The sequence below is a fragment of the Podarcis pityusensis genome (assembly GCF_964106645.2).
Source record: "Podarcis pityusensis genome assembly, chromosome: 17".
NCBI classification, from domain to species: Eukaryota; Metazoa; Chordata; class Lepidosauria; order Squamata; family Lacertidae; genus Podarcis; species Podarcis pityusensis.
The window spans coordinates 17,136,143-17,403,912 of record NC_138042.1 but is presented as its reverse complement, the minus strand read 5'-3'; the positions used below and the strand labels follow the sequence as shown (position 1 = coordinate 17,403,912).

The 267,770-nt window shown below is 44.6% G+C and overlaps 1 protein-coding gene across 14 annotated transcripts; it reads left to right on the top strand.

Moving 5' to 3' along the window:
- The first annotated feature begins 36,436 nt into the window (after positions 1 to 36,436).
- ELAVL2 (ELAV like RNA binding protein 2) lies at positions 36,437 to 204,895 on the top strand. 14 transcript variants are annotated; one of them, XM_080987895.1, is made up of 8 exons: positions 36,437 to 36,553; positions 143,787 to 143,877; positions 146,389 to 146,632; positions 173,950 to 174,053; positions 183,253 to 183,406; positions 187,840 to 188,065; positions 198,872 to 198,910; positions 202,033 to 204,895. In XM_080987895.1, the coding sequence occupies exons 1-8, from the start codon at positions 36,540 to 36,542 to the stop codon at positions 202,361 to 202,363; spliced, it is 1,203 nt and encodes a 400-aa protein (XP_080844021.1). In that variant the 5' UTR covers positions 36,437 to 36,539; the 3' UTR covers positions 202,364 to 204,895. The 14 variants fall into 14 exon arrangements, with proteins under 14 accessions (XP_080844021.1, XP_080844019.1, XP_080844016.1 ...); XM_080987893.1 differs by lacking the exon at positions 36,437 to 36,553 and adding an exon at positions 63,767 to 63,885; XM_080987901.1 differs by lacking the exon at positions 36,437 to 36,553 and adding an exon at positions 69,309 to 69,481 and having other exon boundaries at positions 146,392 to 146,632.
- Positions 204,896 to 267,770: the final 62,875 nt, after the last annotated feature.

The window sequence follows — 267,770 nt, the reverse complement described above, 5'->3', positions numbered from 1 at the left end:
CTTGAGCGCTCTCCTTGGTTTTATTTTATTTTAATTATAATATTGAAATATACTCAGAGTCGCAAAGTGATTTCATGCTCTTTATTCAGCTCATAGTGGTGAGGAGGAATGAATAATTGTCCCCTCACAGTATCTGCTTTATATACATTATTTACACAATGGGCTGCACATGATTGGCTAATTCTGGAATTCTACTGTAAGCCAATCAGGTTGTGGATTCACTTCTATCTGGAGCAGGATTGGGTGGTTCCTGCCAACCAATCATACTGCTGCATTGTTCTAGGACCAATCAGACTGCTGCATTCTGAATCCTATTGTTCTAGGACCAATCAGACTGCTGCCTTTTGGATCCTATTGTTCTAGGACCAATCAGACTGCTACAGTTTGGATCCTATTCAACTCAGTACATAACACCCCTCCCCTCTAAGTTCCAGTCCTGCCCGGGAGGTCGCATTCATAGTCCTCAAGGTATGCCGGCGGCCTACGTGTGCGTTGTGGCCTGGGGTGTTCCCTGGTCCGGGCTCCGGGTTCTGGCTCGTGTTCCAAGGATGCTGGCTGTGATGCGGCTGTTTGGTCTGGTGCAACCGGCTCGCTCAGTCGTGGTTCTGGTTCCGGTGTCCTTTCGGCCTCACGGGTCCTCTCTGTATTTACTGATTCTGCCTCTCCTGCTGGCCCCTCCTGCTCTATGGGCCTCACTGCCCCGCTGTTCCCTTGGGACTCCTCTGACCTGTCCTCCTCCTGGTTTTCTCCCGGGAATCGTCGCCGTATCTGGTCGCAGTGGCGGCGCCAGCATTGCCCCCCATCCGTTAGCACCTCGTACGACACGGGGCCAGTGACCCTGGTGATTGTGGCGGGTACCCATGCTGGGCCTGCCCCAAAATTCTTTGCGTACACTGGGTCCTGGGCCTCGAAGGTCCGGGGGTTCCTGCCTTCCCCCACCACTACCTCATCCTGAGCTCTATCGGGGTGAAGGCGGTCCAATCTGATTGCAAGGCGCCGACCCATTAGTAGTTCAGCGGGGCTCCGGCCAGTCGTTGAGCTGGGGGTGCTGTGCTGTGCTAGAAGGAATGTGGCAAGGCGGTACTCCCAGTCCCCTTGCGTCATGCGGCGAAGGGTGTCCTTGGTGGTCCGCACCATGCGTTCTGCTTGGCCATTGGTGGCAGGGTGGAACGGCGCCGAACGGATGTGGCGGATGGCGTTCTGCGCTGTGAAGGTTTGGAATTCTCCTGACGTAAATGCAGTCCCGTTGTCTGAGACGAGAGTGTCAGGGAGCCCGTGGGTTGCAAACAGCCTGCGTAGTACCCGGATGGCTGCGGACGTGGAAGTGGACGGTACCAGTGCGACTTCCAGCCATTTGGTGTAGGAGTCCACCACTATGAAGAATGTTTTCCCCTGAAAGGGGCCAGCGAAATCCACATGCAGGCGTGACCATGGTGCTCGGGCGGACTCCCAGGACTGGACTGGGGCCCTTGGGGGGTCTGGGCGGGATTCTTGGCAGGCCTGGCAGTGTTTGACCCAGGCCTCTATCTCTCCATCGATCCCCGGCCACCACACATAACTCCTGGCAAGGGCCTTCATTCTTACTACCCCTGGATGTGTCTCGTGTAGGGCTGTGAGGACCCTTTTGCAGAGGGGCTGGGGAACAACGACTCTGCTTCCCCATAACAGGCACCCCTTGTGGGCCGACAGTTCATGTTTGCGGGTTGTGTAGCCGGCGAATTCTGGCCCGGGGCTGCTGCTGGGCCATCCCCTCCACACCCAGTCCAGGACCCGGGAGATGACCCTATCTTTCTTGGAATGGTGTGCAACTTCTTGTGCCTGAATGGGGCGGTCGGGAAGCAGCTCCAGGCTCATAACCTCTTGTGCAGGTGCTGGGTCAGGACCTGTTTCCGGTAGTGGTAGCCTGCTGAGGGCGTCCGCATGGCCCATCGCCTTCCCAGGTCGGTGAATCAGTGCATACTGGTAGCTGGCAAGGAAAATTGACCACCTGAGGACGCGAGGAGACAGCACTTGGGGGGTCTGCTTTTCGGGGGCAAACAAGCCAAGCAACGGCTTGTGGTCAGTCACCACGGTGAAGGGCCGCCCGTACAAGAAATCATGGAATTTTTTTACTCCCTTTACGATTGCCAGACCCTCCTTGTCGATTTGCGAGTAGTTCCGCTCGGTTGTGTTGAGTGTCTGGGAAAAGTACGCCACCGGTACCTCTCTTCCATCCGGGAGTTGGTGCCCCAGGACAGCTCCAATGCCATAGGGTGAGGCGTCGCATGCTAGCACCACCGGCAGCCTCTCGTCGAAGTGTGCCAAGACCGAGTTTGAGACAAGCAAGTCCTTGACTGCCTGGAATGCGGCCTCCTGGCGCTGGCCCCACACCCAAGGGGCCCGCTTGTCCAGGAGTCTGTGTAGGGGCTCCGCTACCGCCGCCTTGTGGGGAAGGAAGGAATGGTAAAAGTTCAATAGTCCCAAGAAGGCCTGAAGTTCAGTCTTGCTCTTGGGCGCTGGGGCATCACAAATGGCCCGTACCTTGTCCCCAGTCGGGTGGACCCCTTCTGCGTCCACCATAAATCCCAGAAAGTCCACCTGAGGCACTCCTAGTAGACATTTTTCCCGCTTCACCTTGAGACCCGCCGTCTGGAAACGGTGCAGAACGGTGCGGAGGCGGTCCTCAAACTCCTCTGGTGTGGGGCCGGCAATCAACACATCATCGAAGAAGGGGGTGACACCAGGAATCCCTTTAAGGAGAGAGTCCATTATGTTCTGGAATATGCCTGGTGCCACGCTGACACCGAATTGCAGCCGCTTTACCCTGAACGCTCCTCTGTGCGTCACAATCGTCTGTGCGCTGCTTGAGTGCGCTGCTGTACTCGGTGCACCTCCTCCCTGTCAGATCCTGAGTCGTCGGTGAGGTCTTCATGGTGGACCCTCGGTTGGGATGGCAGGCTCGGCCGTGCCTCTTGGGTCGACCTCTCGGCAGCTTCTGTTGCCAGGGCCTCCTCCAGAGCGACCTGGAACGTTAGGTCCTTCTTAGCGTAGAGGCGTCGTTGCAGCTTCTCATCCTTCAGGCCACCGACGAGGCGGTCACGAAGCATGTTCTCCAGCTCTGAGAAGTTGCAGAACCGGGCGGCTTGGCGGAGAGAGGTCACAAACCCAGTTATGGTTTCCCCAGGGGCTTGCCGCTTTGCGTAGAAGGCATTTCGACGAGCCACCACTGAGGGCTGCGGCGAAAAGTGCCCCTTCAGCTGTTCCATTATTGTTTTGTATGGAACAGTAGCGACGTCTTCAGGCGCAAGGAGAGCCCGGGCGATTTCAAACGTCTCCTCTCCGCAGACGCTGAAGAATATCGCCCTCTTCTTGGCGTCTTCTTCGTCGGTGACCCCTTTGGCTTCTAGGAGGAAGGTGAAACGGGAGGCGTACGCTTCCCAGTCTCCAGATGCTGGGTTGAATGGCGAGAAGCTGCTGTTGGCTGCCATTCTGAGTTCCTTGTGCCCCGGAGCTGAAGCCTGGATACACGGTGCGAGGCAGCGGTGCGGCAGTTGGCGGTGCTGCGGTGCTGTGTGTGGCAGTCAGCTCAGCGGGATCCCACCTTCGTCGCCAGTGAAATATACTCAGAGTCGCAAAGTGATTTCATGCTCTTTATTCAGCTCATAGTGGTGAGGAGGAATGAATAATTGTCCCCTCACAGTATCTGCTTTATATACATTATTTACACAATGGGCTGCACATGATTGGCTAATTCTGGAATTCTACTGTAAGCCAATCAGGTTGTGGATTCACTTCTATCTGGAGCAGGATTGGGTGGTTCCTGCCAACCAATCATACTGCTGCATTGTTCTAGGACCAATCAGACTGCTGCATTCTGAATCCTATTGTTCTAGGACCAATCAGACTGCTGCCTTTTGGATCCTATTGTTCTAGGACCAATCAGACTGCTACAGTTTGGATCCTATTCAACTCAGTACATAACAAATATTAATATTTTTTATTATTTATACAGTTGTAACAGCATTCATTTATTACGCTGTTATCTTGCGCTTTTGCTAAAGAGTCAAACGCAGTTGACAAAAGCATGGCTACCATTGCCTTTCTAAGAGAACAAGGGAGGTGTTCATGATGCGTAACAGTGCCTTTTTTTCTAGAAAAATAGCACTGGGTCCCCGTGTCAGTTTCAGGAAGAGGGAGGTTTAGGTGTGGGTTGGTAGAGTTGTATTGTGAGAGAGTGAGAGGAATTGTTAGGTGGAGTCAGATAGATAGTTGGAATAATCAGTTTGGAGTTGTTAGGAACTAAGAATAAGAAACTGACAAGAGAAAAATTAACTGTAACCATAAGCTTGTTCCTGCATTTAAAAATAAACTTGATTATTTGTTTATGTTAACAACTGACTGGACTCCGTGTGTCCCCGTGAGATACGGTGTGGTGGCAGCGGAAAAAGCAATCGCAGTGGCAGCCCCTAGATCAATGGACCGTCAAATGTCTGGGGGCCCTGTGTGTGATCGCCAGAAAATTGGTGATTTATTGGTTAATTTTTCTAGTAGGGCTGTTTCCCATACTATTTGGTACCATTGGTCCATGCTTACTCCTGACAGGTCTGTCCCGTGTCTGCTTATGATGTTTCTGTTTGCTGAGAGTAGGTGGGTTATGAGTTCTTTGTGATGTGAGTGGGCATTATTGTCTTGGATGTCTGCTAACCTTAATCTAAAGCCATTTGCACATAACAAAGTATGTATTTTATCAAAGTAATTGTTGAACTGAAATACAATTAAGAGGAAGTATATTAATAGTGAAATACAATTAAGAGGAAGTATATTAATAGTGAAATAATTATTAAGCTCTAACTGTATGTAGATTTTATTTTATTTGTTTTCTATCTTATATTTTGGAAATGTACATCCAGGTGTGTTTTTTCCTTTAAATTTTTTTGGGGGCCCCCAGAGAGTGGGGCCCTAAGCTATAGCTTGTTTAGCTTACACGTAAATCTGGCACTGTTCCAAGCACTCTGAATGCTAGAAATTCACAATGTGAAAACTTAACCTTGCTTCTTGATCCTTGGACCCCTGACTTTGTGACTCCTTGCTTCTTGATCCTCAGACCCCTGACTTCTTCACGATTGCTTCTTGATCCTCGGACCCCTGACTTTGTGACTCCTTGCTTCTTGATCCTTGGACTCTTGACTTCATGACTCCTTGCTTTCTGATCCTCGGACTCTTGGCTTCCTGACTCCTGGCTTCTGGACCCCTGTTCCTGCTCTCACCCCACAATCTTGCCCCCGGTCCTAACGTCCCCTGCCAGGACTTCGATCGCCCGTGAACCAGACCATGACACCCAGAAAGCTGTCTGTGGACAAATGCCAGCTCCCTCGGCCTGAAAGTAAGATGAGTGCCGCAACCCCATAGTCACTTTTGACTGGACTTAACTGTCCAGGGGTCTTTTACCTTTACCTTTTACCTTTAGCACTCGCAAGCTGAACAGCAGAGGTGGAAGGAGCCATTAGCAGGTGGAATGCAGACTTCCAGTTAACACAGAATCCTTCTTAATCATTTGCGCCCTTCTTACTGTGGGCACCAGGTACCCTAAAGCATGCCATATGAAAAGAACAAGACTGTGCCCATGGTGCCCACTTCCTTCTGGATTCATGCACTGTCTTTGAATTAGGCATTTAAAGCAACTTAATTAAATGTTTGCTGCAATATAATGATCTATCATTTCGGTAGCCCTGCCATCTGCTTCTATCAGGGAGGGATGAATACCTTTCCCACTGCCAAATCATCTAGTAAAACCTGACAGCAGTGCCTTGATAAGGTTACCTTTTATTTTTATTTTTATTATTGACTTGGCTCCGTAGTATAAAAATACCTGGTGCAATAAAACACTGAAGTACTACCGGGGGGGGGGGGCAGAGAGGACTCTGGGTAATGCCCAGTCACCTTTCCTGGCATGATGTATGTGGTATTTATGTGAGATGCAGAACAAGCAAGACTTGGGAGGAAAAGATGTCACATGTCAAAACATGCCATATCTGGGAAAAGGGAACAAAACCAACCTATTTTCTGGTATGGCGAGTATTAAGATGCAGTACACTTTCAAGTTAAGGGGCAGGAGAGTAGCTAACCACAATTCTTTAAATTTTATTCATTTAAACACTTTCTATACCCCTTAACTACAAAAGTCTCTAAGGGGTTTGCAAAGATGCAATAGAAAGTATGTTAAAAACACATGCATGTCTTACTTGTTTGCTATAATTGTGACTTTAAAAAAAGCATACTTAATTCTTGCTTAATTGCTGTTGGTGTCTTTTCCCTTCCTTTTTCTTGTCTCCTTCCCATCCTACTTTATTTATTTGATGCTTTCAAACAAATATATTCCCCTGTGAAAATCCAGATGGCCCCGTTCAATGCAAGGACCATATCTCCTCAGCCTATAAAAACTTCTAGATGAGCTCTTAAGATACAGTCTTAGCAGCTGATCCAAGCAGAAACCTCAAGTAATACATCTGCAGCAGGATTGTACAATTGCAGGTGGAGAACTGAATCTTCAAATCCTTCTCTCACACTCCCAGTGCGTACAAAATAGTCTAGAAAAGCTTGTATTATGTTTAGAGAAAGTTACCATGAGAATTTCCGTACGCTGCTCTGGTTCGCCAGAAGCGGCTTAGTCATGCTGGCCACATGACCTGGAAGCTGTACGGTGGGTTTTGGTTTTCTGAATGCAGGGATTTTTTTCTTAAAAATACCTGCTACTGAAAGAGGCTTGGTGGAGTCCCAGGACCAACTCAGGAAGATATTGGCATTGTCCTTAGAAATGTAAGGCTTGGAGATGCCCCCTGCATATCATCCCAATTCACCTCCTTACTCAGCCACCAGACAGAACCAAGGCACACCCCTCACAGATGAGTAGATCATTGCCCTTTGCCTCAGCAACAACAACTTGAAATAAAAATAAAATAAAAGGCATAGAATAAGGGGGGGAGGGGAGAGTAGAGTTGTCTTCAGAGCACCAAGTCTGGATAGGAGTTCACATGTTTTACCCAGATGCCTTTGACCACTGCATGACTCCTGAGGAAGCCGATATAATTCTTAAAGGTTAAGCACCACAAACAAATTTACCTCATGATGAGAAAAATGTCAGGGAAAAGAATGAATTAAATCTGAAAAGATGTCCGTGTGTAGCCAAAGACTTACCTTGCAGTTAAATCAAGATCTTACAGTCTCTAAAATGTCAAATTCATTTTTTAAAGCTGAGGAAGAAAGAAATGCAAGAGAAGAAATGGAAGCGCAGAACGTTCTGTGTGCAAGGCTGATAATAACAAAAACTTGAATGCTCACTATTTGAGCATTTCTGCCCCTCCCCCGCCCCCCAAAAATAAACATTTGGCATCGAAAGCAAGGTTCAGGGATGCAATGCATCTTTGCAAACCATAAATGTTTGATATGAGATATAAAAACTGCTGGGTGCAAAAGGCATTCCCGTTTCTGATTCATGTGGTTCAGAAATATTTTGTTGCAATTAAGACAGATGTACAAAACAAAAAAACGTGGGTGGCACTGTGGTCTAAACCACTGAGCCTAGGGCTTGCCAATCCGAAGGTCGGCGGTTCAAATCCCCACGACGGGGTGAGCTCCTGTTGCTCAGTCCCTGCTCCTGCCAGCCTAGCAGTTCGAAAGCACACCAGTGCAAGTAGATAAATAGGTACTGCTCTGGCTGGAAGGTAAACGGCGATTCCATGCACTGCTCTGGTTTGCCAGAAGCGATTTAGTCATGCTGGCCACATGACTCGGAAGCTGTCTGCGGGCAAACACCGGCTCCCTCGGCCTTTAAAGCGAGCTGAGCGCCGCAACCCCAGAGTCGTCTGCGACTGGACTTAACTGTCAGGGGTCCTTTACCTTAGATGCATGCATTTAACCTGCCAATCCACACATCAGAAAGGGCGCAGAAAAATGTATATATTAGTGTAAATACCATGCTAAAATATAGAAATTTAGTAAATGAATAAATAAATAAAAATCCAATCTACATGTATTACTAAGGACATATTGCTTTGCTTCCAAATTTAATGCCATGACTCTTACACACACACACACACACACAAACACACACAGCCAAAAAAAAGAATTCTAAGAGGTTTGAAGAGACCGTAGCAGTTTCTCAGATGTCTCTTGATTCCCGGGATTCTCTGGGAAGATGGAATGAATATTAAACCAGCCTAAGTCTATGGTGTAGATGTGCTCAAAGATATACTTTAGCAGCTTCTAACATCTCACTGTGTGAAAGGTGAACATGAAATAGGAAAAAGAAGAAGAGAGGGGTTTTTTTCTGGTTTGTTTTAGAAAAAAAATCAGTGTGACTCTTTAAATTTGCAGGTGTGGAAACTTTAGAGCAAGCTGTTCACAAACACACATTTTATATTGCAGTGCACCCACAACTTTATGCTCACTTTACATAAGTCGTCCCAACCTTACGTGGGGTAGTAGGTAGATGATAGATAGATAGATTATAGGAAGCGGGGAGAACCCATTGTTCCTCATTCTCCATTTATCCTGCATCCTGCATGGATCACGTTCACAACCCGAGTGTCCACTGTATTTAACTTAAAAGCATTTATAAATACTACTTACTCTTTCAACGGCCTTTTCCAAAAGGATTTCGGAAATAATATAGACGTTATGAATACAGTGGTACCTCGGGGTTAAGTACTTAATTCGTTCCGGAGGTCCGTTCTTAACCTGAAACTGTTCTTAACCTGAAGCACCACTTTAGCTAATGGGGCCTCCTGCTGCCGCCGCACCGCCGGAGCATAATTTCTGTTGTCATCCTGAAGCAAAGTTCTTAACCTGAAGCACTATTTCTGGGTTAGCGGAGTCTGTAACCTGAAGCGTATGTAACCTGAAGCGTATGTAACCCGAGGTACCACTGTAGTGTATGTAAGCTTTCTTGAGACCTGTTTGGCAAGAGAGAGAGAGAGAGATACTGGGTCGTCTTTAGCATATGCGCTGCCAGGGTGCAAAGATCAGCCCAGTACCCCCACATTTAGTTTAGCCACCCTTGCGGGGTCGAACTCTTTTGGTGGGGAGGAATTGGTCACCTGTAACAACGATGCAGTGGGGGAAATTTCTTTTGTTTCCTGACTCATCAGGAATATTTGACAAAACGGAGTAACAGAGCGATGGAGGAGGAGGGAGGGGACTTTTGCTGCATTGCTTTTCACTGCTGTTGATCGAGAGGGACCGGTATACAGTAGGTATACATTTGGTGCACCCCAGAATTCAGCACTCAGGTGTACTGCACCCCTTGCACCCCTGGTAAAGACGGCCCTGGATAGATAGATGATAGATAGATAGATAGATAGATAGATAGATAGATAGATAGATATGATAGATAGATAGATAAACAGACAGTGCCAAGGCTTTTTTTCAGCAGGAACTCAGGGGAACTCAGTTCCAACACCTCTCAGGTGGGCGCCATTGTCATTCTAAGAGAACAAGGGAGGTGTTTGTGGTGAGTTCCGACACCTCTTTTTCTACAAAAACAACACTGTGTATTTTCTGTCCCATATATACATTCCCATCTATAGTCCCACAAATATATACTCTGTCCCAATTTTCTGTGTCTTTTTTGTCTATTTTAAATCCCATATACAGTGGTACCTCGGTTTACGAACTTGATCCATTCCGGAAGTCCATTCTTAAACCAAAGCCGTTCTTAAACCGAGGCGCGTGTTCCCTCATGAGTCCTCCCGCCGCCGGTGCCCTTCCACTGTTCGGTTTCTGTTCTTAGACCGAGGTAAAGTTTGCTAACACTACTTCCGGTTTTGCGGAGTTCGTATACCGAATAGTTCGTAAACAGGGCTGTTCTTAAACCGAGGTACCACTGTATATGGTGGGACATAAATGTCCAGATCAATATAAATAGAGAACATTGGCCGCACACGCAAAAAAAAAAACTTGCTCAATCATGAGGTCTCTTAAGCACTTAAATATAGCCCTTAAATATTTCATAAGCCATGTCCCCTGTGTGTATACAAATATGACTCATTCTTTCTCTAATTGCCAATATGTCACTGCTAAATATACATATGCAGTTGACAGACTGCCCCACCATTTGCTGGTCGTGAGAGAGAGGAAGGTTGGCTTTTGGGGGGGGTGGCGGTGGGGGAGGGATGGGCAGCTGTCACAATGGTATTGGTGCTCAGGCAGGCACAAATTCCATTATCTCAGTCTTATCCCCTAATCCCACCATTCTATGGAGAAGGGTTGTTACAGGCCCCAGCTGCTGTGCCCTGCTAGTTACCATCAGCTGCTCACCACAGTGGACCCTCGAGGGAACGCCAAGTCTGCAGCTTTTGTCGACAGGCTACAGATGTTAAATCAGTCCTGCTCTTTCCTTGTCCTGCAGAGATACACACACGCACACAAAACCCACGAAACTTCAGCAAGACGTTCAACTATTGCATGTATTCTTTGCCACGAGGGAGTCATCCGTGGGCACATGCAAACATTCAAAGTGTTGGTGCTGACCCTGAAAGCCCTAAATGGCCGCAGCCCTGTATAGCTGAAGGAGTGTCTCCACCCCCATCATCCAGCCAAGACACTGAGGTCCAGCGCTGAGGGCCCTCTGGTGGTTCCCTCCCTGCGAGAAGTGAGGTTACGGGGAAGCAGGCAGAGGGCCTTCTCGGTGGTGGTGCCCACCCTGTGGAATGCCCTCCCATCAGATGTCAAGGCAATAAACAACTATGACTTTTAGAAGACATCTGAAGGGGGCCCTGTTTAGGGAAGTTTTTTAAGTTTGGTGTTTTGTTGTGTTTTTACTGTTTAGTTGGGAGCAGCCCAGAGTGGCTGGGAAAACCCAGCCAGATGAGTGGGGTATAAATAAAGTATTATTATTATTATTATTATTATTATTATTATTATTATTATTTTCTTAATTCGTTTTTTATTCTCAGCCACAGTGGACACATACCCTCCAACATTTCTCCAATGAAAATAGGGACATCCTAAGGAAAAAGAGGGGCCTTCTGGGATCAAATCAGAAACTGGGACAGCTTCTGTAAATCCAGGACTGTTCCTGGGAAACAGGGGCGCTTGGAGGGTCTGTGAGCAGTTCAATATGCTCTCTTCTTTGGCTTTGACTAGGAGATTGAAGGGTTACAAAGCATCGCAGCTGCAGGATGGCTCACTCATTTCCTGTTTTCTTTCAGTTGTTCTTTTTTAAAAAAAGAATCCCTTTAAGCTCTTAAGATCCCACCATTGAAAAGTGCAATTTCTCCCTAATTGCCACTATCACTGGTAAATATACATCCGTGTCCCCAGGTGCTGAAGGTGAAGGAAATCTGGAGGGTCCCCCCCTTCAATCTGTGCTCATCAGAGATCTGCATAGATTACCCTGTCACCACCAGCCTAAGAGCAGTGATTGCATTTGCCTTCCCTGTTACTTGAATTAAGGTCGGCCCACGTTCTTTGGGGCCATTCATACATGGGACAGGCCAAAGGGCATTTGAGGCACACAGCTGCAGTGGTTACTTGATACTATAGATCTGATCATTTGTTTCAGGACCACAATTTGTTATGAAACTTCTTTGTCAGAATAACAGAAATAAATAAAGCAACTTATCAGAGGTTGGATAGTGGGGAAAACGAAAACACAGATCTATAGGTGTATCAGAAGAAGCATTCTGAACTAGCTGAATGGTGCTTGACATTCTGCTGGGGCATAGCTAGATCCTTAAAAGACTCTCTAGGTTTGGGGTTGTGGACCAAATTTGCATACAATCTGCATATGCTAATTGGTATGTGCATATAACACACATTTAGCTCAACTTTCTCATGAGGAAAACCAAATTCGGGCCTTTGGCAAATTAAGATGGCAGTTGACCCAAACTTCCTGCAAAAAGGTTTTCAAACATATGATTTTAAAAAAAGAAGGATGGAAGTAAGAAAAAAAATGATGTAAGTAGCAAAACATCTGGGGCTCAGCAGAAAAATTCCAGGGTTTGCACTGCCGGGGAGTCTGTAGGACATTGCAGACATGGATGGCCCTGTGGTCTAAACCATCGAGCCTCTTGGGCTTGTCGATCGTAAGGTTGGCAGTTCGAATCCACACGACAGGGTGTGATCCCGTTGCTCTGTCCCAGCTCCTGCCAACCTAACAGTTTGAAAGTACGCTAGTGCAAGTAGATAAATAGGTACCACTGTGGCAGGAAGGTAAATAGTGTTTCCATGTGCTCTGGCTTCCATCACGGTGTCCCCTTGCGCCAGAAGCAGTGTAGTCCTGCTGGCCACATGACTTGGAAAGCTGTCTGTGGACAAACACCAGCTCCCTTGGCCTGAAAGTAAGATGAGCGCCGCAACCCCATAGTCGCCTTCGACTGGACTTAACCATCCAGGGGTCCTTTACCTTTACGTTTAAAAAAAGGACATTGCAGAACAGGAATGTGTCCCTGACACTTCAAGACTGCTTAGGAAAGTAAGCATGGAGCCAAGGAATCTTGCTTCAGAGTAGACAGGAGGTTAAAACATTCCACCTTTATTCCCCTGAGAGCCTCTTGAATTTGGATTACCGTACATTTCCATACTGATCTGGGGTTTTTAAAGAAGAACAATGTGATGAAATTAGCTATTTCTAAGCAACAACAAAAGGTTTCAGAGGGACTTTTATATGATACACGAGATATCTTACATATCAGCTGCTACAATTTACATTTGCATCTGTGTGTGAAAGCAAGAGGCAGGCTGCTAACAGTTTCAATGCCTTTCTTTACAAAGTCACAGAACGTGTGTGTGTGTGTGTGTGTGTGTGTGTGTGTGGATTTAAATAGTCTCAAAGTTATTGTACATGAAAAAATAAATGCTAAGGGTTTTTTAAGCAGCTCACTTGAAAATATGAACTATTTGCAATTTAGCCATTTTTCAGCTTTTGTTTCCTCCACATAACACTTAAACCTCATCCAAACAATGCCTGGGTTACTTGCACCCACTAATAATCTCCATAATAATATTCTCAGTGACAGCTAACATATGTCTGCCCACCCAGAAGGAAAGGGCTTTCTCAGGACAGAGATCAAGGCCTTTGTGATGTCAGCAACCAGCCGACCAATCTTTTCCCGGTGCCTTTTCCCTCATTTGCATGCTTGAAAACCCCAAGCTCAGCAGACTGCAAACATCATTACCATTTGCTGGTACCTCACTAGTAACAGTAAGCCCCAGCCACTCTGGGCGGCTTCCAACAAAATATTAAAAAATACAATAAAACATCAAACATTAAAAACTTCCCTAAACAGGGCTGCCGTCAGATGTCTTCTAAAAGTGAGATAGTTGTTTATTTCCTTGACATCTGATGGGAGGGTGGGCACACTACTGTCAGGAGTGCGTGCAGGAGCCAGGCCCTGTGTCCAGTAGGACTTTGCAGGACTGGGGCTTTCCTAAGTTTGTTCTGAGGAGGCAAAGCACGGTTGCACAGGTGAGGCCAATTGGTAACTCGCAGCACCTGGTGGCAAGAGCTGGGAAGGGATATAAGGTCAGCATTTCCTTTCGGCTCTTTGCCACAGCAACATGTTCCCTGCCTTGCTGTGTTTGGTTCCTTGACTCCTTGCTTCTTGATCCTTGGACCTCTGACTTCATGACTCATTGCTTCTTGATCCTCAGACCCCTGACTTTGTGACTCCTTGCTTCTTGATCCTCAGACCCTTGACTTCCTGACTCCTGGCTTCTGGACTCCCGTTCCTGCAAGATGTTACCAAAACAGCTGCATTTTGAGGGAACATTGGCTGTGAACAGGCACAGATGTGACCCCCCAAATAGTGGAAGATTTGAACATGTATGCAGAATCTCTCCCTGCCCCCGCTCTCCGTGTGAATCTTCCAAAAATTCAGCATAGCATTATCTGGGAAATCTGTCCAAGCTAGGAATCACAACAAACAGCATTAATTTGCTCAGAAGCTGTTCTTTTAATAGCCTGTCCTAAATTAATACCATTCCCCACAAAGCAAGAAAAATTGCAGCTACTCTGAAATTTATCACTGAACTAATAGATGCAATGAAATTAACCGGAAATGTGACAGTTACTGTGAAACTACCTATCTAGGATATACACTGTGAAATTGCCTTTAATCACACAATGCTAAACTGTTACTGGGACAGGAAAAGGCCAGCAGAAATTATTCATGTCATGGGATTTCACGTGTAGAATAGCCCTTACAACTATATGTTTGTAAAGACAAGGATACAGTGTATGAAAATTTGGAAGTTTAAAATAAATGTTGCCTTGCACTGGAACATAACTGAACAGGAAGACCAATTGCTGATAGATTATGCATAGTTATCTTTGCTACCTACCTATCAAACACAGTTCAAAACTCTCCAAATTATTATTATTATTATTAGACACCCATTTTACCGGATTGCCCCCACTACTGTGGGCGGCTTGCAACAAATTAAAACATTAGGCAAACCTTTGGGGGTCAAGTTCACTGCATGTACTTTGCTAAAGGAAAATACAATGAAAATGATGTATAGATGGTATTTGACTCCTGTAAAATTAGCAAAGATATATCATAATTGTGACAATATATGTTGGAAATGTAAAGAAAAGGAAGGAACTTTTTATCATATGTGGTGGACCTGTCCCAAGGTGAAAGACTTCTGGGGAAAAATTTATAATAAATTGAAAAAAAAATGCTGAAATATACATTTATAAAGAAACCAGAGGCCTTTCTTCTTGGAATAACAGGTTTGGAATTGCTCAAGAAAGATGTTAAATTATTTTTGTATGCCACAACTGCTGCTCATATTTTGTTAGCTAAAAAGTGGAAAACCAAGAATTACCAACAGTAGAAGAATGGCAGATGAAGATGTTGGATTTTTCGGAGCTAGCCGACCTAACCGGAAGAGTCCGCGACCAGAAGGAAGAGGAATATCAGGAAGAATGGAATAAATTTAATGATTATTTAGTTAAATTTGTTAAGCTAAATTAACCGGAAACAGCTTGCAGATACTTAATAGGCTTAGGATTTTGTTTATGTTAAGTGATGAATTAATATGTTTAATTATATAAGGTGAAGATTTAAGTATGTTAATCTTTAAGTTAAATTTCATAAAAATTGGGATTTGGAAAACCGTTAAAAGGGCATGCAATGAAATTCAACTAAGGGGAAGCGAGGAAGTCACTTAACAAAGTTAATAATGGTAATTTTCAATAAGGCTATGATTTATGTTTGTTATGTTTGTTTGTCTTGTGTGTTTGTTTGTTTCTTTGTTTGTTTATAATATTGTGAAAACCAATAAAATGTTTGGGGGGGGGACATTAGGCAAACCTTTGCTTTGCACTTTGCAATTTTTAGTTGCATTTCCTGAACTTTAAAAGCAGATTTCAGGGTGTTTTGGCTGCACACATCGGGATTTCATGTACTCCACAGAATAGTTGCATTGCATTGTGACATTTTCTGCCTTGAGGCTGCATAAGCAGCCATTTTCCAACATACAGCTTCACTTGATGCTCTTCAGAAACTCCATGAAGCCATTGAGTTGAGTCATCTGGACTTTCGGAGTATGTAGTCAGCAATATGCTGACGACACACAGCTCCACTTCTCCTTTAAACTGGCAGATGTGGCAGTGGATGTGTTGGACCAGTGTCTTGCCTTGGCAATGGACTGGACATGGGCCAAGAAACTGAAGTTCAATGCGGACAAGACTGAGGCACTGTGGGGGGGGTGGCGCTGTGGTCTAAACCACTGAGCCTCCTGGGCTTGCTGATCAGAAGGTTGGCAGTTCAAATCCCGACGATGGAGTTAGCTCCTGCTGCTCTGTCCCAGCTCCTGCCAACCAAGCGGTTTGAAAGCACACCAGTACAAGTAGATAAATAGGTATCGCTGCAGTGGGAAGGTAAACGGCGTTTCCATGTGCTCTGGTTTCCATCCTGGTGTTCCCTTGCGCCAGAAGCGGTTGTCATGCTGGCCACATGACCCAGAAAGCTGTCTGTGGACAAATGCCAGCTCCCTGGGCCTAAAAGCAGAGATGAGCGCTGCACTCCATAATCAAATTCAACTGGACTTAACCGTCCAGGGGTCCTTTACCTTTACTGTTAGTGGATGCAGTGCCAGATTTACGTTTAAGCTGAACAAGCTATAGATTAGGGCCCCACGCTCTTGGGGGGCCCCCAAAAAATTTAAAGACCAAACCTGGATGTACCTTTCCAAAATACAAGATAAAAAACAAATAAAACAAAACCTACATACAGCAACAGTGTTTTGTGTTGTGTAGGCTCCCATTTGTTATGTGCAAATGGCTTTAGATACCTATTAGGTCCATAAATTACCATGTAGCATATATTCAACACAAAAAAGCAACAGTTTGTTGTTGACAAAGGACAGCTGGACATATAAAGGGCCTCATTACCTTCAGTAGCTTAGGGCCTCATCAAACCAAAATCCGGCCCTGAGTAGATGCTTTCCTAGAATGGATGAGTGAGATGTGCTCTGCTCCAGATAGGTGACACTCCCTCTTAAACAGCATATGAGCATGTGCTTGGGGGCAGTTCTGCATCCATTACTGTTGCTTGAGGTTCAAGTGGATGTCACATAGAGGAGGGAGAAAGGTTGTTTTCTGCTGCTCCAGAGAAGCGGACACGGAGCAATGGATCCAAACTGCAAGAAAGAAGATTCCACCTAAACATTAGGAAGAACTTCCTGACAGTAAGAGCTGTTCGACAGTGGAATTTGCTGCCAAGGAGTGTGGTGGAGTCTCCTTCTTTGGAGGTCTTTAAGCAGAGGCTTGACAACCATATGTCAGGAGTGCTCTGATGGTGTTTCCTGCTTGGCAGGGGGTTGGACTCGATGGCCCTTGTGGTCTCTTCCAACTCTATGATTCTATGATTCTATGATTCTATGATTCAGTGATGTGCAGTGCCATCAGCTTGGGCTGGTGACAGCCTAACATCTGTTTTCTACACTCTAGTAACCTAGGGTTACCAGACGTCCCCGGTTCCAGGGAACAGTCCCCAGATTTGCAAATCTGTTCCCCAGAAACGTGGCAGCGGCAGCAGCCCGGAGCCAGCCTGGTAGCGCAGTTGGCTCTGGCTGGCTTCAGGAGCTGCTCGCTGCCGTGGCGCCCACCTTTTCTCCTCTCCGGAAGTCCCCATATGATGTGTCTTGTGCACAACTCATCATATGGGGACTTCCAGAGAGGAAAAATGGTGAGCGCCATGGCAGCGAGCAGCTCCTAAAGCCAGCCAGTGCCAACTGCGCTACCAGGCTGGCTCTGGGCTGCTGGCTGCCACTGCCACTGCTGAAGGGGAACTGGGGACGTCTGGCGGTACAGATCTGCCCCCTTCCCCCTTTGTTTTGACTGATCGGGGGAAGCTCGGGAGTCGCAGGTGGCTGGCCATTGCCGAGTTTTTCAAAAACTCTGTGCATTTAGGTTTCACAGGGTGCAAAAGAAGGGCTTTGCACCTTTATACAATATGCATGTGTTCCTGAGACCAGGGTCTTTTGCCTCACCATCCCCACTACTGACTCCCTGTTGCTACTCAGCTTCCCCCCCAAAAAGTGTCCCTGGATTCATTGAAAAAAAGCTGGTAACCATATAGTAACCTCCAGTGGTGGAGCATGCTTTTATGGTGTCTGGGGTGCACACACGCCGGGGGGGCGGGACATGAAGGGCAAACCGAGCCCACTGTGATCCAGCCAATCCCTTGCTGCCAACACTGCCAGAGTGACACCAGCCCTGAGCCGCTTTCTGAGGCTCGAATGATTGGCAGTGGCCAAATTATGTTATTTATGCAATTACATAAATTACGTTGTCTAATTCCACCTCATTCATTTCAAGGCAGAAGAAACACAATGCAAAATGGCAGGACGTATAATTTGTGGGCTCAAAGCAACAGCAGCAGACACTAATACCAATAGTATTCACTTTATTGATTTCTTTTCTGGACATGGGATGAATAAAAAAACATTGGCAGTTTCCACTCCCATTTCCATTTTCATCAAAATTCTCCAGCATCTCCAACAGTGTGGTGTAGTGGTTAAGAGCGATAGACTCGTAATCTGGTGAATCGGGTTCGCGTCTCCGCTCCTCCACATGCAGCTGCTGGGTGGCCTTGGGCTAGTCACACTTCTCTGAAGTCTTTCAGCCTCACTCACCTCACAGAATGTTTGTTGTGGGGGAGGAAGGGAAGGAGATCATTAGCCGCTTTGAGACTCCTTCAGGTAGTGATAAAGTGGGATATCAAATCCAAACTTCTCCTCTTCTTCTTCTTCTTCTTTTTCTTCTTCTTCTTCTGTTTTTCCATAGGTAGTGTTTATTTGCCCTTAAATGCTTTGGAAACTGATTGAGACCAATGAAGCTCAAAGGGGCTTGCTTCTGAGTAGACATGATTGGATTGCTCTGCTGATTGCTTACTTGCTATGGAAAAAATAGCATAATTGCTATAGAAAAACTGGATCACAGAAAAGAGGTATAAACACAGAAAAAAACAAGAAATGATCACTGTCTATTCAGTACAGTGGTACCTATGGATACGAACGCATCTAGAAGCAAATGTAACTAGCGACGGCATGTCTGCACACACGCGTGTCGCTTTTCACCGCTTCTGCACATGCGTGTAACGTCATTTTGAACATCTGCGCATGTGCAAGCGGCGAAACCCGGAAATAACGTGCTCCGTTACTTCTGGCTTGCCGTGGAGCGCAACTCAAACGCGCTCAACCCAAAGCGCATTCAACCCGAGGTATGACTGTATATAGAAGAGGAAAGGCGCTCAGACGATATAAGGGGTACCAACTTGGATAAAATATTGTGGGAGCCCAGGTAAGCCCTGCCCAACATAATCGATCACATGATGCAGTGCACACACATCATTTGAATGAGAATGCCCTTCACCTTGTGGGGGCCCGGCCCCCTCAAATATTTTATTGTGGGGGCTAAAGCCCCCACGGCCCCTAGGAATTGGCTCCTATGGACAATATCATCCAACAAGTCTCCTGTAATACTGAACATTTCAAATGACTTTTCATAGAAGTGGAAGAAATTAGCACCCCATAAGGCATGATGGCTAATATCACTAAAAGTAATTAACCTTAAAATGAGCCAGACTGGGAAAAAATGGTCATATTCATGGGTTGATAGACTACCTTGACAAGGGCTTTTGCGCCCTTCATTGAGCAGCCAGTAGATAATTGAGATAACTGAATGTGCAGCGATGGTGGGTTCTTCGTTTTTTCACTCAGGGAGGAAGGTCAAGTGGCCTACCCTAGTTATCAATTCTGCAGCCCCATTTCAGACCACTCAGAGTTTGCAAAAGTCTTCAAAGGCAGCCCCACGTGGAATGCACTGCAGTACTTAACAATTTGCATGTCACTAAGGGGACGGGGGTGGCGCTGTGGTCTAAACCACTGATCCCCTTGGGCTTGCCGATCAGAAGGTTGGCGGTTTGAATCCCCGCGACAGGGTGAGCTCCCGTTGCTCGGTCCCTGCTCCTGCCCACCTAGCAGTTCGAAAGCACATCAAAGTGCAAGTAGATAAATAGGTACTGCTCCGGCTGGAAGGTAAATGGCGTTTCCGTGCGCTGCTCTGGTTCACCATAAGCAGCTTAGTCATGCTGGCCACATGACCCAGAAGCTGTACGCCGGCTCCCTCAGCCAGTAAAGCAAAATGAGCACCACAACCCAAGAGTCATCCACGACTGGACCTTATGGTCAGGGGTCCCTTTACCTTTAAGGTATGGCCCACCGAAGGTGACATGTCTGCTCCTGAATCTTAATAGCTGTGCAGAAGAGGAAATTTCAGAAGGTACAACTTGTGGCAACATCACAGTGACATCAGAGCAAGCTATCCAATGGCTACCAGAGGCTCCACCCACAAAAAAAATCTCACAGTGCACTAAATTGCATTGACAATACTGATTGTGTATCGCATTCATTTTGCCCCGCTTTTCTTCAAAGCTTCTCGAGGTTGCATGTTTCCATCACAGCTTTGAGACATTAGACTGAGAGACAGTGACTGCCGCAGGGAATCTGAAGCTGCCCCCCCCCCCCCCCCGTCCTAGTCTATTACAGTGGTACCTTGGTTCTCAAACGCCTTACTACTCAAACACCGAAAACCCAGAAATGTTTCGGTTTTCAAACATTTTTTGGAAGCCGAACGTCCGATGCGGCTGTTGGCTATTGTTTCCGGGGCGCCTGCACTAATCAGAAGCTGCACCTTGGTTTTTGAACATTTCGGAAGTTTAGTGCTTTTGTTTAGTGCTCTCTCTTTTTTTGCTATTAATTTTGCATTTTTGTTTTTGAAGCTTTTTCGGTTAATTTGTTTTTGTGACTGTGTGGAACCCAGTTCAGCTACTGATTGATTGATTGATTGATTGTGTGATTGCAGAAATGGATAAAAGCCCACCCACCATCCAGACAATGACTATAATCAGTGCAGGTAAGAAAAAAAAAATAATTTTTATCATCTATAATATTGTCTTATTTATTTTATGGTACAGTACATTGCTTTCATTTTATGGATCAGTGGTCTCGTTAGATAGTAAAATTCATGTTAAATTGCTGTTTTAGGGGTTGTTTTTAAAAGCCTGGAACCGTTTAATCTGTTTTGCCTTACTTTCTATGGGAAAGCGCGCCTTGGTTTTGGAACACTTTGGTTTTGGAACGGACTTCCGGAATGGATTAAGTTTGAGAACCACTGTACATTGTTATTGCTTGTCTCAGACATGCAAACAATGATACTGACTTTATTCAAAAGAAGAGGGGAGGAAGACCATGGTGCACACAACCATGACATTTTTCAAGTCTTTGTAACGATTATGACTTCCAGGTCTGTCATCACTAGTGTCCAAAAATATAGATAACAGGAAGCACAGAACTATTTGCCCCTTTTCTCAATACATTAAAGCAGTGGTGACTGGGATAGCTCAGTCAGTAGAGCATGAGACACTTAATCTCAGGTTCTGGGTTCAAACCCCACGTTGGGCAAAAAATGCTTACATTGCAATGGGTTGGCTAGGTGACCCTGGTGGTTTGGATTTGATTTGGATTTGATATCCCGCCTTTCACTCCCCTTCAGGAGTCTCAAAGCAGCTAACAGTCTCCTTTCCCTTCCTCCCCCACAGCAAACACTCTGTGAGGTGAGTGGGGCTGAGAGACTTCAAAGAAGTGTGACTGGCCCAAGGTCACCCAGCAGCTGCATGTGGAGGAGTGGAGACGCGAACCCAGTTCCCCAGATTACGAGTCCACTGCTCTTAACCACTACACTACACTGGCTCTCTTTCAATTCTACAATTCTGTGATTTATCTCAACAAGAGAAGCAGGTTTTATTTGTTTTTTAAACAATAATAGTAATAATAAAAAGACTTCGCCACATAACTGATCTTAACTTTTTATTATTTATTACACCAGTCATTACTAACCACTATAAAAAAAAAAGGAGGAAAGTCATTTTCTTTTTTCCCTTTTGGGCAAGATTGGCCTTTGCTGCTGTGGCAACTGCAGATTCCTGTATCGGAGAAATTCAAAAGCAAGGAACATTTTGACATTTAAGTGTTATTGCACGAGGTCGGCTGAAAGGATGGACAGACGGCTTTTCGACATACACAGGCATTTGCCTTTTGAAGTTCCCATTGATTATATTAAATATTTATAAGATTTAAAACAAACACTCTAATATGTGGAGCAGAGATTAGACGTGGAGATTCTGCTCCCATTTCCTAGCATCCAGCCTTTATTTATTTAAAACAAACGAAAAAGGCTTTCGGCATGGTAAAAAAAGGGGGGGGGGAGAAAGAACACTCATTTTCTCCCTCATTAAGATAAAAAAAGGGATAAATTCCTTAGGGATTTGCTTATTTCCTCTCAAAGATCAGATGTCACTGCTGGTGGATGGCCTGAAATCACTGTTTTAACTCTGGGCCATGCTTGCTTGCAGCTGGGGGGAAAATGTATGTAACTAACTTCTATAAATCTGCAACAGTTCAGTGGTTCCATTTTTAGTTTACATATCTCGGCTATTAGTCATAACACAGAAGAACATAAAATAAGGTGGGGAACAACACCAAATTTGTTGCCATTTTTTAATAACTGATTATATGAGTGGATGGGGGGGGGGACTGATTCCATTTCTGCGGTTGCACGGTAAAATATTCACTCCTCAACCCAAAGAAGTGTTACGGAAATTACGGGGGGGGGGCACATCTTTAAAGTTAAATATTACAAATATTATGCCTGAATGTATCCTTTCAGCTTGACAGCTCAGGGAATTTACCTAGCTTTAAAAACAATATAAAATCATCTCCTTTGCCAGTTTCCTCCATTCCAAAGCTATTTTCCCCTTGAAAAAGGACTCCAGGAAGTTCCCAGAGGTGACAATTGCTGGGCTCATTGTTAGCCAAGGGAAGCCAAATCTCATCACCTGACTTGCCTCAGGCTCCAGACATGCAAAGGAAGTTCTATTGTACTTTTGGGTGGTGGGTACTTAAGACATATTTGTCTATGCTAATCTTATACCTGAGTCTTGCCCTGCCATGTCTGCTTATGCTAATCTTGTACCAAGGACTTGTCTGGACATGTTTGCCAAGGTTAACCCCTCCCCTTTTGTGACATGTCAGTGATGTACCAATGATGTAGCAATGATGCTGTACGAACTGTATTCTGGGATATGGTGGGAAAGTTTTAAAAGTCTTTGTCACCCCATCCTCAGGGTTCAAATTTGCTCTTTGAACCTGTTGCACAATAAACTTTGGTCTACAGCTATTTGCTCCGGTTGGCTGGAATCCTTCCTTTATTCCGCAGGGACCCGTGGGCTCTGCCCAACGAGCTGGGTGACTGAGCAGCCTCACACCTAGATTTTTCCGTAACAGAAGCAACCATGAGTTGTTTAGGACATCTTTTTGCCCAGGATTTCCCTGACCCATAAGATTTAATCTCTCTTCCCCCTACTCCACCCTTTTATTACTTGGTCAAATCTTCTCCATTTTGTTCACTTGCGTAGCTTTTGTGTGTTTATATATTGCTGTTTTCTTGATTTGTTGATCGTCCTGTTTTAATGATATCTAGATTTCTGAAATAGTAAGTGGCATATAAGTCATAGAATTGCAGAACTGGAAGGGAACACAAGGCTGATCTAGTCCAGCCCCTTGCAATGCAGGAAACTTTTTTGCCCAGTGTGGGGCTCAAACCCATGAACCCTGAGAGATGAAGAGTCTCATGCTCTACTAAAGCTAAGAAAGAAAGCTGAAGGCAAGGCAGGATGCCCATGTGTCCTACTTTACAAACGGCAATCCTCTATGAAAGACATGCCCAATCTAAGTTAGCGTTGATGATAAAAACAACCATAAGAAGGCAGAATATGAGGTTTTGAATTTGCCCATCAGCAATGAACATCTGGGCAGCAGATTGAGCAGGCACACAGGTCACCTGGCCACCAACATCCCAACTATGACATGATGTATTGCATTTCTACAGTGCCCTACCTTTGTTTTCGTGATTCATTTTTCCCATTTCTGGAGATCGTTTGCCCTTTTTTGGGGGGGGTTAATATATTTTATCAGGCATCCACAAATTTCCCTTAGACATATCTAGACATAATATTTTTTCCCTTTTGTTTTATTGTATTTTGTTCCTTTTGTTTTATTTTCTGTGGGGTTTTTTAATTATTATTCCTCCCCTTAGCTCCCCCCTACCTTCCTTCCTTCATATCATAACCATAATACAATAATCTCTCATTCTTTCAAATCCGGCTCACAAATTTATCATGCTATAATATTGCTTTAAAATAATATATTGCAGCATTATGAGGGGGGGACGCATACCCCTAAATGTTTTGTGAATCTTTGTACTTTTCTCCATTTACTGTATTCCTTTTTCCCAATTTGAACTGTAAATTGGTGATTTTCTTGAGTCAAAATGAGAGTACCCCTAAACCCCTTTTTTAGGGGGGGAAAGCACTGATTATGAATATCCGAAAAAGGCTTCCATTCTTCCAGAAAACAGTCATTGCTAAGTGTTATGTACTGAGCTTTGATCCTAGAACAATAGGCAGCTAGGATCCTAGAAGGCAGCAACCTGATTGGTCCGCAGGAGCTGCCCAATCAGGCTCCAGGAGGAAGTGACTCAGCAACCTGACTGGCCTGTAAGAACAGTCCAATCAGGCTCCAGGAGGGGAGTTGAATCAGCCAATCACATGGGACCCATTGTGTAAATAATGTATCTATAGCCAGAGGTTTGGGGGGGAAAGGACTCACTCACTGTTTACCATGAACTGAAATAAAGAGCACAAAATCAACACTCAGCTCTCGGTGTATTTCACTAAGTGCTCTTATTTTAGCTGTTAGCTTTGCTGATTCAAAGTAGTCCATCACTCATCCATTCCTCTTTTGTGGGAAGGAAAGCATTTACCCTTCTAAGGGGGCCGGGTCATCTGCGTTCGAGGGCCAAGTCTCAGCTCATCTAAGTGATGGTGAGACCAGGTCATGTAAATGATGGAGGCACTTGGCCATTTGGCTTGCCACCTAAAGCATCCCACCCACATTCCTCTGCAGAATGCCAACCTTTTGTGGTGAATGTACAGGTATTCCACCATAGACAAATCAAGCTCAAAAGTGTTTCCCAAAAGCAGACCGAAACATAAAATAAATTGGACACTCTGGGTCAGCGTTAAGAGTCAAAGCTCACTGTTCTTGTCGCGGCTAAGTGGAAGAGTAATGAAATCCCCTCTATACAAGACTGGATCCAAAAGCTGACAGAATATGCCAAATTAGACAGTCTATCAGAAAAAATAAAGAATAAATCAAACCAGGAATTTGTTTCAAAATGGGAGGTTCTCAAAGAATATTTGAAATGTAAATATAGTAGTCTAAACTCTGTTGCAGCATTCGAGGAACTTCAGTAATAGATGTAAGACAGATATAAGAAATAAGATATATTAAGAAAAAGTTTAATTACGATAAAAGTGTGTAATGGCAAAAAGTAATATGAAATCGAAATATGGAATAGACGGGAGGTCGGGTCTTTAGTGTTAAGACCAATTTATGTTTTATTGTTTGTTAAGAAAATTCTGTGTCTATGGTTATTTCTGTGTGTAATTTGGTATTTGGTTTTCTCTTTTTCTTTTCTTGCTGTATCAATAATAATAAAAAAGAGTCAAAGCTCACTGAAGTTCCGCGGACCTCTTCCCATCTGTTGAGGGAAATTTTGATTGTGTCAGACCTATCTGTGAGCTGATTGATAGCATCAGGCTTCTGTAACCGGCAACGGTAGAAAATTTGCCGTGAAGAAACCTATTTCCTACCCGTTTTAATAGACCCAGATAAGCTTCCTGCTGCTAGGAAAGGGACTCTCTCCTCTCCTTCCTGAAGTATATAGGGCAATGGCAGTAGGAGTTGGCCCTGAAACTAACTGCAAGGATGGAGAACTTCACAATCAGGAAAGCCGCAGCAGAAATCGGCTGACTGTGACTCCCTCGCCTTGCCGTTTGGATGGAGCTTTGATAAGCAGCAACGAGATTCTGATTGGCAGCTAAGATATTAGGAAAGGAGACCAGTGCATTTCCTGTCTAGCGTTCTTCGGCATGGAAGAAGGAGCTCCTCCTGAGTGTATATTTGTGATTAATTGTTAACACAAGCAGAGGAGGACTGTAGTGGTAAATTCTGACATAAAGGCATTTTTCATGACAACCCCTATAGTCTAAGGCTGGGTGGTGGTGCTGGGAGATTTTGGTTTGCTCCATAATTTGGAGCAAACCTTTCTGGTCTACACCCAGTAGATCATGGCTGGATCAGAACATAGGCATACTGGACAACAACCATACGAGAAATATGTAAAATAACTAAGCAAGTATTAGAAATCACCCCAGAATTGGCCCTACTATACATCTTCCAAGACAATAATGCCCATTTACACCACAAAGAACTCATAACCCACCTACTTTCAGCAGCCAGAAACACCATAACAAGATACTGGAGAGATCTGTCAGGAGTAAGCATGGACCAATGTACCAAATAGTATAGGAAACAGCCTTACTAGAAAAATTAACCAATAAACTCAAACTGACATGGGGACAAATGGAAGAAGATATCTTCACCCCAGTATGTCTCCCCTTTATCACATACACAGCCCAACAAGACAACAACAAAAATCCACCAACAGCAGACAAATCAATATGGCTAACCTGATCCAAAACATCCACCCACCCCACTCACACATGAATGCAAAGACCACCACAGCCAACCACAAATGAACAACCACACCCTAGGCCAACCCCAACCTCTCTCACCACCAAAGGAACACAAGTGAATAGCACAAAACCTGCACAAGCGACGCTGACACAAAACCCCACATATATTAAGTAAAATAGAAACATTGCCACCCAACCCCACCCCCCCATCTCCCCACCCCTTTCCCCTTCTTCCGAATGTCTCAACAAATGAAACTGTTCTGTAAAAAATGTTACTTGGAGAAAGAGAGAGAGAGAGAGAGAGAGATTGCACACACTTTTGTAAACTAAGAAAATCTTTAATAAAAATACATTTTTTAAAAAAGAACATAGACATACAGATTAGATCATAGAATTGTAGAGTTGGAAGGGACCCCAAAGGTCATCGAGTCCAACCCCTTGCAATGCCGGAATCTCAGCTACAGCATCCATGGCAGACAACCATCCACCCTATGCTTAAAAACCTCCAAGGAAGGAGAGTCCACCACCTCCTGAGGGAGACCACTCCACTGTCAAACAGATCTTACTGTCGGAAAGTCTTTTCCAATGTTTAGTCATAATCTCCTTTCTTGTAACTTGAAGCCATTGGTTCAGATCCTACCCTCCAGAGCAGGAGAAAACAAGCTTGTTCCATCTTCCATGTAATAGCCCTTCGGACATTTGAAAATGGCTATCCTATCTCATGTCTACGGACCTTTCTGAGCACGACTGACTTGACTTAGGCTCTTTTCTGATGAGGTGAGCGGTCCTCTGCCCTAGCTGGGTTTGTGAGATTATCTGCGTAAATAAGCTTAACACATTAGTAGTGCTTAGTTTTGGAAGATTGTTAAGATCTTGTGCCCAAATCTGCAGGAAGATCAGCCAAATATAAATTCAATTTGTGCCGTATCTATAGTTTCAAACAATATCAAAGTACAGAAGATCATTTTTAACATCTCACCCTGCAAAATCCTGGACAGCAGATTTGCTAATGTTCCCTTTGCGAATTGGTGCTGTCCTTGCAAGCATTTAGAGCTGGAAACAGTCTCTCGTGTGTTTTTCTATTGTAGGTTTTATCAAAGATTTAGAGAACGCATAATATATACCCTTATGAGGCAGTTTCCAAGTTGATCCTTTGAGACCATTTTCAGTATCTTCCTTGAGGGTCTAATAATTCCATTACTGAGCAGGTGGCATTATATCTGAATGTTGTATTATCTCTTAGAACTCCTAGGACTTTTGTTCCTAACTTGTCACCTTTGTGCTTCTGAGGCTGTGATTTGTATTTGCTGCTTGTAGTTTCTTTGATAGCCAGTTGACCATAGTAAACATTTGATTGATTGATCTTATGAAGAAGTCCAGTGTCTTCCTCACTCTTTTTTTCATCTTAATATGGTGCTTGCTACGTTTCAGTAAGTGTTTTGTAAAAAGCTCCAAGAAGCGACATTATGATGTGGAACTACTCCCTTGGTTCAGAAGAAAAAAGATGGTGTCCCCCCCCCCCCGGAAGGAAGCCATTTTGTTTCCTCAAATTTGTCCCTACTTCTTTGCTAGACACTGTATGGGGAAGGAGAGGCAGGGGGAGATGGTATTCCTCATCAAGGTTTTAACCTTTAAAGCCCTATACAGCCTAAGACCCTCGTACCTACGGAACCGCCCCTCCTGGTATGTCCCACAGAGGAACTTACGGTCTTCAAACAAAAACATCTTGAAGATCCCAGGCCACAGAGAGGTTAGGCTGGCCTCAACCAGAGCCAGGGCTTTTTCGGCTGTGGCTCCGATCTGGTGGAACACTCTGTCACAAGAGACTAGGGCCCTGCAGGATTTGACATCTTTCCGCAGGGCCTGCAAGACAGAGCTGTTCCACCAGGCCTTTGGCCAGGGCACAGCCTGACTCCCTCCTTTGGCAATCTTCACAGAACTCTAGCCCAATGGTTGCCATCAATTTGATTTGAATTAATTTTAGAATGAAATGATTTTAGAATGTTGTATTATTTTGTTGTTAGCCGCCCTGAGCCCGGCTTCGGCTGGGGAGGGCGGGATATAAATTTTAAAAAATATATTATTATTATTATTATTATTATCAAGATGTACTGCAGAAGTGTTCCGAAGCAAAAACAAAAACCAGCAATAAAAAGGCCACAATATTGTTAGGAGTTTGGGGTGTTCAGCTCTGTGACCAAACCCTTCTAATCCCTGTATCCAGTAAGTGCTAAAAACTAAGCAAGCCAAGCTAGCTTCCCAGTGAGGGGATGGGGAAATAAGGGGCTCATTGTGAGATGGTAAATGGCCCCCTCAGCAGAAAAAGTTAGAGTTGAGAGCAGAGTTTAGCAGTGAAGAAACCTAAAGACCTAAAGCAAGCTGGAGAGAAATCAGAGCAAAATCTGAGAGCAAGGTTTAATATCTGTTTGAATCGAAGGCTGTGGCTATGGGGTGATAATGCTGTGAACCCGCTCCATCGTAGGCTCAGGTGGTACACATCTGTAATTATTATTATTATTATTATTATTATTATTATTATTATTTCTACCCCGTCCATCTGGCTGAGTTTCCCCAGCCATTCCAAGCGGCTCCCAACAGAATATCAATAATAATAATAATAATAATAATAATAATAATAATAATAATGCAATAAAACATCAAACAGTAAAAACTTCCCTAAACAAGGCTGCCTTCAGATGTCTTCTAAAAGTCAGACAGTTGTTTATTTCCTTGACATCTGATGGGAGGGCATTCCACAGCGCAGGTGCCACCACCAAGAAGGCCCTCTGCCTGGTTCCCTGTAACTTGGCTTCTTGCAGTGAGGGAACCACTAGAAGGTCCTTGGAGCTGGACCTCAGTGTCCGGGCTGAACGATGGGGTGGAGACGCTTCTTCAAGTCTACTGGGCCGAGGCTGTTTAGGGCTTTAAAGATCAGCACCAACACTTTGCATTGTGCTCAGAAACGCACTGGGAGCCAATGTAGGTCTTTCAGGACCAGTGTTATATGGTCCCGGCAGCCACTCCCTGTCACCAGTCTAGCTGCTGCATTCTGGATTAGTTGTAGTTTCCGGGTCACCTTCAAAGGTAGCCCCAAGTAGAGCGCATTGCAGTGTAAATAAACCATATATCATAAATACACCATAGTCTCTGCTGTGCCTCATTCCAAAAGGAAACACGAACCCTGGGTAATCGCCAAAACCCCTGGAACTCTTTTGGGGTGGCATGCTAGAATATTTATGTGGTTGCCATATTGATGGCTGTGTATCTCTGAAGATGATTCTTCATTGAATACTGAGGGCAAAAACTGATCTCTACAATCCTGCTGAAGTTAGCTTTCTTATCACAATTCTTAGTTAGGATCTGGACTAACAGAATTCATGATTAAATTAAGATTGGCATGTGAAACCAAGAGATAAGATGGGTATTGATGGATCTGCAGGGGAGAAGGAGCTCAGTCAAATGGCATCTCAACATTTCCGCTGGCTAAATTCAGAAATGCAGATTTCAGTGATTCAACAGCACTTTTTGGTGACTCTAAATAGTATTTTCTCTCCGCTCTTTTTTCTCCCCCTTCGAAACAGGCACACACAAAATTAAGTGACAGTTTGTGTGGCACACAAGTGAGCACAATTAAGAAAATTCATATTGTCGCCTCCTGAATAGACTTGTCACATTAGTATTCAGAGTTTTTGTCTGGTGACAGTGAAGTATCAAAAAAGATCCCGAATTCTAAAAAAGAGGAAGAAGCAAAAAATCTATTGTGCCACAAGATCTAATCTTTGTCTGCATGTAATTGCCTTATTAAAAGATTTGCAAGCGAACTCCTTCTGTGATTCTAAAGGAGACAGAGAAGAAAAAGGCACGCCGCTTAAACTGAAAGAAAAGAAAATACACACCGCTAACGCTCCCCAAACTCTTCTTATTATATGACAACAATGTGTAATCCAAACTAAAAGTTAGATCTGCAGCCTCCTAGCATTTTAGCAGCGGCAAAGACACAACCGTGGCAATCTAGCATCCATGTGTGGTTTCATATTTAAGCCCAAAAGAGATGAATTTGACTCTGCATAGCCTTCAGCTATGCTTGGCAATATGAATTATGCTGGGTATTATCCATCTAGTTGCTGCATTTATATCCCATCCTTCCTCCAAGGAGCTCAAGGTGGCATACCTCCCCCTTCCTCATTTTATCCTCGCAACAACCCTGTGAGGTAGGCTAGACTAAGAGACAGTGAATTTGCACCCCCATGTGAGCTTCAAGGCTGAATAGTGACTTGAACCCCAGTCTCCCAACACTTTTAATCAGTATACCATACTGGCTCTCTAGTTAATTTTATCTCTTTCCCTCCTCTCTCCCCTCCCTCCCCATTGCCCAATTGATTTAGCAAGCGAAGCCGGTGGGGTGGGGGCTACAATTTATGTTGCTAATAGGAGCAAGGCCAGATTCCTTGTCTGTCTCAGCCACCAACAGTTTCCGCACTCTGAGGCTTCCCATCAACAGAACTGCTCCGCAATTCGGCGGAAGAAAAAGGAGCAATTGCCCAATATTGTCACCAATGCCAATTAAATTTCATCTGTGTGAGTAGAAGGCAACTAATCCAGAATGCGGCAGCTAGACTGGTGACTGGGAGCGGCCGCCGGGACCACATAACACCGGTCCTGAGAGATCTGCATTGGCTCCCAGTACGTTTCCGAGCACAATTCAAAGTGTTGGTGCTGACCTTTAAAGCCCTAAACGGCCTCGGTCCTGTATGCCTGAAGGAACGTCTCCACCCCCATCGATCAGTCCAGACACTGAGATCCAGTGCCGAGGGCCTTCTGGTGGTTCCCTCGTTGCAAGAAGTGAGGTTACAGGGAACCAGACAGAGGGCCTTCTTGGTAGTGGCGCCCGCCCTGTGGAACACCCTCCCTTCAGATGTGAATGAAATAAGCAGTTATCTTCTCTTTAAAAGACATCTGAAGGGAGCCCTGTTTAGGGAAGTTTTTAATATTTAATGCTGTATTGTTTTTAACACTTGATTGGAAGCCACCCAGAGTGGCTGGGGAAACTCAGCCAGATGGGTGGGGTATAAATAAATTATTATTATTATTATTATTATTATTATTATTATTATTATTATTAGGTGACACATTCTTTTACCCCTTTGGCCTATTCTCCCCATTCCTACACACACACATAGATATACAGATATATAATCGCTTACTTTGGACTGTAGAGAAGGCATGGGACTGCCCCCTTGCCAACTGAAATTGTTGCCTTATAAAAACCACCCCACAGATAAAGTAACGAAGCATCATAACACAGGCTTCTGTTATGGGCAATTGTGTTAATTCACCTCATTCCCGCCTTGCACATAACATTCTCTGTACAAGAGAAAAGAAAGAGCCAAGACGCATTTTATTTCTTTGGGACACTGGTGGCGCTTTGGTCTAAACCACTGAGCCTCTTGGGCTTGCCGATCAGAAGGTCAGCAGTTTGAATCCATGTGACAGGGTGAGCTCCCATTGCTCTATCCCAGCTCCTGCCAACCTACCAGTTCGAAAGCATGCCAAAAAGTGCAAGTAGATAAATAGGCACCACTGTGGCGGGGAGGTAAACAGCATTTCTGTGCACTCTGGCACTCGTCATGGTTTCCCGTTGCGCCAGAGGCGGTTTAGTCATGCAGGCCACATGACCTGGAAGGCTGTCTACGGACAAACGTCTGCTCCCTCGGCCTGAAAGTGAGATGAGTGCCACATCCCATAGTCGCCTTTGACTAGACCTAACTGTCCAGGGGTCCTTTACCTTTTTACCTTTAGTTAAACTATGGAACTCACCCCCACAGGAGGATACTACCATAATGGGTCTAATTACAGGTGGAGATGAATCAGCGTACAGGGAGGAGGTTCAAAAAGTATCTACATGGTGCCTAGAGAATAATTTGCACCTAAATATTAGCAAGACAAATGAGATGGTGTTGGACTTTCAGAGGAAGAGAGGGGAACTAGCCCCATTGTATATTGGGGGGCTGTGTGGAAAGAGTGTCTTCCTTTAAATTTCTGGGAGTTTACCTTAGTGAAGACCTCACTTGGAGAAACAATATAACCCAGGTCGTTAGGAAGGCCCAACAGAGACTCCATTTCCTCAGGGTCTTCCGAAAGAACAATGTCCTCTCATATTGTATCACAGTGTGGTATGCTGGCCTGACAGCCACGGACAGAAAGTCTCTACAGAGGGTGGTGAATACAGCTGTCCCTTGAGTCTGCTAGATGACATCGCAAGGGATCGTTGCCTTAGGAGAGCGAGAAAAACTCTCAGGGATGACTCACACCCTGGCCAGCACCTCTTTAATCTTCTACCCTTGGGCAGGAGATATAGAAGTATAATCAGTTGTAAGGTAAAGGTAACGGGACCCCTGACTATTAGGTCCAGTCGTGTCCGACTCTGGGGTTGCGGCGCTCATCTTGCTTTATTGGCCAAGGGAGCCGGTGTACAGCTTCTGGGTCATATGGTCAGCATGACTAAGCTGCTTCTGGCGAACCAGAGCAGCACACGGAAACACCATTTATCTTCCCGCCGGAGCGGTATCTATTTATCTACTTGCACTGGTGTGCTTTCGAACTGCTAGGTTGGCAGGAGCAGGGACCGAGCAACGGGAGCTCACCCCGTCGCGGGGATTCGAACCGCCGACCTTCTGATCAGCAAGTCCTAGGCTCTGTGGTTTAACCCACAGCGACACCCGCGTCCCTATAATCAGTCGTACCAACAGGCTGAAAAACAGTTTCTATCCGTGGGCTGTTAGGCTGCTGAACGGAAAATAATATAGTGCAACTGACTTTCGGGGTTGGTGTGTTGTGCGACAAGCACACAGAGTGCAATGAGATTGAGTGTTTGTGGGGGGGGGGAGGCTCAGTTAATTTCATTGTACACAGGTTGTACATTGACAATAAAGGTATTATTATTATTATTATTATTATTATTATTATTATCAAGGTGAACAGGGTGCTGTTGGGCTCAGGTCCTGATTGCATGCTTCCCACTGACATCTAGTTGGCCACTGTGAGAACAGGCTGCTGGTCTGGGTGGGCCACTGGCCTGATTCAGCAGACTTTCCCTATGTTCCCTAAATACTTTGACCCTGTGTTTGCTTATTTCCTCTGTCCTCCTAAACCATTCTCCTTTTGCATCACGCCTTTTTAGCTTGCAAAGCTGAGGGCAGGGGCTTTGCTTCCCCCCACTTATTCCCCTTTTTATAGTGATTTCATAGTGGAATAAAAAATACGTGCGGAAATAAGAGCTCCAATAGCAAGGCTCAGATTGCAATCTTATGCACACTTGCATGTTTGCCTGTTGTGTTTCCATTCCCCCCACCCCAAGAAGGTGCTGATGTTTCATATAGTCAGTGCACTCCACATTCAGCCAGCTAAGTTTGCTAAATGCCTGGAAGCAATCTTTTAGGTCTTCCCAGTTGAATGAATTATCCTTGCCTTTCTTAATGAGTGTCTTAAAGAAGGTTATGCCAAAGCCGTGGAGCCACCCCTAAGAAGGCCCTGTTTGAAGCATCCAGAGAGCTTCCTTCACAAGTACATAGTGCTCAGAAAGTGCTCAGGAGCAGAAATTCTGCAGCTCATTTTAGAAAATGGGGGGAGGGGAGAGATATACAAATTATCCTTCAGGTATACTCAGCCTAGATAATTTATGACTTTATAGAAGATGACTGGTACCTTGGGGAGGGGGTGTGTGACTAAAGGCAAATGAGCAAGACTATATCAGATATGTTCCCTACAACCAAGCCTCCCCAAGAAAGCTCTAATATTTAGAAATGTACAGATTGATAAATGCGGCGGGGGGGGGGGTGATTTGGGGACCAAATGTTGATACAGCCCTGTGAAGGAAAATACTATTTTCATTCTCCTCTTTGTCCTTCGGTTGACTGCAATCCATTTAATAGCTGCAATTTTCATTGATGGGGGTTCATAAAATGGTTTGGGACTAATCATTGATTGTTATAAACATTTCATTCTTTAATCAGTAATTCCTATTGAGCTTCGCTGTAGTTAAAACGATTAATCACGGAGCACTGGCATTTAGCCCTTACATAACGTTGGAAAGGCTCTCCGATCTAGAATTAAGTCCGCTGTGCTTCCTAGAAGGCCTTATTTCAGCCTGTTGTCAGATTTAATTTCATTTTGCTCCGCTTCGTCTGTGTGATGGTTATTTTCAACAAGATACACTTGTGACCTGGTCTGCATCAAAGATGGAGAAGCTTCTTCAGCAGTCTGAGGGCAGCAGTGTCTCATGGGGAGCCCCTAGGTGGTGGTGGGCGGAGCCAGAGGCAAATGTGGGTGGAGCAATGGATGTGACACAGACCATTCTACATTCCAGCCTACAGTCAGACTTTGTAGACCAAGGGTAGGCAACCCAAAGCCCAGGGGCCGGATGCGGCCCAATCGCCTTCTCAATCCGGCCCTCGGACGGTCCAGGAATCAGCGTGTTTTTACATGAGTAGAATGTGTGCTTTTATTTAAAATGCATCTCTGGATTATTTGTGGGGCATAGGAATTCATTAATTATTATTATTATTATTTTCAAAATATATGTCTGAGGGACAGTGGACCGGCCCACGGCTGGAAAAGGTTGCTGAACCCTGTTGTAGACCAACCCTCTCAAGCACCTCCCTCATTCCAGGCAAACAAGAGAGCCAAAGGACTCAAGAGAGCCAAAGGACTCAAGGAAAGCCTAGAGTGTCTGAAGTTTGGCCCCTGGACCTGGGGTTCTCCACCCCAGTCTACATAATAGAATATTTTTGCTGTGTACCTTCAGCTTGAATCATTGAGGGAAGGAGGGGTTGCCAATGGAGAAGTAGCTGAACAGATACCAGAGTAAAGGTAAAGGGACCCCTAACCATTAGGTCCAGTCGTGACCGACTCTGGGGTTGCGGTGCTCATCTCGCTTTATTGGCCAAGGGAGCCGGCGTACAGCTTCCGGGTCATGTGGCCAGCGTGACTTAAGCCACTTCTGGCGAACCAGAGCAGCGCATGGAAATGCCGTTTACCTTTCCGCCGGAACAGGACCTATTTATCTACTTGCACTTTGACGTTCTTTTGAACTGCTAGGTTGGCAGGAGCTGGGACCGAGCAATGGGAGCTCAACCCGTCTCGGGGATTCGAACCGCCGACCTTCTGATCGGCAAGCCTTAGGCTCTGTGGTTTAACCCACAGCGCCAGATACCAGAAGACAAGGGCAAATGAAACAGTACAACCTACAAAAGCCGTCCTGTTGAGCCAAGGAATTTGGGCGTGGATATGACGTCACAAGTGTTGGGATGAAGCTCAGAGTGCATTGAAAGTGGGTGGGTTAAGCATGGAGAGAAAGTGATGAGTTCTCAGCTGTGTGTGTGTGTGTGTGTGTGTGTACATTGTTTGACTTCTCAGCCCTTGAATACACTGAAGAATGCACATTGCCACTTGATGCAGGGTCAAAGGGATCTTTTGCATGTGAGAACGGGTCGTCACAGATCTATAATGCGACAAACAGACCTTTCACATCACCTCAGTGGAATCAGTTCACACATGCAGCTGTCCATCAAATGTGCGAACCATTGCATGGCCACTGACAGATGAATATCTGAACAGAGCCTGCCAAGAAACCATGCACTTGAAGTGGTATATTGGAGAAGCTGCAACCATCAAGTGATAACTACTCCTGGTTAACCAGGCTCAAACCTGCATGATTAATGTGTTTCCAACACATGTACATATCTCATTTACACATTACATTTTTAGGGATACACTTTTAAAAAAACGTATACGTCAAAAAAATGTGAGAGTGGTATTTCAAAACACCACAGTTAAGTGGAGTGTATGCTTTTTACGCACAGAGAGAAAACGGTGGACGTCCTCTTGTCTGCCTGCCTTCAGAAAGGGTTTCATTGAAGGAAAACCATCCATCACCGGAAAGCTACAGCAGAGATAGTGAACCGAAATGGGCTTTCAGTTTCTGAAGACTATTCCTCCCACCCCTCTACCTCCCCCCACCGCTCTTCTGCCTTTGGATACAAGTGACTGGGCTCTCTCTCTCTCTCTCTCTCTCTCTCTCTCTCTCTCTCTCTCATTATCATTCTTCAAAACCTGGCGCTCTCCCGATGATAATCGCTTGGATCTGTCTCCCCAATGCTTTCTGGCTGGTCTTTTTTGGGGGGGGGGGGTGGGGGTGGGGAGGAGAAAGAAGAGGGGTGGTCTGCTGCTTCCTTTCTGATTGGTCACCCATCTCTCCTTTTGTTTTGGAGATGATTATAGAATTGACTTTCAAGTGCTGGTCTCTCCTCCCTACTTACCCTTATGGTACACCCAGCATCGGGCGCTTAGAAAATTCTTAAGACTTCTTTTATGTAAAGGTTGTGACAAAGCATTATGAGCTTGCAATGGTAAGTGCCCTTTTATTATTACACTTTCTCTTTCTCTCTTTCCTTTTGCATTAGACAACCACGGGTCGTGTTTTCTTGGGAGAGCGGGGAGGGGGAATAAGAGAGGCTTTGGGGGGTGGGACTGCTTCAGAATAACCACCCAAGCTCTTTCAAAGTGCACAGAAAGCGATACTGGGGAAAACTTCAGCTGTTTCTTGCGAAGCAAGGCAAAGGCTGTAGAATCAGTCTGCCTGCCTGCCAAAGGATTTTGCATATATATTTGCAAAATATATGTGCAAATATATATATATATATCTGCATATACGATATATGTATTGCATATCTCTATGTATGTCTCTGTTCAGTCCAGAATCAGACCCACAACCTGAGGATTGTGCTCTGAATTCTGCCCCAGAAGAGAAGAGAGTCCAGTCATAATCTAGCACCGCCCAAGAACAATAGAACTCCGTCTCCCATTCAAAAACTAGACCCGTCTTCTTCTCGCTTGCACGTCTGGTCTGTCTGTCTGTCTCTGTGTGTGTGTGTTTAACCCTCCCATCCATCAACTGGCATTAGCTCAGCGCTAGAGAGAAATTGACACGCACACCAAAGGCATTACCTAAATACCACGCAGCTTCTCGCTCGAGCTGCAACCCGACGCATCCCATTGGACTCAATGGGCCTTACTTCCGAGTAGACCTGCTGCCTAGTAGGCTTCCACGACCGCTGAAAGGCGGAGGGAAGGAAAAGTCCCTAAGCATGAGACAGGGAAGTAACATATAAACTTGCATCCTCGCCTTGCAGCCCGGTGGATAAAATGTGATCTTGTTAAATGGGGAGGGGAGGCGTCGGAATGGATCCCAGGGCTGCTCTGCCTTAATAGTTGCCTCGGGGGCGGGGTCTTTCAAGAGGAGCAGTTTGTCTGCATCAGGGGTAGCCAATCTGGTGCCCTCCAGATGTTGCTGACCTTTGGCCACGCTGGCGGGGGCTGATGGGAGTTGGAGTCCAGCCACATCTGGAGAGCACCAGATTGGCTGATGCTGGCTGTTATGTTTGAGGTGCAGCCAATCATCTCCTTTCTCCCGGCTCACTGTTTTTATTAGCTCCTGCGCCTTTAATAGCAGCTGAAAGTGCATATTTTAGGAAAGATAAGACTGATGCCCATGCTTCAAAAAAGCAGATCTGGCTGCTGTAAAAAGAACTCAAGAGAAGGCTAAGCTAGCTATCTTTCTGGATGATTGGCAGCTTCTCCAGCTACACTTTTATTACTGAAATGGGGGTCAACAATAGGACCATGTTTACCATCTTTCAGTGTGTGTGTGTATCAAGATAATGAGAAAAAGCATAGGAGAAGGGCTTGGTTTTGAAATATTGGCCACCCGAAATACAGAACCTGTTAAGAAAGAGGGACATATTCAAAGCAGCTGAGAAACACCATCTTAAGAAGAAGTTAGTTCAGTGCCTTGTTCCTTTTGTTGCATCTTTATGCATCTAGGTGATTGATACTTTAAAGCCAAAATTCACCATTTCAAGTACTGATTCTCTGAGAAATTTGGCTGCAATTACCCACCTCCCTCTGACCCCAATGGAGGCAGGTTGCAAGAAGCTGGGAGCTGGCCTCTGGTTTCATATTGCATCCTATTGCTGCTATTATTATTTTTTCAGCAGCTGTAATTGATGCATTCATTGCAGGCCAGATCTGCTGCCCCTGTAGATCCTGCTGGCTGAGGCAGTCTCCTCACTTTGCCTCATGGCTGGGCTGGCTCTGTTTGGGAAGTCGTATCACCCTATATTCTAAGTGAAATCAACTCGAAAACAGACCGCTGTGCTCCTTACTGGAAAAAAGAAATCAAATAGTGTTATGCTGAAAAATTCTTAATACCTTTGATTCCATTTTACAGAAGGCACATGTGAGTGGTCTTCAGTTTTACTCAAAAGTAGGCCCTAGATAGAGGGACGTGGGTGATGCTGTGGGTTAAACCACTGAGCCTAGGACTTGCCGATCAGAAGGTCAGCGGTTCGAATCCCCGTGACAGGGTGAGCTCCCATTGCTCGGTCCCTGATCCTGCTAACCTAGCAGTTCGATAGCACGTCAAAGTGCAAGTAGATAAATAGGTACCACTCTGGCGGGAAGGTAAATGGTGTTTCCGTGCCCTGCTCTGGTTCGCCAGAAGCAGCTTAGTCATGCTGGCCACATGTCCTGGAAGCTGTACGCCGGCTCCCTCAGCCAGTAAAACAAGATGAGTGCCGCAATCCCAGAGTCGGCCACGACTGGACCTAATGGTCAGGGGTCCCTTTACCCTTTACCTTTAGGCCCTAAATAATGTTAGGCTTATAAATTTCAAGAGGTCGGCTCGGAATACCACCCTATGTAAGCCAGAGTTGCCTCCAAAAATTGGTTATCATTGTTTTCCTTTAAAAGGGATGGGTGGGTCCAAAGTAGGCCCAGAAAGTGCTGGAAAGGGATGAGGTTTGCATGAAAGGTCTGCCATCTGGCCTTGACATTGATCACATCTCCTTATCCATCAGAAAACCTCTTAATTGGTCCAAGATGAACTTTGTCCCCAACTGAACACTCTGCATTGCTTGATGTTTTATCATGTTTTTAATATTCTGTTGCAAGAATGTCCAGAGTTAGAAACAATAAAGTTGTTGTTGTTGTTGTTTGTTGTTATGGTCCCTGGAGTAGTTTTTCTGGAGCAGAAAACCTAGTATACAGTGGCACCTTGGTTTACAACCATAATCCGTTCCGGAAGTCCATTTTTAAACCAAAACAGGTTGTAACCCAAGGCGCGCTTTCACCAATGAGGCCTCCCCCCAAAAATTGTTTGTAATCCAAAAAAAAAAAAAAAAAAGTGTTGTAATCCACAACAAGGTTGCAAACCGGGACACGCACTTCCAGGTTTGATGTGTTTGTAATCCAAAACGTATGCAAACCAAGATGTATGCAAACCAAGGTACCACTGTACATGTTTAGTATACACATATACTCCTAAGGCAATATACTCCTTGTGATTATTGCAAGACAGGAAGCACATGTGAGGAGCACATCAGACTGCATTGTATATTTCTCCACTTCTTGTTAGCATCTACAGTAACCAGAGGTACCACAAAGAAAGAGGGCGTTGTTTGGTTTTGGAACAACAAATAGTGTTTACAAGTGATGGCAATATGAACTGCAGACGAGGATTTCGTCAGTAACTACTAACGACGCCTCAAGGAGGTCCTTCCTCTTGGACCAAGCTCTCTTGAGCCAGTATTGGGATGTTAGTTGAGATGTTGATGCTAGTTGGTTAGTAAGTAGGAAGCTACTCTCCTGTTCGTGCAAGTTTTGCAAGATTTGGGGAAGGCGTCTTGCTATCTCAAAATACAAAAGCTTCAATATACTGTTAAGGGGAGGTCAGATGGGGAAGGGTTTTCCTTGGTGTTACACGGCAATCATGGTGTGGAAAGCTATCCCTGAGATGGGATGGGATACAACGGTGTGGGAAAGGAGCCAAAACCTACCCTTATTCTGCATGTGCCAAAACAAAACAAAATGGTGCACTCATTGTGGATGGGAAAAAATTATTTCTTGAGGAGGAAGTGACAAGCAAACTGTGAAATCCTTTTTAATGATTTTTGTAAAAGGAGTGTGAGATTTGTGTGATTTATCATGTCCAAAAATGGGAGGTTTGCAGAATTGTGCAAGTGTTGCAATTACACCTGTGCAGCAGTTGTACAAAAAGGCGTTTCAGTACCCAGGAGAGCAACTCACCAACCAGAAAGAAAAACCAGCCCTATGCTCCTAACAGATGCTTGGGCAGCCAAAATGAGCAGCAGAAACCCAAAAAAAGGGTATGGTTGCATCTTTCTAAAATTTCTTTTTCAAAACCCTCCCCTCCCACCTAAAAAGCACGAGTGCAGAAGAGAAGCTTAAGGAGATTGTGTTATTTCAGTTTTTTCATTGACTTAGGGAACGTAGAAATGTTGCCATGTCTTGATGATCTAGATTAGTCTTATGAATAAAGTGGAAAATACATACCAAAAATAAAAACAACTAACACATTTGATTGTTATTTAAGCTTTTGTGGACTAGAGCCCACTTCTTCAGATGTATGGAGTGTGATCTTCAGTTGTTGGGGGTGTTGCACACACATACACACACATATGTGAATGTAAATGTGGTGGTGTTGGGGAATGTAAATGTTGTGTGTAAATGGCAATGGAACGCAAATATTAAGTCTGCAACTGTTGGCAATGATGGCTGGGGCTGGCTGGACATCCAGCATCATGCAGAGGGAAACAAGGTTCTCAGCCCTGCATGACAGGATGCCATGCTCAAAGTATGTAATTCTTTCGAGAAATTTGTTTTTTTTAAAAAAATGATATTTATTAAAAGTTTAAAAATTACAGAAAAAAGAAAAAAGACAATAAAAAAGAAAAAAAACATAGAAAAGCAATACAACAATACAGCAAAAAGAAACAAAGGGGGGAAAAACTAAAACACACATCCAATATTCCATGTCTTTACCTTTCCTTTACTTGTTTCATCGACCTCCTGACACCTCCCTTTTTTTGTATTCTAGTTCAATTCACTATTTCAGCAAATTCTTCCCATCTTTCTCAATTTTTTTTTCTATAATTTATCTTAACAATCTAACCTTAATTTTTTTCATTTTAACCCGTTATCAATCAGCTTTTACTTAATTCTTTGTTGCATTTCTACTAAAACCATATAACTTCATTCCAGCATCCTTCTAACACTCATTAATTTTACAGTGTTTCTGTAAGTATACTTTGAATTTTTTCCAATCTTCTTCCACCGACTCTTCTCCCTGGTCTCGGATTCTGCCAGTCATTTCCGCCAGTTCCATGTAGTCTCTTTCGAGAAATTTGTTCCTGTTCCATTTACAGGAAATGTATAAACACAGCTCTTTGGTTTCCTGTTTGCAAAGGCGTACAGAACTCAGAGGAGGCATTCTACCATGTAGGAGAGATCAGTGATATGATCATCTGACTTTTTTAAAAAAACAGCAGCAACTTTAAATAAGTTGTGTGGGACTCTGGTTTTGAGTGGGGAAGTAGTGTTCACAGGAGATATGGCAGGTATTTGTAGAATTTGTACTGTTAAAACGGAAACGGGTCAAACCATCGCAAGAGGTTGGATAGTTACAATGGAATGGTCTCAGGGGTAGGCTGCACATTTTTATTTTTTTATTTTTATTATTACTTTGTCAATAAAATAAACCACAAAATCGGAAGGGGGAGGGGAAAGTAGTGTTCAGAGGTGGGGCTTCTGTGACTCATGCCTATTTTCCATCCCTTGGAGTTCCTGGTAAGTGGGGTGGGGGTTAAGACAAAGGTTTCGATATTGTGCCTGTCTTTTCTTATTGCATGGCTAATAGCATCTTGAAGTGTGTATAGCATTCCTCCTCTGATACATTCAAGAATAAATAATCTTTCATGCTTCATAATAACTACAAATTATTAGCAAAGTTTATCAGCAAAGGGCAGATAACGCACTCCCCTCTTTTTAAGACAAGGGATTTTCTTACTTTGAATGGCATAGTAATAATTATACTACTACTACTACTACTAATGTTATTATTTGTATCCCGTCCATCTGGTTGGGTTGTCCCAGCCACTCTGAGTGGCTTGCTGCTTATATAAAATCAGACATTAAATGCTTTCTGATACAGAGCTGCATTCAGATATCTTCTAAAAGTTGTATAGTTATTTATCTCCTTGACATCTGAAGGGAGGGTGTTCCACAGGGCGGGGACCACCACCGAGAAGGCCCTCTGCCTGGTTCTCTGCAACCTCGCTTCTCACAGTGAGGGAACTGCCAGAAGGCCCTCGAAGGAGGACCTCAGTATCCAGGCAGAACGATGGGGGTGGAGATGCTCCTTCAGGTCTACTGGGCCGAGGCCGTTGAGGGCTTTAAAGGTCAGCACCGGCACTTTGAATTGTGCTCAGAAACATTCTCGAAAACCAAGCAGAAACACGAGTCAGCAGTTCACTATGGCGAGCTGCATTGCATTTCTGTTTAAATTATAGCAATAATTTCCAAATTGGCATCAATACATATAAATTAGAACTTGCAAATATCAAGCAAATATGTGCTATATCCTTTGACCTCTTTTATGGTTGCTGTGTTTCCTCTCTTCTGGCAAATTGTAAATGACCTTAAGAACATAAGAGACCTGCTGGCCCAGACCACCAGCTCATCTAGTCCAGCATCTTGTTCTCATAGTAGCCAACCACATCACAGAATCATAGAATTATAGAGTTGGAAGGGACCCCTAGGGCCACGAGTCCAACCCCCTACAACAGGAAACGTGATAAAAGATACTTACACCTTCCAGTGATCCATGCACATATCCTGGAAGGGACAGCTGTGTCGATGTCAGAACTGCTCGTTATAATATTTGAAAACTGATGTTAGCTTGGCAGCCTATGAAAAAGCAAATATATTTGTGAGAAGCCCACAAGCAAAATCCAAGTGCAACGCTTCTCTCCCCAGCCGCTCAGGGTGTAGAGCAGGGGTCATCAAACTTTTTCAGCAGGGGGCTGGTCCACTGTCCCTCAGAACTTGTGGGGGGCCGGACTATATTTGGGAGGGGGGAATGAATGAATTCCTATGCCCCACAAATAACCCAGAGATGCGTTTTCAATAAAAGCACATACTCTACTCAAGTAAAAACACCAGGCAGGTCCCACAAATAACCCAGAGATGCATTTTAAATAAAAGGACACATTCTACTTGCGTAAAAACACCAGGCAGGTCCCACAAATAACCCAGAGATTCATTTTAAATAAAAGGACACATTCTACTTGTGTAAAAACACCAGGCAGGTCCCACAAATAACCCAGAGATTCATTTTAAATAAAAGGACACATTCTACTTGTGTAAAAACACCAGGCAGGTCCCACAAATAACCCAGAGATGCATTTTAAATAAAAGGACACATTCTACTTGTGTAAAAACACCAGGCAGGTCCCACAAATAACCCAGAGATGCATTTTAAATAAAAGGACACATTCTACTTGTGTAAAAACACCAGGCAGGTCCCACAAATAACCCAGAGATGCATTTTAAATAAAAGGACACATTCTACTTGTGTAAAAACACCAGGCAGGTCCCACAAATAACCCAGAGATGCATTTTAAATAAAAGGACACATTCTACTTGTGTAAAAAAGCACTGATTCCAGGACTGTCCACAGGCCGGATTTAGAAGGTGATTGGGCCAGATCCGGTCCCCGGGCCTTAGTTCGCCTACTCATGGTGTCGAGCCTATGAGTTGATACATCTAATGGCCAGCATGGAAGGAAAAGAAATATGTGAGATGCTTAGGCCAGGCTTAGCCATGTCTACCTGAAAAGAAGTGAGATGGCTGACAACTTGGCATCCCACTTTGTTCATTATTAAATTGATATCCCACCCTCCTCTGATACATCCCTACCCTCTCTCCCAAAAGGAGCTCAGGCTGGCAAATGCAGACGACTCCATCACATGTGGGTTCACAACAGGATTGTTTTCCCTCACCCCCCTAAATGCCTCCGATTCTGGAACCAGAAACAAAATTAACTTAGACTGCAGACCTATACACACTGCAGGGGTAAATTCCATTGAACTTTCTGGTAGCAAGGGAGGTGTGTGTTGTGCGAAGAAATGATTCCAGCAAGCGCAGCTTTCCCTACCCCACAATAAGCTGCTTAAATGCTCTCTTATGCCCAACTCTTGCAGATACAGGAGCTGTCTTGCCCCATAGTCATGTATTTTAATTTTTTTAGCAACCCTAAAAAAGAGGCCAATCAGCAAAACGGGGTCCTTGTACTTCTGGAGGAGTGGCTGGCTGAGAATGTCGTGCTTCTTTAGGGGAAGGGGCGAATCTATTTTTGACTGCCATTTGTTAGCAAGTCAAGCATTTTCTTCTAAAAATATGCCCAGCTCTGACGTCCTGGCGGGTGCATTCTAAGAATGCAGTGATGTCTTTAATGTAGGAAAGCACAAGCCCGGTCATCTATGCTAACCATGCTGTTTTGGACACATGTTGTGGAGAGGGATATCCAGCTTTCTCAATTTCCCTGCCCACCAGCATATGATGTCCTTGCACTTAATTCCTCCCCACACTTTTTGTTGATTTGTTTCTAAGCAAGCAGGCAATTAGATTTCACATTAAACTGAGCAAGCATTGATGGGGTTTTGTATGCTACAGTGCATCGTATTGTTCTGTGCATGTGAAATATGAAACAGATGGCCAAGGGAGCCCAGGAAAAAAGTGTGTATGTGGGGGGGGGGGGAGAGAGGGAACTTGCTGTGCCCTTTTTAATAAGACCTTAATGTTAAGCGAAGTGGCAGTTAAGTGCTTTCTCAAACACAACTTTTATGATTACTGTTTTCTTTATAAAAAGACAAAATGTGTGTGTGTGTGCTGTGTTTGCATAGTTTTCACTGCAAACTAATGCCATTCAGTTACTGAATTATCACGGCATGTTTCCCATGCAGTTGTTTGCTCGGAGCAGAACAGTGCAATGAGACAGAGGATCCCCTAAATGCATCAGGATCTCAACCTATACATTTGTTCACTTACTGCAATAGTCACATCAGTTACCCTGCCCACTTCTGTCCCTAAGTACCCCTGTCATGTATCCATCAGAAGTTTGCCCATGAGCAAATGTAGTTGGGAAAAAAAGGATGCTCACCACCCTGGTCTCTAGGCAACCTTCGGCCCTCCAGATGTTTTGGCCTACAACTCCCATGATCCCTAGCTAACAGGACCAGTGGTCAGGGATGATGGGAATTGTAGTCCAAAACATCTGGAGGGCCAAAGGTTGCCTATGCCTGCTCTAGACCATCTTGATTGGCTTCTCAGTTACTATGCATGGGCCTCAATTTGCCAAGTACTGCAGACCCCCCCTCCCATTTTTCAAAAGCCAAGCCATGGACCCCCTACTTTTGAAATGTTGATTTTATGTGAATGGTGCCACAGAACCCCCTGGGTGGGTTATGCAGACCCAGGAAGGGGGTGCAGTGGGGGGCGGGTTGCCCCGGGTGTCACCACTTAGGAGGTGACAAAATGGCGGGCGGCACTCACCGTGCGGCCTGCAGTGCGCCCGAGCCACACGTCTCTCCTGGGAGTGACATGGTGGCTTGGGCGCGCGCTGGCTCCATGCTGCCTAAAAGGTCCACCTGCGGCCTCTCCCCCCCCCCCCCAGCTGTAGGGCGGCCGAGTGAGAGGAGGCAGGCAGACTCCTCAGAGGCCCCACGGAGCATCCTGCCCCAGCTCGCCCCACCCCACGGGTAGCTGGCTGCGCCCCTGGGCACAGGACACACGTGCCGCCCCAGGCGCCCAATCGGCTTGCTCCACCGCTGTGCAGACCGCCCCCACGGCATACGTGGACCACCAGTTGGGAACCACCGCCTTAGAAGATGTTAGAAACTTAGGCTGCCCACTGATAGACACTTCACTGGAGTAAGCTCCACTGGTCATAGTATCCTTTACTTCTGAGTAAATCAGGGTTGCTATACGTCCATAATTATGTCCAGAATTTTTATTCTGCACATCCGCCCAGGGATGTTTGTACTTAGGAGATAGGATGTTGCCTTGTATGGAGTCAGACCATCACCTTGTCGAGTCATGTCTTTACCTTTACCTTTTTCAGACCCAAGACTCACCTTTAGGTCAGCCCAAACATGCATTTGGGGTCTCGTTTCTTAATTTAAAAAATGGATTTGTATGATGGTAGTACAGATTAGGTCATCTAGCAGCTGGGTCCCTGCTTTACCTGAAATCGCTTGAGATTGAACCTGCGACTCTTTTGCAACAGAGTATGTGCTTTGCCACTGAGGTACATCCTGTCACTTTGATATAGCCTTGCTGCCTTGGGGTATCTTTTCTAAGCTCAGCTGCTTTGCATGTCCTGTTATTTAGGAAAATCATTCAAAATGTTGTCTCCTTTTTTTTTATTAAAGGGAGAAAGATGCATGTGAAATCCTCTCGAACTCATTTTGCTTGTGATACTGAATAGCATTCAAATGAGAATGATCTTCCCAAATTTTTTTTTTAATTTTTTTTTGCAAGCTTGCCCAATCCAGCTGTATATTTTATATGCTAATCTAAATTCTATTTTTGTTCCCCTTGGGGGTTTTAAGTGATTATAATTGTTGCTCTTCAAAAGCCAAACAGATGATGATTGCTGCTTCAGGAATATACCAAAAAGAAACTGGCTTTCATTAAACCTGCTCATCCCTCTTTGTAATTATCCCTATTTTATCTCACTAAGAAGCGGGAGGGAAATGGCAAGTATAGTTCAATGAAGGCACTTTGGTTATTTAAACACTGCTTTTATTGAGCTAACAGGGGGCGTTAAAGGGGAATTTCCAGGAGGAGGAACTGTAGCCTATAGCCCAGTTACCTTTCCACTGGAGACTAGAGAACCCTGAGTCAGCTTAGAATGTAGGCCAGCCAAGAATACTGCAGGACAGATGCCCCTTTTCAGCATCTCTGGAAAGAAAGAAAGGGAAGGAGGGGAGAAGAGAGAATTTGTTAAGTCCAACCTCATAGATATGGCTATGATAGCAGACTGACAGATGTTTTGCAACACATCTTCCTGCCTGCCTGCTCTGCTGGAAGTTGCCTTATAGTAAGCAGCGCATCATTATGGGAGTCAGAGGAGAGAAAAGAGATGCAAGGCTTGGCAGACGGGATACTTTGAGTATTTCTGTACAACCCATCCTGATTTGCTTCCAGTGAGATGAGATAGTGTTGGCTATTTCCAAGCCTCCGTTCTGATTTGTTTGTATCAAAGGAAACATGATCTAACTCGCCAATTTCTTTCCCTATCTGATTTTTGGGGGATTCGCAGTGTGTGTGTGTGTGTGTGTGTGTTCAAGGCCTCCCAATCAGCTATAATTGTACAACCTGAATTTCCAAGTGTGTGACTGAAAATAGTCACAGTGCCCTGCAAGTGAAGAATAGTTTAGAGCACAACAGGCTTCCTCCATTTTGTCAAATCTTGCTTGGGAGACTGAACAACATGCAGATTTTTTTTTAAAGGAATTAAGTACAGCTAGTGTTTGATTTCTCAAAAAAGAGAGGACCATCTCGAAACATGACCCTCTGATCTGCTCCTTGTTCCTCTCCAAGTGGGGACTCATTGCAGTTTCTCAGTCGTGAGAGAAATGTACTTTGGATCTGTTCAGGGACACTGTCATTTCTTCTCCCTTTGCAACTTAGAGGGCCTGTTTATTGAGCATTCATCCTGATTGCCTTCTGCAAAACTTCGCCTGAGGCGAGGCAATGTCCGCTCTTTTTTTTTTGTCAGGCTTTCCTAACTGCAAAAACCACTTTCCTAATTGCAAAAATGTAAGTGGTTAAAAAAAAAAAGTGGGTTTGTTGCAACTTTAAACCACTTTAAATAAACCTACGGTGCATTTCTAGGTATGCAATTGGATCCTTCCGGGGGGAGAGTTAAAGTCTGGTGGTGAACTAGGATTTGGCAGTGGCACTGAAAACGGGCGGCTCACACCGGGTGTCCACACAGAGGGGGGTGACAAAATGGTGGGCGGCAGTCACCGCAGGGCCTGCAGCAGGCCCGAGCCACGCATCTCTCCTGGAAGTGACACAGTGGCTTGGGTGCCCGCAGGCTCCACATTGCCCCAAGCGGTCTGCCCGCTGCCTCCCCCTCAGCTGTAGGGCGGCTGAGTGGGAGGAGGCAGGCAGACTGCTCAGAGGCCCCACAGATCGTCTCGCCCCAGCTGGCCCTGCCCCCGTGGGTGGCTGGCCCCGCCCCTGGGCACAGGGCTTGCATGCCGCCCCAGGCGCCCAGTTGGCTTGCTCCACCGCTGGCTGGTGGACCCCATACTGAGGGCTTCCACAGGGGCAGCAGTGGGATGCTGTGAGCTGCCGTTTAAAATTTCCCACAATGCCCTGGAAGTACCCAACAAAGCATAACAAAGGATGCTATGGGGGATTTCAAAAGATGGCTTGTAAACTTGGCCTTTTGGCACAGGGGACGCAGGATAGGTGGCAGAAGCAGTGGGCACTTCTGGGGCACTAGCAGCTACCTGACGGTCCTTGACCTTGGTGTAGCTCATATCTCAGAGGTTAAAAGCCACGTGAGGTAGGAATTACTACATCATCTTAATTTAATAGAACTAACGTAGAGAAATGGGACGCAGGTGGTGCTGTGGATTAAACCACAGAGCCTAGGGCTTGCCAATCAGAAGGTTGGCAGTTCGAATCCCCACAATGGGGTGAGCTCCCGTTGTTCGGTCCCAGCTCCTGCCAACCTAGCAGTTTGAAAGCATGTCAAAGTGCAAGTAGATAAATAGGTACTGCTCTGGCGGGAAGGTAAATGGCATTTCCGTGCGGTGCTCTGGTTCGCCAGAAGCAGCTTAGTCCTGCTGGCCACATGACCCAGAAGCTGTACACCGGCTCCCTCAGCCAATAAAGAGAGATGAGCGCCGCAACCCCAGAATTGTCCGCGACTGGACTTAACTGTCAGGGGTGCTTTTACCTTTACCTTTTAAGGAAGATCCAGATATCTCCTGGAATGTAATGCCTTTCCAAATATTTGCGGCACTTGTTTTAAAAAAATCTAATCAAAATAACTTCCGTCTGCACTTTATATACAACATGCAAGCCTCACATGAGTCTTTATGCTGCCATCCCACTTCTCAGATGCCTACTGTACTCTACGCGAGTTACACCACTGGGCTGTGCCATTTATCTTACACCTTTCTGCTTCGGGCTTGCTAATGCTGCATTACCTTTTCATAAGCCCAAGATTGCCTGTCAAGGAGATCTGTAAAAGAAGGGCTGTCAGCGGATTTCCTCCACCACCCCGTCTCTCCCCACACACCCCTTTACCAGGAGACAAGCTGTATTAGTTGTGTGACAAGACCGCTCTTCTATTTTGGAAAGGAAGGATTTATTCCAGGGCTGTGCTCTCGTGCATGGCAACAGCCACATCACAACCGGCGTGCTGAGTTTGGCAGAGAATGGGGAAAGCATGCATTTTGCAAGACAACACAGTAGGTTGGCAATTCGGAATACAGGTGCCTGGAGGAGCTCCTTCCCTCACCCAGTGTTACAAATCACATTGGTCCTCAAGAGCATCTCAAGCTCACTAAATAACTACCGGCCCTTTCCACAACATGCACACCCAGCAGTGAGGGACACACGTCTGTAAGGGACCATATAACACTGGTCCTGAAAGACCTTCGTTGGCTCCCAGTACATTTCCGAGCACAATTCAAAGTGTTGGCACTGACCTTTAAAGCCCTAAATGGCCTTGGCCCAATATACCTGAAGGAGCATCTCCACCCCCATCATTCTGCCTGGACACTGAGGTCCCCCGCTGAGGGCCTTCTGGCAGCTCCCTCACTGCGAGAAGTGAGGTTACAGGGAACCAGGCATTGGGCCTTCTTGGTGGTGGTGGCTGCCCTGTGGAATGCCCTCCCATCAGATGGCAAGGAAATAAACAACCAGCTGACTTTTAGAAGACATCTAAAGGCAGCCCTGTTTAGGGAAGTTTTTAGTGTTTGATGTTTTATTGTGTTTTTAATATTCTATTGGGAGCCGCCCAGAGTGGCTGGGGGAAAACAGCCAGGTGGGCGGGGTATAAATAATAATAATAATAATAATAATAATAATAATAATAATAATAATTAGTCTGCCTCTCACAGGAAAACCCTCTCAGCATTCAAAGACCCTCAAGCAAAAATAAAGCAAAACATAGTTGTTTGTATCCTAACTAGGCTCCCCTGATCAGAAGGGCTGTGTGAGGAACCCATTACTCTGCATGACTGCTATTAAGTATATTTTAACCACCACCGGTTATCTTTTGGATTTTGTGTGAGGGAAATCTTAGATACTTGGAGACTCAGGACAAATAAGAAATATTTATTTTACAGAACAAAGTGGATAAAACAAAGGCTGTATCAGGTGGTAATGTTATTTCAGGAAACAGTGAACTTATTAACAATTGTATTAAATCTAATGCAGGCTTCCTCAACCTCAGCACTCCAGATGTTTTTGGCCTACAACTCCCATGATCCCTAGCTAGCAGGACCAGTGGTCTGGGATGATGGGAACTGTAGTCTCAAAACATTTGGAGGGCCAAGGTTGAGGAAGCCTGATCGAATGGATGTTATAGGCTTCCAAACAAGGAAGTAAATGCATAGTTTTTTTCAACCTTCAGTTGCTTAAGTTCAGTTATTACACTTCAGGTAGTTGTTAAAGGTTTCCAGACTAGGAAGAGAAGGAGGGAGGTGTTCATGGTGAGTTTCAGCACCTCTTTTTCTAGAAAAATAGCACTGAGTGGAACATTTTCACCTGGCGCCGAAAAATATATAATGAAGGCGCCAGACGAACTTTCCTGAGGAGAACATTCCACAAACAGGGTGCCAATACAGAGAAGGCCCCGTTCTTGTGTTGCCACCCTCCAGACCTCTCGAGGAGGAGTCACACGGAGAAGGGCCTCAGATGATGAATGCAGAGTCAGTGCTTGTTGAAAAATTGTGTTCAGAAACAGAATTAATCTGGAGCTGCCCATTCTGATCTTGAGATGATTCTTCAAATGAGCTAAGGGGACACAATAAATAGTCTTGAATAAAAATGTTTTTGGACAAAGGCATCACATTCACTTTCAACAGATTATTGACTACCCACACTCAGTTTGTGGAGGTGGGTGTGAACGTCGTGTAACAGAGACTGGTTTACAACTGCAAAAGGGAAATATATTTTTTCTGTAGGATCCCTAGAATTTGAGTAACCGAAACCCAGAAATCAATATGGACAAGGCACAAAGCAAACAAACATGCAAGGTGACTGCAGAAAGCCATTTTTAAAAAAAACATAATCAGTGGAAGTTTTGTTGCACTCTCTGGGTATGAACCTGAACTGATTTGCTGCAAAATCCAAAAGGTAAACTAAATGCATTTATTTAGCATTGCGTGAGTGCACTAATTTCAGGCGCAGGCGTAAGGGAGTTTAATTATAACCATAGTTCCTTGGGAGTAGGATGCATTCAACTTAGTGAGACTTCTCGGTAAACATGCATAGGAATATAGCTAAATAAAACTGTTTCACTGAAGTGAGTTTAAGCAGACTTTACAGCCTTGACGCCAGAAAGCATCTTATGGAAAAGCTATCATTACTGTGAGGGTGAAACAACCCAACTGCCATATTTGGTACATCCTTGAAAATGCTGTGAGAGAGACATCCTTGCCAAACATAAAGAAACCTGCTCCCAAGTAAATATTCAAATTTACTCAAAATACACTGGGAAGAAAGCTGAAGGGTTTTGTTTGTTTGTTTGTTTTTTGCTAATGAAAAAGTATGAGGGTTGTTTATTTCACTTTCTTTCTTTTTTATTTTTATTTTTTTATTTATTGAGTTTATATGAGTTTATTTTCAACATACACACCCACACTTGTAAAACTGCATAATCAACTGTAAAACTGCATAATCAAAAGAAAAACAAACAAACAGAAAACAACAGACAAAACAACAAGAAACAAATGAAAAACAAAGGAATATAAATAATCCATAATAACGTACGAAAACATATATAGAACAGATAATGAACAATATATATATATATATATATATATATATACACACCATATTTCAGTTCTTTTCTTCCAGTTGACTTCCTTCATCCTCTGCACAGTTCTCTTTTCATTTTTGGTAAACTGCCTCCTTCTTAATTCATTATTACCCCTTTTTTTTACAATTGTTAACTGAAGTACCATAAATTATCTTGCAGAAGTTAATCGATATTTCGCTTTCTTTCGCCCTCCTACCAAAAGGAAAGTCCCTCTGATGAATTTTCTCCAGATCTTTGCCTGGCACCATTCCCTCTACCCACAAGGCTAGGTCCAGAGGACAATAAATGAGGCAAAATGGCGGCCAGCTTGCCAGCTCAGCAGTTGTTGTTAACTACCACTCGCAAAAGGGGCTTCAAAATAAACCTTGGAGGGAAAGTGGATAGGAAGCTGCATGTGACACGGCTCTTGGTGAGCTCCTGCCTTGAGAAACTGTCAGAGAATTTCGCCTACTCCCTGGAGAAATTTAGTCCTCCCCTGAACAATTTCTCCACCCAAGAAGGGGTGTCCACAGCTCTGGTTCTATAGAGCTGGGGATTTCTTTGTATTTTCCTAAACACTTCTTAAATTTATATATGTTGTTAACAATTATCATACATTTTTGTTGTTGTTGTTTAGTCGTTTAGTCATGTCCGACTCTTCGTGACCCCATGGACCAGAGCACACCAGGCACTCCTGTCTTCCACTGCCTCCCGCAATTTGGTCAAACTCATGTTGGTAGTTTCGATAACATTGTCCAACCATCTCGTCCTCTGTCATCCCCTTCTCCTTGTGCTCTCCATCTTTCCCAACATCAGGGTCTTTTCCAGGGAGTCTTCTCTTCTCATGAGGTGGCCAAAGTATTGGAGCCTCAGCTTCACAATCTGTCCTTCCAGTGAGCACTCAGGGCTGATTTCCTTAAGAATGGATAGGTTTGATCTTCTTGCAGTCCATGAGACTCTCAAGAGTCTCCTCCAGCACCATAATTCAAAAGCATCAATTCTTCAGCGATCAGCCTTCTTTATGGTCCAGCTCTCACTTCCATACATCACTGCTGGGAAAACCATAGCTTTAACTATATGGACCTTTGTCGGCAAGGTGATGTCTCTGCTTTTTAAGATGCTTAATTAATTAACACTGTGATTCTGTGCTTCTGTGGAATGCATATAGCACTTAATGACAAAACAGGCTTACTCTTCTACTCCACTATATTTCCAAAGAGCAGCTTATATATGATTTCCAGGGAGTTGTTCCTCCAGGACCATCCTTTCCTTGCTTCAGGGTGGGAACTGAGCAGTGGGTTATCAAACCATGGTCCAGCTTATCTTCTGCTCATTCATCTGCATGATTCCCCTTGTTGCCTAGTTTACAGGCCTACTTTACAGGCCCGTAGCCAGATAATATGTGCAAAGCACTTTGGACACTTCAAAGGAACTCTATAAATGCCAAGTATTCCTCATCTTTTGTATATTTACAAAAATGATATTTGCTTCCAAAAGGTCATACAGTTGTTCCACAAATACCACCACTGCTCTAATCTGACTGAGCCTACGGTTCTCAGATACACTAACAGATAATAAAAACAGTATGAATGTCATATGTTGTCACCATAAGTGATGATCGGATGCAGTCATGTATATATGTAATTGGGAGGAAAGGTTATTTGGACTTTTGGCCGAATAAGCAGGCAAACCATCCCATTGTGCTCTCTCAGATCAGGCTGTAAAACCATAACTTTTGTCCCTAACATTATTTTGAGTGTACTTTAAATATGCCCCAGCCCACAGTATCAATCTGTCTCTTATGCATGTGATCTTATTACCTTAAGATATAATTATACAGTGCTCCAAATAAAAGGAACGTGGCAGCTTTTTTCATATTTTTTTTAAAGGTAGTAACTATCAATAGGCAATAGCCATTATTTTACAGCTCTGTATCATTAGCAGAACAATTACTGCAGAGGAGAGATGTTTTAGCACAATGCACACTCTTTTCTCCTTTAGATAATTGCATGAAAACATAAAACTCATGCTCATGATAATAAAGTGCTTGTGTGGCTGGTTTTAACTTTTCATATCATAGGTGCATGCTAATCCTTCCAATAGTTATCATTCCTCCTCGCTCCTCCCTAATCCTTCTTGGAGGAGCTTTGCCCAATTGGTACATATAATTCAGAGTCATAGAGTTTACTTGCTAGAATGCTCAGAATGTTTCAGTATGAGTATGTTTAGGGAAGCTTTTAATGTTTGATGCATTACTGTATTTTAATATTTTGTTGGGAAGCCGCCCAGAGTGGCTGGGGAAGCCCAGCCAGATGGGCGGAGTATAAATAATAATAATAATAATAATTAATAAATTATTATTGAGTTCTCATACTGATCTGCAGTGTTAATGAACAGCAACAAGCAATGCTAACCATATAATTGACAATGGTTGTGCAGCACATATATATATATATATATATATATATATATATATATATATTTACTATCATCATTATTATTACAAATCTGTTGTAGCTTGGGTTTACTGTCACATCTTAGGGTAATTACCGTATTCTTCGCTCTATAAGATGCACCAGACTACAAGACGCACCTAGTTTTTGGAGGAGGAAAACAAGACAAAAATATTCTGAATCCCAGAAGTCAGAACAGCAAGAGGGATCACTGCGCAGTGAAAGCAGCAATCCCTCTTGCTGTTCTGGCTTCTGGGATAGCTGTGCAGCCTGCATTCACTCCATAAGACGCACACACATTTCCCCTTACTTTTTAGGAGGGAAAAAGTGAGTCTTATAGAGCAAAAAATACGGTATTTGTTGTTTTCTGAAACCGTCTTATATTGAGTTAAACCATGGGTTTATCTAGCTCAGTATTGTCTACATCCGGACTCACAGTAGCTCTCCAAGGTACCAGGCTGAAATCTTTTCCACTCCTACCCGAAGCAGGCATAGGCAAACTTGGCCCTCCCATCATTCCTGACGACTGGTCCTGTTAGCTAGGGCTGGTGGAGTTGTAGTCCCAAAATATCTGGAGGGCCAAGTTTGCCTATGCCTGTGCTAAAGATTGAACCTGGAAACTTTTGCATGCTGAGCAGGCAACTACCTTGCTACAGCAAAAACTGAGCTACAGCTGCTCTGGAGGCCACAGCCAATTGTAACAAATGAGCATTCCACCCTTGGTATACAAGTCAGCGCCAAAGAGCATGCATCAAACAGCATAAAAAGCAAGCAAATTAGACTTACATATCATGCTGTTTGAAGTTACTGTCGCTCTGTAAATAAATATTGGTATCTACTCATTTGTGGACTGGTGATTATCTTTTCCTTTATTTCCTCTGCAAATAGTTCTGGGAGCTTATTGATGCTGCGGAAAGTGAGATAGATACCTCAGCTACAGCCACCTGTTCCCTGTCTTGGGTGCACATTATTTGACACAGGCTAATGGCAAACATGGGACGTGGGTGGCACTGTGGGTTAAACCACAGAGCCTAGGACTTGCCGATCAGAAAGTCGGCGGTTCGAATCCCCACGACGGGGTGAGCTCCTGTTACTCGGTCCCTGCTCCTACCAACCTAGCAGTTCAAAAGCATGTCAAAGTGCAACTAGATAAATAGGTACTGCTCCGGCAGGAAGGTAAACAGTGTTTCCGTGCGCTGCTCTGGTTCGCCAGAAGCGGCTTAGTCATGCTGGCCATATGACCCGGAAGCTGTACACCGGCTCCCTCGGCCAATAAAGCAAGATGAGCGCCGCAACCCCAGAGTCAGTCACAACTGGACCTAATGGTCAGGGTTCCCCTTTACCCCCTTTACTAATGGCAAACATGGAGCATGTCCCGTCCCCGTCCCCCCCACTGGTGGAATATTAGGAAAACAAAATGGTAACTGCGAATGTCCTTATTGATTCTGATCCACACTGACAGAAGTCACCTATTGTTTGTTATGCCCTTACAGTGAGTAGTGCTATCCAAAGTGGGCCTGAAAATGCAGGTCTATGCTGTTCTGTGCAAATGATGTCGTACAAATTACATGGCTGCTTGCTTAGACACCTGGGTCAATGGCTCTCCAGCATTTGCTATGAAACCCACTGTTGGGATTTCATCTTCTGGTATCAACTCTGCCTGCGCCCAGTAAACCACAGGCACCAAATGCTTTCTTTCAGCTCATCAGTATATCCCAGCATCTGCAGAAGTATGCCTAGCTGAAACCACAAAGAGGACCTTTTCACTGGCCGTACACAGCCTCTGGAGGCTAGTCTGGCCTCCATTTAAATGGATTTCCACTGGATGGGAACATCCTTCCGGTACAGTAGTACCTCGGATTAAGTACTTAATTCATTCCAGAGGTCCGTTCTTAACCTGAAACTGTTCTTAACCTGAAGCACCACTTAAAGTTCTTAACCCAAGGTACTATTTCTGGGTTAGCAGAGTCTGTAACCTGAAGCATATGTAACCCGAGGTACCACTGTATAGGAGGACTTTGGAGCCACAAATGGTTTTAAAGCAGCTGAACTGAATGGTTTTACTGGCTGAAGATACCTGGTTGTTTGAAAATCTGCTTTGTACTTTGTGTAGGCGTGTTCTGCTGTTGGGTATTTTTTAGGCGTTCTGTTTTATTGCATGCTTTGACTTATTGCTATTTGCTGCCTTGTGTATTTTTAGAGAAGGGGTGGCTAACCTTTGGCTCTCCAAACATTCCTGTTCTCATCATCCCTGACTTCTGACCATGCTTGTAGGGCCAATGGTAGTAGGAAGCCAGTATACACACACACCCTAGCCAGATGTTTTATATACATAAATATATAACTAGACCAGTGTTTCCCAAACTTGGGTCTGCAGCTGTTTTTGAACTACAACTCCCATCATCCCTACCTGGCAAGACCAGTGATCAGGGATGATGGGAACTGTAGTCCAAAAACAGCTGGAGACCCAAGTTTGGGAAACACAGGTCTAGAGTGACCAGATTAGTGAACAAGTCATAAAAGGCTGGTTGTGTCCATTTAGAAATTTAAGTGAAGACATTAAGAGATAAAATAAATCCTATGAAATCCCCAGCTATGCTGGCTGCCTAACCATAAAATATTTTCTGTTCTAAATTTTGAAAAGTGTATCTCAGCAATCTTAACAATAAGCCTGTAAGGCCTTGTTACTATTCTCCCTCCATTGCAAGGTGCATTGTCTGAGAAAAAGGAACTTGCTGGTGGCTGTCCCATATATTAGGGAAGGGGCTGAGATTTGCAGCGGCAACTTTCACCCGTTAGACCACTCTCTCCAACCTTTCCATCTTCAGCTAAATAAACAAAGTCTCATTTCAACAGGAGCCCGTTTCCCTGCTGAAGCATGGAAGAGCCGAGTCCTTGACACCATTAGCCTTTCCAACAGGATTTGTTGCTTACACAAACATATGGCTCATTTTTCTTACACCAATTCAGTAATTATTCCAAAGCTCATTAGTCAGACTCCCCCCCCCCCACCTTCAGAGAGGAGTTGGCAAATTTATGATCCCTGGGAGATGAAGTGTCTGTGTCTCTGTGCGGTACGGGAAGCGAAGCCATCTTCAACACAACACAACATCTAAACTTATTGGGGCCTTTTATTTAGATAAACTGCTTTAGCACACGTGCACACCCAACATGCAGTCCCCATTTGTCTTTCAAAGGAACGATTCTGTGCGTGGACTCACAGTGCGGTTGTGAAGATGAATTTTGTTGCGACGAGGGACTCCTGTCTCCAGCAGAACACGAGATCCCGCTATTCCATGCCTAATCCAGGGGCCATTTGAGGACATGGAATATTGGCTTCTTGACTCACTCTCTCTCTCTTCCCCGAATCAAGGCTCGGGGGAGAAGCTTCTCTCCTTGCAAGTGGAAAGGCATTGCACAATATACGTGCCCTTTAAGTGTCCTGCCAGCAACGTGCTCTCTAATCCCACCTACCCACCCCACATCTCAACTTCTTAATTTCATAGAATTGTAGAATCGGGGTCATCTAGCCCAACCCGCTGGAATACAGCGCAGCAGGTGCGAGTAAGCATAAATTTGGTGGTGGGGAGGGCTTTATGTCTTTATTTGCCAGAGCAGAACGCAGCTGGGTCTGTGCTTGCTGCTTGCTCCCTTACAGCACCGGGATGGCCTTGTGGAGGCGAAAGTTTGGCGCATTGCAAGCTCGCCTCCCTTCACCCTTCTCCCTCCCCCCGCCCATCCCTGCTCAGCCCGCCGCCCCATTCAAGTGATTATCTGCCGAAGACCTCTAGAGCCATCTCCATCTCTGCAGCGCGCTGATAAGACAGCTGTTTCTCTCGCCGCCGTGTCTCTCCGGGCCCCGGTCTGTCTTTCGGTACAAACTGTGGCTTTGTTACCTTGGCCTGCTGCTGTCACTTTCTCTGTTGTGCGGGGCGTTTGATCCGAGCACAAAAGAGGGAGGGTGGCTGGGTGGCTGGGTCGAGGTGCGGGGGGTTGCAGAGTGACAGAGACTAAGGGAGGGAGAGGGAGAAGGGAGAGAAAAGAGATGGGAATGATCGCCTGGCTGATAGGCATGGCTTTGCGGCATGTATCCGCGCCCAAGTTGCAGAGAAGGGTGGGGGTAGGAGATGGACCCCCCTGTCCACAAGCAGCAAACCAGAAACTCCCCCGTCTCCCTCCCCCACACCCTTAAAAAAAACCTAGCAAATGGGCGAGGGATAACAACGAGAAAGCAAGCAGATGGCTTCCTCCAATCTGAATCCAAATAACCATCATTTATCTTCCCTTTCAAGAAGTTAAGAGATTGCTCGTGCCCTTGCCCGGAAAGAATAATTTTTTAAAAGCAACCCCTTCTTCGCAACTGCCTTTGTACATACCAAACATTCACGGGGATTGTATGTGGGGGGAGAAGAAAGCTCATTTGTATTCAGGCTGCATCATCATCATCATTTTAATTTATTTATTTTTAAAGAAGAAGAAGTGTTGCTTAGTCAGGCTCGCAACTCCTAAACTTGCTGCCAACATGTGCAGCGCGAGTCTAGCCGTAAGATATATATACTGTATATATGTTTCACACACACACGTGTATGATTTGGAAGAAATCTTCATTGGGTTCAGTTGGACTCAGTTCTCGGCAAGCGGCTTAAGGCTGCAAGCTTTCGTGTCAGCGGGACTTCCTTCCAAGTAGCAACATCCTGTCGGTGTCTACTCGGAAGTCAGCACTGGTTTATCCCCAAGGAAGTGCGGAGCCCAAGTGGCGCTCCGAAAGACACTCCGAAACAGGCGTCCACTGAAAGGAACTGAAACGGAGCGTCGGAACAAGTGAGTCAGTTGAAGCTTGAGGCCCGTTCGGTGGCTATTTTGCAACAAGGAAAGAAGCAAGACTTTCTCTCTCCAGTTAAGAGAGAGAGAGAGAGAGAGAGAGAGAGAGAAGTTGCAGGAGGCAGTGTGTTGAATTAAGCAACGCCTAGACTATTTCGTGCGCTGGAGCCCTCTCGTTTATTATATACTTCCTTTGCGTTTAGGGAGCACGTCCAGTAAACATGACCTTATGAGAGCCCTTTCAAAAGGAAGCTCTTTTAAAGACCGATCTCTCAACTCGCACAATTTCACACATGGGCAGCACTATCGCCTTGAGATAACATGTTTTCCAAACGGAATAGACAGTTACATCTCAGATTTTTTTTTTTCTGCTGAAGTCCCCTTCCCGTCCCCGCTCCTTGTTTGAGCGTGGACAAGCGAGCCTCTCTTTCTAAGCGACGCTCTTTACGGCTCTTGTGAAACAGTGGTTTTCTAAAAGAGAGTTTGTGTGTGTTTAAACTTGGCTCTTAGCTGCTGTGTGACTTCCTCGTTCGCCGACCGTGGGAGATGGCTGAGAAAGCAAGGCGAAAGAAAGTGAGCTGCTTTGGCTAAGACGAGATGGGCGCCTCTGTCCATGGTCCTGAAACTCCCCAACTTTAGTTTTAGAGTGGAAACTAGAGATTAAGAGATTGCCTAGATTTGGGGATGGTTCCTTTGCTTTCCCCACCCCGTCCAGCCCCCCCAAAAGTGTTCTTCTGCCACATGAAATGTACCTTCCCGGGCAGGCGCGTTAAAAACTACTTGTTTATTTGTTGTTGTTGTTGTTGTTGTTGTTGTTGTTGTTGTTGTTTTCTTGAAATTGCTAAGATCCTAAATTATTGAGTTTGGTTTGCGTGTGACTGGGTGTTAGCAGGACCTACTCAACTCTAAAAATTATGTTGCCCGCGTCCGAAAAGTGATGGTGCTGTTATTTTTGAAGAGCACAGTTGTGTGTGTTTTTCTTTTGTCGCTGTGTTCTTACGTAGAAAAAGCAGCTGTGTAACCAGAAAGAGAGTCTCTTTATTTCTTTGTGTTATGTGTCAAACGCTGATGTCGGAAATGTGGTTTCTTCTGCAAAGTTTGAAAAAATCAAAAGATTAAAACAAAACAAAAAAGATGAGGACCATCTTTTGCCTAAACAGGAATGGGACAGGAGAGGGACCCGGCGGTAAGCCTTCAGGTCAGCCTGATAGTTGAGAACTTCTGCTTAATTTCACTTGCTACCTTGCTAAGTGTTTGTAAACTTACGGATGCATTTAAAAAGAAAAGAAAAGAAAAGAAATGAGTTCAAACTAGCGGTTAACATGGCATTTGCACTGTGTACAAGGTTGGCATGTGCCATCTTCTTCTAGAATCTCCTGGTAGTCCTTGGGGAAAGTTGACGAAACCCCATTTCTTAAGTTAAAACAGAGAGAGAGAGAAAAGATACACACCTTCGAGGGATTTCTCTAGAGCAGCTGCTTTTGAAAACTTAGCAAGAGTATTGTTTTTAATCGATTCCACTGAAGACAGAATGCCACTTTGCTGCACGTTTTAATCAGCTCTGGCATTTCGCAAGGTTACTTTCCTTCCTTTCTTCTCCAAGGCTGCCAACTCTCCCCTTAAAACATCTCCCCCCGAAGTTAGTCACTTAGGCAACTCCAAAGAGAGTTTTGTCTTACTTCTTTTAGCCTATCAATAGTCCAGGTTGCCGCTGCTCTCCATTCTTCCTCCTCCTCCTCCACCCCAACTCGTCCTTCAAACGCCGATTTGACATATAATAATCTGGCTTCATCAGGAGATGCTCCTGAATGAGGGGCGTGTCTATAACACATGGCTAGAGTGTTAAAGGGAACAAAAAAACAGCCTTGGTCTAATGATGGCATCACTAGTGAAACAAAGGTGGTCATAATTAGGCAGAGCCCACATCTAAAATTTCAAAAGCAACAAACAAAAAGTCCGGGTGTTTTACGGGACACCAACGTTGGAAATGTAACCCCACGTCGAGGTGGGTATACTTTTAAAACTTAACTAAGGCATCAGTCATAAAGACAGCACTGTTCTGTTTCTCCCTTCCCCACCTCTTCTGTTTTAGGGTTTCAGGATCCATCCCATCCCACATTCCCCAAAGAGGCAGACAGCGTTTAAGCAACTAGCGTTATCCCAATGCTTCACAGTACCAACTTCAGCCCAAGGGGAAAGGTTCGTTTGAGGATGAAGCGCCCATTTCAGTTCACCTGAAGGCGGCTAGGCGGTGTAGAAATGAACACACACACACACACACACACACACACCCTCCATCTGACGTCGATTGAATCCTGATATTGTAGGGACCAAACAGTCGGATAACCGACGGCTCTGGCATCCGTCCCTTTCATCCCTTGTAAACACTTAAGGACACGCTCCCAGGGGTCCCAAATTAACATTAATCTCACGGTCCCTACCTACTTTCTGGCACTCCTCACCACATGCAAAATGTTCGGTTGTACTTCGCTTGGGGGGGGGGAGGGATGGGCACATAATACCGCCTCCCCCGGGGGCATAGAGTGCTTAGATGTTACACGCAGCGGTTCGCCCCTTCCTCCTTCCCTCTCCCACCAAATATAGTCTAGAAGGCACTTCCAATTGGAGAGAGAGCGAGAGAGAGATTGAAGTACAAGAGAAGGACACGGAAGGGCAAAGGCACGGAAAGCTTCTGCGGTGTACCCACCGGGGGAGGCAGAAGGAAAAAAACCATTCTCAAACAGAATTAAGTCAGAACAATCGGCAAGGAGGGCAAGTGGAGGTGGGGGGGGGGAGTCTTTGCTTTCCCCCACCCCCGCCGCCGCCACCATCAGCATCCCTTCCTTCGCTCTAGCAGCTTAGGAGAGCATCTTGGAGGGATGGCGAGCAACTTTCCTGGAGAGGAGGGAAGTTGAGGGCGGGAGATGGGAGGCAGGACCCTGAAAAACGCTTCTTAGGCAGCCTGGGAGGGGGGCAGATTCATCTTAACAGGCTTCTTCCTCCTCAAAGGGAAGACCGGTAGACGCCCTGTGAAATTCAAACGCATGGCAGATGCAAAAGACTCTGCAGTTGGGATGGAGCTGCTTTTACCTCTCCCCCCCCCCTTTTAAAGAAAGAATTTTGTGTTCTCCCGGTGAACACAAGTCCCTACAAGTCTTCAAGGTGTGCTTCCTTCTCTTCAGTTGGCTGACCTACATAGTGGCAGACCGTGTGTACTGGAGGGGGTGGGGAACATATAATTGTGTATCTCTGTGTTTGCGTGTGTAAGAGAGGGGTGTCTACTCTTTGGTAAAGAGAACTCGTGACAAACCCCCCAAAAGAGGGCTAGACCAGACCTCCTTCCTCCGTCTAAAGAATCGTGGCAGCAGCATCGACCTAAACCCAGCCGATCGAGCAGTGCTCCAGCCTGCTGTTGCAAAAAAATGTGGCAAGCATTGCCATCGTCTTGCATTTCGTCTGGCGTGTGGAAGTTCCTTTCCAAAAGAGAGAGAAAGACAGACAGAAAGGGAGGGCAGGTGCTGGGCAAGAGAAGGACAAGGGGAGGAGAGGCAACTTCGCTCAATCCTGCGCTGCTCGCTTCCTGCGCTGCCTCTCCCTTATATCTCTCTCTCTCTGCCTTGCCTGCCCTGCTCGGCGCAACGCACCCTTGAAACGGGACTCCATTGAGCCCTCCGGAGTGACACGGCCCTGCGGCCAATCCGGAGCAGCCTCTCCGCCGGGGCGGTGCCTGCCGGAGCCTGCCGGACCAATCGGAGGCTCCGCAAGGCCTGCGAGCAAGCTCAGCTGTCCCTGGCTCCGGCGTATACTTCCGCGCGTGGCACTCGGGATAGGTGGGAGAGCCTGGCGCGGCTGCAGAGACACATAGGCGCGCACCCTCGTGCGGAAGCAGAGGAGCGCCGGGTGATACGGTTCCTATAAATCTGTGCTCCACTTCGCCTCCCATTTAAGGCGTCCTTCCCCCTCGTGCCTGTTCTCACTTAAAGAGATGCAGCAGCCCACTTCGATTGGGAGCTGCTAGAGCGAAGGAGGCAGAGAGAGGGAGGCAGCCTTTTAGGAAACCCTCCTTTCATCCCTTCTTTCCTTTGTTCCTACCTTTTATTTCTCCTCCCCTCCCCCCCTTTTTCTGTTTAGTTGTGTTGTAACAGGGGAACCTTCGCTCTTGCCACGCTCCTTATTTTTTTAAGTTCTTCCCCCTTTCTTTATTTTTTCATCCCCCCCTTCCCAAATTTCTTTCCGCGCTGTGGGAGCGGAGAAAGAAAGCAGCTTTTAAAAATAATAATAATAATAACAATATATATATATTTCAATCTTTTACGTTTCTCCGCCCCCTCCCTCCATTTTTTATTTTCTTCTGTTTACAACTGTCCGCAATTTAGGTTTTGGGTGTTGTCGTGAGACCTTCCCCCTTTTGCTTCTTACTCATCTTTATTGGGACACCGCTACCTTTTTCCCTTTTTTTTCTTTTTTCTTTTTCTTTTTCAAAACTGAAGCGAGAAAGGTAAGTTGCGCTTTTTTGTTACTATATTATTATTATTATTATTATTATTATTATTACTCTTGCTGTTTCGTGTCTCTGCTAGTCCTTAGGGTGGCTACCTCGCCCACAGAGGGAGGAGGACCAAAAGTCGTAGACAATTAAGTTTACCGCACACACACTTCTGTGCTCGGTTTTCAAGCGCTTGGTGCCCCCTGCTAATAGGGTTAGAGACCCGCTGCACCGTTGTAGAAATATCTGCATGAGATAGAGCAGTTGGTAGAGGATGATATACGTTATATATGTATATTACTTGCGTTTAGGCAGCTAGGTGCTCACAGGGAGCAAAACGCTGGAGGAAAATACAGCAGCTTAGCTGGAGGTGTAAAGTTCAAAGTCTTTTTAAAAAAACAAAACAAAAAAACCCCAAACCACCTCTGATCGTGAAACGCGTCTTTCGCGTTGGACCAGCGAAAAGTACCCAACACACAGGGCATGAGGATGAATGAGTGGAATGAGCATCGCTTTGAGGAGCTTAAACCCGGCGTTTGCAGATCAGACGGGATAAGCTCGCCGCTGTAATTGCATTAGCCAAATAGCATTGGGTGGCTTGGAAAGAAAGAGAAGGTGGAAACGGCGGCGGCGGCGGGGAGGTGGGTGGGTAGGAGAGACAGAGGCGCGCACACAGAGCAGACAAGAGACGAGATGGGAGAAGCAGTAGCTTGATATTGGCAAAAATTTGCAGATCCTGGTGTGTGTTAGCTGTCAGAGCTGCTGGCTGGAGATGTGCCAGGATATATATGTGTGTGTGTGTGTGTGTGTGTGTGTGTGTGTTAAAATGGGGAGGTGGCAGCAGGGTGGGAGAACCAGACTTTTAAAGAACCTTCCAATGACGATTATAGCGCTCTGCAGGGAGAGTTCCGCTTTTATATCCGGGAGACACGATTTTCTTTGTTCTGAGGAAGCTGAGAAGGGTGGTGAGTTGGGGGGGGTGAGGGAGAGAGAGAAAGATGCTTCAGCTCTTGATGCAGCCGAAAGACGTCCTCGCTGGCAGCCCGGCTCGCGTACCTTGCTTGGGCGGAGAGCGAAGCGTTTCCTCGCGTCGCTGTCCTTGGTCCTGAAACTGCGGCTGCGAGGGCGGCCGGCTCGAGAGCCCAGGAACCAGAAATCGGTCCCCTGAAGGCGAGGAAGCGTAGAGTCAGCCGGGCGACGAGACAGTCCTCCCACAGTCCCCTCCTATTGTGAAACTGATACCATGCTGGAGAGGAGGCGAGGCGTTCGTAGTCCCCAGCCCGCTCTCGTTTCGCCTGGTGTCAGCATTTGGGGGAGAAAGCGTCTGCTCCTATGGTTTAATGAAGGACACACACACACCACTCCCTCCGCGTCCTTGAATATTGCATGGAAGAAGTTGGTGGCGAAAGGTGGGGGGACATGGGGCGATGAGATTGTGGCAGTCTCTCTTTCTCTCTGTGTCGTTTTTTGGTTATGTGTGAGTGGCCGCAGGCTCGCCCCGGGGCCTTGGATTTCGGCTAGGAGCGGCTCCGGCTTGCCGTTGTAGCTTAATTTATGCCCAGCACGTTGCTATGTGTGTATGTGTGTGTGTGTGTGTGTGTGTATGTATCCACCTATTTCGCTTCCGGGAAGCATTTAACGGTAGAGCTCTATCACTCTGAGCAAATCGGTAGCCTGGGCGCCCTGTTTCCCCTTTAGTTTGTTCCAACTGGGCAGCAAAGGAAATTGGGATCGAAGCGCCCAGATTTAATTAACAATTGATGGGTGGTGGGGTTTTTTTGGGGGGGGGTTGTGTTTTTTAACCAGCTGCCTTCAGGGTGGGTGGGTTTTTGTGGTGTTGTGGGTTTTTTTGCGGCGGCGACTACGTAGATCTAGAGAGAGAAACCCAGGTAGAGTCAGTGTGTTATATTTCTGAAGTACACCCCTTGCATGCCTTGGAGCCTGCTTATCAGATATTGCTCAGAATATCAGACGGCGTTTTATTCGCCCTGCACAGCCTCGGGATGCTCTCAGGCGCGCGCGAGGCTGCAGTGTTCAAAGCTCTGGCCGCGGCGATGGGGGGAGACGTTAGTGGGACTCATCTGGAGCAAGTGGCTGAGGGGTTTGGCAGCGTCAGATTTCCCAAGAGGGTCTCTCCGCCCTTCTTACTTTAAACGGGGCTCCTTGTAATAAGGAACCTTCTTCTGGAGGGGTTTGGAACGTGCTTCGTGTTGGTGGTGCTTCCCCCCCACCCAAAAAAACCCCCGCTTGGTCTTTCGTCTCCCTGCGCCAGCTCGGCTGGCTTTTAAATCTCTCCTTCTCAGGCCACGCTGCAAAGTGACATTGCCAGGCACTCAACGCTGGGAAGTTGAGCTGCTCTCTTTGTGGAATGCACGCTTTTTTTTAGAGGGAGAGAGAGACGTATAGAATCCAAGCTCAGCGTGACCATTGGCACTTACAACCGAGCGTACTTAATATTTGGAGTACTGGGGCTACAACCACCCCAATACAGCTGGTTGGGAGACGGGTGGTCACCATCAGTAGTTGCAGTAAAAACGTGGCAAGCTTATATATGCTACGGAAGAAGGCCAGGTGGAAGTGCTATAGGGCAAATGTTTTGCACGCTCGAAAGTTCCCCGTTCAAACCCTTCATCAGGAGGTCGGGCGTGTCTGAAACTCTGGAAAGCCGCTACCTGTCAATGTGAGCAACACTGGCCAAGATGGGACCCATGGCAGACTGCCTGGGCGAGGCAGCTTCCTAAGGAGCTACTTGTTTCTTTTTCTGTGGTGGGTGGGAGCAGATGGCCTCTGGGTAGACTCCCCTCCCTCCCCAAGAAGCCACGCGGACCTTATCTGCCCTCCTCTCTCCACCACACAACAGAAGCAGCTCTGCTTTGGGGAGTAAGATGGCCAAGGTGACTCCGAAGCAGCTCTGCCTAGTAAAACCGGGCTGTAGGCCTGCGCTGAGCGCGTCTCGGGGGCTTCAAGGGCGCGCCGCTTTAAGGGAGCCTCCATCCCGGCTCTGAGCCGGCTAAACCTCCCCTGCGCAAGGCTGCAGGTGAAGGAGATCAGCCTTCTGGCAGAGGAAGGAAGGACTCCACTAGGGGGGCAGGTGCGAGCAATGCCACCTAATTGTCTGGTGAAGGTCAAGCTATGTATGGCGGAAGCCGGTAGCAAATAATGCTGTTGTAGTCAGTGGGATTTAGAGCTGCCTCGAGGGCAGGACTCGGTCGTTCCGCGTTTACGAGAGCTGCTGCCGATTTATTGAATCGCTACAAAGCTGCCCTTCTGAATTTGTCTTCCGTGATTTCCTGCGCCGACGGCGCGCTCTAGGTGCGGTCCAGCTGGCGCGGAGCGCGCGCGATCCTGAAGCCACTTAATCCGGCCCTTCTTGCATTTCAACCGAGCTTTAGGCCCGTTGACCCCAAAAGGAGCCAGCCCAAGCAGCTGCCTTCGCCTAAGCGAGACTGCCATCCTTTTCCGTGGAGGGCCAGGCCCCACTGAACTCGGTGGGGCTTGCTTCCCGGTGAAGTGGGCTGCTGCACGCGGACCTTGGAGGGGGGGCGGCGTCGAGGCTGCAGTTCGGCTCCTGCTTTCTGGATCTGAGGGGCGCTGCTGTTCCGTATTCGGAGGGTTGGACAAGGACGGAGGTCTCCACAATGCCCCTCCAATGCCCTTGAAGACAGTCAAACGCCTTTTCCAACTCCTTAGAAGTCGCTGGTGAGAAAGACTGCGCACAGGGCCATGACCACACCTATCTAGAAAGCACTTAAGGCAGCTGAAAGCTAAACATGTTTTTAAGGCAGGATGCCTGCAACCCGCCCCCCTCTTTTGTTCAGACCGGCGAATCTTGGCATGACGGCTTAAGTGCTTTATGGACGAGAGCCACCAACGATTTCCCTTCACGTAGCTCTATAGTCTCCCATTAATCTTTCACGAGATGTTCTGCAGAGTTAAGAGGCTTGGTGGATTACAGCCAAAAAGGCGCTCGTTCAACACAGTTTACTCCGGAGTCATTGACTTGAGCTGTACGACAACGGCTTCCAAAGCAGGTCTAGCTGCTTACTGGCTTCCCGTGCTTAAGCTGAAGGAAGTCTTGTCGAGTTCAGGGGCGCTTTACTCCCAAGGAAGTGTGAACACTAAATTGTACCAAGCGTTCGGTTATACAGCCGCGCAGCCCATTCTGTGCACTTGGAAGTCGGTGCTAATGAATTTAGTGGGACTTGTGCCCACCACGCCTGCATGCCTAGGATTGGGCCGCATTAGTTCCAACGGGACTGGCTTCCTAATAATTGCGCATATTATTCCATGGCTGTAACCCTCCACACTTACAACTGCGAGTAAGCGCCATGTAACTCGGAAATATTTTCCTCCAAGTATGTATGGCTGTGAGCTTAGCATAGGAGCCAACTCCTAGGGGCCGAGGTCCCCCCAATAAAGTATTTTAGGGGGCCGGTCCCTAATAGTAGTACTAGTAGTACAGTAGTAGTAATTATTATTATTAATACCCCGCCCATCTGGCTGGGTTTCCCCAACCACTCTGGGTGGCTTCCAGCAAAATATAAACACATAATAAAACGTCAAACATTAAAACCTTCCCCATACAGGGCGGCCTTCAGAGGTCTTCTAAAAGTTGTGATGGACATTGCCATTCAAATGGTGTCCTTGTCATGTGATTGATTCTGTGGGGCGGAGCTTGCCTGGTCCCCCCAATATTTTATTCAAGTTGGCACCCCCGGAGCTTCGGTTCGCCTTCTAACAGCCCGATCCTATTCCACCTTCTCCCAGAAGTAAAGCCACTGATTTTATTTATTACACTGTTGCCATGTGCAATTAATTCCTATGGAAAACAAAGGGAATTGTTTCCGAGTAAGCCCACGACCATATTCACCATCTGACACCATTAATTTCAGCAGGATTTATTTTCTAGCAAGCGTACATAGAATTGGTCAGTTTCCCCCCAACCTGGCGCATCTCCCCACCTAACTTCGGGACTTACAACTCCCATCATCCCTGAACATTGATCATCCTAGCTGGAGCTGATGGGAGTTGGTGTCTTAACATCTGGAGGGCAGCAAGTTGCGGGGGGGGGGGAGAAACTGGGGCCTTGGGGGCATCAGGCTGAAAGCTGGCTGCCGTCCCACCCATTGGACGAGCCTGTGATATCAATGGTCGTCTTGGGCATCAGCAGAAAAAAAACTCGGCGCCAAGGCTTCCAGAAATTACAGAGCATCACATTAGGCTCTCGAAATGGAGCTGTTGTTGCACTAGATCCAGAGCTAAGGGTCTTCTAATTCCTACCATTAAGGGGGGGGGACTCCAACCCGCACCCCACAACCTGTCTTTCAAGCTTAAATATGGAGCTTAAGTTGGGGTTGAATTGAGCCCGCCTTCCCCACAGTGGCGCAGGCGCACTTCGAGAGCACCCCCTGTTGTCACTCAAAAACTGCTCCAGGGGGCCGTTCATTTATTTTATTTTTCCCGCCGGCGCCCGACTGGAGTTCTGTGCTAGGACGTTGCTCGCTTGCACCGAGAGTATTCTTGCACTAAAATTGCCGGAGGCCAGATTTTATTTTATTTCTGCAAGGGTGCACGGCCGGCTGTGATGACCGCTAGCAGACATTGCAAAGTTAGTATATTGCATTTTAAGAGGCAGGGGGTTGTCGTACATCGACATACATGCTATTTATCTGTACTGAAAGCGAAACAGGATTTTAGGCCAATCCTGTGCGCACTTGCAAAGACACCTCGCTTCTTTCAGTAGGCCTTCCAAAGCAGTATTCGTTGGGGACGCGGTTTTAGTTTGCAATCCTCGACGTCTACCGGAGAGTAAGGCTGATGTGACTTACGCATAGCCACGCATATAGGTTTATGTCGTACTTAATTTGGAAAACGTCGCTGGCATTGCAGTGGCGTCCGACCGTTTGCAGACGCGAGATCTAAACCAAGTCCGCAAGGTTCCGTGCAGTGCGTAACTCCATCCGGATCTGGTCAGATGCAGGTGTTAATGGACAGCGTTTCTTCGAAACGAAAAGCCCCACCGACCTCGCGTTAACTTGCACAGTTATAATAGGACCGTATGTGCAGTTTCTGGAGAGCAGGCCGTGCCGAGCTCGGCGGGGCCTCCCGGAGACAGCTTGCAACGGCTGCCTGGCTAGGAGAACTTAAATAGGGAGGTCAAAAAGTCGTTGCAAAGGAGACCTTGCTCGGGCAATGCTTTTTCTCCTTCCTTTCTCGTAGTAGCCGCGGGGCTGTCGTCGGGTTTGCAAAACGGGGGCGATTTTCAACGTTGGTGCGAAAGTAACAGGTCTCCGGTTGCAGGGAGTCGTTTGCACCCTTTCTGGGGTTGCACGTGGAGGAAAGGCGGGGCGGAGGAGCCCAGCCCAGGGGTTAAAGTGGCCGCGCGCGTGGTTCCGCCGGCGCGCCTGGCGCCTCTGATTAGCGCCCTCCCTTCCCTCCTTAGCAGCGCGCGCGCGCGCAGGTGTAAGGTGAGGCGGCCGCAGCTGCAAGCAGTTGGCTGCGGTAGGGTAAAGGCAGGTGCGCGCGCGCCGCCCCGCGTCCTCCGCAGGGTTCCTTCGGAAGGACGCCAGAAACGTCGGAAGAAGACCGTCGCCTTTTTTGACCTTGGTCAGGTTAGCTCTTTATCCTCGGGAAGTTAATTTTTCATTTCTTTCCAGCTAGCCAACAAGCCTGTTTGTGTGGAGCTGTGAACGGCTGGTCTTCCCCTTTTGTTTCCTGGGGGGCGTGTTGGTGGGTTGGGGAGGGGTTGAGAAGGGGATGGCGATTTTTAAGTTTCTGTTTCCTTGCTTTTTCTTTCTCTTGGTGAAGGTCGTTCTCTTTGCTAGTGGCTTGGGTAAAGGTGCATTTGAAAATCAGGATTTCGTGTGAACGTGTGGCTTCTGGGAGTGCCAGAGTTGTAAGCTGGTATGCAAACCAGAGGGCATATGTTCATTTGCACATATTCCAGGAAGGGCTGTAAATTTTTGGTAAGAGTGCATGCTTTGCACGTGGGAAATCCCAGGTCTAACCCCTTTGCAACTTCCAAGTAGGACTGGCAGAAGCTTCCCAGAAATTCTGCAGTGCTGGTGCCAGTTATTGTAGAGAAATAAAACCAATAGTCTCCACTTTGTGAAAGGCAGCGTTCTCTGTACGTGCAGAATTCCTGATTCTCCCCCCTTTCAGAATGCTGTGTTGGCATTACAGTATGTGGAGACCAAGTATTTCAGATTTCCAGAATTTTATATATATATTCATTAGCACATTGGGCAAAGCTGGAATGAGAGCTCAAGGAGGTGCACTCTAAACTTCAAAGAGGAGGCTGTAGCCGGTCAGATTGCACTCTTGTGTGAACAGCTCTCTGCGTGCAGCCCCGTAGGCCCTTTGCAACAACTTAATGATTATTTTTTTTGCTATCGGGAATCAAAGCAAAGCAGCTAATAGTCAACATTAGCTATTATTAACTGCTGTTTGACTCAGAACCTTGAGGATGAAGCTGTTTAATGTATTCAGTGCACTTCTTAAGGACATTAAGGTTGCAACCTTGGGCTTGGAGATAAGCTTCAGTGGGGCTTCCTTCTGAGGAGACATGCTTGAAAAATCCCAAATCATCCTAGTGCTTGTCGTGGTTGCCGATCACAATATTGAAAGCCAGGAGCAGGTTTAAAATTCTGTGTGCAGATTTTTCCTTCCATCAAAAGACTTGGGTATTCTTTTAAAATAAGAGCTGAACGTTTGGGGGGAAGTTTTTTTCCTTTTTCTTTCAGGTGGAGACAAATTCTCCCTGTGTGTGTGGCTGCACACATTTGCTTCTAGAGAGGCAAGTGTACTATTCCTATGTGCCATCTTGCTGAAATTCCTCCAGAAATCCACATTGACTTTCAGTCCTTACTGATGTTAGAAGGAATCCCTTGCTAAAGGCTGCGGATGCAGGTGCTGAGCTTTCCTTTAATTTCCTTTTAGGGGGAAATTATTGCAGTTAGTCCTTTTGAGACTGGGGCTTTCTCAGGTCTTCTGGTTTGGGTATGGGAAATATGCAGGTTTCTTTCAGTACAGCTGAAAACCATTCAGCATAATTGGAAGTAGAGTTCAGGAGAGGCAGATGGCTTAAGATCACAAAGAGATGAGGTTTGCTAGAGTCTTGGATTGGAGGCAATATTTGAGTGAACGAGCTTGATAGCATCTTCTCAAGTCTGCAGGAGGACTGCGTTTAAATGCTTGGCCACAAAACTGGTGTCCTTTCCAAAACTGTATAGTTAATGGGGCGTATTCTAAAGTCAAGTTCTGTTGATCTGAATTGACATTGTTCGTTAGCTCCTGAGAACAGCCTTACACAGCTTGCCAAAAGTTTTGGAGAACAACTTCACCTTCCTTCCTCATTTGCCTTTCTGGCTGGGGCTTAAATTTCATTGAAAGCAGTGAGGATTATTTAGCATCCGTCAGATTGTGCAGCTGATGAGGCAAGTCTTTAAAGCACCACTCTTCCTCTATGACAGCAACATCTGATCATCCAGATGTTCCTGGACTACAGCTCTTGACCGTAGCTGACGTATCCAATAGCCAGGGATGCTGGGAGTTGCTCAGTAACAGCTGGAAGCCCAAAGGTCTTCACGCCTGTTCTTCGCTGTCTGGTAAGAAATGGTAGTCAGGGATGAATGTGAAAACACACACCCACACACCCCAAACTTTTGTGTCACATCTGCTTCTCTTGTGACACATAGCACACGTCCATTAAATTTATATCACTTCAGCCAGCATATTTCCCTCAGGATAGACTTCCTTTGTAACTTTAAATTAGCAGTGGGAAACTTGGGCCTTGAAGATGTTTCTGGATTCAAATTGAACCGCCCAATGGCCAGGCTGGCTGGGACTGATGAGTCCAACAACATCTGGTGGGCCACACATTCCCCATCATTGCTTTAAATCGTATAGTAATTCTTTGCAAGGGGAAGGATATTCTTGGAAATCTGGACTCTCATTTCCCACAATCTTTGGCTTTGGAGCAGTGTTTCCCAAACTTAGGTCTCCAGCTATTTTTTGGACTACAACTGCCATCATCCCTAGCTAGCAGGACCAGTGGCCAAGGATGATGGGGATTGTAGTCCAAAAACAGCTGGAGATCTAAGTTTGGGAAACGCTGATCTAGAGTGCAGAAGAGTAACTTTAGCCAGTTTATTAGGGTTTCATAATTTTATATTGCAAAAAAATCCCCTCAAACTGCTTTGTCGTGGTCAACGCTTGCTGTTTAAACGATCCCATCATGTATCCTTGATTTTAGAAAAGTGGTTCACAGCATTTGAACTGCTAAAGGGCAAACTCGGGGCAAGCTCCAGAACCGGGTCTCATTACTTGTCACCTGCAAGACTGAAATTCAGCCCAGCAGCTGTGCATTGGGAGTCTTCCAAGAAATGTTGTTTTCTGCCGCCTGTGGGCGGTATTGTCAAGCTGGCAGACCACAATGTTTAAGGTTGGAGGGTTGTGTTTGGCCTGCTCTTCAAGCAAGATTATGGAGTGCGGCTTGCCTTTCAAGTAAGAAGGGGAACCTTTCGAATGGCAAGTCCTGTAAGAAAGGCTCTCTTCTGTTGGTAAGAGGCATTGTAAGCAGAGCTACTGACACAATTTATGGGGTGCCTTCATGGCTCCCCTCCAAGCCGGAACTCAATTTTGGCGCTTCTCAGGTGGGTGCCATTGCCATTATAAGAGAACACGGGGGTTGTTCCGGCACCTCTTTTTCTAGAACAACAGCACTTGGGTGCCTGTATAAAGTAATCTGATCTTGCTTTCATAATTAACCATAATGTACAAGCGAGAGCATGATGAGTAATGTGTCAATTTGCAGAGCCAGAGGAATGGAATCTTTATTTTCCTAATATAAATGGGGAAATAGCCGGTTGACATCTTCTTTTGCCTTTCAACTGGTTGAAGCAAGTGGCTCAACTTTGTTAACGTCTAGGGCTGAGAGTTTGACTCATTACCCTCAACCACTCCTACAGCCTTGCTTTAGAGAAATGAATCACAGAGGAGAGGTTATTGGCTTGGCAGTGAGCAGAAATTGAAAATGCCACGTTGCAAAGAAAGCAAGCAGTCGGAGCTGGATTTGAAGAGGAGGAAATTGCCAGGAGACACAAATCTGCCTTCTGCCCACACCAAGCCTGTATTACTAAAATTAAGGTGGACCTTTGGCTCTCAGAGAAGAGGTAGAGAATAGAGGCAGATAATTCAAAGGGGGGGGGGGAAGGAACTTGTGTGTCTGTTTAAGTGCAACATGGGGACTTAATACATATGGGGAACAGGACAAGGAATTGAAAGTTCCCAAGGTTATGTACACAGAAACCTTGAACTGATAAGATCCGCCCCTGAAACGAAGCAATAACTCCAATTTGCGAGCTGCCAAACTTTTATTCTTGCACAAAAAGTTGCATTCCATTTGCAAAGCTGAACCAGAATTGGTCATCTTGGTGTTCTGGTGAACCCAGTGCCTTTTGCTCTGTTTGCCTATTGGACAATCTCCGGGTACTTTGCTGCAGATTCCGGCCAAGATTCTTACTCCCAGTTGTTTTAAAACAACGCCTGATAAAATGACCCCTTTCCTCACAAGTTGTGCTTCTGAAATTAAGAAAGGTTGGGGCTCAGTTCCGGTATTCAACACAAATTCCCGAGCTCTGAATTTTTTAGTGTGTCTTTTGCCGCCGACTCTGTTTTGGGGTTCTAGTAAAACAAGAAACCTCAAAGTGTATCCCAGAAACCTGAAATATGTGCCTCTGCCCTGTTTCTGGGATTCAAATACAGTCATACCTCTAGTTACGTTCCGCTCTTGTTACGTAACTTTCAGGTTACGAACGCAGCAAACCTGGAAGTGTTTACTTCCGGGTTCGCCACACGCGCAGAAGCGATCTGCGCGCTTCGCACATGCGCAGAAGCGATAGGTGCGCTTTGCACACGTGCAGTAGCGACACTCTACTTATGTACTTTTCAGGGTGCGAACGGCACCCTGGAACAGATTGCATTCGTAAGTAGAGGTACCATTGTAATAGTTTACCGGCAGCAGGCGCACCCCCAAGCAGCTTAAAATGAATGGTAGGTTTATGTTTCGGATAGCGGAAGGGGTCAAAGGTGAAATTTAAAACAAAAACGGAGAGCACCAGCAAACTAAAATAAACAATATGAGGTGATTGGTAATGGGTATTTAACTTCATTTCTGTCATATTATTCCCCCCCCCCCCCCAGCCAGCTAAAAAAATAAAATCAAGACAGGATTAATATAAAGAGAATATAACAGAACGATGACTTTTACTTAGGAGAAAATATTTCTTAGAAAAAAAGAAGAAATGCATTTTGGACTGGGGGGTGATGAAGTATGAATATTTGTCCTCTTCAGTTGGTAGAGTGTGAGATTCTTAATCTCAGGATAGTGAGTTCGAGACCCACATTAGGCAAAAAATTCCTGTATTGTAGGGGGCTGGACTAATAGACCCTCATGGTTCCTCACAGCTCTTCAATTCAGATTTTACTATCCTTCTTTTCCCCATATAGTGGTACCTCAGGTTAAGTACTTAATTTGTGCTGGAGGTCCGTTCTTAACCTGAAACTGTTCTTAACCTGAAGCACCGCTTTAGCTAATGGGGCCTCCTGCTGCCGCCACGCCCCCGGAGCACGATTTCTGTTCTCTTTCTGAAGCAAAGTTCTTAACCCAAGGTAATATTTCTGGGTTAGCCGAGTCTGTAACCTGAAGCGTATGTAACCCGAGGTACCACTGTACTGGTTTTTAATGCATCAGCTGCTTTTTCTACACATTGGTTTTATTGCGCAAAAGTTTAATTTTCGAATTGCTTCCACCAAACGTTTGTGTTTGAGCAACCGTTTCAAATTTTAGCAAAACTGATCGACTTGCAGCTCAACCCAATGCATGAGTACTCGGAAGGTCTGTTAAATTCAAAGTCGTGTACATGTGATTGCAGCTTTAGTGGCCAGTTAAGATCATTACACGATTGCTACTGTATTAGTCAAGGGTAAAAAACAAATGACCTTCAGATCTGCTCAGGACTGAATTTTGTGTGTGTGCAATTATTCTGCAAGTGCCCCCCTGCATAATTAAGCATGGAATTTCCATTTATGCAGATGGGTGAGGATATATGCATACTGTTGACAAAATGCATTTGGCCTTTTGCTGCACTCGGTGTCTTTGTACACCAACTTACCTGACAGCTGTGACGTGTGATGCCCATACGATTTCAGATCTTTGCAAGATGAATCAAATGTTTGGACGGGGGTGTGGGGGGGAGAGAGGGTGGGACTATATGTGTAAATAGCTGAGTTGTGCAGGCAAACATTTAAACAAACATTGAGAGGCATCTGTTTCCAGTTTGAAAATAATAGTAAATTCACCCCTAGATCAAATGTGTTCCGAAGCTCTTGAGCAGATGGAGCGAAATACCTGAATGAAAAGGTATTTGCTTGTTAAGTAATCCTATGTCTAAAAGCCGAATGAATAGACTCTATTGGTGTTTCAGGTGTAAGTCAACTTCCTAGGTTGCTGCTTTTAATATTTCTCTGTGTGGCAAGTGAGATCAATTGTCAATGACCTTGAGGATGGAAAAGAGTTGTATTGTCATTTAAAGGGTTTGAAATACCCTTTAAATTTCCCCTTACAAAAGCCGTTTTGTAGATACAACTAATTATTTTGCGTTCTGATGTTTTCTTTTATGGTGATGCTTGTCAGCTGTAGTGGATTTGTGTGTGTGTGTTTAAAAAAGGCTTTTTATTCTGCTTCGGCACTGCAAAATATTAGTCTTGAGTGAAGCCAGAAAGCCTGTTTTTTAAAAAAATAAATAAAATGCCAATTGACATTTGAACAAGTCTCTCCTTTATTAGTCAGGTTTGTGTGTAATCTGTGGGTGGTACGCAGTTAAATCTTGCTCAGAGTAGACCAATTAAAGTTAATGGACCTAACATTGTTGTATTAATTTCAGTGGGTCAGCTCTGAGTAAAACACAGTTGAATACCACCCTGTACCAAAAAAACTACAAATTAAAGACACACACATAATTTTTACATTTTGCGTAATTACACCCCCCCTCCCCCAGTTATAGGGATAGGTGGTGTGGAAAGCAGCAAATCTCCATGCTTAACTGGGAGTTTTGCTCAGCATTCCCTTCCAAGTATTGCCTACACGAACTCTTAAATATATCTTCTCAACCATAAGGGCTCTTCAAGGAAACGTGCAATTTTCAGGATGCTGAATTCCATGCCCAGCTCCACATTTCGCACACTTTGCTGTTTGTGTTAATGCTCTGTGAGTTTTGGTGCAAGCTCCGTTCTCTCTTGTGAGGTGGAAAGCTTCTGACATTCAGATAAATCCTGAGACTCTTGCCTGAAATTTGTAGTCTCCCTCATGAACTTCCTGTTACAATTAGGATTGAGACACATGGTATACTTTTTGTTTCCTCTTTGAAATGGCTCCTGAAAGCGTGTGACAAACTTGCCAGACCCAAGGCATGGTATTCCCCATTCCTCTTACGTTCTGCTTTGTTGTGAACGCAAAATAATTAGTTGTACTTCAGAATTTGCAGCCATACGGAGAAGGGAATTTCTCCTGCACATTCTTTACCAGCCATCGTAAAATATTGCATGCATATATGATCATGCTTTGTTGGATTGCCTGCTGAAGGTTTTTTTTTCTTTTGTCCTGCTTTGCTGATCTCTCCTGGTGAGAGAAACTGCAGTTGACAGATGGTTTTACTTGCATTTTAAGTATCCATGGCTGTTTCTCTTCTCCAGGTGAATATTTTGTTTTCCGCAAATGGTTAAACCTTTTAGAGGTTAAGGTTTTTGTTCTGTATCATTAACAGCGATGACTATTCTTTGCTTATCTTGCTTGCCCTGGGCACAAATAAATACAGAGCTTTCTTGTGAGTTTTTAACATTGCATTAAGTATTACGGAAGAGGGACCCAAAACCGAATTTTGAATTCAGTTCTGTTCTTGTTCGGTGTGTGTGTGTGTGTGTGTGTGTGAATTATCTAGATTTCTGGTTGGAATGGCTGTGTGTTTATGTCACCAGGCTACTGAAGCAGAAAGTACCCTTTTAAGCGGACCACAATATTGTACCCCAAACATTTGTTTTAAAACAATGGAAGATACGGTAGTTAAAAGCAAAACAAAAAACCACATGGGTGTGCTGGAGAGCAGGGACTGATATTTTATCCCTTTCTGGAGAGAGAAATTGCCATTATGCTGCCAGTATTTGAAGACCATCCTATGCTACTAGCCCAGCAGGCGTTGTTGTCAAATTGCTGGGACTCCAACATCTAATGGATTACAACTGGAGCTAGACTTCTGTAATATCTGCCAAATTACACAAACAGAAAGCAACTGCAGGCTTGCTATTCTGTCTTGCTCGACACAGATAGTTTTAGCAAGTAACGTTCAGGTTTGGCCTGCAATTTCCGAGCATGCCCTGTTGAGCTTGGGGAATGGGCAGCAGGGTTGGTTCTTAATAAATACGCTTAGGTTTCTGTGGCATTTGGCGAGGTGTTATTATTATTATTATTATTATTAAATTTCTATACTGCCCTTCATCTGAAGATCACAGGGCGGTTTGTAATACACACAGTTTCCTGCAAGATTTTCATTTCAGCTCTTCAGACTCCGCAGTAGCGTTAATATAATCTGCGCCTTTTGTGGTGTGCAGCTGAGATTTTAAGTAGTCTTCAGGTGTGTTAATGCTATCCCAGACTAAAGAGAGGTTCGACTAAAAAGCCACTTTGGGTGTATAAAGCTCCGGAAAAGGTCTGGCAGACGTCTCCAAGGACCCTGTTCTGTTGGAAGATTCAGAACAGGCAAAGGAAGTGTTAAAACAATGGCGTTTGCTTCCACAGTATATAGTGACTAAGCACTAAACTTGCTGGAAACTCGAAATGTGTTGCAGTGTAAGTGTATGGGAGCAACTGTCATAAAAAGTATTAATATTATTATTATTAATAATAATAATAATATTTATACCCCGCCCATCTGGCTGAGTTTCCCCAGCCACTCTGGGTGGTTTCCAATCAAGTGTTAAAAACTTCCCTAAACAGGGCTGCCTTCAGATGCCTTTTAAAGAGAAGATAGCTGCTTATTTCCTTCACATCTGAAGGAAGGGGGTTCTACAGGGCGGGCGCCACTACCAAGAAGGCCCTCTGTCTGGTTCCCTGTAACCTCACTTCTCGCAATGAGGGAACCACCAGAAGGCCCTCGGAGCTGGACCTCAGTGTCCGGGCTGAACGATGGCGGTGGAGACGCTCCTTCAGGTATACAGGACCGAGGCCATTTAGGGCTTTAAAGGTCAGCACCAACACTTTGAATTGTGCTCGGAAACATACTGGGAGCCAGTGCTGTTAAGTACAGAACCTAGTTACAGTCCTTGGAGTTCCTGTTTGTTTGCTTTTTTAAAAAATAAAAGTTTGCTGGAATCCTAAAGGGCATGCCAACCCTCTTTAAGTAAGGGTTTCCCAAAATTAGGATGTATAAAATATTTTGCTAATGCAGGGAAAAGTCAAAATATTTATCTTCCTAGCTTTCTGGGAGGGAAACATGTTTAAACTGGACCCGCACTGGAGGAACTAGAACAGGCACCCCCAGACTCTGCCCTCCCGCTGTTTTGGGACTACAACTCCCATCATCCCTAACTAGCAGGAACAGTGGTCAGGGATGATGGGAATTGTAGTCCCAAAACAGCGGGAGGGCCAAGTTTGGGAAATGCTGCTTTAGAGTGTTTCCTGCCCCCCAAAAAGCGATAGTTAGTTTGCATTGATTGAGTGTTTTGGCACTTAAGACCTTGATGTTGGGAACGGGGTACCTATGGCCATCGCAGATGTCCCTGGATTTACAGTTTTTGCCCATCCCTGACCTTTGGCCATGTTGGCTGGGGTGGGAGTGCCAACAACACCCATCCCTGCTTTTCTGCTAAGTGAAAACAGCAAGGAGTCTTGCAGCGCCTTAAGCTAACACGTTTATTTTGGCATAAGCTTTTTTGAGCGCTCGCTTCATCAGGCATATGATATAATCCCACATTGCCAGGCATATATGCACACATGGTGAGAGGATGGAGAGGCGTTGCGGGGGGGGGGGGAGGCAGAGGAAAACAAAATGCAAAAACAGAAAGGAAGAACACAGTGATGAGTATGTAACAGCAAATTAGTGACAATAAACCAGGCTGTGTTGCTGATAACACAAACATCCTGTAAAGTCCGTAATTTCAATTCAAGCACCGGTGATAGATATTGTTTCTGTCCTTTTTGCATTTTGTTATCCGCTGGCCTCACTCCTCTCTGTTCTCTCTTCCCTTCTTCACCCCCCCCCCCCAATTTATAATTCTGTGTGTATAAATAATGCTTTCTGGTTTGGGATTTTACTTCATGTGAATTTTAGGTCTACAAAAGTCATAATAAATGTATTAATCTTTCACATGCTGCAAAAGACTCTGTGCTGCAGTGGACTGACATGACTGCCCCTCTGGAAATTTATTTATGCTAAGCAGTGTTTGCGTTGCATGGGGTTGCCGTGGAAGTAATTACGGCTTACAAATGATTCCAATGGAAAACGCTTTAATTTATAATTTTAATTATAACTTGGAATTCAGTTCTGCTCATCCTGCAGGCACATCCTTAAAACAGATCGATGGTTTTAGCACCAGGAGTGTGCAGGGTGTCCTGCAAATAAGAAAAAGCAAAAGACAGGGATCCCTGTCCCAAGCAATTCGCAGACCAAATTGAAGAAGAAGAAAATACGAAATTCCCAACATTTGGTACTTTTGTTTCTGTGCTTTTTTAGGCACCCAGTGTGGCTGGGGCAACCCAGTCAGATGGGCAGGGTACAAATAAAATAATAATAATAATAATAATAATAATAATAATAATAATTGTAATTGGTATTCTGCTATCAGGATTCATAGTCTGATTCTAACTACATTTATTTACTTGGAAGAAAGTCCCATTGATTTCCATAGGACTTGCTCCCTGAAGAGCTGCATAGAATTGCAGTCTCCGTAGTTTAGTCGTCAGCAGCAAATTCTTGAATGCATGGCAGTATTAAAATGGCCTAGGACCCTCCCCTCCCCCGTACAATATTGCAGTTGCGAAAACACATTCTGGAAGTATGGCAACCACCTGAAATTTCCAGACACTTCCCTTTTAAATATAGTGGTACCTCAGGTTACATACGCTTCAGGTTACAGACTCCGCTAACCCAGAAATAGTACCTCGGGTTAAGAACTTTGCTCCAGGATGAGAACAGAAATTGGGCGGCGGCGGCAGGAGGCCCCATTAGCTAAAGTGGTGCTTTAGGTTAAGAACAGTTTCAGGTTAAGAATGGACCTCCGGAACGAATTAAGTACGTAACCAGAGGTACCACTCTGTGTGTGTGTGTGTGTGTGTGTGTGTGTGTGTGTAAATCATTTTTATTCGATTTTCAAAAAATATAAACATGCAACAAAAAACAGTACAGAATCCAAATATCAAGATTACTCTGAATCTCCTGGCTTCCCCCCATCCCTTCCCTGGGTTCTTTTAGTTCTATTTTCAAGTGCATATCAATACTTCTCCAATTTTTCATCTTCCTAAGTTACCTATACATTCTGTTATATTACAAGTGTATTTAAAATCCTGCTAATATTTTGACCTGTCCACAATGATTTTGTATATACATTATAAGCAGAGATCTCCAGACTCTTGAGCTGTAGTCAGGCTTGGGCTACAATAAAAGGTAAAGGTAAAAGTACCCCTGCCCGTTCGGGCCAGTCTTGCCAGACTATAGGGTTGTGCGCTCATCTCACTCTATAGGCCGGGAGCCAGCGCTGTCCGCAGACACTTCCGGGTCACATGGCCAGCGTGACAAGCTGCATCTGGCGAGCCAGCGCAGCACACGGAACACCATTTACCTTCCCGCTAGTAAGCGGTCCCTATTTATCTACTTGCACCCGGAGGTGCTTTCGAACTGCTAGGTTGGCAGGCGCTGGGACGGAGCGACGGGAGCGCACCCCGCCGCGGGGATTCGAACCGCCGACCTTTCGATCGGCAAGTCCTAGGCGCTGAGGCTTTTACCCACAGCGCCACCCGCCTTACCAATAGTCAATAATTTAGAAATCTTAACTTGGAACAGCAGGGATAAACAATGTTATCAGATACATCTTCATGCATCTTCCATGCCCGCAAAGGAACTATCAAGTGGGTTCCCAATCTTGCACACCCAGGTCTCCGTCACACAAGCCAGGTTGACCCCCTGCGAGATAAAGAAATCTCGCTATGGTGATTTTTTGTCTTTTGTATTTTTCTTTTGTATTGTTTGTTTTTTTGTATAAGATGTATGTGATTTGTTTTTCTTTTTCTACTTTTTTCTTTTTCTGTAATTTTTAAAATTGGAATAAATATTCATTAAAAAAAAAAAGAGATAAAGAAATCTCGCAGGGTGGCGGTTTTGTTGCCTATAGACCTGGCATTGCACAGCACCAGTGACGGAGGTGAGTAATCCTTGCTCACCCTACCCTCGTCCCTCGGGGTGAGGCGCAGATTGGAAGGGGTACGAGCATATCCATATCTTGATCCCCTTCGCCTATAACATCTGCCCCCACCGCCATACCTCCCTCGCCCCTCCATGGTAGCAATCCCAAGCCTCATAGTAGCCTCCATTGATGGCAATTAATGTTATTCTTTCGCAGCCTAAAACAATAAAACCTTAAAACAATAAAAACAAAAGACAAAAACAACCCAGAAAACAATAAAACAATACAAATAAAAACTGCAAAAATTACAAATTCATCAAAATCTAACAAATTCCCAAGCCCACCCAAACATCCATCCCACCCCCATATATAAAAAATCTAAAGGGAAAGGGAGATTTTAAAACATGTTAAAAAGAACTCTGCACCCCTCCGGGTAAAGGTAAAAGTACCCCTGCCCGTACGGGCCAGTCTTGACAGACTCTAGGGTTGTGCGCTCATCTCACTCTATAGGCCGGGAGCCAGCGCTGTCCGCAGACACTTCCAGATCACGTGGCCAGCGTGACAAGCTGCATCTGGCGAGCCAGCGCAGCACACGGAACGCCGTTTACCTTCCCGCTAGTAAGCGGTCCCTATTTATCTACTTGCACCCGGGGGTGCTTCCGAACTGCTAGGTTGGCAGGCACTGGGACCGAACGACGGGAGCGCACCCTGCCGCGGGGATTCGAACCGCCGACCATGCGATTGGCAAGTCCTAGGTGCTGAGGTTTTAGCCATAGGCAAACTCGGCCCTCCAGATGTTTTGGGACTACAGCTCCCATCATCCCTGACCACGGGTCCTGTTAGCTTGTGGGAGTTGTAGTCCCAAAACATCTGGAGGGCCGAGTTTGCCTATGCCTCGGCTACAACCAAGTACCTCAAATAATTGTTTGGCTAAGAGATATGATATGTGTACTTAGAAATTAAGTTGCACAGATATCAATAAAATACGTGCTGAAAATGAACGTGTCATTTCCTGTTTATGTAACTTCATGCTAGTCCCATCCATTGGGGGGGTGGGGTTATGGACCGGCTGGATGCTGAGGTGTAGGGGTGCGCCAGCTTGGGAAACCCCCAAGGGGAGAGGTCTCAGAGCCCAAGGGATTGATGGTGGGATGATGATGATGAGGGAGAAGAGGGAGCAGAAGGAGGAGGTGTTGGAAGCGGAAGGGGCAACAGGGTTTAGTGAGCAGGAAGAGGCTGGGGCAGAGAGCAGTCCTGAATAGAGGCAGGAGAGGTGGCGGAGGAGGGGTCAAGAGGCACAGATGAGACAGGATGCAGGAGAAGCTGGGAGGTCTCCCCCTCCTACTGTGACCACTTCAACCCCCCCCCCCCCGGTCTCATAGAACAAGAAGAGAAATGAAGAGGGCAGAGCCAAAGAAAGATGCTTCAACAGAGTCTTGGATTTCCTGGGAAGGCAGGGACCTTCATTCCCCACAACTGCCTCATAGGGGCTGCAATAATAATAATAATAATAACAATAATAATTTTATTATTTCTACCACGCCCATCTGGCTGGGTTTCCCCAGGCACTCTGGGCGGCTTCCAACAGAACAGTAAAAACAGCATAAAACATCAATCATTAAAAACTTCCCTAAACAGGGCTGCCTTCAGATGTCTTCTAAATGTCATATAGTTGTTTATTTCTTTGACATCTAATGGGAGGGCGTTCCACAGGGTGGGCACCACTACCGAGAAGGCCCTCTGCCTGGTTCCCTGTAACTTTGCTTCTCGCAGTGAGGGAACCGCCAGAAGGTCCTCAGAGCTGGACCTCAATGTCCGGGCTGAGTGACGGGGGTGGAGACGCTCCTTCAGGTATACTGGACCGAGGCAGTTTAGGGCGTTAAAGGTCAGCACCAACACTTTGAATTGTGCTCGGAAATGTACTATAAATGTCGATAGTGTCTTCAGGAGTACTTAAAAAACCCCACACCTATGAAATATTTTTTTTCCTTGTAAAATGAGTGAAGCATTTTGATGTCAACAATTTTAAAAATGTGATTTTATGCAAGCTAGTTTAGTATTAGGGAATGGAAATGTACTTGGAGATTAACGTGCTTGTATAAGGCTGTGTTCTCACGCATGCAGTGCTAGGATCTGGCTGGAATGCTCTGTAGGATGTTAGTATATTAATACATTTCGGAACCAGCTTTTTCTCTTGAAAAATACTTCGGTTGTTCTGACAAATGTGTCCTGGAGCATTTGGTGCTGGTTTGTAGCACACTGATGTGCTTATATACTTACTGCATGTATAGCTTGAGGGTTCTGAAATTGTGTTTGGTGCAGCAGCCCCAAGATAACATCTTCGAGTCGCTTGCTGTTTATAGTGTCTTGAGATTGCAGAGAAGGAAGCACAGAATAGTGTGTGGGCGCTCAGAAAGAAACCCTGAGACGGGATTGGATGCCGCTGTGCTGAGAGAAACCGGAAGAACATTGTAGGGTGGAATAAATTAGCTTAATGTTTCACCAAGACTGCAAACTGCAAAGAATAGTATCTAAAGCTCATTTGACCATGTGCATTGTGTTGCATTTCAAACCCAAGTGAAGATTGTGTGCCTTACAGCGGTGAACATTGGAACTTCAAGGGGCATTTTGGACAGTTTTGTGGAAGAAGCTTCTAGTTCAGGCATCCCCAAACGCGGCCCTCCAGATGTTTCGGAACTGCAACTCCCATCATTCCTGACCACTGGTCCTGTTAGCTAGGGATGATGGGAGTTGTAGTCCCAAAACATCTGGAGAGCCGAGTTTGGGGATGCCTGTTCTAGTTCCTCCAGTGCGGGTCCAGTTTAAACATGTTTCGCTCCCAGAAAGCTAGGAAGATAAATATTTTGACTTTTCCCAGCATTAGCAAAACATTTTATATGTCCTAATTGCAAGGCGGAGAAGGATATTTAAGACTTGATTCACTTTTTTCTACATGTACAATTCACTGTAAATTTTGAACCTGCAAGCATAATCAATTAAAAGGTAGGAGGCGGGTATTCTATAATTTTATCTAGTATTTCCCCCCCAGAGTCTGAAATGCACAGCGGGCTCATATTAACAGCTTGCACCTGCCATTAACTTGCAACTAACGTAATAATGGATTCCCTTGCCATTTTCAACAACCTTTTTGTATCTGTCTAATCAAGGGCGTACAAAATTCCAGTCTCTAAAATTTTCCATTAGAAAAGCCTCACAGTTTTCCTGTATTGGGAAAAAAAATTCTTATAGCAGTTTGGGGAGAGGAAATGAAAAGGGTTGTAGCTACTGAAGTCCTTTTACCATGCCCATGTCAAGGACTGAAGTTAAAAGTAGTTTGAAAAGTGATGCATCTGCAGTGTCATCAAACTGATAATAAAAGCAGAACACTCTTTTATATTCAAGAATGGCAAGCAAATTTCCATCTCTTATTGGTACCATGCTTTAATATTTTCGGCTCTCCCTCACAGTAGAGAGTGTGGCGCAGTCCTGTGCATCTAGGCTGCTTAAATGCAAAAGGCAAGCAGGAATAAAACCTACTGAAAAAGAGAAGTGCATTTAAATGTGCAAAAGGCGATCCGCAATCTCTGCAAAAGTTTTAATCACTGAAGGGTCTCTGTGGTCAGTCTAGCCTGTTGTGAAGAAACAGGGACTTCTCTGCCAAATTGTTATCACTCCTCCAACAAACGTCTCATGGCCACAGATTTCTCGTCTCTGGGTGAAAGTTTCTAAACAGCAGCCCCTTGCAGATCATGCTAGTCAAAATAAAAACGCATTTGGGTTATCCAGTGATTAAATTGTAAGTTTTGTAATTGGTTTTTGCATCCCTCCCCCCCCCTTTTTGGGCTCATTTTTGGAGTACAGCCTCTTAAGCGAGACAATTTCGTTGGAGCCCATGATGAGGGATTTCAGCTGTCCTGTGGTGCTTGGGGATTTTGGTCTGGTTTGCATTCAGTCGTAATTAAAATGAAATAATAGGAACAAGTAGCATAGTTATTGCATGCTACTTATGGCCTGCACTGGAATTTCGCCAGGCGCTTTTTGCACATGGCTATAGGCCACTTGCGACCAGGTGAAGATGCTTGGATGCCAGGATAACGTCTCTACCATCTGGAGGTCCATCCTTAGATTTTGACTGTTTTCACACACTAGCAACACCCCCTGTAGAATTCTTCCCGTTACGTTTTGTCTGCACAATCGGAATGAATTTCAGGAAACAAAAAATCATACTGAAAAATGCGACTTTTAAGCCGCTTGGCCTCCAAAATGGCAACTTAGGCGTTATGTTTTGGCGACTGGTAGCCATTTGGCGCCTAGCTTATACAGTGGTACCTCGGGTTAAGTACTTAATTCGTTCCGGAGATCCGTTCTTAACCTGAAACTGTTCTTAATCTGAAGCACCACTTTAGCTAATGGGGCCTCCCGCTGCTGCCATGCCGCTGGAGCACAATTTCTGTTCTCATCCTGAAGCAAAGTACTTAACCTGAGGTAATATTTCTGGGTTAGTGGAGTCTGTAACCTGAAGCGCGTGTAACCCGAGGTACCACTGTATATCTAGAGTTTCTAACACTGCTTATGATGATAGAAATTTACTATTTTCAAGTGTGGCAGTTGCGCTTAGTTGCTGCGGATAATAACTGCTAGTAGACCTATCCTCCAGATACTTGTTTAAACCTCTCCTAAACCCGTATGAACATGACCATATCCCGTGGCAGTGAACTTGACAAATGCGTGTTTTGAGAAATTCTTCCCTTTTGTCCTTGGTGTGAAATATTGCAGTTCATTGGGTAACCGTGAGCTCTGTCATGAGAGAGGATTCTCCCTGCCTGTTCCCTCGGTGCTATTCAAAATTTCACACATCTTCCCCCCCCACAAGAAAACCTAAAAAAGGACCAAAACACTTTTCAACTTTCCTTGAAATGGAACGTTTTCTTTCTTTCTCAGACAGGGTGATCAGAGACAACATTGGAAAATACAACCATAATAATAATAATAATAATAATAATAATAATAATTTATTTATATGGTGCCCAACTGACTGGTTTTCCACAGCCACTCTGGGCAGTTTCCAACAAATTAAAACACAATACAACATCAAACATTAGGAACTTACTCAAAAGGAAGCCACACTCATCTCAATGAGACTAAAGCGTTGTCCACATTTCCTCCTGTGGTGTGCTTAGAAAGTACGGGTCTGACCAGTTGCCATCCTTTGCTCCTTTCCAAGGGAAAACTTGCTCTTTAGCAATAAAGGTAAAGGGACCCCTGACCATTAGGTCCAGTCGTGGCCGACTCTGGGGTTGCGGCACTCACCTCACTTTACTGGCCGAGGGAGCCGGCGTAAAGCTTCCGGGTCATGTGGCCACCATGACTAAGCCGCTTCTGGCGAACCAGAGCAGCACACGGAAACGCCGTTTACCTTCCCTCTGAAGTGGTACCTATTTATCTGCTTGCACTTTGACGTGCTTTCAAACTCCTGGGTTGGCAGGAGTAGGGACCGAGCAATGGGAGCTCACCCCCTTGCGGGGATTTGAACCGCTGGCCTTCTGATCGGCAAGTCCTAGGCTCTGTGGTTTAACCCACAGCGCCACCCGCGTCCCTTCTTTAGCAATAGTTTGGAACAAATGGCAATCGGTGGTGGCGGCAGGAGTCCGAATTGCCATTTGCTCTGCTTGAGCGCCAAAAGAGCATTTTCCCATGGGGTGGAAGCAACAGGACAAGGAATAAGTGTTGATAAGCCCACTCTCCCAGGCAAACATGTATGCAGTTTCAATTTAAGGCTTAACTTGGCATGTTATATCTGGATTGAGTGCAGTAACGATGCAAACTTTTTGAAAAGCAAAGCAAAGCAAAGCCCCTCCTGTAGGGAAAGGATTATGTGTTCTTTAGGGATGAAAGATGTCTGGCTTTCAACGTTGTGATACATTGGCAGCAAAGCATCGCGATAGACCGATATATCACGATGTTTGAAATAAGGATGTGTAACTATGTAGAAGCGAACGGGGCAGTGTTCTGGCAACTGCTGCTACTTAGGGGTCCAAAACCTGATACATTTTTTACTTACCTTTAAAATACTATATTACAATTGTTACTTTATAGTACACAGCAACAGGGGCAGCAGGAATCATGAGAAAAGCTATGGCTGGCTTCATGGTTTTTCCCATACCACAATTTTTTACATAGCACAAACACATATATTGTGATTTGCGATATATCGCCATGCCGAATATTATGAACCCGTTGCTACGATGTGGAATTCAGACTGATTTTTGGACGGTGTATTGCTACATCATCCAGCCCAAGTGTCCTAAAATTTCTCTCTTTGCTTGCTTATTTATTTTCTCTACTGCTTAATATATTAAAAATATCTCTAAGTGGTATACAAAAAAAAAAAAAAAACCCAAGAAGAAACAACACACAACTTAAGCAAAACATTACAAAAACACACAGTTGCATATAAACTTGTCACATTAATACAAGGCGACTAATATATGCAAATCAACGTTGGTTCATTTTCTTTCAGAAACACCCTCCCTCTTAATCTCCCAGGTTCTCACTCAGAGTCTATGCAAACTCTCAGCTCGCCCACAAAAGTCTTGCAACAAGAAGAGTTTCTGGGAACAAGAGTCATCACCCTAATCTCTCACTCTAGACTTGCTTTTTATGGACAGGCGCAAGGTGCGTGGTTCTTTCTTCAGGCTGCCTACTCAGGTGTCCATTTAAAGTTGTAGTCTCCAAAACCAGTTCCAGGTACAGCAGGTTTGTTGGGTTTCCCGGGGGTTTCAAAGGATGGGGTAAGGGCCCCCCCCCAGCTCTTTCTTCACCCTCTCCTTCTCTTCTAGCTGCTTCTGAATTGAGTTATGTGTGAAGCCTCCCCTCCTGCCCTGTGGCTATATTTGGGGTTAGGAAGCGCAGTGAAAATCTGGGGACAGTACAGTGGTACCTGTAGTTGCATTTCTTTTTTGTTACGGATTTTCAGCTTATGAACGCATTCACCACACGTGCATGCTCAGACACATTCCTTGCACATGCGCAAAAGTGATCTGTGCACTTTGCGCATGTGCAAAAGCGCTTGATTGCACTGCGCACATGCGCGGAAGAGGCGCTCTAGTTGTGGACTTTTTGGGGTGCGAACGACACCCCGAAACTGATTAAGTCCCCAACTAGAGGTACCACTGTATCTGCTTGCCTTTGGCAAGTCACTCTTTGTGAGCCAGAGTTTGGCTTTCTGGCTCGTGCAGTTTCTGTCCCAAAGTTTTAGTGCCTACTGATGTGGTTGATACCACTCCTTCGCTTTGTGCTCTCTACATAAAAACAGAATGAGACATGGAGGAAGCCATCCTCCCAAGCGATAGCTGATAAGTGCGTCTTGTACAAGCAGGCAACCTTGGTTCGGAGAGATTACATTGCTGAATTTGCACATTTAAGATGCGAGTGCTTAACTACTACAGTTGTGTCTAGGATGTCAAACGGAATCCGTTCCGGAAGTCCATTCATAGAATCATAGAGTTGGAAGAGACCACAAGGGCCATCGAGTCCAACCCCCTGCCAAGCAGGAAACACCATCAGAGCACTCCTGACATATGGTTGTCAAGCCTCTGCTTAAAGACCTCCAAAGGTGTTCGGCTCCCAAATGTTCGGAAACCAAGGCGCGGCTTCTGATTGGCTGCAGGAAGTTCCTGCAGCCAGTCGGAAGCTGAGGAACCTGTGGCGGACGTTCGGGTTCCAAAGAATGTTTGCAAACCGGAACACTCACTTCCGGGTTTGCGGCATTCGGGAGCCAAAACGTTCGACTTGCAAGGCATTCTACTTCCGAGGTACGACTGTATTCTTATTCCATACCAGAAACATTGCCACTACTATGTAAATTTCTGTTAATCAAAACGCCCACAGTAATATTTCAGTTGTGAATAAACTAGCAAAGGCCAGGTTTTTTTTTCTAACCAGCAGGCATATTTTCATCTGACTTCTCCCTGAACCTTCCCAGTTTCTAACAATATACAGTCATACCTCTTCTTGCGAACACTTCATGTTGCGTTTTTTTGGGTTAAGAACGCGGCAAACCTGGAAGTGTTTACTTCTGGGTTTCGCCGCACGCAGAAGCGTGCACACCCTGGAATGGATCGTGTCCACAACCAGCGGTACCACTGTATTGTTGAAATACTTGGCAGAGTGTTGCTTAGTTTTTCAGTGGAGCTAGAGGATTTGGGTATATCAGGAAGGGGGCTGGGAGTCTTTTTTCTACATGCACAAGTCTAAACATACAGATACTCTACACTTTGAATTAGATAAAGGTCGGCTCTGTTTATATTGGCTCGGAAAGAGCCTAGTGTTTTCAAAAAAAACCCAACAACCCGCAGAGGTACAGCTCTGCTTGTTTCTGAGCCATTCAGATTAATTACCTCCTTCCATCGTAAAATGTGTTTGTCCCTTCCTTTTAGATCTGGCTTGCTTGCTGGTATAGCTGGTGGCAATAAGCAGCTTGAATGAACTAGGGAGACAGAGACGATGTATCCCTGAAAACTGCTAGTGGCTCTCACTCCCCAAAACTTTTTGCTCCAAGGTGGTTTTCTGGGGAAGTTGGATAAAACAAGCTGTTCTTACTGGATTAAAATCTGAAAACCCAAACAGGGGAGAAATTGAGTAACAGACAGGGTGGATAAAAAGCAAATATTTTTTTTTTAAAAAAAAATCAAAAAAATCAGATTTTTTAATTATTTAAATCTGATTTTTAAAATAAAATGCTCTTGGAGCTAAAACCTTTCTAAAGATAGTTTTCTATTTAAGTTACTTTATAGTCCAAAGGCTTTTCATCAGGAAATAAGGATTTGTTTAAAGTTTTTCATGTACGCTAAAATTCAGTCCTAAGTTGGTTTATTTTTTTTTAAATCATTCTACCACATCGGTTAACGAACATGGATACATTGCTATAATGTTACTGTTTTAGTTAAATAATTTGTTGAAATTGTTATTAAAGAAATGATTATTTTTTCCTTCCAGTAAAGTACAGCAGAAAAGCTGCCCAAATATAAACAATAAGTTCATAATTATCTGCCTATGTATTTCTGATATTATAACCAAATCAGTAGTTTTTGATATAACTGTAAAAACTACTCTGAAAATGTATTATTCCAAAAATGAAACCTTTGTCTGGTTGTAGCTGTCAAGAGGATGCCAGCAAGGTTGAACCTTTCTGTAAAACAATTGATTTAAATCAAGTCTTACTGACCAGTAATTTAAATCGTGATTTAAATTGATTTGGTATAAATCAAATCCACCCTGGTAACGGGTAATTTTCCTCTTCACCAGCCCTCTTAGTTCATATCTGGGCCAAGCTTGACGAGATTCCCTGGCACCTCTGCTTTCAATAGATGCACTGATTAGGTATAGGTTAGCTTTGCTATTTAACACGACGTAGTAATAAATTACCTTTTTGCAAATTGAAAATCAGTTTAGCGATACTGCAATACGTATGTTCGGCTTTGCTTTCAACAAGTGACCGCACAGTAAAAACAACAACACGAGTGAGACTGTATCCCGTTCTGAGTTCATGATTTGCATTTTTCTTTTAAATTCGGTCTCGAGTTTCCCTTTCTGCAACGTAGCAGGTAATACCCCCTGGCCTTTAGGCCACAGGAAATTGCATCACTGTCCTCCAGCTGTCGCCTGGCGGGAACCGGCTGCCTATAATTCCTCCAGTCACGGCACTGGTGATGCCACGAAACTCTGAGAACGTGTAACTCTGAGAACACCTTCCACAGGGCAGGTGCCACTACCGAGAAGGCCCTCTGCCTGGTTCCCTGTAACTTGGCTTCTCACACCAAGGGAATTGCCAGAAGGACCTCAGTGTCAGGGCAGAACGATGGAGGTGGAGACGCTCCTTCAGGTCTGGACTGAGGCCATTTAGGACTTTAAAGCTCAGCACCAACACTTTGAATTGTGCTCGGAAACATACTGGGAGCCAACAAAGATCTTTCAGGACCGGTGTTATATGGTCTTGGCAGCCGCTCCCAGTCACCAGTCTAGCTGCTGCATTCTGGATTAATTGCAGTTTCCGAGTCACCTTCAAAGGTAGCCCCATGTAGAGCGCGTTGCAGTAGTCCAAGCGGAAGATAACCAGAGCATGCACCACTTTGGCAAGACAGTCTGTGGGCAGGTAGGGTCTCAGCCTGCGTACCAGGTGGAACTGGTAGACAGCTGCCCCGGACACAGAATTGACCTGCCTTGGGAAGAGCAGTGGCTCTTTCGCACCTCTCTTGCGCCATATTTGAGTAGCAGCAAGATGCCTCACTATAACATTCTGTATATTGGAGCGCTCCCAAGGCAAGTGCAATAGCTGGAGAGCCTTTCTGAAAAGCCTTCTTTGCGTTTGACCTTTTCAGAATGGTTTTGAAGGTCTCTTTGCTTTTCCCCCAGTGGTGAGTGCTTTTCCCCTCTCCCTGAATTGCAGAGAACTGGGGAGAGCAGATGGGTGTATCTTCCTCAGTGCTGGAATCAACACAGGACGTAGGCAGGGGGTCTAATTCGCCTTTAAAGCTAACTGCATTGGCCTGGGTGCCCCCCCCAACACATCCCTCTGACATGGCTGTGAGAAAGAGATCAGGAGCTTTTGCTTCCATTTTCAAAGAACAGTGTTTTCGTTTGTTTGCTTGCTTTAACTTGGACAAATTTTGGTTAATCTTTGCTTGTTCATTGAAACGAATATGGAGATTTTGCCTTGGCGTAATACTGGCTGTAATGGCAGTTGATGAGAACCAACCTAGCAGTTCGAAAGCACGTCAAAGTGCAAGTAGATAAATAGGTACCGTTCTGGCAGGAAGGTAAATGGCATTTCCGTGCGCTGCTCTGGTTTGCCAGAAGTGGCTTAGTCCTGCTGGCCACATGACCCGGAAGCTGTACGCTGGCTCCCTCGGCCAGTAAAGTGAGATGAGCGCCGCAACCCCAGAGTCGGCCACGACTGGACCTAATGGTCAGGGATCCCTTTACCTTTAATATTGGCTGTAATGGCAGTTGATGAGAAGCAATGGAAAAAGGTAAAAGTAGAAAAAGGGGAACGCGTATGACAACTGCTTGGGGTTTGGTTTGTCTGGGAGCTTGTCTGTGCATCTCAACACGGCTTTTGTGCAGCGTTTGAAATTCACCAGGTGCGTTTTGGGACCAAGTGAAGATGCCCGGGTACCAGAATGGCCTCTGACATCTCTACCACCTGGAGGTACATGCCTGGAGATCCTTGGCTCTGCACTGTTTTCACACACTAATACCGCACATCTGCTAGAATTCCATCCATCCTATTTTATCTGTACAGTCCAAATGGATTTCAGGTACCAAAAACCTTCGAGCTGCCTGGCCCGCAAATGGCAGCTAGGCATTCCCATTTTGGCGGCTGTAACCTTGGTTTAAGGAGGCATTTGCACCTAGCTTATATATCTGAGTTTCCAACACTGCTTTTGTGATTGACGCAGTGCAGGTGTGAGCATAAGCAGTGATTGGTGTGGCGCTATAGGAGAGAGTTGTGCTGCCGCAGTTGTTAGCGTTTGTGCTTTTGTTGATAAAAGCTGAACTTGGTAAGAAGGAAGTTCATTTTGACTTCGGTTTTATGATATATACTTGTGTTTGCTTCTGTTGTGTCAATGCACTCTTTTTATTTTCTTTGACGGTTGCATGAAAAAAAGTCAAACTTTCGAAACAACCCCCAGTCGAATATTGTGTATGTCGGTAGTGTGGAATGAGCTCTTGCTTGATTCGATCCTTATAGAAATAAAATTCGCTTCCTTGAAAGGATAAAGTTTTGGGGGTCCTAGTGGAAGTCCTTGAAAGATGACCTTTGCCCATCTATTCAACTTGCCACTTGAATGTTCAAGTGGATTGTGGAACCCCAAGGGGTTGTGCATCCAGAAGGCACCTGTCAACACAAACCAGTTCACAATATGCAAGACCCTTGGGGGTTGGGAGCAAATTTTTGGCATCCTTTGTGTGTGTGGGGGGGGGACCAAAGTAGGTAAAATTGAGAACTGTGGTAATGGACATAAAGCATAATTGCAGGCTGAGTAATTACTTTGCGGGACTGTTTGAGCAGGTTACCCCAAGGCGGCAATTCGAAGATAATCACATTTTACTCTATAAGTACTAGTGAACCGAGAGCTCCTTTCTGCCTTCTCCTTCCACCTGGGATTAATGTGATTAGACTTGAATCCAATTGGTGCCTTAAAATGTTTCTGAACAGTAGGCTTATCAGCAGCTACTTAAACCCATCTACATCACTTCATCTGATTTCCCATCTATAAAATGGGACTAAGGTTTTTTCTTTTCTTTTTCGGACAGATAAGGATTGTAAAGCTCTGGCACCTAGAAGTTCAGATGGTTGTTTTCAGAGTACTTTATAATCAGTGCCGGATTTCCGTATAAGCTAAACAAGCTATAGCTTAGGGCCCTGCTCTCTTGGGGCCCCCCCAAAAAAATTAAAGGGAAAAAACTGGATGTACATTTCCAAACTATAAGATAAAAAAATAAACCTACATACAACAATAGTGTTTTGCGTTGTGTAGGCTCCTAGGATGTAAGTCATGGACCCCGTCTGCTAGCCTGCTCCCTAAAGTATCACTGGCTTGCTCATTTCTTTGTATAGGGTGCCTACATTCTGCATGTGCAAATGGCTTGAGATATCTGTTAGGTCCATAAATTATCATATAGCATATATCCAACACAAAAAACAGCGACAATTTGTTGTTGACAAAGGACAGCTGGACATATCAAGGGCCCCGTTACCTTCAGTAGCTTATGGCCTCATCAAACCTAAATCTGGCCCTGTTTTAACAGGTGCAGTGTTGCCCAGTGGCCTCATTCATTTTTCCATGAGATTGTTTCTGGTATGTGGGACACGCAAAACTGCTGGGATGAACCCTTTAGTTACAGCAAAGTTTTGGGCTCTTGTTTTCTGGCATGTTTATAAATGTCTGCATTACAAACAATTAATTAGTAACTGTTCACCATTCTAGTTTGCTCTGCCTTTTTTTTTTTAATTAAAAAGCTGTCAACTTCAAATGTTAATTCACCAAAGTAGCTTCTCTTCAGTGGCTTTTGTTAGTGAGAAAGAAAAGTGATTTTCTAGTTGAAACTGTTTAGCTTGGATCAAAAGGGCAACTGCAGAGATGCTATTAATCTCTCCCTGCTGTATTCTTGGAACACTTTCATGAAAGTTCTGCGTTCCGAAGTTCCAACCATGAAACAAAACTTGGGTCATCTATGCAGGGCAACTATGGAAGTTAAATAATACCTACTCGCCTGATCTCATCCGTGCAATACTTTTTTTTCTATTAGGGTCAGCTAAAATGTCACTAAATAGCAGGCAAGCATTTTGAGCCCAGAACTCTTCAGGCTAGATAAGCAGGGGGGATATATTATTATTACTCCAATTAATATTATTAAATATTGTTTTACTCCTGAAGGCTTTATTCCACAAGTCAATACATGGTATAAACATAGATCAAGTTACCATTTACACACCTCAATAAGGTACATGGCTAGGAACAAGCTAACACAGAAATTCATCAGGTGTAGCTCCTGTTAGCTGTAGCTCCATGATAAAGTGTACCTGTTGAGTTCATGGATGCAGACCTCAGTGTCTGGGCTGAAAAATGGGGGTGGAGATGCTCCTTCAGATATACAGGGCCAAAGCCGTTATAGGGCTTTGAAGGTCAACACCAAGACTTTGAATTGTGTTGACTTCACACCCAAATCTAGTTTATTTTTCTTAATCATGTAGTGACACGATGCATCCTTGTTTTTAGCAACTAGTCTAGATGCTACAGGTGACAAGGAGTTTCATGCAAGCAGGTTACTAGGCTGGCAAATGAGGGAAGGGTTTTCTGTAGGCTCCTTAGGCCACCATGAGACAATTCTCATGATACCTTGTCGGGCTGGCATTTCTGAAAATGGCTCCCCCCATGTGGTGATGGGCCTGTAAATAATACAGCAACATAGTGGCATGGATATAGAGATAAGTGATGTCTTAACTGGCAGGTCAGATGGAAGCCAGTTCTTGTTCCCTTAAAATTGCTATGCAGAATTGGCAGTAGGTTGCATTTATGGTGCAGGCAGTATTGCTTTTCTTAGTGTTTATAGGCCTGATTTAAGTATTCAGTTAAGGAGCTGTACTGAACTAAGACTTCTGGGGGTTTATTTCATCGTCAGAGCCAGTGTTGTACCTGTTTGTTGTTTGGTAGAAACAAAACGGTCCTAATTAGGTAGGTGTTTGGAAGCAAACATTCATCTCTACAAGGCAGTTGTCAAAACATTTTGGTTGACCTACCTAGCCAGTACCCAGGATTGAGTTCTAGACTGGGGTTATTAAGCTGTTAAGCGAAATGTACAAAGCAAATGTAGGAATTTAGTGAAGCCTTTCCAATGTAAGATTTTTACTGTTTGCTTTCTTGCTTATATTGTGCCAACTGTTTTCTTTCGTTCATTGAAACAAGGCCGTGGCTCTGGGGAAGAAGAGAAGTTTAAAAGTTGCAGGAACGATGCTTAACACCTATAGAACTCATACAATAAATTGGGTGGGTTTTTCTGCCAGGAGGGGGGCTCTTAGGTATTATACCACATTGCCATGCCATCTCAATTATCCATAAATATCGGACTACTTCGGCAAGCATAGTATACTCTGTTGGCGGCGTTCGAAATTAGCTAGGAGCCAGGCTCATTTTGCACCTAGCTGTCGGCCACTTGCGACCAAGTGAAGATGCGCAGGTGCCAGGATGGTGCCCGACATCTCCACCATCTGGAGTCGCATGCCTGGGTATCCTTGGGTCTTGGCTGTTCTCACACACTAGCAGCACATCTTGTGGAATTTTATCTGCTAAATGTTACCTGCACAATCAGAATGAATTTCAGGCAGAAAAAAGTCATAATGGGAAAAAAGAGTTCTCTTGTAAAGCTGGCCATTTTTCAGCAGTGCAAGTGGTAATATAAGTGGATCCTAACTTTTTAGGAGGGAGATGCTTAAATTTCACTGCAAAGAGCTGCACTGCATGAGAAGAACTTGAGTCTCTGCAGAGATGACAAATTCGTAATTGTGTACTGGGAGGAATTGTTCCTGACAATGTTCTGACAAAAGTGAAGTGTCCTTGGGTTGCTTTGGCTTGTTTGCTCAGATCCGATGTGTTTCTTTATTGTGGCTTAGAGCAGAATAATGATGTTACAAGAATTAATTGGTCTCGCAGTGCACTTTGTAGTACACAGGCCAGCCATGTATTGGTGCCACATTCCCTCTTTATAGAGAGACCCGGCTTCTCAAGTCTTGGGCTGTTAAAGATAAGGTTTGGATTAAAGGAGATGCTAACATGTGAGTGGGAGGAATGTTCAGTGGATTCACTGAAGAATGACCCATCTGGTAGGGTTGTTGGACATAGTATAATTTATTAAGAAGTACACGCAGGTGGTGCTGTGGTCTAAACCACTGAGCCTCTTGGGCTTGCCAATGAGAAGGTCGGCGGTTGAAATCCCCACAATGGAGTGAGCTCTGTGCTCTGTCCCAGTTCCTGCCAACCTAGCAGTTTGAAAGCACGCCCAAAAAAGTGCAAGTAGATAAATAGGTACCGCTCCGGCGGGAAGGTAAACAGCGTTTCTGCGCGTTGCTCTGGTTTCTCCAGAAGCGGCTTAGTCATGCTGTCCACATGACCCGAAAAACTGTCTGCGGACAAACGTCAGCTCCCTCAGCCAGTAAAGCGAGATGAGCACTGCAACCCCGGAGTCATTCGCGACTGGACTTAACTGTCAGGGGTCCTTTACCTTTTTTTTACACGTGTTTAGGATGTTCAAGCTCTTTGGGGAATGAATGAAATATGCATACAGTGGTACCTCGGTTCTCAAACAAAATCTGTTCCGGAAGCCCGTTCGGGTTCCAAAACGATTGAAAACTGAGGTGCGGCTTCCCATTGGTTGCAAGAGCTTCTTGCACTCACTGGAAGCCGCATCACACATTCGGTTTCCAAAAAAAAGTTTGAAAACGGAAGCATTTACTTCTGGGTTTTGGGTGGTCGAGAACCGAAACATAGGACAACGGAGGCGTTCGAGAACCAAGGTACCACTGTACTCAGGTTTTTTTTTCCTGCCAGAACTCAGATCCGGCACCTCTCAGGTGGGCGCCATTGCCATTATAAGAGAACAAGGGAGGCGTTCATGATGAGTTCTGGCACCTCTTTCCTAGAAAAAATAGCAGTGCATATGCTGTTCAGTGTTTTGCCCAGTGGTGTCTCATTCCTCCCTTGCTAGTCTTGAAAACTTGAGTTCTATAGTAAAACAGCTGAGATAAGTGCATTCCTTAAACCTTACCTCTCCCTTCCCCCTAGTCTCAATTTCATTTCATTTTTCATTTCACTTTTAATCTGTAGACCGCTTTTCTATATCACTACATATACACACACGGCACTTTACAGCAACAAAATAGACAATAAGGAACACACACCTAATAGTAATCTGATCCAATACAAAAAGTCATAATAAAGCATAACTTTAAAAATGAACAACGTATATCAAATAAAGTAATAATCTGTTAGAATATACACAATAAAATTGACTCTCGAAACATCAGCAAATAATAATTAAACAGAAATTTACTCTTAACGATTACAATAAATTGTTGTAAAGTTAACATCCTAGCTATCCTGATGTAATGAAATACTTCAGGGTCAAGCTTCCAGCTGCAGAGGTAAAATATCTGCCGTATATTAGGAAATAGCATAGGGTTTCCATCTTTCCCTATAGTGTTTCATTATAAACTTGGTAACTTCCATAGAAAGTGTCATTGGTTACAGCTTTTTGCATTAAGCTTTATTGTCTCGTGGCCTGTTAATTATGGGGTGACTTTCTTTGGGGCTGTTGTGTAAATTTGCCCTGAATAATCAATTCCTCCAGACCTGACTTCTTGCTCTGGAAACAAGCTAAAGTAAAGCAGTGTGTGGGTTCTCCGGGAAACCTTTATGCAAATCAGACCGATTTGCATAAGGTGATTTCCATGAGATAATGTTCGGTTTTGCATTGCAAAATATTCTGATGCCCTGGAGAAGAGTGATCGAGTAAACAAAGCCAAAAACTATGAAACCGCAAAGCTTGACTAATACTGCATTCTTACCGATAAACTTACAAAAGTGTGTAAAACGAAACACTAGAAAAAATTCCACCCCACGTCTCTGCTGGGGAAATACTGCTTGGGTTGTGTGTCGGATCACATGACGAAGTATTTTTCTTTAACTGGTGCTTGTTGTGTGAATGACTCAAAGCTTATGGGACTGCAACTTGCATTCATTATATCTGAGGCCTCCATATGCTTCTAAAAAGGACAATAATGTGGAAGGCTTGTGTCTGTCTTCTAAAAGTCAGATAGCTGTTTATTTCCTTGACTTCTGACGGGAGGCAAGCGCCACTACCGAGAAGGCCCTCTGCCTGATTCCCTGCCTTCTTCCTTTATGCAAAAGCCCAACTCTGGGATTGTTATAGAACTAGCATAAGAATTGCATCTCTGTCCTCCCTCACCTTGAGTCTTGAGCCTGCAAGTTGCACACAGTTAACATGTGCACATTCAGATTCACATGCTTGGCAGTTAAAAATAAATAAATCAAAAAGAGTGGATATCCAGGGAATTTTTTTTCCGGCAAGGCCCTCCACCCTTCCATTGAACCCAATGTGTTTTGACTATATGCGATTTTAGCTTTAGACGTGATTCCCAGAACATAATCCCTACATAAGTTTACTGTGCCTTGACATGCTGGAGTAATATTTGGTTATCATTTGACAGCTGCAAGAGTTGGCAATCCTTTTTTCTCCCTTAGGTGGGTTATCAGTACAGTGGTACCTTGGTTCTCAAACTTAATCCGTTCCGGAAGTCCGTTCCAAAAACAAAGCGTTCCAAAACCAAGGCGCGCTTTCCCATAGAAAGTAATGCAAAATGTCTTAATCTGTTCCAGGCTTTTAAAAACAACCCCTAAAACAGCAATTTAACATGAATTTTACTATCTAATGAGACCAATGAGCCATAAAATGAAAGCAGTAAACAATGTACTACAATCAATCAATCAATCAGTCAGTCAGTAGCTGAACTGGGTTCCACACAGTCACAAAAAACAAAACAAAAAAGAGCTGCAGAAACAAAAACTCAAAATAAATAGCAAAACCAGACAGACCTCAGCATAACACTCAAAACGGAAGTGTGGCACTCAAATCGGAAGCATAACACTCAAAACGTTCGGCTTCTGAAAAAAGTTAGCAAACCGGAACACTTGCTTCCGGGTTTGCAGTGTTTGGGTTCCAAGTTGTTTGAGTTCCAAGTTTTTTGAGAACTAAGGTACCACTGTATTTGTTTCTATAGTTCTCTCCAACCCCATCTCTCAATAATCAGGGGAACCTCATGTCGACTTTATATCCTCTTTATATTCTCTCTTCTGCTTGTTGGGATCCTTTCTAAGAAACGTGGGCCCACCTGTAGCCTTATCTGTTTGTGAGACAACTACAGGCTTGATGTCTGTCCCCACTGTTGTGCATATCTTTTGAAAAACTGTAGCATTATTCATCTTCTGGACCCCAAGTTTAATTTGACACTTTGCAGCAATTGCATGCAGAACAGCGCTTGGAATTCCCCAGGCACATTTTGCATCCTGTAGAATTCTATCCGTAATATTTTATCTGCACAATCAGAATGAATTTCAGGAACCTAAAAGTATTGGGGGAAACAGGACTTTCGAGGTGTCTGGCCCCAAAATGGCAACTAAGCATTCTGTTTTGGCGACTGTGACCCTGGTTTAAGGAGCCATTTGGCACCTAGCTTATATCTGAGTTTCTCACACTGAGGGTCTAGTGAGCAGGTGTGAAAGGTTTCCAAGTAAAGCTTTTTGAAATTCAGACAGAATCAAGGTCTTCAGCAGGCCCTGTGATCTGCTGAGAATACAAACCCTTGCAAGCAACTTAGTACTTCTGCAGTGTTGTTGTTTAGTCGTTTAGTCGTGTCCGACTCTTTGTGACCCCATGGACCAGAGCACGCCAGGCACTCCTGTCCTCCGCTGCCTCCCGCAGTTCGGTCAAACTCATGCTGGTAGCTTCGAGAACACTGTCCAACCATCTTGTCCTCTGTCGTCCCTTTCTCCTTGTGCCCTCCATCTTTCCCAACACCAGGGTCTTTTCCAGGGAGCCGTCTCTTCTCATGAGGTGGCCAAAGTATTGGAGCCTCAGCTTTAGGATCTGTCCTTCCAGTGAGCACTCAGGAGGGCTGATTTCCATAAGAATGGATAGGTTTGATCTTCTTGCAGTCCATGGGACTCTCAAGAGTCTCCTCCAGCACCATAATTCAAAAGCATCAATTCTTCGGCGATCAGCCTTCTTTATGGTCCAGCTCTCACTTCCATACATCACTACTGGGAAAACCATAGCTTTAACTAGTATTGTACTTAATCATCAAAGGACCCAAACTGCCTTTCATCATCTCTTCCAATTGGTGATGTTAAGGCACAGCAACTACAACCAAAAATTTCAGGTGCCTTTTTGCCTGGGCTCCTCAAAGCGGAGCATTTCCCACTTAACAGCCAATATTGCAGAAGGCATAAAAGATTAGTTGCAGGTGTGAGGGTATTTGATGGCAAGCTTTGGACTCGAGTGGCGGTTAGGCATTGGTTGATCTTATGATGGGGGAGGGAAGATGCGGCCATCACCTGCCCCTCCAAGCTTAAGGGTATTCCGTTAAAGGAATCTGGGTGTGTGGATCTTGTCTGAAGCCCGGGGCAGGGCTAGGGCCATGCCACGACCCCATCAGGAACCCAAGGGGAGCTCGAGTTGATTTGCATCGACGGGGCTCCCCCTACCGGTGGTTGACCCTTACTGGCCTCCCTGCGTGACGGGCAGGAGTCAGATATAGTTGGGTCAGTTCCAGTGCCTAAGCCAATACCGCTCACCTTCTGAAACCAATAAAGTTGTGGCCTAAATTTGCCCAATAACCATTGACCTAATATCCGTGTCCTTGCGTCTTACTCATCAATGAGGGGGTGGCTTCAGGGTCTTGACACGCAACCAAAAATTGCAGGTGCCTTTTTGCCTGGGCTCCTCAAAGTGGAGCATTTTCCACTTAAGTTTGAACACTGGTGCATCTCACAACTGCTGAAAGCGGTATTTTGCGTAACGCCGTGAGATTGCCAGCTTTGTGGACCATATTCTTCATTGATGAGCAATAACACTAGTCAAACGTTCAGTTGCTGACTCTCCATCTTCAGCCTTCCAAGCTGCTTCTCTGACAGGCTCCGCTGGTGGTGTCTCGATTGGCTGGCATCTCCTTCCTTTCCTTCTGTTCACACTTCCCCGCAAAGGTGCCCTTCGTTGCCCATCTGGTTATGTTTGTGCTTGGAAAGACAATGTCTCCAAACATTGCTGTTGTGTGTTCTGCAGTGCTAGAGGAAGAGGGCACTCCAGACTTGAGAGCTTTGTCATCTGAGAAAAGAACAACATGCTAGGCTCAAAGAAGAGGCATTTTGATGGAAGTGAAATGCTCAAAGCCATTCTCGAAAGTTGGCCTGTGAATGATAACCAAGATGTCCCGATTTTATTTATTATTGATTGATTGATCAACATAGGACAACTCAAATATCAATGACCCCTGAATGATGATCAGGGACGGACCAAGACATTTTGACACCTGAAGCGAACCACAAAATGGCCTCCCTCTCCCTGCTGGGGAAGAAGGGGTGAATAAAGATTACGTTGGGAACAAGGGGGCAGTAAAGATCTACACTGGATTCTGCTGCCCCTGTGCATCCTACTGCCTGAGGTGGCTGCCTCACCATGCCTCATGGTTGGGGCGCCCTGGTGAACATAAGGAAAACAGCTTAACAAAATAACAGAATGCAAACCCAAAAAAGGAATAGGCAAGTCAATGTAATGGAACATAACTTAAGAGCATCTTTGCCATCGTCTTTCATTTTGGTGACAGATGAAGATGTACATTTTTACTCAGGATTTTGGGGAAGGGGTGAGGTATATTGGAGATGTATACTGTATTTTTTGCTCTATAAGACTCACTTTTTCCCTCCTAAAAAGGGGAAGTGTGTGTGCGTCTTATGGAGCAAATGCAGGCTGCGCAGCTATCACAGAAGCCAGAACAGCAAGAGAGATTGCTGCTTTCACTGCGCAGCGATCCCTCTTACTGTTCTGGCTTCTGAGATTCAGAATATTTTTTTTCTTGTTTTCCTCCTCCAAAAACTAGGTGCATCTTGTGGTCTGGTGCGTCTTATAGAGCGAAAAGTACTGTATATGTTTTGATAGCAGCTGTTGCTGTTATTTGATTTTGTATTTTGGCTTCCTACTTTAGTTATGCTTGTTTAAGTTTGATTCTGAAGTCGGTGTATATCTGCTGTGGGACCTCCGGGTGAAGGGCAGATGATAAGCACTTTTAATTAATAAACACATAGGCCCTCGAGATTGTGCTTGCACTTTAACTGACCGATGGACAGATACTAACATTTGTTAATCCCTGTTATTATTACTACTACTATTATTAATTGCCCACCCTTCATCCTAGTGCATGATAATGGTAAAACACAATATTAAAAACAGTTTAAAACAAATTAAATAAAAATAAATAAGAATATTACATATATAAATATATTATGTAAATGAAACCGTTACATTAAAAACATGAAAAATCTCCAAGGTTGCCTAGTGATGGGTGGATATGTCAATTTGGTTTTCTTGCTTCCTCATTTTTCTGCTCTTGAGTTGTTCATACTTGCAGAACAGTTTTGCTTAAAAAAAAATCCTCATGAGAACTTGTCAGCACTTTAGTGCATATTTCTCCTTATTTAAACATTTTTGTAGGCAATTTTGCTAAATGTGCATGTTTTCGCAAAGCAATCTACTCTAAGATAATGCAATTTTATCTTCGCTAACAGTATGCATTTTTGTACACATTATTTGGATGGAAAACTTCATTGCAAAATTCAGGGAAGCGTGAATTTTGAAGGATGGCTGTGTTTTCATTTAGTGTATTGTTTTGGAAAGGGCAAATTAGGTTGGGTTGCCTTTAAATGCCAACTGAATCAAATTTCACCCCCATCTCTATCTGTGGCAAGTAAGAATCACATTTCTTTCTTGGGTACCCAGACAGAAATGCTTTCCTGAAGATGTGGTGGTTCTCTTTTGAGGCTACAGAGGAGTCACTTGAAAATACAGGCTAGATTTTTCTTCTTCTTAAAAAAGCTAAATGCTGTCTAATAAATCATTTTGTGGTTGTTGTGTTTCTATGGCAGCAGGTGTTGGGTGGTGTTCCGGGCCCAATTCAAAGTGCTGGCTTTGACCTATAAAGCCTTTAATGGCTCAGGAACGCAATACCTCAAGGACCGCCTCTTTCCATATGAACCTACCTGGACACTGAGATCATCTTCTGAGGTCCTTCTTCCTGTGCCACCTACTTGTGCAGTCTGGAGGGTGGCAACATGAGAACGGGGCCTTCTCTGCAGTGGCTCCCCATTTGTGGAATGCTCCCTCCAGGGAGGTTCACCTGGTGCCTTCATTATGTATTTTTAGGCACCAGGCAAAAATGTTCTTCTTCAACCAGGCCTTGGGCTGATGAATATCCTACAGCCTTTTACATGTGTCTGTGGGAAGGAGGGGTTATTGTTTTGGTTTAATTATTTCCTTGTGTTTTATCCTGTATTTTATTCTGTGAATCACCCGGAATGGATTAAGTTCGACAACCAAGGTACCACTATATCAATGCACTAGGGAGTCCGTTTGACTCCTGGAACGGTTCGAAAACAAAGGCATGGCTTCCGATTGGCTGCAGGAGCTTCCTGCATTCATCCAGAAACGGTGTCGGATGTTCGGGTTCCGAAAAACGTTTGCAAAACGGAACACTCACTTCCAGGTTTGTGTCCAAGTACCAAGGTATCTGACAACCAAGGTACAATTGTATTTTTGTGTGGCCAAGACAAAAAGTGGGGTGCTTAGCTTTTCCCTACCCAAGCTGAGGGACGCGGTTTGCGCTGTGGTCTAAACCCCATAGCCACTTGAACTTGCCACTTGGAAGGCCGGCAGTTTGAATCCCTGCAATGGGGTGAGCTCCCGTTGCTCTGTCCCAGCTCCTGCCAACCTAGCAGTTCGAAATCACACCAGTGCAAGTAGATAAATAGGTACCGCTGCGATGGGAAGGGAAATGGTGTTTCTGTGCGCTCTGGTTTCCGTCATGGTGTTCCATTGCTCCAGAAGCGGTTTAGTCCTGCTGGCCACATGACAAGGAAAGCTGTCTGTGCACGAATGCTGGCTCCCTCGGCCTGAAAGCAGAGATGAGCGCTGCACCCCAGAGTCAAATCCAACTGGGCTTACCTGTCCAGGGGTCCTCTACCTTTACCTTACCCAAGCTGGTACCATATATGTAGCTCAGTGACTTTCCCCATGTGGGAAATGAGTTAACTATTGGCTTCTGGTCCAGCCAATATTTGGGAGGACAAAATACTTGCTTACAAAACCCCAGGCAGTCTTCCACAGGGAATGCTGTAGCAATTCCTTATTTTGTATGAACTTCAAATCATGCTTGGGCCTCTCCACAGCCTTTGCTTGTCTTCTTCCTTGTCTGTGGTTCTTGCCATGAGACTTCATGAACTCCTGAGATTAAGTATTTGTTTTGAAATGGACTCCAAATAATCTGTTCTTCTTCTCCTCTCTCTCTGGTTATGCACTGTCTAGCAAAGGTAGAATGAATATATAAATAGATATATATATTCTGCATCTCCAATCCTTTAGCTTTTTCCTGTAATGATGCTTTTGCTTTCAATGCTTCAGGAGAGGCGCAATGTGTCATGTCTGCTGCCTTCTGATAAGGAAGCTGCCACAGAAGAACGGCCTTGAGGAAGAGAGTTGGGGAAAGAGTTTGATCAGAATAGTGCACCGGGTTTGGGGTTTTTTAGCTTTGTCGTAGTCAATCTACCTCATAAGCCAAGGAAAAGAATCTGATTTGAGCCTGGCTGGAATGTAAGAGAGGAGGATAGATGGACCAAAGAGTGCAAATAACTTTGCAGGTAGTATTTGACCCTGTTTATGTCTATTGGATCCAGTTAACACATTCTCCTAATGTGCCTTCTCTGTAGGATAAAAACAAAACAAAAACCCATTCGTTAGTAATGCCAAAGAGATAATTCTTTGAGGTGCCCTGAAATTGCTTTCTAAAGTGGGTTTAGGGTTGTTAAACATGCTGCTGTTTCTGTACCTGCCTATTGAAACTGGATTAAAAAGCTGGGATGCCTTGCACTTAAGGAGAATGGTTATTTCTTCTTTTCAATGTAATAATAATAATAATAATAATAATAATTGATAGGGATGAAAAGCTCTTCCTGATATTTTTCCTTTGTGCAGAGCTTGCTCAGCGTCCTTCTTAAATAGATTTCACCTAGTTTTTGCGCAGCGCTTCCAACTCTTCGTTTTATAAGGGAAGACGTAGCAAAATTGATAGGCCCCATTGCTGAGGTCTGCTCTCCGTGACTTGACGGAACCAGCTGGTCATAGATTTGGCATTGTGCATTGCTGCCATGACCTATGGCTGCATCAGCGCTGGTGGATTTCTGCTGGTGTAGCCGCACTTAAGTTTCATCTGGTCCTCCTTGGCCGGCATTTTCTTCAGAGAGTGCCCCCAACCCTCTGGAGCTGATTTTGAGGGGGGGGGGGCTGCAGAGAGGGAAGTTCTGTTAGCACACATCCCTTGCTGTTCTGGAATGGGAACATTGGATACCTTAGACCACAACAGCTGCCTAGCTTATTCTTCATGCTTCAGGCATTAGGGAAGAAAGTGTCTTGAGTCTGCCATGAATCTCCTGGCTAAGGAGGAACAAATCTGTCCGTTTCAGGTTTTCTTGGATTTCTCATATTTCCAATCTTAAATTCAGCTTGCCATATTTCCGTATCAATTTTCAAACTTTTCTTTTTTTTAAAAAAGGTCCCCGTGGAAATAAATAAGCATTTTAGTGTGAATATATCCTAGTACGTGCAAATCCCGCTGTCTGAACACTTGTTATCTGAAATCTGAGTTGTCCATTCCCAAAGAATTCTACCCAAACCTTGCTCCACAAGCGGCTGATTCAAATATCCAAACAGCTGGAATATGCCCACTACCTTGTTTGTGTTTCGCTGGTCAGCCATTTCAGGCAGAAAACCATGGTGAGGGAGGGTGAGAGATCAGACAAATCAGTTTTCCCTTTGTTCGGTTTTTGTTGATTGACTCTAGCAGTTTCGGGCAGAAGTCATGGAGGGGAAGGGGAGACGACGGACAAATCACAGATTAGAAACGTCCCTGTAGGAAATAATGGAAACAATAAACTTGTTATGCAAACTTTCTCCTAATAAACTTTCCTGAATGGGAATGCACTGTGTTTAGAAAGTGGGACATTTTTGCATGCTATCTTCAATATGCATTTGTTTATGCATTTTTTAACATAGTACTTGGCCAGGTGACCACCTTGCAAAATTTGGTGATGTGTGAATTTTGAAAGTTGGCTGTGTTTTGGCTTGCGTATAGTTTCAGAAAGTCCAGATTAGGAGTTTATTTGCAGACTGAATAATTTCTTCCCCATCCCTACTTATGAGTACTACAACCATGTGGCTGAAAGATATTGAGTGATTTTAGCAGTTGGTAGAGCACAAGATTCTTATTCTCGGGGTCATGGGTCTGAGCCCCACGTTGGGCAAAATATTCCTCCATTGCGGGGGGCTGGACTAGATGACTGCCGTGGCCCCTCCAGCTTGACAGTTCCATGATGCTATATGCCCCATTCATATCCTACTTACATTACGAACAGAGTCTCTTCAGTCATTCTAAACAGAGCTACCTGCTTCCTCCTTATAGTTTTGAACTGCCAGAAGGGGGATGATATGAATGCAGGAGTTCCACTTGGAGCATTTGATCTGAGTCCACGGAGACCTCTTTATTGCATTGTAATTGTGGGACTGTTCAGGGAGGCAGGAGAAGGATTGTTGTTGTTGTTGTTTAGTTGTTTAGTCATGTCTGACTCTTCGTGACCCCATGGACCAGAGCACGCCAGGTACTCCTGTCTTCCACTGCCTCCCACAGTTTGGTCAAACTCATGCTGGTAGCTTCGAGAACACTGTCCAACCATCTCGTCCTCTGTCATCCCCTTCTCCTTGTGCCCTCCATCTTTCCCAACATCAGGGTCTTTTCCAGGGAGTCTTCTCTTCTCATGAGGTGGCCAAAGTCTTGGAGCCTCAGCTTCAGGATCTGTCCTTCCAGTGAGCGCTCAGGGCTGATTTCCTTCAGAAAGATAGGTTTGATCTTCTTGCAGTCCATGGGACTCTCAAGAGTCTTCTCCAACACCATAATTCAAAAGCATCAATTCTTTGGCAATCAGCCTTCTTTATGAAGGATATATTGTCTATTAATATCCTTCCTAACTTGTGCTAGCAAGTTTTGACTTAACAGAGTTTTACATTCCCCTTTTAAACGCACAGTGGATAGCTGGTTGCAGGCTTGTGTAAGCCTCTCTCTACCATACAATTCAGTATTGAATTGTATGTTCCTGGTAAGTTCCCTTATATCCCTCTTAAAAAGAATAAACATGCCACAATCTTGTTTAAAGTATATAAAAGAAGTTCACTCATATCAGTTCGGATCCCTGAAGGCAGACTTAGTTACAGATATATACATGGGAGTCTATCCCATATGGGAATAATCCCAGTGTCCTCTGTTGGCTGAAAGCCAACAGGGTATTTCTAGCTAAAAAGCTGCTCCAGCGATGGAGGAAGTCAAAGAGAGAGTGTATGCTGCGTGCCTTGTCCTTTTGTTACCTGCACAGGTAAGGTCACGCCCACCTATAGTCACATGCAAAGGAAGGATTTCCCAGCCAGGAGGAAACAGGAAGTTTTTGACTGGCTGGACCAAACATTCCCCTGCATGTCCACTCTAGGAAAACAAGGAATGTTGTACTTGACTGCTCCATATCCCACAGTAATGACATACAACAAATTAACAAGTTTGTCATTGGGGCTTCGGTGTTGAGAGCATTTTGTAATGCTAATCTGTGGCCTACAGCCTTCACCAGATGCTGCAATATTATTTCCTGAACTCAGCACTGAGGTTGTGGCGGGGGGGGGGGGGATAAAATCCCTCTGCCTGCTTTTGTGATATGTTTTTAATCTTCCTGTTTTAGTGCTCAGCACCACAGCGCTGAGATTGGGAGATGAAGGCCCCTTCTTGTTTGTTTGAGAATGCAGTGGTACCTCTGGTTGCGAACGGGATCCGTTCCGGAGCCCTGTTTGCAACAAGAGCACAACGCAACCCATGTCTGCGCGGGTCGCGATTCGCCACTTCTGCACGTGTGCATGATGTCATTTTGCGCGTCTGCGCGAGTGGCGAAACCCAGAAGTAACCCTTTCTGGTACTTCTGGGTCGCTGCGGGATGCAATCTGAAAATGTGCAACCTGAAGCAAATGTAACGATATATGACTGTAGTCATGAAAGGCAATGTCTTCCCTCACCCCAGTGCTGGAAAGGAGCCCTGACCCCATCCTTGGGGAGGGGCAATTGTGTGTATTTGTTGTGCATGTCTTGACCACACACTTACCCTGCCGCATGACTCTTCGAATAGCAGACCGGCTTCATAGCTGAGGAAGTCTTGCAACCCCTCTGCTGCAACGCAGTAAAAGGATTGGGACCCAGCTATATTCAGTGGGGATTTGATAACTGTAACCAACAATACTTCCGCAGAACCGTAATAAAAGGATTTAAGTGCTTCACTCTTGGGAGCTGACTGCACGCATGGTTTCTATTTAAAGTTGGGAATCTGTATTTTTTAGTGGAAGGGAGCTTGTCGCTCCAAATTAGCACTATTTTGAATGCTGAAACTGAATTACTTTTAAGACACACCTATTTCCCACTCCTTCAGCAGTAAATCTGTCGGTGTCACTGCATGTGGTGTTCAGTGGGTTGTGTCTGTGGTGTAGAAGAGGCTTCTTTGGACTGGAGGGAAAAGGCAGCCCCCCGCAAAAAAAGGGGGTGGATAGGATTCCTCAGGACGGTGTGGTGGGCTTCAGGAGTAAAGAGGGGATTTGTGCAAGCCATCTCTATCTTCATTTTGCAGAAGCTGCCTATGGAACAAAGATCCTTTCCTGACACAACTGGGATACCCTCCAGAGCAGGCTTTCTCAGCTTCGCCCCTCCAGATGTTTTTGGCCTACAACTCCCATGATCCCTACCTAGCAGGACCAGTGTTCAGGGATGGTGGGACTTGTAGTCTCAAAACATCTGGAGGGCCGAGTTTGAGGAAGCCTGTTCCAGAGGGTTGTCTTTATTCAGAGCTTTTGTTTTAAATAGTCGATTTTGAGGTGTGTGGGGGTGTTAAAAGAACAAAATGGGTTTGTTCCCCTTTTCCCCTGCAGCAAATCCCTCATGAAGCTGCCTGAGAGGGGAAATGCTGATGGCTGTCATTCAACTAGTGCTATTTCTCTCTGTCGAAAAAGAGGTATTGGAAACCACAGTGAAACCTCCGTTGTTCACTTCTGATGGCAATGGCGCCCACCTGAGAGGTGCCGGAACTGAGTTCCGGCTGAAAAAAACCCCTTGTACTGTATTCTATTAAATTTAACTCAGAGGAATTAATGTGCCCTACTGAGGGCCTTCTCGGTGGTGGCGGCCACCCTGTGGAATGCCTTCCCATCAGATGTCAAGGAAATAACTATCTGACTTTTTGAAGACATCTGGAGGCAGCCCTGTTCAGGGAAGTTTTTAATGTTTGATGTTTTATTGTGCTTTTAATATTCTGTTGGAGCCGCAAAGCTAAACACTGAGTACGTTGCTTACAGAATGGATATCCTTATTTTAGGGGAGAGTGATAACACAGCCATGCAACTTCAGATGTTCTCGGAAGAATGAGATTCTCTTGGTCCGTTTCAGTCCCTCTTCAGGCCTAGTTTTGCCACCGAAATAACGTTTGATCACCCAGGTGGTCTGGAGAAAGACAGGAGGAGAGTGTCCTTAGTTGAGTCTCGTTGATTTCTCAGCGACTGTTGATACCGTTGACCATGGTATCCCTTGGCTTTGTGGGATGAGAATTGGAAATACAGTGATGGTGCTTGTTCTGCTCCCAGCTGTAAGATTGCCTCTAAAGAGTAGCATGAGGAGACATTTGCTTGGTCTCATGGAAATTGTGTAGTGGGGATCTCAGGATTCCATCCTGTGTCCCATGCACGCACATGCACACACACACACACACACACACACACAAACATATATATATATATCGCTGCTGGGAGAGTTCATCAGAAGATTGAGAATGTGAGGCCATGTATATTCAGATGATACATAAAAATAAAGTTGCATGTATTGTATATTGAGGCATAGCTACCCGCTAAAAACACATCTCTCTGCTTTGGGTACAGTTCTGCCCTTCAGATGTAAAAATTCCTGGATATTCTGAAGCCATGGAAAACTTTTTTTGTTTTTGCTTAACAGACATTTTTTTTTTTTTTGCCTAACAGACATTTTGCAATAACAGACTATGCTATAGCCGTCTTGTGGTTGTTGTTAAGCATTCTTATACAGAGAAAATAACTTTGTTACTTTCAGAACACAACATGTATGTATACCGTATTTTTCGCTCCATAGGACGCACTTTTTCCCCTCCAAAAATGAAGGGGAAATGTGTGTGCGTCCTATGGAGCGAATGCAGGCTTTCGCTGAAGCCTGGAGAGCGAGAGGCATCGGTGCGCACCGACCCCTCTCGCTCTCCAGGCTTCAGGAAGCTATCCGCAAGCCTTGCAAGCCCGGTGGGAGTTCCCGCGGGCTCACAAGGCTTGCAGGCAGCAGCCTGCAGCCCCGGCGAGTGTCCGCAAGCCTTGCGCGCCCGGCAGGAGGTCCCGCCGAGCGCGCGAGGCTTTGGGAAGCAGCCTGTCGCCCGAAGCACGGGGAGCCCTCCGGAGGGCTCCCCGTGCTTCGGGCGAGTGTCCGCAAGCCTTGCGCGCCCGGCAGGAGGTCCCGCCGAGCGCGCAAGGCTTGGGGCGGCAGCCTGTCGCCCGAAGCACGGGGAGCCCTCCGGAGGGCTCCCCGTGCTTCGGGCGAGTGTCCGCAAGCCTTGCGCGCCCGGCAGGAGGTCCCGCCGAGCGCGCGAGGCTTCGGGCGGCAGCTTGTCGCCCGAAGCACGGGGAGCCCTCCGGAGGACTCCCCGTGCTTCGGGCAAGTGTCTGCAAGCCTCGCGCGCCTGGTGGGAGGTCCCGCCGAGCGCGCGAGGCTTGGGGCGGTAGCCTGCAGCCCGAAGCACGCGAGGCTTGGGGCGGCAGCTGGGGGGGGGGAATAATTTTTTTTATTCATTCCCCCCCCCCAAAAAAAACGAGGTGCGTCCTATGGGCCGGTGTGTCCTATAGAACGAAAAATACGGTAATTTAGTTTCCCATAAAATTACCATGTTTGATAATAGGAAAAGTACGGGCCATTCAGGCAATAATTACCAGTTAAATTTGCTTTTTATGTTTCCTGTTGCAATTGGAGGGAGGACCTTCTTTGAACTATAAGGAACCTAGCATCTCAGGAAGTACTGGTGGGTTGGATGCAGGCCAATAAACTGAAGCTGAACCCTGAAAAGTCAGAGGTGTTATGTGTCCCAGGTTCTCATATCCAGTAGGGCTGAGTGATATATTGATGCAGCTTCCAAAACCGGTTTGAAGTCCGTATCATGATATTGGTTTCAAAAAATTTGACCTGGCAATATATCGCGAATCATGATGTGTGTTGTGTGTGCTTTGCAAAAATCACAGTGTGGGAAAAACCGTGAAGCCAGCCAATGTCTCTACATAGCTCCATCCTTATTTCAGACATTGTGATATATCGGTGTACTGCGATGTTTAGCTGGTGACATATTGTGATGTTGAAAACCCAGATAATTCCCAGCTCCAGTGTCCAGGAGCTGGGGGGATTGCCTGCCCTGGATTGGGTTGTACTCATCCTGTTGGGTTCACAACTAGTTGGGGTTCTCCTGGATTCAACACGGTCACTGGAGGCTCAGGAGGTCTTGGTTCAGCCCGGACACTGAGATCTAGCGCCAAGGGCCTTCTGGCGGTTCCCTCATTGCGAGAAGTGAGGTTACAGGGAACCAGACAGAGGGCCATCTTGGTAGTGGCACCCGCCCTGTGGAACGCCCTCCCATTAGATGTCAAGGAAATAAGCAACTATCCTATTTTTAAGAGACATCTGAAGGCAGCCCTGTTTAGGGAAGTTTTTAATATTTAATGCTGTATTGTTTTTAACGCTCGATTGGGAGCCGCCCAGTGTGGCTGGGGAAACTCAGCCAGATGGGCGGGGTATAAATAATAAATTATTATTACTATTATTATTATTGGTGGCTAGGAGTTCCTTTTTTTCCAACTGTAGATGGATCTCCAGGTATGACCCATTTTGGACAGAGGTGAGCTGGCTCCTGTACTCCATGCTCTGGTAACTTCCAGATTGGATTATTGTAGTGCACTCTACATGGGGCTGTCCTTGAACATGACCCAGAAACTTCAGTTAGTCCAAAATGCAGCAGCCGGATTATTGGCTGGGGGTTCCATTTAGATAACATATAACCCCTGTCTTAAAACAGCTGCCCTGGTTGCCAGCTTGTTTCCAGGCCCAATTCAATGACTGAGGCCCCAAATATCTGGAAGAGCATCTCCTACGAGACCCTCTTGGGTGCTGAGATTGGGAACCCACTTGATAGTTCCTTTGTGGGCATGGAAGATGCACGAAGATGTATCTGATAACATTGTTTATCCCTGCTGTTCCAAGTTAAGATTTCTAAATTATTGACTATTGGTAAGGCGGGTGGCGCTATGGGTAAAAGCCTCAGTGCCTAGGACTTGCCGATCGAAAGGTCGGCGGTTCGAATCCCCGCGGCGGGGTGCGCTCCCGTCGCTCGGTCCCAGCGCTTGCCAACCTAGCAGTTCGAAAGCACCCCCGGGTGCAAGTAGATAAATAGGGACCGCTTACTAGCGGGAAGGTAAACGGCGTTCCGTGTGCTGCGCTGGCTCGCCAGATGCAGCTTGTCACGCTGGCCACGTGACCCGGAAGTGTCTGCGGACAGCGCTGGCTCCCGGCCTGTAGAGTGAGATGAGCGCACAACCCTAGAGTCTGTCAAGACTGGCCCGTACGGGCAGGGGTACCTTTACCTTTACCCGGAGGGGTGCAGGGTTCTTTTCAACATGTTTTAAAATCTCCCTTTCCCTTTAGATTTTTTATATATGGGGGTGGGATGGATGTTTGGGTGGGCTTGGGAATTTGTTAGATTTTGATGAATTTGTAATTTTTGCAGTTTTTATTTGTATTGTTTTATTGTTTTCTGGGTTGTTTTTGTCTTTTGTTTTTATTGTTTTAAGGTTTTATTGTTTTAGGCTGCGAAAGAATAACATTAATTGCCATCAATGGAGGCTACTATGAGGCTTGGGATTGCTACCATGGAGGGGCGAGGGAGGTATGGCGGTGGGGGCAGATGTTATAGGCGAAGGGGATCAAGATATGGATATGCTCGTACCTCTTCCAATCTGCGCCTCATCCCGAGGGACGAGGGTAGGGTGAGCAAGGATTACTCACCTCCGTCACTGGTGCTGTGCAATGCCGGGTCTATAGGCAACAAAACCGCCACCCTGCGAGATTTCTTTATCTCGCAGGGGGTTGACCTGGCTTGTGTGACAGAGACCTGGGTGTGCGAAGGGGCAACAGTTACCTTACGAGAGATGGCGCCCCCGGGTTTCTCCGTCCTCCACCGTTGCGGACTGTGGGCCGGGGGGTGGCATTATTAATCCGGGAAGATTGGCCTTTCAGGGCTCTACCATCGCCATCGATCCCTGGCATTGAATGTGTTGGCCTAGTGTGGGGCTCCGAGGAGAGCTTGGCTGTCTACCTGGTGTACCGGCCACCTAGCGCACCAGCAGCCACCCTGTCAGGCCTATTGGAGGCGGTGGCTGGCTGGGCCTTGGAGTTCCCTAACCTATTGAGAGCCAGTGTGGTGTAGTGGTTAAGAGTGGTAGTCTCGTAATCTGGGGAACCGGGTTTGAGTCTCCTCTCCTCCACATGCAGCTGCTGGGTGACCTTGGGCCAGTCACACTTCTTTGAAGTCTCTCAGCCCCACTCACCTCACAGAGTGTTTGTTGTGGGGGAGGAAGGGAAAGGAGAATGTTAGCCGCTTTGAGACTCCTTAAAGGGAGTGAAAGGCGGGATATCAAATCCAAACTCTTCTTCTTCTATTGGTATCGGGGGACTTCAACATCCATGCTGATGCCACTCCCTCCTCACAGGCTCTGGACCTGGTGTCTTCCATGGCGACACTAGGGCTCTCCCAGTTTGTTTCGGGCCCCACACATCAAGTAGGCCACACGCTGGATTTGATCTTTGGCTTAGGTATAGATGTGATCATGTCTCCTTCAATGAAGGTGCCATGGTCTGATCACTACGCTCTGAAAGCCAGGATTGACTTTCCACCCCCACCCTGCTTAGGTGGCGAGCCGATTTGGGCTCACCCGCAGAGGCTGATGGACCCTGATAGATTCCGCCAAGCCTTGCGGGACCTTGCTCCCCCTGGCGACTCATTGACTGAGCTTGTTGAGGGCTGGAATATCCAGCTCCTGGCAGCCATAGATGAGATCGCACCTAAGTGCCCTCTGCGACCCCGCAGAAACCGGGCTCCCTGGTTTACCGAGGAGCTCCGGAAAATGAAGCGGGACCTCAGATGGCTAGAGCGAGTATGGCGGGGTGCCCGTGATGGAGCATCAAGAACATCTTATAGGGCTTTTATGAAAACCTACGAGATGGCGGTGAAGGCTGCTAAGAAGTCTTACTTCTCGGCCTCCATTGCATCCGCTAGCTCTCTCCCGGCGCAATTATTTAGTATAATCAGGTCTTTAACGTCCCTTGAGGGACAGCCAAATTTAAATAACAATTTGGCACACAGCTGTGAGGCATTTGCGAGCTTTTTTGCGGAGGTCTTGTTGCTCTGCCATGACTTCCCTGCCAATTTGGATACAATAAAGGAACTGGAGGCCCCTCGACTGTCCTCGGGTCCAGTATTGGACCACTTCAACTGGATATCCCCAGCCGATGTGGACAGACTCCTCCGAGCTGGAAAGCCCACCACCTGTCCTCTCGACCCGTGCCCGTCTTGGCTGATTAGAGCGTGTCTAGATGAGGTGCGGGCCCTCCTGGGGGATATCATCAATTTGTCCCTTGGCACGGGGACATTCCCAGGGGAACTGAAGGAGGCAGTGGTGCGCCCGCTCTTAAAGAAAACATCATTAGGTCCTTTAGATCTATCCAATTACTGCCCGGTTTCAAATCTTCCATTCCTGGGTAAGGTGATTGAGGGAGCGGTTGCTGAACAGCTTGGTGGGTTTCTGGATGAAACATCGGCTCTGGATCCATTCCAGTCCGGCTTCTGCGCTGGTCATGGGACCGAGACGGCTCTGGTTGCCCTAACAGATGATCTTCGTAGACAGCTGGATAGAGGTGGGTCAGGGCTACTGATTCTTCTAGATATGTCAGCAGCTTTCGACATGGTCGATCACGAACTTCTGGACCACCGCCTTGCCGACGTGGGGATCCAGGGCACAGTCCTTCAATGGCTGCGCTCGTTTCTCTCTGGTCGGGGACAGAGGGTGGCGCTTGGGGGGGAATTGTCATCGCGCCACGCCTTGGTGTGTGGAGTACCTCAGGGTGCGATACTCTCCCCGATGCTTTTCAACGTCTTTATGCGCCCCCTCGCCCAGCTTGTCCGGAGTTTTGGGTTGGGTTGCCATCAGTATGCTGATGACACCCAACTCTATCTGTTGATGGATGGCCATCCTGACTCGGCCCCAGACACACTGACCAGATGTTTGGAAGCTGTGGCTGGATGGTTACGTGGGAGCCGGTTGAAGCTAAATCCTTCGAAGACAGAGGTCCTCTGGCTGGGACGGGACGATATGGGATTGGGGGGGGCAACTCCCATCTCTTGCGGGGGCGCAATTAGTGCCGTTAAGAGTTTGGGTGTAATCTTCGACACCTCCCTTTCCATGGATTTGCAGATTGCAGCTACAACAAAGGTGGCATTTTTCCATCTCCGCCAAGCTAAGCAGTTGGCTCCTTACCTCTCTTGCCCTGACCTAGCCACTGTGATCCACGCGACGGTCACCTCCAGACTGGATTATTGTAACTCGCTCTACGTGGGGCTGCCCTTGAGACTGACCCAGAAACTCCAGCGGGTGCAGAATGCCGCAGCGAGACTCCTTACGGGGTCTTCGCTGCGAGACCACATTCACCCGGTGCTGTACCAGCTGCACTGGCTCCCGGTGGAGTACAGGATCAGGTTTAAGGTGCTGGTTTTAACCTTCAAAGCCCTATACGGCCTAGGACCCTTGTACCTACGGGACCGCCTCTCCTGGTATGCCCCACAGAGAAACTTACGGTCTTCAAATAAAAACATCTTGAAGGTCCCAGGCCACAGAGAAGTTAGGCTGGCCTCAACTAGAGCCAGGGCTTTTTCGGCCGTGGCTCCAATCTGGTGGAACGCTCTGTCACAAGAGACCAGTTCCCTGCGGGACTTGACATCTTTCCGCAGGGCCTGCAAGACAGAGCTGTTCCACCAGGCCTTTGGCCAGGGCACAGCCTGACTTCCTCCCTCGGCAATCTTCGCGGAGCTCTGGCCCAATGGTTGCCAGTGGCTTGAATTAATTAATTTTATAATGAATGATTTTAGAGTGTTGTTTGTGCTGTACTTTTGTACTGTTTTATTGTTGTTAGCCGCCCTGAGCCCGGCTTTGGCTGGGGAGGGCGGGATATAAATAAATTATTATTATTATTATTATTATTATTTATTATTATTATTAAGGCCTTGATCAGGCATTTTTGATAAACATGTATACACAAAATTAAGATATTTATATGTCTGTTCTGACATCCCTTGTGACTTGGGAGTAGACATAGACTAGTGGTAAAATATTTGGTCAGTAGACCAGTCAAATATAAGTCAGTTATTCCTAAAGCAGTAGTATTATCCTTTCTTGTTCAACAAGTTTGATACTTTTATGAGGATTACAAAACAAGCGTATCGAATGTTGCTGTGAAACAATGGAACAAACAGTTAAAACATCTAGTGAATTACAACAAAATTCTGTATTTAGAAATGGGACAGCTGAGAAAATATTTGGTTAAAATCAATAGAATGTTGTCATTATATACCAGCTGCACTATGTTTAATTGTAAGTCAAGCCTACTGAACTCAATGGGACTTCCTTTTCAGTAAAAATGCGTAGAGTCAGACTTCAGATGTTAAGGTAAACATAGACAACTTAGCTAAACTGAATCCTTATTTACTTGATGTATATCCCATTGCATCTTAAAAATACTAACATAACTCACCTTTAATGAATCAGAACTGGTGGAGCCTCTTTTATGATGCCAAGCCATAGTTTGGCATTGCATTTATGAATCCTGAAGGTCTTTATGCCTTGTTGCGGTGATTCATGACTTCTGATCCTTATTTACTACGTCAAACCAAGGTTTGGCTCTTGGTCCAAATGATCTGTCAGGGAACTGACATTGGAGCTAGAGGTGGAGGGAAGGCTCTCTAATGATGCTGGAGAAGGGCCCAGCAGGGAGAGAGGCAGCTCAGCAGATGGGGAAGCAATTCAGTGCAACACCAGGAATAAGGAGGGGCAGATGGGGGAATCGGCGAGAGGGCTCCCAGACTCTTCACCGGACACCAGCGGGGAGAGCACTGGTCCTCCGTTACCCACGCCCTCCCTGCGCAGAAGACTTCCGCGCAGAGAAAGTAGGAGGAGACTGGGTGTCAAACAACTTTTATGTTGGAAAAGGTTTAAGAAACGCCCACTGATGGATTCTGCTAGCGACTGAGGCAGCCACGAATTGAAGGGCTGTCCAGACAGAAAGGTTTAACAAGGCAACATAGCCAGGAGAGGCGGCAACTTACGCACGAGCAACCCCATACCATTATATGATCATATTCTGACTTGGGTCTGTCTGCAATACATAGGTTTATCCTATCAAAAATATATGCACCTTTCTGAACAATCCAAACCTTTTGATTCTAAAACTTCCATGTTCACAGAAACTTTACGTAGAAAATGGCATGATTTGAAAAAAGCATCTCTACTTCACATGCCAATTTGTCGATAGATTGTGTGTGTTACCAGACTTTTTATTAGATTCTTTACAGTTGTTGAAAATCTGAGGCAGGTGAGAAAGCTCAGCAGAATGTAAAATTCAAGTTAAAGAAAATTTTATTCTAGCAGACGCTAGCAGCATATTATGATCAGCAGATATCAAGGGGCTGAAACATACTACGCAACATAGAATTAGTTGTGTCCTTTTATTTGAAATGCAGAAATTGTACTTGACACTATAATTTGTTGGGAGATGAGAAAGCCCTAGAATGCACACAGAAAAAGTCCCGTGCACATAAAAATCTTTTCTTCTTGCCAGATATCTTCTCAGTTCTTCCCACCATAAAAACTAACATTCTTCTGCAAGGTGTAATTTCAGAATGAGTGAAAGAGTGTTTTAAAAACGCTAAAACGCCTTAAAGAGCAAACACACACCTGCCATTATTCTTAGATTCAAGATTCAAAAGGTATGTGTTTTCCCCATCTTAAAAAACAAACAAAACACCCATTAGCTTTCTTCCGTGTTTTTAGTACTAAGGCTTGTATGGTAGCTCTAAGCCCAAATCTAACATCTTTGTTATCGTGTTATCAGCGTTGTCTTGTTTCTGTGCTCCTTTCTTGTTTGGCAAAGACATGTACAGTTGCAGAAGCTTGCACACTATGTGTATACGATTTTTATTCACAAACGTACCACAAAGTCGTGTGCGCTGTTAAGGTATTCATAATGGATCTGGAGTTCCTTGAAGTGTTAGGCGGTTTAAATTTGATAAATATTACAGCATCTTCAGTTTCCCCCCAAACTCTTTTCAGTTTGGTAACTTTGGGAGCTTGCGCTGAGCAGAACCGAGAGATGGGCTCTTGAGAATTGTGGCAGTGATGTAAACGTTCTGTTCTCTGAAGGTAATGGATGACAAACAAAATGGAGTATGAATGCAAGCTTAAGTATACGGGGCACATTTAGTAAAATGCTTTTATAGGTGTTTCGGGAAGGGATGCTTTCAGAATCCTAGAATAGCAAGCTTTTTGATTGTGTTGTCAAATGGATTTGGGGAAAGTGGGGCCGTTTTGTTACGTTTGTTGGGTACTTACCTTGTGAATGTAGGGACGCGGGTGGCGCTGTGGTCTAAACCACTGAGCCACTTGGGCTTGCTGATCAGAAGGTCGGCAGTTCGAATCCCCGCAATGGGGTGAGCTCCCGTTGCTCTGTCCCAGCTCCTGCCAACCTAGCAGTTTGAAAACATGCCAGTGCAAGTAGATAAATAAGTACCACTGCGGTGGGAACGTAAACGGTGTTTCCGCGCGCTCTGGTTTCTGTCATGGTGTCCCGTTGAGCCAGAAACTGTTTAGTCCTGCTGGCCACATCACCTGGAAAGCTGTCTGTGGACAAATGCCAGCTCCCTCAGCCTGAAAGCGAGATGAGCACCGCAACCCCATAGTCACCTTTGACTGGACTTAACTATCCAGGGGTCCTTTACCTTTACCTTTTTACCTTCTGAATGTATGGCTGTAACGAAAGAGAATCCTTGTAGCTGAAGGGTAAAGGCACAAGTCCCTAGTATTTACGAAAACTGGAGAAAGGTCGCACGAAGGAATTAAGTGTGACTCTTGCCCATACTGCCTAGTCAGCGTTAGCTAGGATAGAGTGAGAGTATCTTGGTTTGTTTCTGAGAAATTGTCAATTCTTCTGTTCCTTCAGTCCAATTTTTTGGCACAACGACCTGCTCAGACTAATAATAATAATAATTAATAACAACACCCTACCCATCTGCCTGGGTTTCCCCAGTCACTCTGGGAGGCTTCCAGCAAAATATAAAAACGTAATAAAACATCAAGCATACATAAACTTCCTGATACAGGGCTGCGTTACAGGGACTGATGCCTGAGCATGTGATGGAACAGTGCAATGCATTAACACATGAGACAACTTCCATTGACCTGTTTCTAACCTGATTATCGGATCTGTTTGAGTGTCATGGACTGGCTGGATGCTGGGGGTGGGGGGAGGCATCAGCTGGGGAACCCCCAAGGGAAGTGGTCTCGGAGGCAAGGGTTTGGTGGTGAGACGATGACGAGGGAGAAAAGGGAGCAGACTGGAAGGAGGAGGTGTTGGAAGCTGAAGGGGGAACAGGGTTTAGTGAGCAGGAAGAGGCTGGGGCAGAGAGCAGTCCAGAATAGAGGAGAGGAGGAGGAGGGGTCAAGAGGCAGAGATGAGCCAGGATGCAGAAGAAGCTGGGAGGTCTCCCCCTCCTACTGCACCAGCTCCCCTCCTCTCTGGTCTTCCAGAACAAGAAGAGGTATGAAGGGGGTAGAGCAAAGGAAGGCAAGAGAAGGCACCTCAAGTTGCTGGCAAAGGACCCTGGGGGAAGTCTCGAAGTGGTGGGAAGGTGGGGATCATCATTCCTCATAACTGCCTCACTGGGGCAAAACCCACTGGGAAGATTGCCGTGAACACTAGGTCTGAGCTATCTTGGTTTTCTGGAATAAACAGTTCACTTCACTGATGTTCGGTGTTTTATTGCTGACCTGATTCCGACTCTAGTGCCTGATATTAAGGTAGCTGCAGCATGCCATTTTTTAAATAGAAAAAGCAGTTTTCATGACTGAGCATATATAGAGATGTGAGGGCTTGGGCAGCGGCAGGGACGGGACGTAGAAGAAAAACACCCCTTTGGGCGGAACATGTCGGACTATGGCGCGTGAAAGTGTAGAGAAGCGTGCTTTTAGAAGTCTATAACTATGACGACAAATACAAAAGCAGAAACTGATAGTGATTGTTCAGAAAACAAAACACATTAAATTTCATGTAGTATTCATTGAGCCTTGACTCTCCCTTCTTTTTTTGCACTTCTTTCTATGGAAATGAGTGTAGAAGGAGAACACAGGGTGGCATTCAATGCTAGCACTACTCAAGAGTTGAACCCACTGGCTAACATGGGTTTGTGAATTTCAGTGGGAAGGAAGGGGAAGTTTGTTGTTTGAGTGGAAACGCAAGTGTTGGTTGCAGCTCGGTTGTAGCTGTGACTAGGAAGTGCCTTAGCATTTAATACTTGCTTTGCCAGATAAGCCCTAGTAAAGCAGCTCCCTTCATATGGCTGTCCATGCACTTATAGCAGTTGTACATTAGCCATCAGGTCGTTTCTTCTTCTTCTTCTTCTTCTTCTTCTTCTTCTTCTTCGGAGATCACTCGTAGGCGAGTAAGATTGTCTTGCATAAACAAGGTTTTAACATTGAGTCCGTAAGTGACTGTGGAGGCCAATTCTGGATCCCCATGTCCTTCCACAGTTGGGGACATTGGTTTCTGAGTGGGAGTTGATCACAGTGTGGATTTGCCAAGCATGCCTTCCTCTTAGCACATTTCTCCCTTGCGTCCTGAGTTCGAGCGTCTTCAAAGCCCATGACACCTTTGGTAAAGGCTGTTCTCCAATTGGAGCGCTCGCAGGCAAGTGTTTCCCAATTGTTGGTGTTTATACTACATGTTTAAATCTTTAAATCTCTTTTGTTGACCACCAGCATTCTGCTTTCCATTTTTAAGTTTGGAATAGAGTAGCTGCTTTGGAAGATGATAATCAGGCATCCGCACAACATGACCAGTCCAATGAATCATAGCTTCAACACTGGTGATTTTTTCTTCTTCCAGTACAGTGTTGTACATTGACCATCAGTGCTTCATTTGAAACTGATGGATGCAGAATGCAGCAGCAGTAACCTATTCCACCTGTAACGTGGCTGTTGCACTAGACCCCCTATTACTTTCCAGGCTGATGCAGTGTGGGGGATTCTAAATCTTAACAAGACATTCACAGCTGGATGCCTGCATATTGCAGTTTTGTGCCCACACTTCAGCTGTTCCTAGTTACGAGGGGTGCATCCCATGTACAAGGTAAGCAGCATCTGTTTGAAGTGGAGGGAAAAGAGGAATAGAATCATAGTATTAAAGGGGGAAAAGGTAAAGGGATGGTTAAGTCCAGTGAAAGACGACTATGGGGTTGTGCCGCTCATCTCACTTTCAGGCTGAGGGATTCGGTGTTTGTCCACAGACAGTTTTCTGGGTCATGTGGCCAGCAGGACTAAACCGCTTCTGGTGCAACGGGACACCAGGATGGAAACCAGAGCGCACAGAAACGCTGTTTATCTTCCCGCTGCAGCAGTACCTATTTATCTACTTGCACTGGTGTACTTTCGAACTGCTAGGTTGGCAGGAGCTGGGACAGAGCAAGGGAGCTCACCCCATTTCAGGGATTCGAACCGCCGACCTTCCGATCGGCAAGCCCAAGAGGCTCCGTGGTTTAGACCACAGGGACCACAAGTCATTTGTAGTCCAACCTCCTGCAAAGCAGGAATTTCCATTAAAGCATCCATGGTGGGTGACCATCCAACCTCTGCTTAGAAACCTCTAAGAATCTGTTCCACCGGCAAACAGCTCTTAACTGTCAGAAAGTTCTTCTGGACGTTTAGTCTGGATCTCCTTTCTCAGTGACTTGAATCCACTGGTTCTTCATATCCTAACCTCCAGAGCAGGAGAAAACAAGCTTGTGCCATCCTCCATGTGACAGCCCTTCAGATATTTGAGGTTGGCTAGCCCATCTTCTCATATCGGGGGCAACACTGATCAACTCAACAACCTGGTCGTGATACAGTGTTGTGTGTCGAGGTCCCCAGGGCCACCCCAATAACTCACACATCACACATAATTTTTTGTTTAAGATTTTTGGCATAATTTTGGCCACAACTTTGTTGAAATACAAATTTGTGAGTGGTTGCTTAGGCATTGGTTGCAACTATCTGCCCCCACCATGGGGGACAGACTGACATTCCGCACGATGCGAAAGTCAGAATAGGGGAATACACTTGGGGGTTACGCGGAGCAGGGAACCTGCCCTCACCCCAAATGCAACCAGGAGCTCATTGCTATGGCCCGAGCCCCCTTGACAGAGTGGACAAGCAATAGTTAGCCCCCAATTCCTTTAACGGAATCCCTTGCAGCAGCAGCATTAGAGGAGCAGGCACTCAACCACTTCCCCTCAACCAACCAAACCATAAACCAATGCCTAACCGCAACCTTACAAGTTGTGACGATTGGCTATGCAGTAGGCAAAAACCAAATGGCCCCAGCCAATCAGCCAGATGGACAAAATTCCTACCAGGCCCCTGCCCCAAGAGCAGACGACCCCATGACAGGCATAGCAAGGTCAAAGCGAACAACCCTAATTCTAGGGAGGGGGGGACGGGCAATCCAATGCACGGTCGAAAAGAGGAAGCCCTAGCCTCGTGCAAGGAGTTTTAGCATTTCTGGCTGTCAATCAACAAATGGCAACATTAACTTCTTCCCAACAACAAGGGAAGCCCCAATCGCATCAGTGGCCAACAAACAATTAGCCCGCCCCCAACCTTGGAGTGTCCTGGCGGCCCCCACCGCAACACGTGCTCTCCATGAAGGAGAACACGCTTTGTCCCGCACGCCGCAGCTCCTTTTGGAAATGATTTCTGGTGGCTTTGCAGGCAAATGCAGGCTGCTGATGTTGCAGTTACAACCATTTGTTGGGATTTGTGTGTGTTTTGGAAGTATTATATGCTGCTTAAACTATTTTTTGGAGAAAGTGGGATGCAAAACAAGATAGGCTTGTTATTTAAATAGATAGGCAACCAGTGGCAAGTGCGACAAGAAGAACAGACTTGATATCTGCCTCCCCCCAATAATAATAATAATAATAATAATAATAATAAGGTGGCTGACTTGCTCAATTGCTCTTTTTACAGTTTGCCTTAACTTAGCTGGGTTTGGGGTTTTTTTGGAATTGGAGCTGAAGAAAACTTTCCCCGTCCCCCTTGTGGAGGGTTGTGTAAAATTTAAAAGCTCTCCATGTGCTGCTAAAAATTCAGTGCACCACCTGAAATCTTCAAAAATAAACTATTTCCAGTTTCTTTTTACTCTTTTTCTCTCTTCCTAACATCAACATATCTGTTTACCGGAGTTATTCCACTGACACCAGTCATGTTGGCTTTGACCAAATTTTTTCAGAGAAAAATCCAATGGGCTCCACCTCCCCCCGTGTTAATTGGTTAGTTTTAGACTTTTATTTTTCCTTCCTTTCTGGAATTTTTGGTTAACATTTTATTCTTGTTTTTAAGTTGTATTCATTTAACTTGTTTTTATTATTGCTTGTTAGCCGCCCTGAGCCTGGCCTTGGCTGGGGAGGGCGGGGTATAAATAAAAATTATTATTATTATTATTTATTAATGCATGTGGAACAAGTAATTCAAGGCAGGGTACCTAAAGAATTTTGCAAGTTGGCTGATTTTTACTGTTAGGATCTGATATAACTCAGTTCAGTCCTGGTGTATTTTCATAACCTTTAAATATATCAGTAAACCAGCATTTTAAAACATTTAAAAATTTATTTTTTTATTTTTTAGGGAGGGCGTATTCCTGCAAACCTTCCATGCAGGAAAATATATCAATGCATAGCATGAAGTAAAAACAACAACAACCTAACATAAAAATTTAAGTGACTTCCTTCTATCCTAAAACACAAAGAAGCATGCTGTTGAATTTCTCACATTTTGTAAACATTTTACAAGCATGCTATTAAAGATAACTTCTAAAGATTAACATTAGTTGGACTTTGACACTAAAACACACTGTACACTTCTTGACACTTTACCTAATCGGCCATTTCGGTGTGTGTTCTTTTAGGTATTAGAAAAGCACTTGAGAGATTTATACCATATGCAGATTAACATCAGTTTTGTTTGCTAAATATGTCTGACCATCTCAATTGAATCCCAGTAAACTTGGGGCGCAGGAGAAGTTTCCGGAAGGCTCGGTTTTCCGCTTAAACCCGTGAGAAGAAAACAGCTGTTCTGAGAAAGCGTATTCTCCATCATGGAGAGCAAGTGTTGCGGTTGGGGCAGCCAAGACACCCCTCTTTTGCTGGGTGGGTTAGTATAGATAGCCACGAATCTTATTGGGGCACCCCTCAGTCATTGGGGAGAATTTGGTGTAGCAATTTTATGAGTGACTGTTGAGGGGCTATTTATTCCCTGCACGCAACATTGAGCTTCCTCTTTTCGCTGTGCGCATTGGATCACCCGCCCACCCTCCCTATAAAAGTTGCATCTGCAGTATTTGTGTGCAATCATCTATTAAACCTAACCAGGCTCAATTCAGATTCAGTCACAGAAATCGTACCCCATGCTGTCTGAACTGACAAACAATGGTTTGTAATTGGTTTGTAATAATGGTTTGTAAACGAGAATCAGAAACCTGAACTGAACTGAAAAACAAGAGATACAGAGCATGTTCTCCTTCATGGAGAGCATGTGTTGCGGTGGGGGCAAACAAGACATTCCTCTGTTGCTGGGCAGGTTAGTTTGGATGGTCACGAATGGGCACCACTTGGTCGTTGGGAAGAATTTGATGTTGCAATTTATGATTGCCAGCCGAGGGGCTATTTATTTCCTGTGCGCAGCTTTGAGCTGCCTCTTTTTGCTGCGTGCATTGGCTCACCCGCCCACCCTCCCTACATTTAGGGCTGTTTGCGTTGACCTTGCTATGCCTGTCATGGGGTGGTCTGCTTTTGGGGCTTGGTAGGAATTCTGCCATTTGGCTGATTGGCCGGTGCCATTTGGTTTTTGCCTACTGCGTAGCAAATCGTCACAGCTTGTAAGGTTGCGGTTAGGCATTGGTTAAATTTGGTTGGTGGAGGGGTAAGGATTGGCTGTGCCTGCCCCTCCGATGCTGCTGCTGCAAGGGAATTCCATTAAAGGAATCCAGGGGCTCGCCATGTTCTTGTCCGAACCCCTGTCAAGGGGGCTAGGGCCACGCAAGAGCCCCTGGGAGCCTTTGGGGAGAGGTGAGAGCCTGGTACCCAGCTCTATGCTCTCCCCAAAAATGTTCTCCCTTACTGACTTTTGCAGGCTTGCGGATGCCAGTTCTGTTCCTACCTCTAGGCGGGAACAGATAGTCGCAAACCAATGCCTAAGCAACCACTCACATGCTCTGATCAATAAAGTTGTGCCCAAAGATTATGCCAAAAACCTTAAACAAAAATTCTGTGTGAATTCTGTCTTTATTTGAGGGTGGCTATGGGGTCCTTGACATGCAAAAAAAACCAAAACAGGACGTGTGTTCTTCTGGCATCTTTCTGTGGGTTCTAGCCAGGGTATATTTCATTTAAATCAAATCGATTTATTTTATTTTTTGCAGAAAGTCTCATTCTTGCTGGTGTAATCTTAATATTTGCAACCAGATGAAGGTTTCATTTTTGGAATAATAAATGTTCAGAGTAGTATTTACAGTTACATCAAAAATTACTGATTTGGTTATACTGTTAGAAATACATTGACAGATAATTTTGGCATTATTGTGAGGTTCAATAAGTTAACTGTTTATATTTGGACAACTTTTCTGCTGTACTTTATTGGAAGGAGAAAAATCATCATTGCCTTAATATCAATTTAAAACATTTATTTAACTGAAACAATAACATTATAGCATATGTATCCATATTCATCAACTGATGCGGTTAAACGATTTTTTAATATTTTTTAAAAAACCTTAGACTGAGTTTTAGCACACATAAAAAACTTAAAGCAAATCCTTATTTCCTGATGAAAAGCCTTTGGACTATAATGTAACTTAAATAGAAAACTATCTTTAGAAAGATTTTTCCTCCAGAAGCATTTTATTTTCAAAATCTGATTTAAATAAACGCTGGCTCCCTCGGCCTGAAAGCGAGATGAGCGCCACAGTCTCATAGTCGCCATTGACTGGACTTAACCGTCCAGGGGTCCTTAAGCAGGTCTTCCAGGACTTTGAGCCAAGATGGAACAATCTATTCGCCCCCCCCCCCCAAATTTTCAAATTAATTTTCCAAGTTTTTAACAAATACAACATAACACAAAAAACCAAAACATATAAAAAACAAACATAGAAAATTTCTTCCAATCAAAATCCAAGCTAATCTCCATTGTTAAGTGACTTCCTCAAATCCTTCCTAACTGATTTTCATTAGGTCTCATTTTAGCAATTTTCCAATATTCATTTTCTAATATAACTAACTAGTTCGAATTACTAACTTCCTTTCTTTTCATCATGATCTCAGTCCATAATATTATACAATTCAACATATTTTAATCCTAATCCAATTTAATACTTGCAAGTATTTCCACTTATATAATATTATAATATTTAGCTAGATATTCCTTAAATTTCTTCCAAGCTTCTTGATATTTCTGATATACTGGATTCTTCCACTAAGGTCAGCCAGCTCCAAAAAGTCCAACATCTTCATCTGCCAATCTTCCACTGTTGGTATTTCTTGTGATTTCCAATTTTCAAGATGGAACAATCTAGTGGACTTCTACCATTGCAGTTAACCGTGAAGCGAAGATTCAGGAGACATGGCTTGAACAAAGTAGTAAGAGGCTGTAATTAGACCGTGGTGCCTCTTATGATCCATGCATGAGCAGTTAAAGCTGACTCATTCACATGCCAGTCTTTAAAAGAGGTGGGTTTACACTGGAAACCTGTAACATGGGGAGGTTGGTGGGTCAATACCTGCTTGCTTGAGACCCTTTTGCCCTAGCCCCAGGTGAGCAGATAAGTGGCTGTTACAAACCCAATAGGCTCTTTGTGCAGTCAACTTTCTGTCGCGCGTTGAGGTCCCCCAGGCCACTCCAATAACTCACACTTCACACATCAATTTTTGTTTAAGCTTATTGGCATGAATTTGGCCACAACTTTATTTAAATACACACACGTGAGTGGTTGCTTAGGCATTGGTTACGACAATCTGTCCTTGCCCCAGGGACAGAACTGACTTCCGGATTCCAGCGGAAGCCAGACAGGGAGAACCATATTGGGGAGAAATGAAGCTGGACCATCAGTCCCCCATCTCTCACCCTCATGCCCTCTGGGGCTTGCACAGCCCAAGTCCGATGCCAGGGACTAGGACGAAAGGGATGGCAAACCCGTGGATTCCTTTAATGGAATTCCCTTTCAGCACCACCATTGGAGGGGTAGGCACTTACCCCTCCACCAACCAATTTTAACCAATGCCTAACCGCCAACCCTACAAGTTGTGACGATTTGCTACGCAGTAGGCAAAAACCAAATGGCAACAACCAATCAGCCAAATGGACAAAATTCCTACCAGGCCCCTGCCCCAAGGCAGACGACCCCATGACAGGCATAGCAAGGTCAGAGGACAACGACCCCCCCCTTTCAGGGAGGGTGGGCGGGTGATCCGGTGCACGCAGCCCAAGAGAAGGCCCCAGGCTGCGAGCCCTGTATTTAAGACCTCTGACCCCTCCCACACTTTAGCAACGTAACATTCTCCCCAGCAACACTCCTTGCCCAATCACAGCATGTGGCCAATTTACCCAACAACAGTGGGGTGGCCTTTTTGGCCCCCACCGCAACACGTGCTTTCTATTATGGAGAACACGCTTTGTGGAATTATATAGGGCATGTACATTCTGTTTATTCAGTTCCTTCTACTTTTCGATAGTAAACCTTTTGATCTGGGGTTAAGCCGCTTCTTTGTGGTCCTCAGGCAACTTAAGTCACTAAGCACTCTGAATTTACAGCACTTGGAGAATTAGCTTATGATTTCTCTTACTATAAAGTTCATTTGGAAATGTGTTCCACTGAAATCAGCAGAATTTATATTTTGGAGGATGAAAGGGCCTGTAATACTGATGCAAGCTCTCTTTCAGTGCTTTTCATGGTCTCTGCGTTTTTCAGGATCCAGAGAATTCAGACATGACTTGGCGCACCCCTTTTCTCATTCGCATATTTAAGCCAACATGGAATTGAAGTAGTTGTACTATTTCGGCCTTTGGGTCGGAATGAATCCACAACACTGGAGATTAACCACTCAGTCTTGCCTATCTCTGGTGGGCCATGTTCTGTATTTAGCAGGTGTTTCCTTGAGATTTGTGATGCTGGGGGTGGGCAGGGTATTCAAGAAAGCAGCCCTGTATGGGGCTTACAGTGCATTTATCATGTAGCTAATTATTTTCATTGCTGACACGCTTTATAGTGCGTCATCACCTAAATCAAAGGCAATTAAATGGGTGGCCCCTGGATGCTGTTAGACTACCATTCCCATCATTATCCAGGATGGCCAATGTTCAGGGATGTTGGGTGAGTTCAGAAACATCAAGTTAGCCACCCATGCCTTACCTTACTTGTAGTAAGTAAAATTAGAGCTTTTAGGATTATTTTAAAAGGTTAAACCATCAGGTACCCAGGTTTGCTTGCTTTACTGTGTTTCTACAACCCAAAATGCAAGGCATTCTAAGTAGCTTCTGTTTCCTTCAGTGAGAATTCTCTTGCTCTTCTGTATGTTGCACAATGGGTAAACCTGGGTGTTTTATCACTCAGTGCACACTTGGCAAGGATCGGCTGCCAATCCTGGTGTCTTCTGCATAATTTCAGGTGGACTTTAGGTCCAGCTTTGGTACCAAAATATCCCTAGTTGTTCTGACGAATGACATTTGCTAAGAAAAGGACAGGGCAGTGAGATCCCTGCTTATCTTTTTGTGGATACAGTGGTACCTTGGTTCTCAAACTTAATCCGTTCTGGAAGTCTGTTCCAAAACCAAAGCGTTCCAAAACCAAGGCGTGCTTTCCCATAGAAAGCAATGCAAAATGGATTAATCCTTCCCAGACTTTTAAAAACAACCTTTAAACCAGCAATTTAACATGAATTTGACTATCTAACCAGACCATTGATCCAATAACAACAATAATAATAATAATAATAATTTATTATTTATACCCTGCCCATCTGGCTGGGCTTCCCCAGCCACTCTGGGCGGCTTCCAACAAAATACTAAAATACTGTAATGCATCAAACATTAAAAGCTTCCCTAAACAGGGCTGCCTTCAGATGTCTTCTAAAAGTCTGGTAGTTGTACAATGTACTGCAGTCACACAATCCATCAGTAGCTGAACTGGGTTCCACACAGTTACAGAAACAAAACAAAAAGAGCCACAAAAATGCAAAATAAATAGCAAAAGCAGACAGACCTCAGCGTAACACTCAAAATGGAAGTGTGGCATGCAAAACGGAGTACGTTCGGCTTCCGAAAAAAGTTCGCAAACCGGAGCACTTATTTCCGGGTTTGCATTGTTTGGGTTCCAAGTTGTTTGAGTACCAAGGCATTTGAGAACCAAGGGACCACTGTATTATAGATATTATCAGCCACAGTTCTCTTCCGGGCAGCCTCTCTGGGTTGCAAGTTGGGGACACGTTTCACAGTAGTTTCTTTACTACATCTGATTCCAGAAGGTGGCACTAGACAGCTGCACTAGACAGCTCAACTGGATATTTGGAATAAATTCGAACCTCAGCCTATGCAGAAATGGCGAAACTGACTGATTAAAACCAAGAGGACAACATTTTCATAGAAGTATGGAGGCCCATTGGTGGGCAACCTATCAAATTATGACTCTCATATGAAATCACGTGCAGGATTTGAGAGCTGAGAAGAACACAAGAATGTAAAGAATGGATTTTGGGGGCTTAGGAAATAAAGGTAGATGTGTTTTAATGCAGCTATTTAGGGGGATTTTTTAAAAAAATAGACATCGGGGAAGGAAGGATGTAAAGTCAAGAAGCAAAGGTATAACAAAATAAAGCCACACACCGATGAAAGAGAATGATTGGATTTATGTAATAATTTGGAAGGTTTAATAAAGTCCATTATGCAAAAGAAAGGAAATTGAGCCTCAGCTGTCAGTCACATCTTGTAGGATCATCTTCTTGTATTGTAAGGCCATTGTTGGAGGTGGTTCTTCAGGTGCCAGTACCAATGGAGGTACGGTGAGAGGAGCCTTCCTGGTGGTAGAGTGCTGCCTATGAAATGCTTTCAAAGAGGCTCGCCTATATTACCATTTTGGAACAAGGTGAAGGCATTTTGTTTTAAATTTTAGTTGTTTTTAAGAAGGGTAAGCCTTCTTGACGCGGCAGCTAAAAAAGCCAATGCAATTCTGGGCTGCATCAATAGGAGTATAGCATCTAGATCAAGGGAAGTAATAGTGCCACTGTATTCTGCTCTGGTCAGACCTCACCTGGAGTACTGTGTCCAGTTCTGGGCACCACAGTTCAAGAAGGACACTGACAAACTGGAACGTGTCCAGAGGAGGGCAACCAAAATGGTCAAAGGCCTGGAAACGATGCCTTATGAGGAACGGCTAAGGGAACTGGGCATGTTTAGCCTGGAGAAGAGGAGGTTAAGGGGTGATATGATAGTCATCTTCAAATATATAAAAGGATGTCACATAGAGGAGGGAGAAAGGTTGTTTTCTGCTGCTCCAGAGAAGCGGACACGGAGCAATGGATCCAAACTACAAGAAAGAAGATTCCACCTAAACATTAGGAAGAACTTCCTGACAGTAAGAGCTGTTTGACAGTGGATTTTGCTGCCAAGGAGTGTGGTGGAGTCTCCTTCTTTGGAGGTCTTTAAGCAGAGGCTTGACAACCATATGTCAGGAGTGCTCTGATGGTGTTTCCTGCTTGGCAGGGGGTTGGACTCGATGGCCCTTGTGGTCTCTTCCAACTCTATGATTCTACGATTCCCCTTAGCAAAGTTCTCGGGGTAGCATTACAAACAAAAACTGAGACCACAACAGTAGCTGAAATACATATTGTTAGCTAAACTTTTCAGCGGAGATAAGTGTGAACTTTTTGTTTTTATTAAAACAACAACAACACCAAATTGGAAATGAATCTGGTTTTCAGCAGCTTTAGATTTCTTACTGAAAATTTGTATTCTGTAATGTGTTATTCTGGTGTTCTGAAAGGCACACTGATTTTTGATTGGAAGGTTGGGATATATACCAGTATGGTGTAGGACTGGGAGATATCTGGTTTTCTACGTTGTGATATGCCACCAACTAAACATCGCAATACATGGATAAATCACAATGTCTGAAATAAAGATGGCACTATCTATATAGAGGCATTGGCTAGCTTCACGTCCCACCCCCCAATCTTGACTTTTGCATAACACATACATACACACATACATATGATTTGTGATGTATTGGCAGGCCAACAATAATGGAACGAATATCACAATATGGACTTCAAACAGGTTTTGGATGATATATTGATACAGTAGAACCTCGTGTTACGTACCATCCTCCTTGCAAACGCTGCGGGTTACGAGACCCGCCAACCCAGAAGTAGATGCCCCTTGTTGCGAACTTTGCCTCAGGATGCGAGTGCAAGTTGCGCACTGGGAAGCGCTATTAGCGAAAGCACACCTCATGTTAAGAACGGTCTCTGCTTAAGAATGGACTTCCGGAACGAATTATGTTTGTAACCGGAGGTACTACTGTATATCGCCCAGCCCTAGTGTGGCATAGTGGTTAGCATTGAATTAAGGACCTAGGAGATCAGAGTTCATTTCCACACTCCGCCACAAAGCTCATTGTGTAACCTTGGGCCATTCACAGTCTCTCAGGCTAACCACAACCTCACAAGGTTGGTTTGAGGATAAAATCGAAAGGGAGCAAACCACACACGCCACCTTAGGTTGCTTGGAGGAAAGATGGGATGTAAATGGAAAGAATATAAACCTATGATATTAATAAAATCTGTAATGCAAGTGTTTGCAAACAGCAGCTGTTTGCATCCATGCTTCACATTTTTAGGTGTAAATGAAACACCTTTGGTGAAAAAGTGTGTTGCAACTTCTCGGTTGTGTGCCGCTTAACAAGCAAACCTCGATCTTCTGCTTTTCCTTTCCTCTTGGTCTTGAGGCATCATTTCCTGAGGTTATGATCACATGTGTTTAGCTACTTACATAAATACTGTATCTTCCGGAATAGTGGGATGCTAGAGGGGAAGGAATTTGAGAGCTGGTGCGCAATGTAGTGCCATCTCAAATGTTCTGAAACTGGTATCGCGATCTGAACACCATACCAGTTTCAGATAATTAAGCAATATTATCGCCCAGCTCTACTGTTTATTTTTATATTCATTTTTCTTTATCTTGTTCTTTTTCCTTTCCCCTTTTCTTCTTTCTCTTTTTTTGCCTCTGGATTCATCTTTTAGTTTGGACAAAAAAAAAAAGATATTAGACAATAATCTTTGCATTTTTCTTCATGAACCCTAATAAAAAATAATTAAAAAGAAAAGAAAAGACATTCCCCCCCATTTCAGCCACACGAAAGGACCTTTGTTTAAACTATTGTAAGAACCCTACATGGGCTATTGACGAAATATAGCCGGGCTTTGTAGAAATGCAGATAAAAGTATTCCCATGGAGCAGCCAAATGTTTTAATGCAAATTTTTCAGGCACAGAACTTTATGCAGTGGTCGGAAGGCATTCTGAAAGTCTCACTGAGGATGCGTTATTGTTAAAGTGGCTCCTTGTAAGTCCTATTTTTTTAAAAAAGGTTGCAGACTGTAGTTTGTACCTAGACCATATAACACCAGTCCTGAAAGACCTCCATTGGCTCCCAGTACGTTTCCAAGCAGAATTCAAAGTGTTGGTGCTGATCATTAAAGCCCTATACGGCCTCAGCCCAGTATACCTGAAGGAGCGTCTCCACCCCCATTGTTTTACCCGGACACTGAGGTCCAGCTCTGAGGGCCTTATGGCGGTTCCCTCACTGCGAGAAGCCAAGTTACAGGGAACCAGGCAGAGGGCCTTCTTGGTGGTGGCGCCTGTCCTGTGGAAAGCCCTCCCATCAGATGTCAAGGAAATAAACAACTATCTGACTTTTAGAAGACATCTGAAAGCAGGCCTGTTTAGGAAAGTTTTTAATGTTTGATCTTTTATCATGTTTTTAATGTTCTTTTGGGAACCGCACAGAGTGACTGGGGAAACCCACCCAGATGGGTGGGGTATAAATGAATTATTATTATTATTATTATTATTATTATTAGTTTTTGTTTTTATTTATTTATTATATACCATCATAAAACTATTACTATATTTATTGACAGACTCCAGTCTGAAGAGTTAAGGTTGGTGGACAAGACATTTCATAACTAAAATCTGCAAAAGCAAGTAAAGGAGAACCTATAATGCATGAAGCTTCATTGAGCTGTATAAATTGCCAGTGGTTCTTAGGCTGAGAAGATGTGCATCAAAGAATGTCCCTACTCCGTCATTGGACTAAGAAAGCCTGCAACTCAGGATTCATTTATGAATGGCTTGCTGTCTGATCCCTTTAACAATACCTTTTTTAAGTCTTCTTCTATCAAAAATAGGGCCTGAGACTTAAAAGCTCACAGTGGTAACATGTTCTTTGCAGAGCAGGATGTGGCTTGTGGATGTTGTCGTCTGCGCCAAATATTGTATGTGTCAATGTGCTTTTCATGTCAGTTTTTAGAAGTAGTATTTTGCGTATCTGCCTTGTTTCTAAAGGATTCTTCCCACTCTTTATTCTGCATCCTTTGGTACCCTTTTAAGTTAGCCTGTGTGTGTGTGTGTGTGTGTGTGTGAAGAATTATTTGTGGACCACATTTATTAGATTTCCCCTCTACCTTTTGTTCCTTTGAAGTTGTCTGATACTCCTCAGATAACGGATTTAAAACATGTTGCAAATATTTGACACAAATCCTTTGTGCCAATATACTTTTATAGCAATAGTAAAGTAACTATATGTGTTGGGGTATATTGGTGTAAACTGTGTGAATGAACGTGTTACAAAGGTGGTGTAATTTTGCGTCTCACCTAGGACCTACTCATTAGCACCAACGTGTGCTGTCATTTTTTACTTAGCCTCTGTCGTCTTCAGAGGAGGAAAGACAGTAGGCTACTTCAATAAAGCAGTGTTCGAAATTAGCCAGGCGCCAGGCGCATTTTGCACCTGACTTTCAACCACTTGCAACCAAATGAAGATGCCTGAGGTCCAGGATGGCGTCTGACCTCTCCATCATCTGGGGATCATTGGATCTGGATTAGTCACATGCACACCCACCCACCCATCCTGCAAAATCCTATCAGTTATATTTTATCTGCACGATCGGAATGAATTTCTGGAGCCAAATTGCTTTTTCTGTGCAGCCGGAGCAGGAGCAGACACCATTAAGAAAAAGAGGTTGGAAGAGGCTAAGATATATGTGGACTGTCCCTGGATCAAGTGCCTTTTCTTCTTTAAGTTCTCAGAGCTCTTAACCTAGCTCAGGGTTGTCATTGAATTAGCCAGATGTTCAACAGAATCATTTGCAGTCAATATGCCTTTTGAAATTTGAGACATTGGAGCCCTCTTGCCCCCAAAATGGCAACTAGGCTTTCCATTTTGGCGAATGTAACTGAAATATACTCGGAGTTGCGTAGTGGTTTCATGCTTTTTATTGCAGCTTGTAGGGACTCGAGTGGCGCTGTGGTCTAAACCACAGAGCCTAGGGCTTGCTGATCAGAAGGTTTGTGGTTCAAATCCCCACGACGGGGTGAGCTCCCGTTGCTCGGTCCCAGCTCCTGCCAACCTAGCAGTTCGAAAGCACCTCAAAGTGCAAGTAGATAAATAGGTACTGCTCTGGTGGGAAAGTAAACGGCATTTCCGTGCACTACTCTGGTTCACCAGAAGCGGCTTAGTCATGCTGGCCACATGACCCGGAAGCTGTACATCGCCCTAAACCGGTTTGAAGTCCCATATTGTGACATCGGTTTCATAATTTTTGACCCGGCAATATATTGTGAATCGTGATGTACGTGTATGCATTTGCTCCATGCAAAAATCACAATGTGGGGAAAACTGCAGAGCCACCCAGTGCGTCTCTCGATTGCTGCAGCCCCTGTTAGCTGTTCTGGCCCTGCTCTCCCCTGAGGGAGGATTTGCAAGGGGCAGCAAATCACGAGAGCAGGCACTGGCGAAAATCACGATGCGGGGTGAAGCCAGCTGATGTCTCTACATAGCTCCATCCTTATTTCAGACATTGTGATACATCAGTATATCGTGATGTTATCTGGTGATATACCACAATGTTGAAAATCAGAAATCGCCCAGCCCTACTTAAGTAAAGTTTTTTTTCTAGGATTCTTGGGGTAACGGAAATAGAACCAGGGTTTCCTTTGTAGCAGGGAGAATGGTGATCAGCTTCTGGAATAACTTAGGTTTAGCTTTGGATTGATCGTGGATAACAGTCCTCTGCGTACTTCTTCCAGTTGCAGTCGTGGCCCAAGTGTCTTCACTTCCTCTTTTGGTGAAAATCCAGAGCAGGCATAGGCAAACTCGGCCCTCTAGATGTTTTGGGACTACAACTCCCATCATCCCTGACCACTGGTCCTGTTAGCTAGGGATGATGGGAGTTGTAGTCCCAAAACATCTGGAGGGCCGAGTTTGCCTATGCTTGATCCAGACTCTTCAGGTCTTGTAGGAAGGCTACTGAAGTATGCTCTTTTTTGGAGCTGTCTTGTCTTGTTCAGACATTGCTTGTGCCGTAGGTTTCTGCCTTTTCATGAGGTTAATGCCAGGACTTGAAGCACACTGCGAAGCGTTTCAGTGTTTTTGCAGTTTGACGGCACCCGATGAACAATGAGAGTCCGAGATATTCACGAGGCTTTTTCCTCCCACGTACTGTTTCTAGGATTATGAAGAAAGAGGAAAGGGGTGGAGAAGCTGAGATCAAATTGGCTGCCCATCCCTTCCCAGGTGGGCGGTGGTTGTGGACCCATAGCTGTCAACTTTCAGATTTGAAAATAAGGGATCAGCAGCCTCAGAAATAAGGCATCCGCTGCCTCACCTGTCCCAGGGACAATCTACGGGATATCTAACAATCTGGGATAGCAGCGGGAAACAGTGCTGGAATAAGGGAATTTCCCGCAAAAAAAGGGAAAGTTGACAGCTATGTGTGGACCTCACCTCTGTCCACCATCCCCAGCAACAAGAGCCCACATGTCTTGCCAGCCCTTAGGACATGGGTCGGCAAACTAAGGCCTGGGGGCCGGATCCAGCCCAATCGCCTTCTAAATCTGGCCCACGGACAGTCCGGGAATCAGCCTGTTTTTACACAAGTAGAATGTGTGCTTTTATTTAAAATGCATCTCTGGGTTATTTGTGGGGCATAGGAATTCGTTCATTTTTTCCCCTTCAAAATAAAGTCCGCCCCCCACAAGGTCTGAGGTGAAGTTGACTGGCCGCCTGCTGAAAAGGTTTGCTGACCCCTGCCTTAGGGGAATTCCCTGCCTGGCAGAATCAAGGAAGAGGGGATTCCCCACTAAAATGCTGGCATCAAAAGAGCCAATAAGCACCCCCCCCCTGCTGGATTGGCAGTGTTTTGCTGGCTGGCTGGGCATTGGCAGTTGGCCATGTTAAACTTGGTGCCATCCTTTTGAGTTGCAAGTAAAGAGTGAAATAGCCTGGATAGCTCAGCTGGTTTGGGCGTGGTCCTGATAGTGCCAAGGTTGCAGGTTCGATCCCCCTATAGGACAACACATGATTCTTTGATACTACAAAGCTTTGTGTTTGATGAAACAGCAGACTAGAATAAAATAAAATAATTAGCTTATACTCTTAGCTTGAATTTACATTATTGTTCCGTTTCTGCCCATGGATATGCAGGTACTTAAAATGGGGGCGTGGGGGTGTTAAAAGGTGTGCTAGATGCAAGCAATTTAAAAATAGGCTGACTGTCCTTGTGAGAACTTTTATTTCGACGTTCTTTTTTATGATTAGGTTGCGTGCAGCTGATACTTAAAATTTTGTGTTGAGGTAGCTAAAGTCTAATGATAATTGGGCATGTTGAATTTGTGCAGACAACCTCCATTATCTTGCGTAAATACGAAACAAAACTGAAATTTCATTATGTACCATACTGGTCACGGGCCTAGCAAAATGTTTTCTTCCCCTCTGCCTTCAATGAGCCCATGTTTATCCCTGTTTTTCACAGTGCCCCTTCATGGGCTTCCACTGGCAGAAATGGGGATAAACATAGGCTCATTCCTTGGCTTAAATAATACTGGAAGAACGTGGGATTTGCCAGTCCTGCCGTGAGTGTTGTGTATTTCTACCGTGGGCCTAATGTTGCATTTATCGTCGCTTGCCATAACCTGCCGATTTCGTATCGCTAAAAGGCTATTCACTTTGTTTCTTAAATGTCAAGGTAGGACATTTTTCTGTATGTAAGCAATGGTGGTGCTGATTCAAGAACACACCATTACTTGTTCCTAGAGTTGGAACACATCCTAAAAGTTTCCAATGTTCTTGTTAAATCAATTTATTTCGGTCGTTGACCAGAGTGGTGCTTGCAGTGTCTGCTGTCCTCCTTCCAATGACTTGCTTGTCTCTGCCATGTCCGCTGTGCTTCCATACAAACCTCAGATCTCTGTACATTAATTGCTTGGTTTGCATTCCGATTGAGAGGGTGTTTTTGTGATGTTAGAAGAGGGATTTTTCCAAAGGCTGCAGTTAATTCTTGAGACAATTTCCCTTTAATCTTAAATGGCCCGTGTTGCTTCTGTGCACATTAAGAGTATGTACAATAGTTCTCTTGAGGTTTTTCATTTCCACTTCCCCTTATTCTTGGGAAATTTCCTTGGCAATTTGTAGAGGAGTGGTTTCCTTTGAGGGAGCTCTGTGTTGTCTTGATAGTGAGAAAGATTTGCGTGTCGAGGTCCCCAAGCCACCCCAATAAAACACAGAATTTTTGTTTAAGGTTTTTGGCATAATTTTGGCCACAACTTTATTAAAATACAAAAAATGTGAGTGGTTGTTTAGGCATTGGTTGCGACTATCTGACCCCGCACGGGGCAGACTGACATTTGGGGAGAGAATGGAGCTGGGTGCCAGGGCCTCACCTCTCCCCGCATGCTCCCAGGGGCTCTTGCGTGGCCCTAGTCCCTTGACAGGGGTTCGGACAAAAGCATGGCGAACCCCAGGATTCCTTTAACGGAATACCCTTGCAGCAGCAGCACTGGAGGGGCAGGCACAGCCAACCACATCCCCTCCACCAACCAAAAATTAATCAATGCCTAACTGCAACTTTACAAGTTGTGACGATTTGCTACGCAGTAGGCAAAAACCAAATGGCACCAGCCAATCAACCAAATGGACAAAATTCCTACAGTGGTGCCTCGCAAGACGAAATTAATCCATTCTGCGAGTATCTTCGTCTAGCGGTTTTTTCGTCTTGCGAAGCAACCCTATTAGCGGATTAGCGGATTAGCGCTATTAGCGGTTTAGCGGCTATTAAAGGTTTAGCGGCTTAGCGGCTAAAAGGCCATTAAAGGCTTAGCGGCTTAGAAAAAGGGGGGGGGGAGCGAAAAAAAATCTCAAGACTCGCAAGACATTTTCGTCTTGCGAAGCAAGCCCATAGGGAAATTCGTCCTGCGAAGCGCATTGAAAAACGGAAAACCCTTTCGTCTAGCGGGTTTTCCGTCTTGCGAGGCATTCGTCTTGCGGGGCACCACTGTACCAGGCCCCTGCCCCAAAAGCAGACGACCCCATGACAGGCATAGGAAGGTCAATACAAACAACCCTAAATATAAGGAGGGAGGGCGGGTGATCCGATGCCCGCAGCGAAAAGAGGAAGCTCAACGCTGTGCGCAGGGAATTTAAGAGTTCTGACTGTCATTCACAAAATGGCAACATCAACTTCTCCCCGACAACAAGAGGAGCCCAATCGCAGCAGTGGCCAACTACCTTCAACTGCCCAGCAACAGTGGGATGATAGACACCACCGCAACACCTGCTCTCAATGATGGAGAACACGCTATCTCACACCTTGCATATTACAGGGCACAGTAGCAAGAACACAGAGGTAGAGGTAGTCGGTTTCAGGACATCCTATTTTTTTGCCAAATATTTTGTATTGGTACCCTTGCCATTGCATATATTGCGGGAAACAATTGATAGGTCTCCTGCTGCCCTCCGGAAAGGCTATTTGAGGTGTGGGCTTCAGGGGAAAGGAAAGACTGGTTGTGTACAACAATATCACCAGGCGCATTTTGCACCTGGTTATCGGCCACTTGTGACCAAGTGAAGGTAGATGCCCAGGTGCCAGGACGGCACCTTGACGTCTCCACCTTCTGGAGATCTTTGGATCTTGACGGTTGTTTTCACACACTAGCAACACATCCTGTAGAATTCCATCTGTTATATTTTACCTGCACAATCGGAACAAATTTCAGGAACCCAAACCGTTGTATTGAAAAATACGACTTTTGAGCCATCCAGTCCCAAAATGTCCACTAGACATTCTGGATTGGCAGCTGTAACCCTGGTTTAATGAGCCGTTTGGCGCCTGGCTTATATAGCTAAGTTTCCAACACTGGTTGTGTAGCCTGCCTTCTCCTGTTGAAGGTCTGGATATAGTTCTAAGCAACCATCATCTTCTGGCTTAGCCCAGAAAGAGCACAGCCTTTTCGTCTTTCCTTACCATTGTATTAAAAGCTCACAGTACCACTGAAGCTGCTGACATCTTTTATTCCTTTGGAAGAATGTAGGAGATTTTTTTAAATTTTATGATATAGTGAAGTGTGATGTGTCTTCTAGCGAATGTGTACAATGACATGACACTAAATGTATCCTGTACCACTGCTTTTATCAGGTTTGTCAAGGTATTACATGAACAGCTAATAAATGTCATTCCTGTTCAGTATGTGTTCCATCTCGTGTTGAATTTTTCCCAGCTTATCTCATTCATATTCAACTTGTAACTTGATAATTCTGTCCTTGGAGGATTCACTGTTTTATAGCAGAGTGTGTGCTTTTTGCAGTGGATAGAGAAAATTCTACAGCTTAGGTGCCTTACCACTTAATTGAGGCTATATACGTAGTGGTGCAGAATTTGCAAGCAATCCAATGAGCTAGTTGACTGTTAATATACTTAATTTTGCAACGGCTGCATTTTAATCTTAACGATTTTGAACTTTTGACCAAATAGTGCCTGCAATATGAAAGTTTAAATCTGCCACGTACATGGTTGTTTGTAGCACTTGCATTGTGTATGTGATAAAGTGGGATTCCCCCCTCTTTTTTTTGTAAATTGGAAGATAATATTTTATTTCAAGCTCTTGTTGTGCTACAAATAACCTAACGAAAGCTGTGATCTTCAGTAACTCCTTTCCCGTTAACTAGGAATTTTTGTGGATCTCTCTTTGCAAGACCGAGCTAAGCTCTTCAGTTTGGCCTGTGTGTGATTGAAAGCCAAAAATAATTGCCCCGAAGAATGAATTGGCTCCAAAAGGCAGTCCCACCCCCCCCCGGATGCTGTGTTTACATACATGTATCTATGTTTTAACACGACAGATTGGCATACAATCGTATTTTGGCTTGGAAGAGTTAGCAAAGATAGCTTTGTGTATTCATCGTTCTGTCTTTAAAAAAATTACTTCTTTCCTGCCTTGACTATCCTGCGAGCGCTGACCCAAGTTCAGAAAGCTGTAATCTGTTGTAAACGACACATTAGCAGTATTTGTCACTGCCTAGTTTTGCAAAATTTTGAATCCTGGCAGGTTTACAATTTGCATGGGGCCTAACTTAATTTCTCTGTGTGCCTGGGAACAACGCATTATTGAAGACCATTTCTTTATAGTGGCTCTGTTGTTCCATCTCTGTAATGCTTTTCAGCTCTCACTAATGCTTCCCAATAAATAACACACTGAATGAGGGTGCTATTACGACATCAAATTGAACAAAGCAACTTATATCCTACTAAGGATATTATTTATGAACAGGGTGGATTCTAACAGAGCTAGACGGCAACTGATATGTAATTTAGAAGGCTTTTATTAAGGGGAATATGTATAAAATAGCCCATGGACACATAATTCAGCTACATTTTCTCATTCTACCTGTCTCCATTAGGCATTTAATTCCCTCTCCCTGCCTGCCCCAATGTGCTCATCGTAGACACTTGTCTACAACACATGCATTTATTATTCATTTAAGCAGTGCTTTTTTTCTGGGGGGTACGCATACCCCTAAACATTTTATGAATCTTTGTACTTTTGTCCAATTTACTGTATTTATTTTTCCCAATTTGAACTATAAAATGGTGGTTTTCTTGAGTCAAAATGAGAGCACCCCTAATTTTTTTTTGGGGGGGGGGGAAGCACTGGGTTTAAGGCTTGGGTGCAAACGAAGCTAGCTTGTGCCACCTTTTTTTAAAAAAAACACACACCAAGCTTCTAAAAAAAGTGTCTTAATTCATGCAAAGCAACGGCAGCGGCACATTAAACGAATTTGAAAAAGATTAGATTGGAATTGCCTGAAAATTCTATTAAGCCACACTGCATGGACGTGCTGGGAATAATAAAGACAATTAACGGTAAATTTGTACAAACTGATTTGTTGCATTATCTTTTGCTAATCTAACATACGGTACTTTTTGTGTCCATATTGCAGCCGGCAACTCCAAACTAACATGGCAGTCAGACTGTGTGATGTGGCTTCTCTGCTTAGAAGTGGTTCGTGGGCAGCAGAGCCTTGGACTGGGGTCTGTGGGATTTTTTTATTAAATTCTGTAGGATAATTTTCGACATGTTACAAAGTAGTGCTGAGGCCATACCAAACCCTTCAAATTATATTTGGAATACCTCTGCATATACCACACCTTCTCTTTAAGTTTTGGTGCAGGAATCAGTCTGTATCCCTGGTTTTGGGGGACGGGGGCTCTCAGGGCATCCTCTGAACTTGTAAAATATACAAGTGACTTCCTCGAATAATGTCCCCCCGACTTTCCTCATAGTAACTTGTACTGGAGTTGAACACCCAAGTCAACATTTGATTTCAAAAGAACAAAGCTTGCATTAAAGCTTTTATTTGGTATGGTCTGAATGCTGAATAACAGTAACTTTGGAGGGGGGAAATTATTAATGTTGTGTATTTTTTTGGTTACTGATGAAATTAATAGAATTCCATTCAAATTACTTTGGCCGGTAAAAAAAAGAAAAAGAGAGGAAAAAATATATTTATATCAGGAACTGTTGAAAAGCCTGATCTGTATCAGGTGACAGCTAAGTTTTTATTCTGACACCTTCAGTGGGCTAGGAACTATGTGTTAAAATGCAGATTTATTAGCAGTGTTATTTTTCTAGAAAAAGTGATGGATCTCACCATGAACTTCTCCCTTGTTCTCTTAGAATGCCAGTGGCGCTCACCTGAGAGGCGCTGCGGTGAGCTCTGGCAAAAAAGCCCTGTTTAATAGTCTTGTAGCCAAGACATAATTACAGAACATAGAATCATAAAGGGACCACTAGGGTCATCTAGTCCAACCCGCTGCAATTCAGGAACCTTTTGCCCCAGGTGGGGCTCGAACCCACAACCCTCAGATTAAAATCCCATTATCTAACGATCGAGCTGTTCCAAGGAATCCAGACTCCTGAATCTGTTCATTTGAATGATGGTCTAGGATTTCATTCTTGCTGTCTGAATATGAAAATACAATATGCAGCTATATGATGATACCGTGGTGGTTGTTTTTTTGTTTGAAGAAGCCTTTTAAAAATTGTTTTCAGACAACGGGTGTTTAAAAAACATACTTATTTTTAGAAAGCGTTAGTCTGAGAACAATGTTTTGTCCAACAGTTATTCAACTTCTGGCAGGTATAGCAGGAATATTTGAACAGTGATTTGCTTAGTGTTCTTGGTCATTTTGTGCATAGGCAGTTTAGTTTTGCTTAGAGTCTTTTGTGCAGAGTTTATGTTGGTTGAAGTGAAAGGATTGCTTATCAAGAAGATGTGGTTCTTTAAAAATACACACTGAAGAGATTTTCTCTCTTTTTTTTCCTGGAACCCAGTTATCTCCTGGGTTAATCCATAATCCTCTCATCCCTTCGCAAAATGTGTGCAATTAATGTAAATACAGACTTAGTCCCATTATTGTCAATATGCAATTGTAAGTCTTCTTGAACTTCCCAAAGGCAGAAAAAAGGCATGTTTTGCCAAAAGGCAAATTGCTGACTCTAAGCTGGAGGTTCCTTTGTGGAGCTTTAGGGTAGAGAACAGTTTTACTAGCGCGAAGTTGAAATAGGGTTTGTGCTTTGTATTGGGGAAAAAAATTGATTGAAATTCTTTAAATTGATGAAATCCGTCCGATTTGATTGAAATTTCAGGCTCTGAGCTATAAAATGTTAGCAGTACCCAACAGTTACCAAGCAGTAGCAAACCTTACATTGAAATGAATACACACATTTAGAATACTCATATCTTATATGAGCAACCCCAGTTCTTCTGGTGGACAATATTTGAGGTTAGTCCAGTTTAACTAGAAGCATAGATACAAAGATCTCTGGGAACATTGGGAAGAGCAGGAGATGTCAAAATACTTGCGTAATAATTGATGGGCACACCTTTTCCTATCTTAGAGTCACCGGCAAAAAAGGGCTTATGTCAGAAGGCAAACGCCCACTCTACTTTAATCCTCACTTAAATGCAACATTTTGGAACAGAAATTCGTATTTTGCCAGCATTGTGACCAATGCGGCCAACTCTCTTCAATACTGCAAAAGTAACCAAAACAGTACATTGCTTCTAGTAAAGCCTTTCGTGAAGTCTGCCATTGATTGCCATTGTTAATTTAGCTTTTGCAATCACCATTGAAATTTCTAGTTTGTGTTTTCCTTAGCTGAACAACTCTGGGGCTTCATCTGAATTTTGTATTTGCACAGTTAAATCTTAGGATTTACTGAAATAACAGCACTGGCTTAGGGGGAAAAATATTTCTAATCCCTTGCTGTCAGTTAAAGCTCATGGGATTCCCCCCCCCCCAGCCCTAACTTCTAAAATCTTTCAGTAGAACCTTTGTTGTTGTTGTTTTTTAAAAAAAACTTCTAAATGGATTTTATTGCTAGATAATTAAAACTATTTCATTTTATTGTTAAGACCATTATTGCAGACCTGACAGCTGGGCACTGTTTTATAGTGACAAAGCTTTAAATTCTTGGCTAGAATTGCTAATAGATTCTGAAATATGAATTCTGACAGTTCCCATTTTCTCTGTTTTTAGCAGGTAATTGCTGCCATGGAAACACAACTGTCTAATGGGCCAACTTGCAATAACACAGCCAATGGTCCTACTACCATAAACAACAACTGCTCATCACCAGTTGACTCTGGAAACACGGAGGACAGCAAAACCAATTTAATAGTCAACTATCTTCCTCAGAATATGACACAGGAGGAGCTCAAAAGTCTGTTCGGGAGCATTGGCGAGATAGAATCCTGCAAACTTGTAAGAGACAAAATAACAGGTACGTAGGCACTAGGTTTTTGCATATGCACCGACACGTACATGTTACTGTTTAAACAGGAGTCTGAATTGCATTACTTCTGAATTTCAAGGGGGGGGGGAAATGGTGTTTTATCTCATCTGTAATGTGAGAAATAGAAAGCTTGATATCAAAGAATAGTTTGCAAAGGCTTTTGGAGAGCAATATTTTGTCGCCAAGGCAACATGCATGTTCCTCTTCTTAGCAATTCTTGGTTTTCACTACAGAAAAATGAAGTCTTGACAGATTTTAAAACTGCCTGCTTGTAACTTAATTGTTGTCATGGGGCGAGGGTGACGGGAAAACACCGGAAAGTGAAGCTGACCTTTGCAATTCACCTTAAATGTTCTGAGAAAAAAGATCAAATGAATCATGTGTGGACGCTTCGGGAAACTTTTAAAATTGGCCTTATATCCCTTGATCCTTCACAACCAGTGCAGAAGAAACCCAATGATGGCAATTTTGGGTTAGTAAAATAAAGGTCTTAAACAAAAGTGGAATTTAGGATCAGAAAACGTCCAATCAGTTTACAGGTACAGATGCCCAGTGAACCGTAAGGAACAGGAATCAGTATTTTAGTCCCAGTTGAGGAAGCCACGTGGTACTAAACACCCCCAGCTGTTTTCTGGTCACAGAAGTAGACCATGTGAAATACCATATTTTTCCATGTATAAGACTATATTTTCCCCAGGTTTTTTTTAAAGTTTAAAATTGGGCATCGTCTCATACACGGAATGTTGCAGTTAATTTTTCTTAATTTTGGGCTCAAATAATAGGGTTCGTCTTATACATGGGGGCCTTTTATACATAGAAAAATACGGTACATAACATGAAGGATTTGCAGGTCTATTTCAAGTGCAGCAAATTCCATCGACTTCAAGGCACTGAATCCATCCTGTAGTTTTCCAGCTCATTGTGGGTCACCCTTGGCTGTAAAACCGAAGTTTGTTTATGTGCTAATAGTTCGACAAAGTCCCACCCCCACCCCGACTTTGTCTCAAGGTTCTGCATTTGCATTATTCTCTTGGCAGCTTCTAAGTATTGTGTTCCATCTTTCCCCCTCTTTGTTCCCATTCATCACCCTGTTCCAGAGTTGGCTGCCATATTGACACTTGGATCTTGGAATCTCTCCTGAGCTTTCGGGCCAAAAAAGGCAGCAAGGAAGCTTAGTTGTTGTGACTCTCCAGTGCTTGAAACGAATTGCACTTGCAGCTGGAAAGTTGGGTTGAGTAATTAGCAGTATATAAAAAGTTAGCCACTTAAGTGATTTTTTAGGGGGTGGGTGGGCATGGTTTGGCTTAATGCACTTTATGGAAGTGGATGGAAAGTGTGTGGTCCTTGCTTAAGTCTTGGTTCTGCTCCCCAACTGCACATTCACTGCTTGTAATTGATAATGTTGTTGTTGTTTAGTCGTTTCCGACTCCTTGTGACCCCATGGACCAGAGCACGCCAGGCACTCCTGTCTTCCACTGCCTCCCACAGTTTGGTCAAACTCATGCTGGTAGCTTCAAGAACACTGTCCAACCATCTCGTCCTCTGTCATCCCCTTCTCCTTGTGCCCTCCCATCTTTCCCAACATCAGGGTCTTTTCCAGGGAGTCTTCTCTTCTCATGAGGTGGCCAAAGTATTGGAGCCTCAGCTTCAGGAGCTGTCCTTCCAGTGAGCACTCAGGGCTGATTTCCTTCAGAATGGATAGGTTTGATCTTCTTGCAGTCCATGGGACTCTCAAGAGTCTCCTCCAGCACCATAAGTCATAAGCATTGATTCTTTGGCGATCAGCCTTCTTTATGGTCCAGCTCTCTTGCTAATGTAAGAGTGTCTTTTTTTGAAAATCAAGAATTGCAATTCAAGCAAATTGTACTTAGGAGTTTTGAGGGGGACTCCTGTCCAGTCACAGTTTCTGCAATGGATAAAGCAATAAGCCTGGGTTTAAGAGGCTGTGTGGAGAACCAGTGGCTTCTCACTGAAGTGAGGTGGGGAGCATAGAGAATACTTTCTTCTAGGGCCAAGGGAAAGGATGGTACCATTCTGTTGGCTTCCACCACCTCCCCAGTTCCTCCGTCTGAAGAAGGGGCAGAGGAGGTCCTTATCAGAGCAAAGCATGGTGGGCTCTCTTGTTGGTTGACAAAGTTCCTGTACCACCACTGTGGTGGGAAAAGGCTGAACTAGCTCAGTAGCTTTTGAGACCCCTACTGAAATCAGTTCTGAATTGCCATGGCAAATTGCGTATTTCCTGCTCTGCCTCTTGTTGGGCAACCACAGCTTAATCCTTGGCAAGCTCTTCATTTTGGATTACTAGCAGGAAAGCTGTCCTAAAAATGCCCAGTCAGCTTGAAAACAGGTGCCAACCGTTTATTCTTCCGGGCTTCAACGATCTAATGTAGAAATGTCCAAATTTGAAGTAGTGCAAAATTGCTATCTTTCCAAGAGGAGTGCCTGTTTTTGATTGAAGTCCTATGTTCTGGGAACGTTGAGGGAGACAGCGAGGGCGGATGTAGGTATTTCTGACTTGCAGTATGGTCATTCAAAAACTCTAGGGAGAGATCTGTCAAAATTTGTAGCCTGTTAACAGAATCCTGTGCTGCGGACATTAGGGCCTCAACTGATTATTATTTTTAACAATTGTAATAGAGTGAAGCAAACCAAAAGACCAGGCTTAGAAACTGCCAGAAATGAAATTTACAAAATAGGCAGCTAGGATTTCTGCATGTTTTGCTTCGCGTTATACAGTGGTCAAAAATAAGTATATTTGGAAAGAAAATTCCCCATATTGCTGTCTTGTATTGTAACTATAGTCTTCAGTTCACGCTTGCTGAAATAACCTGTTGGTGGCAATGTTGGAAACAAGGAAGACGGAATTTGATCTCCAAGTTTCCCAGGGGCACTTCCAAGTCCTTTATCTGTTACTGTTACATTTGAGATATATATATCTATATCTACATCTATTTATCTATCTATCTATCTATATCTGTGTGTGTGTGTGTGTGTGTGTGTGTGTGTGTGTGCGCACATGTGTACGTGTGTTTGTGTGTGTGTGCAATGTATATGTATATGTATACATGTGTGTGTGTTTGTGTGTGTGTGTATATATATACACACACACACACACACACACACACACACATATTTATATATATGTATATATGAGAATGTCCAGTAGCACCTTAGAGACCAACTAAGTTTGTTCTGGGTATAAGCTTTCGTGTGCATGCACACGTCTTCAGATACTTAAATTTGCATTGCGTCTCGTTATATTGTGTGCAAAGTAGCTCAGCTCTTCCAGAACCGTTACCCCAATTTCTGTACCTCTATGGGGGCCAGAGTATGGATGTCTATACTCAACTATTAGCTAAGATTATCATTCTTTCCTACTCGGCTAGCTCCCCTTGTCCTTAAGGGTGAATTTCAATCTGCATGGTCTCAGGCAGTTACAACTGAAATTTTAGCTCTAGGTTTTCCCCTTGATCATTTGCTCAGAATGGGTTTTGGTCAGGCTAAAACAGCCATCAGGCAGCGTGTGACTGACCTAGAACGCCAAAGTGATCTGGGTAGGCCCCACTCCTTTATTGTCAGCGATTGTAGCAGGTACCATCCTGGATTAGTATAATATATTGACTGATAAGACAGTCCTAAGTGAGAAGGGTTTCCTTTCTGACAGATAGATGACCACCTAGAACCGCTCTTATGTCTGTGATTTTACATAATTTTTCCCTCTTTGGAGCTTTTAAATTTTGCCATTGGTGTTCACTGTCTTGAGATTGGTAATTGACCGTAATAAAATGACTTATACCTCTGTGGAACGGTATGCCTTTGCGTCCCATGGAATCGCTGAAACTTGACTCTGAAGATGACTGAGGTTCATCAGAGCTTTATGGACTGAGAAGGCAAGTCCATTCAGTAATGTGCGTTATAAAACCTTCCTTTTTGTCATTGTGCTGCGTCCTTAATTGATGAAATTCAAATGAGCTGATATTTAGGCACACAGGGCATGAAGTAAACTGCAGGTTACAGACTCTGCTAACCCAAAAATAGTACCTCAGGTTAAGAACTTTGCTTCAGGATAAGAACAGAAATCGTGCTCTGGCGGTGCGGCGGCAGCAGGAGGCCCCATTAGCTAAAGTGGTATCTCAGGCTAAGAACAGTTTCAGGTTAAGAACAGACCGCCGCAAGGAATTAAGTATGTAACCAGAGGTACCACTGTATATAGCAAGTTCCCATGCTTTTTTTAAGCAAGATTGGATAAATTGGCGAAGGGCAAAGTCTGCCCCTTGATAAACTTTACTTTGAACCTAACTTTTGCACTGTCTCTAGTCTATACTACTTCAGAGTACAGGTGTGTGCTCACATAATGGAATAATAATAATAATAATAATAATAATAATAATAATAATGTAGTACCTTGCCCATCTGGCTGTATTGCTTAGCTCATTGGAAAACTAGGCCTCTATCTGCCTCTTTGAGATTGTTCTGTTCCACATTTCATCTCTTCTTAATACGAAAGAATTGGGGAAGATGGCTGCCACCTTTATTTTTATGCCTCTTTTATGAGACTATGGAAATGGGATCTGAGGGTTTGTGTGAAGGGTTTCCCTGGGAATTCCCTGGTCACTTTACGGGGCGAATTCACGATTCACAGGCTGGCCCTTACATGTTAGTTGCACAGAAAGAGGAAACACTAATCGCGTTCCTTTTGCGTGATGATGTTTAGTGCAATAGTGGGAGCTTGCGCAAGTTGCAATGATATGGCTGCATTTCCACATAACATGACAACGTGTAGTTGATGTGGCACCCTTGAGATGCTGTAGACGTTCGCATGCACAAAGGAAGTCTGGAAAACACAGTACAGTGGTGCCTCACAAGACGAAATTAATCCGTTCTGCGAGTCTCTTCGTCTTGCGGTTTTTTCGTCTTGCGAAGCACGGCTATTAGCGGCTATTAACGGCTTAGTGGCTTTAAGAAAAAGGAAACAAACTCGCAAGAACTCGCAAGACGTTTCGTCTTGTGAAGCAAGCCCATAGGGAAATTCGTCTTGCGGAACGACTCAAAAAACCGGAAAACTCTTTCGTCTAGCGAGTTTTTCGTCTTGCGAGGCATTCGTCTTGCGGGGCACCACTGTATCCCAAGAAATCTATTGAGGGTTCGAAAACAACTTTCATCTGATTTCCAAAGACTTGACTTTCTAAACAGTGAATATTTGTAAGATGCCAGAACGGTTCAGCAGAATTGTTCCCGAGTGCCTTCTTGGTTACAGATCCCACAACGCTCCTTGGTTTTCCAGCGAGCTGATGCAAATGATGAATCTGATCGGATGTCTGCTATAGAGCACAAATGGTGTAAAACTCAACACAGAGAATAGCAAACACGGCACTGATACGACTGTTTCTCAATAAAGCTTTACAGTGGCCCTGACACACCCTAGTACTTCAAAAAACCAAGGATCATGGCGCTGTGTGTGTGGAGAGTATGGCGCAGCAACTCAGCGTCCTCAGTGGTCCTGACATATAGGGAAATTGGAGAGACAAAGACAAGAGAGGAAGGAAGCAGACGGAGAGAGATGCGGGCAGAAGAAAAAGACTGGATCTGGAGTGGATCAATCAGAAGATCCATTCCAGCCATTTTCTTCTGCCTGCCTGTCAGTCTCATGACTCAGCCTTTTTGTGGAGAGAGATCTATGGGGCTAAGGGACTGCTTTCGTGACACGCAAGGGAAAAGGAGCCAGTATGCATTACATAAGTAAAATTTAGTTCTTCATTAAAAAAAAAAAAATTTAGTTCAGTTTTAGTTTGATGAATAATTCACCTTAAAAATTAATAATAATTGGCTTCATTCCCTAATTAAATGCATTGTGTGTGCCTACACATCCAAAACCAGGGACTTGTTCATTTCTCTTTTGTCAACAAGGCCTAAAACAATCCGTTTCCACTAATTTCATCTGTTCCTCACACTCCCTTTCTGACAGAAGTTCAGTTAAGGTATGTGAATTGCCCAGACACTGAGGTCCAACTCCCAGGGTCTTCTCCCTGTGAGAAGCAAAGTTACAGGGAACCAGGCAGAAGACCTTCTCAGCAGTGGCGTCCGCCCTGTGGAACGCCCTCCCATCAGATGTCAAGGAAATAAACAACTATTAGACTTTTAGAAGACATTTGAAGGCAGCCCTGTTTAGGGAAGCTTTTAATATTTGATGAATCATTGTATTTTAATATTCTGCTGGAAGCTGCCCAGAGTGGCTGGGGAAACCCAGCCAGATGGGCGGGGTATAATTATTACTACTACTTCTACTACTACTACTACTACTACTACTACTACTACTATGTTTGCATCCCTTGTCGTCTGCCTGTGTGCATGCCCTCCAAATCTGTATTCCTATTCATTCTCATTTGAACAAGTCAACTTCCATTTTCTGAAGGAAACCTTTGCCTGTAATAGATTCCTTGACTCTTGTTAATCACGTTGAAGTCCTCTTGGGTTTGGTGGTGCCTTTCCAGATTGGAGGTTATATTCTAGCTGAGCTGTAATTGTGACTTTGAATAATTCCCATGCATTCTGAAGAGATCTGCTTCTTGACTTCCTTTCAACTTTTGTTTTACCAATCCCCCTCATTTTTGAGATGTTTCTTCTTTGGAATTCAAATGTGAATGTCCCAGACTTTCTTGGCAGTTGTCCACTTCCATACGCATGTGTGGAATTTGTTAACAATTCAGCCATTGTGTTGTATGGTTTTGGGGCTTTGTCTAGCAGGGGTGTGTTTGCAGGATGGGAGCCACTTTTCAAAGAAGTGGATCACTTCCAGTTGGTCCAGGCTCCAACTTATCTTAATAGTTCATTTAAAACTTCAAGTCTCAACCTGAAAGAGAGTTTTAAAAGGATCTCTCCACCCCGGGTGAATGGGCATCAATATGGCAAACACAATTCATTGTAAGCAAGTCTAAAGTGAGGCACAGTGAAACAAAAATATATATATCTTACTTTCATATAAACATGCATGGTGTCTGAACTGCGGAGGATTGCCCAAAGTTTTACAGCTGGGGGGGAGAGAATTGCCAAAAATCGATCACACACAGCATTGACGCTGATAATCGCCGGCAGCCAACAATCGCCCACTTGCCACAGCGACAGCCAATCGCAAACAGACCCTTTCCCGGCAAAAAATCTCTTACCCGACTGAGAAAATCTGTCCGCTGGCAATTGTGCGCAGGGCCGTCTTTAGCAGATGTCGCGTCGGGGTGCAAATATCCGTCCAGCGCCCCCAAAGTACCACAGATAGTTGGGGGGGGGGAGCTGTGCACTGCCAACCATTGGGGGGTGCAACTCTCCCCCATGCTGCTGCAGGAGAGCAATCCTTGCAGAAGCTTGGGAAGGAAGCTGCGTGGCGGCCAGGCATAGAGTTGGTGGGGCGCAGCTTCCATCCTAAGCCTCTGCAGGGACCGCTCTCCTCCCGCGGAGGCTTGGGAGGTAAGCTGCATGCCCGCCAGCCATATGGTTGACGGGGCGCATCTGGTGGGCATGCAGGGAAAGGGGAGGCTGCTGACAAAACCACGCAGCTCCCCCACTCGCTGGGCACCCCGAGAGGTCGGCACCTTGGCGCAGTGAACCACTAAGCCCTATGGGAAAGACGGCTCTGGTAGTGCGTGTCTCAGAACAGCAGCGACAGCCAATCCACAGCAGTGTTTGCTGCAGAAACCAATCACCAACCCAATTAGAGAAGCAACAGCCAATCCAAAGCAACCAACAATCGCCGCTGACAAGCTCCGGCTCGCAGCTTCTGCCAATCACACGTCCACCCCATTCACTATCCATATATAAGATGAGGCACCTTGGGGTGGCAGCGGACAGCTCCGTGAAGGTTTATCAGCTGTGAAAAAGGCGAATGTTTTCGGTGTGCATGTGGGAAAGATTGATTTGAAAGCTTCCGATGTCATCATGCCTTCATCACGTCACCCAAATGATCAGGGGGGTGGATCATGAAAGGTTAGGGCAGGCACCCCCAAACTCAACCCTCCAGATGTTTTGGGACTAGAACTCCCATAATCCCTAGCTAACAGGACCAGTGGTCAGGGATGATGGGAATTGTAGTCCCAAAACAGCTGGAGGGCCAGGTTTGGGGGTGCCTGGGTTAGGGCATTTGAGTATCTTTAGAGAAAAGGTAAGAGGATGTATACTTGAAGTATCTAAAATTACACATGGTGGAGCAGTAAGTGGATAGAATTATTATTATTATTATTATTATTATTATTCTAATTTTTTATTATTTTATTATTTCTACCCCACCCATCTGGCTGGGTTTCCCCAGCCACTGGGTGGCTTCCAACAAAAGATACATTAAATCCATTAAAAACTTCCCTAAACAGAAGGAAATCTTTTCTCCCTCTCTCTCAACGCTAGAGAGAACCACTGAGCATTGGATGATTCAGTTCAGGCAAGAGAACAGACCTTCCTCACACAGTGCACATCTTCTCCCAAAGGAGCAAGTAACGGCCACCAACTTGGATGAAATTAATGCATGGATGAGACCAGGATGGAGGACTGATCCAGAAACCCCTCCTTACATTTTTCACTCTCTTGCACAAAGTCACGAAGCTTGTGCTTCAGAACGGTTTCTGGCTTCTTCACTGGGTGGTTTTCAGATGAGAAAACAGCCTCATAGCCGTGAGGCCTCGTCATGTCCCCCACGTATTGAGTGTCAGTTGGCAGAGTTTCTTCGGTATCTTCTGGCTGGCAGTGGCAACACGGTGTGAAGAAGATCCGCCAGTCTGTCTTGTGCAGTTGCTAGCCGTCTTCTCTTGATCCCCAGGTAGCATAGGAGCTGCATCCCTATTGCAAACAGTTCCGTAATTGTCTGTTCAACCAGCCAGCCAACACCAACACTTGGCTGTTGTAATTCTAAATGGCTTGTCTGTCTGCAGCTGAACCTGCACATTTTAGCTTTTGTATAGTTAATATACTTCCTCCTCTTGGTCCAGTATATCTGAAGGAGCATCTCCACCCCCATCGTTCTGCCTGGACACTGAGGTCCAGCGCCAAGGGCCTTGTGGCAGTTCCCTCGCTGCGAGAAGCCAAGTTACAGGGAACCAGGCAGAGGGCCTTCTCGGTGGTGGCATCCGCCCTGTGGAATGCCCTCCCACCAGATGTCAAAGAGAAAAATAACTACCAAACTTTTAGAAGACATCTAAAGGCAGCCCTGTTTAGGGAAGCTTTTAATGTTTAATAGGTTATTGTATTTTAGTGTTTTGTTGGAAGCCGCCCAGAGTGGCTGGGGGGACCCAGCCAGATGGGCGGGGTATAAATTATTATTATTATTATTATTATTATTATTATTACTACTACTACTCTCACTTGTTCAAGTAAAGGTGCAGTTGGGGGGTATATAATTCTTGATTTTGAAGAGATGGCAGAAAACTTTGATTAGAACAACAGACTCATTCTAATCTTACTTAGCCTAGCTCAGGGGTTGCCAAAAAATTTTAGCCACAGGCTGGTCCACTGTCCCTCAGACCTTGTGGTGGGCCGGAGTAGCGGCACCGGGGGGGATCTGGAAGAAGAGGCAAGAGGGGCAAGTAGTCTTGCTTCCCAGCCCCAGTTGCTGCGCTTACCTTCCCCGCTGCCGCCGCTGCTTCTCTTGGGTAAGCAGAGGGAGCTCGTCCGCTCCGCTCTCTGGCCCACAGGAGCACCAGGTCGGCAACGGCGGAGGGAAGACGAGCAGTGCGAAAGGGCTGGCTCCGGAGAGGGGCTGCTTAAAATGACACTCAGCCAGCTCAGCCCAGCCCCCTTCCTCCTCTAGGCAGGGCGGGGAGAAGCCAGGAGGAGGGAGGGAAGAGGCGCCACCATGGTGTGTGTGAGGGAGAGCAGGGGGAAATGGAATGGCGCAGGAAAAAATGGCGCAGCCCGAACAAACAGAATCCCCACGCCGATCCACAGACAGTCCACGGGCCGGATCCTGAAGGCAACTGGGCCTGATCCGGCCCACGGACCTTAGTTTACTGACCCCTGACCTAGCTGATGATATTAGTGGGGTAGGAAAGCGGAGAAGAATTCTCATCTGGCAACCCATGTGCCCCTTTGGTTTCAGATACTACATGGGTAGACAAGTCTAAAAAGCTCAGGATACAAGTTTTCACAGCCCCCTATTGGCTATGGTGGCACATTTACCAGAAGTAATGTACTTAGCATTAACTCTGAAAATGTGTACTCGATTCTGACCAAACGAATCCTCCTAGAGCAAAAGATAAACATCGGGAGTCTTAGGCACAACAGTGCATCCCCCCCCCCCCTTGTTAAGAGTTTTATTCCTTCATTCCTTTCTCAAAGACACCAAGGTTTATGTGTCTGACTTACCAATTGGCTTGGAACCATTAAGTGAAATATAGATGGGAATTTCCCGTGCTCAAATGCCCATGTACTCTTCATAAGATGACTAAAGTAGATTGCAGTAGTTAATGCCATGGGTGACGATAGCAAAAACTTCATACTTTTTACTGTGACACCAGGAGGTCATTCCTCAACTCCTATGAGAGGGGCCATTCTGAGCTTAACAGGCTGGGTGAACAACTATGATATATTTTTAAAGGGCAGGGTCCTCTACAGACTGGCCTTGCCTAGGTTGAAGCTCGATCTTTTTGTAGGATCCCTTCCTTCTATTTGCAGCTTCACCTCTCCTGGTTTTTCAGGCTTATTACGTTTGTGCTTAGGCCTGTTCCAGCAAATGTCCTCCTTTTGAATGGAAATTTGGATACCTCCAACAAAAATTTAACTAGACTCACCAGTTGTGGGTGAGATAGGATGCTCTGAAGCAGCAGGTGAACTTGCTGAGTCACCCAAGTGATGGCTGGGTGATACCAGGTTTTCAGCATCACGATCTATCGATCTAGCATGTAGGGCTGTGCGATAAATTTCCATAACATTGAATTGAAATACAGTGGTACCTTGGTTCTCAGACTTAATCTGTTCCAAAACCAAAGCGTTCTAAAACCAAGGCACACTATCCCATAGAAAGTAGTGCAAAACTGATTAATTCGTTTCAGACTTTCGTTCACACAACCCCTAAAACAGCAATTTAACGTGCATTTTACTATCTAACGAGACCATTGATCCATAAAATGAAAGCAATAATCAATGCACTGTACTATAAAATAAATAAGACAGTATTGTAGATGAGAATTTTTTTTTTTAAAAAAAAAATATCTTACCTGCACTGATGATAGTCATTGTTTGGATTGGGGGGGGGGGGTAGCTTTTATCCATTTCTGCAGTCAATCAACCAATCAGTAGCTGAACTGGGTTCCACACAGTCACAAAAATAAATTAACCGAAAAAGCCTCAAAAACAAAGAAACACAAAGTAAATAGCAAAAACAAAAGTGCCAAACTTAATCCGTTCCTAAAGTCCGTTTGACTTCCAAAATGTTTGAAAACCAAGGCACAGCTTCTGATTGGTGCAGGCGCCCCAGAAACAATAGCCAGGAGCCGCATTGGACGTTTGGCTTCTGAAAAAAGTTTGAAAACCAGAATACTTACTTCTGGGTTTTCGGCGTTTGAGAACCAAGGTACCACCGTAATATCCTGATAAGTGTTTCAACAAGGCAATATACCTGTGAACAAGAGGTGGAGACTTGACAGCTTTCCAGGGGGGTAGCTCAGCTGATCAGATACTTTGCAGATAATTTGCGTCTCCTGCTTTTTCTCTCTCACACAAACCAGCAAACTCTTTCAGCTTCACCTGGCATCTTTCCACTTAGAGCTCAGCTAATTATGCAGAGCCTGCTAGCAATCCAGGAGGGACCCCCCACGGCTAGACACAATCTAAGATCCAGCAGCAAAGTAAACGAAAAACGTAAAAGAATTGGAAAGCACTTTCTTCCTTCACACTCACCCTCCACCCATGAAAAAAAGAAGGGAAAGAGTTTTTATTTTTACTTTCTGGTGGTGTTTATGTTGTAGCTTTCCTCCATATTAAGAAAGAATGGTTTGGTTTTTTTAATTTAAAGGAGTCTGTCTTTTTGCTTGGGACGTGGGTGGCGCTGTGGGTTAAACCATAGAGCCTAGGACTTGCCGATCAGAAGGTCGGCGGTTTGAATCCCCATGATGGGGTGAGCTCTCGTTGTTCGGTCCCAGCTCCTGCCAACCTAGCAGTTCGAAATCATGTCAAAGTGCAAGTAGATAAATAGGTACCGCCCTGGCAGGAAGGTAAACAGCGTTTCCATGCACTGCTCTGGTTCGCCAGAAGCGGCTTAGTCATGCTGGCCACATGACCCGGAAGCTCCCTCGGCCAATAAAGCGAGATGAGCACCGCAACCCCAGAATCGGCCACGACTGGACCTAATAGTCAGGGGTCCCTTTACTATCTTTTTGCTTGCTTGCCCTGTTTCCCTCCCTTTGATAAAAAGGGAGAGATTGGTGGGTTGAGGGCTTTTTGGGGGGTGGAGGGGAGAAGATTTAGCTGGCTGCCTTATGTTGAAATGGGAGTTTCGGTACTATGTGAGAATGACGGGGAGGGTGTTTAAAACTAGATCCATCAGTCAAAATGAAAGATCCCTCATCTCTTCACACCCTCCTCTCTGTTTCCCTCATCAGCTTGGTTTCCCTTGTAAACCAGCAAATTGGAAGTGGTCACTTTTCAAGTGCCGCATTTTGGGGGCACACCCAGGTCCACAGAGTAGCTCAGAACTTTAGTGGAGCCCCTGATCTGACTTGAGACACCTTGTTGACTGGCCAGTCGAACATAAGGAAAAACTCACCTGAATCATCCAATTCACCTTGTCATTGAGGATGTACACAGAGCCAGTGCAGATATCTTCTACAACCCAAGCCCGGCCACAGTGAGGGCAGCCAGTCCTTGCCAAGTTCGTCTTCCTCTGTTCTGCCCACCATGAGTCTGTGCTTATCGCATCCAGGGGTGCCTTTTTTCAAAGAGGGCCATATTTGATGAAGTGGATGTGCATGAGGGCCATCCAAAGTGGTTGGGGGCGGATTAAATCAACCGGCAGGCCAGATTAGGCCCCTGAAACGAACTTTGGACATGCATAGTCAGTTGTAGAACAAAAATGAAGAAAGCTGGGAGTTTCTTTGGGATGTGGGATCAGTGTAGACTGTTGTGCTACATGGAATATGGTCAGTGGATCACCCAACATTTGGGGGCTGCATTGGGAAGGAATGTACTCGTGAAAGTAATGAATATTCAGCCCTGGCGAATGTGCAGAATATTGCGTGTACCGAATATTAGTACTCCTTAGTACCGCCGAGTTCAGTTGCTTTCACTGGCTGATGCGGTGATTGTTTCATCAAATGTTATTTCAATAAATATTCAAACAATGGGCAGAACACTGTGTTTTTGAGTAGGTTTAATAATAATAACAATCCAGAAATAACACTTTTCCTTGATATCCCATCACAAAACAAAAGTAGCTGATCCAATAACCTTAAAAAAAAAGTTATGAATTTCTCATGGTGCTATTTTTGCCCCAAGTGCTGAGTTGTACATAAGGCATTCCATGCTCCTAAAGTGATACATAAATTCAGAGTTTAATAAGCAAGTTAGTTTTGTACCTGTTTGCATTCCCCAACCCCTTCTCATTCGCACTTTTCCAGAAAGTGGTATATTTGGAGAGACGTTTCCTCTGTTGGTGCAAACGGTCAAAGTTAATGTGTGTACAGTGGTACCTCGGGTTAAGTACTTAATTTGTTCTGGAGGTCCGTTCTTAACCTGAAACTGTTCTTAACCTGAAGCACCACTTTAGCTAATGGGGCCTCCCGCTGCTGCTGCACGATTTCTGTTCTCATCCCGAAGCAAAGTTCTTAACCTGAGGTAATATTTCTGGGTTAGCGGAGTCTGTAACCTGAAGCGTATGTAACCTGAAGCATATGTAACCCGAGGTACCACTGTATGTGTTTTGTTTTTGTTTTGTTTTTAGTAGATAACTCTAGTTGATCAAAATTTAAAGGAAATCAGTTGCTATTGGGTGACTTCTTACTTCCCCACCCGCTCTCATGCTCTTATTACATAAGATTGCCTGCACCCAGCCCCCCCCCAAAAAAGGATGGACTTGGAAGTTTTAATAGTTAAATAAAACATTGTGTGTTCAGAGTTTAATATTTATTGATGAAATACTGTATAAATAAATTACCTGCTACAAGAAAGCCTTCTTCCCTCACTTGTCAGATCTTTAGCTCTGACTATGTTAGAGTTTAATTCTGAAGCTTGTCACTGGGATATCTTTAGAATGGCTCCATTAACGTTTACAGTTTCACGGTTTTGGTTTGTAATTTCTCTCTCTCCAAGTGTTGCAGCATTCTTGTATGATTCATTATGCATGTGTTTTTCCTGTAGCTGTTAATGGGGAAAAGCACCAATTTGCTAGGGGTTTAGAATGTGTAAAACTTCTCCAGTTTCTGAATTCATAATTCATAATTTGAACTGCGCCTTAATTGTCTGGTTTTTAAAAAAGGCCTCCTTTCACTCTCAAATGTGCAAAAAGCAAACACTGGAAATACACACACACACATGCACACACACATTTTAAACATCTGTGCTTAATGGTATTAATGGCCTGAAATTTTGTGTCTGGCATTCTGAATTGCCCTGTTTGTGCTTGTTCCTTTTTACTCCTTTCCTTTCTTGGTGCCTTGAAGCCGAAACGCTTCTGTTCTGTTTTAGTATTTAAAATGGGGGGAGCGTGGTTACTCTGGCTATGCATTAGAGAAAGCTCTCCTGCTGCCTTTCAAAGTCCAGAGTCGGAAGCAGATTAAAATGATGCTTTCACCATTGGATTTTTGGGTAAAGGGAATTACGTATGGGGTATGTCAATTTCCTCTTTGATCTCCCTACATTCCCTGCTTGCTGCCTCATTCTCGAATGTCATTTTGGGTGGAATAGGCACGGGGAATTTTGCCTTTTCAGAGAAGTGTCTCATGGAAAGACTGGAGGAAGCCGGTTCGTCTTAATATCCTACAATTCTGTTTGTTTTTTTAAAAATAATATTTATTACTTTTCCAAAAAGTTTAAACACTAAAAAAAGAAAAAACACATACAATACAAAACATTAAACTAACAAAACAAAACAACAACAAAATAAATCAAACAATTTCATTATCCCATCTTTCATTCACTTGTTTCCACGACCTCCTCACAGCTCCCTTTTTGTATTCCACTTCTGTTGATTGTTTCAGCAATTCCTTTCCATCTTCCTCTGTTTTCTATCCTATAATTATCTTAACGCATTCTAACCTTATTTTTCCCTTTAATACTCTATTAATCTATTTATACTTAATTCCTTATAACATTTCTACTAAAGCCATATAACTTCATTCCAACATTTTTCTAACATTCATTAATTTTACAGTATTTCTGTAAATAGTCTTTAAACTTTTTCCAATCTTCTTCCACCGACTCTTCTCCCTGGTCTCAGATTCTGCCAGTCATTTCCGCCAATTCCATGTAGTCCATCAACTTCATCTGCCATTCTTCCCGGGTGGGTAAATCTTGTGTCTTCCAATACTTCGCGATGAGTATTCTTGCTGCTGTTGTTGCATACATAAAAAAAGTTCTATCCTTCTTTGGCACCAATTGGCCGACCATGCCCAGGAGAAAGGCCTCTGGTTTCTTCAGGAAGGTATATTTAAGTACCTTTTCCATTTCATTATAAATCATCTCCCAGAATGTCTTAATCCAATATCCTACAATTCTGCAACATTTCATTAGATTGGTTTTGTGCTGTGATCTTACCTGCATCCAGTATGTTTCAGGCATGAATATTTAAGAGCTTGTTTTTGTTTGTTTTTTGCTTATGCCTATGTAGCAAAATGGATTGTTCTCAAACAGGGGCCAGCAAACTTTTTCAGCAGGGGGCCGGTCCACTGTACCTCAGACCTTGTGGGGGGCCGGACTATATGGGGGGGGTGAACGAATTCCTATGCCCCACAAATAACCCAGAGATGCATTTTAAATAAAAGGACACATTCTACTCATGTAAAAACATGCTGATTCCCAGACTGTCCGCTGGCCGGATTTAGAAGGCAAATGGGCTGGATCCAGCCCCCGGGCCTTAGTTTGCCTACCCATGTTCTAAAACCTTATTAACGTTAAGTTTTTTAAAAAAGAAAGAAAAAGTTCAGGGGAGTTTTGAAAGCTGTGTGGTTTGGTTTTGGTTGAGTTAGGTTAATTCCTTAGCTCGTGAAGGTTCTATTTCCAAAGTTGCAACAATGATTTCACCAGCGTGTGTACTTCATTGTGTTCAAATTCTAATATACAATAATAATTCTTGACTCATTACAGCTGACAGTCTGAATGATTTCCCTGTTGTTTACTTGTCAAAGGCTGATATTTTTATAATTACCAAGCATGGGAAACATAATGGCATGGATGCATAGCCAGATGAACATAATTTACTTAACTTGTGCCTTTAGACTTGAGTGCACGAACTCGTTTTTATTTTTCAGAAGCGGAAGAAAACTCTATTGGTAGCAGAGAGGCTGCTGTATAATCCTTCACATCCCTAAAGTATGAAAATGAAGAAATATGTTTAAAACTTTACATTTGCCTCGGGCAATTCAGGTCTAATTTGATGCATCTCATTTTCTTTATCTTCAATAGTTGTTTCCCTTTTCTATAGTGATTTAACAAATATCCATCTTTCTATCTCAGAATTAAAGTTGAATGTTCTGGGGTGTGCAGGTTAGTTGTGTAAATTCTCAGTTCATCTCTACTCCTGATCACTTTCCTTGCTTTGAGCTTCCTAGCAGAAATATGCTCTAGTGGTGAGGTGGGCTGTGTGTTTTGGTTTTTTTTGGCAGATAAGACTTGAAAATCTCCCTGCTTTTGGGGGGGTGGGGGGTGCGGATGGTGGCTAATGGATTGAGGTTGAATATTGACAAGGCAGTAGTACTGTTTCTGCAGGACAGGGGGTGGGCAGGTGGGGGACGACTCCCTGGTCCTGAATGGGACCAGGTGCACAGCCTGGGAGTTATTTTGGACTTACAGCTGTCCATGGAGGTGCAATTGTCCATGGACAATTCTGTCCATGGGCGGCTGTCTACCATCTCCATTTGAGACCCTACCTGCCTGCGCCCTGTTGCGCCAGAGTGGTACATGCTCTGGTTATCTCCCACTTGGACTACTGCAATGTGCTCTACATGGGGCTACCTTTGAAGGTGACTCGGATATGACAACTAATCCAGAATTCAGCTGCCAGACTAGTGACTGGGAGTGAACGCCAGAACCATATAAGTCGTCCTAAAAGATCTTCAGTTGCTCCTGGTATGTTTCCGAGCACAACTCAAAGCCCTAAATGGCTTTGGCTCTGGATACGTCAAAGAGTGTCTCCATCCCCATTGTCCAGCCAGACACTTGAGGTCCAGCTCCGAGGGCCTTCTGGTGGTTCCCTCCCTGCGAGAAGTGAAGTTACAGGGAACCAGGCAGAGGACCTTCTTGGTAGTAGCGCTCGCCCTGTGGAACGCCCTCCCATCAGATGTCAAGGAGATAAATAACTACACAACTTTTAGAAGACACCTGAAGGCAGCCCTGTTTAGGGAAGCTTTTTCATGTTTCATGTTTTACTGCGGTTTTATAATTTGCTGCAAGCCTCCCAGAGTCAACCCAGTCAGATGGGCGGCATGTAAATAAATTATTAGTATTGGTATTAGTATTAATTAACTTCATTGCTCCTACTTTTTCGCTGTCAGATCCTGCCTCTTTCTGCACCAGTGGTCAGGAGATGTGACTCCAGTTTAGAATTCAAGATGCAACAACAGCTTTGTTGATAAGAATTTTAAAAGATCCGCAATGGATTAAAACGTAACCACTAAATTCCTTTCCACTGGTGTGTAGATTTATATTAATCCGAGACACTAGAGCACTTTCCTTAAACCTATCGTAGCACCTGATTAGTTGTCTTCCTATTTAAGGTGGGTCCATTAGCTGTTCATAGGTATTTCTGCTGCTGTCACCCCCACCCCATACCACTGAGTGGTAAATTGGACAATCCTCACGTGGACTGCCTGTTCCAACTCCTAAACCTTGAACCCATGATGTCCATATGTGAAGATATCCTCTTTTATCCTGCTAAAAATGGCTCAAGGGACTCCCAAACTCCACTCATACCTTCCTATGCTTTGTGAAGGTGCTATTTAGCCTTCTGCATTTGTTTTAACCAACTTTTGTACAGTGTGTTGTTGTTTCTTTGTAACCTGCCCTGGGACCTCCTGGTGTCGTGCGGCTAAGAAATCTAATAAATAGTAATACTTCTACCCTTGCCAGTATGGTTTTGGTGAAGAAACCCCTTCGGCCCTGGCCACTGTAAATAGGCTCTTGGGTCCCCAAATATTGGCAACCAGAATTAACCCATGCTGGGTTGTTGGTGCTGGACTAAATGTATCATTGCATAACTTTGTAGCATCTCTTCTTTCTCCAGGTGAGCTGGGTGAAAAAGCCCTTTCCCACTAGACTCTTCTGTGGGAATGGGGAAAGGAATGGGATGATACACACACACACACACACAGAGAGAGAGAGAGAGAGAGAGAGAGAGAGAGAGAGGGGGGGGATATGATATGAATCTAATTTGTTCCAGGGGTCTGTACAAACCCCAAAAATTCTGTAAGAAGAGGTGCCGCTTCTGCGCATGCCTGCACAGTGAAACCTGGAAGTATACACTTTTGGGTTTGCTATGTTCGCAACCCAAAAGTTACGTTACCCAAAGGTAATGTAACCCAAGGGTCCACTGTACACACATATACACAATCTTGCTCAACAGAGTAGAGTTGAACATGCATTTTTTTCCTGTGGGGTGATCCCCTATAGTTTTACCTTCTTGGTACTTGGATTGCTGTGACTACTGGGGTGCTTTTTCTGATTACATATAAGTGTTTTAATTGTTGTGCCATTGGTGATGGAAGTTTGGTTGGTTGGGATCTGGAATAGAGCCATCTCGACAGTGGCTCCTCTACTCTCTGAGATCAGGCCAACGCCTACTTTGAGTTAGCAAAATTTGTGGTTCGTTGGCCCTATGGATGATCCAAGAGTACGACTGGCCGATTTAGACATGAAATTGACAAAGCGATTTATTTAAACTTGGAAGTATTTTGTTAATACTTTCCATAGGCTTTGTATTGTATTGTGCTTTGTAGCCAAAGGGTGGGGTATAAATTCTTCAAATAAGTCTTCTGCAGGGTGGAAATGTGCACACGGAGCTTGTCTGCTGCTGGAATTGATCATTCTGGTATTAGTATAAAGCAGGCTTCCTCAAACTTGGCTTTCCAGATGTTTTTGACCTACAACTCCCATGAGCCTTAGCTAGCAGAACCAGTCGTCAGGGATGATGGCAATTGTAGTCCCAAAACATCTGGAGGGCAGAGTTTGAGGAAGCCTGGTATAAAGGCTCAGTTGTCTGTCATCTGTTTTATTTTTAAATTTTCTCCTCCACTCTTCTTCAAAATTTTACGGTCCTGGGATGGATCACAAAATAATAACTCAAATAAGAATAAGAAAACCATTTAAAACGATTTAAGAATAGCATTAGAAAGGAGATGGCAGCCGTCAGTATATCTCAGACATAGTCTTTCTCTCTCACACCCACACTTGGGGTTTTTTTTCAAGGAAAAGAGGTGGTGGTACACATCCTGTCCCCCACTGCACCCCTGCCATCGCCATTTGCCCCTACCTGCTCCCTCTCCCCTTCTGGCAGCAAGATGGTGGTGGAGGGAAAAAGGGGACAGTATGAAAACATTAGGATTGTCCCAATAGTAGGGAGAGGCAGAGTAGAATGGCTTCTATGTCCTGTAGGCCAGAATTGTACTGTTGGGTTCACAAAAGTGGTATACAGTGGTACCTCGGGTTACATGTGCTTCAGGTTACAGACTCCGCTAACCCAGAAATAGTGCTTCAGGTTAAGAACTTTGCTTCAGGATGAGATCAGAAATCGTGCTCCGGCGGCGCGGCGGCAGCAGATGGCCCCATTAGCTTAAGTGGTGCTTCAGGTTAAGAACAGTTTCAAGTTAAGAACGGACCTCCGGAACGAATTAAGTACTTAACCTGAGGTACCACTGTATTAGGTAAAGGAGCAGTCTTTTCTGAATGTGATAAAGTTAAGTACTGATACATAACCAGACTCCTAAAACTGCTAAGCAGTTAATTGAGAACGAAAGTTATTTCATGCATTTAAAGGGGGGTATCTTGGAAAACAGTGCTGGGAAAACAACATTTTTTATTTTATTTTTGCCTTTTCCCCACATTGATTTTGTTTGCTTTTAAATGTGTGCACTTGAACCAGGATTTTTTTTTAAAGGGGGAGCCTTTTGCCAAACATTCATTTTCAAACGTTTTTGTTTGAAAGCTTAACCAGAGATTGGGGAATTTCATTTCCCGACTATAAATGACTTTCAGCTTGTGGTATATGACAAGCGATGCATTATTAATGTCCCAATCTTGGAAATTCTCTTTCGTAGCAAAGGTTTGAAATTGAACGTCCACTGGCAAAAGGTTTTTCACTGATCCACACTGGACTTCCAACAATGCATACCCCTTTGAGATTGTTTCAAATGAAATTTGTCGGATCAAAAATTGTAGCTGTGCAACATTTTGGAGGAGAGAGTTGCTTCCCATACAGTATTACTTTTCTAAGGTGTGAGTACGTTAGGCGATATCTAGCTAACTCATTCCATCAGTGCAAGGATTTCCACTTGTGCAAGAAACTCCCCCTCTGCACTCCCTGCTCCCTCTTTTTAAAAAAATCTGTTCTGGGGGTTCCCCAATCCTTTGGAGCAGATTTTTTTTGGGGGGGAGGGGGAAAGTTCTGTTGTGCAAGTGAAATCCTAAACCGCCTTCACTACCACGATCTCTTCCTCTCTGCTAACATGTAATCAACTTCCAGGGGTGGGGTTGAGCGATATATTATGATATATCATCCAAAAACGATGTGAAGTGCATATCGTGATTTTGGTTTCCTTCCTTTTTAAAGATTTACCACTGTGTTAGCTTTCATAGATTGTGAAGTTATTATCGTTAGTTGGTTGAGAGAGTGAAAGGTAAAAAAAATATTAAAAAAATATTGGGTCCAGTTGGCTGAAAATACCATCAGCCTTGCTTTGCAAGGCTAACTGTGGGACTGGGGCCAGTAAGCACACAGCCATCAGAGGCCAAGGCATGGGAAGACGCAATATTCAGAGGACAAGCATCTTGGGATGTAAACAGGCCACAATGGCAATTGTCAGTAGGTTTTGGCCTAGGCCTTGGGTGTATACAATGGTACCTTGGTTCTCAAATGCCTTGGAACCCAAAGACTACAAGTAAATGTTCCGGTTTGCAAACTTTTTTCGGAAACCGAACGTGCTGCGTTTTAAGTGTTACGCTTCCAATATTAGTGCCAAATTCCATTTTGAGTGTTATGCTGAAGTCTGTCTGTTTTTGCTATTTATTTTGCATTTTTGTGGGTGTTTTTTGTGACTGTCTAGACCCCAGTTCAGCTACTCATTGATTGATTGATTGATTGATTGATTGTGTGACTGCAGTACATTGTTTATTGCTTTCATTTTATGGACCGATGGTCTTGTTAGATAGTAAAATCCATGTGAAATTGCTGTTTTAGGGGTTGTTTTTAAAAGTCTGGAACGGATTAATCCATTTTGCATTACTTTCTATGGGAAAGTGCACCTTGGTTTTGGAACGCTTTGGTTTTGGAACGGACTTCCAGAATGGATTAAGTTTGAGAACCAAGGTACCACTGTATACTGAACCATCCTGGCTGTCTGATGGTTATTTGTTTGGAGGTCGATCTTGGGTTACCGATCACCCTATGATGATTGCCACACACACAAGGAACAAGGATATAGTTTGAGTGCCTCACTTGTAGTTCTATAAATCATTTAATGTGCCAACACGAATAGAAGTTATTAATATTGCAGTTGTTGTATAAGGGATTATTATTTTGACTGGAATGTAATGGAAATTAAGATGATTTTGGAATGCAGAAATAAAGGAAATTGTCAAACCCTCAATTCTAGCATGGGGAGGGGCGAACCTAAATTATGTAATTCGGTATTTGATTTATTGGTATTAGTAATTGTATTATAGTTTGGTGTTGTTATAATGAGGCTATTATTGGATTGTACAGTCATCCTCATGTTACGTTTGCTTTAGGTTATGTTATTTCAGGTTACATACTGCAGCAACCCGGGTTTCGCTGCTCGTGCATGCGCAGAAGCACTAAATCACGTTTTGCGCATGCGCACAAGCACCAAATCGCACTATGCACCTGCGCAGATACGGCACTTCAGGTTGCGCTCTTTTCATGTTGTGAAAGGGCCTCCGGAACAGATCCCGTTTGCAACCAGAGGTACCACTGTAATTGAAAATTAATAAAACTTACTATAAAAAAAAGATCACCCTATGACAGACATCAGTTCGGGGCAAGCCTTCCAAGCTCACCATCTTGGGTGGGGGTGGGGTATGCTTTGGCCCATTAACCCCTGTCTGGGCATCTGGACAGAAACATCTCCCCCTGGTCCCCTTTAAGGGGGCACCACAAATCCTTACATAAAGAGAATCAAATTGATACATTCTAATGTCAAGGGATGCGGGTGGCGCTGTGGGTTCGAATGGTCGGTGGTTCGAATCCCCGCGACGGGGTGAGCTCCCGTTGCTCGGTCCCTGCTCCTGCCAACCTAGCAGTTCAAAAGCATGTCAAAGTGCAAATAGATATATAGGTACCACTCCGGTGGAAAGGTAAACGGTGTTTCCGTGCGCTGCTTTGGTTCGCCAGAAGCGGCTTAGTCCTGCTGGCCACATGACCCGAAAGCTGTACGCCGTCTCCCTCGGCCAATAAAGCGAGATGAGCGCCGCAACACCAGAGTCGGTCACGACTGGACCTAATGGTCAGGGGTCCCTTTACCTTTACCTTTAATGTCAAGTTATTCTATGATAACAATAATGGAAATTTTCAGGCTAACAGCTGGGTATTCTGAGAGATCAGAATATTCTCCCAGTGGCTTCTGAACATTTCCATGCCTGATTTTCCAAATTTACTTTTGTTTGTCCTTTTGCTTTACAAAATGACCTTTTCATTTATTCTGGAACAATCTCTTTTTAACCTTGAAAGTTACAATCCGCCAATGTTAAGAGAAGGGGATAAGAAATGGCCAACATTGCTCCGATTTCTGCCCTTAGCACAATTAGCTGCAAATAACCATGGGTGCGGGGAGCGGAGCAAATAATTTTGGAGCTGAAATCAGTGCTTTATGGAAATTCAAAGAGCTGCAAATGTTGTAAAACATTCATTCGTGCACATGTACTCACACTATCACAGCACTGGGGGAACCTGAAGCTCACAGGCAAAATTGGACCCAGCAATGGTGGCAATTGAGTCGATGCGGCAGATTTTCCCCAAACCGCACTTTCCTGCCTCATGGTGTATGTCGGGGTCAGCAAACTTTCAGCAGAGGGCCAGTCCACTGTCCCTCAGACCTTGTGGAGGGCCGGACTATATTTTTTTTGGGGGGGAGTGAACAAATTCCTGTGCCCCACAAATAACCCAGAGATGCATTTTTAATAAAAGCACACATTCTACTCATGTAAAAACACGCTGATTCCCGGACCGTCGGCGGGCCGGATTTAGAAGGCAGTTGGGCCTGATCCGGCCTTACTTTGCCTACCCGTGGTGTATGTGATGTCAGGTAAGGGCATGGCTGCAAAGGAGCAACACGAAGCCTTGAAGTCTGCTTCCGATTGTTCCTCAACAAGTCGGGGAAACGCTTCTTTTGCTTGTGCAGCTTGAAATCAAACCTCGCGAACAAAACTCTTTGCTGGGTGTCATGGTGATGCCGGGTGATTCCTTGACAGTTTCATCGCTGTGCTCTTTGAGGAAAAAGGTTTGCATCCTTCCTATTTGGACTGGTTCGTACTAGAATTTTGGAAGGTCACTTTGCACCTTGCATGTCTGTGGCATTGAGCGTAGTTGAGGACGTTCTTAGATCATAACTGTCAAGGTTTCCCTTTTTTAAAGGGAAATTCCCTTATTCCGAATAGGATTCCTTGCAAGAAAAGGGAAAAGTTGATAGCTGTGTCTTAGATACCTGCCTCTTTGCCCACCGTGTAACCATGCTGTTGGATCTGGTATAACAGCCATTTCTGGCAAGGTTGAATGTCTAACTCAAATTAATTTAATTTAATTTCTTAGGTGCCTACTACTAAAAATAGTTTTGAGGTGACTTACAATATATATCATATATATATCTAATATACCATACTTCACAGTGGAATATGCATGAGCTAAATCGACAGTGAAGTGCTTTTCCTGAAGAGACATTGATCAAACTGGATTGTATCTCTTCTTTAATTTTATACGGTTACCTTAAGTTTAGCGATACACTTGGGGGCGAATGAAGTGTCCTTCCAGGGAATGGCTCCTGTCTCGTTCTCCTTTTGCTAGCAACCACTGGTTGTTCGTTGCCATTTCAGTTCCCTTAGCAAATGCTAGAGCTGTGGTTCCCAAACTTTTTTCTCTTGGCCACACTTTCAAAATAAAAATTTGTTTCGCGCCAAACAGAATTTTTCAGAGATACGGAATAGCCTGGAAAACAAAAACAAAAAAAGAACTCTAAGCAATGCTTGATTTATATGGGTAGGCAAACTAAGGCCCAGGGGCCGGATCCGGTCCAATTGCCTTCTAAATCCGGCCCACAGACTGTCCGGGAATCAGCATGTTTTTACGTGAGTAGAATGTGTGCTTTTATTTAAAATGAATCTCTAGGTTATTTGTGGGGCATAGGAATTCGTTCTTTTTTTCCACCCGCTCTCCAAAATATAGTCCGGCCCCCCACAAGGTCTGAGGGACGGTGGACTGCCCCCCTGCTGAAAAAGTTTGCTGACCCCTGATTTATAACATAAAACATAACTACTTTACAATGTGATCATTGGTCATCCAAAAAGTATGAAGCAATGTAGCTACATAAGAACATGAACCATTCCCAATATATAATTTTAAACTACGACAAGGATTGCCTTCAATATCACTTAGAGTCATAGAATTGTAGAGTTGGAAGGGACCACGAGGTTTGTCCAGTCCAACCCCCTGCAATGCAAAAATATTTTGCCCAACATGGCTCAAACCCACGACCCTGAGATCGAGTCTGATGTTGTATTAACTGAGCTATCCAGGCACACCTCTGATGCTCTTGTTCTCATTTTGAGGGAAAAACTATCCATATTCTGCAAATAAAAATAATAATTTTGATACTATACTGCACTATGTTGAAACATTTAAATGTTCCATTGATTATTTTTGAATCTTCCCACCCCACTTTCCGTGCTCTCCTGCCACACCAGTGTGGCGTACCACACCCTTTGAGAACCACTGTGCTAGAGCATACTTTGCATGTGGGTTAAACCACAGAGCCTAGGACTTGCCAATCAGAAGGTCGGCGGTTCGAATCCCCGCGATGGGGTGAGCTCCCATTGCTTGGTCCCTGCTCCTGCCAACCTAGCAGTTCGAAAGCACATTAAAGTGCAAGTAGATAAATAGGTACTGCTCTGGCGGAAAGGTAAACAGCGTTTCCGTGCGCTGCTCTGGTTCGCCAGAAGCGGCTTAGTCATGCTGGCTACATGTACGCTGGCTACCTTGACCAATAAAGCGAGATGAGCGCCGCAGCCCCAGAGTCGGTCACGACTGGACCTAATGGTCAGGGGTCCCTTTACCTTTACCTATGATTGCAATGCATTTTTCTATTCTTGTGTATTTTTTCACACTATATAGAATTGTTAATCTCATTTACTATGTAGCTGGGGCAGGAACATGCTGTAGGACTCTTGGGAGCCCCTTTCTGGTGGTAGTCCTTCCATCGGCGCAACCACAGGACCCCGCCCCATCCCTCTAAGCAGCAGAGACGCTGGGCTGCTTCCCTCAGCTCCACGTGTAGTGTTACTGCTCTGTAGCATCTTTCATGTCTGACTTTATGTCACCATCAATATAATACATATTAATAGTTTATAGGTCTTTTATGGTGACAGTCTGCTTTCCTGTTTGCTATGCTCACAGGTAAACAAAATAGCATTTGATACAATGGTGGCTCCCACTGGTAGAACGAAAAGGGACTACAGTGGTACCTCGTGTTACGGATGGGATCCGTTCCAGAGGCCCATCCATAACATGAAATGCCCGCAATTTGAAGCACTGCAGGCTCGCGACACAATTTGGTGCTTCTATGCAGGCGCGAGCGGCGATACCTGGAAGTAACCCTCGCAACACGTCTTAACGGTTCTCTGGGATGAACCCTCCAAAATCATATTTTTGGAGAGTGCAGGAGACTTTGGGGAAAAAGAGGGAATTGATGGGAACATGCATGTGTCCACAAGTAAAAAACCAGTGTATCAGAAAGGACATACACGCTATGCCAACTATCAGTATTTATTATATGCGACTGTAGCCTAACATGGAAGCTAATTACATAGTAAGCAGGTACCTCTCACCAGCCTCCAGGTGTTCTTTCCTGCCTGGAATGCGATGTTGACATTCAGTGATGCCTCATGGGCGCAAGGATGGAGAAATGTGTGGGTGGGTGCCAAACTCCTCCCATGTCTGTGGGGTCTACAGTGGTACCTCAGTTTAAGAACTTAATTTGTTCTGGAGGTCCGTTTTTAACCTGAAACTGTTCTTAACCTGAGGTACCACTTTAGCTAATGATGCCTCCCGCTGCCGCCGCACGATTTCTGTTCTTATCCTGAAGCAAAGTTCTTAACCTGAGGTACTATTTCTGGGTTAGCAGAGTCTGTAACCTGAAGCGTCTGTAACCTGAGGTACCACTGTACTGTATTAAGTCATATGGATTACTCCACTCAGAAGGCAGTCTATGAGGGAGAAGGCACTGGCCTCTGGTTAAAAAAGGGGACCCCCACCCTGATAGAAAATGTGTTTCATATCTTATGAGAAGAGCTCACCCGCAGAAAGCTTGGATCCATTTTCCCAGGCTCCCTGAATAGAATACCTGTCTATATATCTAAGTATATTTGCTGTATGCTAACTTGTGCTTCAGAAATTCCAAGCGTTGTGTACCTGCATCTGTTTGAAATTTTGTGACAACTTGCACTATTGCTGTTCTTCTGACAATAGCATAGTTTGTTTGCATGCTTCAGTGAGTACTTGGAAAGAAAATTAGTCGGCAACTATAAATTATTTTTAAAGTTACTTAGGCTGTCTTTTATTTTGTCTTCAGTGTAAAATAGCTTATCTACCTCTTGCTAATAAAGGGTTAAGATACAAATGTAGTTGCTTGCATCGTTGGGTAATAATATTTTTCTTCCCCCTTCTCTTTTTTCTTTTTTACAATCAGGACAAAGCTTGGGGTATGGATTTGTGAACTACATTGACCCTAAGGATGCTGAAAAGGCGATCAATACTCTGAATGGATTGAGACTTCAAACCAAAACAATAAAAGTATGTAGAATTTTTATGGGGGAAATTAAGTGCACATTGCTATTTGTTCTCTGTGTTTCCAAAGGCTATACCTGGCTTTTGAGTTGGTAGTTTATTCACAAGTCTTTAATTCCTGGGGCCTATACTACTAGTTTGCATATGCAAGGATATTTAGGACAAGTTTTCACCTCCGTAGCAGGCGTTTGCAAATATTCTAAAATGGCATCCTTACACTTGGTAATTTACATAGTGTTCTAATGTATAGATGCTGGGAGAGGATAATGCGTTTAACCACATAATCATTGCCGCGACATAATAGTCGCACCCCCTTTTTTCCCAAGCCCTAAAATTGGCCCCAAAGCATTTACTACATAATAGTCGCAGGGCAACTTCTGAAGCTCTGCTAAACCTCAGGCCCCCTTCCTTTCCTCCTTGGCCACGAGCTTCTAGGGGGAGCAGAGCAGGTGGGGACATTTCTCCCCATCCTCCTGCTGCTCCCTTTTTTATCACCGTTTTGGCAGAAACCGATGGGTTCGGCTGGGTTCTATGGGCCAAGGGAAGATGCGGCGGGCGCTAGCAGACCTGGCTGCAGGTGGCACCATCGCCGCTCGTTTGCTGTTCCCACGGCATTCCTCGCCAGAACTTCCTGTCCAAACTTGGAGTGGCTGTTCCGTTCTTGCAATGCAAAGTATAGAGTGGTTTTCTTCACCGTCGAGATTCCGTTAGACAAGGGATGCCTCTTTTGAGTTAGTAGACTGAACAAGAAAAGGGAGGCTTTGCTTTTACAGAAAGGCATTTCCATACAGAAAGTCTTTCTATTTCCTCTCCCTGCGGTCACCTCAAGTGGTGTGTTACAGAAATACACCCCCTCGGATCCACCTGTTATCATCCCCACTTTTTTCCTTGTATGATGGTCGCACCCCCTTTTTTTGAAAAGAAAATTCAGCATTAAAAACAGGACCATTATGCAGTGAAATACAGTATATTTATCACATATGATCCTTCCTTCCAAACGTTTGTGAGTTCAGCAGAGTGCATCCCTTTGCAGCTTAAACAGGAAGCTTAGATAGGCTCATTGTAGCCTTTTTGTTTACATAATCCAGGATGCTTTAAGGTATTTTCACCTTAAAGCAATAATCTCACAAACAAATCTTGCAAAAGGTAAAAATAGCACTTACTCAATCAGAATACTCGTTGAAGAGTAACAAGCGCAGCAGCTTTGTTCTGGAAGGCTTAAAATGGCAATTCGGTTGCAAAGACATGCTGAAAAGGTAAAGGGACCCCTGACCATTAGGTCCAGTCTTGGCCAACTCGGGTTGCGGCGCTCATCTCACTTTACTGGCTGAGGGAGCCGGCGTACAGCTTCTGGGTCATGTGGCCAGCATGACTAAGCTACTTCTGGCGAACCAGAACAGTGCACAGAAACGCCGTTTACCTTCCCGCTTCAGCGGTACCTATTTATCTACTTGCACTTTGACGTGCTTTCGAACTGCTAGGTTGGCAGGAGCTGGGACCGAGCAATGGGAGCTCACACTGTCGTGGGGATTCGAACTGCCGACCTTCTGATTGGCAAGTCCTAGGCTCTGTGGTTTAACCCACAGCGCCACCCGCGTCACATAAGACATGCTTAAAACTAGCTTAAAATGGTGTCTGAGCAATGGAGCTCAGGCATGCAGATGGTTCTCACATTTATGGCTTGGTGATGAGAAGACAAAGTGCAAAGAGGAAGTGGCCTGGCAAGGTGTGGAGGTTATATGTGGTTACGCCTCCCCCCCAAACTTACTGGGGAACTTTACACTTCATGCACCTATCTAGCAAACATGCACGGTTGGTTTGACTGCAATTGTAAACACCCCACCAGCGTGTTACTGATACTGAGGATCACCTTACTTGAATGCGCTACACTATTTTGGAATCCATTCCCGGGAATTTTTGCCTGGTTATTACCTGGCGCGGGGGTCAGCAAACTTTTTCGGCAGGGGGCGGTCCACTATCCCTCAGACCTTGTGGGGGGCCGGACTATATTTTGAAAAAAGAAAGAAAGAAGAACGAATTCCTATGCCCCACAAATAACCTAGAGATGCATTTTAAATAAAAGCACACATTCTACTCATGTAAAAACACACTGATTCCCTGACTGTGAGCCGGATTTAGAAGGCGATTGGGCCGGATCCAGGCCTTAGTTTGCCTACCCATGACCTGGAGCCAAGCACGAAGCTTTCTGAGTACAATGCGCTTGTGTGTTGCCTGCAGGATGCCACCTATTCCTCTTCAATGCGTATAGTGGCCTTGGCAGTGTGGTCACGCTTGTGTTCTCATCAGGACTTAAACTAAGACTTTGCCTTAGTAATTAACCACTTCCTCTCTGTTGAGGGACGCGGGTGGCGCTGTGGTCTAAACCACTAAGCCTCTTGGGCTTGCCGAGCGGAAGGTAGGCGGTTCGAATCCCCATGACGGGGTGAGCTCCCTTTACTCTGTCCCAGCTCCTGCCAACCTAGCAGCTCGAAAGCACACCAGTGCAAGTAGATAAATAGGTACCGCTGCAGCGGGAAGGTAAATGGCGTTTCCCTGTACTCTGGTTTCCGTCACGGTGTCCCGTTGCACCAGAGGCGGTATAGTCCTGCTGGCCACATGACCCAGAAAGCTGTCTGTGGACAAATGCTGGCTCCCTTGGCCTGAAAGCGAGATGAGCACCACAATCCCATAGTTGCCTTTGACTGGACTTATAACTGTCCAGGGGTCCTTTACCTTTACCCTCCCTCCTGATCATACCTCCTGGTTTCCAAAGTTATGGGCAGACCTCTGTCTAATCCCTTCTTGACATGGCAGCGTTACACTGCGTGTCTTCTGATATGGTGATGGAGAAGAGCGAATCTTAATGGAGAAGGTGGACTTGGTGCAAAGACCTCAATGCTACATGAGAAGTAGAAGCCAGAAGGCTACTTTTTAGGCATCCCTGGACCTTGGCTGATTTGATGCACATGGTCACCAGACTTTAAACAGTGGGCTACTATGCTTTCTGAAGAGAAAGCATAACCCTGGGTGCATTTTTAGTCACAACCACACATTGTGAAGTGAGGTGGGCAACCAGCGATGATACCAGGATAGGAACTCCTCGCTTGCTCAGCCAAAGCAATTTGTCCTCCCTGCTTTCTCAGAAAAATAGAGGAATCTAATTAAATTTACTAGACTTCACTAACCTACTTAGTTGTTGTCACCTCTAGGCAGGACATGTTCTGGTAAGATAAAGCAAATTGGGGCTTTTGTAAATTGCATTTACAAAATTCTCATAGAGAGAACTTAAGAGTAGGAATATTGGAACAACTCTCCCTACTTATTTATTTATTTATTTATTGGTTGGTTGGTTGGTTGGCTAATAAAAAAAAACCCCCTGTATTTAAGTCCACAGTGCAAGTTAGAATTAATTCCTCACAGGGCAAAGGCTAGCCAAATATTCTGTTTTTCTTTCACGGAAGATTTCTTGACATGACATTTCTTCTGAATTGTCAGTTAATGTGTATATGTATAATTATCACCTGTCAGAGGAATATAGCTTTTAAAAAAACAACCAAAAAACCCTCACCAACCTTGATTTTAACTCTGTAGGTTTTCTTCCCACTCAGCAGTATTTAAAAAATCATAAATGTATTGCCATTACGGGGGTGTTGGCAAATGGGATTTGAAACATTTTTTATTTTTTCTACGCAACTGCTCTAAAGTTTTAATAGTTACCTATGCAATAACTGCCCCAGTTACTGAAATTGTATATTGCCACACCTGGTTGTGAATTCAAATATTGGTTCATATAAGAGTCCGATTAAGGAACTTGATTTTTAAAGGGTATCTAAGCTCACAGGCCTACATTTATTTTGCTCTACTTTTTGTTTCCAATTGCAACCACTCTTACTGTTGAAGAGACAAGCCGCTTTTGAGTTTAAAACTGACTTGCCTGTTTGGTAGCAAGACTGATGTTTCTTGCCAAGGATTTTTATTTCTAGGTAAACCTAAAAATGCAGGCAGCAGAGAAGTTGGAATGCACATTCTTAAAAGTCACATTGCACTTAAATAGGCTTCTGTATTTAAGGAAGGTGTTGCAATCCTGCAAATGTCGGTTTGTCACCTTGCTTCTCGGCACTTGGCAGCGACGGCTACTTCAAAACACATATGCTGGTGTAATAAATTGTTCCGGTGCCAGCTGTATTCTGCAAACTTCTGAATTTATGAACATGCTTTTCAGAATGGGATAAATGCTTGAACTACAGTTGTGGGGATGCGGGTGGCACTGTGGGTTAAACCACAGCACCTAGGACTTGCTGATCAGAAGGTCGGCGGTTCGAATCCCCGTGACGGAGTGAGCTTCCGTTGTTCGGTCCCTGCTTCTGCCAACCTAGCAGTTCGAAAGCACGTCAAAGTGCAAGTAGATAAATAGCTACCACTCCGGCGGGAAGGTAAACGGCATTTCCGTGCGCTGCTCTGGTTCTCCAGAAGCGGCTTAGTCATGCTGGCCACATGACCCGGAAGCTGTACGCCGGCTCCCTTGGCCAATAAAGCGAGATGAGCCCCGCAACTCCAGAGTCAGTCATGACTGGACCCTAACGGTTAGGGGTCCCTTTACCTTTACCTTACAGTTGTCCAATGTTGGAAATATAGATAACCAAATATACTTTGCGGGAAAGTAGCACTGCCTCTTTCCAGTGTGCGTATTTGAAGAAGAGAAAAACAGCCACAGAAAATCTTATGCAACTGAGAAGTACGGCTTGGTAGACACCAGTTTTTAATGGTGATCTTTTCCATTAACCAACGTGTCAAGAGAACGGTGAAATATGTATGCATTGTATAAAAATCCCCTTAGAACATCTGAAGGAAATGAACTGTGAAGGTGAGGAAGGAGCCCCCTTTGCAACCTCTGCAGTTGTACTTTCCATATTAAAGAACATTGATCCTAGTGAGTGGCAAAAGAAGGTCCTATTTGGAGGTTTAATTAAAGTGAGTGAATTTTATTGATGCTATCAATCAGCGGAGATTGAGGGAAAGGGCTTGGTGCCAAACCATTTAGTGCTCTTGACAGGGTAATTAAATACCACAGGACTGTACTCTCAAGATAAAGTGAAGTGCTTCTGCAGATGTGAGGGAGAATAACAATTTGTGTTGGGACCAAAAAAAAATATAAAGTCTAGGTCCCTTTCTAAATTGTCTACACGGGTTTTAAAAATTGTGATCAGAATTGTTTGGACCGATAGCAAATATCAGTCGTATCACTGCTATTTTTCTAGAAATCGGGTCTTCCCTTAAAAGAGGGCACGTATTGCGGTGAGACCTGGACAACCGACACCCTGTGTTGTGGGTGGGTACGATTGGTCAGCCACAACACCCAGTTGGTAGGTTCCTCAAAGCTGGGTGCAAACTGGCCAATGGGACGCAGCCCAAATGGTTCGAGGGACCTATTTATGCCCATGCACATGACCCAGAGCTTTTGGAAAACCTGCCCACCTCTCCCTATAATTAGGGCTGTGTGCTTGACCTTGCTATGCCGTAGTCTGTCGTTGGGACAGGGGCACGGCAGGAATTTTCCCCACTTGGCTGATTGGCCGTTGCCATTTGGGTTTCGCCTACCGTGTAGCAAATCGTCACAACTTGTAAGGTTGCGGATAGGCTGTGGTTCAGATGATAGGGATGGGAGAACACTCTTGCCATCCCTACATGAAGGGTATTCCGTTAAAGGAATCCTGGGACTCAATGGTTTGGTCAACCCCTGAGAGGGGTTGTTCCCGTGCCTGAGTCCAGGGGGACATTTGGGTGGCGGAGTTAGCCCGTTCCCGCCTTTCCGCTTATCCAGGTGTTCACCCTTGCCTGACCTATGCTGGAACCCTGGGTCAGCGCTACCTGCATGGCACGGAGCTAGTCGAACCAGAGCCTATGGATCCAGTCACTTTCTGTAATCAATAAAGTTGTGGCCTAAATTCTGCCAAAAACCAAAACCAAAATTTTGGGTCAAGTGTGAATTTATTTAGGGGGGAGGTTTCTGGGTCTGAACATGCAAATGGTTCCCCCACCCTGATGGAAAATGTGTTTGATATAACAAAAATATTGTCATAAGCATACATGAAACAATTTATTTACATTTCTTACAGGGTGGATTTCATTTAAATCAAATGGATTTAAATCACGATTTAAATCACTAGTCGGTAAGGCTTGATTTAAATCACTAGTCAGCAAGACTTGATTTTTTAAATTATTTTTTTACAGAAAGACTCATTCTTCCTGTTTTTTTCTTAATATTTACAACCAGATGAGGGTTTAATTCTTGGAATAATAAATTTTCAGAGTGGTTTTTACAGTTCTATCAAAAATTACTGATTTGGTTATACTAGAAATACATAGACAGATAATTATGAAATTTTTGTTTATATTTGGACAACTTTTCTGCTATAATTTATTGGAAGGAGAAAAATAATCATTTCCTTAATAACAATTTAAACAATTTATTTAACTAAAACAATAACATTATAGCATATGTATCCATGTTTGTTTACTGATGTGGTTTAAACGATTTAAAAACAGACTGCGTTTTAACACAGATGAAAAACTTAAAACATGCCTTATTTCCTGATGAATAGCCTTTGGACAATAATGTAACTTAAATAGAAAACTATCTCTAAAAGATTTTTTCCTCCCAAAGCATTTTATTTTAAAAATCTGATTTAAAAACAACAACAACAACCCTGATTTAAATTTTAAAAATCCGATTTTTTTTTAATTAAAAAAAAAATCATTGATTTTTATCCACCCTGATTTCTTGTGAGCTGTCTTGAGCGGGAATGCGTGAAAGCAGTGTATAAACCAGAGTCGGGGAACCAATAGCTCTCAAGATATTGCTGTACTACAACTCCTATCATCCTGACTATTAGGCTGTGCTGGAATAAGCTGTTTGACAGTGGAACCGTTTTCCTCAGGAGGTTGTGGACTCTCCTTCCTTGGAGGTTTTGAAGCAGAGGCCGTTTGGACTGCGTCCCATTGGCCAGATTGCACCCAGCTTTGAGGAACCTACCAATCGGGTGTTGTGGCTGAACAATCGTGCCCACCTACAACACAGGGTGTCGGTTTTCCAGGTCTCAACGCAATATGTGCCCTCTTTAAGGGAGGACCTGGTTTTTAAGCAGAGGCCAGTGCATCCTCCCTCGTGGGCAGCCTTTGGAGTGGAGCAATCCAGTAGACCCCACAAACGTCGGAGTTCGACCCACACACACAAAAATACATTGTTCCATCCTTGCAGGCACGAGGCAACATTGAACTTCAACAACGCCTTCCAGGCCAGCAAAAACACTTGGAGGCTGCTGAGAAGCATCTGATCTCCGCGCCCTGCATAAGATGATGTGCCTTTCCACATTGGCAAGCTGGAAAAAACAACACAGCTTGAAATTTCCCATAACCTACGAAAAGCAATTTGATATTGTTTCAACACGTTTAGCTTGCAAACCTCTTGCTCGCTCTAGTCCAAATCACTGAGATATCAACGGGAGGAAATAAATTTGATTAGTTTAAATCGTAGCAAAGTCCATTACAGCAGCGGCATTGAAACCAAGGCAGCATGTTGGTCTTGCGCAAGGCCAACTCTCTCCATGTCATGCAGCAAATAGCGGTGCTTTTGTGAGCACCATTCAGACATGGAGCCAATCTGCAGGTGTGAAGGCAAGGGGAAAGGAAAACAGTCAGGAAAACTATGGGCAGGGTATAAATCATAAAAGTTGTTGTTGTTGTTAAAGATGCAAGAACAAGATGCATTTCTGCAACTACGGGGGCACTGCCATTGCCACAAGTGAAAGAAGGATTTAGGGCAGGCATAGGCAAACTCGGCCCTCCAGATGTTTTGGGACTACAACTCCCATCATCCCTAGCTAACAGGACCAGTGGTCAGGGATGATGTGGGTTGTAGTCCCAAAACATCTGGAGGGCCGAGTTTGCCTATGCCTGATTGAGGGCCTTTTCTGCTTGTTGGCTTTCTCTTGTTGGCTCAGTTGGTAGGTTTGTTTCTGTTCTCTTGACAAAACCTCAGATTTGATCACCTTGTGATCACCGTGGGACCCATTCCTGGAATCACAAGTACTGGCCTGCCACCTTTGCAACTGTTGTTATTTTAATTACAGTACTGTCTCTAATAGCGCATCGTTGATTTATGATTCTTGCCTTGGATGACAGGGCTAGCCTTTCGTTGGATGAAATGGCAGGCCCAGCGTTGGCTTAAGCGCTGCCAGCTGGGTCCTTGTTGCAGCCTGTGAGGGCGATGGAAAACAGAATCCACGAAACTCTACAAGTCTGTGATCCTCTTCTCAGTAGACGCCCCAAATGCTCAATTCATGTGTCACAAGCATTGAGGGCTCTGGGGGCAGAAAGCAGGCGCTGCTGCTGCTGTACTTCTAGTTCTACTTCCCTGTTGATGGTTCTGGAAATTGTAAAAAAAAGGGGGGGGAATATATCTTTTGCTTTGGCTAAATGAGATCATAGTAGAGCTTCCGTTTATAACTTTTATTACTAACAGCAGAGTTCGAAATTTGCAAGGCATTTTGCACCTGGCTATTGGTCACTTGTGGCCAAGTAAAGATACCCAGGTGACAGGTCATATTGCTCCTCCAAATGGCAACTAAGCATTCAGTTTAGGCGACTGTAATCCTGGTTTAAGGAGCTTGCATAGCTGAGTTTCTAACACTGACTAACAGTAGTGTATTATACTAACCCCCAATGACTCACACATCGCTGTGGAGAGGGCGTACTTGCCTCCCCTTTGATGGATTATCCTTTTGCCCTCCCTAGACTTGTTTCAGGTTCCTCCCTTCCTTAACTAATTGATCCTTTTTTGTCGATGATGGCTTTTGATTTGATTTCATTTTGCTATAATCTGCTCATATTTATTTATTAACACTGAAGTTGAAGGAAATGGCGTCAGCAACCTCTGTAACCATCATGTCTCAACACACAATTTAGAGAGCAATTGCAAAGAACAAGGATATTTAAATATACTTCTAAGTTATTCGGTATAGTTTGCTGGCATTGGATAACCTATGCGATCGGCACAGTACCAGTTGCAGAGGATGCAAGGTTCTTGGTTTAGATTGCCCATCTGGTTTTGAAAGGAAAAGTAGCCTTTGCACAGTTCAATCTTTCCGTTCTTCTTGTATGGCCATTTGCATGACGGAACAGCAAACGCTTTATTCTCATCCCACAGGTTTCCTATGCGCGACCAAGTTCAGCTTCCATTAGAGATGCAAATCTATATGTCAGTGGTCTCCCAAAAACTATGACCCAGAAAGAATTGGAGCAGCTATTCTCCCAGTATGGACGTATCATTACTTCTCGTATTCTAGTGGACCAAGTCACTGGTAAGTCGACAGCTGGGCCCTACTATCTCTCCCGCTTTTCTCAGCCTGGCAGGTTGTGAGATATTCCATCTTCCAATACAGCAAGCCTGCCTTCAGAATATATCAAAGGTATATATGGGCCAGAAAATACAATTTTCTGCCGGAGTTTTTCATAAATATGCATGGACTAAAATAGATTGTAGTGTGTAGTCAGCCAGCCCTGAGTCATTTCCACCTCGAAGGTGCAGGTTTTGAAGCCTGTTTCATGCCTTGTAATAAATTTACAGCTGCTATAATCCTCATTTCCAAGCCGCCAAGTGAAAATAGTCCCTGTACTCCTTATTTAGTGCTAATAAACAGTCTTAAAAATAAAATAAGGAAACCAAAATCTTACACGGAAGTGCTCTGCTGTTATCTCAGGCTAAGTCTACATGAAATGCAAACTAGTAATTGCTACTCAGATTTTTTTATATATATAATGTTGCCTTATCCTCGTGCTGAAGAATATTAACTGTTGAGATCTAGAGGAAAACAAATCCCACGGGTTTTAAAAAACAAGTCTGAAAGGCATATTGATTTGATGCATAAATATTAAACTCAGTCTTAACTCTCCAGGCACTGCCATCCTAGTGAGCATATGGCTCCATATTTTTTTCTGTTTCTGATATAATATAATCTCAATGAAGTAGACTAATTCATTAGAGAGGTTGGAGAATGGAGCACCCTTTCTCGTTATTAAGGGTTCAGGGATCTTCTGTTTTCTCCCAACGCATTTCAAAATCCTAGGAAAATATACAGCAGGTTTCCTATTATCATTCTGCCATAATTTCCAAGCTAGGTAGCGTTTTCTTCAATGCCATGAACAAAATTTAAAATAGACCTGGTGACTTGGTGACCATCAGCTGCTTTTGCTAAACCAAGGTTTTGATTTGAATAGAAAGTAGGTTTCTGTGCATGGGTCCCAGTTCAGCTGTGGAACAGCATATGTACAAAGGCTAAGTACCGTAATTCTCCGTGTATAAGACTAGGGGTTTTTTTTTAATCAAATAATTGTGTTAAAATTTGGGGCTCGACTTATACACGGATAGTGCATAGGGGGGATTTTCTTAATTTGGAGTCCCCCAAAATAGAGGGTATCTTATACACGGGGGCGTGTTATGCACATAAAAATACGGTATGTAAGAACATTGCTGTACTGATGGATCACCCAAAAGCGTGTCTTAGACCAGCATCCCATTGGGCTGTGGTAAACCCAAGAGGCAAGGTTAGAGCACCACATATTAGTTATGTTCATAACCATGGTTGCAGCTGTATTTGAGCAGATTATTCTGTATTCCATCACAGGGGCTTGCTTTTGCCACCATCAACATAACCATGGTTATGCAAACATACTTTGTAGAGAAGGATGCATTAACTCCAGGCTTGCTGTTTGTCTGCTTTTAAAAAATATGCATCGTCACAGTATTACACGGGAATTGCCCTTTTATAACGAGTTTTTTCAGTGTTCCCTAAAATTCCCTCTTCAAAAAATAAAACAGCCCCTTCCAGGGGTGTTACTTAAAAACAATGTGTGTTTCTAAAATAGGCATTCAATTGGGGGGGGGGGGGTTGTAAAGTTTTCCTGTGCTTTGGTAGACTCTGGAACTTCATTACACTTGCTACTGATTAGGACATACTCCCAGTTAACATTGTGGTATGGAAATCCACATTAAAATTAGTTCTGAAGGGGGGTAGATACAGCTGCAACATAACATAGCCATTGACTAGGGCTCTAGGTAGGGTCGTGTTGTTGTGTGTTGTCTTCTCCCCTGCCGTATGCATTAATCCAGTCCTTCCATATGACACGTGTGATTTTGCATCTCGCTGCTCATAGTGGTGTGTGCAAGTTCGGGAATAGCCTGAACCTAGGAAAGGCCGGTCCAGAGAATTCTCCCTCTCCACCACACACAGATTGGTGTCAGCGTTGAGCAGAGTAACCATGTGTGGGAAAGCGAGAGGCAAAAAATAAAAAATTCACATGCAAAAAAGCAAAAGGGCGTGGTTTTGAGTAGAAGTGCCTGATCCTGCAAATTACCGTATTATTCACTCTGTAACACGCACCCGACCATAACACGCACATAGTTTTTAGAGGAGGAAAACAAGGAAAAAAATATTCTAAACGAAACAGTGGATGTATGATTTTTGTGGTTCATCCTGTGGCCACAGACATGTGATCTGACGGTGAGTTTGGGGTAGCCCTATGCAAAAATCCTGAGGATGCATGTGGATCCGTGCTTTGTAACCAGGCTCTCTGTCCCTATCTTCTCCCCACTCAGCGGCTCTTTTCCCGCTTTTGCGAGCAAAGCGAGCCACGGAGGAGGGAAGGAAGGGGAACCATGGATCCTCTGCTCACGACTGCAGCAGATCCCCCCACTGTCTGTAGACATTCGCTCCATAACACGCACAGACATTTCCCCTTACTTTCTAGGAGGAAAAATGTGAGTGTTATGGAGCAAAAAATACGGTAACCAAGTTGCCTAATACCAATGCCTTACGTTGTGCTAATTAAACAGCAGCTTTCAAGGGATTCAGACAGGGGTTTTTGCCTATCCCTACCTGGAGATTCCAGAGTTTGAACCTGTGGTCCTTCTGTGGCTCCAGAGGGCTATTGTCTTCTCTGACCCCTTAAGCTTAAGTATTAACATTACGTTGCGTGTGAAGCAATTTGTGTGCCGCTTAATAGGTGAAAATACCTCTAAACCAGAAGTTTCCAAACTTGTTTGGCCTACCGCCCCCTTTTCAGAAAAAAAATTACTCAGCGCCCCTCTGGAAATCTAAGAGTCAAGCCTGATGGCTCAGTCCCATGTGCCCCAAGGGTGGGCCTGGTGCCGCAGCCCACCCACCATTGGCCAAATATGCAGGCAGGCAGGCTACAATCCACTTCCCAGGCCTGGGGGAAGCTGAAAAGGGTTCCCCAAAGCCTTGGAAACCCATTGCATGACCGCCAAATCCAGGGGAGGTATTGTTGCTCTCTCGCAACACCTCCTGACCTGACAGTAAATGTCATTACGCAACTGGTGAAACATGTAAGAACAGTTTTATCCCCCAAAATTTTCTTTCCTTATGGTACCACCTCCCCCTTGTATTTATTCAACGCCTGCCAATTGCATCCAAGGCTACTACCACCCCCCTGAATCGTTCCACCGCCCCCCAAGAGGGTGGTATTGCCCACTTTAGGAAACACTGCTCTAAACAGTGTCCAGAGAACTAAACAAGAAGAACAAATGTTCCAAAATTATGCAATAAAACAATTAATGCAACATACTTACACACACAGACATATCCTCATCCTTCTGATACACCTCCCCTCTGAAGATATTTCCACCTGCTGGCGCTTCTTTAAGGCTCCGCCCATCTTTCCTGGCTCTCACCAGGTCCTGCACAGACCCACAGATCACCCCCAAAAATGTGCATTGAAGAGGGTTCCTGGAACCTCCTGACTTCAACCTAGTCCAGGCATGGCCAGACTTGGCCCTCCACCTGTTTTGGGACCTCAACTCCCATCATCCCTAGCTAACAGGACCCAGTGGTCAGGGATGGTGGGAATTGTAGTCCCAAAACAGCTGGGGGGGGACAAGTTTGGCCATGCCTGGACTACTCTCTCACTCTAGGCTTGCTTTTTGGGGAAGGCACTGCAGTTGATGGGGCTTCCTTGAGCTTCCCGCAGTTGTGTTGCCTCCAGCATTCCAGCTGTTATTTATACCCAGCCACTCTTTTGCACTACAATTCCCATCTTCCATGACCCACTGGCCTTGCTAGCTAGGGATGATGGGAGTTGTAGTCCAAAAACAGCCGGAGACCTGAGTTTGGGAAACAAGTGTGTTACAACCTTGGTGGGGACAGGAACTGCCTCTTCAGCTTCTACGATGACGATAACCTTTATTGTCATTTTCCCAAATTGGGGGGGGGGGGGAATCTACATAAGACATTCAAAACCAACAAGCCTGGTTAGCCCCCTAAAAACTCTGATACCCCATTTTTAAAATACAATACACTCCCATAGAGACTCCTTACACTGCATTTAAAACCAAAATCGCATTTGGACAGAAACTGTTTCTCAGGCGGCTAGTCCTAGTCTTTATAACCCTGTACCTTCTTCCAGAAGGCAGAAGCTGAAAGAGATCATTTCTGGGGTGCACACTATCCTGCGCTATCTCTGCAGCTTTCTTATGGCACCTGGAAGCGTAGATTTGATCCAAGGTGGGAAGAGTGCACCCAGTTATTCTCTCCGCAGTCTTTACAACCCTGGACAGCGTTGTTTTTCCCCTGGATAGCTTTGTTTTTCTGCGGCTGGTCTTGTCCTCCGTTGCTTCATACGGCTTGTTGGCTTACATGTAGCTGTGAAAATGGGGGTTCTGGGTGTGTCGGCATTGTTTTGGAAGAGAGCAGTGAACGAGCCTTCTACCTTTATGCAGGAGTTTCAAGGGGTGTGGGCTTCATCCGGTTTGACAAGCGGATTGAGGCAGAAGAAGCCATCAAAGGCTTGAACGGACAGAAACCGCCGAGTGCCACAGAGCCAATCACTGTAAAGTTCGCCAACAACCCAAGCCAAAAAACAAACCAGGCCATCCTTTCCCAGCTGTACCAGTCTCCAAACAGAAGGTACCCAGGACCTCTAGCTCAGCAGGCTCAACGTTTTAGGTAAGTGGAAATGTATAGGAACCCTCTTGAGACCCCAACCATTCGGTCCGAATTTTCCTTTGAAACCAGGTTGTCCTCTCTCTGGTAGGAATTGCATTTCCTCATATGAGAGTTATTGAGTTTCTCAAACTTTTGTGTGTGTCTGGAAGGCATAGCAGTCAACACTTATTTAACAGCACTGCAATCTGTTAGCAGCTATAAACAGAAGAGTTTAAGCCGCTAATTAGTAACGCTTAAAGAAATGGGGAAACATTCTTTTTCCAACCAGGGTTTTAGGGTTATTTTTAAACTTCTAGAGTAAATAATTCTGCTAAATCAGACATCTTTCTCAACCATACAATTCTCTTTATTTAAAAGTTTGCCTTGGACTTTGTCCATTCTTCTCTACTTTCTGGATTGTCCTTCTAACCTTGCCCTTTTTCTTATTTTTTCCTGTGGAAAAAAATGTTTTTTGGTTTTTTTAAGTAGTTTGCACAGTTTTTCGTGTGGGTCTCTGTTCCTGTGGCACAGAGCTTTGCAGCCATATGTTTTTCTCTTGTGATATTTTAGTGTACTGAAAAGGACAGATGGTGTGAATTGAAACAAATACTGTGTTGATCTACATTCAGTAGCTGCTTTAGGGTTTTCTATTTAGCGCCGTGCTATGAGAGATTTTGTGTTATGTGCATATGCACACTTGCACATGCATGCTCTGAACTTTGACGCTGGCTTGCACTAGAATCCGGGTTTTCCAGAAAGGTTAAAGAGTTGGAGTCAGCAGAGAATTGCTGCAAAGTAGAGCAAAAACAGAATCGGATGAGTTGGTTTTCCTTCAAAGAGAAGCAGAATTCTCACATTGGGGAGAGAAAAACCTAGGCTTTGCCAGGACTTTAATTTTAATGTTTCAATTAAGCACCCGGCCAATGGCATATTTAAACGAAATCCAGGCAACTTCTTTGCATTTTGTTCCATTAACTTTGTTCACCCTTAAAAGCGTTCGTCCTGGCGAGCTCTTCTATCGGAGCAAAGGCAGTTGTTTTTATTCAGTATTCAGTGGATTTTTCTAATCTCCCTTGAGGTTTTCTTTTGGTTTTTGTGTTTTTCTCATCAAAGGATACTCTTGTCAAGCCGCTGAATATTGAATAAAAGTAGACTTGCCCTTTCTCCATAGGCAGAATGCCTGCTCCAGTACTGAGTGCCGGGGCAGAGGTAGCACTGCTCAGAAGAGGAACCCCAGAATGCCCTGTGCCTGAAGTTAAGGCCATTGGGGAATGACTGCACTGACATGAAAAAAGAGGTAAATAAACTCCTGCAGAAATGGCGACTGCCAGGGTTGGGACACACACAATGCCCCCGTGGCCTTTTCAAACCCCCTGAGCAGTCTTTCTCCAACATCCCAGCGGCCCAGCTGTCCCCTAGATCACCTGCAAGCTTACAAATTGTGAGTGGTATTCATTGTGTTTTGAGTGGCGGCAGCTGGATCCGAAGGGGAAATGTGGCGTGTGTGCTGGAATACGCAATACTTGTTGGGAGATGTGGGGATGAATTCTGAGGGCTGCACCTGCGTTCCTTAACGACTTCCAGAATAGGCTTGCTTTGACCACTGTACCTTTCTCACAGTTTGAAAAAGAGAGAGAATGTTGGCCTTTGTTGCCAAGGCATCCTTCAGCACTAATTTTGTGAACCGGAGTGGTTTCACCCCACTGTTAAGTTTTCAAATGAGATGGTGCCCTCTAGATGTGGTTGGGACTCCAATTCCCATCATCCCCAGGCCGCAGAGCCAGTGGTTAGGGATAATGGGAGTTGAAGTCCAACAATAAATGGAGTGGGCAACTGCGAGAAGCGAAGTTACAGGGAACCAGGCAGAGGGCCTTCTCGGTAGTGGCGCCCGCCCTGTGGAACACCCTCCCATCAGATGTCAAAGAAATAAACAACTATCGGTCTTTTAGAAAACGTCTGAAGGCAGCCCTGTTTAGGGAAGCTTTTCATATTGGATGAAGCATTGTATTTTAATATTCTGCTGGAAGCTGCCCAGAGTGCCTGGGGAAACCCAGCCAGATGGGCGGGGTATAAGTCTTTTCTCCCGAACCCAGAGCCCGTTAAAAAATCAGAACCCCCATTCCATTGGTTTCCATCGCGTAGCAATGTCAGGAAACAGTAATGGCACACAGGGAGAGGAGAAGAACGTATTTCTCTCTAGGACTTCCGCAAGTTCAGTAGCTACACTGGCCTATGGGACTTACAACCCAGTGTACCTGCTACTCAGTGTATCAAAGTGGAAAAAGAGAGGGGGGCAAAACTACCTTCCCTCTGTGTTGACTGCTGCTCCTACTGCCATTTTGTGGAGTGGCATGGGCTGGTAGCGGGCAGGGAACTTAAGGCTCAGAACTTGATCCCAGCAGCTTTCAAAGTTTTCCTCTAGCTTAATTTAGGCTTTTCACACCTCTGATTCTAGTTCTAGACACTACTGCCTGTGACTCGGAAGCTAGTCGGACTATTTTTCAGTGGGTGTTAATTCCTGGTTGCATCCTTCGGCAAGCCCATGCAGAGGGCGGGGGCCGCCGGGTACACTTGACCCGGACCTTGGAGGGTTAAGCTGGCTGGGGGCTCCCCTCCAGGGACCAGCTGCTTTTTCGTTTGAGTTTATAACTGTATTCTAACAAGACTCCCATCCTGGGCTTCAGACAAATTCCTCACGGGCCTGTCCTTAGGTTTTTAGCCTATTCACTGCAGGGATAGGATAGCTCATGATGCAATGCAGAAGATTTTCAGGTGTTTTTAATCAGCTGCAAACTGGCACTGGAATTCCGCCCCCCCCCCCCCCGACACTGTTACACCTATGTATAACTCCTCTAGCACAGATAACTAGTCACAGAAGTTGATAAATGTCATCTTACTCAGTTCCCTCAATTAAAACTTTTCTATTTTAATTAAAATTTCAATTAAAAATTAAGACAATCAGTTTCACTTGGACCCATGTTTCTGATGGCATATTACTTCATGCCCAAACACTTTGCTCAACGGCTTAATTAAAACACGAGGCAAGTTTTTCCATGCTTTATACTAGAGCAGGATGAATGTATCAGCACTTTTGCTGTCTGGAAGTTGCCAGAACGATACAGTTCCTTGATAATGGATGATCCATCTTAACCTTTTCCACATCACATAAATGTTTCGCAGCCTTTGGAATCCGTAATGTCCTGTAGCCTCTTGCTCTTACTTCTGAAGTGATTTGAGAATTATGCTGGTTTCTTTTAATCTGTGGTCTCATTTCTAAGTGGAGGTCTTACCCAAGATTTTAGGGGATTCCCACTGTGCATGTACTAGTGTCTAGATCTGCAGTATTTATACCTTAACCTCCCAACGAACGTTACATTTTAAGTTATATTTAGAATACAGTAAAATAGACAAGACATAACATACACCTTTGCCTCGCCCTAATAAGTTTTCTGCAAGTTCTCAGCTGCCACTTGGCTGCTCAATATCTGGGCCGCCAAAGGTCCAGGAAATATTCCTGGTCCAGGCAAGTTCCTGAGCCCCCCAGGTGGAAATAATGACACACGACACTATTATTAAGGTGAATGGGTTAAAAAAGGCCACAACTTTATTGGTTACAGGTGATGAGCGGTATTGGCTTAGGCATTGGTCCTAACCAACTATATCCGACTCCAGCCCGTCTGCTTGAAGTCCAGGAAGGGTTAACCACCAGTAGGGGGAGTCCTGCTGATGCACATCAACTAGAAACTCCCCCAGGGTCACCACTAGGGGTCATGCCTTAGGCCCTCACCTCCCCAGGCTTCGGACAGGGCCACGCCCCCCAGACTCCTTTAAAGTACTACCCTTCAATATGCAGGGCAGGTGATGGCGTTACCTCCCCTCTTCCATCTACAGAACAATACCAATGCCAAACCGCCGATACCCAGAAAGTTGTGACGATTTGCTACGAGGTAGGCGAAAACCAAGTGGCTGGTGCCAATTTGCCAAGTGGAAAAATTCCTACCAGGCCCCTCAACGGCGACCAACCAAGGTCCATAGCAAAGTCAAGGAATGAAAACCTTATAGGGCGGGAGGGTGGGAAAAAGCAGGAACAGCTGGCAAGTGGCAAAGAGGGAGATCCTCGGCCGCGTCCTGCCTTTATAGGGCAGGCCACGCCCCCGAGCCAGCCAATTGGCTGGCCAGGGGGTGACGTAGCCGGGAATCCTCCCCAATCGCGTGGGGCTGGCCTCCACCCGCCGCGCATGTTGAGGGGCCATGAAGCTCACAACCCCACCTCCTCCTTAGGCGGAAGGGGCTCTCCCATCCCAGTTAGCACACGTGACTTAATGTGTAAAGGTCATGTACACCTGCGTTATTTGATTAAAACTTGTACCTTCAACATCAATTTAACTTCCCAGTAGGGCTGGGAGATATCTGGTTTTCAACATCGTGATACATCACCAGCTAAACATCATGAAATACTGATATATTACGATGTCTGAAATAAGGCTGGAGCTATATAGAGGCACTGGCCGGCTTTTTCCACATTGTGATTTTTGCATCACACACACACATATACTGTGATTTGCAATATATTGTCAGGTCAAACATGATGAAACCTATAGCATAATATGGACTTTAAACTGGTTATCGACTTTAAACCGATATCATGAAATGGACTTTGAAGCAGTTTTGGACTATCTATTGATACATCACCCAACCCTAGTTCCCCGTGCAGCTCATTACTAGTAAACAAAAAAGTGCAATATGATAATTGTTGTAAATTAATTATAAAGCATAGAAACCTAACGTAGAACGTGCAAAAAAAAAAAGCGCTTTAAAACTGTATACTTAAAGAAGTATCTTAATGGCTGTCTCAATTTGATTTGGAAAAGGGGTTATCCTACATTCATTAATGCAGCTACCATTGGCCCGACCCCCGAAAGCATTAACATTTATGCTTCATCAGTCAAGGTTATTTCTTTGCTGCTAAAATACCATGCAGAACTTTTGAGTGTCAAGTACATAGAAATTTCAGGATTCAGAATAATGGTCTTCATTATAGAAATACGTGGATTGTGTTTGTTTGCAAATATAGTGTTGCTCTTGCCCCTCTGTTTTGGATTAAAGCACAGGAAAATGGGAGCAGTTGGAACTAAGAGACTATCAAATCGAAATAGCTACACTGATTATAACTAAAAGGGTGATAGCAAGAGTTGAAAGGTTGTAGGCGGCAGACTTTTGGGACAGACTTAAGCAAGCATTCAAGAGCAAAAAACACCCAGTCTTACAAATATTCTCTCTCCGCGGCCACTGACCAAGTAAATGTCCAGAACTTTTTGCGTGTCGTTAATTGTATACTGACAATCTCAGATTAATTCGATGAATATTTGAAGATATCTGAAGGCAGCTCTGTTTAGGGATGTTTTTAATGTTTGAAGTTTTATTCTGTTTTTAATGTTCTGTTGAAAGCTGCCCAGAGTGACTGGGGAAACCCAGCCAGATGGGTAGGGTAGAAATAGTAAATGATGAACAACAACAACAACAACAACAATAATAATAATAATAATAATTTAAATCTTCACCAGTAAATGCTGATACAGTGGTACCTTGGTTCTCAAATTTAATCCGTTCCGGAAATCCGTTCCAAAACCAAGGCACACTTTCCCATAGAAAGTAATGCAAAATGGATTGACCCATTCCAGACTTTTAAAAACGACCCCTAAAACAGCAATTTAACATGCATTTTGCTATCTAACAAGACCATTGATCCATAAAATGAAAGCGATAAACAATGTACTGCAGGCACACAGTCAATCAATCAATGAGTAGCTGAACTGGGTTCCACACAGTCACAAAAACAAAAGACCCGCAAAAACAAAAACGCAAAATAAATAGCAAAAACAGACAGACCTCTGCGTAACACTCAAAACGGAAGCGTGGCACTCAAAACCGAGCACGTTCGGCTTCCGAAAAAGGTTTGCAAACCAGAACATTTACTTCCAGGTTTGCAGTGTTTGGGTTCCAAGTCGTTTGAGTACCAAGGCTTTTGAGAATCAAGGGACCATTGTAATTGTCAGAATTCATGTGTATCCCCTGCCCCTCCAAATGAAGAGATGTGTATCTCTTGGCATTCACAAAACTTTTATTTGATTTTGATGAATCACATGTCAGTTTAGCTATTAAATTTGCTGAAAGGCAAGCATAGGCAGTAGATTTTGATGGCTTGCAAATATTATTTTAAAAACCCTGCTGGGGCTCATGATTTGCTTGGTCATCCCACGATCACGTCTAGTCTGAATGGAGCTGTAGTTCACAGGGTTGTTGTTGTTTTTAAAGTCTGACCAGGGGCAACAATGAGATGAGGAAAACATCGAAGTGTGTAATGTGGTTTCAGAGGCTATTCAAGACATGTTTTCGCCAAAGGCAACTGAGGGACATAAGAACCTGTGTCCCTCTTGGACCAGTTCTAGTTTTCGTATGGTGTTTTCATCTCCAGAGGATTCCTTTCCATAAAAGGCAAAACCGTTAATTCCAAGGCAATGTCACTGCTCATACATCTCATCTTGAGGTGATCAGAGTGTTTTCATAGTGACAACTTCCCTTCACTTGAACAATTTGCGTAATTAAGTAATTTATTCCATAGGCTGATAACATCAAGTGCTTAACATAGTCTTCCATTTACTTCTATAATTGTGCAAATGAGTTTGTGCATAATTACCCACAGATATTTGAAGGTTGTGATAGCCAGGTCTAAAACTGAGCTTCTTATTAGGAGTTTTGGGTGCGGAAATTGGGTCAAAGTGGACGTGTTGAGTGTGAAAGTGGCTTGTGTTGGACAGGGAATTATGGGCAGAAACACATAAAGTCGGACTTCGGAACCCGGATGTCCAACGCGGCTTCTGATTGGCTGCAGGAGCTTCCTGCAGCCAATCAGAAACCACGCCTTGGTTTCTGAACGTTTTAGAAGTCAAACGAACTTTCGGAACGGATTCCTTTCGACTTCCGAGGTACAACTGTATGAATGCTGCTATCCTAGAATTGTAGAGTTGGAAGGGAACCCAAGAGTTATTTTATCCAATCCCCTGCAATGCAGGAATCTAAAGCATCCATGACAGATGGCTAGCTAACCTTTGCTTTGTGGCTGGCTTGATAATTGGATGAATGTATCATATGAACAAAGACCAATGTATTTTGTAGCCTGTAGATGCTCCTTTTTCTAAATAATGGGACTAAAGCAGGCTTGATCCATGAGCCACTTCCTCCTAAGGTGACTACCTTGTTACGGAAATTAAATTTCCTTCAGAAGAAGCCAATAAAGCACACACTTTTATGCTTAGGAAGTCAGGATCTTTCATTAAACTCAAAAGGCACTGCTTCAAGTTTATACTTTTAAAACTGCTTTTAATCGTGGTTGCGAGCACATTTGCAAAGGCGGAATGAAAGATTTTAAAGGCAGAATGAAAACAAATCAATTTTGTTACATATTGCCACTTAAGTTTTATCATTTATTAATTTTAGAAATGTATATGTTGCGTCTCAGAATTCCCTGAGTGGCTTGCAATACAAAAAATAAAATAAAAAATCAGAGATACAATAAACATTTTCTAAACAGAGCATTACATTTGGAAAAAGGCTACTGGCCTCATCACTCACCTCTCTGATTCTCAGGGTTTAGGCCAGGCATAGGCACACTCGGCCCTTCAGATGTTTTGGGACTACAACTCCCATCATCCCTAGCTAACAGGACCAGTGGTCAGGGATGATGGGAACTGTACTCCCAAAACATCTGGAGGGCCGAGTTTGCCTATGCCTGGTTTAGACGTTCTGCTTCAAGGCTGCCGCATTCTTTCCTGTGCTTTTGCAGACCTGTCCACCCCCAGGTCTACTCTTTAATTGACAAACAAACCCTTTAGGTCAGGTGTGGCTAACTTGTGGGCCATATGCATCCTTTATTTTTAGCTTTTCCCACAGATTTGTACCTTACATGGGTTCCCTGGACTTCATCAAGGCCCCCAGGTGATTTTTCAATTGATTTCCATTATGTAATAACTCCCCCCCTCCCCCCGCAGAAAAAGAGAGACTTGGGCAGCTTAGTTCCATGTTGTATGTGTGTGCTTTGTGTTGGTTTCCGCCGCTCATGAACAGTGCTTCTCAGCTGCCTGTGAAGCTATCAGCAGCACGATCGTTAGCCCGTACGTATTCGGATGAACTCTTCCTTCCGAAGAGGGATTACCTGTCACCATCACTCTCGAGAGCTTCTGAAGTGCCAGTTCTCAAGGATGATCATGAATGATTGTCTCTCTTCTGAAGACCTCGGCAGGATTACTAGAGCTCTCGGTGTGTGAGGGTTGGCCAACTCTCAAAACCACTCCTGCTTTAGTCAAAGCTCAGAAATACGTGTGTGTGTGTGTGTGTGTGTGTGTGTGTGTTTAAAATCCAAGTCAACACCAGCTTAGTGTTGCATCCATCATTGTGAGCAGAAGGCAGCACACAGGGCAATTTTTTTGTTTCTGCTCCTCCCGGTTGGTTGGTTGGTTGGTTGGTTGGCTGGCATCCATCTGCCTCAGGAGAAAATGGAAGAGAGTGTCTTCAGGGTGAAGTCAAACTGTTGGGAGAGTTATGGCGCCTTCTGTGACTGTGGAGACCAATACAGGAGAGACATGTTTTGTTGCAGACGGGGAGACGAAGGCATCCTGTTGTGCTGGTACAAGTGTATCATGGTGTTTCTTCTCTCTGCATTCCTCACAGCGGTCATTCCTCCTCTGGTCACTGCTGCGCGGAGACCTGACCTCACTGATTGTCTCCAAGGCCCTGTGGTCATCTGCAAGGGATTCCCACATGGCGGGGTTAATGTTGCCAACCTTCTGTGTCACATTTGCAATGCAGAGTTGGTCCTCCAATCGCCACATCCATTTTGAGAGTGGATTAAAGTGACTTAGTATTAATCGTAGTAACAGCTGGTACCAACCTTTCACTCAGCCAGACACAGGCAAACTGGGCCCTCCAGATGTTTTGGGACTACAACTCCCATCATCCCTGACCACCTGTCCTGGTAGCTAGGGGTGATGGGAGTTGTAGTCCCAAAACATTTGGAGGGCCCAGTTTGCCTATGCCTGCACTCAGCTATAGTTAATATGGGATGGGCAGGAGGAGGTTTTTTTTCCTGGACAGTAAGTGTATATGTTCTCAAGTGTGGCTTCTGAATTCTCAACGATAAGTGATACGGACCAGCATTGACACAATCAGGTATCTCTATCACTCTGATTGAGCATAAAACTTCGTGATCTGCATAAGATGTTCATGTTTCGCGGTGGGTTAAAAGTAAAATCAAATTGGCATTCCTTTGCGTGGACAGGCGGAGTCCCCAGGTCCCGAGCAGCCCCCCTCCCCCCGTCATGTGGAATAACGACTCAAGACAACGTGCTATGGGATTAAATTGGCCACAACTTTATTAAATTTCAAATGTGGGTAGACCTTGGCTCAGGCATTGGGCGTTCTCCCTCCCCAGTCCCCAGCCGGGGACCTAGGGAGCATCAGGGTTAGCCAGTGTTTGTGTGGGGGATGGGCCGGCTCTGGAGAACATATGTTCAAGCAGAGATAGCCGCCCCTGTTAAGCCGCCGCAGGGGAGAGCAATGACGACCTTTCGGCGTACGGTCAAAGCCTCCCTTCAGAAACCCCTTTAACGGGGAACCCTGGTATCGCCGCTGCAAAGAAGAAGGTGGACAAAACAATTCTGCCCAAGGCCTGATACCGCCAAAGTTGTGACGTTTTGCTACGGGAAAGGCGAAACCTGCCAATGCAGGGAAATTCCTTTCCGGCCCTTTGACAGCGACCTTAACATAGCAGCGCCCGCATACCTGTAAGAAAAGTTAACCTGCAAAACCTATGAAGAAAAGTTAACCTGCAAAATAAGGCATTAACTGAGGGTGGGTAGGGTGGGAGAAGCTTTGGAGCCAAGTGAGGATTCCCAGGTAAGATCCTCCCTCTATTGTGTGGGCAGGTAATCCCTCCCCTACCTGGCCTGATCTCCTTGGCAACGCTCCCCCCAGGTGGGATTGGACAGCTGACTGGGGTAGGCGGAGACCTCCAGGTATCCCACCTGAGGGAAGGCAAAGCCAAGCCTATGCTGATGGAGCCGCTCCAGATCCAGGGGCTGCGCGCGTCCACGCAAAGCTCGCCCCCCGTTTTATGCGGGGAGCGGTCATTGTGCAAGTTAAGCTGGTACGGCAGAAAATGTTTGCAGTTTGTGGCAGCACAGTTGACAGTTAAGCAAGTTTCTGTGCAAGGTATAACATTTATAAACACTATTTAATTGTGGTACGAGAAGGTAATGTCTCGTCGTCGGAAATCTTGAGGAACGGACTTTAGGAAACGTGTGCAGAGTAACTTAATATGTGTTTCAGCCCAAAGGGCTTTCTGATAATGGAGTGGGAGTGTGGACAAAATGGTCTGGTCCCTCATGTAAAGACTTCTGTGTGAAATTCATTTTCTGAACCAGTATTTTAATACGTGTGTTCTGTCACTTTTTTTATATATATAAAAAACACCTAATTGTCTTGGTAACGTGGAATTGGAAAGCCTTGTTTCATGTCCTCCTGAGGCTGAGCTGCTCTCTTGCATAAATACCTAATGGAAATTTAATCAAGGCTGGCTTTGTGGGGATACTTGTAGGATCTCTCTGTAGCGGGGGCGGGGAGGGCAGAGGAGGATGCAGGTAATATATATTGATTGTGCATCTTCAGCCTTGTGAGTCTGTTCTGTGAGAAGCCTTTCAAGATCCAACTAGCAACTTGCACTTGAAGGTAGACGACCCAAAGACTGAACACTTTGCTAAATGTGTTTTGCAGGTTGGACAATCTGCTCAATATGGCTTATGGAGTAAAGAGGTAATGAAGAATTGTGTTAGGTCCATAACGCTTAACCCTTCCTAATAATAAATTATACTGTTTTGAGTTGAACATACTTTGGAGCTAATTTATTTTAAGTTGCATTGTCTCTGCATGTTCAGACATTAAACAAAAGCTATTTTTATTTCAGTACATCACTTAACACATTCTGTCTCTTCATCACATCCATAATTTCAACAGCTTCCAGCATTATTTTCAGTGGTATTTGTCTTTTTCAGTTAATGGCTGGCAATTTATTAATCTTTATTGCATTGCCTTTTGTACCATTCTAGCATTCTGCAACAACTTAGGGCCTTTCTGCACTAGAGTTTTGCTTAATCAGCCTTTCCCACCAGTGCCAATATTATTGTATCTGTGCCAGCAGATGGTCATAGATCCATGGAATTGGAAGGGATCCTGTGGGGATCATTTGGTCCAACCCCCTGCAATGCAGGAATATGCAATTGTCCCATAAGGGGACCAAGCCTGTAACCTTGGCAATCATGAGCGCCACACTCGAACCAATTGACTTGGCGCAATGATAATGGCTATCTAACGCAGATGCAATTCTTTAGTGCTAAAAGTACTTCACATGTATTATCTTGGTAAATCTTAACGCATCCTGCAGGGTGATAATATTTTCGTATTGCAGCCAGGGGACTGAAGCTTCACAAATAGTGAAGGGTTGAAGTGGATATTTCATTGCAGGTCTGCATTTTTAAAGAGAGACCAGTATTTGGATTTCTAATACCCAGTTGTCTTAGGGACACTTTTGTTCTCGCTTTTGTGACTAAGGCAAAGTTTGACCAGTCCGCAAATGCCACATTGAGTGTCCCAGCAAGAAGGAAAGGTGTGGACAACTAGAAACTAAATAATGTGTCGCTGTTAATCAGATGTGTCACTGTTAACATCTCACTAGGGCAGCAGGGGTCCGACTAGATACTGCACCATATGACAAGGGGGATCGATAGTTCACAAGGCTATAATAAAGGAACAAAACAAAAATATTCAGTAAATGGAAGACTGGCATCTCGCAGCTGATAAGTTCACTGCAGAAGAAAGGATTGGATGGTTATAAGAGTACAGCCTACAAAAAACTTAATTTTATTAAACTTCTTTACAAAAATATTGACACCAGTGCTAAGCCAACATTTTGCCCCCTTGGAGGAGCTTTTCCCTTCGACTTTTGTGTAGTGGCAAGGTGATTTCCTGAGAAAGCGAATTGGTGGGAATGGCTGCAATTTGCCTCATTTTTACGTACGAGGAAGCTGAAGGATACCTTTGTTTTTCTTCTACGTAAAAGTGCTGCTCCTGAAACTTTCACACTGGCTTCCAAGCGCTGACACTTTCAGCGCTTCTCAAATGTCTCCTGGCTTTGAGGCCACTCATGTGTCTAAAAAAGACTGGAAGGAGGCCCACCCCAAGCTGAGAAGTGTTGAGCCACAGCAGGTGGCCTCCAGGAGACGCGTAATTCTTTCATGCTTCACCACCGAGCACATTGGAGACCCAATGCAAGCAAAGAGCAGAATAGTCTTGTCGAAGGGGATCCACAAAGCCTGGCGAAAGCCTTAATGATAATTCCTTGCCATGCATTTTTCTTGAGTTGGGCTCGTGCGTCCTGCACTCTACCTAGTTTGAAAACTGCTGTGCCGCAGCAATGAATGTTTGCAGAGGAGCCAACTCCTAGGGGCCGAGATCCCTTCGCCACCACCTACCCCCCAATAAATAATAATAATAATAATAATAATAATAATAATAATAAATTTTATTTATATCCCGCCCTCCCCAGCCAAAGCCAGGCTCAGGGCGGCTAACAACAAACAAATAATCAAACAATCAAATAATCCAACATTTTAAAACATTTCATTATAAAATTAATTAAAATCAATTTAATGGCAACCGTTAAGCAAAGTTCTGTGCAGGTTGCCAGAGGAGGGAGTCAGGCTGGGCCCTCACCAAAGGCCTGGTGGAACAACTCTGTCTTGCAGGCCTTGCGGAAAGATGTCAGGTCCCGCAGGGCCCTAGTCTCTTGTGACAGAGCGTTCCACCAGATTGGAGCCGCAGCCGAGAAAGCCCTGGCTCTAGTTGAGGCCAGCCTAACCTCTCTGAGGCCTGGGACCTTCAGGATGTTTTTATTTGCAGACCGTAGGTTCCTCTGTGGGGCATACCAGGAGAGGCGGTCCCGTAGGTACGAGGGTCCTAGGCCGTATAGGGCTTTAAAGGTTAAAACCAGCACCTTAAACCTGATCCTGTACTCCACCGGGAGCCAGTGCAGGTGGTATAGTACCGGATGAATGTGATCTCGCAGCGAAGACCCCATAAGGAGTCTCGCCGCGGCATTCTGCACCCGCTGGAGTTTCTGGGTCAGTCTCAAGGGCAGCCCCACGTAGAGCGAGTTACAATAATCCAGTCTGGAGGTGACCGTCGCGTGGATCACAGTGGCTAGGTCAGGGCGAGAGAGATAAGGGGCCAACTGCTTAGCTTGGCGGAGATGAAAAAATGCCGCCTTTGTTATAGCTGTAATCTGCGCCTCCATAGAGAGGGAGGTATCGAAGATTACACCCAAACTCTTAACGGACGGTGCTGGCACTAATTGCACCCCCGCAAGAGATGGGAGTTGCCCCCCCAATCCCATATCGTCCCGTCCCAGCCAGAGGACCTCTGTCTTCGAAGGATTTAACTTCAACCGGCTTCCACGTAACCATCCAGCCACAGCTTCCAAACATCTGGTCAGTGTGTCTGGGGCCGAGTCCCAAAAACATTTGAAGGAGCCAGGGCCTCCTAAAGTTGATGGCCACTGCAATTCAAATGGTGTGTGTGTGTTCTGTGTCACGCGATCGATTGTGTGTGGCAGGACTTACCTGGCCCTCCCCAATATTTCATTCGCATGCTTTGCAGGCGCTGAAATCAATGCATACTTGAGGCACAAAACTAGGCAGAAAGGCTCTCAGTTTAAACTTGTGCAGCATGCTGATACCATGTGGAAGTAGACTGCATTTTTAAATTCATGTTCTGAACTTGCCTTCTCCTTAAAATAAAAAATCTCCTTTTTGTCTTTCTCTTTCTTTCTTTCCCCTTCTCTCTCTCTCTCTCTCTTGTGTTTGTCCCTCTCCGTTGGTTAGTAGGTTTTCTCCAATGACCATTGATGGAATGACCAGTTTGGCTGGGATCAATATCCCGGGACATGCGGGGACCGGATGGTGCATTTTTGTTTACAATTTAGCTCCCGATGCAGACGAGAGCATCCTGTGGCAAATGTTCGGACCCTTCGGAGCGGTCACCAACGTGAAGGTCATCCGCGACTTCAACACAAACAAGTGCAAAGGCTTTGGATTTGTGACTATGACAAACTATGACGAGGCGGCCATGGCTATCGCCAGCCTGAACGGATACCGCCTTGGAGACAGAGTTTTGCAGGTCTCGTTTAAAACAAACAAAACGCACAAAGCCTAATGAGGTGCCCTCGGCCCAGTTTATATTTGAAAACTTATTCGACAAAGGCAAGTTAAAAGAAACTTTATACATTAGTAAATGTCTTTGTAAGTCAGTGTTGAGATGGGGGGGCGGGGGATACAAGACTAGCATCCTAAGAAATATGCGAGATTTTTTATTGCTAGTATTTGAATTAAAAAAAAAAAACTTCTTAAATATCTTATGTTTGAATATGGACAAGAGGTACAGGGTTTTTACCTGTCACAATGCATTCTATTGCCTTCTTTGAAGAAGGCGGAACCTTTTAAAATGTTTGAGCTTAAGGGAAGACGATTTCTTTTACACGACTGCCTTGAACCTGTGAGTAGTTAATTGAGGCTTTGTGTTAACGATCCTTGAGTTAGTTTAGTCTTACGTTGTGTTTGATTTACACTTTAATGCCTTGCAGTTTAGTCTGTTCAAGAAAAGTGTTTCGAAGTTTACATTTTTATTTATAAAGTTTGAAAGTATTTATTTTGTAATTATTATTTGGGTCTGGGGGAAGGGGGGTGGTGCATTATAAAAGCTTATTGTAAGATTAATGGAGAACTTTTCGTAAAGCAGTACCTTGCCAAAGAGATAAGAGCCTCTTTGATGTGGGTTTAAAAAAACAAAACAAAGCATCTATTTTTATAAAAAAGAGAAAATTTGGAGAAACTTTTTACAGGTCCTGGAACAAATATTTTGACTTGAATACTTTGAGAAATCTCTTCATATGACACCTAGTGAGCTTTTAAAACTTACCAGGAAATTTGCAGTGGTTGGGGGAAAAAAACACTTTAGAGAGATTTATGATGTAGAAATTCTTTAGAGATCTTTGTTACTCAAGAAGTTGGAATCACTGAGAAATGCACTGCTGGTTTTGATTTTGTAATCGTTGGTGCAGTCTCTGAACATCCTGGTTACTATGTGATAGGTGGCTCACATTAACTTGTGTGGTTTTGAAACAAAAGGAGAAAAAAAATTAAAAGTATATAAGAGCAGGCAAGAAATTTAAATTAACTGAGATAGGGGAAAAAAATCTGTTCTTCCTATAGAATTCCCTTCAGATAGAGCTCATGGTGTTTAGTGATGTACTTCCAGTATTGTTTGAAGAATTGTTTTGTCTTAAAAAATAAAATAAAAAGATGTTTGCACACGGTTTGCACCAATGGCAGACCAGGAAAGAAGCAGTCTTGCATTGGATATATTTGAAGGTATTTTGAAAGTTACGTTCAAGGCTAACACCTGAGCTTTGTGTAATGTAAATAATATCTTTTTTGTTTTATGAACCTCTTTTCAGCTGATAACTTTTGAGTTTCCTTCTGGTTTTTTCGTTTTCCCTTATTTAACATGCCAAGTGATGTTCAAAATTCTGAATGTTTTTGTATGTTTCCTTTTCCTTTGTATAAATGGCATTAAGATTGTTACTTGAGGTCTGCTTAATTCATTTCTGTTGTCCTGAGGACTTGAATTTACAGTGTATCAGATACGTTGCAAATTTTGTCTGTAGATAGTCTAGCTTCAGCTGTTTATGGTGATGCTACATTTTTGTTTATAAATATGTTTGTGGTAAAAAAAAAATGAGTATAACCATAGGTTTTGAACAAATTCCTTACATTTTTCATACCAGAATCATAAATACCTGTATGCTATTGAAATTTAACTTTGTATGACGCTTAAAAACACTTATTTGGGGAAAATAATAAAGACTTTACCATGTATGGAAGAAATTTAAGGTCAAAAAAAGTACAAATATTTTCTGATTAGCATCTAGCTTATAATAAATTTTTAAAAAGCTGAAGGCCAGCAGAGCCTTTTCCAGGATGCACTGACAAACTATATAGATCCGTCCTGCTTTTTGTATAAACTGAGATGCTCATTTGCTTCCCCTTAGAACCAAGCAATGTGCTATGCATAACATTCTTGTACATGATATTTGCAGTTGCTTTCCGATTCTTATTTTTTAAGAAAAGAATTGTAGTTATAAAATTTTCAGTATAGTACAGTACATTAAAAAAAACTGTGAGAGAATAAAGTGTGCTAAAGTGACAAACGACTTTTCTCATGCCGGACTCATTCAATGCTCTTCGGATCAATTGGCGTAATCCTAATCCCACACTCGTGTTGGGATCCGCATTAACACAAATTCCCTGTGCTTCAGAAGGTGATGGAGTTCCATGGTGGTGATGGTGGTTGGGGTGGGTCCAGCACCTGATACCTGCAACCTTTACCGCTTTATACGACTATAGTGAAAATCAAAATCAAAAATCCACTCAAATAAGGGGCATTGATGAGAAGGCATGTGTCTGTTGGGCTTCACTTTGCACTGTTTATCAGAGCACTTAATAAAATGTAAGGCTGGTATTTATTTGAAGTTGTACAGTATGACTTAATTCACATCTGTTGGAGTAGAAAAAAAAATATATTCTGTTGAGTATTTAAAAAGAGGCTGTACATGTTTTCTTTTGTGTTTGGATCCTTTGTACTTTTTCATGTTCAGTACATCAATAAACAAAAGTTGAAGGGAAAGAACAGTGTGGTACAGCGGTCTTTACCCATTTTTGTTTATTTTTTGAGTATGCTGTCGTGGGCATAAGAGTAGTCTCTCTCTCTCTCTCTCTCTCTCTCTCTCTCACACACACACACACACACACACACACACTGGTTTGAGGAAAGTGGGTGTTTCAGTCCCACAAACTCACATGCAGCCACAAATCGGGCAAGTTTGCATCCTGATCTTCCCAAGCGTTTTCTTCAAGATGGCAGGTGTTAATACAAGCTAGGAAGGGGGCCTAGAGAAGTGGATGTGATTACATACAGTGTCAATCTGTGTTTACAGTATTGAAATAAAAACTGGTATTTTTCCCTGCTAACCCCCGAGGCAGTAGAAATTTCCTCTGGTGAGCACCTGAGTGGCTGTCTGCTGTTTGTAAAAAAGCAGAGTTGAGCCTGAAGTCAAAGCCAGGAAGAGAGACAACAATGGCAGATGTTATATTAGGCTTATATATGTGGCGCTGTGGGTAAAACCTCAGTGCCTAGGACTTGCCGATCGTATGGTCGGCAGTTCGAATCCCCGTGGCGGGGTGAGCTCCCATCGTTCGGTCCCAGCTCCTGCCCACCTAGCAGTTCGAAAGCACCCTTAAGTGCAAGTAGATAAATAGGTACCGCTTTATAGCGGGAAGGTAACGCCGTTTCCGTGCACTGCGCTGGTGCTGGCTCGCCAGAACAGCTTCGTCACGCTGGCCACGTGACCCGGAAGTGTCTCCGGACAGCGCTGGCTCCTGGCCTCATAAGTGAGATGAGCACGCAACCCCAGAGTCGGTCACGACTGGCCCGTACGGGCAGGGGTACCTTTACCTTTATATTAGGCTTATATAGTACAGAAGTATCCTTTCTATTTAAGGCTTGCAGGTCTTTCCTAGAATAAAGAGTGGAGAATGTATGGCGATGTGTTGGTGCTATTTTGACCGTCATAACAACTTTTTTACACTGAGTCGAGAGAAGCAGCAGAACCCGTCCCCCTGCTCAATTTTCTGCAATCTCTGCATGGTGGGGAGGGTCTAAGAGATAGGATGGATGGGTGGCTACCATGCCGAGCCCCTTGAACCTAGGAGTCTAGTGGACGTCGGCAAGCGCAGTCAACAAGGAAATGAGCTATCGCCTCGCTCCATAATTGTTAAAAATCTGAGATAGGGCTGGGCCATACCTGGTTTTCAGCATTCTTATATGTCACCAGCTAAACATCGTGATATATCGCGATGTCTGAAATAAAGATGGAGCTACGCAGAGGCATTGGCTGGCTTCACAGATTTCCCCGCATCGTGGTTTTTGCCGGCGCTGCTCTTGTGATTTGCTGCCCCTTGCATAAGGCAGGAGATTGCTGAGCCAGCAGAGTTAACAAGGGGTGCAGGAATCAAGAGAAGCATTGGCTGGCTTCATGGTTTCCCCCACGTTGTGATTTTTGCATAGCTCTCTCACTCTCTCCATTTTACACATACACACACACACACACACACACACGGCTCTCAGCATATTGCCAGGTCAAAAATTATGAAACCGTTATCACAATATGGACCGGTTTTGGATGATATATCACACAGCCCTAAGAAACACCATGATTCGTGATATACAGTGGTACCTCACTTCTCAAACGAAATCCGTTCCAGAAGCCCGAAACACCCGAAAACCGAGGCACGGCATCCCATTGGTTGCAAGAGCTTCTTGCACTCAGCTGAAGCCATGTCGCGTGTTCAGGTCCCAAGAAACGATTGAAAACGGAAGCACTTACTTGCAGGTTTTCTGCATTCGACAACCAAAACCATGTCAAAAATTAGGAAACTGATATCACACTATGGAGTTCAAATCGGTTTTGGATGATATATCGCCCAGTCCTAATCTGAGATGAGCTAAATATTGGGAGCGGAGGAAGCAGAGGCAGAGGAAGGAGGCGGCAGGGGTGGTCCGCCCCGGGTGTCCCCACTGAGGGGGGTGACAAAATGGCGGGCAGCACTCACCGCAGGGTCTTCAGCGCCGTGGGAGTGATGCGGTGGCTTGGGCACCCACAGGCTCTGCGCTGCCCCAAATGGTCCGCCCACTGCCTCCCCCTCAGCTGTAGGGCAGCTGAGTGGGAGGAGGCAGGCAGACTCCGCGTAGGCCCCGTGGAGAGTCCTGCCCCAGCTGGCCCTGCCCCACATGCAGCTGGCCCCGCCCCTGGGCGCAGGGCACACACACCGCTCCAGGCTCCCAATTGGCTTGCTCCGCCACTGGGAGGAAGCTGTCTTTACACACACTGTTAATTCATCAATCTCATTGCGTGTCGAGGTCCCCAAGCCACCCCCCTAAATAAATCACAATTCACACAAAAAGTTTTGTTTAAGGTTTTTGGCATAATTTTGGCCACAACTTTATTAAAATACATAATGTGAGTGGTTGCTTAGGCGTTGGTTACGACTATCTGCCCCCACGCCCAGGGACAGAACTGACTTCCGGATTCCAGCGAAAACCAGTAAGGGAAAACAATATTGGGGAGAGACTGGGGCCGGGCACCATACTGTCACCCCTCCCCGCAGGCTCCCAGGGGCTTGCGCGGCCCTGGCCCCTTGCTGGGGATACGGACAAATGTGTGGCAAACCCCTGGATTCCTTTAACGGAATTCCCTTGTAGCAGCAGCATTGGAGGGACAGGCACAGCCAACCACATCCCCTCCACCAACCAAATTTTAACCAATGCCTAACCGCAACCTTACAAGTTGTGACGATTTGCTACGCAGTAGGCAAAAACCAAATGGCACCAGCCAATCTGCCAAATGGACAAAATTCCTACCAGGCCCCTGCCCCAAAAGCAGACGACCCCATGACAGGCATAGCAAGGTCAAACGCAACAGCCCTAAATTAGGGAGGGTGGGCGGGTGATCCGATGCACGCAGCAAAAGAGACTGAAAAGAGCTGCGTGCCATGAATATATAACCTTCGAGCCAACCCACTAAATGGTAACATCAAAATCTCCCCAACAACCCAAATTGGCCCAATCATAGCCCTGGCCATCCAAACGGCCCCGCCCAGTAACCAAGAGGGGGTGTCCTGTTAGACCCCACCGCAACACGTGCTCTCCATGAAGGAGAACACAATTTATGGTCTACACTGGTTGACTGCCTTTCCCTCTTTTAAAACAAAGTTTCAGGCAGAGATCTCTCCTTGTGCCAGGGGTTGAACTTCAGACATTCTGCACACACACTGTGTTCTACCACTGAGATAATCCTTACCCACTAAAAATGTTCAGTACTGTAAAGACAAGAGATCATTTTCATCTGAACGTGAATGGCTTGCTTTGTAGAAAGGTGCTAAATTACAGCGCTCCTTGTATTCATATGTTGATGTGTGCATGAACTGCTGCAGACATCTGACTTGTACTTGCTATTTATTTCATGTTTGTTTACCATCAGCGTAAACCCATAGCAGTGTGTGCTGAAACTGGGACTGCAGTCTTTAATCAGCAGGTTAATAACTAAAGCTTTCATATGATTATGAAGTGGTAGAGGCCACTTCTAATTAGATGGAAAGCTGAGGATATTCTTTTTTTCCTGGCGGTGTGTCAGAGTGATAGGAAACGAAAAAGGAAATATTGAAGATGGCCTTGGTTCCAAACACTGAGTGGCAGCTTTTATTTTGAAAAAAGTGTAAGATGTCTTGCACCCCCTTCACTATACTAAAAAACAAAGAACAAATTATGTCTATGATCAGAATTCTAGTTTGCCATTCCAAATGTTCATCTCTTGAAAAGAACAGAATACAACTTGAGAAGAAATGGGAAACATCAGCTATAAAAAGCTTGGGGGAGTGGATCATCTTTCGGGGGCTGGGAGAAATGGTTTAAAGCATTTGGAGCTCTTTAGCTTAACATTGTTGAGATTTTGATGTAAGTGGTTTGAATAATACATTTTAACACTAATGCTTGTTTATTAAATGAAGCTGCTTGGCAGCCGCTTTAGAAAATAGTAATTTTATTTATTTAACGATGTATGTCTTTTTGGATTATTTAAAGTAGTTTACAGGGCTTTTTAAAAAAATAAAATAAAAATCTAGCTCAGTAGCATTTCACTTGCATAAAACTAAATAGATCTTGACTAGTGAAACAAAAACATGAAATCCAGCTAGCAAAGTAAAGGAACTCCCCCCCCCCCTTCCAAAATCTCGTTTCATTTACTCTCTCTTCCAGTTATACCATTACGGTTACGGCAACAGATCCTTTCCCTTCTTAATAAACCAGGGGTGTGGAGCGCATGGCTCTTCAAAACCAAATCTCCCCCAGCCAATCTAGCCAGTGGTCAAAGATGATAGGCGAACTGTCTGGAGAGCCACCAACCAATTCTAAACCACTGCAGTAAATGGGTCTCATCCAGTGTTCATTAACTCCAGAACGTCACCCGAAGGGGAAAGAAACTCCCACTTGTATAAACATGAGCAATATCTCCCTACTTTAACCCCAACCCATGGATAGGCAAACTAAGGCCCAGGGGCTGGATCTGGCCCAATCGCCTTCTAAATCTGGCCTGTGGATGGTCCGGGAATCAGCGTGTTTTTACATGAGTAGAATGTGTCCTTTTATTTAAAATGCATCTCTGGGTTATTTGGGAGGTCTGCCTGGTGTTTTTACATGAGTAGAATGTGTCCTTTTATTAAAAAAGCATCTCTGGGTTATTTGTGGGGCATAGGAATTCGTTCATTCCCCCCCTCCAAAGAAAAAAAAATATAGTTCAGGCCCCCACAAGGTCTGAGGGTCAGTGGACTGGCCCCCTGCTTAAAAAGTTTGCTGACCCCTGCGCATTGTCTCTTACTTTTTTCAGTATTCATAATTTACAGAAATCCCTGCCACAAGGTGTTGGCAAATACAGTAAAGAGAGAAAAAGAGTTGCCGCCTCAAAGTTCTGACACATATGCAAAGCTTTCTTATAGGCTATATTGGGGGTCTTTCCCCCCCCCTCATTTATTTTGGGCACAGCCTTTGTCTTCCAGCTTCCTAGCCTTGTAAAGGGATTCAGTAAAATACTCTTTGTGGTGCAAGAGAGATCCGAACCTTGGACTACCCAAAGATGGGCAGGCAGTCAACTGTGCCCACCAACCCAAGTCCGAGTGAACCCACCTAAATAAATCCACTTGTCGGGTGCTGGGATTCTTGTAAAGATGTCTGTATGATGTGGCTCTCGCCCACATTTCCACTTGTGCCATGTCTAGAAGGGTGCAAGCTCTTTTCCAGTGGAAATCCCTCTCTTTAGTAGTGATAAAGGTAAAGGGACCCCTGATCATTAGATCCAGTTGTGACCAACTCTGGGGTTGCGGCGCTCATCTTGCTTTATTGGCCAAGGGAGCCGGCGTACAGCCTCCAGGTCATGTGGCCAGCATGACTAAGCCGCTTCTGGCGAACCAGAGCAGCACACGGAAACACCTATTTACCTATTTAAACACCTGTTTACCTATTTATCTACTTGCACTTTGACGTGCATTTGAACTGCTAGGTTGGCAGGAGCAGTGACCGAGCAACGGGAGCTCACCCCGTCACGGGGATTCGAACCGCCGACCTTCTGATCAGCAAGTCCTAGGCTCTGTGGTTTAACCCACAGTGCCACCCGCGTCCCTTTAGTAGTGATAGATTGGAACCAATGGTAATCCGGGGAAAACCCAAATTGCTGTTTTCTCCAGTTGGCAATACGAAGTTTGTATTAGGGCTGAGTGATATCTGGCTTTCAACATTGTGATATACCAGGCATGTTCAGCTCTTTAGAGACTGCAGTCTACTCCCAGTATTATAAAACTGGCAGTGATCTACCCATTGTCATTGCCCATAGTTGTTGAGCTTTTGGGGGTGGGGGAGAAACCAGAGTTGTTTTTTTGGCATGGGGGAGAGCGATTCAACTTTTTGGGGAGAGGAGTTCATTAAGTCACAAGCCAAACTGTCTGCTCACCGTACATCTTCCCCAACTCTGCCAGCGACGCAGGGACTACAGCCTTTCAAAGCAGCGGTGCCGATGGGACAGAGCGCCGGGGGCAGGGCGTGTATCAATCACTCAAGAGCAATTGGACGATCACTTTTTTAACTACCACGATTGACGGGGAACACAGTACAAAGTACTGCTTAGTGAACACGAGAGGTCTACATCGTACACCATCCATATGTCAGACCAGCTCACTCTTTACCTCCTTTCTTCCTCCCTTGATGGGGAAAAGAGTCTCGTCTGCTATTCAAGCTAGATGGCTAAAAGGATCCATTTCGTTGGCTTACGTTTCCCTCTACCTATTGGAATCAAGGCTCACTTGGCCAGGCCTAGGGCAACCCCTGCGCCCCTGTCCCTTAATTCCTCTCTACAGTAGATTGGCAGAGCACCCATAAGGTTGCCACATTCCACGGCGGGTGGCACTGTGGTCTAAACCACTGAGCCTCTTGGGCTTGTCGATCAGAAGGTCAGCAATTCGAATCCCCGCGACGAGGTGAGCTCCTGTTGCTCTGTCCCAGCTCCTGCCAACCTAGCAGTTCAAAAGCATGCCAGTGCAAGTAGATAAATAGGTACCGCTGCGGTGGGAAGAGAAATAACATTTCCGTGCGCTCTGGTTTCCGTCACAGTGTCCTGTTGCTCCAGAAGCAGTTTAGTCCTGCTGGCCACATGACCCAGAAAACTATCTGTGGACAAACGCCAGCTCCTTCAGCCTGAAAGCGAGATGAGCGCCACAACCCCATAGTCGCCTTTGGCTGGACTTAACCGTCCTTTACCTTTACCTTACATTCCTTTATCACAACATAATTGACACCTCCCCTGAGGCTGCCTTTTGCAGGAGGCCATTACAGTATGTGCTTCCAGTTACCTAAACAGCAGCTTTCTATTTCATGGTTTCATAGGCACATCCCAATTTGGCCTCAGCTTTTATGGGGTCTCCAGAAAAGGCTTACTGTGAAAAGGTATTTCTGGATCCTGTAAAAGCTGCCGTCAAGAGCCCACTCAGGCCGTCAGCAGCTGTTTCTTTTGTGGTACCGCTACTGTTGTATGTATTTTCTGATAGTTTCTTCATCATACTTTTCTACCTTTCTTACCAGGGAGTCTCAGTGAATCTTTTAGGCAACATTTTCCTGTTGAAATCCGCCCCCCCACACTATACTAATACCAAATCTCCTTGCTTTCTGGCTTGTTATCTAAAAACTGAGGGAGAGAGGAGCAAGGAGGAGGCAAGATGACAGCTTCGTGTTTGAATCGTGGTTTTTTGCAAGCTTGCAATGTTGCCTATTGACTGCCAGGTGGCACAAAACCTGACCCCCAATCTTGGCGGCAGCTTTTACAGGATCCAAAAATACCTTTCGCGGTGAGTATCTACTGAAAAGAAGGCAGGTGACAATACAGTGGTACCTCGGAAGTTGAACAGAATCAGTTCCGGAAGTCCATTTGACTTCCAAAACGTTTGGAAACCAAAGCACGGCTGCTGATTGGCTGCAGGAAGCTCCTGCAGCCAATCGGAACCCGCGGAACCCGCATCAGACGTTCAGGTTCCAAAGAGCGTTCGCAAACTGGAACACTCACTTCCGGGTTTGGGGCATTCGGGGGCCGGCCCTTAGACTTTTTTTTTTTTTTTTTTTGCATTTTGTTTGTTTGTTTGTTCATTAGTGGTGCTGCCAATTCAGTGCAGAGTTATATCTCACATCAGGCTGGAGTTTTGCAGAGGAGAAAGGTATTTCTTTTGTCATCACAGTGGTGCTTCTGGCAAAGACCAACCAATTACCCGGTGGAGTACAGGGTCAGGTTTAAGATGCTGGTTTTGACCTTTAAAGCCCTATGCGGCCTAGGACCCATGTACCTACGGGACTGCCTCTCCTGGTATGTCCCGTGGAGGACCTTAAGGTCCACAAATGACAACATTTTCGAGGTTAGATTGGTCTCAACTAAGGCCAGGGCCTTTTCAGTACTGGCCCCGACTTGGTGGAACGCTCTGTCACAAGAGACTAGGTCCCTGCGGGATTTGACATCTTTCCGCAGGGCCTGCAAGACAGAGCTGTTCCACCTGGCCTTTGGTTTGGACTCAGTCTGACCCTTATGTTTCCCTCACCTTATGGTTTTGATCTATGGGCTACTTTTAAAATGAGGCTGCATTTTAAATTGCATTTTAACTTGTATTTTAAATTGGTTTTTTTCCCCCCTGTTATGTTTTTACTGAAATTTTAATGGTGCTAGCCACCCTGAACCCAGGGAGGGCACGGTATAAATAAAATTTATTATTATTTATTATTATTACTTGGATGGAGCCAAGGAGCCAATTCACACATGCAGAACTTCAGGCATGAGAGTAACTGGGCCTTGAGCCTGGCTGCTGACAGCACTCCCTTCCAGCCTACGCACATGAGTGCAAAAGGTGAGCGTAGGCCCAAAAGCGATTCGATTATATTTACTGGGATGATTAAGACAGTCCTCTGAATAGCTCTGCCTGCTTATGTTTGCTGTGGAGTGCAGGTACTTTCTTATGGTGATCGTGCTTGCCTTGGTGATTGGATGGGAACAAAAGCTTAGTCATGATTAACACTTCACCCAGGACCCAGGCATAAAGAGAAATGATCATACTGGTACTTTTCCTCATTCCATTTTCCTCTGCGTACTGTTCTGGAAAATCTTTTTTTAAACACTAATTACTGGGTATGATATAAAGCACCCCACTTCAGGTGAAATAACGCAAGAGCAACATTAAATCCCTGCATTTATCATGTCAATAGAAAGCCCATTTTCCTTTATAACAGGGTTTAAGAAGAAATACCTCGCAGGGGATAGGTAGCGTCACTCCTGAGTGGTATTTTTAAAGACGCTGCGATCCCCGCGGTGGATATTTATATTTGCAAATCAAAAGTGTACGCTCAAGATCTCTGGAAACCTAAGGCGCAAGTGACCTGCGTTAAGAGACCCAAAATGTGCATTCTTGGCTTGTAAGTGTTAAAAAAAGGTATCTCACACCAAGAGCTACCCAATGCAGCTTTCTTGTGAGAATCCCAGCAACCACTGGGTGTGATGGTCGCTTAGGTGTGTCCACTGGGACTTGGCTGACTTCCATAGTTGACCTCCTTGTCCACCTTTAGGTAGCCCAATGTTCTGATCTCTCTTGCATCTGTTCCGTCCAGGAACACTTCCTCCATCGTCCAGGTCACTGACCCCTTTCCTTATAACAGGGTTGCAGGGGGTATGCTGCTGTTGTCTTCCCCTGCTGTGCCCTTGGACCTCATTTTTGCCTGTGCACTCCTCTGTTTTGAACATTAAAGATCTGGGTAGAAAACGCTGCGTGCATTCCAGTTCTTCCTCCAGTGGGAACCAAGACATGAGGTTCCCCATCCCTGCTGCAGATTGAGTGTTCTTCACCCTTGGGTCCCCGTATGCTGTAGGACTACAACTCCCATCATCCCTGACCCATTGGCTTAGCTAGCAGTGGATGATGGGAGTTGGAGTCCTACCACAACCGGCGACCTAAGCCTGAAGGGCACTTGTGTAGATAATGCTGAACTGGATACACCAGCTTCCTGTTTCGAAACAGGACTGTTCTTTCCAAAAACTCACACCAAAATAAACCTCTTAGTCCTCCTAGTTCTGCTGGATGGCCTTGTTTTATTCGCTGCCTGTAACAGATTAACATAGCTCTGTCTCAGCAGTTGAAGTACCATTTCTAGGAACGGCTGAAAATGGAAAGCCAGATATTAATTTCTCTCCGCATCCTCTGATGTTGACAAGTGATGGAATGTGTTGGTGGATTTTGGGGGGAGACAGACCCACCCTCTTCCCAAGTCTTTCTGTTGTGCGGGCAAAACAGCTCAAACAGTAAGGCTTTAACGTTTGAAAGATGTATTAATATTTCACTGGTTAAAGCATCTTCCCGTAGTGATTGTTTGTTCTTTTTGTAGCTGGGAGCAATTAGCTGGAACAGTTGCTGTCGCAGCTGTTAGATGGCTTTCCCTCCAACAGTGATAATAAAGGTTTGGGGGGGGCGTTGTTCTCCTTCAACATGTGTGCAAATGTGTAGAGTTACAAAAAGAGAAAAAAAAGATTTTCTTAAATACGCATCGTCTTCAAGGTAACACGGAGAAGGCAACCGGCAGGTGCATTCGGAATGAAAACACACAGCTTGGTCCATCGTCTCAGGAACATTGCCATCGTTTGAAGCCTGCCTTTGTATTTGCTGATGTGAAATGCATGTTGCAGAGCCCTCTTCGGAAATAACCTCTGTGTGACTTCTTTTCAGATAACTAATTCTTTTCCTTCTGCCCCTAAATGACTCATTTCTGGATTCAGTAGAATTCAGTAATGGTTCTCTCTCTCTCTCTCTCTCTCTCTCTCTCTCTCTCTCTCTCTCTCTCTCTCTCTCATCCCCCAGTTTCTTTCTCTTTCCCCCCTATATCCCCCTGCCTATTGAGCAAACAACTGGCAGGTGTACAAAATAGCATTGCTAATTATCTTGGCATGTGCAAGAATTAAGCAATGAAGAGCATGAGCTGTGAGCTAAGGCGTCCTTGGTTCAAATTTCTGCTCATCTAAGAACTCAGTGAGTCCCTCTCAGGATGACCTAATCCTCATTCATGAGCTCTCCCACTTCAGACTGCAAGTGAGGCATCTTGAGTGAATGATCCTCTATACCAATCAGTTGTATTAAAAGAAGAAAACCTCACAGTAAAGAGAAGGATTAGTTGGATCTTCTTCTTTGGAGATCACTCGTAGCCGAGTAAGATTGTCTTCCATGAACATGGTCTTAACAGTGAGTCCTTAAGTGACTGTGGAGGCCAATTCTGGATCCACACATCCTTCCACAGTGGGGACATAGGTTTCCGGGCGGGAGTTAATCACGGTGAGGGTTTGCCAAACGTGCCTTTCTCTTAGCACATGTCTCCCTTTTCTTCCTGAGTTCGAGCGTCTTCAAAGTCCATGACGCCTTTGGTAAAGGCTGTTCTCCAATTGGAGCGCTTGCAGGCCAGTGTTTCCTAGTTGTCACTGTTTATCCTACATTTTTTTAAGATTTGAGAGAGTCTTTCGTTGACCACCAGCATTACACTTTCCATTTTTAAGTTCGGAATAGAGTAGTTGCTTTGGAAAACAATAATCAGGAATCCGCACAACATGATGAGTCCAACAAAGTTGATGTTGAAGAATCATTGCTTTGACACTGGTGATCTTTGCTTCTTCCAGTACACTGACATTGGTTCACCTTTCTTCCCAAGTGATATGTAAAAATTTGCAGAGACACCATTGATGGAATCTTTTGAGGAGTTGGAGATGGTGTTTATACCTTATCATTGGCATAGAAGCCTAGAATGGTAGAGTTGGAAGGGACCACAAGGAGCATCTAGTCCAACTCCCTGCAATGGAGGAATCTTTTGTCCAACATGGGGCTCAAACTCATGGAACCATGAGATTGAAGAGTCTCCTGCTCTATCAACCATGCTACTTTGATGGACTATTTTTCTATCTACTGTTAGTAATTTTGCTGATACTGTCGTAGCACATTGACGAACGCCTTGCAACTCAAGTGTTTTGGCTCCCAAACACCGCAAACCCAAGAGCGTGTGTTCCAGTTTGCGAACTTTCTTTGGAACCTGAACATCCAACGTGGATTCCGCAGCTTCCGATGGGCTGCAGGAGCTTCCTGCAGCCCATTGGAAGCCGCCCCTTGGTTTCCAAATGTTTTGGAAGTCGAAAGGATAATACCACTGTATTATTAAAGCATTATTTAGGTATTATGTTTTCCCCCATGTGTACCCCACCTTTTTCTCCATGGAACTCAAGGGGGCTTATATGGTCCCCCTCCTCATTTAATTCCCACAACAACCTATGAGGTAGGTTAAGCTGAGAGGCCATGACTGGCCCAAGGTCACCCAGTAAGCTTCATGGCTGAGTGGCGCTTCGAACCCTGGCCTCACACTCCAGCCAGGTTGACCACTTCAGTGACCGTTGAGCCTCCAATGCATGTGTATACAGCGAAATCTTGAATTTTAATGGCATCTCACATGAGAGCATCTTCTAGTCCTTCAACCAGCTAATTGGATGTATTCCATACATCAGGCGTTTCCAGACTTTTTTCAAAGAGGGCCAGATTTGATGAAGTGAGCATGCGTGAGGGCCGACCAAAGGGCCAACCAAGCTTTTTTTAGGATTGAAGTTGTAGAGCTTTTTAAAGGATTTTACCCCAGGAAATAAACTGCCACAGGGGCCGGATTAAACCGACTGGTGGGCCGGATTAGGCCTTTGGACATGACCGCCATACATAAATAGCTGCTCGCCACAATTAATTGTGAGGACGCCAGTTTGGTTGTTGTCCTGCTGTTGTCATGTTTGTATCTAAATCCAACCCTTAACTAGCACTTTCTCTTTGTTTGGTTGCTTTTGGTTGTTTTCTTTTTCTTAAAGCTGTCAAGAACAATAAACTTTTCCTTATTACAGAATCGCTCTTCAGATCGGCGTGTTCCTTTATAAGAGCAGATAACTCTTGTCTTTCGAGAAACATTGTTTATCCAAATCCGTGGACCAGCTGAGGCCTCTTGGTTTTGCTATGCCTGACTCAGAGATATTTAACTGTAATGTGTTGTGACTGATCCCAAACGCATGTGTTAGCTATGGCTACTTGCCACTGAGTAGGGAAGTGAAACTAAGTGTTGTTTATCAAGACGAGAAGTGATACCCAAATGAGACGGGGAGGTGTGATTCTAATTTGCACCTCTGTTTCAGTTTTGCTCTGAGGATCTGCATTTCTTTGTCAGTGTGTTTCAGAGCACTGACAAGGGGAGACGAACCAAATGTGCTGCTAACAGATGCAGCAGCCAGGCTAAAATTCAGATTGCTTTGTGCCTGAACGAGAGACATTTCTTCCCCCTCCTTGCATGTGTTACTAAGCAGGGTGCCATATTTTGGTGCACCGTCTCTGTCAGAATCCATGAGCATATAAACACTGGATAACAGTTCAGTGCCGTAAAACTGGAGAGCTGACGCTGTGGAGCAGACAGAGTGTTTGACGCAGTCCAGGAAGACCCGGGTTCAAATCTCTGCTGAGCCCTAAGCTCACAGGCCGATCTTCAGACAAGTTGCTTCCTCTCAGGGCGACTCAACTTTGCCATGTTCCGAGGCTAAAGCAAATACAATTTGCATATTCTGAGCTGCTCAGCATAAGGTTGGGATAAAGAAGGGGGTGAATAAATAAAATACGCTTAATCCTGACCGAGGTCACGCCCCTGTGCTTGCAACAGCCGATGGGAATTCGGCCGGGAAGGAGGCGGAGAGCTAAGGTCTGCAATCGGCGCCCACCGGGAAAGCGGTTGAACGGCCATTTTTTTTAATTAAATGCAATATTAATCCTAAAAAAATAAAATCCGGAATGCTTAATTTCCTTCTAGAAGTGGTGCAGCTATAAAGCTGTCAGCATATCTGCAAAGCTAAGCAAGGTCTGGTATGGTGTCAAATTGGAGCGGGGTAACCACATGTTGAGATGGCTACGTTGTGGGAGGTTCAACTAGATGACCCTTGTGGTCCCTTCCAGCTCTACAATTCTGTGATACTATAAAGAAAGCAGGGACTCTTGTTTTGTTCCCTTTGAGTTCACCTCGACCAAGAAAGTGATGCACAGATGCTAGAGACTGAAAAAGAAGCCTAGAATCATCAAATCATTGAGTTGGAAGCGACCCCCCAAGGATCATGGGAGTTGAACCCCCTCCAGTGCAGGACTGGCCTGCTCTAACTGGACGTAGAGTCGGGGAACCTAGACTTTCAATACCTGAGACCATAGTGTTCTTCCTCTGCCCCAGGAGTGGCTAACCTGTAGCCTTCCATATTTCTGGACTCCAGCTCCCTTCAAACCCAACCAGCATGGCCAATGGTCAGCAATGACGCAGACTGCAGCCCAGAAATTGTTGAAGTGACCCTCGTTCCCCAGCCCTCCTCTATCTCCCTTCTACTTATCCTGCCACACTCACAGCCTGGACCCTAAAGATCTGGGAACTGAGACTGGAGCTCTCCCTTCTGGTCCTTCCTTGTTTGTTGCTGCTTTTAACTACTTGCCTACGCCTCTGCTTCAGTCTCTTTTGTCGAAACATCAGGCAACGCAAGGAGAACCATGCTGTCCAAGATCTAGTATGAGAAATCCGTCTGTCTCCAGTTCCCCAAATACCAACATGGCGGGGATACTTCCACTCTGAAGGTATGGCTGCATCAGCTGTTTGAAGGTAGGTTCTTGCTTTTTGCTTGAATACATGCCACCCAGTCTTCTTGTAATGTGTTTATACTAATCCCACCTTGGAACACTCTTTTTCCTGTTTACAGCATCATGTTCACACGGCTTGGAGGTACTATCCCAAACACATCAATGGCCAGCAGTTGAGAGGATACATCACAGTACACCCGACAACCTTCAGGTAAATTTTTGGCACAGATGGGCCTGTGTTGGGGGAATTCAATGACTTAGCTTTGTATTCAATGTTGGTTATTCCCAGAGCGAGCCCTCTGAGGTTAATGGACATGACTAACTTAGGTCTATTAATTTCAGTAGGTCTACAGAGTAGACCTTAGTTGGCTGCCTGCCTTCCTGCCTGCCTGTCTGTCTGTTAGATTCCTATACAGCCCTTCATCCAAGGATCACAGGGTGTTTTGCAATATAGAAAGACCAAAATAAATACAGAACAATACCCTGACTCTCAGGGCCATTGATTGTTTAATTCGCCAAAAGGTCTGGGAGAAGTGGAATGTTTTTGCCTGGAAATACAATCCTTAGTGCGTGTTATATTCAAGAGTATAAAAGGTAAAGGGACCCCTAACCATTAGGTCCAGTCGTTGCCGACTCGGGTTGCGGCGCTCATCTCGCTTTATTGGCCGAGGGAGCCAGCATACAGCTTCCGGTTCATGTGGCCAGCATGACTAAGCCGCTTCTGGCGAACCAGAGCAGCACATGGAAACGCCATTTACCTTCCCGCCGGAGCGGTACCTATTTATCTACTTGCACTTTGACGTGCTTTCGAACTGCTAGGTTGGCAGGAGCAGGGACTGGGCAACGGGAGCTCACCCCGTCGCAGGGATTCGAACCGCCGACCTTCTGATCGGCAAATCCTAGGCTCTGTGGTTTAACCCACAGCGCCACCCGCGTCCAAGGGGTTTTATTTTTTGCTTTCATGTGATTCCTTAAAGAAAAAGCAAATCTTATTCAAATACGGAATGCTGTGATTGAAACAATACCTGTCTAGACTAGAATACGTGATGGAAGGTTAATCTGAACATGGGCTTTGCACTTTTCTGGTTGAATATAGACCAAGGAAACATGGTCATATGGACTCCATTGCATAAGATTTTCTTGGGAAGCCTTGCTCTCCATGCTGCTGTCTTTGGAGGTTAGGTTAGGGCAGAACTTCCCAAACTTTCCACGTTGGCTGCACACTTTTTTAGACGTGCATCATTTCGCGACACAGCCATTCAGTTTTACTGGCAAATCGGAGGTTAAACTAACCCCTTTCCAGCCCTGGGAGGAGCGTGGGGAGTGTTTGCACGACACACTAATGTGCTGCGACACACAGTTTGGAAAGCTCTGGGTTGAGGGGCTTGAAGAAGCAGATGTCCTTCTGCTGACGCCACAGTTGTGGAACTCCTCTTTTAAGGAGACATGTCTGGTCCAACCCTTGGTGTAGAAGCAAACTTTCCTCTTTCAGAAGGGTGATGATCACTTTCATTTTAAAATAATAAGAATAAGAGCAATAAGTCAACTGATCACGGGAGCGTTGAGTTGTTTTGCTGTTTCCAAACAGTTCTTTCGTTTTTAATGCATATTGCCAGCTGCAGATGTTGAAGCTCATAGGAGAAAATTTCCAATATCCCTGTGTCCTCAGATGTGCCACTTTAGTTTCCATGCTGCATGCTTGCTCCTAATGGTTTACTTGGAGAGCTTATAGGTTTTATGAAAGCGCACATGTTTTTAATGCTTGCTGTTCAGTTGTGTTTTTATATTATGTTGGAAGCCGCCCAGAATGGCTGAGGCAGCCTAGTCAGATGGTTGGGGTATATTATTATTATTATTATTATTATTAATTTATTTTGATAGTTTTATGGATTAGCAGCATGATGTAGGCCTATATTAAAGAGAGAGAGAGTTTGGGGAAATAGACAAAATTAAATAAATCAGAGACATGATGACACATGTGTTTGTTTGACCCAAGACATCTTCTGGGTTTCCAATGTGCTTGAATAAAACTGTCCTATTATTGAAAGCATTGAAATTGTAAAGAATTGCAAACAAACAGAAATCGGCGTAGTATGAACTCTGTCGGCTTGTAAGTTTGAGACCATTTTTAATGCACATGGTCTCTTAGCCGCCTTCCCCTTGTGTGGAATCCCTCATACCTTTTTAGCAATATTTGTGTTGGGAAATGGCTATGGGAAACACACCGTGGATTCCTGGTGTATTTGTGCTCAGAGCAGGATCCATCAATCACACGATGATAGTGTTCAGGCTTTCCCATGTTGCCATGTGTCCTCTTTTTCCAGGTCATGTCCTCTTTTTCAAGGGTGAAATTTCTATCTGGGTGGGTTTTTTTGCATTTGACAAAATGTCTCTGGCTATACTTTCTGGAAGAGATGTAGACATAACTGGTGGCTGAAGACTTGCTTTCCTCTTCTCTTCTCCTGCGCCCTCAGCAATATATCACAACTTCTATAGCCTATATCAGGCATGTCCAAAGTCCCTTTCGGGGGCTAATCCGACCTGCCAGTTGGTTTAATCCAGCCCCTGAGGCAGATTATTTCCTGAGGTAAAAAAAAACCCCATAATCCTAAATAAAGCTCAACAACTTCAACCCTAAGAAAGTTCAGCAACTTTGGGGTAAAATCATAAAAAAGCTCAACAATTTTAGTCCTAAAAAAAGGTTAACCTGGCCCTCTTTGAAAAAAGTTTGGACACCACTGGCCTATACACAGTAGGAATATTTGAAATGATAGTCACCATAGCGTCCTCTTTTTTTTGCTCTTCAAAATATGGCAACCCTACTACGTGCTATGCACATTTGTGCCTTATTGGAAGGCAAAAGGCTTGCATTTTGCTTCCAAAGAGCTTATATTTAACTTTTTAGGTCAAGTGCGCTTTTGCAGAAGGCTGTCGGGAGCGTGATAGTCGAGAACATATATTTCTGCTGCACTTGTCAGATGTGATTATTTCTAAAGGCTAGCAATATTGCAGCTGAAAGTATTGCTATGTAAACAGAATTTACTGAAGCGCCATGTAACAGAAATAAAGGCATCTTTGCGCATTAGACCTAAATAAATGCCCATATATTTTGTTTAAAAAGCTATTTTTTAAAAAAACCCTCCAGAGTCCTCTCTCCATTTAAGATTGATCACTGCCCCACCCCGACGCAGATATCTGCATATCCACCATAGATTTCCATGTATAAAACTATGTTTGTTTATGTAAAAATCATGCTAAAAAGTTGGGGTCATCTTACACATTTCCGAGCACAATTCAAAGTGTTGGTGCTGACCTTTAAAGCCCTAAATGGCCTCGGTCCAGTATACCTGAAGGAGCATCTCCACCCCCATCGTTCTGCCCGGACGCTGAGGTCCAGCTCTGAGGGCCTTCTGACGGTTCCCTCACTGCGAGAAGCGAAGTTACAGGGAACCAGGCAGAGGGCCTTCTCGGTAGTGGCACCCGCCCTGTGGAACACCATCCCATCAGATGTCAAAGAGTCAAACAACTACCAGACTTTTAGAAGACATCTGAAGGCAGCCTTGTTTAGGGAAGCTTTTAATGTTTAATAGACTAATGTATTTTAATATTCTGTTGGGAGCCTCCGAGAGTGGCTGGGGAAACCCCAAAAAAGTTCAACAGCTTTCTCCCAAAAAAAAAAAAAACCCCCACAAAAAAAGCAACTTTTTGCTTCCAGCTTTTTACTTCTTGAAATATGGCAACCCATAACTGATCCACATGTTTCTGAGTTTTCGTGTTACCTCAGCTGGTTTCCTGGAAGTGTTCTCATCTCTGGCTCCCAATGCATGTATGCTGGGTAGTTTTCTTGCCTGACTCAAGCTTGGCCATGAAGCGGAGATTGCAAGGATAGATAGGGAGCATGTGTGCAAACCACTGAGCCATGGCCCTTTCCAAAACCTAATAGGCCACTGTCAGGAACTGGAGTGAGGAGGAATGGTGGGAGCCGTCCCATCCCCCTTTTTCTGAACCTTCCCAAGGGCAGGAGGACAGTATTGATTTAGAACAGTGGGTTGAAGAGGGGCATAGTCCAGAGGGGGATAGTTGGGAAATAATGGGTGAGGAGGAGCAGCGAGAAGAGGAAGCACTGCGACACAGCTGGCAGATTCAGTGTCCTTGGGCAGCATTTCTGACCCCCCTTTGCCCAAGACTAGGCGGGTTTTGAGGGTGATAGAACAGGGAGTGCAACAGCAACAAGCTCAGATTACCCAATGTAGGAGTGACGTGGATTAATGGGGACGGAGGGGGTTGACCTTTATTGGGAGCAACGCCATTTTTTTAGAAGAGATATGCATTCCTTTGTCTCTTGCTGTGATTATTAAAGAGCTTATCTGGTAAGACTGCACTCCTTTCGTTTGATCTGCTTATTTACTGCCACTAGGGGAGGGATTTGATTCCCCGAATCCTGACAGCCACAGACAAACCTCAAGGAGAATGGTGGTCCTTAAGGAAGTCACCAGGGACTTCTAGTGTGACCAGAAGAGAAGACACCATCAGGCAATGGTTAACGGTGGTAGACAGATAATGGGCATCTGCATCCCACTGTTTCTTTCTGTTTTAATGCCTGCGACTTGTGGTGCACCACAACTGTGGCCCTCTCCTTATTCGCATCTGTATCTGTACATTATGCTCTCTGGTTTCACATGTCGTCCACCGGAAGTACAGATCTTTTCTCTTGAAGCTGCATGTTCTTTAGTGAGATGACGCAGAGAATATCAACATAGTCATGTAACATTTGTCATCCTTAAAGATTCCCAATTTTTACCCTTGTCTCCAAGCCTGACTATGCATGAATATTAACCGGCGTAGCTTAATCGTGAATATTTATGGTTGAGAGTAATCCTGCATTTAACTGTAAAAATGTAATGATATGCTAGCTGCTTGACCAATAATTCATGCTGCTGCCAACTCAACGATGCATTTTAATTGGTCTGAAAGAATTGGAATGTATGTAGGTATTGGAGAAATGTTCGGTTTGTGAGGAAAAATAGCTGAACACATGCTGTGTTGACTCTATATGCAATGTAAATATGGAATATGGCAGGGGAAAAGACGGATTTAGCTAGTCAGGTTCTGAGCTGTTTTCTAAACGCTTTGCCAAAAGGGAACTGTGTGTATAGATACATTCTGCAGAGTTGGCAAATGTTTTCACTGGCAGATAGGCGCTTGTGTCTAACATTTGGGGCTGTGTCAAATGTTTGCAGATGAACATTTTAGGCACCAAAGAATTGGGGTGTGGGGCTGGCCTGAACATTCCCAACTGAGCATTAAACCATCTCTGCAGTGTCCCTTTCAGCATTTGCTTTGCCCCGTGTGTTTAGCTTCTTGTTTCATAGGTAAAGGTAAAGGACCCCTGGATGGTTAAGCCCAGTCAAAGGTGACTATGGGGTTCCAACGCTCATCTTGCCTTCAGGATGAGGGAGCTGGCATTTGTCCACAGACAGTTTTCTGTCTAGCATGACTAAACTGCTTCTGGCGCAATGGAGCACCGACACCAGAGCAGCGCACAGAAACACCGTTTACCTTCCCACTGCAGCGGTACCTATTTATCTACTTGCGCTGGTGTGCTTTTGAACTGCTAGGTTGGCAGGAGCTGGGACAGAACAATGGGAGCTCACCCTGTCACGGGGATTCGAACCGCCAACCTTCTGATTGTCAAGCCCAAGAGGCTCAGTGGTTTAGACCACAGTGCCACCCACGTCCCTTCTTGTTTCATAGTCCCATCCAGTAAAGGATGACTGCCTAGCCAGGATAGTGACAATACCAGATAACCAATCAGATTTGCATGCGTAACAACACCATTGACTCAACCAAGGAGGAGGGAAATTCTTTCAGCCCTCTCTGAAGTCGTGAATATTTTTGCCCCTGGTCATAGCGCCGTCACCCTGAAAGTTTGTTAAATTGGGGGGGGGGGCATTTTTTACAGGGCACAAAAGTGTTTGTAAAGAGTTCGGCTCATTTCTAATATTCCAGAGATCCAATTTCCCTCTGTAGGACAAAATATTTTGCCACAGGTTGTTGTAACCTTAATAAGAACTAGTCACATTTTTTATTATTCTGTATTTATACAAAGCAAGGTCTTTATATTTGGGACCCAGTCTTCTCAGATTAAAAAAAAAAAAATTATTGCATTTGTATCCCGCCTTCCCTCCAAAGAACTCAAGGTGACATCTATGGTTCTCTCCCCCTCCTCAATTAATCCCCACAAGAACCCTATGAAGTAAGTTAGGTTGAGGGGCAGTGACTGGCTCAAGGTAACCCAGTGAGTTTTGTGGCTTTGGGGAGATTTGAACCCTGGATTCCCAGGTCCTAGTTGGACACTAACTAAGTGTCCAACACTCTGTGTGTGTATTTGTTTGTTTGTGTGTGTGTGTTTCTTGTTTTATGCATGTGTATTTCTCCACATAGTATAGCGGACGCTTGGGTTGCGAACGTGATCTGTGCGGGATGGACGCTCGCAACCCACCGTGGCGCGTCTGCGCACGCGCGGGTTGCGATTCGGTGCTTCTGCGCATTCGGTGCTTCTGTGCAAAGCGTGATTTAGTGCGTCTGCTCATGCTCAACCCCCGAAACTCGGAAGTAACCCGTTCCAGTACTTCTGGGTTTCGGCGCAACCTGAAGCGTCTGTAACCCAGGTATGACTGTACAGGGATGTATTCTTGGAATGGAGAAAATGCTACAGACTCTTCGATCTCCCTTTACAAATCTGTATGTTGAGCACAAAGGGAACACTCAGATGCTCCTGGCCTGTAAGGCAGCATCAATTTCCCTCCAAAGCAACACTTGTGGAATTTATTTCTATTTCTAAACTCTTCCTTCCCGAACTGCCAGCCAAGCACATGGGTTATGTGCTGGTTCAATTGACACAAACCACGGGTGCTCATTGAAAAAACCAATTATCTCCATATCCCAAGCCACAAGGTAAAAATTACCAAAGCTGAGTAGGAAAGATTTAACACGGATAAAACTGGTGAAGGCAGAATAGCTGGAGCAAATGTAGATTTGCTAGAAAGGAGTTTTCTTCTGACTTCTCAGGATTTGGATAATCCAGAATTTAGATTTAGGGCCATTCAATCATAACAAACGTCTGAGATGAGATTTGCCTAAATGGATCCAATTTGAATTGGACTAGGTAGAATTTCACCTTTGAAAATGCATATATTGCCACAGACTCTGGTTTTGTTTCTGCAGATTCCACCAATACAGGTTACCTCCTCAATGTCTGAAGCTTGGCAGAAAAGATTACCTGCATTTTAATGCATAAGAAAATGCCAGAGTAACAGCCAGCACTTTCGAGAAATTAAATTGAGCAGGTCGTTTTATCTCTTCCACATATAAAGGAATACTGCTCTGAAGCAATGCTGGGTCATTTGAAAGGTTTGTTCATTTAATATAGGTTGAAGATTTTGGAGAAACAGGAGATTTGGGACATCTTTTAAACATACACACTGGTATTCTAGCAATAGGAAAATGACTATTTACTCCATATACTGAAGCCTATATTTCTTTTTTACCCTGTATATGTTTAAACAGAACTAAAGTCCAGGTTTATCTCCACTGACATCAATCCATTATAATGGGAAACTGAAAAATGGGGATTTATTGCGAAATATGCTGTCTTGGGAAGATAATGACTTAGCTGAAATATGCAAAGTCGTAGCTGATAGGGGTCTGGGGATATTTAAGAAGTGCTGGTTGCCTGCTGACTTCAGATATGTCAGTGCTGACATGTTTGGCATGTTGCAAACATATCGCTTTGCAGGTCCCTTGAGCATTTATACACCACCTGAGTCTTTGATTTCAGGTAATCAGACTATTCTGAGTGAGGTGTGTAAGATTATCATGGACTTGATACCAGGAACTATTCAGATATTAGGAGGGGAATACCTGAAGCATCTTCGAGCGGGATTTGGCAATATGCTAATGCATGAATATTAATGGAAGGAGATACAGTGGACGCTTGGGTTGCGAACGTGATCCGTGCGGGAGGCACGTTCACATCCCGCAGCACCGCGTCTGCGCACGCACAGGTCACAATTCAGTGCTTATGCGCATGCCGAAACCCGGAAGTAACCCTTTCCGGTACTTCCGGGATCGGCACGGTGCCCAACCCGAAAACGCGCAACCCGAAGTGTCCGTAACTCGAGGTATGACTGTACAGATATTCTGTACGGATTGCATGTGACTCCATCTATGTTAAAGATGGCAATCCAACTCATGATCTCCTATGCTGGTTTGAAGGTCTCTGTTCATGCACCCTTAAATCAACTCCACTGGCCTTCACCAGCAGAAGGACGCCAACATCTCTGATGTGATGCATCCCATTTTGTTCAGCAAGAGGATGAGTAGAACTTTCCACTGGCTGTAGCCCATGGGATTTCTCAGAACAGAACATTCCGGGGGCAGGGAAGGGCTGATCCTAAACTAGTACGTTTCCGAGCACAATTCAAAGTGTTGGTGCTGACCTTTAAAGCCCTAAACGGCCGTGGCCCAGTAGACCTGAAGGAGCGTCTCCACTCCCATCACTCAGCCCAGACACTGAGGTCCAGTGCCGAGGACCTTCAGGCGGTTCCCTCCCTGCGAGAAGTGAGGTTGCAGGGAACCAGGCAGAGGGCCTTGTCGGTGGTGGCCCCCGCCCTGTGGAACGCCCTCCCATCAGATGTCAAGGAGATAAAGAACTATCTGACTTTTAGAAGACATCTGAAGGCAGCCCTGTTTAGGGAAGTTTTTAATGTCTGATGTTTTATCGTTCTTTAAATTATTATTATAATTAATTGAGTTGGGAGCCACCCAGAGTGGGTGGAGAAACCCAGCCAGATGGGCAGGGTATATATTACTCACGGCTATCACTTCATGATGTTTCTGGCATAGCACAGAACAGGGATTTGCCTGCCTTCTGGTGCAGCTAGTGGGAGCGTCAGGAGGAGGAGGAGTTTGGATTTGATATCCTGCTTTATCACTACCCGAAGGAGTCTCAAAGCGGCTAACATTCTCCTTTCCCTTCCTCCCCCACAACAAACACTCTGTGAGGTGAGTGGGGCTGAGAGACTTCAGAGAAGTGTGACTGGCCCAAGGTCATCCAGCAGCTGCATGTGGAGGAGCGGAGACATGAACCCGGGTCCCCAGATTATGAGTCTATCGCACTTAACGACACCACACTGGCTCTCCAGTGTGGATGTGACCGTTCTATTACCCTGTCGGTGCCTGACCAGAGCTGGGGTTCCTCTGTCCGTTTGCTTTGTGCAGAATTCGTAACTTTCACAGACATGCCCTTCCCTGAGTAAGTATATTCCATGTTCATTGGGCATGCCATGGTTAGAAATTTAATTTGTTGCCAAATTAAATGCATGAAAGCTGATGTATTTTCGCTGGCTATATTGTTTCATTTGCTAAGATCTGTAGTCATTCTGAATGCCATGGAAATTATTGTTCATTAATTAATGGTGGCAAGAAAAAAGTAGCATCAGCTCTCTGTTACAGGTTGGCTTTTAAGAATGTGATATGTAAAGTATACAAGTAGTCAGTCAGTTGAAAAACTGAGTATTTTCATAACATTTTGCAATGATAATATAGCAAGACAGCACCTAATCTTATAGGAACTAGTTAACCAAATTGTAAAATTATAGAAGCCTGGATTATTTTTCTGGATTGCTACTTGGAGTAAAATTTGTCTTCAATCATTTTATTAAAGAGCGGTTCACAAGGTAAAAATTCAAGGTAAAAACACAATAAATACTTAAAAACAACACAGCATTCACTATACAGTCTTTAATGGTAGCATTGTAAAGAACTGCATAAACAGATGGTCCTACTTTTGTTGTATTTACTTAACAAAAAAATTATACCACTTGATTGTAAAAAAAGAAAAGAAACCCTTTATTTGTATTATATATATTTATTGCAAAATAGATATTTTTTAAAAAATCTGAAGTTCCCTTGAAAAAAAACATTCAGCCAAGCTCATGAAGCATTTAACAGAACTTCAGTGCTCAGTAGCAAGCAAGTTGAAACCAAAGATGGTTGCTTTAACCTGACTCACGGCAAAAGTGTTTTCATTATTGCTTCCCACACCAAATATGCAAGGAGAATTTTCAGCCTGGATTGAACTTGAAGCTTTTGGTTTATTGAGCCGATAATCTTAACGTTATGTAAGACTCTTGCGTGTGTGTCTGTAGCAGCAGACAGACAGGGAGGGTCCTCTGCTGTGGAGTCCTTGCTTCAAACCTTCTCAGTAGGGAGATCATATTTATATGCCTCTTTTCAAAATTCCGGAGGACACTTCGGGTGATTTATTCCTTTTCTCAGTACATAAAGAGCAGAACCGCTCAGTTCTTAGAGTTGCAGTGTGTTTCGGGTGTGGCAGAGGGGTCTGACTAGAAAGGAGACTGACCTGTCTTGGATCTTGCTGTTAGCGGAGCGAAGACGATTGAAGCTTTGGTCTGGTAATGACCAAGCTACACTAGCATATAATGCAGCAGGGAAAGGCAGGCATGGGATAGCCGCCCAGATGCCTGGAGCGCATAGCTGTCAACCGTCCTTTATTTGGCAGGAAAGTCCCTTATCCCAGCGCCGTGTCCCGCTGCTGTCCCTTATTGATGATGTCCCTTAAATTTCCCGGGTTCCAAAGGAAGCAGCTCCTCTCCCTCCCTCCCTGCCGGCCAGGGAGGAGGGAGGCTCCAACTGTGTTGCTTGGCTGCGTTGCTCACCCAATAAGAAGTCTAATAACGACTGGGGGGTGGAGCCTGCATGCTTTGTGCCGGTCAAATCGGCCGCGTTGCCTGGGGACTCGCCTTTGCTCAGCGCTTCCCAGCGGAGAGGTGACAGTGGTTTTCCTTGCTGCATCCCCTTTGCCGGGTTGCTGCGCTGTGGTAACCACCGCTTGAGGCTTCGATTGGCTGCTGGTTGACTAAAATCCCTTATTTTGGCTGCTGATCCCTTATTTTTGAGGCTGCTGGTCCCTTATTTTCAAATCTGTAAGTTGACAGCTATGCTGGAGCGGCGTGTGCACCCTACATGCAGGGGCGAAGCGAGCCGCCCATGATGGACATTTGGCGCGCCACCCACCTGCGACTCCCAAGCCTTCCCCAAGCTGTCAAAACGAAGGGAGGAATGCTGCCAGCAAAGCGACGCAGCTCCCCCCTTACCCCAATGGTTTGGGGTAGGCATGGGAGTAGTGGGTGGGTGGCGCGTCAAATGCCACCCCCCTCAGTGAGGTCACCTGGGGCGGTCCGCCCCCCTTCCTGTGCGCCTGGGGGAAGGTAGTCTGAAGAAGGCTAATTGTTCCCCAGGAATAGGGGATTGGCAGCTTTGTGAGGGGAACAGGGGTCTCCTAACAACTCTCAGCCCCTCCCCCCATCACAAACTAAAGATCCCAGGATTCCTTGGGGGAAACCCAGGACTGTTTAAAGTGGCATGATACTGATTAAATGCCTAGTGTGGATGTGTAGCATTCGTGCGCACTCCCCCATCTGCCCTCCAAGTCCGGCAAGGCCCGGCTGAGAGAGAGAAGGGTGCGCAGAAGCTTTTTTCAGAACACAAAACAAACAGAAACAGTAGTTGCTGCCACCACTTCCTTATCTTAGAACAGCCCAGAAAAGTAACCTAAGGAATGAGATTACTCTTCAGCGTTACCCCACCCTGCGTCACTTTACCATGGCGCAGACAGAAATCCAACAGGTCTGGTAGGCAGCTAAGTGGTCAGGCGCTGGTTTAGCTTCCCCGGCAGAAGGCACAAAAGACAGAAACAGGAAAAAGTCCTTTTTTCCATAATTTATTAAAAAACAAGATTATTCAAACATAAAAGTTGGCACATCTCTTACACATTCCAAACAGAAAATAAAAACATTATATAATATCACTTCCTACAAAACATACAATGAGCACGAAAAGAAGAAATAGAACAGTTCATAATGCATCCCCGGCATCAGGGCAGGCCCTCTCTGCATGACAATGGTCTCACATAGCAAAGTAGCTTAGGTGAGGCGGGCTGCTGCTTGGCAAGATGGTCTGCGGATTGCAAGTGGGTTTCCTAAGGTTTTATCCCCTTTGAACCCACGTGGATTCAAAACTCATAAGCCAATCAGTTCTTTAGATTACAGTGGTACCTTGGGTTAAGTACTTAATTCGTTCCGGAGGTCCGTTCTTAACCTGAAACTGTTCTTAACCTGAAGCACCACTTTACCTAATGGGGCCTCCTGCAGCTGCCGCGCCGCCAGAGCACGATTTCTGTTCTTATCCTGAAGCAAAGTTCTTAACCAAAGTTCTATTTCTGGGTTAGTGGAGTGTGTAACCTGAAGCGTATGTAACCTGAAGCGTATGTAACCCGAGGTACCACTGTAATTAGCAATTCACCAATGGTTAGATAGAAGAACAATAACTCAAACTTGTTAGGACACGTGGCAGCTGAATCCTGTTTATCCCAAGACCTTGAAGATTAAAGCATTCCCACAGACAACCAGATTCTTTGAGTTGTAAATTAACAAGATAACCCATTCACACTGAATCCACGTCCAGAACAGCCAGGTGTCAAGAACCACAAATCAACTAGAAACTCCCTTTCCTACAGATGGAGAAGATAAGTTATTCACACTCTTAAAGACAGAAAGTCTGCAATTTAAAGAAGATACACATTCCCAGAATTCTCCAATATTTGTCTCTCCCACAATGCTCTTCTTTAGCATGAGCCGAAGTTTTAACTTGCTAAAATTTCCCAACTTCACTACAGGATGTTAACGGTAGCCTCTCATATCTGCTTTGTCATTGATTGGCTTTGTGTTTCTGGGCATATACCAGCTTAACAAACGCAGTGAACTCCTAAGCGGGGGGGGTGTGTCCTGTCAGTGTCACAGAGCACATCTGAGCATGTTTACTCCCTTTAAGTCCCACTTAGGTTCAATAGGACTTACTTCCCTAAGTTAGGGATGTGGGTGGTGCTGTGGTCTAAACCACTGAGCCTCTTGGGCTTGCCAGCCAGAAGGTCGGTGGTTCGAATCCCTGCGACGTGGTGAACTCCCATTGCTCTGTCCCAACTCCTGCCAACCTAGCAGTTCGAAAGCACGCCAGTGCAAGTAGATAAATAGGTACCGCTCCGGCAGGAAGGTAAACGGCGTTTCCGTGCACTGCTCTGGTTTCACCAGAAGTGGCTTAGTCCTGCTGGCCACATGATCCAGAAAAACTGTCTGCGGACAAACACCGGCTCCCTTGGCCTGTAAAGCCAGATGAGCTCCACAACCCCAGAGTCGTCTGCGACTAGACTTAACTGTCAGGGGTCCTTTAACTTTACTTTTACCTTTTCCCCTAAGTTGGCAGGCACCCCAACACAAAGATAGAAAGCAGATTTATATTATAATGGAGTGGCTAGGGAAGCTTTGTATAGCGTGTGTGTAGAAAGAGAGAGAAGGAAAGAAGGAGAGAATGTACAGGCACACACAGAAATTTTAAACAGCATTGCTTCTGTGTAGATACATTTCTTCTGATTACTTTTTTACACTACTGCAACTTTTTCTGTTTTTCATATGCGTCTGGGGAGCCTAGTCGACTGCTTCCTCTCCAGCAACATATTTAAGGTATTCATTAAAAGCTATTTCTGTTAATGGGCTCTCGAAGAATGAATCAAATCGCGTATGCTGTAAATGAAGTTTAAACATGTTAATTCCAACAGTTTAACAAGCTCTGACATGCCTCCATCCCTATGCAATATGCAATTTTCTGGAAACTGGAGAGCCGGCATAATAGATATTTTAGCTATGCATGCCATTTTGCTATTAAATTAGAATACGATTACCTCCCACAGCCAAAAGACTACCCTTGAGTCCCAAGTAATATGACTTTATTTTGCAAACAGATCAAGCCAACTTTATTAGATGGCAATGACTGGGAAAGCAAAAACACTTCATTAACATTTTAGCATCTTGCCTCTTCAGTTTTATTATGCTTAATCAAAGTATGAGTTTGACAGCATTCGGCAGACATGTCCTAAGCTTGCCTGCTCTTACACTTCCTCAGTCTCTTGAAGCCTTTTAAATGCAGGAGCTGGTGTCGCTTTTCTTACTCCTATTTTTTCCTATTCACCTGATTCCTGAGATCCAGGCGTGTTTGAGAAAAGGCAAGTAAACCGAAAATTGAGCAGCACATGGAAACGCCGTTTACCTTCCTGCCGGAGCGGTACCTATTTATCTACTTGCACTTTGTGCTTTCGAACTGCTAGGTTGGCAGGAGCAGGGACCGAGCAATGGGAGCTCACCCCGTTGCGGGGATTCGAATCGCCGACCTTCAGATCGGCAAGTCCTAGGCTCTGTGGTTTAACCCACAGCGCCTCCCACATCACAATTAGACGCTGCTAAATTGACTTTGGGGCTGTTCCTGCATCTTGCAGCCTGACACTGGCTCACCAACTGATGTACAGCATCAGCATTTTGGGAGTTAGAGCAAGCCCTTATCATAATACAGGATTTGGAACAAAGAGGCAAAGGAGAGAGAGGGGAAAAAGACCCAATTTAATTACTATATTGTTCCAACCTTGTGAGTTCCAATTTATGCCTTCCAACGCTTGGCTCAGATTTTGCTTCGTAACCTTGTGGAATAAACGAAGCGCGATACAAATCCTGTGAATAATCTAGGTAAAATTATTCACGTGCCTCCTCTGTGTGAGGTGCAGAGGGTGGCAACACAAGAGCAGGCCTTCTCTGTTGTGGCTCCCTGTTTGTGGAATGCTCTCCCCAGGGAAGTCCGCCAGGTGAAATCGTTCCTCTTCAACCAGGCCTTGTGCGGATTAATATCCTACAGCCTTTTAAATGTGACTGTGGGAAAGAAAGGGGAGGGTATTGTTGCGCTGTTTTGTTTTACTTAGTGGTTTTTATCCTGTATTTTATTCTGCGAACTGCCCTGAGATCATAATAATAATAATAATAATAATAATAATAATAATATAATGGCTCTGAGTGTCCAGTCTGTGATGTATTTCCTGGGGCAGATTGCAGGGCTAGAAAATGGTACGTTGGAAACTTATCCAAAATTGCTGAGAAGTGCTCTATGCTGAATGTCAACACATTGTTCAGAATGGTTTGTGCAACACGCAATAGCCGTTGTTGGGCCTTTGGGTCCTGCCGTCAATTTCTTACAGTCTGCTGAGTTATATTCCTTTGTAGGAATCATTTTGGAGGAAATCTGGCCCTTTTTTAGGTCATCCTCCTTTAGGTATCATTATATGCGTCTTTCCCCAGCCAGTCTGTTTCTTAATGTTTCTAGTCTTTCTAAAAATTCAGCTTGGATTGAGGATGGGAATGACCAGAATTGACTTATTAGAGTGTCAACTTCTTACAGTTCGTGGTGGCTTCCTCATGTTGAGCTGTGTCTTCTGCAGAGGGGAGAGACTTTGAATGCATTGGGGTCTGGATCAGAATCTCCCCTCCGTTGGCAACAAGGAGGAAAGCCTCCATGGGCAACAATGGGAGCTCTTCTCTCACCATAAAGAGCAGGACTTTGTGTCTTGTGTAAGAGTATAGGGTGCGTGTGTGATTGCAGACAGAACCATTGTTGTTGTTGTTTAGTCGTTTAGTCGTGTCCGACTCTTCGTGACCCCATGGACCAGAGCACACCAGGCACTCCTGTCTTCCACTGCCTCCCACAGTTTGGTCAAACTCATGCTGGTAGCTTCGAGAACACTATCCAACAATCTGTCGTCCCCTTCTCCTTGTGCCCTCCATCTTTCCCAACATCAGGGTCTTTTCCAGGGAGTCTTCTCTTCTCATGAGGTGGCCAAAGTATTGGAGCCTCAGCTTCACAATCTGTCCTTCCAGTACTCAGGGCTGATTTCCTTCAGAATGGATAGGTTTGATCTTCTTGCAGTCCATGGGACTCTCAAGAGTCTCCTCCAGTACCATAATTCAAAAGCATCAATTCTTCGGCGATCAGCCTTCTTTATGGTCCAGCTCTCACTTCCATACGTTACTACTGGGAAAACCATAGCTTTTACTATACGGACCTTTGTTGGCAAGGTGATGTCTCTACTTTTTAAGATGCTGTCTAGGTTTGTCATTGCTTTTCTCCCAAGAAGCAGGCGTCTTTTAATTTCGTGGCTACTGTCACCATCTGCAGTGATCATGGAGCCCAAGAAAGTAAAATCTCTCACTGCCAGTCAGAACCATATAGGGCGACAAAGACTTAAACAAACTTCCCATAACTTCACAGTCCTTACTCAGTTTATGGCCCATCCACTCCCAGTGGTGACTGTTTGTTAAAGAATAATGAAGTGCATGCCTAATTTGGCTCACAATGGCATAGATTGAAAACATGCAGAGAGAGCCACTGTGGCCATTTCCTGTAGCTCTGAGCAAAATCACTCTAGGAATTTTGCACATTTTAAGGACAGCAGAATACAGGTCTCCCTTGTGCCACACGCACTGCCTGACTTTAATTTGCTGATAGCTTATTATATAGTAAGTAGTTTATTGTAAATAATGGAATGGACAGAGAACATGGGTCCCCCCCCCAACTTAAATTTTCCATACTATTCATTGCCACAGTGTGTCCAGGATTTGCTGGTACCATCAAGGCTAATGATCCGGAACGAATCGTCGTACAAAAGATCTAGGCTATCCCTCTTAGAAATCTTCCATTTTCTCTGTCGGTTTATCAGACCCAAGCAATAATGAAACAGTTCTGGACTTAATGAACAAACAAGGCCAAAATATTTTAATAGAGGCGATAAACTCTACCCGTCTTTATGGCCCAATGGCACAGCTGTGTATTGTTAATGGGGAAAAAGCTTTCACATGGATGTGGAAACCCAACAGTACTTTCATATTTATTCCAGACAGATTTCAGCACTTTTTAATTAAAGTATTTTTGTTTGGGTTTTTTTTTAAAGGATATTTCTCATGGCTATAAAGATGGAAAGTTGTGGAAGTTGGATCTGTATTTTCTTTATTATTTATAAAATGCATTTAATCCAAAAATGATCACAGGACAGGTCACAATATAAAGCAGATCTAAAGCATCAATTCACACATCTTCAAAATTCAGTCCCCTATAAAATTATTCATCAGTCTGTGCTCAAATTATATAGTGGGGAACTGGATATCATTGTTTTTAGAAGGCTACAGGAACCACATTTTGGCTAAATTTTACTATTTATTACATTTGTATCCATCTTTACTCCAATGAGCTCTAGGTAGTGCACATGGTCCCCCTACTGTATTAATTTTATTTTCACAACATCCCTGTGAGGTAGGTTGGATTGAGAGAGAAAAACTGTCTCCAGGTCACCCAGTGAGTTTCATGGCTGAGTGGAACCTGGTCTTCCCAGTCCTGGTCTAACGCTTTAACCACTATACTGCATTAGGATTCAGGAAGTGTGCATTGTGGATTGTATGAAGGACCCCCCACTTCACCACAATAATCTGGGTACTGACATGCAGCCAAGCTCATGAGGAGCTGAAATGCAGCACACCCCAGCGAAACAGGAATCAGAATATGCAGCACTGGTATAAATCTACAGGAGAGTCAATCTGAAATCCAAATCATACTGAAGGCCAGCGTCTAAGGCATAGGTAGCCAAAATGGTGCTTTCTAGATGTTGTGGACTCCAACTCCCATCATTCAGTGTCCTGCCAGCAAGGTCAAGGATAAGGCTAATGGGAGTTGTAGTCCGCAATGTCTGGAAAGCACCATGTTGGCTACCCCTGGTCTTTGTGAAGGGAAACTGAACTATCGTGAAAGCAGAATGTGAGCCAGCAAGCCAGCAGAAGAGCTTGCCCATGGGAAGGGACATATAGGGCACATAAGCAGGTTGGCAGGCTGGGGCATCTTCTGCTCACCTGAGTGGCATTGGCTGATTTCCACTATGGTCACAGCAAGTCTAAATATAGATGAGCCCGAAATCTGCCCTGCTGGGCATTAGCTCAAATGCAGTCAGTCATGTCTCATAACAAGACAGACCAGGAAGCAAGGTTTTAGACCAGGCAGAATTTGTACTGTAGCTTCCATCAAATCTAACTATATAGGCTTGAGAGCAGGATACTTTGATCCAGCAGAGCTCTTATTGCGTGCTGAATGACACCTTGTGGGGGCAATTTGGTGACGGTGTTGTGGAGTGTCTCATAAGACAGGCAAAAACAACAACAACAACACACACAGGTGTTTCCATTCCACATTCAAACACTGATAGGGTGTCAGTTACAAAATAGAAATTTATTTTCCATGGCCATTGCCATATGCACTTAAAATTTAGTATGTGAAAGTTGCAGTAAATCCATGCGCTCAAACATTTTCAGCAAGAGAAAACAGGAAAAGGGTTGCTAGCAACATTCATTTAATATGACAGCCTTTTACCAGCAATGTTTTGCATTTTGCCTCGTAGGTTTAGCGGCAACGGGGAAAGATTTCTAAATGTGCTCTTAGCTATGTCTCCGCTATATTCCCGCCCCCCCTTACATGTGGGGGGATGCTCTCAGAGGAAAGCCTCATTAATCAAGCATAAAGCCTCTTTCCTTACGAGCTTCCCAACATCAACATTAAAACTTTTAATTTCCCATTTCACTTTAGGGAGCCTTGCAGTCCTAAGAGCATCTTGTGTGAGATAAGCAATGAGCCCATCATGCAGGCTGGTGGAGATGCTTAAAGCAGCTTGCATGAAGTGCTGCACAGAATAGCCAAAGACTGGGGCAGCCCATCACACCTGCCACCCCTTCCTTCCATCTGCTGTTCCTCCAGTGCAGGTGAAGACCCAGAAGACCCAGTTTTAGCAAAGGGCCCAGTATGCGTGTATACAAGCCTACAAGCAAAACGGGTTCCCTCTACTTCCCTGCTCAAAATTGTGTGTACAGAAAGCTGTGCCTCAGGTCAAGCAGTAGCATAGCATGGGTTGCCCGTGCCCGGGGCCATGCAAAAAGGAAGGAGGGAAATGGACAGAGTACTCATGCGCATTCAACTGCCTAACAGGGTCTGCATCACCCAGGAGACTGTAGCTGCAGAGATAAGAAAAGAAGAGTTGTTCCATTGTCTGGAGAGGTCACTTCCTAGTTCACATGGAGAATTCTTTTTCAACGGAGCCCAGCACAGCTGTACTGAGGCAGCACCAGGTGTTGACATTTTGCACCCTTAACATTTTTGCACCAGGGCAAACACCCCTGCCCCGCCCCACGCTACACCACTGAGGTCAAGTAATCGGGGCATGACCCACTCTGCTCACCTCTGCCTTTTTATAGATCATGTACACTGGCAGGGGAGAGGCTGCCATTCGATTAATTTGCATAAGCTGACTTCTCTTCCCCGTCCTTCATTTTCTGCGTGCATGGAAAAAAATCTCCTCCGTTTCATACTAAGGAAGATTTCTGCCTCTGCACCAGCAATACTAATTATAATCATCATCATCTGTTTATGGATTGCCTTCCACATTCTTCTCAAGGTCACGTACATAACAACAACTAAGAATAGCTTTTCGTACAGTACACAAAGCAACAATTAAAGGTAGAATAAACACATTGGAAAGTATGCAGAATGAATACCCAGCTGAAAAAGGGGGTCAAAACATAGGAGCATAGAAAGTTGCCCTGTACTGAGTCAGACCACTCTGCACTCACTGGCAGTATTTTATTTTATTTTATTTTATTTTATTTTATTATTATTTTCAGTTATTCATTTTACAATGTTTCTACCAGAAAAATGGCACCTAGACAAAAACCAACATTTTATTCTACTTCCCTCTCCTCATTTCCTTATTATATATCACAATCTTGCTTGCATAACCAATTCCGGCCTCTTTATAAATTTAATCTTTTTGCTCTCTATAAGTTTTTTTTTACTGCTTGTGTTAATGTCAGTCCTGCTAACATTTTTAATTGTTTGCGATTTGTCTTCATATATTCCACACATTTTCCCCATTCTGTTAAACAGTGTCTCTCATCATGGTCTCTTATTCTTCTGTTTCACCATCACTATGTACTCCATCAGTTTTATTTGCCAATCTTCTTTTGCTGGGACTGTTTCTTCTTTCCATCTTTGGGCATATACCATGTCGGGCCGCTGTTGTCAGCTCTCTAGGATTGTAAGCAGGGCTGGAGATTGGGCTTCTGCCTGTAAAGCCATTGAGATACATCCCCACCAAAAACGTCTTCTGTGGTTTTGATAAAAGTGGAAATACCCAGCATCTGTTGTGTCTGATGCTGCTGAGGAATGAGGGCAAATGGGCAAGGACTTTAACCCTGTTCAGGTGTTCAGCCTAAAAGGCTGAGGGCACCAAGTGTGGGGCGGCAGGGGTGGGTCACCTGCAGCATTTAAAAAAAAAAAGTTTTTCAATTTCCTTGGGTACAAAAGTACCCAAGTGTCTCTGCTTTCAGTTCATAGAGTCTACAGATCAGTTATATTTGATGTGAGACACTAATGTTATAGACAGTATAAAGTTTAGGGGAGGGAGAGGAGTGATGGTAAACTTTCATCCTTTCACATAGTGCATGTGCGATGTTTTTCTGTAAGCATCTCATGGGTAGGTTCTGTTTGTTGAGAATTCTGTTCCACCTGAAGGAACAGGCATGTGGAATTGTTGCATGTCACATGTCTGTTTACATTCCAGCACAGCTTGCTGGGAACTTCCGTTTTGTGTATATCTTTTGCTTATGCTGTTTTGCTTTGGACACGAAGGCGATCAGACATGTTTTTTTATCCGGATCTATGATGAATAAACCTGCTCGTGCTACTTCTGTTTGTGCAGCGTTTTCTCTGCTGAACAGCGTGCACAGGCTTCTAAAGCCTGTGTCACAGATTTATGCTGCACCAAGGACCGGAGTTCGCCCGGCACACCGGCCGGTGGGCTAGAGCCAGCTGGGGGTCTGCCAATTGTCCTCTTGCCTTGGGTGCATGCCAACACTGTTTCTATTCGTCTGTTAGTTTTCATTGGTAGTGAGAGAGATTTAGGGCCCAGGGCTGGTTGCCTTCAGTGGACTGCAGTGAGTTTTGTTTGCACGTACAAGAGAGGATGGAGTTGTTGGGTCAAGCTAGCCATATCGATTTGTACGCTCTCAGTGGGTTCTTGTTGTCTCGTTGGGCTGTGTATGTAAGAAAGGGGAGCCACGTTAGGGCGAAGGCATCCTCTTTGGTTTGTTCCTGTACTGTTTTCAATTGGTTGCTTAGCTTTTCTAGTAGGGCTGTTTCCATATGGTATGTTACCCCTGGTCCATGTTGAGCAGGCCAATGTAAAGGGAATTTCCTAAATGCAGTGGGCTGCATGTAGTTGCATGCAACTACAAACCAGTACGTTTCCAAAGTGTTCCCAAACTGACCTTGAAAGCCCTAAATGGCCTTGGCCCACTATACCCAAAGGAGTACCCATCGTTCTGCCCGGACACTGAGGTCCAGCAGCAAGGGCCTTCTGGCAGTTCCCTCACCGCGAGAAGTGAAGTTACAGGGAACCAGGCAGAGGGCCTTCTCAGTAGTGGCGCCTGCCCCGTGGAACTCCCTCCCATCAGATGTCAAAGAAATTAAGCACTATTTGACATTTAGAAGACATCTGAAGGCAGCCCTGTTTAGGGAAGTTTTTAATGACTGATGTTTTAATATATTTTTAATCTTTTGTTGGAAGCCGCCCTGAGTGGGCGGGGTAGAAATAAATTATTATTATTATTATTATTATTATTATTATTATTATTATTATTCCCCTTGCATAATTTGAAAAAATAATAATAATCCTCCTTGCAAATCTTGATAAGGCTGGTTCCCCCAACTGTAGCGAGTCTTCTAAGCGCGTTCAGCAGAATGTGTTTAAAAGCCCCCTTCAGACTTGAACAGGGCTTGTGATTCTTACTGCTGCCAGAATAGATGTGGGACCAGCAAACTAAAACTGTCAGAGCAGCTTTGAGGAGCTTAATTGGTGCTGTGTGCGTGTCAGACTCTCATCTGATGACTGATGTATTACAAATATTTGCATCTTTGCTTCCCTGAGTCTTCCTGAAGCAATTTGCTCTGCGGGCACATTCTGCCGCACAGCTGCACGCTTCTTCTGCAAAGGATGGATGGATGGATCATCTCAGCTCCTAGCAGAGGATTTGAACAGATGGTCTTTTGGTCCTCCCCATTAAGATTATCCCTCCCTTTACATATCTTAGAGATCTGATTGGAGTGAGGGAAAATAAAACCAGTCTTCCTTTCTAAGGGCTGCTTTCAAAATGAAAAAAACGTCCCTCACCAGAAATGTTTAGAAATATACACCACAACACATACTTTGCATGTGTTAAACCGGTGTTTCCCAAACTTGGGCCTCCAGCTGTCCTTGGACCGCAGCTCCCATCATCCCTAGGTGGCAAGACCAGTGGTCATGGATGATGGGAATTGTAGTCTGAAAACAGCTGGAGATCCAAGTTAGGGAAACCCTGATTAAACCATTAAAATTACACACATAAAACTGCTGTGTGTGTGTGTGTGTGTGTGTGTGTGTGTGATTTATGTACATACCCTAACTAGGAACCTTCCAGCCATGACACCAAGATCTAGTCTATCAAAGTAGGACTGCGGGTTGTGGCTTATTTCGATTGCAGAGTAGGGCTCAGCAATGTTGGGTTTTCAACATTGTGATGTATCACCAGCAAAACATCACAATTTGGTGATACACCACAATGTTGTACCACAATGTTGAAACAATCTGCAGTGGCCCCAAAAATCCCATGATTGCAATCATGGAGCCGGAATTCTAACAGTTTTCCCCCCAGTGCCTTGCGGGCCGGGACAACGCAGCTTGTTAGTGCTGCTCAGCTGGGGGGGGGGGCAGGAAAGCGTGCAGGTGGTAGGGATCCCAGGGCTTCTTTGCGAGGCTCAGCTGGGGGTGGAAGGGCTCTCGCCCCACAGCTGAGCGAGCCCCAATGTCTCCGTTGAGGGGTAGGCAGCCGCACACCCCTGAATGGAGAAGTTTAAAGGAGCCCCCACCTCACCTATGGCTCACACAAGCTGGAGGGCAAGTTGGGGGTGCCATTGGACTTGAGGCTGTTAGGCTCCATCCTCAGGGCTCCCTCCGTCTTCTGGAAAGTGGGAGGTGAGTAGGCTGCTTCCTTCCTTCTTCGCTTGAAGGTGCCAGCAGCCCTGTGGATAAAGCCTTTGCCAGCGGGGGCAAGTGGGTGAGCCCTCTCTTTCACCCAGGAGGAAGAGGCACCCTGCCTCTTTCCCCCAGGGAAAACCCACCGTTTAGCGTTAAATCAGAACAAATGGCAATTTTCTGCAGATTGCTGTTTCTTCCAGTTTAGCATTAAAGAGCGGGCTTTCTAGAGGAGGAGGAAAGGAATGAAATAAGAGCAATAAGAACTTAGGATTCATAACCTGACAGATCTCAGCAGTTTGAAATATTACAGGCTCTGGTCTTTTTTAAAGACATCACCAACCAAACCTGGGCCAAAGCATTTTAACCTGTGTACATAAGAAAAAGAAACGGGAGGTCAAGATGGCTGAGAAGAAAATACAATCTAAAATAACTATTATTGCCAGCTCCCAAGGTAGGAGACATTCAACAGCAGAAATTGATCCCAATGCAGATTTGAAAGATTTGATAGTTAACATGAACAAAAATAGAAATGATAAACTGGATTCAATGAACAATAAGACTGAACAACTTTTAAAAATAATAATAGATCTCCAAGGTCAGGTAAAAGACCTGACAATAAAAAATAAGGAGCTAGACAAAATAGTTCAGGAATTAAAAACCAAGACAAATAAACAAGCAGGTGAGGCAAAGGCAAAACCCCTCGGACCCATTGCTTCTAAGCATGGGGCATTTAGAAGTGTGGAAGAGCCCTTAATGGCTATGATTTGAACCAAAAACTGTTCCAAACCATTCTTTTCCTAATCAAAATCAGCTTAGGATGTACCATGTAATTCCTAGTTGGGTTTGGGGCTCAGATGGAATTTGAATTGGGACTTTTCTAGTTTGCAATTAGGGTTGGTACCTCTTTAAACAGTGCCAACTCATTTTTTTGGGGGGGGGGAGTGGCTTAGGCAATATGTCCTCAGTGCGCCCTGTTAGAATTCCTGCTCTGTGATTGCAGTCATGGGATTGTTGTCTATCACATGGCGGTGTATGTTTTGACTCCACAAAGTGGGAAGTGACGGAGACAAGATGTTTGTGTTACTGTGTTCCGTGAAGTGGGACTATTGTCCTTTGTTCTTTCTCTCTTTTCTGTCTGATGTTAGAGAGAGAGGGAGCCATGTTGCAGTGCTCCGTGTCTGTTTATATATATATTTTTATAAGATATTTATTAAGGTTTTCAAAATATTACAAAATAAAAATAGAAAAAAGAAAAATACAAAATAAAAATGGTTAAAAACAAGTCAATCTTTCCATTACTTATTTTTCATTAGCTTGTTTCCCGGACCTCCTCACGCCTCCCTTTTTTGTATTCCAGTTCAGTTTGTTGGTTCAGCAAATCCTTCCCCTCTTTGTTTATCCTAATCTTTAATCTTAAAGTATTGTAACATTAAATTTTTACCTGTTAGTAATCCATTTTTCATATTCCCTTATAATATTTCAGCTAAAAACCATTTAATTTCTATCCAACATCATTCTAACATTCATTAATTTTACAATATTTCTGTAAATAGTTTTTAAATTTCTTCCAATCTTCTTCCACCGACTCTTCTCCCTGGTCTCGGATTCTGCCAGTCATTTCCGCCAGTTCCATATAGTCAATCACCTTCATCTGCCATTCTTCCAGAGTGGGTAGATCTTGTGTCTTCCAATACTTTGCAATGAGTATTCTTGCTGCTGTTGTGGCATACATAAAAAAAGTTCTATCCTTTTTTGGCACCAATTGGCCGACTATGCCCAGGAGAAAGGCCTCTGGTTTCTTCAAGAAGGTATATTTAAATACTTTTTTCAATTCATTGTAGATCATCTCCCAGAAAGCCTTAATCCTTGGGCATGTCCACCAAAGGTGGAAGAATGTACCTTCAGTTTCTTTACATTTCCAACATTTGTTATCGGGCAAATGGTAGATTTTTGCAAGCTTGACTGGAGTCATGTACCACCTGTATACCATTTTCATAATATTCTGTCTTAAGGCATTACATGCCGTAAACTTCATATATATGTAAATAAAGTAAATTAGCAAAAATGCTGAGTTCTGTCACGCGAGATGCGCAAACTCTGCGGATCCGTAAGTGTGCTGGTGTCTGTTGGCATTGGTCGCTGTGATGTTTGGGCTGAAGAAAGCTTATGAAGCTCCCAAACAATCAACCAGGAGGGAGGGAACATGCCAGTCAGGCATGTGTCTCTGCCAGGGTCCTACTTGAGTGTAGGCTGAACTCCTGACAAAAGCGCCTCAGCACCTGCAGTCAGAGCTGCACCAGTTTCACCCTCCCTGTGTGTGATGTTCGGGCAGAAGAAAGCTTTTGAAGCTCCCAAATGAAAGACCAGGAGAGAGAGAACATGCCAGTTGGGCATGTGTCTCTGGCAGGGTCCCACTCAAGTGTAGGCTGAACTCCTGACACGTCCCTCCTCCCTCCCATTTATTCCCCCTTTTCCTTTGAGTGCAATCTGCACAGTTGCCAGAAGGGGCTAGGCAGACAGAGATGGCTGCTGCTTCTTGTTATATGAATGCTCATTCCTTGCAACACATGTGAATTGTTAGGAATAAAAGAGGAGGAAGATGCAAGGAGTTGGTGATGGGGTCCCTGCTGTTAGATGGGACTTGTCCGGAGCCTGGGAATACTGTCCATATCACAGGGAGGGGCTCCAGCCTCCTTGGCGAGTCTTACTTCACCAAATTTTCTCACTGAGTAGTGTTTTTATCTGGTCTTCTCTAACTCCATGCAGGGACAACGGATCACAGCAACATTATGTTCCATCATTGTATTTATGAAATTATCCATACAGCTTATTTATAACTTGGCAGCTGCGTGCTTTCTTTTCTTCCTTCTTCAAGGAAAGTCACAGAGCAGAGGAACTTATTTGGAGATTGCATTTCTCCAAAGGGTTGTGTTCGTGTGTGTGTTTTGTGTGTAGCAGAGTGTATTTGATCAAAATAAAAGGCAGTAGGCAGCCGGCTTAGGGGAATTTTCTCTTCCTTCCTCCTCTTTGTACTCTGATTTCGAAACTATAATAAACACCAATGCTTTTATTACAGCAAAACACCAAATGAAAGGACTTCTCACTTAAAAATATAAGCATTTGAAATACTTCCTGATGCAACAGGGTAAGTCTCTTGTATTGAAGTTTCTGAGTTTGTGTGTGTGTGTTTTTTAACAGAAATGATTTTTTAAAAAACAACGACAAGTAATTAAAAGATCCATCATTCACATGCGCTTGCTGCAGGCTTGATGCAGGTATGTATGGGATTATTTTAATTAATGTCAGTTTTCCTGAGCTGGATAGATTTCACTCTGATGAAAACTCAGGCAATCACAAACAAAACACACCATCTCGTTATGTGCAGGCACTTCTGGTCTCCCTGTGCCTTTTGCAGCCTCTCTGTCACCTACCTGCCTTTCTCAGGGGGGCTCTTGGAAGATGAAAAGAAAACAACATTTTGTGTCTGCTATTGGCATGGTATGCCAAGCTTGAAGCTTGAACTGGAATGGAGGGCTGCTGTTTGGCAGCAGTTTGAGCTGATTAAAAGGGAGACACTAATAATAATAATAATAATAATAATAATAAGAGTGGTGGACTCGTAATCTGGTGAACCGGGTTCGCTTCCTCGCTCCTCCACATGCAGCTGCTGGGTGACCTTGGGCTAGTCACACTTCTCTGAAGTCTCTCAGCCCCACTCACCTCACAGAGTGTTTGTTGTGGGGGAGGAAGGGAAAAGAGAATGTTAGCCGCTTTGAGACTCCTTCGGGTAGTGATAAAGCAGGATATCAAATCCAAAACTCTAATAATAATAATAATAATAATAATAATAATAATAATAATTTATTTATTTATACCCGCCCATCTGGGCGGCTTCCAACAGAATATTAAAATACATTAGTCTATTAAACATTAAAATCTTCCCTAAAGAGGGCTGCCTTCAGATGTCTTCTAAAAGTCTGGTAGTTGTTTTTCTTTGTGACATCTGGTGGGAGGGCGTTCCACAGGGCGGGTGCCACTACCAAGAAGGCCCTCTGCCTGGTTCCCTGTGACTTTGCTTCTCGCAGTGAGGGAACCGCCAGAAGGCCCTCGGAGCCGGACCTCAGTGTCTGGGCTGAACAATGAGGGTGGAGACGCTCCTTCAGGTATACTGGGCCGAGGCCGTTTAGGGCTTTAAAGGTCAGCACCAACACTTCATGCAGGTTGATGACCACCATGGCCCCAAACATCTCAGGCAGCAAATCCAGTGTGGGATGGGGGGCTGTGGATGAGACTGATTTTTAATGTATTTTTAATCTTTTGTTGGAAGCCACCCAAAGTGGCTGGGGAAACCCAGCCAGATGGACGGGGTAGAAATAAATTATTATTATTATTATTATTATTATTATTATTATTATTATTATGAGATACCTTGCAGATATGATAGACTCCAACCAGACTATGTGGAAGAGCACATAGCAGTGAGGATGTGCATTCATTCTTAGTAAAGGTATATGTCCATGAAGCAAATAGGGTCTGTGTGTTCCTTGTATGATTTCTTCCAATACAATGTTTGTTTCTCACCTGTCTGGAATCTGGCAAGGCGGATGCTTTCGTGAGGCTGTCATACGTCTGAAAAGTCATTCCAGTTAGGTGGAAAACATGGGACTTGCAGGTAGCTGTGAGTCTCCTCTTCAAATTGCTGGGGATACAGGAATACAAACAAACAAGTGAGCCCTGGAAGGAAGGGCACTTCGGTAACCGAAACGTATGTTTTTGTCCCACATACCTCTGAAAGACTGAATGCTTTACTCAGCTAAAGGATTGGTTTGGATCCCACAAACAAACAATTCAGAAATCCAGTGTTTTTTCCAGCTGCCCAAGGACAATTCTCGAAACCCAGGGCTCAGCCACTTCACATTCCTGCTAGTTTCTACCTCCAGCGTAGGACTTGGGAACTCAAAGGAGTTGAGTAGAGACAGTGACACCTAATGGTTCCCTTCCCTGACATTGGTGGATCGTGTGGCTTATGGGTGGGTGCTGTGGAACATAGGGAACATTCCTGCAACATGCCATCCCATTGGTCCATCCATCTCAGTATAGTGCTACCTTGGTTCACAAACTTAATCCGTTCCGGGAGTCCGTTCAACTCCCGAAACCTTTCGAAAACCAAGGCATGACTTCCAATTGGCTGCAGGAGCTTCCTGCACTCAAGTGGAAACCACGTCGGATATTCAGCTTCCGAAATCCGTTCGCAAACTGGAACACTTACTTCCGGGTTTTCGATGTTCGGCAGCCGATTTGTTCGGGAGCCAAGCCATTCGAGTACCAAGGTGGAACTGTATTGTCTGCAGTGAGTGGCAGAATTTTAGACCGGTGTCTTTCCTAATCCTACTAGGGGATGGCAGGGTTTGAACCTGGAGGTTTGGCATGCAAAGCCTATGTTCTCTAACTGAGCTATGGCCCTTCCCCACAGGAGTCACCCACTCAGTGTTTATTTTACAGATTTATGCACTGCCTTTCAATCAAATTCTCTCCAAGGAGTCATGCAGCCGTTGATTGCAATACAATACACAGCCATTAATTTGTATCGCCGGGTGGTGGGGCAATCAAGAAGGAGATTGAAGAAGAGTTTGGATTTGATATCCCGCCTTTCACTCCCTTTAAGGAGTCTCAAAGCGGCTAACATTCTCCTTTCCCTTCCTCCCCCACAACAAACACTCTGTGAGGTGAGTGGAGCTGAGAGACTTCAAAGAAGTGTGTCTGGCCCAAGGTCACCCAGCAGCTGCATGTGGAGGAGCGGAGACGCGAACCCGGTTCCCCAGATTACGAGACTACTGCTCTTAACCACTACACCACACTGGCTCTCTTGAGGATGGGGACGTTGATGCTAGAGCATGTTCTCTGATCTCTGGTATAGCTGCTGGCACTTTTGATAGTCTTGTGGAAGCTATAATAAATCTAGATGAAATTGCACCCCTGGAAATGTGTTTGCAGGGGTCAGCGAATTTTTTCAGCAGGGGGCCAGCCCACTGTCCCTCAGACCTTGTGGGGGGCCGGACTATATTTTGGAAAAAAAATATGAACAAATTCCTATGCCCCACAAATAACCCAGAGATGCATCTTAAATAAAAGCACACATTCTACTCATGTAAAAACACCAGGCAGGCCCCACAAATAACCCAGAGATGCATTTTAAATAAAAGGACACATTCTATTCAGGTAAAAAAATGCTGATTCCCGGACCGGCCACAGGCCGGATTGAGAAGGCGATTGGGCCGGATCCGGCCCCGGGCCTTAGCTTGCCTACCCATGATCTAATGCGAGCAGCTGCGCTCCAATCCCTTTTGAAGCACTACATATTTTCCTTAGGAATCGCACTGGGAGCTGTCCCAGGTCCTGCACGGCCAATCTCATCATCTTGATTGTTTGGCATCTTGATACCAGCTATTTGCTGCTAGAGCCTCAGCACACACCTGTCTCCCCCAAGCCTTGTTCAATCCAGCAGATGGTGGGGTTTATAGCCTAGCCAGAGAAGGGCAGCCTGTGTTTTTGGCTTCCCAGCCTACTTCTTGTCCAGAATCAGCAGTGTCATTACTAGTGGGTGCTGCACATCTATTTAGCCAAAAGCTTTATAGTTTTGGCGCTCTGGGAGGACCCAAAAGGTGCAGCCCCCTGCTAGGCAAGGATAACCTTTAGTAGGCTGCTTTCCACACTACTCTCCAAAGCTTTGCCAGTTATGTGTGTCCTGTGTGAACATCTGAAGGCAGCCCTGTTTAGGAAAGTTTTTAATGTTTGAAGTTTTGTTCTGTTTAATATTCTGTTGTGAGCTGCCCAGAGTGGCTGGGGAACCCCAGCCAGATGGGCAGGGTATAAATAATAAATTATTATTATTATTCTTAAACATACAGAAAGCTAACTAAGTTGTCATTAGACCTGCATGAAAGCCTTTGTGTGTGTCAGCTATGAAACACCTTGTTGTGCTTGGTGACATCAATTGCTCAAGGATGCAGAGTGCAATCTTGTTCTGTTTGCCCAGTATCTCTTGCTCTTGGTTGCCAGCAGCTCTCCAGGTTCTCTGTTGGACAACTTTTCTAGCATCCTACCTGAGATTCTTCAACTCAGGGGTGAGGGATCTCTTCCAGACATTGTTTGACTCCCATCAGTCCAAATCAACATGTCTAATGGCCAAGGATGATGGGATATGTAGTCTAGCATTGTCCAGAGAGCCACAACTTCCCCATCCCTCATTTGCTAGGGAAGCCTTACCTGGGATGTGTGGTGTGTGTGTGTGTTCTCCCATTCAGCCCTGACCCCTATAACGCCAGGGGCTGTGCAGAGGGCAGGAAAGGCCGAATTGCCTTTCGCTAGTGTGAAAGAGAAGTAAAAGATACACACTTGTGATATTTTAGAGCCAGTTCTGTCTTATCCAGTCTCTATGATGTGTACTCCCAGTTTGGCATGTTGGTTGGAATTTTTTGCAAACCCAAGATAAGGAGAATTGATGTGGCAGTACTTTTTTTTTTCAATTCCACCCAGATTGCTTGCTGCTGTTTGGAAAGAAAAGCAGTTTCCTTTTTTTTGTTCATTTTCTTTTCTTTTCTTTTCTTTTCTTTTCTTTTCTTTTCTTTCTTTCTTTTTTGGTGGCTAACACCTCAAGGCTCATTTTATCCTTGCAAAACAATATGAGCTTGATATCAGCCACGTCAAAGCAAATTAATTCCCCAAATGTTTTCTAATTTTGAGCAAACGCAAAGGCAAAGGGAAAAAAAAGCATTTGGTGAAGGGAACGTTCCCTGGGAACGCATCAAGGACTAATGCTCATGTCTGCCAGGCGGGATGTGCAGTTGCCATAGCAGCAATCAATCTACTAAATAACTAGCAACATAAACTGATTCAAAGGCAAAAGACTGATTTAGGTCAGGAAATAACACTCCATGAAAAGAGTGGCTGTTTTCTCTGTGACTTGTGATGGTTGTGTTTGTTTTTATAAATGCACTTGAAATGCATATGGGAAGCATGCCTGCCTGCAGGAGCCCAAGTGTGGGACTCAAGAGCCCTTCAGCAGAGAGTGAAGAACCGACCCACTTAAAACTGATATGTGGCACTTCCAGCATATTCTCAGACAAAGACGCGGCAGAGGGGAGACATTCCTCTGCATTGTTTGGTGCTATTTATGGGCACCCATCGCAGTGACAGTTGAGAACTGCCTGCTGGTCGTGGCACGTGAACACCAACCTTTGCAACTGAAAGCATTGAGATCGTTGTGAGAGGTGCCTGACTGCCACCTGATATTGTCTCTCAACTGATTCCTAGACAACTGTCTAGGAGTGTCTGACTCAGGCTGGCCAACAGAGTGTGAAGTCTTAGAGAGTGGCAGCTTGAGAAAAAGCCAACACGAGGGCACAAATCATGGTAGCCATGTGCTTTTTTGCCCACAAGGACGCACCAGCTTAGACTATTGATCCACCCAAGCCATATATCTTGTGGAACCTTTTTGGCATTCTTCATTGCATTTCTTCCTTCCATATTGTTTTGTAGCCCAGGTGTTGTGCAGTTCCAAGCAGCCAATAGCCCTATTTCAAACCTGTTCTTGATGGGGACCATCTTTTGGTCATATTGGTGAGGCTGGAGGACATTTCAATTTCTCTTCTAACGGGTGAATAGAGGACCCCCCCCCATCCCCCTTTAAAGGCATCTGTTCACTGAGTGTTATTCCAAAGATTCCATCTCCTTTCATAAAACATCTGTCACATGCCACTGTGCCTTGGTTCCCTGGGGACACTATCTTGAAATTAAACCATTTACTTAAAATGGTTTAATTATTTTTTTTAAAAAAATCACCTCAGATGAACAGACTAATTTTGTGCTGACCTTGACATAAGGACATACCAGCTGGACTTTTTCTTCTAATCCTTTCTTGATTCACAGCTTTGTCCCAAAGCCCCGTCCAACAACCCATTATTTTACGTCAAGACTTGGTGATTCTATTGCACAATTTGCAGAGTGCTGTTTCTGTTACAATGCCAGCCTCAAACAAACCCACAATTGCCTATTTCCAGTCGTGACGTGCTCTTTTCCACAACCAACTACCCTTCCATTGTTTTTGGACCACTGTCTCGGGCTGTCGGCTTTTAAAATATTGGAGTTCAACCCGAATGTGTTTTTAGAGGAAGAGCAGTTAGCAGAATCAAGGACGATTAAAAGGATGCTTTCAAAAGCACATGAGGATGATGATGATCCTGGAATTGATACAGGGAAATGAGCAGGAGAAAAATAAACATAAACCAAATGGCAAGAGATGAAGGCAATCTTCCTTCCCGTTTGGGTCTTCAGGCTGCCAGACAGCACATTATCTTGGCTGCAGAAGGGGCTGCTTTATGCAACCGCCGTGCGTTGCCCTCCCCATCTCTGTTCATTGCTCTTTATGACTTCTTTGTGTTACAGTCTTCCTGGTCCATTTCTTTTTCTCAGAATTGCACAATCGCTGCAGCGAACTTGTGTGCAAGTCCTTTGCCTCTAACATAGCTGTGCTGGGCCCAGGGGTAACTCGTGAAACGTGGTCCAGGACCGGTCCAGAATCTGAAGGTTCCGCTGGGAGTCAGTCCAACAGGGTCAAGACAGGACATGAGGCAGGAGCCCAGGCAAGGACAGGTACAGGATCTCAGGGAGGATCTGGCATACAGCAATGTTGCTCCCGCAACCTGGGGCAGGGTCCGACAGCCTTTTATCTTTGTCGGGGTAGCGGCCGGTCCTGATCCCCCAGCGACTCACCTCCCTGTTTCGCCTTAAGGTGAGCACTCCTCCTGCGAGTCCTCAGGTCTCTCCTTCTCTCATACCTTCATCTCTGCAGCTCGGGAGACGTCGGTGGGTTACTAGACCCAGAGGCCGCCTCAGCCTCCCCTGACCCAACCGGTAGTGGAGCAGCTATAAGTGATGGCCCAGCTGAAGGCAACAAGGTAATCCCCGCATCTGGAGCCAGGGCAGGCTCAGGCCCCTGACTCGGCCCAGCTGGTGTTTGTTGCAGGGGCACCTGTGCAGACTGGGACTCTTCAGGATCAGGCCCCAGATGATGCCTGAGGGAAAGGATCCAGTGCAGACTGAGTCTCCTCTGGTTCCGAGTCCGAGCCTGAGTCCTAGGCCATCACAATAGCACAGCTATTGGTTCTAACTCCAGACTGTCCTTCAGAAACAGGGCTGGCCCTACCATTTTATTGGGGGTGAGGTGTTCCAGTTTAGACTGTAGATTCTGGGAGTACCATTAAGCAGCAGCTAGTTGTCACTTTTAAAAAAAACCATCAATCATCATTTGGAGGTGGGTTTTTCTTTGGCCTCTGGAATCAAAATATCTTGGGCCACAGACGTTTAATACAGTTTAATTCAGACAAGGACCTGCCATCCTTATTCCAACAATAGGCTGCTCCTTTTTTCTTCTCCATTACACTTGCTGCCTGCTATCTCAGCTAGGGAAGTTTGATTATTTTGTTCATTTCACATAATTATTCTTTGGTTTTCATTCTTACTCTGAATCTTCAACATAATTCTCTGCTCAAAAATTAAAAGTACCAAAATATATATGAAATTGTGCATTTTAGCTTAAAAGATTTTAAGGGGAAATTTGTGTTTCATGGTACAATGCATTCCAAATGTGTATTTTAGGATAACGTACATTTAAAATAATGTGAATTTTCAAGTGTATTTGAATTTGCAGATGAATGGGGAAATGGAATAGAATGGACTTACAAATGAATGAATCTGAATGTGGTGTAGATGGAAAATAGACTGATCCTTCCAGCCCTAAACACAGCCCTCTGTTTCCAGCATGTTTAGTTTGGCTAAACAGTTAGAGAGAGGTAGAATGAGGTTTCTGAATGGAATCTTAAACACCATTTTTCCAGAAACTCATTAATAAATCTGTAAATATATAGCTGGCCCTATCCATGAGTCATCCATTCACCTCAAATTACCAGTCATTAATCTTAAATTATCAATCATACAAATGGAAAGAAAGTGTCTTTGTTCACCATCACCAATGAATATAAATGTATTTAAATAGTTGTTTTAGTTTTCCTTCTACAAAACCAGATCTAAATTTGTAATCATTGATGCTTCTGAACAGCATCCATATATTTCTGTCTTATCTTCTTTCCTTCTGCATTTCTTCCATTTCCTTTGTCAAGTTTACACGGAGAGCCTTTGAGACAACGGATCATCTCTTTAGAACTTGATTAAAAATCTGTCTACACTGACAAGCCCAAGATCAAATGGCTCACAAGTCTACATGAATCATTAGGACCTGATCACACTCCTCCCTCACGAGTTTCCTTGCCATGTGAAACACCCACCCCACAAGCTTAGCTCTCCAACTGCAGGAGGAACTGTGATTCGAGGCATGGGGCAGGAATGTCCAAGCACAGAAAGTGGCAGGGAAGTGCAGAGGATCTGTGAAACTGGTATGTAACAAATGGACCAAGTTAAATACTAGATTGGTTCATTCATGCCGGCATATTGCTTTCTTATCACAATGACTCAATGGCTCTCGGATGAACTACCTCTCCTAAAAATACTGTTTGTTAAAAGTGGATCCACACATCCTTCCACATTGGGGACATAGGTTTCCGGGCGGGAGTTGATCACAGTATGGGTTTGCCAAATATGCCTTCCTCTTATCACGTTTCTCCCTTTTGTCCTGAGTTTGAGTGTCTTCAAAGCCCATGACACCTTTGGCAAAGGCTGTTCTCCAACAGGAGCGCTTGCAGGCCAGTGTTTCCCAGTTGTCAGTGTTTATACTGCATTCTTTTAGATTTGCCTTGAGAGTGTCTTTAAACCTCTTTGGTTGTTCACTGGCATTACATTTTCCTTTCTTAAGTTGGGAACGAACGAACGTTCATCCATTGTTACTACATTCGCAATATTTGCCCAGTGTTCCTTCAGAAGCAAATTAGGAAATGGTCAAGAATACTTTGCTTAAAAATGATGTTTGGAGATGTGCTCGGTCACCCAACTGAGCCACTTCAGTGGCTAAGGATGACTTCATCCAAAGTGTGCACACAAACACAAAAAAACTATGTTATGCTCATGAGAGAGTGACACAGGGCTGGCCCTACCATTAGACAAAGTGAGAAAACCGCCTCAGGTGGCAGTTTCTGGGGGTTAGGAGCCTTGGCTGTTCCCATTTATTGGAGGACACACTTTACACCTCCCATAACCACTGTCCACTGCTTCGGTTGCAGTAGACAGTGACATCATGTCCCTAATGTTGAAGTAAGATTCAACAGCCAGTCCTGTACAGTGGTACCTCTGGATACGAACGGGATCCGTTCCGGAGCCCCGTTCACATCCTGAAGTAAACGTAAGACGCGTCTGTGTTTGTGCGGGTTGCTTTTTGCCACTCATGCGCATGCGCGAGCGGCAAAACCCGGATAACGTGCTCCGTTACTTCTGGGTCGCCGCGGAACACAACCCGAAAATACTTAACTTGAAGCTACTTCAACCCAAGGGATGACTGTACATCAGAAGAGGAGGGGGCGGCCATCTTGTTACTTCACCTCAGGCAGCAAAAGATCTCGGGTCAGCCCTGCAGCCACAGTTGGCTGCAGCTCCCCGGATAGCAAACCCAGCCTTGCTTTTGCGCAGTGTGTTGAAGTGGCAAGTTCACCCGGACTCCCATGCTTGAGGCTGCTCCATTCATCAAAGTACAGTAATGAAGGAAAGAGGCAGGCGAAATGACAAGCTGGTATGCCCTGTCACACTTTCGGCTCTGCTTTTAAACGCATTTGAAAAGATGAGAGATTATATCCGGGGGGAGGGAGGAGGGGGGATGTTGTAAAAAGGAGACCGGCTGACACCTCTATCCGCCATCAGGCATCCTGTCACTGTGATGCATCAGCCCCCTGCTTTTCACAGTCAAGTATGGGGAAGAAATATGCAGATTTGTTACTCTGTTGGACAAAGCAAAGAAAAAAGAAAAAAAAACTGTATTTTGCTACCCTTCTTTTCCATTTCTGTTAACCCAAGTATTTGCTTGTTGGTGCACAGACATTTCTTTCCTCCCCCCTTTATTTATTCTTTTTTAAAAAAAATATTTTCAACATCTTTATTGAAAGTTCAAAAAGTACATAATTATATGTGCACTAAACATTGTGAGGCGTAAATAAAACAGAGAAACAGAACCCGTGTAGAAGGGAAAATAAAGGGGGGAGGGGGGACCCCCAAAAAACGGTATACTGTGGTACCTTGTTTTAAGAACAACTTAGTTTATGAACAACTTGGATTAAGAACGCTGCAAACCCAGAAGTAGGTGTTTTGGTTTGTGAACTTTGCCTTGGAATAAGAACATGTTTCGCTTCCTGTTGAGTGTGTTGCATTTGTAAATTGAGTCCCCGCTGCTATGGGAAAGCACGCCTTAGTTTAAGAACGCTTTGGTTTAAGAACAGACTTCTGGAATGGACTACTGTATTTTAATACTTTGTTGGAAGCCACCCAGAGTTGCTGGGGAAACCCAGCCAGATGGGGGAGGTATAAATAATCACTTCTATTCTATTCTAAACCAAGGTACCACTGTATTTTACAAGGTTGTTATTGTACTTCACTAGATTTTAACCTATTACAGATTTGGAATCCACATTCGGAATCCATTTTTACAATTGCATGGATATTTCTAACATACAATGGAAACAATATGTTGAAAATACATATCTTTACATTACTGAAGTCTGTAAAACAGCATTATTAAACCATAAAGCAAATGTATGTCTATATTTTTTTTACACACATTCTTCTAAGCATTCTTCTAAGAAGTTAAGAGTGGCCAGTGATGGGTTCCCCTATTTTGTGAAAATTAAGGAGGGAGGGAGACTGTGGAGGTGGAGAATTATGATGATGGAGAAATCTCATGATCATACCAAAAGGACAGGAAGCCCTTCTTTTAGGGATTATAGGAACAGAAGTACCAAAAAAAAGATAATTCGGCTGCTTATGTATGTAACAACAGCAGCCAGCATTCTCTACACACAAAAATGAAAGGAAAAAGTTTCCACCAAACAATAATATGCTGAAATGGCAACACTAACAGTCAAAATAAGAAAATCTAATGGTGATTCCTTTGTGGGAGAAAAGAATGGAAGCCCTTTTCGGACTATCTAAGGAAATTTTATCATTTGAGGAACTCGAGAGCAGGATTTGAAATATGAGCCACAGAAGGAATTAGAGAAATACAGTATTGGTGTGGTGGTATAAGAAATAGAAGGTATTGTGCAGCAGGGGGGTGGGGGAATTAAAACTTCATGGAAAATGGGGCAGGAAGTCGATAAAAGATAAATTATGTATTGAAGTATATATGCTGAGGAATGCGGGTGGCACTGTGGGTTAAACCACAGAGCCTAGGACTTGCCAATCAGAAGGTCAGTGGTTCGAATCCCCGCGACAGGGTGAGCTCCCGTTGCTCGGTCCCTGCTCCTGCCAGTTCGAAAGCACGTCACGTGCAAGTAGATAAATAGGTACCGCTCTGGCAGGAAGGTAAACGGCGTTTCCGTGTGCTGCTCTGGTTCACCAGAAGCGGCTTAGTCATGCTGGCCACATGACCCGGAAGCTGTACGCCGGCTCCCTCGGCCAGTAAAGCGAGATGAGCGCCACAACCCCAGAGTCGGTCACGACTGGACCTAATGGTCAGGGGTCCCTTTACCTTTTTATATATGCTGAACTTTCAAAAATTCAATAAAAATTACTACAAAAAACGAAAATAAACCTCTTTGCAGCAGGAAGCCATCAAAGCAGTTTGTAGTAAGATGAAATGGAATAAAAGACCAAAGAGACAAACATACTCTTAAATCTAATTATCCCTACCAGCTCTTCACAACCTTTTGTTTTGGATGTAACTGCTATGTTTCCTTGACTATTGGCCATGGTGATCAAAAGTGGAGGCCAACATCATAGGAAGGATGACCAGGCTGTTGAAAGCTGACCTTCCCATTTTTAACAATTGTGGGAAATGCAAAGTAAGTCCAGCTCCATTCATCTATGCCAGTGATGACCAAACTTGGCCCTCCAGCTGTTTTGGGACTACAACTCCCATCATCCCTAGCTAACAGGACCAGTGGTCAGGGATGATGGGAGTTGTAGTCCCCAAACAGCTGGAAGACCACATTTGGCCGTCACTGATCTATGCAATAGCAGAATCATGAGAAAATTAAAATATAAAAGTTGCAACCTTAGGAAGGAAAATCAAGATAAAACATGCTGTGATTGTAGTTTGGAATTTGCCAGTTTGGAATTTTGGCTGTTTCTAATAATACGCCAGTCTAATGTCCACTTTGGCCAGCACCTCAATTATAGAGGTCTATGTACAGCCCAACAATGGTCTTTGCCCAAGTCAGTAGTGTCACCTTTTAAAAAAAGGAATTTCTAATGTTACTTAAAAGGCAGAGCTCTAATTTCACTCTTTTATCGTGCTTAAATCCTGGAGATCAGCTGCTTAATTTGATAGGCCTCATAATTTTATGTAAGGCAGGCCAGTCTTCCTTGCTTTTAGTTTTTATACAGCATTTCTCATCTTTTCATAATTTATCCAAAGGCCTGCTGTTTTGTGAAATGCTATCCCTCTCAGTATTCCTGGGAAAAAATATATATTTTTGAACAGTGCAAGTTTTGTAGGTCAGTGGGTTTGCCAACAGTGTAGTTGGTTAAGCTTAGTAAGAATGAGAACTACATTTACTTTTCTTCTTCTTTGAAATTGCATTCTTTTCTTAAACCTGTGTTCCTTTACCGCTGGTGTTAAGGCTTGTGAGAAGAAAGCCAGGAGTAATCCCTGAGTAAAACTGCATTAATTTAATGCAAAATATCAAATTAATGTTCGCAACAACTTCTTCTGGCTTTACATGAGTTCCAGTTCCCCTCCCCCTGAATTAATTGGACTTCCTTGGGATGTTTTTATCCTCTGAAATCAATGGAGGGTTTTGTTTTATTTTGTCATGCTGTTTAGTCTAGTGCATTTGCTAATCCTCAAATCTCGCCTTCCTCATGAATTTTAGGATTTTCCAATACATGCAAAACATTTTCAATTAGATCGATGAAAATGGTAGCAAAGTATAACGACACACTTCACTACGCAGAATTGTATGCTTTGTATGAAAACAAACAAAGGGACAGATGGATCATCAAAGTCCCTTGGTGCTTCTTGTATTATAATTGAACACTTATTTGACTGATCACACCTATTTCCTGCCCCAAACAAGGGCTAATGACCGTTTCCTGCCGGCTGGGGGGCGGGGAGCAGTGGCTATAGTCCAGCATGACTATCACGGTCCAGTTCAAGGGCGATCAAAGTCCCGGCTGTGTACATCGGGACTGGGGGCAAGATGGCGGGGTGGGAGCAGGAACGGGAGTCCAGAAGCCAGGAGTCAGGAAGCCAAGGGTCCGAGGGTCAAGAAGCAAGGAGTCAAGGAGCCAAATGCAGCAAGGCAGGGAACGTGTTGCTGCGGCAAAGAGCCGAAGGAAAATGCTGACCTTATATCTGTTATGTACTGAAGTTCTCACCCTGGGCCAGCAGGGGGATACAGTAGATAGTTCAGGTCCACAAATGCAAATAAGGGATCGAAAGTGACGTTCAGTGATGGGATAATTACAGGAAATGGTTACTGTTGCATTCTAGTGGAGCTCTATATAAGTAGGCTGGCTGAACCCTTCAGTTCAGTTCTGTTCTGGCTTGTGAATAAACAAGAGCTGTTTGAAGAATTGCTGTGTCGTCTGATATGTTCACCCACAACTTAACAATATCCCTTCCAGACTCTTGCCACCAGGTGCTGTGAGTTACCAATCAGCCTCACCTGTGCAGCCGCACCTTGCCTCCTCAGAACAAACTTAGGAAGGCCCCAGTCCTACAAAGTTCTACTGGTCACAGGGCCTGGCTGCGTCACGCTCTCCTGACAATGGCTGTGGCGGTGTGGCAGCCTTCTGGCTTTGATTCAGACAGAAGAGGACATCACTTCCTTCTCTGTCGGCTGCACTATCTCCTAGGGCTCACCCTAAATTGCAGCCAGTCACAGGTGGGCTTGGGAGAATGGCTTAGGGAGCGAACCAAGGGGGAAACTTTGTCCCTCTGGTCCACTCCCTGGCTATAAAAGGCAGCCATGCCCAAGCCACCTGACCCACCTGACACCTTGTGTATAGGTTTGCCTGTGTAAGGTCTTGCTATGGAAGTCTTCAGTCACTGTCTTCAGGTCCAGAGAGGAAGTTGCCTTGAGGCAGATTGGGCCTTTCTGGGAGTTTGCTGACCTCATAGCAATTGTCACAACTTGATGGCAGATAAGACATTGGGTTGGATCCTTAGTCTAGGTCAGTGATGGCCAAACTATTCCAGTCTTGATGGATATCTGCAAGTTTAGGAATGCATCCGAGTCTCTTAATGTGTTCAGGTAAGAAATGAAAGTGGCCACCAAGGCAGAATTTTATATTTGCTGTGATAAGTAATTGCCCTTTACATCGCAGAGGACGACAAGGCCTCTAATTTAATTGCTAGAGCACCTCTTTACATGACTAATAAAGCAAGGAGGAAGAAGACTTTCTGGAAAACCTGAGGTGCAAAGAAAGGGCACATCTTTCTTACATAGGGCATAGCTGTAGATGCACACGTTAGCCCTGGATGTAGCATAGTAAAGGCCAATCGTCAGGCAACGAAAGAGAAAGAACTGCTAAATGCTCTTCCATTTATTTTACATGTTGTGCATTTCCAGTGGCAGTTTCTATGAGATTAGCATTTGAATCACATCCATCTGTTTCAGGATTATGTCGTATTGCCCATTGAACCTTCGCTATTGAATTGAGGCTCTGCAAGATGTTACTTTCCCGATTTATTTGCAAGGTTACATACAGCTTCCTGCCAGGGCTGTTAAACACAGACCTGCAGAAAGGTTTGGGCTAGACATAAAGATCATGCACACAAAATAATAAACTTCGTAACACTTTAAACTAAGGCTAGTTTATTTCATCCTGAGAGCTTGAGCTTTCATAGACTTCAAAAGGTCCAGCCTTCACCAAGTTGGGGCCCTCTAGATAATGGGATCCCAAACTGTGTTCTGTGATCCACCAGCAGTCTTCAGGCTTCACTCCAGTGGTCTGCAGTGTGTGTGTGGGTTTGTGGTTCAAGACAGGATTAAATATTTGCATTGAATATTCATTCTGATTTTTAACTGTATTTGTCTTGCTTTTATTTCTTACATGGCATTTGTTTGCATTGCAGTTTGAATGCTATGACTGTAATGCAATAAAATGCAGTATATAAGGAATAAAAAAAGCAAAAAAATTCAATTAAAAAGTATCCAGCACAGTGCATTGCAATTGAAACAACAGGAGGAAAAATCACTGAGTGGTCCACAAAGACCCCCAGCAATTTTCATGTGGATTTTGGGAGAAAGGATTGGGAAGCTTCTGATCTAGATATTTTGGACTAGAATTCCCATCAGCCCCTGCCAGCAGAGCCATTGACTAATGTAATCTATGAAAGCTCACACTCACTTCTTTTTTTAAAAGAAACAACTATACTCACATGGCTTGGGACCTGGATATTTTACTAAAAGAATAAAATTAATGTTTATTCTGCTGAAATTGGGCAAAGTTGGTGATGTCACCATACATCCCCTCTAATTCCACTTTTCTTACAGAATTTCAGTAGTTCTAGATGTATAAGGAAGGCCTTTCAAGACATCGGCCTCTAGTAAATCTTACCAGTAGTTAACTTGAGAGCTCATCTTTTCAATATAGACACAAATTGTGGGGCTGGTATTACGGCACAATGGCTGACAAATCTTACGACTTCACTAGTACTTATGGCAATTAAGCCCCATAATAGAAGCCACTGAAAAAAGGCTTCTCATTGTAGTTTTAGAACTACCATTGTCACCTCCCCACCACAATCTTGGTGAACGATACTGTTAAATATTTGTATGATCTACACACGCTTTTTAAAACGATGTCTTTATTTGAGGTATGAGCAAATTATTGAGAAGCTGAACAGACTATTCTCCTTGATGGACAGAAGGCCAAAACAGATAAGGTTCTGCTTTCCTCCTGCGGGTCTCATGTGAAACTGGGTTGTCCTAACTCTGCAGAACACTTGGTATAAAAAGGCAGGGATAATTGCCTGCAGCTCAGCAAAGAGAATGGCATTGTTTTGGACTTGAGTTCCCCTCTTCATTTGCTGAAAGCAAGCCGATCTTTGAGACAAAGGAATTCAGCTTAACTGGTAAAGGGTGCATTTGGAGGGCTGGTGATTCCCCTCTGAATTACCTGGTGATTGAATAAAAATAGAAGAAGCCTCATTAATTATCCTTAGCCTGCCATTCCAAATTAAGGGCTAAATTGCAGCTCTCAGAAGTGGGAGGAAGGCAGGGCCAAACTGAGCATGCTGGAAAGCCATGTAAATAAGTTCTGCTTGGAACAGCATAGATCAAGACTGCAGTTCCTGCACATACCAAAGACAGTGAGCTCAGAACTTGTGTTTCGTAAGAATCTCTGTATTACACCCTTGTGCAAATTAATTGAAACAAATGTAATTTATTGTACAAAACTCACATATACATGTACAAAACTCACACATATGTACTTTAGTAATGGATATGACCTCCACTATTTTTAAGCAGCGTTTGAACACGGTTTGGCATGGAGTCTACTAGTTTTGAACAGTCCCTGTTGATTTTCGGATCCCTGTACCACACTTGAATCAGCGCCCGAATGAGCTTCTCCATAGTCGTACAGTCTACAGCAAGGAGGCGACTTTTGCATATAGCCCACAAATTCTCAGTGGGAATTACATCCAGAGAATTCCTTGGCCAACCAGGTACCTGTATTTGCTGCTCTGTCATGAATTTCTTCACCACTTTCAATGTGTGACAGGGCTAGGTCCTGCTGCAATATCCCAGTACCGTCAGGATACCTCTTTTCCAGCTCTGGAAGAACTCTCTCTTGTAGAACCTCAATATATTGTGGTGAGCACATCATTCCTTCTATTGGCTGCAGGCTTCTGACACCATAATGATCAACTGACTTTCCCTGTTTGTTTTGAGTACAGGACTACGAGAAAGATAGAAAACATGCTTTGTTTCAATTAATTTGCACAAAGGTATATTATGTATTTAATTATTTTATTTATTAATTTTGTATAAAACCCTTCCTTTGTAGATCTTGCTTGGAATTTTATAGTTATTTTGAAATGTTCTGTTTGCAGCTTTCATATTCCTTAATGCGGGCAGTTATAATGCAAGCAGTTCATACTTTTACAACAAATAACAGCAATGGCATTTTGTTACTCTCTTATTATGATACGGACTCACGCCTAGGCACCTACAAAGTCATGTTGTTAAATATGAGATGGTCCTATTTCGATGCCGTCTTTGAAAAATGTTTGGATGCGCAATTGCCTCACCTGCTTCCTGTTACGAGTCATATCCTCTTAGCCCTGTGACATCATCAAACTATCTGGCAACGGGAAGCTTAATCAAATGGCAAACATGGAAAGAGCAGCAGTTTTATGGAGCTAGAGTGAGTTCTAAAATCTGTAATGACTTTCCAGAGATTTTCCCATCCTTTTGGATTGCAGTATCTGCAACAATTTAATGAGCAGTGTTAGAGCTGATAATGTATAAAGTGAGACTAACTTCATAACTAGATTAAAAGTTAATTGTACTTTTGGCTGAGCAAGTTCAGAAGATTTGCACGATGCAAATGATATGGCACTCACAAGGCATATTTTATCAGCCCAGAATCTTAAACAGATGCTGGTTTTTGTTAATTAGGGGCCTTGATTTTATACAAACAGGGTGCTATTTCATACATGCAGACAATCTCGTACATTATTTGCATGTATAAAGTGCCAGCTGAGATTAACGAAAAAGGGGTTCGATGCAGCTCCCTCTAGCACAATAAATTATTGCGAATTTAAACACACTTTCAGATTTGTTCAGTGACTTCAATTGGCAGACTACACATGCCAATAAATAAATATGGATGTGTTATGACAGTTCATTAATTTGGGGGCCTGTGAAATTTCCCACTTCCACAATAAAAAGCAACTGATAACAGCTGGGCTCCAAAGTCATGAGATGAAAGGTAATGTATTTGCAGTAATCATTCTTATTTATTTAATGTTTGTTTTCTGCTGTGGAATTAGGTTAATGTGCATGTGGGAATAAAGCAGAGCTGAAACAAACAGGTTGTCTTCAGTTTGCAAATGGTCTGATGGCTGGAAGCATTTGATGAAATCTTGGGATTTATATTTAGGTTCTTTGAGAATGCCTTGCTTTAACTTTCTCTCATATGTTTTAATTATTTTTCCAGATCAGCACAGTGCCACATAAGCATATTGCGTCAGAATTCATATTTTTGAATGCTGCTTCCTCCAGCTGTTTAGTAGAGACCATTAAACAATTCTAGATTAAGACTGCAAACTTCAGGGTTCCAAGTCATTAAGAGACCCAAAGCTCCATGTGTGGGATAAACTAGGGTCACCTTGTTAAATAATAACTTAAGAACTGCATTGGCACCCTGTATGCAAGCCTCTGGAACCACTAGTCACTTGAAACTGCTGCATGGTACTTGCCATCTAAGTCCACCTCTTTCCTTTCCTGCACATACACCTGCCAAGTGAGCAAATAATTTAAACCAATCAGTCTAGATAATCAACATCCACTGCATCTATTCCCTGCTGCCCGCCAGTTAGCGAAAAGAAATGAAAAAATCCTGCTTGACCCCCAATATAGAGACTCGTTAAGCTCACGCTGCATACCAGGAGGGAGAGCTGGGTGCCACATTCCAGAAGGCGAAGGCAGGTGGCGGCCAATGACTGGCTCTTAAATACCCTCCAAATGCCATTCATTATATCAAGGATCAGGAACTTGGGCCCTCCAGATGTTGGTAAACTACAACTCCCATCATCCTTTTCCATTGGCCATATTGTCTGGAATACAGATGTATAGAGATAGATGTATCTGAATGTACGCGTTGACATTCTAGTAATCATCTGTTTAAGAATGGACATCAAACTGCAAACAAATGTTCTGAAACACTGTGTACCTAAGGCTGCTATCCTAACTTGGGTGTAAGCCCTACTGAATTCAACAGGACCTACTTCTGAGTAGACATTGTTAGGATTGCATTGTAAGTCATTAACAAATGTCCCCACACAGGAATGGGGCAGGGGCATATCTTTTTAATGGAGTGATACCACATCACTCTATTCCTAGCAGGAATAGGTGTATAGAACCACATTTGCAGACCTCTGTGTATTGCAGAGGTGGCCTGCCAACAGGCCTGGTGCCTGAAGCCGGCTCCTCGTAGAATGTGCCCTTGGGGACCCCAAATCTTCTTGACACAGTGCATCAGGTTTGGGGCCCACATTCCCAGCATGTTCACACTCCTGTCTCAGCGCCATCTATGCTGGATTGGCCATGCTCACAGAATGGAAGATGACAGGATCCCCAAGCTGGCTTCAGGCATCAGGCCCATTGGCGGACCAACTCTGCAATACACAGAGGTCTGCAAACATGACATGAAATCTGGCAACATTCACTCCACTGTGTGGAAATCCCTTGCAGACTATCTCAGTGCCTGGAGGCGATCAGTCAGGTGGTGTGTCCACAGCAGTGACCAAAGGAGGAATGATGTCAGGGACTGGCTAGATGAGGAGTGGTGGAGACTGCCTGGCCTGCAGAAGAGGATAGGCTGGACTCAGGTTTGTGGTGGTGGGAAACAGGACACACCTCAGAGGAGGAGAGCTGGGAAGTACTGGAAACTAGGAGTCGGGGTCACCTCATGAGAAGAGAAGACTCCCTGGAAAAGACCCTGATGTTGAGAAAGATGGAGGGCACAAGGAGAAGGGGACAACAGAGGATAAGATGGTTGGACAGTGTTCTCAAAGCTACCAACATGAGTCTGACCAAACTGCAGGAGGCAGTAGAAGACAGGAGTGCCTGGCGTGCTCTGGTCCATGGGGTCACCAAGAGTCGGACATGACTGAACGACTAAACAACAACAGGAGTTGGGGTGGGGGAATGAGGAACAGGAGGGAATAAGTAGAAGCCTCAGCCCTGAACAAGAACAGGAATCAAGTTTAATAAAGGCAGCACCAGCTGATAAGTGTTCCATGGGTAAAGGTAACGGTGAAGGACCACTGGATGGTCAAGTCCAGTCAAAGGAGACTATGGGATTGTGGCGCTCATCTCGCTTTGAGGCCGAGGGAGCCAGCGTTTGCCCACAAGTTTTCCAGGTCATGTGGCCAGCAGGACTAAACCGCTACTGGCGCACAGAGAACCGTGACGAGTGCCAGAGCGCATGGAAACGGCATTTACCTTCCTGCCACAGCGGTACATCTATTTATCTACTTGCACTTGACGTGCTTTTGAACTGCTAAGTTGGCAGGAGCTGGGACAAAGCAATGGGAATTCACTCCGTCGTGGGGATTCAAACCGCCGACCTTCCGATCAGCAAGCCCAAGAGGCTCATTGGTTTAAACCACAGCACCACCCGCGTCCCTATAGCGTTCCATGGACAGTCTGCCAGAATCACCTCCCACCCCTAAAACAAGACAACAACTCCACAGAACAGAACAGAAAACCAGGCAGAAGCAAAGAATGCCCATGGCAGAGGGAGGGATCTGAGACATAGAAAATAGACTGTATGGAAGGGGGCAAACATTCTGAGCAGCAGCTCATGATACGGGAGGATACTTCATGAATCTGTGTGTGTTTCCGTGTTGACACTAAGAGCTGCTAGCTGAAGTGACCTGTGTGTTTCCTTCTGCTCTTTGTCGAGAGTGTTTGCTGCCCGCTCCCCTGTGACAAATGACCACTGGGAGGAGCACAGAAACAATAAACAGCATGGTGCACCTGAATCAGCACAACAGGATGCCTCCATCTGCCCCAGCTGCAGCAAAACACGGCTCTCCCATATCGGTTTCTACAACCACAGCAGGTGCTGTAACTCTCCAATGGTTCAATTTCGCCCCTGATGGCACACTCCTCCATTGTCTCCCGAGACAGATGGGTGTAACCAATAACCGTGCAAGATGAGCTACTGGTTGAATATTGAAATACTTTATTGTCACTTGTACAACTTGTATACAGTGAGAGAACACGAGCACCGCTCACTCAGCTCTCTTAGTCTTAATTCCCCTCGTTTACTGACACCCACTCACCAAACCCAAAAGTCATTTGCCCTGTTGTTTTCTTTTCATTCAGCAGCCTAAAAGCCCACGGATAGAAGCTGTTCTTTACCCTGTTGGTGCGACTAATCATGCTTCTATATCTTCTGCCTGAGGGCAGAAGATCAAGAAAGTGCCGGCCAGGGTGTGAATCATCCCTGAGAACTTTCCTCACTCTCCTGAGGCAACGTTCTTCCACTATTTCATCCAGTGGATTCACAAGACAGCCCATAATATCTTGTGCTGTATTCACCACCCTCTGTAGGCACTTCCTATCAGATGATGTCAAAGCAGCATACCACACCGTGATGCAGTATGAAAGGGCACTTTCTATATTGCTGGGAAAGGTGGTCAAACTCAAAATAGGACAGAACTAGAATTACAAGAGGAATTGGATTTGTTTCCTGGGCCCCGGGCCATTGATTTTCATGTTTGCAATGCACACAAAATCTAGCCAATAGGACCTGTTTGTTTTGACGTTTGATAAGAAATGCTCTATGCTCAGAGCTGGAGTACTTGAAATATTAGAAATGGCTGGCTATTTACAGTTGACCTCGTGTTAGAATATATCAATATCCGCTACGTATTTCATTCCCTTTTTATACTGACAATGATATCATAACATTTAATGTTGTTTGAGGAGTATTCCATTAGCCTGGTGCATTAAGAATGTCATCCCACTAGCTTTGAACAAAACAAACATACCTGTAATGAAAGTTATGATAAGAGGCTCTTGGAGGCAACATCAAAGGATTGCCATGGCTACTGAACACTGGCCATAGCATTTGAGCCAGCTCTGCCGACTGATGGAAGTTCGCAAATAACTGTCTCAAAATCCTCGTTTTTATTACAAGTGAAGCACATACATTGCTCACAATTATTGATTTGTACTTTAAGCTGCTATCCTGTCTCTGTACTTGCACAGCCGCCATTCACTGTTGGCACATCCTCAAAACCTGATTAAATTAATTTCTTGCTCAGTAAGAAACTGGGCTTCCTTCCTGACAGCTTCATTCTAGTCTAGCCTTGGGCCATGTTTGCACCATGCTTCTGGACATGGGTGGCGCTGTGCTCTAAACCACTGAGCCTCTGGGGCTTGCCAATCCTAAGGTCAGCAGCTTGAATCTGTGTGACGGGGTGAGCGCCCATTGCTCTGTCCTAGTTCCTGCCAACCTAGTAGTTTGAAAGCATACCAGTACAAGTAGTTAAATAGGTACTGCTGTGACAGGAAGGTAAACAGTGTTTTGGTGTGCTCTGGCACTCATCACAGTGTCTCGTTGCACCAGAAGCAGTTTAGTCATACTGGCCACATGACCTGGAAAAACTGTCTGTGGACAAACACGGCTCCCTCAGTCTGAAAGCGGAGATGAGCGTCGCACCCCATAGTTGAATTCAGCTTGACTTAACCTTCCAGAGATCCTTTACCTTTACCTTTTTCTTTTCACCATACATTTAAAGCATCGTGAGACCACTTTAAAC

Coding starts and splice junctions, on each gene's coding strand:
- ELAVL2 (XM_080987895.1), top strand. Junction 174,054..183,252: donor TTCAAACCAAAACAATAAAA/GTATGTAGAATT, acceptor CTCATCCCACAG/GTTTCCTATGCGCGACCAAG. Junction 183,407..187,839: donor TCTAGTGGACCAAGTCACTG/GTAAGTCGACAG, acceptor ACCTTTATGCAG/GAGTTTCAAGGGGTGTGGGC.